The sequence below is a fragment of the Oncorhynchus kisutch genome, linkage group LG26, assembly GCF_002021735.2.
Source record: "Oncorhynchus kisutch isolate 150728-3 linkage group LG26, Okis_V2, whole genome shotgun sequence".
Classification (NCBI taxonomy): domain Eukaryota; kingdom Metazoa; phylum Chordata; class Actinopteri; order Salmoniformes; family Salmonidae; genus Oncorhynchus; species Oncorhynchus kisutch.
This window is the reverse complement of record NC_034199.2, coordinates 18,746,500-18,966,647: the sequence shown is the minus strand read 5'-3', so window position 1 is coordinate 18,966,647 and position 220,148 is coordinate 18,746,500. Positions and strand designations below refer to the sequence as shown.

The following is a 220,148-nucleotide window of genomic DNA, read 5'->3' as shown; positions in this document are numbered from 1 at the left end:
GCCACCTGTACCGGTCCCACGCACCAGGCGTCCAAGTGCGCCTCCACAGTCCAGTACGTCCTGTGCCTGCTCCCCGCACTCGCCCTAAGGTGCGTGTCTTCAGCCCGGTACCACCAGTGCCGGCACCACGCATCAGATCTCCAGTGCGCCTCCAGAGTCCAGAGCTTCCGGCGACAGTTCCCAGTCCAGAGCTTCCTGGTGACAGTTCCCAGTACAGAGCTTCCCGGACGACAGTTCCCAGTCCCAAACTTCTGGCGACAGTTCCCAGTCCAGAGCTTCCAGCGACAGTTCCCAGTCCAGAGCTTCCGGGCGACAGTTTCCAGCCCGGGGTCTCCGGCGACGGTTCCCAGTCCTGGGCCTCCCAGTCCGGTTCTACAAAGGCGGAGGGATCAGCGTAAGGAGGGGGGGCTGCATCCAGAACCGGAGCCGCCACAGAGGATAGATGCCCACCCGGACCCTCCTGTATTGTCTAGGGTTTTTGTATGTCTAGGTATTTGTATGTCTATGGTGGCCTGATATGGTTCCCAATCAAAGGCAGCTGATTATCGTTGTCTCTGATTGGGGATCATATTTAGGTAGCTATTTCCCTTTTGTTTTGGTGGGTTCTTGTCTATGTGTAGTTGCTTGTCAGCACTCATTTGTATAGCTTTATGTGTCATTTTGTTATTTTGGTTAGTTTGTTCAGTGTTCATTCTTAATATAATAAAGATTCATACGACGAACGTGACATTCAGACATATTCACCGTTCTGATGTGTACGACACTGATGGGAAAATAACTATCTCCACTCTCAATTATGGTGGTAAGTCTGTGCGTGCCTGTTTGCCTGCATGTGTGTGTGTGTGAGCGTACCCTGCGTGTGTGTTGGTATCGAATGCTTCCCTCAGGCCACACAGCTTGGGCACAGTGATTTAAAGTGATGGGACACCGAGACTTCGGCCTTTCCTCTTCCTTCAGTTCTGCCATTGTGATTGTATCCTGGGAGAAAGCCAGTTATGAAGACTGTAAGCATCACATCATTATCCCAGATGGGTCTATGCTGTGGTGACCACTCCTCTCCTATTGTCAGCTAAGACTGTCTGTCTGGATTCCATCTGTTGCTTCTGCTGCCTGCTGTATAGAGGATGTCCACCTTTTCAACAATCGATCTCTCTCTGCATCATTCGCTTTCTCAGTGCCTTGACATGGAGATAGGCCTGGTCCTGCCCTGTCTCCTTAACACTAGTGCCACAAACTTGGGCTATGGGAGTTAGAATAGATTAGATGAGTGAGGTTGCATTGTTTTAATGCATTGTTTAGATGGGTTACAGAAGCCGAGCTCTATAACAGTGAAAGAAGGGATGCAAATGTGAGTCCCGAGAACTGAGACTAGAGATAAGCCCCTTTAGCCGATGCTTACCTGGGAGAAAGAGGGAGAGATAGAGATTGAGACAAAGAGAGGCAGAAAGAGACAACTATACATGTTGAATCAGCACCATTCGCCGACACCCAGCAGATGATCGCGAACACACCACAGCCACCCACTGTTTTTAACCGTTCGTCGGCGTCTCATGTTTTTGCATTTTTACATCCGTGACCAGAGTCTGTGACATGAAGGGCGTCTTGGTTTACATCTAAACGTAGCAGCCCATTGGCCTGCCGCCACAGAAAGAGAAGCTGTCCTCTGCACATGTGTTTTTATCTCTGTATTTACCGTCTCAGCTCCGAGCCCCACTCCTCCTCCGAGCCCCACTCCAGCTCCGAGCCCCACTCCAGCTCCGAGCCCCACTACAGCTCCGAGCCCCACTCCAGCTCCGAGCCCCACTACAGCTCCGAGCCCCACTCCAGCTCCGAGCCCCACTCCAGCTCCGAGCCCCACTCCAGCTCCGAGCCCCACTACAGCTCCGAGCCCCACTCCAGCTCCGAGCCCCACTCCAGCTCCCAGCCCCACTCCAGCTCCGAGCCCCACTCCAGCTCCGAGCCCCACTCCAGCTCCGAGCCCCACTCCAGCTCCGAGCCCCACTCCAGCTCCGAGCCCACTCCAGCTCCGAGCCCCACTCCAGCTCCGAGCCCCACTCCTCCTCCGAGCCCCACTCCTCCTCCGAGCCCCACTCCTCCTCCGAGCCCCACTCCAGCTCCGAGCCCCACTCCAGCTCCGAGCCCCACTACAGCTCCGAGCCCCACTCCAGCTCCGAGCCCCACTCCAGCTCCGAGCCCCACTCCAGCTCCGAGCCCCACTCCTCCTCCGAGCCCCACTCCTCCTCCGAGCCCCACTCCAGCTCCGAGCCCCACTCCAGCTCCGAGCCCCACTACAGCTCCGAGCCCCACTCCAGCTCCGAGCCCCACTCCAGCTCCGAGCCCCACTCCAGCTCCGAGCCCCACTACAGCTCCGAGCCCCACTCCAGCTCCGAGCCCCACTACAGCTCCGAGCCCCACTCCAGCTCCGAGCCCCACTCCAGCTCCGAGCCCCACTCCAGCTCCGAGCCCCACTCCAGCTCCGAGCCCCACTCCACCTCCGAGCCCACTCCAGCTCCGAGCCCCACTCCAGCTCCGAGCCCCACTCCAACTCCGAGCCCCACTCCAGCTCCGAGCCCCACTCCAGCTCCGAGCCCCACTCCAGCTCCGAGCCCCACTCCAGCTCCGAGCCCCACTCCAGCTCCGAGCCCCACTCCAGCTCCGAGCCCCACTCCACCTCCGAGCCCACTCCAGCTCCGAGCCCCACTCCACTTACGGCAGAACAAGACAGCCTCTTTCATTTCTGGTAAAGAAACGAGCCTACAACTCACACAATGACAAGGGTGTGGGTGAGAGAGAGTGTGAGAGATTGAGAGAAAGAGAGAGAACGAGCGAGAAAAAGAAGGCAAGAGAGATGTGGAAAAACAAGTCAAAGCAAACTGTTCCCCACATTAAAACCCCCAACAGAATGGGAAATATGTAGCCCAGTAATTGAGTTAATAGCGTTGGTGAGTGTAAAATTGCTGTGTAATCTCTTCAAGGGCAGATAAATGTGTGTGTAATCTCTTCAAGGGCAGATAAATGTGTGTGTAATCTCTTCAAGGGCAGATAAATGTGTGTGTAATGCGAATGAGATGTGAAACATTTTGCTAGACTAATTCAGCTAACAGCTTTTGTTCACTACCCAGCTAGCGATGAGGAATCGGCCCTCTTCTGGGGGGCCGGAACTGATTGGATCGTCCCGGAATCAGGTGTCGGACTCAGCCCGGAATCAAATTGAATGACTGCCAGAATCGGCCCAACTACATCAGGCTGTTTCCGTCTACCGGAATTCAGCCGACTTTGCAGGGATCTTACCAGAAACCCCCCAGAAGCGGCCCGATGCAAATGTTTATAAACGCCCACAAAATTACCCGATTTAGTCATTTTAAATACTACTATTATACATTGTATACATACAAATTATACCCATTCACAAAAAAACAATTGTGTCGGAGGAAACACCATACACCTGGTGAACGTGAACATGCTTTAAAGTGAATTCTGTTTGCGAGTTTGACATTTCCTGTCAATTTAAGAGCATATTTTAGGTTACTAATTACATTTCTCAAAGCACAGGGCACTAAATGTGCTAATTCAATAAACATTTGAAGAGGTTATTTTTAACTAGAGATTTTTGTGGGACATACAGCTACTTGGTCAGACAGAACGAATCAGCGTTAATTCTGAGGTTCTAACAGATGTCAAGATAAAAAGGACAACAGCCTGGTCCCTTCTCTCCAATCCTTTCAACTCCATGCACCATCCCTTTCTCTCCCATCTTCTCGATCCTCTCACTAATTGGATCTATTTACCCTTTCCTCTTCTGTCTATCCATCTTCCCCAACAACCATCCCCCTGGCTAGGTTAGGGAGGTGGGTCTCCCTCCCTCCCCCACATCTTTCCCCCCATCCCTGTGACATCAAGATCAAGAGGTGTGTTGGCCGTTGTTTACTTTGGCATCAAGCCCCTTTCATTTAGTCCTGGTTCAGGCGGGACTGGAGTCGCTGTAACTCCTGGACCCTAGAAGCAAGGAAGGTCTCAGTTTAGTGCACACACACACACACACACACACACACACACACACACACACACACACACACACACACACACACACACACACACAGACTTGCGCAGCTAACCTTGTGGGAACATACAATTCAGTCCCATTCAAATTTTCCATAACCCCTAACCTTAAACTGTACCCTTACCCTAACCTTAAGCCTAACTCTAACCCAAAAACCTAACCTTATCCTAACCCTAAAACTAACCCTAGCTCCTGACCCTAATACTAATTCTAACCTTAACCCTAAACCCCCTAGAAATAGCATTTGACCTTGTGGGGACTAACAAAATGTCCCCAGAAGTATAGTTAAACACGTCCAAGCATGCACGCACACACACACACACACACACACACACACACACACACACACACACACACACACACACACACACACACACACACACACACACACACACACACACACACACACACACACACACACACACACACACACAGTGTCTTGCTTTGGCATGGCTGGCCCTGCTGTCTGCTGGTGTGTCTCTAATGTCTCTAAAGCTGTTAATTCACTGTAATCACTACAAGATTAGGGGGGGGGGGGGGGGGGGTTGTGACTGACTGATGAAGCTGGCAGATAGAACCAGCATGCAACCCTTGCCAATCCTATCCACACTCTCCCCCATAACCCCTAACCCTTCACTCACCCTTCTACCAATCACACCCCTGCCCCCCTGTCCCACTCGTCCATTTTGCTCACATTCATATCCCTTATGGCTCACAGACGAGCCCGACCCTGATAATTGCTACCTGTCAATAGCAATAACCAGAGCCAAAGATAGGCAGAGTTTGGCCATATGGAGCCGATATTTTTGAATTGTGATGGCCACGATGTTGGCATCAGGGAAGTAGTGGAAGAGAAATACTCCATGCAACAATGTGTCTTGCAGCATCATGTAATGACTACTAATACTGAGCCAAAACACAAGGTTATGGAACTCCATTCCACTCTGTTCTCCCTCCATTTAATGTCCCAATGCCAAAACTTGTCTGTTCAAGTTTGGAGAATGGGCACTAGTTCACCCCCCTCCGAACCCACTGAGCACCCCAAGGAGCCTCTTTCATCTCTTTCATCCTGACAGAGTTGCAGTGCGGGTGTAAATGACCGTGTCTAATTGCTGCTCAAACACAGTCAGTGAAAACAGGCCAAGTGGTGTCTCTCTTTCAGACAAAGGAGGGAGAGTTTAGGGTCCTTTGTCGCTGATGTGTGTGTGTGTTTGTGTTTTTCAAGAAGCTGTAGTTTCCTGCGTGACCACGTCCATAAAACCAGATTTATGGTTGTTCAGTGAAGTGATTTCGCAAACAAAAATGAATACAGGGAGGGAGAGAGGAGACATGGGTGTGTGATCCTGCTGTGATTAAAACATATAACGACAAGAGTTCTGTGTGCGTGTGTTGGGCACGAAGAAAATATGATTTGAAGCATCTCCTTGCCCCTGGATCATATTAAGTAATTAAGTAAAAAATACTTTAAAGTACTAGGTAAGTCGTTTTTTGGGGTATCTGTACTTTACTTTACCATTTCTAAATGTGAAAACTTTTACTTTTACTTCACTATATTCCTAAAGAAAATTATGTACTTTTTACTCCATACATTTTCCTTGACACCCAACAGTACTCATTACATTTTGAATGCTTAGCAGGACAGGAAAAGGATCCAATTCACGCACTTATCAAGATAACACATGGTCATCCCTACTGCCTCTGATCTGGCAGTCTCACTAAACACAAATGCATTCTTTATAAATTATGTCTGAGTGTTGGAGTGTACCCCTGGCTGTCCATACATTTTAAAAACAAGAAAATGGTGCCATCTGCTTTGCTTAATATAAGGAATTTGAAATTATTTATACGTTTACTTTTGATACTTAAGTATATTTTAGATTACATATACTTTTGATACTTAAGTATATTTTAGATTACATATACTTTTGATACTTAAGTATATTTTAGATTACATATACTTTTGATACTTAAGTATATTTTAGATTACATATACTTTTGATACTTAAAGTATTTGGTTCTAAATGTACTTTAGACTTTTACTCATGTAGTATTTTACTGGGTGACTTTCACTTTTACTTTCTATTAAGGTATCTAAACTTTTACTCAAGTATGACAATTGAGTACTTTTCCCACCACTGTCATTAGGGCATGTAGCGGAAAACTTTATAAAGAGCTTTGCAACAGAGACAATAATTCAAAGTCTCTTATTGGACAAGCCTAGGTAGTCCCTCACTGTTTCAGTCTGTTGTCTTGCATTTGGTGCCTAATGAACACTCTACTATCCCCCTTTTACTATGTTTTGTTTGCACTTTATCAAGTATGCTCAATCTAATGTGCACGTTAAACATTATTACCCTCTTATTTTGTTGATGTGTTTTCCTCCTGGTGTAAAATGCAATTCAAATAAAACTTGATAGATTGTCCTCTCCTCCTCCGTGATATGAACACACAGAGAAGAAAGAAAAGAAAAGGCCTGTCACTGTCAGAAACATCATCCTTCCTCCCCCTTCCTCTGTGGACCCAAACAAGTCTCTGCAGGTTCCAGGACCATGTTGGATCCTCAGCTTTTGTCATGGAAAGCAAATGATCCTATAGAGTTGATGTTAGAGATCTATAGCTCACCTGAACACAACACAATACTGAAAGCTGCATCGGGAGAGCCCTCAGAATAGACAGATTAAGAAGATCTATCAATCTGTATTACAGGTCTAAAAGAACTAAGGCCACTGACAGTGTCGTGTGTTAGAAGAATGCAGTTTGCTCTTATTTTCTCACAATACATAGATCTTCTAAAAGAAGCTAAAGGTCAAAATTGGTCTAAAAACTTAAAGTAAAAGCTGCTCTCGCCATATTTTGAAATATAAGTGCAGATCCTAATTTCAGTCGAAAATCTGGACTACAGCAACCACAGCAGAGGTAGAAGCATGGTGGTGTTTTGATCTCCATTTGTCATACCCACTGTTCACATTCCTCCAAACACTGCCTCCCAGAGAAACACCACAGGACTGGAAAATGCGGAGTGTGTATTTGTGTGCTAGAGGGTGTGCTTGTCATGAACTTTCACACACATGTGACCAGGAAGTGCACTTGAGGCTTAGTGAGCTGAACTGAACCTGTTTTGGAAAAACAAGGGAAGATGTTTGTCCTTTCCTCCTTCCTTCATTCCCTGGAAATGGTTATATGGCTATAATCAGATCTATAGAAGCCACGTGGCTTCCTATCCTCTAATCACAACTGATAATATTATTTAACTGGCTATGACTTTACTTTAGCTAATTTAAGTGCTAATGCCCGCTAAGCCGGTGTTTGGAGGATATATTGGCACGGGTGATGTTAGGCCCTAGATGAAGTTATGGGCCGGCAAACCGTGCCAATATGTCCTTCAAACACCATAGTCATAGTCAGCATAGCTAATAGAACTAACAAGTTAGTAAACCCGCTACAATTATGCAGTAATATATTTTTCTCAAATATATGTGTGCCACAATTATTGGCACCCCTTCATTCAATACTTTGTGCAACTTCCCTTTGCCAAGATAGCAGTCTTCTCCTATAGTAGGTAATGAGGTTGGAGAACACATGGCAAGGGATCTGAGACCATTCTTCCATAGATAATCTCGCCAGATCCTTCAGATTCTGAGGTCCACGCTTGTGCACTCTCCTCTTCAGCTAGATAGATGTTGGTATGTTATAGTGGGTGAAATATGTTGCTGTCTACTGTCTAACAATGTTCAACCATTTGAGAAGCTGCACACACACCTGGGGGAGACAAAGAATTACAGACAGACAGGGAAGCATGCAGACAGACAGACCGACAGAGGAGCATGTTTGCGTGGCTTTCTGGCTGAACAGGACTGAGTAGTCCTGTGTTATCACATCAGAGAAATGAACAGTGATTTCTATTAGACAGCACAGTCAGCACTATCCTTGATTGAACAACTGGAATACAGCTGGCTGTCCTGGAGCTCAAGGCTGGCTGTGAGCGAGGGAGGGTGGGAGGGAGGTTTGGTCAGGCCAGCTGGACATGGGGGTGTGAGAGAGAAAGAGAGGGAGGAAAGAAATTGTGAGGAAGGGGAGAAAGGAGGAGGGGAAAACAGAACGGAAGAACCTGCTAAACAGATGGGTGTCTTTAACTCTGTACAGCAGGGATGTCCAATTGTCGGTCGAAAGCAGCCCGCAGCCCCCCTTTTATAGGCCCGCGGATCAATTTGAAAAAACTCAGTTGAGTTCTCAACCTACTGTTACCAGTCAGAATAGTAGAATACACAAGGTGCAAGTTGGTTGCGCATCAGCAGTATTTATCTTGTTATGTCAGTCACTGACATTTTTGTTGTTGATTGGTAATAGGCCAGCTATCTAAACTTGCAGTAATCATGGTCAAATTACCGCTCGGGGGGCCCTGTTGTTTTGTTGGGAAAATGCTGTTAAACACTCATCTGTTTAGCAGGTTATTCCGTTCTGTTTTCCCCTCCTCCTTTCTCCCCTTCCTCACAATTGTAAGAGGTGAGTAACTGGCTGCAGGGAAGTCTGGTGCAGGAGAGCAGAACTGGGTAATACCCGAAGCAGTTTAATGAGGCAAAACCAACGGTACCCAGAACAACAAAATATGGGTTGAAATAACCTGTCGCAAACCAGTCTGGGGTGCATATACACTTTACAACAAACAATTCCACACATAGACATGGGGGGAACAGAGGGTTATATACACATCAAGTAATGAGGGAATGTAAACCAGGTGTGTGGGAAAACAAGACAAAACAAATGGAAAATGAAAGGTGGATTGGAGATAGCTAGAAGACCAGTGACTTCGACCGCCGAACGCCGCCCGAACAAGGATAGGAACCACCTTCGGCGGAAGTTGTGACAGCGAAACGAGTTCTGGGCCATCTCTGCCCAGGGCATGAACGCCACCCACTCCCCAGGCCGGTCCTGGCAATAAGACCGCAGAAACCTAAGCACATCCTGGTTAACTCTCTCCACCTGCCCGTTACTCTCGGGGTGAAAACACAAGGTAAGGCTGATCAAGACCCCCAGACATTCCATGAACGCCCTCCAGACCCTCGAAGTGAACTGGAGACCCCGAGCAGGAGGAAACATAAACCCGCACGTCCTTAGCCAATATGGGCCACCAGTACTTCCCACTCAGAAAACGCACCGTCCGACAGATGCTTGGATGACCAGAGGAGGGTGACGTGTGGGCCCAATAGATCAGCCGGTCACGGACAGCAAACGGAACGTACAGATGCCCAGTGGGACACTGGAGGGGAGCGGGCTCTGCGCGTAACGCCTGCTCAATGTCCGCGTCCAGCTCCCACACTACCGGCGCCACCAGGCAGGAGGCAGGGAGTATGGGGGTGGGATCCATGGGCCGCTCCTCTGTGTCATACAGCCGGGACAGTGCGTCTGCCTTCACATTCTGGGAACCTGGTCTGTAAGAAAGGGTGAAAACAAAACAGGTGAAAAACATGGCCCACCTTGCCTGGCGAGGGTTCAGTCTCCTCGCTGCTCGAATGTACTCCAGATTGTGGTGGTCAGTCCAGATGAGAAAAGGGTGTTTAGCCCCCTCCAGCCAATGTCTCCACACCATCAAAGCCTTGATGACAGCCAACCCGGTCCCTCACGCCATAGTTTCGCTCCGCCGGGCTGAGCTTCCTTGAGAAGAAGGCACAGGGTCGGAGCTTCGGTGGCGTACCCAAACGCTGAAAGAGCACGATCCCAGCCTCGGACGCGTCCACCTCCACTGTGAACTCCAAAGAGGGATCCGGATGGGCCAGCATGGGAGCCGAGGTAAACAGAGCCCTCAGGTGACCAAAAGCCCTGTCCGCTTCAGCCGACCACTGCAAACATACCGGGCCCCCCTGCAGGCCAATTCCCGACGGACCTCCTTGCGCAAACTGCAGCAGTAGTGGTCGATCAGAGCCCTGTCGTTCCATCCCTCGCCGGCGGCCAGGTATCCGAAAGTCCATTGCGTACTCCTGGGCGCTCCTTGTCCCCTGCCTCAGATGGAAGAGACATTCACCCGCCACTCTACCCTCGGGCGGGTGGTCGAAGACCGCCCGGAAGCGGCGGGTGGAATCCTTGAAATGGTCCAGAGCCGCAACTCCTTCTCTCCACACGCCGTTGGCCCACTCCAGGGCTTTTCCCGAGAGGCACGAGACGAGGGCGGACACCCTCTCACGGCCCGAAGGAGCCGGGTGGATGGTTGTCAGGTATAGATCCAGCTGCAACAGGAAACCCTGGCAGCGTGCAGCCGTCCCATCGTACTCCCGGGGAAGAGCGAGACGAATCCCACTGGGACCGGGTGCAGGGGGGGGGGGCGAGTATTGGAGGCCCCGGTTGTGCTGGTGGAGGAACTCCCTGTCTCTCCCAGCGATCCATGGTTTGGACGACGCGGTCCATGGCGGCGCAGAGATGGTGGAGCATCGCCATATGCTCCCGGATGTGCTCCTCGACCCCTATACCAGGGGCACCTGCTCCTGCTGACTCCATATTCGGGTGAGGAATTCTGTAAGAGGTCAATATAACTGTTTATTAGTAACTATTTACTATTGAGTCAGTCCTGGCTCAATCATTAATGTCTTCATCAAAATGACAGATTACCTCATCTGCTCGTCGTCCCCTTATGCCATAGTTTGTAGAAGTTGTAACAAGTTCTCCAGCATAGCAAATTCTCACTGATACCCTAGTTTATAGAAAGACCGCTATACAAGCATGCTGAGAAATAACAATGTTATGGTGTTGTCTAGGATTATTATCGTCACATTTCAGAGAGATCTGTTGTGAAAACCTGTTGCAAAACTAATATTGGATTTTTTTCTCTCAATGTGATGACTTGGTCTCTACCTGTTACAAAAACAGCACCCTTAGTGATGACAGATTAATCTATGCGAGCATGCAGAGATGTCAAGCTATGTTGATGTTGTCAAGGACAAAGTATTATCAACACATAGTAACACTGTTTGTTCTGATGTTTAAAATAACAGTTGTCATATTGTCAGGGACTTCTCTATTGTCGAACCATTACATCATCTGCCACTTTAAGATTGTCACTTTGCGCTATTACGAAACTGACAACTGAGAGCTATAGGTCCACAGAGATATAAGGTTGTTTTGATGTTGTCAAGGACAACGATCCTATCTAATCCACACAGTGGAGGAACCCCAGAAACACGGGGGCAAACCACATCCTCTGGTTGATGCAATCGACAGTACGACAACAGGAACAATAAGCTACACTTCTACCGGCACTTCACTTATACAGTTGGCTTAATTCTTATACTAAAGTTCAGCGTACGATAAGTCAATACACACCGATAAGGTTGAGTAAATCACACATACTGTAAGGATGTTTCATTTATAAACCTGCAGTCTGGCACACAGAGACACACAAGCATCCACCCTTAAATGATGCCCTTCCCAACAATGCAGAGAGAAACATTTGAAAATAATAGAAACATAATAACACAAGGATTAATACACAATGAGTAACAATTTGCTATTTACATGGGGTTGCAGCACTGAGTTGATGTGAAGGGGTACCAGGTAAGTGAGGTAGATATGTACATATAGGTAGGGGTTAAGTGATCAGGCAACAGGAAAGATAATAAGCAGTAGCAGCAGCATATGTGATGAGTCAAAAGAGTTAGTGCAAAAGAGTGTCAATGCAGACAGTCCGGGTGCTATTTGGTTTATCAGTCTCAGAGCTTAGGGGTAGAAGCTGTTCAGGGAGCTGTTGGTTCCAGACTTGGTCCATCGGTACTGCTTGCAGTGCAGTAACAGAGGACAACAGTCTATGACTTGGGTGCCTGGAGTCTTTGACAATTTTTAGGGCCTTCCTGTGACAGCGCCTGGTACAGAGGTCCGGGATGTCAGGGAGCTCGACCCAAGTGATGTACTAGGCCGTACACACTACCCTCTGCAGCGCCTTGCAGTTGCCATACCAAGCGGTGATGCAGCCAGTCAAGATGCTCTCAATGGTGCAGCTGTAGAATTTTTTGAGTATCTGAGGGCCCATGCCAAATATTTTCAGACTCCTGAGGGGGAAGAGGCGTTGTTGTGTTATCTTCACGACTGTGTAGGTGTATGTGGGCCATGTTAATTCCTTAGTGATGTGGACACCACTACAGCCCTGTTGATGTGGATGGGGGTATGCTAGGCCCTCCATTCCCTGTAGTCCACAATCAGCTCCTTTGTCTTGCTGACATTGAGGGAGAGAGGCACCACACTGCCAGGTCACTGACCTTCTCCCTATAGGCTGTCTCATCGTCGTCGATGATCAGTCCTACCACCATTGGGTCATCAGCAAACTTAATTATGGTGTTTGAGTCATTGTAGCCACGCAGTCACCACCTGGGGGTGGCCCGTCAGGAAGTCCAGGATCCAGTTGCAGAGGGAGGTGTTCAGTCCCAGGGTCCTGAGCTTAGTGATGAGCTTGGAGGGCCCTATGGTGTTTAATGCTGAGCTGTAGTCACTGAACAGCATTCTCACATTTGTGTTCCTTTGTCAAGGTGGGAGAGGGCAGTGTGGAGTGCAATAGAGATTACGTAATCTGTGGATCTGTTGGGGCGGTATGCAGTTTTAAAATTTGTATTTAATTTATATTTAAAATTTTACTCCCCAATTTCGTGGTATCCAATTGTTAGTAATTACTATTTTGTCTCATCACTACAACTCCCGTACGGGCTCGGGAGAGACGAAGGTCGAAAGTCATGCGTCCTCCGAAACACAACCCAACCAAGCCGCACTGCTTCTTAACACAGCGCGCCTCCAACCAGGAAGCCAGCCGCACCAAAGTGTCGGAGGAAACACTGTGCACCTGGCTACCTTGGTTAGCGTGCACTGCGCCCGGCCCGCCACAGGAGTCACAGGTGCGCGTTGAGACAAGGATATCCCTACCGGCCAAACCCTCCCTAACCCCAACTACACTATGCCAATTGTGAGTGGCCCCACGGACCTCCCGGTCGCGGCCGGCTGCGACAGAGCCTGGGCGCGAACCCAGTCTCTGGTGGCACAGCTAGCGCTGCGATGCAGTGCCCTAGACCACTGCGCCACCCGGGAGGCCCTTTGGGCGGTATGCAAATTTGAGTGGGTCCAAGGGGTCTGGGATGATGGTGTTGATGTGAGTCATGCCAGCCTTTCAAAGCATTTCATGGCTACAGATGTGAGTGCTATGTGGAGATAGTCATTTAGACAGGTTACCTTGGCGTTCTCGGGCACAGGGACTGTGGTGGCCTGCTTGAAATGTGTTGGTATTACAGACTGGGTCAGTGAGAGTTTGAAAATGTCAGTGAAGACACTTGCCAGCTGGTCAGCACATGCACTGAGTGCACGTCCTGGCTATCCATCGGGCCCCACGGCCTTGTGAATTTGAACCTGTTTATAGGTCTTACTCACATCATCTATGGAGCGCGAGATCACACAGTCGTCCGGAACAACTAGGTCTATAATCAATAGCCTAACAGTTAATATGCATTGCTTTATAAATCATCCATATATACTGTATCTACAGAATCAAGACAGATCCTTCTTCTGTTGCCTGTTTGTTTGTTTAATAATACTGGTTCCGTGAGCACCAAGTCTCATGCACCCGCAAAATGTTGGATAAAGCAATTCCACAAATTTGTCTGTTTTAATCTTTGCTATGCTGTAACAATGGCTTTACAATTGTTTCTTGTTAAAACAGCCTCTCTGGTACGACTTATAATTTACTGAGTGTTGTTTACACTGTTCCAAATGGGTAGCAAAAGGATATTGCAATTAACAGCACTTGTTTGCCATAATATGCATGTAGCTCTCACTCCCATAAACGTATTTTTATTGATCTCTTTCTTATTGTTATTATTATTATTATTCATATCACCATTATAATGTCATTATCAAATCAAATTGTATTGGTCACATACACATATTCAAAATGTGTTATTGCGGGTGTAGCGAAATGCCTGTGTTCCTAGCCCCAACAGTGCAGCAGTGTCAAACAATTCACAACAATACACACAGATCTAAAACTAAAAGAATGGAATTGAGGAATATATAAATATTAGGACGAGCAATGTCGCATTGACTAAAATACAGTAGAATACAGTATACAGTGCATTTGGAAAGTATTCAGAACCCTTGAATTGTTCCACATTTTGCTTTGTTCCAGCCTTGTTCTAAAGTGGATTAAATCATTTTAACCCCTCGTCAGTCTACACACAATACCTCATAACGACAAAGCAAAAATACGTTTCAGAAATGTTTGCTAATTTATAAAAAATGTAACATAAGATTTACATAAGTCAATCCTAGCGTCGTCCGGGTTTGGCCGGGGTTGGCCATCATTGTAAATAAGACTTTCTTCTTAACTGACTTGACTAGTTCAATAAAAGTTCAATATAATATAAATACAAATAAATTAAGTCTTCAAACCCTTTACTCAGTACTTTGTTGAAGCACCTTTGGCAGGAATTACAGCCTCAAGTCTTCTTGGGTAGGACGCTACAAGCTTGGCACACCTGTATTTGGGGAGTTTCTTCCATTCTTCTCTGCAGATCCTCTCAAGCTCTGTCAGGTTGGATGGGGAACTTTGCTGCACAGCTATTTTCCGGTCTCTCCAGAGATGTTCAATCGGGTTCAAGTCTGGGCTCTGGCTGTGCCACTCAAGGACATTTAGAGACTTGTCCACGAAGCCAATCTTGCATTGTCTTGGCTGTGTGCTTAGGGTCGTTGTCCTGTTTGAAGGTGAACCGTCGCCCCAGTCTGAGCGCTCTTGAGCAGGTTTTCATCAAGGGTCTCTCTGTACGTTGCTCCGTTCATCTTTCCCTCGATCCTGACTAGTCTCCCAGTCCCTGCCACTGAAAAACATCCCCACAGCATGATGCTGCCACCACCATGCTTCACCGTAGGGATGGTGCCAGGTTTCCTCCAGACGTGATGCTTGGCATTCAGGCCAAAGAGTTCAATCTTGCTTTCATCAGACCAGAGAATATTTTTTCTCATACTCTGAGAGTCCTTTAGTGTCTTTCGGCAAACTCCAAGCGGGCTGTCATGTGCCTTTTACTGAGGAGTGGCTTACGTCTGGCCACACTACCATAAAGGCCTGATTGGTGGAGTGCTGCAGAGATGGTTGTCCTTCTGGAAGGTTCCCCCATCTCCACAGAGGAACTCTGGAGCTTTGTCAGAATGACCATCAGGTTCTTGGTCACCTCCTTGACCAAGGCGCTTCTCCCCCCGATTGGATCAGTTTGGCTGGGCGGCCAGCTCTAGGAAGAGTCTTGGTGGTTCCAAACTTATTCCATTTAAGAATGATGGAGGTCACTGTGTTCTTGGGGACCTTCAATGCTGCAGAAATGTTTTGGTACCCTTCCCCAGATCTGTGGCTCGGACAATTCCTTCGACCCCATGGCTTGGTTTTTGCTCTGACATATACAATCAACTGTGGGACCTTATATAGACAGTTGATTGCTTTCAAAATCATGTCCAATCAATTAATTTATCACAGGTGGACTCCAATCAAGTTGTAGAAACATCTCAAGGATGATCAATGGAAGCAGGATGCACATAAGCTCAATTTTGAGTCTCATAGCAAAAGGTCTGAATACTTATGTAAATAAGCTATTTCTATTTTTATGTGTTATACATTTGCTCAAATTTATAAAAACCTGTTTTCGCTTTGTATCGTGTGTAGATTGATGAGGGGAAAAAATTATTGAATCCATTTCAGAACAAGGCTGTAACGTAACAAAATGTAGAAAAGGGGAAGGGGTCTGAATAATTGTACTGTACATATGAAAATGAGTAAAGCAGTATGAAAACATGATTAAAGTGACTAGTGTTTCATTATTAAAGTGACCAGTGATTCCATGTCTATGTACATAGGGCAGGAGCCTCTAAGGTGCAGGGTTGAGTAACCGGGTGGTCTCCGGCTAGTGATTGCTATTTAACAGTCTGATGGCCTTGAGATAGAAGCTGTTTTTCAGTCTCTTGGTCCCAGCTTTGAGGGACCTGTTCTGACCTCACCTTCTGGATGATAGCGGGGTAAAATTTCTTCAGCCTCCTGAGGTTGAGGAGGTGCTTCTGAGCCTTCTTCACCACACTGTCTGTGTGGGTGGCCCATTTCAGATTGTCAGTGATGTGTACGCCAAGGAACTTGAAGCTTTTCACCTTCTCTACTGCGGTCCCATCGATGTGGATAGGGGGGTGCTCCCTCTGCTGTCTCCTGAAGTCCACGATCAGCTCCTTTGAGGGAGAGGTTATTTTCCTGGCACCACTCCGCCAGGTTCCTCAACTCCTCCTTGTAAGTTGTCTCATTATTGTTGCTAATCAGGCCTACTACTATTGTGTCGTCTGCAAACTTGATGATTGAGTTGGAGGCGTGCATGGCCACGCAGTCATTGGTAAACAGGGAGTACAGGAGGGGGTTGAGCACGCACCCTTGTGGGGCACCTGTGTTGAGGATCAACATAGTGGAGTTCTTGCTTCCTACCATCACCACCTGGGGGCGGCCCGTCAGGAAGTCCAGGACCTAGTTGCACAGGGCGGGGTTCAGACCCAGGGCACCAAGCTTAATGATAAGCTTGAAGGGTACTATGGTGTTGAAGGCTGAGCTATAGTCAATGAACCCCAGTCTTACATAGATATTCCTCTTATCCAGATGGGATAGGGCAGTGTGCAGTGCAATGGTGATTGCAACGTCTGTGGATCTATTGGGGCGGTATGCAAATTGAAGTGGGTCTAGGATGTCAGGTAAGGCGGAGGTGACATGATCCTTAACTAGCCTCTCAAAGCACTTCATGATGTCAGAAATTAGTGCCATGGGGCTCTTGTCATTTAGTTCAGTTACATTCGCTTTCTTGGGTACAGGAATAATGGTGGACATCTTGAAGCAAGTGGGGACAGCAGACTGGGATAGGGAGAGATTGAATATGTACGTAAACACTCCAGCCAGCTGGTCTGCACATGCTCTGAGGATGGGGCTAGGGATGCTGTCTGGGCCGGCAGCCTTGTGAGGCTTACTCACGTCGGCCATGGAGAACGTGAGCCCACAGTCCTTGGGAACGGGCCGTGTTGGTGGCACTGCGTTATCCTCAAAGCAGACGAAGAATGTGTTTAGCTTGTCCGGGAGCAAGATGTCTGTGTCCGCGACATGGCTGGTTTTCCTTTTGTAATCTGTGATTTCCCGTAGACTCTGCCACATACGCCTCATGTCTGAGCCGTTGAATTGTGACTCCACGTTGTCTCTGTACTGATGTTTTGCCTGTTTGATTGCCTTGAATAACTACACTGTTTGTTCCGGGTCTACCATATTCCCAGTCAGTAATAAGCATCATCAACAGGGGGAACATATTGGGTGTACGCGGATAAGCTGTAGAAAGAATATATGCATTCATAAGACTTGCCCATAAAAAATACAATGTTCATAAGAAGTTCACAATGGGAACAACATTCCCAATATACACTTCCTGACGAACTCAATCACTGTGTCCGTGTATACGTCAATGTTATTCTCAGAGGATACCAAGAAAATATCCCAGTCCATGTGATCAAAACAATCTTGAAGCATGGATTCCGATTGGTTAGACTAGCGTTGAATTGACCTTAGCACAGATACTTCCTGTTGAGTTTCTGCCTATAGGAAGGGAGGGGCAGAATGGAGTCGTGATCTGATTTGCCGAATGGAGGGCTGGGGAGGGCCTTGTAGCCATCCCGGAAGGGGGAGTAACAATGGTTGAGAGTTTTACAGGCAATGTGTTAATAGAACTTCGGTAGCGTTTTCCTAAAATGTACTTTGTTAAAATCCCCAGTTACAATAAATGCGGCTCAGGATATGTGGTTTCAAGAGGGCCATTGTTATATTGGCTTGAGGGGGAATATACACGGCTGTGACTATAACCGAAGAGAATTATCTTGGGATGCAATATGGTCGGCATTTGATTGTGAGGTACTCTAGGTCGAGTTCCTGTACGTTATAACAATCACACCATGAGTAGTTAATCATGAAACATACACCACCGCCTTTCTTCTTCCCGGAGAGATATTTATTCCTGTCTGTGCGATGAACTGTGAACCCAACCTTGCTTTATGGACCGGGACAGTATATCCGGAGAGAGCCCTGTTTCCATGAAACCTAGTATGTTACAGTCCCTGATGTCTCTCTGGAAGGAGATCTTCACCCTGAGCTCGTCTACTTTATTGTCCAGGTACTGAAGATTAGCGAGGAATATACTCGGAAGCGGTGGATGGTGTGCACGCCCCCTGAGTCGGACTAGAAGTCCACTCAAAATACTTGCGTCTTGGAGCAGCCTCTGGGATAAGTTCAATTGCCTTGGGGGGGTACGAACAAAGGATCCAATTCAGGAAAATCGTAATGCTGGTGAACACTGGTGAGTTACCGCCGCTCTGATATCCAAACATTCTTATCATTAGTAGGCTTCGTATAGTAATAACCTTGTATAACCACCATAAAGCTGTTGGAAATATAATCATATTTTAATTTAACAGCACCTGTTTGGCACACATAATACTCACGCAATTTGAGACAGTTTGCTACAGCACACAGCAAATTTGCAGGTGTTAAAATCTCAGTGTTGAGGAAAAAGTGTTGTGAGTGTTATATCTGAGTTTTGTTTTTAGTGGGGTTGAAAGTGAAATCTGCAGTAAATAAATTAAGTGTTATTTGAATCACAGTGCAATCACCACTGCATGGTGTTGTTGTTACTCGACCGTGTTGAGCTAATTTCCATTAACTCTCTCAGAGTAAATAAGGCATTGGAGGGACCTCATTATCATATTACCCAGCATGCTTTGTTGCAGGTTGCGTATTAGTATAGCTTGTTTTAGTATCTGTTTCTGCTTGCACCTTGATTAATTGATCTTATGATACACAAAGATAAATAACATACATTTTTCTAAAGTAATTAAATCTGTAAGTGGTTGGACTTATTTCACCAGTTATTGACATGGTTGTTCCAGTTTAGATGGTTTAAGTAGCCTCATTTATCAATCTTCCCTTCCTTGTCAGTCATTCTAACTGCAGTTGCTGGTGACTAAAAGTTCCAATTGTTAGCTATCCTAACTCCGGCTGGATTCCAATTGGAATTATATAACACTTTGCAAGCCAGAATAATGTGACTTGCTGATGTGGCAATGTGAGTTTCAGACCACTGTGTTAGGTTAAAAGTAGGCGGTCAAAGTATGATATTGTCCCCAAAAAAGTTATGTATTGTCATAAATAATGACATTTGTATGATAAAATATTAACTTAGGTACTTGGTGAAGGCAACAGGACTGACAACCATTGAATATAGAAACCTTCTCATATTTAGTTGCTGAGTGAGAGACTTATCTATTCAAGCAAGAGAAACTATTTTTCCATGTGATGAGTAGGTCTCTACATGTTACAAAAACAGCACGCTTAGTGATGACAGATTAATCTATGCGAGCATGCAGAGATGTCAAGCTATGTTGATGTTGTCAAGGACAATATATTATCAACACATAGTAACACTGTTTGTTAAAATAACAGTTGTCATATTGTCAGGAACTTCTCTATATTACCATCTGCAACTTTAAGATTGTCACTTTGGGTTATTACGAAACTGACATATATATATATATGACAACTGGACAGTTTTGCACAGAGATATAAGGTTGTTTTGATGTTGTCAGGGACAACGGCCCTATTTAATTCACACGGTGGAGGAACCCCAGAAACAGAGGGGCAAACCACATCCTCTTGATGATGTAATCGACAGTACGGCAACAGGAACAGTAAGCTACACTTCTACAGGCACTTCAAAGGTCAAATAGGGGGTGCTGATATGTGTCCTGTTTCACTGCATGTACAAGTGGGTAACCTGCACGAGTGTGAGGTGTGAAATGGAAATGTGTTTCTTGCATATCTAAACTCCCTGAGAGAGTGGGGTCACAGCCAGGGATTTATCCCGTTTGAGTCGCTCTTATACTAAAGTTGAGCTTACGATAAGTCAATACACACCGATAAGGTTGGGTAAATCACACATACTGTAAGGATGTTTCATTTATAAAGCATCAGTATGGCACACAGAGACCCCACCCCACACACACAATGCTACAGGATCAAACTCTGTGTGTGTGTACGCCTTCTGCACTCCTCACTAAAGGTTTGTATGTTCCAGGTCTGCTAACCAACAAGGTTACTGAGTAGCCACAGCAGGTCAAACAATGACTTTTCAATAGGGTGATATATACTGTATGTTAATCACGTTGCTGAGCCTATAACTGCATGGTGGACTCAGGTCCTGTTGAGAGGGAAGGAAGTTTAAACTATTCAAAACATCATTCCTTATTGGGAGGAAGGACTGCTTATTATAGAGCTACATCATCAGTAGGCTACATGGTTGTTAGGGTAAAGATTTGAGTAGAGTATAGACAAAGATATTTATAACTACCCGAAGATAGTCCATCTGTGTCTTTTTCAACGGGAGATAATGAAGCATAGTGGGCAGAACAAGCAAGGAAGTGGGCAGAGCCAAGAACGAGCTAGCAAGATCCTGTTGCCGCGCTCTAGTGAATGCCTTCGCTGTGATGTGCGTGTGCAATAACTCAATTTGCCCTTGCACTCCTTGTAAACAATGCAAGTTTTAGAAACCTTGGCAAAGGGTCACGTCTACAAAACTTTGTGCACTATGTTTGGAACAGATTCTAGTTTAGGGAACAGAAAGCTGTATTGAGATCGGGCTTTTCTTTGATGAGAAAAGCAGCAGAATGTCGGCCCAGTTCCAACACGCTCCATCTTCTCCCACTGCCGGCTGCTGGGCTTCCTCTCATTACCATATTTGGTGGGGAGTGGAAATTCCAACCAGATTCAGATTCATACATCCAAGTGTAACATCTGGCTCCCTGTTATATCGGTGGTATAGGGTTATATCATCAGTAGGCTACATGCTTGGTAAGTTAGGGGATCTGAGGGATGTGCTGAAACCTGATCTGATAATCTGCTTACTAAGGCGGTCAGTCTGTCAGCAGTCTGTCAGTAATAGTCTGTCTGTCTTTAGGCCAGTCTGTCTTTAGGCCAGTCTGTCTGTCAACAGTGTGGTTCATTAGATTCTCCTCAGACTGCACTGTAAGGTCTCTGTCTCTCTCTGTCAGTCTGTGTGTGTGACTTCACAGTGAGGTGAAGATCTCAAAGAGAGCCTGTCAGAGGCAGGTGTCAGGTGGGTTGTGTGTCATACCTGGCTTGGTGTGTGTGTGTAAGTGTGTGTGCATTCTCACAATTAAGTATACTGTACATCTCAATGAGTCTTTCAGACATCAAGCCACCTACATGTGAGATCATCAGCCAGTGCCAGGTGTCAGCAGGCTGTGTGTGTATAGCCCCCCCTTCCATCATCAGTCTGCATGGTGGGGTCCCAGCAGCAAACACCTGTGGTGATTAGTGAGGGCTGCTATAGCAGAGCTGTCATTACTGCCTAATGAAGCAGCCATAAAACACTGGGGCTGCTGCCTCCTGTCTACACAGCCTGTGCGTGTGTGTGTGTGTGCAATGATCAGTAATAAAGTTGCCCCGTCTCTTGTCTGTGTTCACAACTGCAGGGAAAGCCTTTATGGGTCTCTGCGTGTGTGTGTTGTGTGTGTGTATCTGCATTAGAAGTGTTTTTACAAAGGTTTTCCCAGAATCCCGTGCCTGCACCTCTGTGCCCTGGCATGTGTTATTGTTTGACATCATCACTTCCTCTCCATTACGAGCTTCCTGTTCCCCTGGTTTACACATTTTCTGGGGGTGTTTAACTTTGATTTAACTAGGCAAGTCAGTTAAGAACACATTCTTATTTACAATGACGGCCTACCCCGGCCAAAACCGGACGCTTGGCCACCCTATGGGACCCCCATAGGGGCGGCAGGGTGGCCTAGTGGTTAGAGCGTTGGACTAGTAACCGGAAGGTTGCAAGTTCGAATCCCCGAGCTGACAAGATACAAATATGTCGTTCTGCCCCTGAACAAGGCAGTTAACCCACTGTTCCTAGGCCGTCATTGAAAATAAGAATTTGTTCTTAACTGACTTGCCTAGTTAAATAATGTGATACAGCCTGGATTCGAACCAGGAACTGTAGTGACGCCTCTTGCACTGAGACACGGTGCCTTGGACTGCTGCGCCACTAGGGAGCCTCATTACCATCAGGAAATATGTGAGACATTTTTCCACTATGGCGGACAAACAATTAACTGTCAATCTAGCTCTCCTATTCTATGGTAACTAGTGATCAATCAATTAACCCCCGACCAATCAATCCTGATTCCTGTTCAATGGCACTGCACGTTCACAGCAGTGTATAGTCCATAGAAGACAGGTCACATTGTGTGTGTGTGTGTTCCGGGACTGTACTCATTAATGTCATTTGAGCCCTGGAGCATAGAAAGCTCACAACAACAAGAGGTCAGACTATGTAACTAACCAACTGCTCCAGTTCTAGAACAGATTCAGGTCAAATAGTCACACTATCGAAGAGCAACTCCACTACAACCTACGAGTGTTAAGGGATCCTAGTTGTTCTGTCATTGGAACTGGCTGTATTCCAGTGTGATCACTGTTGTGTCTATGGCTCTGAGAGTCTGAATAGAAAATGACATAGTGTATCTCTATGGACTAAATGACCCTCAGACACGGAGCCCTGTGACGTGTGTTCTGGGGAAGCCCAGAACCTAAACAGTTGTCTGAATGGCATCTCATACACAAACAAACACAGCTATCAGCGATCGACTCACAGAACATCCCACACGTCTAGACGACTTCTCTCTCCATTACTGTCTGGGAGAGGGGTAAAAACAGCAGGCCCAGGGGAATTATTATCGTAGCGTGTGTGTGTCCTAGTCAATTTGTCATTGTTCCAACAGCGAGGGTGATAAACAGTGGACCAATCAAACAGCTTGTAGAGGAAGCAGACAGGACCATGTCATTACAAACAACACACTCCAGGGAGATTACTCCCCTATGAATAGAAGTTCACCCTAACCACTGATTCAGGGTCAGGTTTATGTTGACCCCCTTAATGGTTAGTTATGATTGGGGGGTAGGGTGATCTGATCCTAGATCGGTTGTCTCCATCTTACTTCCAGAAGCATAGTGGGATGGGGTAAGCCTTGGCCTGAGGCGGGGGAAGCTGGGTTACCCTAAGGGGAGACAAGGGTTTTCTTGTACAAGGCTAACAAGGATTGTAACAGTGCTTGGAAAAAGTGACCAGAAAATAAAATACAAAAAAGATCCAAACAGCTGGCACGCACACACACACGCACGCACGCACGCACACACACACACACACACACACACACACACACACACACACACACACACACACACACACACACACACACACACACACACACACACACACACACACACACACACACACACACACACACACACACACACACACACACACACACACACACTCTGTCGTGGAGGCATTCCAGGAACTCCCTCAGATTCTCAGAACAGGGCTAATGGTCTTCGCTAGCACAATTGGGTTCAACCATGACACATTACCCACCAAAGCCAAAAACAAACACAGGACATGACTGATAATTTATGAGTTTATTCCAACTTTGTACATATTTACACCATTTTATTCCATTATAATCAATGACAAACAAATCCACAAACAGCATGAAACAGATGGATCAAACACAGCAGCGATGTCAGGAATTACTAGAATCATAACGGAAGAGATCTGATATACAGAAGTGTTTAGACAGGCCACAGTTCAATCACGCCACTTCAGGTAGGTCTGTAGTCAATCTAGTCAGACACGTCCAACACACAGATAGCAGAACACACCCACCAACAACCAACCCTACGAGAGAGAGAGCAACAGAGTCAGAGTGGAAACAGGGCACTATATTCCTCCATCACGCCAGGGAAAGAGAAAGAGGTCAAGCTACTGAGTGAAGAGATAAGGAGTTTGCACGTGTGCACTGTGCTACCCAACACTGGCGAAGCAAGCTTCGGAGAAATGACAGATGATACCTCTCTCTTTCTCAGTAGTTGTTTTCCCCCTTCCCTCCCTCCCCTCTATAGAATCTCTCTGTATCCTCCAAGAGCTTCTATTAATCACACACTTTCCCCAGCAACACACATCACTGTGTGTGTGTGTGTGTGCCAGTGTTTGTGTGGGTCCTGTAATGAATGCTCAGATTCCTGGGGGGGCTGAGAAGAGCAGTGAGCGTCACAAGGTCTGGTGGTCAGGAAGGGAATGAGCAGTGCTTGTTGATCTAGATAGAGCACGGGACACCCCCCCCCCCACACACACACACACACACACACACACACACACACACAGAGATGAAGGTGTTGCTCAACATTTAACTGAGCGTGTGCAGTCAGACGGGAAATTCCCCCCCTCACAGTCCCGGCATTCCACAGGAGCCAAGTTAGTACTGGACACCCCGTGTGTGTCTCTGTGTGTGTGTCAGGTCAAAGGGCACAAGACAAAGGATGTCCAAAAACAAAGATGCTTTCTCAAGTTCACTTCCGACCGACATTGGACAAACACAACCTTGTGTGTGTTTGTGTGTACCAGGGCACCAGCATCTGCCCAACACACCCTAAAACAACATCCTGGTCCTCACTGTCTTGACCTTAGTCTAGGGGCCTAAGAAATGTTAATAAGCAGCAATGTTAATAAGCAGCAATGTCACTTCAATGTAAAGTTATAACGCAGGGTTATGAGCTGTGGCAAAACACAACTCAACATTCATATATTTACATTTGAGTCATTTAACAGACACTCTCATCCAGAGCAACTTACACAAGTAATTAGGGTTAAGTGCTCAAGTGCACATGGGCATATTTTTCACCTAGTCAGTTCGGGGATTCGAACCAACGACCTTTCGGTTACTGGCCCAACGTTCTTAACCGCTAGGCTACGTGCCACCCTACATATAAGACATTCATAAAATCGTACATAAAAAAACAACAACATACAAATTTATGTCAGTAGGACATTCTAACGGATAGTACTGACAGCCCATTCACTGTGTGGCCCTGTAGTCCTGAACACAGTCATCTGAAGGCCATTGTCATTATACTTCACACACTGTCCTGATAAGCCAGAAACGATGTGGTGTCACTGAGTTGGCGCTAAAGCCTGTGTGTGTATGTCTCACTCTCAGGCACTGGACAGCATGGTGGAGGTGAAGATCTGTTGCAGGATCTGAGGGATGTGCTTGGTGTCCATGGCAACGAAGGACCGCCCAGCCGGCAACGTTCTCTGGAGCCTGGAGAGAGACAGAGAGAGACAGAGAGAGACAGAGAGTGAGAGAGTGAGAGAGTGAGAGAGTGAGAGAGCGAGAGAGTGAGAGAAAGAGAGAGAGAGAGAGAGAGAGAGAGAGGAGAAAAATTACAAAAAGCCAGAGAGAGAGAGAAGAGCGAAAGAGAAAGAGAGCGATAGTGACCTTCTACTGTCAAATGTCTGAACAGAAATAGATGGCAAGATTCAACCCACAGTGTGTTCAGTAGCTGAATGTGGACACTCCATTGAGAAAGAGACCCCACTTTCCGAGGACAAATGTTCCAGATGTTCCCATGAGCCAATGAATGAACGCGAGACAATAGCTGTCATTGACAGGCAGAACTGGGAAGAGGGAGATGTGGTAGTCAAAGTCAGTAAGATACTTTCACTGACTTTACCCCTTTCTCTCTCTCTCTCTCTCTCTCTCTCTCTCTCTCTCTTTCTCTCTCTCTCTCTCTCTCTCTCTCTCTCTCTCTCTCTCTCTCTCTTCCCATAGTTAGCTGTGTCCCTAAATCCCCCCCTTCACTCTTTCTTTTCCATTTTATTCCGGTCATTGTGTCATGATGATCACTGCTTTTTAGGCCATGGCAGTGACCAGCTTAGAGACACCACAGCCACAGAAACAGGGAGGAATATACTGCCACATATAACTCTCTGTCTTCTCTCCCCCTTGCTCCCTCCCTCTCTCTAACTGGGTCCTAAGCTATAGAGAGACCACAGAGAGACTGAGACGGAGGTTAAAGCCACTCATTGACATTCTCCAGCCAGAGGCCGGGACAGAACGACAAACAATATGGCCTACACCATTCAGACTTCAAAGGACACGCGACGCCAACCATACAAGCCATAACACAGGCCAGACAACACTGGGCGTGTGTATGTGTCTGGGACAGAGAGAGAAGGATAATTAGGTTTAAGAGAGCACATCCTTCTTGGTCCTGCATTTAGAATCTCTTTAAACTGGGATTTCATTGAGAACAAACACTACAAAGGACTACTGAGCAGCAGGCAGCACACTGTATGGGTAGGATAAAGTACTGGTCAAACTATACCGTTCTCTCCTCCAGGAAGTGCTTGATGTAGGAACCTACTTACTTGAGCCACCTGTTACGATAAACAATCATCACGTCTTGACATGCACACTACCCTCCACCTCTATCTTCTCACCTGTCGGCCTGGTCGCCCAGCGAGCCGATGAAGATGGCAAAGGCGTTGACCTGGGGGTCAGAGGTCAGGGCGCGGGCAAAGCGTTCGGGCGTGATGCCGTAGCGCTCCAGGTTGGCGTCGCTCAGCACCACCACGAAGCGCTCGTCAGCATCCTCGCGTGCCAGCTCCCTGATGCCAGCCTCAGTGCTCTCCAGGGTGTAGTCTCCACTCATACAAAACTGAGAGTGGGCATGCATGTTCTGGAGGGGGCAGAGAGAGAGAGGTGAGAACACACACAGGGGAAGAGAGGACAGGAGACGAGAAGAGGGTAGGGTAGAATGGGTCAAATAGATAGAATGAGGTTGAGTGGGGTAGAGTGAGATACAGAGTAGGGTAGAGCGAGGTTGAGTGGGGTAAAGTGAGATATAGAGTAGGGTAGAGTGAGGTTGAGTGGGGTAATGTGAGATTGAGTGGGGTAGAGTAGGGTAGAGTGAGGTTGAGTAGGGTAGAGTGAGGTTGAGTGGGATAATGTGAGGTTGAGTGGGGTAGCGTGAGGTTGAGTGGGGTAGAGTGAGGTTGAGTAGGGTAGAGTGAGGTTGAGTAGGGTAGAGTGAGGTTGAGTAGGGTAGAGTGAGGTTGAGTAGGGTAGAGTGAGGTTGAGTGGGATAATGTGAGGTTGAATTGGGTAGAGTGAGGTTGAGTGGGGCAGTGTGAGGTTGAGTGGGGTAGAGTGAGGTTGAGTGGGGTAGAGTGAGGTTGAGTAGGGTAGAGTGAGGTTGAGTAGGTTAGAGTGAGGTTGAGTGGGGCAGTGTGAGGTTGAGTGGGGTAGTGTGAGGTTGAGTGGGGTAGAGTAGGGTAGAGTGAGGTTGAGTAGGGTAGAGTGAGGTTGAGTGGGATAATGTGAGGTTGAGTGGGGTAGAGTGAGGTTGAGTGGGGTAGTGTGAGGTTGAGTGGGGTAGTGTGAGGTTGAGTGGGGTAGAGTAGGGTTGAGTGGGTTAGAGTGAGGTTGAGTGGGGCAGTGTGAGGTTGAGTGGGGTAGTGTGAGGTTGAGTGGGGTAGAGTAGGGTAGAGTGAGGTTGAGTAGGGTAGAGTGAGGTTGAGTGGGATAATGTGAGGTTGATTGGGGTAGAGTGAGGTTGAGTGGGGTAGAGTGAGGTTGAGTAGGGTAGAGTGAGGTTGAGTAGGGTAGAGTGAGTTTGAGTAGGGTAGAGTGAGGTTGAGTAGGGTAGAGTGAGGTTGAGTGGGATAATGTGAGGTTGAATTGGGTAGAGTGAGGTTGAGTGGGGCAGTGTGAGGTTGAGTGGGGTAGAGTGAGATATAGAGTGGGGTAGAGTGAGGTTGAGTGGGTTAGAGTGAGGTTGAGTGGGGCAGTGTGAGGTTGAGTGGGGTAGAGTGAGATATAGAGTAGGGTTGAGTGGGGCAGTGTGAGGTTGAGTGGGGTAGTGTGAGGTTGAGTGGGGTAGTGTGAGGTTGAATTGGGTAGAGTGAGGTTGAGTGGGGTAGAGTGAGGTTGAGTGGGGCAGTGTGAGGTTGAGTAGGGTAGAGGGAGGTTGAGTGGGGTAGAGTGAGGTTGAGTAAGGTAGAGAGTTTGAGTAGGGTAGAGTGGGGTTGAGTGGGGTAGTGTGAGGTTGAGTAGGGTAGAGTGAGGTTGAGTAGGGTAGAGTGAGGTTGAGTAGGGTAGAGTGAGGTTGAGTGGGGTAATGTGAGGTTGAGTGGGGTAGAGTGAGGTTGAGTAGGGTAGAGTGAGGTTGAGTAGGGTAGAGTGAGGTTGAGTAGGGTAGAGTGAGGTTGAGTGGGGTAGTGTGAGTTTGAGTGAAGTAGTGTGAGGTTGAGTGAAGTTTAGTGGGGTAGTGTAAGACAGAGTAGGGTAGTGTGGGGTAGAGTGAGCTTGGGTAGTGTGAGGTTGAGTGGGGTAGTGTGAGGTTGAGTAGGGTAGTGTGAGGCTGAGTGGGGTAGTGCGGTGTAGAGTGGGGTAGTGTGAGGTAGAGTGAGGTTGAGTGTGATAGTGTGAGGTTGATTGGGGTAGAGGCAGAATGAGGTAGAGCCAGTGGGGTTGAGGAGGGTAATGTGAGGTTGAGTGAAGTGAGGTTGGGTCCATACCTTGAGGACCTTCAGTCTCTGTTTGTTGTTCTTGGGAACCTTGTCTGTTCTGACCAGCTCTATGTCATAACCATCACCAGAATGACCCACAATGTCATACTGGAGAAAAGAGAGAAAGGGGGAGGAAAACGGAAGAGAGGAGGTCATCATCACTCAAGCTGAGGTAAAATAACTTACGACTTATAATTAGCAAGTTCTACAGCTGCACCATTGATAGCATTTGACAGCATACCAAGCGGGGCTGCATACCCACTTGGTATGGCAACTGGTTGGCATCTGACCGCAAGGCTCTGCAGAGGGTAGTGCGTACAGCACCATCCAGGACCTCTATACCAGGCGGTGTCAGAGTAGGGCCCTAAAAATGGTCAAAGACTCCAGCCACCCAAGTCAAAGACTGTTGTCTCTGCTACCGCACAGCGGACCAAAAGGCTCCTGAACAGCTTCTATCCCCAAGCCATAACACTGCTGAACAGTTAATCAAATGGCCACCCTGACTATTTGCATTGACCCTCTTTTTTTTGTTGCACGGACTCTCTTGCACCAGCTCAATGGACACTCTCTGGACTCTACCAACACACTCACACATACTACACTGACACTCTCTGGACTCTACCAACACACTCACACATACTACACTGACACTCCAACACACTCACACATACTACACTGACACTGACACTCCAACACACTCACACATACTACACTGACACTCCAACACACTCACACATACTACACTGACACTCCAACACACTCACACATACTACACTGACACTGACACTCCAACACACTCACACATACTACACTGACACTCCAACACACTGACACTCCAACACACTCACACATACTACACTGACACTCCAACACACACACACATACTACACTGACACTCCAACACACTCACACATACTACACTGACACTCCAACACACTCACACATACTACACTGACACTCCAACACACTCACACATACTACACCGACACTCCAACACACTCACACATACTACACTGACACTCCAACACACTCACACATACTACACTGACACTCCAACACACTCACACATACTACACTGACACTCCAACACACACACACATACTACACTGACACTCCAACACACTCACACATACTACACTGACACTCCAACACACTCACACATACTACACTGACACTCCAACACACTCACACATACTACACTGACACTGACACTCCAACACACTCACACATACTACACTGACACTCCAACACACTCACACATACTACACTGACACTCCAACACACTCACACATACTACACTGACACTCCAACACACACACACACATACTACACTGACACTCCAACACACTCACACATACTACACTGACACTCCAACACACACACACATACTACACTGACACTCCAACACACTCACACATACTACACTGACACTCCAACACACTCACACATACTACACTGACACTCCAACACACTCACACATACTACACCGACACTCCAACACACTCACACATACTACACTGACACTCCAACACACTCACACATACTACACTGACACTCCAACACACTCACACATACTACACTGACACTCCAACACACACACACATACTACACTGACACTCCAACACACTCACACATACTACACTGACACTCCAACACACTCACACATACTACACTGACACTCCAACACACTCACACATACTACACTGACACTGACACTCCAACACACTCACACATACTACACTGACACTCCAACACACTCACACATACTACACTGACACTCCAACACACTCACACATACTACACTGACACTCCAACACACACACACACATACTACACTGACACTCCAACACACTCACACATACTACACTGACACTCCAACACACACACACATACTACACTGACACTCCAACACACACACACATACTACACTGACACTCCAACACACTCACACATACTACACTGACACTGACACTCCAACACACTCACACATACTACACTGACACTCCAACACACTCACATACTACACTGACACTCCAACACACACACACATACTACACTGACACTCCAACACACACACACACATACTACACTGACACTCCAACACACTCACACATACTACACTGACACTCCAACACACTCACACATACTACACTGACACTCCAACACACACACACACACACACACATACTACACTGACACTCCAACACACTCACACATACTACACTGACACTGACACTCCAACACACTCACACATACTACACTGACACTCCAACACACACACACACACATACTACACTGACACTGACACTCCAACACACTCACACATACTACACTGACACTCCAACACACTCACACATACTACACTGACACTCCAACACACTCACACACACACACACACACACACACACACACACACACACACACACACACACACACACACACACACACACACACACACACACACACACACGCATATTGACGCCACACACACACTCCTTCACACGCTGCTGGTACTCTGTTCATTTTCTATCATGATTGCTTAGTCACTTTACCCCTACCTACATGTACCTATTACCTCAATTATGTCAATTACTACCTTGTACCCCTTCACATTGACTTGGTTCTGGTACTCCCCGCACCTCTCTGATTCAGAGGGGTTGGGTTAAATGCGGAAGACACATTTCAGTTGAATACATTCAGTTGGACAACTGACAACTTTCCTTGTATAATAGTCTCGTTATTGTTATTTTTTGCGTGTTACTGTTACATTCTTTGCTAATTTTTCTCACTTTTTAACTCATGTTGAGAAAGGACTCGTAAGACAAGCATTACCCCTGCTGTTATGTTGGTCCACTGCTATAGCTGTGGATGGCCCTGATGAGCCAGTGATGTTAGGGCTCATTATGAAGGGTCAAGGGTATCCTGTCTCTGCCAGAGCCCAGTATGTCCGCCTGGTCACAGACTTGTGCCATCAATACTCTTTTATAAACTAGTTGTCACATAACCCAGGGTCAGATAAAGTGTCCTACAGTGGAACTCCCCATATCTAGTGTCACATGGCATCACTCCTGATAAGGGCACGTACGGCTGCAGACTGAGGTACAGTGGCTTGTGAAAGTATTCACCCCCTTGTCATTTGTCCTATGTTGCCTTACAACCTGGAATTAAAATAGATTTATGGGAGGTTTGTATCATTTGATTTACACAACATGCTTTGAAGATGCAAAATATTTTTTTATTGTGAAACAAACAAGAAAACTGAAAACTTGAGAGTGCAAAACTATTCAACCCCCCAAAGAGGTGCCGCAGCACCACCCCCAAAGAGGTGCCGCAGCACCACCCCCAAAGAGGTGCCGCAGCACCACCCCCAAAGAGGTGCCCCAGCACCACCCCCAAAGAGGTGCCCCAGCACCACCCCCAAAGAGGTGCCGCAGCACCACTGATGAATGTAAATACATTTGTCAAAGTTACAGAATTACTGCTGCCTGTTCAGAAAGAAATGAAACAATTCAGAATAGCCTACTACACTATGAGTAGACTTGTAATTTAGCCACAGAGGAAGGATTAAATAGCTTCTTTCAAAAAGCATTCTTGTGTGGGGCCAAATAAGAAGACATATCCTACAGTCCAGAACGAGAGGCAAATCTGTCAGTGAACAGCATGAAGACAAAACAGGCCAAGTACAATTGTGGGAAAACACCGGTTGGAAAGCAAATGGCTCCAGCTGAAAATGAAATACTCTAATCTGTCGTTGCTGTAGGCAACCAAAATATTTGATCAACTTCTAAATAGGCCTATTGAGCGAACATTGTTTTACAAAAGTAAAACAAGAGCGAGATGTAGGCTTTTGGCACGAGCACATCGGCCATCGCCGGAGAGTGAGCTGAGCATCATTTCCTCCTCATATTGTACAATATAATATGTGTGTCTCCACATACCTAGGCCTAGGGTAGTGATGGGTTCAAGACAAGGTCTTTTTATTGATTGATTTTTGATTGATTGTTTGTCAGTGTCAAAGTAGTCTGTCATTTTGATATTTGTCTGGTATTAATGTAAAATGACGTGGGATTGGATGAAATGCCTTTATCAAAGGCCACATTTTTCCCAGACCCTAGGCTACTAAAAATCAGCTGACAACCTACCCTCTTTTCCCCATGTCAATCGTGTCTTTAGGAGGCACTGTAACTAGCTTGCTTCACATTTGTGATGAGTGTGTTGTTGCAGAAATAAATAGGCCTATGGTCAAAAATGGTACAATTTTCTCTACAGAGGCAGTCAAGTGGGTGCCCTTCTGAGCACCTGCCCCCTGAAAGGTCTGTGCATGGCCCTGTGTGTGTATGTGTGTGTTTATGTATGTATGCATGCATGCATGCATGTATGTATGTATGTATGTATGTATGTATGTGTGTGTGTTTGTGTATGTATGTATGTATGTGTGTGTATGTGTGTGTGTGTGTGTGTGTGTGTGTGTGTGTGTGTGTGTGTGTGTGTGTGTGTATGTATGTATGTATGTATGTATGTATGTATGTGTGTGTGTATGTATGTATGTATGTATGTATGTGTGTTGACTAAACATGGCATTAGCTTCTTCTAAACATGACCTTATGATGCTCTGGAATACAACACTGAAGTCATCGAGTGTCCTCTCTTTTAGAACTTGCATACAGGCTGGCGTGTGTGTGTGTTAGTATGTGTGTGCGTGTGTCTGTGTACGCGCGTCCGCACGTCTTATCCTAGATGTGTATGAGCAGGTGGCACCTGTCAGAGTGTAGAGCACAGGTGTGTGTGTGTTTTCAGATGCAGGCGGGTTACGCACGTGTGTGTAACACTGATATGTGAGCAGCAGGTCAGGTGGTGTAGAGGAGAACGCTGTGGGGCCACATACGTCTGACACAGACACTATCGCTCCCTCCCTCTCTCTACCCATTTCACTCCCCCTTTCCCTCTCTCCTCTCCTCTATTTGACCATCTCTCCCTCCCTCCCCTGTGAAAGGTGACTATACTTCACTGATATTGTAGTCTGGACAAACCAACACATATCCTGTCTGTCAATGTGTCATCAAAATAGCCACTCGAAGATGTTATCAAAGCTGATCCTAGTTTTGTACCGACGGGCAACTACTGCATGTGTGTGTGTGTGTGTGTGTGTGTGTATCTCACCTTGATCTTCTGTTCGTAGCTCTCCAGGGCTTCCATCACCATACACACAGCTTCCATGGATCTCTCCAGCCTGCCATCCACCCCGTTGAAACGGTACATGCTCCCTGACACGTCAGCTAACACACGCAGACGCTTTGGCTTCTGCTGCGGGCTGCCCAGCTATCCACACACACACACACACACACACACACACACACACACACACACACACACACACACACACACACACACACACACACACACACACACACACACAGACGAACACACAAAACAGAACAGAGGGTTAAACAGATATTATAAACTGGGTGGTTCGAGCCCTGAACGCTGATTGGCCAAAAGCCGTGGTATATCAAAACGTATACCACGGTTATGACAAAATATTTATTTTTATTGCTCTAATTACGTTGGTAACCAGTTTATAATTAAGCAATAAGGCACCTCGGGGGTTTGTGGTATATGGCCAATATACCACGGCTAAGCGCTGTATCCAGGCACTCTGTGTTGCGTCGTGCTTAAGAACTACCCTTAGCCGTGGTATATTGGCCATATACCATAAACCCCCAGGGTGCCTTATTGCTTATTTATACACACACTTCCCTATAGGATGGAATATTACAGGGGAATTGCTACTGTATAGAACTGGAACAGAATAATATTATAAACAAAAAACTATTTGTTTTAAGTTAGAATCCCTACTACAATAACTATCTGTTTTAAGTTAGAATCCCTACTACAATAACTATCTGTTTTAAGTTAGAATCCCTACTACAATAACTATCTGTTTTAAGTTAGAATCCCTACTACAATAACTATCTGTTTTAAGTTAGAATCCCTACTACAATATTCTGGAAAACAACTTTTCACAGAGACAAGCTGAAGCACATGATCTTAATCATTCTTCTTAACATCAGCAAATAAACGCGAGGGGAAACTCATTCATTCAGAAAACTGGTCATCACTTTAAGTGGACATCCATGGAAAATGGCATTGCTCAATTACATTACCTAGAAATAACTGATTTAATAGTGGGAGAAACATTTTCTTTTGTTTCTCTTTCATATCTCTTAAGTGGGTGTTCGTTATGAAACCATAGACGGCTGTCCTCTCTAGACCGACCAAAAATATTCAACACTTGGAGCTAAATGAGATTAAAACATGTGCATTTTGTTTCGTGAGTATGTGTTTGTTTGGGTGCACGTGCGTATGGGTGGGATGTCTTAGCGTGGGAACATTGTGTGTGTGGTTAATGGCTAGTTGTGTGCGAGAATGTGTGTGATCGAGACCATAGATTTGCAATTATAATAATCACACACACCACAGGAGTCCAACTACGCCCACCCACGCACGCACACACACACACACACACCTCTGGATCCAGCTCTCCTCTGCGTTTGTAGATAGCCTTCTCTCCCGTCAGTCCATCTATGATCTTAGCATCATCCAGCTCTCCCAGTGACTGATTCTTCAACCACTGACGCTCTTTCCCTTTGGCCTGGGGACACAGAAAGAGGAACACTGTCAACATATCACCCACTAATCAACTCTGATAGGGATAGACTAATTCCCAAACAATCGGAACAATCTAGGGGCCAGTATCCTGAACTCAAATTAAGCCTACTCTTGAAAAGCATGGAGGATCTATGAACTTGTTTTTAGTCCAGGAAGAGGCTTAGTCTGGGTTTGGGAAACTGAACCTCAGTGATCAGAAGGCTCATGGTGTTTCATCACTACTGTTTAGGAGATTACTTAAAAACCTCCAATATTTTTGTGGAACCACAAATGCAAATATTTCTCTGTGCATTTGACAGCGCAAACAAAGAAAGATTGATTAAGTATGATAGTCAGAAAAAGGTGATATTGAATACGGGTAGATAGCTTCCTAAACGGTCCATGACATGTAACAGCAGGACGGGTCACTGTTCACAAACGTGCTGTAGATTCTACACAGACCTGACAAGCTCAAGCAGACACAGTAGAGGATGTTATCAGCTAATGCTACCACACACACACACACACAGAGAGAGAGAGAGCGATAAGAGACATTATAAGATATCACATAATGCACACTATGTAGCCTATGCACACCCCAAGCCCTCAACATCCTAGTCCAGCCCAGCCCAGTTCCACCTGGCGTGGAGTGCACTATATATACTTGCGAGGACTTTTTGGCGACCAACAACTCAAAATCAGATTTTCCCTAACCTTAACCCTAATTCTAACCCAAACCCCTAAAATAGCCTTTTTACAAGTGCGGACTGGAAAAATGTCCTCACTCTTTTTGTTGCTTTACTATTCTTGTGAGGACTTTTGGTACTCACAAGTATAGTAAAACATTTACACACACACACACACACACACACACACACACACACACACACACACACACACACACACACACACACACACACACACACACACACACACACACACACACACACACACACACACACACACACACACACACACAACCCTGGAGCATCATAGAGCTTGGCCTCATACTCTGTAATCATTGTCAAGTACCAACAAAAAAATCCCACTCTTCTCACACCCATACACACAAACACAATTACACACGTACAGCTACTCACCTCTCCCAGGAAAAGATAAAAAGACAGAATCACATTCCTGAGATTTGGCCACACCCCTTGTCCAGGGGCCCTCAGCTGGACAACCAATCAGAGTGCTCGTTAGGGCCAGTGCCCACTCCTTCCTATTATTTTCACACATACAGTATGGGGTGACAGTCTGATTCTCTACCTATTTCCCACCCAAGGTGCGCACAGTTTGCACTAGTTCTAACCCACTGAGGACTGGTATTACCAACATGAGAACAGTATTCTGGGACATATCGTGTGTGTTGTTACCTGTAAGCTGTCCAGAATGATGCGCAGGGACTGGACCTGTCTTCTGACGTTTCCAGAGAAACGCTCGTATGTCGATGCATCATATTCACTCATGTCTATCTCCTTCAGCCTGGGGAAAGAAGAGAGGGAGCGAGGCGGAGGTAGAAACAGTGAACCACTGTTGCCATTATTCTAAAAAGAAAAATACAACCGAGATCAGAGCCAATGTGTACAACATTCATCCTAAATTAAAGGTAATGGGTGTTGACAAGCATGTTAGAGTGTGTGAGAAGTGTATAAGGGATGTTTCCATGAGCTCAGCACACCTGAGGAGCAGAGGAGAAGGGCCAGTCCTGTTTAATAAGGTCCTGTTTAATAAGGGCCAGTTCTGTTTAATAAGGTCCTGTTTAATAAGGGCCAGTCCTGTTTAATAAGGTCCTGTTTAATAAGGGCCAGTCCTGTTTAATAAGGTCCAGTTTAATAAGGACCAGTCCTGTTTAATAAGGTCCAGTTTAATAAGGTACAGTCCTGTTTAATAAGGGCCAGTCCTGTTTAATAAGGGCCAGTCCTGTTTAATAAGGTCCTGTTTAATAAGGGCCAGTCCTGTTTAATAAGGGCCAGTCCTGTTTAATAAGGGCCAGTCCTGTTTAATAAGGGCCAGTGCGAGGCTTGTGTGTGTGTGTGTGTGTGTGTGTGTGTGTGTGTGTGTGTGTGTGTGTGTGTGTGTGTGTGTGTGTGTGTGTGTGTGTGTGTGTGTGTGTGTGAGCAGGTGGGCTGACTGATGCCTGACTGGAGTGCTGCCAGCCCCTGATCCTCACACACGCTAGCAATCCACGCAAGCATACACACACACACCTGTGTAGCCCAGGGCAGGTGTGTTGTACCCTCCAGGTAAGGGTAGCATATCAAAATATCTGTATTAATCCCAGTGACTGGCAGAGTTAATCCTTTTCCACCATAGAGCGCGCATGCAGCATGCACACACACACACGTCTAATCCGGGTAAATAGGGGAAGGCAGATATGAGACCAGCTAACTCCCTGAACGCCTGCTGGGGTATTGTCTATGAGGTGTTTGAAGTCTTAACTGAGAACCAGAGCGTGACAAGATGGTATGTGTGTGTGTGTGTGTGGTGTGTGTGTTTTCAGAAGGTGGTATTGCGGCTGTGTGTGTATCAGCCGTGCGATCAGCCTGACTCTGTCCTGTCACGTATCAGTTTCAAACTCACTGCTAACCCACGGGTCAAATCCCAATCACTGGTAACTACGTAGTATAGCGGGTACAGAGAGGCCCAGCCTGCTTGCTGGGACAGATGTGCACATTCAGCTACAATCTGCCCTCACTGCTAGCCTAACATTCAGCTTCAATCTGACCTCACTGCTAGCCTAAAATTCAGCTTCAATCTGCCCTCACTGCTAGCCTAACATTCAGCTTCAATCTGCCCTCACTGCTAGCATAACTTTCAGCTTCAATCTGCCCTCATTGCTAGCCTAACATTCAGCTACAATCTGCCCTAACTGCTAGCATAACATTAAGCTTCAATCTGCCCTCACTGCTAGCCTAACATTCAGCTACAATCTGCCCTCACCGCTAGCCTAACATTCAGCTACAATCTGCCCTCACCGCTAGCCTAACATTCAGCTACAATCTGCTCTCCCTGCTAGCCTAGCATTAAATAAGAATTTAGCTTTTTAATGACCAAATCTTTATTTTTGATGTAAATGGCATGTTATAGAAGGGTCCAGAAACTTTTGTGATTTCACTTGTGTTTGAGAAACTTACCTCAACCAGCAATTCACTTTCTTATCCTTGTTATGTAGTATGGGGGCTCATGTAGTATATCCTTGTTATGTAGTATGGGGGCTCATGTAGTATATCCTTGTTATGTAGTATGGGGGCTCATGTAGTATATCCTTGTTATGTAGTATGGGGGCTCATGTAGTATATCCTTGTTATGTAGTATGGGGGCTCATGTAGTATATCCTTGTTATGTAGTATGGGGGCTCATGTAGTATATTCTTGTTATGTAGTATGCGTAGTTTACGTCATTTTAAAAAACGGAAACACTCTCAGTACAGTGAATCAGGTCTATAGATGTACACATGAAACTGTGTCCTTTAGAACTTTATCAGTAACGCTATACTCCATTTTGTTACGACACAAGCAATACCGCTCCGTCCATTCTAGCAGCAGGCTACATGGAGAATGGAACAGTTAGATAGGGTAAACAGCTCGAGTCGCACAAAATGGAATGTTGCGGATAAAGTTTGGAATGACCACATCGTGTACAACATCTAAAGACCTGTATCACTATACTGAGAGTATTTCCGTTTCTAAATGACATATTTGGGTGTTTTTGGAGCCTTTGTTCATGTTTTTTCAGATCCCCGTACTGCACACTGAGGATGAGGAAGTGAATCGCTGGTTAGGGTAAGTTTCACAAAAACAATTGAAGTTGCTAAAAAAAAAGTGTCTGGACTCTTCTATAACATTCCATTTACATTAAAAATAGAGATTTAGTTGTAAAAATAGCTAACTTCTTCTTTAAGCTTCACTCTGCCCTCACTGCTAGCTAAGCATTCAGCTTCAATCTGCCCTCACTGCAGCCTAGCATTCAATCTTCCTAGATGTCATCTTTATATTCAAGTATGGCAAAATGGCGACGGAAGAGATGGTCGCCTCTCTTCGAGTCCTTAGGAAACTATGCAGTATTTCATTTTTTTATGTATTATTTCTTTATTTCTTATTGTTACCCCTGGAAATCTTAAGTCTTATTACATACAGCCGAGAAGAACTATTGGATATAAGAGTGACTTCAACTTACCAACAGTACGACCAGGAATATGACTTCCCCGGAGCGGATCCTTTGTTTGGACTACCACCCAGGACAACGGATCTAATCCCAGAAGCCGACCCAAAACAACGGCGCCGCAGAAGGAGCGGCCTCCTAGTCAGACTCCCGAGTATACTACTAGTCAATGTCTCTTGACAACAATGTAGACTAAATCCGAGAAAGAGTTACCTTCCAGAGAGACATCAGAGATTGTAACATTCTCTGTTTCACAGAAACATGGCTCTCTTGGGATATGTTGTCGGAATTGGTTCAGCCACTGGGCTTCTCCATGCATCGCGCAGACAGAGATAAACACCTCTCTGGGAAGAGGAAGGATGGGGGTGTATGCTTCATGATTAACGACTCATGGTGTAATCATAACAACATACAGGAACTCAAGTCCTTCTGCTCACCCGACCTAGAATTCCTTACAATCAAATGCCGGCCATATTACCTCCCAAGAGAGGCCTCAAGGAACTTCACTGGACTCTATGTAAACTGGAAAACATATATCCTGAGGATGCATTTATTGTAGCTGGGGATTTTAACAAAGCAAATTTTAGAACAAGGCTACCTAAATTCTATCAGCATATTGACTGCAGTACTCGCGGGAGTAAAAGATTTGATCACTGCTACTCTAACTTCCGCAATGCCTACAAAGCCATCTCCTGACCTCACTTTGGCAATTTCGACCACAACGCCATCTTGTTCCTACCGTCTTATATGCAGAAACTCAAACAGGAGGTTTTCAGTGACTAGAACCATTCAACGCTGGTCTGACCAATCAGAATTCACGCTTCAAGATTGTTTTGATCACACGGACTGGGATATGTTCCGGTCAGCCTCAGAGAACAACATCGATCTATACGCACACTATGAGGAAGTGCATAGGAGATGTTGTACCCACTGTGACTATTAAAACCTACCCTAACCAAAAACCGTGGATGGATGGCGGCATTCACTCAAAACTGAAAGCACGAACCACCACATTTAACCATTTAAAGAGGTCTGGAAATATGGCTGAATATAAACAGTGTAGTTATTCCCTCCACAAGGCAATCAAACATTCTAAATTGTTGGTACAGGGACAAAGTGGAGTATCAATTCAAAGGCTCAGACACAAAATATATGTGGCAGAGTCTACAGTTAATCACGGACTAGAAAAACAAAACCTTCCACTTCTCGGACACCGACGTCACTCTTCCAGACAACCTAAACACCTTCTTGCCTGCTTTGAGGATAATACAGTGCCACCGTCGCGGCCCGCTAACAAGTACTGTGCCCCCCGACCCGCAAATAAGGACAGCACATTTTCAACACCATAGAACCCTCCAAGCTCATCATCAAGCTGGAGGCCCTGGGTCTCAACCCCGCCCTGTACTTTCTCCTGGACTTTCTGACGGGCCGCCCCCAGGTGGTGAAGGTAGGAAACAACATCTCCACTTCGCTGACCCTCAACACTGGGGCCCCACAAGGGTGCGTGCTCAGCCCCCTCCTGTGCTCCCTGTTCACCAACAACTGCTCCCTGTTCACCAACAACTGCACACCTCCAACTCAATATTCAAGTTTGCAGACGACACAACAGTAGTGGGCTTGATTACCAACAACAACGAGACAGCCTACAGTGAGGAGGTGAGGGCACTCAGAGTGTGGTGTCAGGAAAACAACCTCTCACTCAATGTCAACAAAACAAAGGAGATGATCGTGGACAGCAGGAAACAGCAGGAAACAGCAGAGGGAGCACCCCCCTATCCACATCGAATGGACAGCAGTGGAGAAGGTGGAAAGTTTTCAGTTCCTCGGCGTACACATCACAGACAAACTGAAATGGTCCACCCACATAGACAGTGTGGTGAAGAAGGCGCAACAGCACCTCTTTAACCTCAGGGTGATGAAGAAATGTGACTTGTCACCCAAAACCCTGACAAACTTTTACAGATGCACAATCGAGAGCATCCTGTATCACCGCCTGGTACGGCAACTGACCCGCCCTCAACCGCAAGGTTGACTCTCCAGAGGGTGGTGCGGTTTGCAATAACACATCACAGTGGCAAACTACCTGCCCTCCATGACACCTACAGCACCCGATGTCACAGGAAGGCCAACAAGATCATCAAGGACAACAACCACCTGAGCCACTGCCTGTTCACACTGCTACCATCCAGAAGGCGAGGTCAGTACAGGTGCATCAACGCTGGGACCGAGAGACTGAAAAACAGCTTCTATCTCAAGGCCATCAGACTGCTAAACAGCAATCACTAACTCAGAGAGGCTGCTGCCTACATGGAGACCCAATCACTGGCCACTCTAAATAATGGATCACTAGTTACTCTAAATAATGCCACTTTAATAATGTTGACATATCTTATATTACTCATATCATATATATATACTGTATTTTATAACATCTACTGCACCTTGCCTATGCCGCTCGGGCCATCGCTCATCTATATATTTATATGTACATATTCTCATTCACCCCTTTAGATTTGTGTGTATTAGGTAGTTGTTGGGGAATTGTAAGATTACTTGTTAGATATTAACTCCACTGTCAGAACTAGAAGCACAAGCATTTCGCTACACTCGCATTAACATCTGCTAACCATGTGTATGTGACCAATACAATTTGATTTGGATGTAAACTGTTGCTATTTCCATGCAGGATTTGGTTCGTTTTTATTTAAGGTACACACTCAATATTGCACAACAGTCCCATACTCTCACACGGCACATAGCATTATGCAGTCCAGTAGTGATATGGTTCCCGCTACACATTCCTGTGTGACTCTCCAGCAGCCACGGTTACTTCCTCCAGAACGTTCCACAGACCAGAGAGAGAGAACAGCTAGCCCCAGCTATGGCCAAAAAGGGGGGTGAAAAAAACGGAATACTGGACAGAATACTGAATCCTTTTTCAGGACAACAACAAGAACCCAGGGTGTGGCTCACTTAGGTTGCAAAGCTACTGGTAAAAGTTGACCAAAGCTACCGGTAAAAGTTGACCAAAGTTACCGGAATCATCAGTAATTTGGATTATTAACCGGTAATCAATGGCAATTGATAATGGATAATTGGGTAATTTATATAGTATATATCTTTTATATCTGTGTCCATATTTTCCATGAGTTTCTAGTCGACAGACCATATAATGGTTTAAGAGGAATGAACCTAATTAATGAAAAAAGCTTTGAATCAACAATGGCATTATTTTCTTATTTGATTTATTTGATTATTTTCAACTCTTCCAACGATCGTCTTTTTTCACAACTGCCACCAGTTTGTCACCAAAACATTTCAACCAAAGACATATTGACATAATAAAATAAATCAAATGTAATTAAAACAAAAGGATATTTCATACTGAAACCCTCATTAAAACACCAATGATATTCACTAAGTTGACGGTTTATATTGAGGATAATGTATGACAGCTTTGTCATTCTATAATATATTTTTTATCATCATTTATTCAATATATGATGATAAGGCCACACAGAGGGCCATAGATAATTAAAGACAAATTACTCAAAACGGACACTAGACGTCCTCTGATAAAATGACATATATTCCTTGAACGTTACCAACATTCTGGTAGTTTATTGCTAAACTTAGAACGTTTCTAGTAATATACCCTCTCTTTGCAACCCTAGGCTCACTACACCAACACAACACACTCTCCCCACAGCACCGTTGTTCACAATGACAACACATCTATCAGTAGGGTGTGTGTGTGTGCTTGTGCATACTGTATTTCTGTAGCCTGCATGTGCATTCACATGAGTTTCAGGTATTACAATGTCATTTTAAGGTCTAAAAGAAAAGGATCTGACTGATGCACAACCTTAAAGTCAACACAGGACTGAGTGTTTACACCTACATAGACAGCTAAGACAACTCAATGAGATCAACTTCTGCAAAGGGGAAAAGGGGGTCTGCGTGAGTGTGTGTGGGGTCTGTGTGCTTGTTTGGGTGTGTGTAGGTAAGAGAGAGACACACGCCCGCACACACACACACACACGCTCGGCACACGCGCACAGCCACACACACAGAGAAGAATTGACAACAGCGTCTCTACCTACTAAGGCGGCTGAAGAAATTGGGCATTGCACTCTGGTCCTCTCCAAATACTACTATTACACTATCAAGACCGTCCTGACTGGTTGCATCTCGGCCTGGTTCGGATATTGGTCCGTCCATGACAGCAAGGCCCTCCAGCGGGTGGTGAAGATGGCCCAGTCCATCACTGGGGCCGTGTTCCCACCCATCCAAGACATCTACTCAAAACGGTACACAGCATCAAGGACCCCACACACCCCAGCTGCTCACTCCCTCACCATCGGACAGACAGGAGCTGTTCACTCCCTCACCATCGGACAGACACGAGCTGTTCACTCCCTCACCATCGGACAGACAGGAGCTTTAACTTCCTGACTGGTCTTGAGATGTTGCTTCAATATATCCACATAACTTTCCTGCCTCATGATGCCATCTATTTTGTTAGGTGCTGTTGTTCCAGGATTTTCCTGCAGAAAAGCAGCCCCACAACATGATGCTGCCACCCCCGTGCTTCACGGTTGGGATGGTGTTCTTCAGCTTGCAAGCCTCCCCCTTTTTCTTCCAAACATAAAGATGGTCATTATGGCCAAACAGTTCTATTTTTGTTTCATAAGACCAGAGGACATTTCTCAAAAAGTACAATCTTTGTCCCCATGTGCAGTTGCAAACCGTAGTCTGGCTTTTTTATGGCGGTTTTGGAGCAGTGGCTTCTTCCTTGCTGAGTGGCCTTTCACGTTATGTCGATATAGGACTCATTTTACTGTGGATATAGATACTTTTGTACCTGTTTCCTCCAGCATCTTCACAAGGTCCTTTGCTGTTCCGCGATTGATTTAAACTTTTCACAAACAAAGTATGTTCATCTCTAGGAGACAGAACGCATCTCCTCCCTGAGCGGTATGACGGCTGCGTGGTCCCATGGTGTTTATACTTGCGTACTATTGTTTGTACAGATGAACGTGGTACCTACAGGCATTTGGAAATTGCTCCCAAGGATGAACCAGACTTGTGGAGGTCTACACATTTTTTTTCTGAGGTCTGAGGTCTGATTTCTTTTGATTTTCCCATGATGTCAAGCAAAGAAGCACTCAGTTTGAAGGTAGGCCTTGAAATACATCCACAGGTACACCTCCAATTGACTCAAATGATGTCAATTAGCCTATCAGATGCTTCTAAAGCCATGACATCATTTTCAGGAATTTTCCACGCTGTTTAAAAGACACAGTCAATTTAGTGTATTTAAACTTCTGACCCACTGGAATTGTGATACAGTGAAATAATCTGTCTGCAAACAATTGTTGGAAAAATGACTTGTGTCATGCACAAAGTAGATGTCCTTCCCGACTTGCTAAAACTATAGTTTGTTAACAAGAAATTTGTGGAGTGGTTGAAAAACTAGTTAATGACTCCAACCTAAGTGTATGTCAAGAGAGAGGAGGACACGGGAAGAGAGAGAGAAGAACACGGGAAGAGAGAGAGAAGGACACGGGAAGAGAGAGAGAAGGACACGGGAAGAGAGAGAGAAGGACACGGGAAGAGAGAGAGAAGAACACGGGAAGAGAGAGAGAAGGACACGGGAAGAAGAGAGAAGGACACGGGAAGAGAGAGAGAAGGACACGGGAAGAGAGAGAGAAGGACACGGGAAGAGAGAGAGAAGGACACGGGAAGAGAGAGAGAAGGACACGGGAAGAGAGAGAGAAGGACACGGGAAGAGAGAGAGAAGGACACGGGAAGAGAGAGAGAAGGACACGGGAAGAGAGAGAGGACGACACGGGAAGAGAGAGAGAAGGACACGGGAAGAGAGAGAGAAGGACACGGGAAGAGAGAGAGAAGGACACGGGAAGAGAGAGAGAAGGACACGGGAAGAGAGAGAGAAGGAAACGGGAAGAGAGAGAGAAGGACACGGGAAGAGAGAGAGAGAGCAGGCGAGTGTAAAAGCAGCCAGTGTTAGAGCAGGGGCACCCAAAAAAGAGATGAGAAAAAGGGGGGAAAAAGCAGAGAAAGTAGAGAGGGATAGAACACAGGGAGCCTTCATTGCTGTTGAAAGTTGTGTCCTCTCAACCCCATATCCTGAACGAACACACACACACAGAGACCCTTTTCCAGGAGGATCAATCGCAGCATTCATCCTGGCCCCAGCTCCATTCCATCCTAGCCCAGGTTAGAGCCACATACCAGGGATAGCTGTTCAGGAGGAGCCCCTCTGGGTGTCCAAACATAAAGCCCTAATGGAGCAATCCTTTATACTGGGCCTATCAATTACACACACTGTGCATCACAGAGGCACAAGGCAAAGGTTTACCGACACCCACCAACGCGGGCGCACACACACACCTGGCTTTGAAGGCCTTCTCTCCCATCTCTCTGGCTGCTTTGCGGACATCCTCAGGGATAGCATCAATCTCAGCCTTGGACAACTGGTGCACCTTGTGACCCGCATCTAAACGGTAGGGTCCCCCTTTGCCACCTAGGCCAGCTGTGTCTCTGCCCCCTACAGGACAAACAGAAGTGTTACACATCACAGACGCACGGAAACACACACATTTCATTGCCTGTTATTACTATCATCTGACCCAAAGTGTCGACCCACCTGTACCCCCGGCCCACTGATTGCCCCCAACATGGGGGGCATTTTTGGGGTCTACCTTGCCGTGTTTGGGGGCCGTCACATCCAGACCACTGTCCCTCTGAACGGTAATCTGAGCGAGAGAGAGAGAGAGACAGAGACAGAGAGGGAGAGAGACAGACAGGGAGAGAGAGAGAGAGAGAGACAGAGGGAGAGAGAGAGAGAGAGAGAGAGAGAGAGAGAGAGGGAGAGAGAGAGAGGGAGAGAGACAGACAGGGAGCGAGAGAGAGAGAGAGACAGAGGGAGAGAGAGAGAGAGAGAGAGAGAGAGAGACAGAGGGAGAGAGAGAGAGAGAGAGAGAGAGACAGAGGGAGAGAGAGTGAGAGAGAGAGAGACAGAGAGAGAGAGAGAGAGACAGAGAGGGAGAGAGACAGACAGGGAGAGAGAGAGAGAGAGACAGAGAGACACAGAAGGAGAGAGACAGAGAGACACAGAAGGAGAGAGACAGAGAGAGAGAGAGAAAAGAAGAAAGGAGATGTCAGTTTGGATTTCAGTTAATTAGTAGTCATTTATTGTTTCTCCAAATGATCTGAGAGACAGAGAGAGAAAGAGAGACAGGGAGAGAGAAAGAGAGACAGAGAGGGAGAGAGGGAGAGAGACAGACAGGGAGAGAGAGAGATAGAGAGAGAGAGACAGAGAAAGAGAGACACAGAGGGAGAGACAGAGAGGGGGTATTGAAGAGAAGGAGCGAGAACGAGAGAGAGACAGAGAGAGAGACAAAGAGAGAGGGTATTGAAGATAAGGAGCAAGAATGAGAGAGAGACAGAGAGAGAGACAGAGAGAGAGACAGAGAGAGAGAGAGACAGAGAGGGGGTATTGAAGAGAAGCAGCGAGAACGAGAGAGACAGAGAGGGGGTATTGAAGAGAAGGAGCGAGAATGAGAGAGAGACAGGGAGGGGTTATTGAAGAGAAGGAGCGAGAACGAGAGAGAGACAGAGAGGGGGTATTGAAGAGAAGGAGCGAGAACGAGAGAGAGACAGAGAGGGGGTATTGAAGAGAAGGAGCGAGAACGAGAGAGAGACAGAGAGGGGGTATTGAAGAGAAGGAGCGAGAACGAGAGAGAGACAGAGAGGGGGTATTGAAGAGAAGGAGCGAGAATGAGAGAGGGGAAGAGTACTCTTATGGCCGGTGAAAAAAAATAAAAAATAACGATCCCTAACCCTCTTCAGCTGTATACGTTTTCCACCAGAAGTCTATCAGTATGCAGTACACAGCAACACACAGCTCCGCATCTCAGAGTACTCTCTTTCATTCAGCTAGATATGAAGAGAATGTGCAATTTATCTCTCTTCTCTTTCACTGAAGACAGGATGGACAGATCAGGCTCTGTATCCATCCAGCGGAGAGAGGGGGAGGAGGAGGAGAGAGGTCAGGGCCCCTAGCATTTCAGTTCCCGCTCAGTGACACTCTCTCAGCCAAGATCCCACACACACACACACACACACACTTGTGCACTGCTCAAATACTCTCTCTTATTCACACTCTCCTCTCTGTCAAGATCACAGTCTTGGAAGCCAGGCACCATGACACTGACACTCACATGTTCTCATATAATCTGACACAAAGTTTTCCTTGAATAAGTGAACATTTGACTGTTACTCCCCTTTGTGTGTGTGTGATGTGTTTTGATGTTGTTCCAGTGTTTTTTTGCTGTATCATGGAGTGAGCCGTTGAATGTCTTTATTCAGCCTAATCTGAGAGGAACATCCCCCTGGCCGGACCCCACCTTCTTTCCACTGACCAACCCCCACCTTCTCAACTGTGCCTATGGCATCAAGTGCACGACCCTGTCAGTCTGTGTACAAGGAGTCTGAAGGTCTACCTCCGGTTGGTGGAGCACGGCGCTTGCAACGCCAGGATAGTGGGTTCGATTCCCGGGACCACCGTACGTAAAATGTGTGCAGGCACGACGGTACGTCACTTTGGATGAAATTGCATATCTTATGACATGAAATATCTAGCTACATGGAGTCTGCTGTGCGGTCGAGGCTCTACAACGTGACACACTTTGTAGCAGAGCCCTGTGGGCTGAGCCCTTGGTGCAGTCTATCAGCTGATCTCTATATATACACAGAGGTCAGGCAGATTATACAGCTAAGCCTGATATTTTTATTTTATTTCACCAGGTAGGCTAGTTGAGAACAGGTTCTCATTTACAACTGCGACCTGGCCAAGATAAAGCAAAGCAGTGTGACACAAACAACCCAGAGTTACACATGGAATAAACAAGTGTACAGTCAACAACACAACAGAAAAGAAAGTCTATATAGAGTGTGTGCAAATGGCGTGAGGAGGTAAGGCAATAAATAGGCTGGAGTAGTGAAGTAATTACAATTTGGCAGATTAACACTGGAGTGATAGATGTGCATATGATGATGTGTAAGTAGAGATACGGGTGTGCAAAAGAGCAGAAAAGTTCATAAAAACAATATGGGGATGAGTTAGGTAGATTGGGTGGGCTATTTACAGATGGGCTATGTACAGCTGCAGCAATCGGTTAGCTGCTCTGACAGCTGATGTTTAAAGTTAGTGAGGGAAATATAAGTCTTCAGCTTCAGCGATTTTTGCAATTCATTCCAGTCAATGGCAGCAGAGAACTGGAAGAGGGAGCGAGACAAAGAGGGGGAATGACTCATTACTTATTTTATCAGAGAGAGATAAGGCCATATGTCTGCTGTTTTATACAGGAGTGTGTGTGTATACAAGTGCAGGAGAGAGAGAGAGAGAGAGTGTGTGTGTGTGTGTGTGTGTGTGTGTGTGTGTGTGTTTCATACACGTGTCATAGCCCAGTACTGAGGTAAAAGGTCACCTCTCCTGTTACACACGTGTGTGTGCGCACTCACATGGTTGTAGCAGACCTGCATACCTGCTCCCATACATGGAGATGGACGCATTCTGTGTGCCACCCCCACATGTGCACACAAACACACGTGTACACACACACACACACACACACACACACACACACACTTCATATTCATCATGTGGCTCTTTGTCCTTCACCCAGTTTGTGTCATCAGGTCCCCAGTTTCTTTGGCAAGGTACATTTATCACAAAGTGCTTTCTAGCAATCTGACCCCAAACCCATAAAAAGCTAGAGGTGTGAAAGTAAAACCTTCAGAGGAAACCTTCAGAGGAACTAGACCAGAGGAAACCTTCAAAAGAACTAGACTTCAGAGGAAACCTTCATAGGAAACATTCAGAGGAACTAGACTTCAGAGGAACTAGACTTCAGAGGAACTAGACCTCAGAGGAACTAGACTTCAGAGGAACTAGACTTCAGAGGAACTAGACTTCAGAGGAAACCTTCAGAGGAAACCTTCAGAGGAAACCTTCAGAGGAACTAGACTTCAGATGAACTAGACTTCAGAGGAACTAGACTTCAGAGGAAAGCAGAGGAACTAGACTTCAGAGGAACTAGACTTCAGAGGAAACCTTCAGAGGAACTAGACTTCAGAGGAACTAGACTTCAGAGGAAACCTTCAGAGGAACTAGACCTCAGAGGAAACCTTCAGAGGAACTAGACTTCAGAGGAAACCTTCAGAGGAACTAGACTTCAGAGGAAACCTTCAGAGGAACTAGACTTCAGAGGAACTAGACTTCAGAGGAAACCTTCAGAGGAACTAGACTTCAGAGGAAACCAGAGGAACTAGACTTCAGAGGAAACCTTCAGAGGAACTAGACTTCAGAGGAAACCTTCAGAGAAACTAGACTTCAGAGGAAACCTTCAGAGGAACTAGACTTCAGAGGAACTAGACTTCAGAGGAAACCTTCAGAGGAACTAGACTTCAGAGGAAACCAGAGGAACTAGACTTCAGAGGAAACCTTCAGAGGAACTAGACTTCAGAGGAAACCTTCAGAGAAACTAGACTTCAGAGGAACTAGACTTCAGCGGAAACCTTCAGAGGAACTAGACTTCAGAGGAAACCTTCAGAGGAACTAGACTTCAGAGGAACTAGACTTCAGAGGAACTAGACTTCAGAGGAAACCTTCAGAGGAACTAGACTTCAGAGGAAACCTTCAGAGGAAACCTTCAGAGGAAACCTTCAGAGGAAACCTTCAGAGAAACTAGACTTCAGAGGAAACCTTCAGAGGAAACCTTCAGAGGAACTAGACTTCAGAGGAAACCTTCAGAGGAAACCTTCAGAGGAACTAGACTTCAGAGGAAACCTTCAGAGGAACTAGAAACCCATAGAACACCCATAGAAATAGAATGATCTAGAATTATAAATTAGAAGCATTTCTATGGCGACACCATCCAGGTGGAAATGGAGTCTGGGAGTGATCATTGCCTGTAAGAGGTGAAAGGTGGCGAACACGTGTCTCCATTTTGATGCATCAGCACCTGTAAAGGGAGACTGACTGGGACTCCATTCTGGCTCATGAGTGTCAGTAAAAATGTGTCCGAGCATGACTCATGTTGAGTCACCAGTGTCAGTAAACAAGTGACACGCGTGATTTATAGAAGCCATACAGTAAATCACTAGCACCCGTATAAGGGCGACTGATGGTGCATGCATCTCCATCTTGGGTTGTGTGTGCCTGTAGAGGCTGACACGTGTCTCCATTCCTGCTCCCCATTGCTGCGAGTAAGGGGTGAATCAGTGGGATACTGGGCCGCAGCTGCAGTGTGTGTGTGGTCACTTCCCCTCACTCCAACTGCTCACATTACCCGCTGGCCAAGCGAAAGAGAGAGAGCCCAAGACAGCCTCACAGGTGTTACCGGCCCAAAAGACTAGAAGATCTGGACCTGTACCAAACCTACACTATCGCATTCCTACAAGCTAAGAAACATTTAACAAATACCCTGCCAGGTATGGTGTGTTTGGCTAACAGATTAGAAAAAGGTTCATAAGCAACAACAAACAAACTTTTAACCCTTCTGTTTACTCCTATAGAGAGACTACTGGGTAAAACCATTTTGTTCTGCATTGAAATGACTGGGATCGCTGAGGGATGGTCGAATTCCATTCGTCGCCAGTATCCAGTCAACATCCCTGGCATGGGGGAATTCCTTGTTAAGGATGGGTGTTGAGAGTCTCTCTCTACAATTAATAGGCTCGCAACTTTCTGCCCACAGATGGTTTATGGGGCATGAGGTGTGTGTGTGTGTGTGTGACTGGCTTGGCCAAGCAGAACTGTAGCGAGAACATAAGATCAGTACAGATATCATTGTCCGGTATAGTGTTGATGTACGTAAGTGTATGTGTGTGTGTTGATGGGTGATTTCAGTAATGGTGTAATGAAGAAATGTCTCCACTGCGGCGTGGTTGGACATGGGCAGCAGACGCTTCAGAGAACACATACACACAATAGGGCCATTATGAGGTCATAGTGAGCTGTCATTTATAGATCAGGCAAAGAGGTCAATGGAACTCGACCAAAACAATGGAAATGCCATGGAAACGCGTGGGGGAAAGATGCCCAATCTCCTCAGTGCCCCCTAGGAAAATGTTCCCAAATTTTGGCTATTGTTTATTTTACATTTTACGCTTGGATAAAATAGTTTTTAAAATAGTTTTTATCCAGAGCGACTTACAGTAGCAATTAGGGTTAAGTGCCTTGCTCAAGGGCACCTCGGCAGATTGCTTATTGGTATATTTCATACTATGTTGAGGTAAAAATCTGAGTATAACGCTTGTATGGATTTCAACCCCAACACATGTTCATTCATGTCATCACCAATCAACTGCATTACAGTTAAAAACAACTTTGACTAGCACCACCGATTTCTATATGCTAGCTATGCTACCAGTTTATACAAACGGGAGTTAGCATTTAACAGACTACTTTTAAACCTGAAAAGGGGCCATTTCTAAACGCCGTGCAGTGAAAACAGCCAAATATACCCAGACACGCCAAAAAACACAGACTCAGACGCAGGTTCAACAAACATTAATGACATCATACTAGCTCAAACCTACATGCTCCCACAGTATCCATACCCATCTCGTTTGTTCTCGTAATAAAAAGTATCTCATTGTTCATCCTTTGGATATTTCTAGGGCTTGAAATACCTTATGCCCCACGTTCTGTGTTCCATTGACCTCTTTACCGCATCTATCTCTCCTCCATCAATGAAAAACAGCAGTGCTCTACCCTAATTAAACACTGTTTATCAGTGTGTGTGTGTGTGTGTGTGTGTGTGTGTGTGTGTGTCTGTGTGTGTGTGTGTGTCTGTGTGCGCATGTATCTGTCTCTTGGGCGCCTATACATCAAAGCTGTGGAATATCAGCCTTTGTCCTCATAGCAACTAGCAGCCACTGACGTGGCGGCCATCCATTGACAACTGTAGTCAATTCATAGAATCTCTTATACAGTATTATCGGTGTCTGATCATGTTACTTCACTTCCTTTCCCCTTTTAGTTAGCCTTGTTCAAACGGCCGTTTGAACCTGAGCTGGTAGCTATAGAGTTCCACAGCTTTGTGGTCATTGGACAGATATTGTCATTGTGACCGGAGAGGGTTAGAGGTCAGATTTGTCGCTCTAATCCAGGACGTCCTGATCCTGGTCTGTAGAGACACAGGGCTCACATTCACTCCACACTCACTCTCTGTGTGTGTGTGTGTGTGTGTGTGTGTGTGTGTGTGTGTGTGTGTGTGTGTGTGTGTGTGTGTGTGTGTGTGTTTCGGCCAGAAACATTTGATAGTGTGTGTGAATGTGTGTGTAGCCATGTTATAGAGAGATGTGTTTGAGGAAGCACAGGGGAAGAAAGTGTTCATGTGTGTAGACAGATAAAATACCTCTCAGCCATGTTACAGATGTTACAGAGAAACAGCCATGTTACAGAGAAACAGCCATGTTACAGAGAAACAGCCATGTTACAGAGAAACAGCCATGTTACAGAGAAACAGCCATGTTACAGAGAAACAGCCATGTTACAGATGTTACAGAGAAACAGCCATGTTACAGAGAAACAGCCATGTTACAGAGAAACAGCCATGTTACAGAGAAACAGCCATGTTACAGAGAAACAGCCATGTTACAGATGTTACAGAGAAACAGCCATGTTACAGATGTTACAGAGAAACAGCCATGTTACAGAGAAACAGCCATGTTACAGAGAAACAGCCATGTTATAGAGAGATGTGTTTGAGGAAGCACAGGGGAAGAAAGTGTTCATGTGTGTAGACAGATAAAATACCTCTCAGCCATGTTACAGATGTTACAGAGAAACCGCCATGTTACAGAGAAACAGCCATGTTACAGAGAAACAGCCATGTTACAGATGTTACAGAGAAACAGCCATGTTACAGATGTTACAGAGAAACAGCCATGTTACAGATGTTACAGAGAAACAGCCATGTTACAGATGTTACAGAGAAACAGCCATGTTACAGAGAAACAGCCATGTTACAGAGAAACAGCCATGTTACAGAGAAACAGCCATGTTACAGATGTTACAGAGAAACAGCCATGTTACAGAGAAACAGCCATGTTACAGAGAAACAGCCATGTTACAGAGAAACAGCCATGTTACAGATGTTACAGAGAAACAGCCATGTTACAGATGTTACAGAGAAACAGCCATGTTACAGAGAAACAGCCATGTTACAGATGTTACAGAGAAACAGCCATGTTACAGAGAAACAGCCATGTTACAGAGAAACAGCCATGTTACAGAGAAACAGCCATGTTACAGATGTTACAGAGAAACAGCCATGTTACAGAGAAACAGCCATGTTACAGAGAAACAGCCATGTTACAGAGAAACAGCCATGTTACAGAGAAACAGCCATGTTACAGAGAAACAGCCATGTTACAGATGTTACAGAGAAACAGCCATGTTACAGAGAAACAGCCATGTTACAGAGAAACAGCCATGTTACAGATAAACAGCCATGTTACAGAGAAACAGCCATGTTACAGAGAAACAGCCATGTTACAGAGAAACAGCCATGTTACAGATGTTACAGAGAAACAGCCATGTTACAGAGAAACAGCCATGTTACAGAGAAACAGCCATGTTACAGATGTTACAGCCATGTTACAGATGTTACAGCCATGTTACAGATGTTACAGCCATGTTACAGAGAAACAGCCATGTTACAGATGTTACAGAGAAACAGCCATGTTACAGAGAAACAGCCATGTTACAGATGTTACAGAGAAACAGCCATGTTACAGAGAAACAGCCATGTTACAGAGAAACAGCCATGTTACAGAGAAACAGCCATGTTACAGAGAAACAGCCATGTTACAGAGAAACAGCCATGTTACAGATAAACAGCCATGTTACAGATAAACAGCCATGTTACAGATGTTACAGAGAAACAGCCATGTTACAGATAAACAGCCATGTTACAGAGAAACAGCCATGTTACAGATAAACAGCCATGTTACAGATAAACAGCCATGTTACTGATGTTACAGAGAAACAGCCATGTTACAGATGTTACAGAGAAACAGCCATGTTACAGAGAAACAGCCATGTTACAGAGAAACAGCCATGTTACAGAGAAACAGCCATGTTACAGAGAAACAGCCATGTTACAGAGAAACAGCCATGTTACAGATGTTACAGAGAAACAGCCATGTTACAGAGAAACAGCCATGTATGAGGAGGCCTGCTGTTTGCAGACGGCATAGTGAGCCTCAAGTATAGTGAGGCTGCATGTGTGTGTGCAATTTCAGAAGGCTTAGTGAGTCAGTGTGTGTAGGTATGTGTGTGAGGGTTTTCAGGGGGCTTATTGGTAGTGTGAGTGTGATTGTGTGTGTGAAGGTAAGCTTACAGTGTTTGCAGAGAGAGAGAGAGAGCATAGGAAGAGAGTGTGTTTGAAGGGCCATGTTGCGTGTGCTCAAGGTGACCATCAAAGAACACCCATAGATGGAGGAATCGAGCCTGAGAGAGGGGCTCTCACTTGTGCTTGTGTCTCTGTGTGTGTGTGTGTACCTGTGACCTGAGAGAAACTCTATCTATTTCGATTGCATTAGCAAACATAAGTCTGGACTAGTGCTCTTCATTCCCGGTCATTAATTCATCAGGTGTTCGATTGTGCATTCACTCTAGCCTTCAAGACCATATGATGAGGTTTCCACTTTTGGTACGATCCAATTGTACAAAAAGTATTTGACTTGTCTTTGACTCAAGTCTATGACATAACCATGTCATACACACTGCACAGTACTTGAAACTGTGTCCCTGACAATACTAACCACCCAAGCCAGGTCAACTCCATTACATCACACAATGACCCCTAGCTAGGGTCAACTACATCACACAATGATCCCTAGCTAGGGTCAACTACATCACACAATGACCCCTAGCTAGGGTCAACTCCATCACATCACACAATGACCCCTAGCTAGGGTCAACTCCATTACATCACACAATGACCCCTAGCTAGGGTCAACTCCAATACATCACACAATGACCCCTAGCTAGGGTCAACTCCAATACATCACACAATGACCCCTAGCTAGGGTCAACTACATCACACAATGACCCCTAGCTGGGGTCAACTCCATTACATCACACAATGACCCCTAGCTAGGGTCAACTCCATCACATCACACAATGACCCCTAGCTAGGGTCAACTCCAATACATCACACAATGACCCCTAGCTAGGGTCAACTCCAATACATCACATAATGACCCCTAGCTAGGGTCAACTCCATTACATCACACAATGACCCCTAGCTAGGGTCAACTCCATCACATCACACAATGACCCCTAGCTAGGGTCAACTCCATCACATCCCACAATGACCCCTAGCTAGGGTCAACTCCAATACATCACACAATGACCCCTAGCTAGGGTCAACTCCATCACATCACACAATGACCCCTAGCTAGGGTCAACTCCATCACATCACACAATGATCCCTAGCTAGGGTCAACTACATCACACAATGACCCCTAGCTGGGGTCAACTCCATTACGTCACACAATGACCCCTAGCTAGGGTCAACTCCATCACATCACACAATGACCCCTAGCTAGGGTCAACTCCATCACATCACACAATGACCCCTAGCTAGAATCAACTCCATTACATCCCACAATGACCCCTAGCTAGGGTCAACCCCATTACATCAGTGCTACAATTATACTTAACATACTTCACATTATACCCATTAACAAAGAAAGACCAGTGATGACCTGTCTCTCATTCACAAAGACTACAACTGGAGGAATGTGAGAGAGAAAGTAGACATTTTCCTCAGGGCTCTCTAACTAGTGTTCCACACAGCGTTGCAGACTCCAGGACTGTTTGTGGTTCAGCAACACAATTAAGAACACCTGCTCTTTCCATGATATAGACTGACAAGGTGAATCCAGGTGAAAGCTATGATCCCTTATTGATGTCACTTGTTAAATCCACTTCAATCAATGTAGATGAAGGGGAGGAGACAGGTTAAAGAAGGATGTTTAAGCCTTGAGACATGGATTGTGTACGTGTGCCATTCAGATGGTGAATGGGAAAGACGAAAGATTGAAGTGGGTAGTAGGTATCAGGCACACCGTGTCAAGAACTGCAACGCTGCTGGGTTTTTCACACTCAACAATTTCAAGAATGGACCACCACCCAAAGGACATCCAGCCAACTTGACACAACTGTGGGAAGCATTGGAGTCAACATGGGCCCGATGAATTGAGGCTGTACACTCAGTGTATAAGGTGAATATTTGTGACACAACATTGCCTCATGATGGTGACAATAGGGACTACAGGATGTAGTTTTCAGAACTTTGAAGGACACAGGTACAGGCTACTACTGCACATTTAACAGGATCTGTACAATCTTAAAGTCAACTCTAGTCATTATATTTCTATATATCTACAAATTCAGAACATTTAACCTCACTAAACCATTCCCGGTCCTACCTGTATGGGCCTGCCGTCCTCTGAGCCAATCATGGTCCTCCATTCCAGCAGGGAGCGCTGCAGGTTCTCCAATCCAGTCTCCCAGAGCCGCACATACCCGCCCATATCCACCGTGACCACACCCCCCGAACCCAGACCGGCCAATAGCACGTCAGAGTCGGACACCTTCGAAATCCACGATGTGTAAGGAGAGACACTAAGAGACCTGTCAATCAGATGAAACAATCAATTAGAGAGAGGGTGCGAGACAACGAACCAATCCAATGAGTGTTCTAGTAAACCAATCAGAGGATGGAGTTTTCAGACACAGTATTCTTTAATATTTCAACTACTCCCAATCCCAAATCCACTCTAGCCCCTAGACACTTGTGTAGATCAGAAGGGATTGGATAGGTATACTCTGTGAAAGTGACGGCCACTTCCTCTTTACTTCCTTATGTTTCCCATATACAGCACTGTTTTGAACTGGCTTCACAATTATATAATTAAATTCATTAAATTACTTACGCGGTCATTGAAGATATATACAATTATTTTAGTTTTTGAAGTTTTTAGTATTTTTTTTCACTTGAAGAACATTGCGCTCATTTTTTTTAAATACAAAAGTTTAAAAACAACAAGGCTGAGGGGCAGTCACTTCCTGGTTACTTAGCAACACACATAGCTCAACCTCTGACAGAGTAAGTGGAACTCTCACCATATTGCTTATACTTATCCAATCCTTTCAGATCCACATACAGTACCTTTGGAAAGCATTCAGATCCCTAGACTTTTTCCACATTTTGCTACATTACAACCCTATTCTAAAATGGATTAAATAATCACAAATCTTCAGCAATCTACACACAATATCCCATAATGACAAAGCAAAAACAGGTTATGAGAAATCTTTGCAAATGTATAAAAAATATATATATATTATTATTTACACAAGTATTCAGACCCTTTGCTATGAGACTCGAAATTGAGCTCAGGTGCATCCTGTTTCAATTGATCACCCTTGAGATATTTCTACAACTTGATTGGAGTCCACCTGAAGCAAATTAAATTTATTCGATATGATTTAGAAAAGCACAAACCTGTCTATATAAGGGCCCACAGTTGACAGTGCATGTCAGAGCAAAAACCAAGCCATGAGGTCGAAGGAATTGTCCGTAGAGCTCCGAGACAAGATTGTGTCGAGGCTCAGATCTGGGGAAGGGTACCATAACATTTCTGCAGCACTGAACGTCCCCAAGAACAGAGTGGATTCCATAATTCTTAAATGAAAGAAGTTTGGAACCACTAAGACTCTTCCTAGAGCTGGGCACCCGGCCAAACTGAGCAATCGGGGGAGAAGGGCCTTGGTCAGGGAGGTGCCCAAGAACCCGATGGTCACTCTGACAGAGCTCTAGAGTTCCTAGTTGAAAACGGTAGAACCTTCCAGAAGGACAACCATTTCTGCAGCACTCCACCAATCAGGCCTTTATGGTAGACTGGCCAGACGGAAGCCACTCCTCAGTAAATGGCACATGACAGCCCGCTTGGAGTTTGCCAAAAGGCACTTAAAGACTCTCAGACCATGAGAAACAAGATTCTCTGGTCTGATGAAACCAAGATTCAACTCTTTGACCTGAATACAAAGTGTCACGTCTGGAGGAAACCTGGCACCATCCCTAAGGTGAAGCATGGTGGTGGCAGTATCATGCTGTGGGGATGTTTTTCAGAGGCAGGAACTGGGAGACTAATCAGAATTGAGGCAAAGATGAACAGAGCAAAGTACAGAGATATACTTGATGAAAACCTGCTCCAGAGCGCTCAGTCTGGACAACAGGACAACGATCCTAAGCACACAGCCAAGACAATGCAGGTGTGGCTTCAGGACAAGTCTCTGAATGTCCTTGAGTGGCCCAGCCAGAGCCCGGACTTGAACCCAATCGAACATCTCCGGTGAGACCTGAAAATAGCTGTGCAGCAAAGCTCCCCATCCAACCTGAAAGAGCTTGAGAGGATCTGCAGAGAAGAATGGAAGAAACTCCCCAAATACAGGTGTGCCAAGCTTGTAGCGTCATACCCAAGAAGACTTGAGGCTGTAATTCCTGCCAAAGGTGCTTCAACAAAGTACTGAGTGAAGGGTCTGAATACTTATATAAATGTGATAAAAAAAAATAAAAAAATGCTAAACATTTTTGCAAACACACTTTGTCATTATGGGGCATTGCGTGTAGATTTAATTCATTTTAGAATAAAGCTGTAACCTAACAAAATGTGGAAAAAGTCAAGGGGTCTGAATACTTTTCAAAGGCACTGTACGTGTATAGGAAGGTAGAGGCTATGTGTGGGTGGATTTGGGTTAGTGTGCTATCAGAGTCCAGATATACCTTGGGACAGGAATATACTTCAGCTTCTTAGAGTTCAGGTCAGTCACCTCCAGGTAGGCAGCGGTCATCGGGGGTGTGACGTCTGTGTGACACACACGTACAAACACCCACACACAAACAAACAAATTATTGAGTATCCCAGGTTAAGGGTATGAATCAGACTCGGTTGTCTCTACACCAAAGGCAGCTATGCCATTGTACAGTGAGGCTCTGACCTGGGGGGAAGATATCTTTCAGGGGCACCTGTCCAGGTGGTAGGGCCCGGACCACCTGATTGGCCGACAGCAGACTGACACAGTTGGTCCGTTTGGCCACGCTGGACTTCAGCCCGCCCCGGGAGAACATTTGGCCTCCTGAGTCCCCGCCCCTCATCTCTGATAGGTCCACGTCCCTCTTAAAGCTGTACACCTCATTAGGAGACTACAGTGCAGGGAGAGAGAAACAACAAAGCGATTCTAACTTCACACCTCTAATCAAAAGTCATGACATCTTTTATTAAAAGGAATTACAGTTGAAGTCGGAAGTTTACATAGACCTTAGCCAAATACATTTAAACTCAGTTTTTCACAATTCCTTTTATTTAATCCCCATAAAAATGTCCTATCTTAGGTCAGTTAGGATCACCACTTTATTTTAAGAATGTGAAATGTCAGAATAATAGTAGAGAGAATGATTTATTTCGGGTTTTATTTCTTTCATCACATTCCCAGTGGGTCAGAAGTTTACATACACTCAATTAGTATTTGGTAGCATTGCCTTTAAATTGTTTAACTTGGGTCAAATGTTTTGGGTAGCCTTCCACAAGCTTCCCACAATAAGTTGGGTGAATTTTGGTCCATTCCTTCTGACAGAGCTGGTGTAACTGAGTCAGGTTTGTAGGCCTACTTGCTCGCACACACTTTTTCAGTTGTGCCCACAAATTTTCTATGGGATTGAGGTCAGGGCTTTGTGATGGCCACTACAATACCTTGACTTTGTTGTCCTTAAGCCATTTTGCCACAACTTTGGAAGTATGCTTGGGGTCGTTGTCCATTTAGAAGACCTATTTGCAACCAAGCTTTAACTTCCTGACTGATGTCTTGAGATGTTGCTTCAATATATCCACATAATTTCTTTCCTCGTGATGCCATCTATTTTGTGAAGTGCACCAGTCCCTCCGGCAGCAAAGCACCCCCACAACATGATGCTGCCACCCCCGTGCTTCACGGTTGGGATGGTGTACTTTGGTTTGCAAGCCTCCCCCTTTTTCCTCCAAACATAACGATGGTCATTATGGCCAAACAGTTCTATTTTTGTTTCATCAGACTAGAGGACATTTCTCCAAAAAATACGATCTTTGTCCCCATGTGCAGTTGCAAACCGTAGTCTTGCTTTTTTATGGCGGTTTTGGAGCAGTGGCTTCTTCCTTGCTGAGCGGCCTTTCAGGTTATGTCGATATAGGACTCATTTTGCTGTGGATATAGATACTTTTGTACCTCTCTAACCAAAAGTCAAGATATTTCTCATCAAAAAGTCTTGGTAGCTATAATAAAAACGAATTGATCATTATACGCTGGTCTCTCACCATGAGGTCAGGGAAGCCCACTATGATGCGTGCGTAGGAGGAGGTGTCAGAGAGGAGTCGGTTGGGAGAGACTATCTTCTGACCCAGGGCTGCACTCAGGTTCTCATTAGGCAGCTGGTCACTACCCACTGTCTGGGGTACACACATCTCATCTGAGAGACAGAGGGGGGAGAGAGAGGGAGGAAGAAAGAGAGGGGGACAGACAGAGAGAGGGAGAGGGGAGAAAGAGGGGGCAGGGGGGAGAAAGAGAGAGGAAATGAGGGAAGCAGAGAGAGAGGAGAGGAGGGAGAGAGGTAGGGAGAAGGAGGGAGACAGAGATATAGATTTATATGGGCAGGTGGGGGTAGATGGGGAAAGAAAGGGAGAGGTAAGAGCGAGGGAGAGAGATGGGGAGGAGAAAGAAGGTTGAGGACGGGTATGGACTTAGTGTCAGGGACATTAAATGACTCATGTCCTCACCTTATATGTTGAGTGTTCTGTTGTGTTACCTGAGCTGGCTCCATGGCCGGTGCTGACGCCGTCCTCACTGACGCTGTGTAGCTGACACACCCCAGAGTCTTCTGCTCCCATATGCATTGGTTTGGTCAGCAGGAACTTCCTGTAAACAAAAATACCCCCCGGATCCCACCCCCTCAATGAATGAGGATAGAAGAAGAGCAGAGGAGAAGAGAAGAAATGAGAAGAGAAAAGAAAAGATGAAAAGAGGAAAGAAGAGAGGTGAATGAGGGAGCAAAGCAGAGTAAAGGAGAGGAGCAGAGTAAAGGAGAGGAGCAGAGTATAGGAGAGGAGCAGAGTAAAGGAGAGGAGCAGAGTAAAGGAGGGGAGCAGAGTAAAGGAGAGGAGCAGAGTAAAGGAGAGGAGCAGAGTAAAGGAGAGGAGCAGAGTAAAGGAGAGGAGCAGAGTAAAGGAGGGGAGCAGAGTAAAGGAGATGAGCAGAGCAGAGTAAATGAGGGGAGCAGAGCAGAGTAAAGGAGAGGAGCAGAGTAAAAGAGATGAGCAGAGCAGTGTAAAGGAGGGGAGCAGAGCAGAGTAAAGGAGAGGAGCAGAGTAAAGGAGAGGAGCAGAGCAGTGTAAAGGAGAGGAGCAGAGTAAAGGAGAGAAGCAGAGTAAAGGAGAGGAGCAGAGCAGTGTAAAGGAGGGGAGCAGAGCAGAGTAAAGGAGAGGAGCAGAGTAAAGGAGAGGAGCAGAGTAAAGGAGATGAGCAGAGCAGTGTAAAGGAGGGGAGCAGAGCAGAGTAAATGAGGGGAGCAGAGCAGAGTAAAGGAGAGGAGCAGAGTAAAGAGATGAGCAGAGCAGTGTAAAGGAGGGGAGCAGAACAGAGTAAATGAGGGGAGCAGAGCAGAGTAAAGGAGAGGAGCAGAGTAAAAGAGGGGTGCAGAGCAGAGTAAAGGAGAGGAGCAGAGTAAAGGAGGGGAGCAGAGCAGAGTAAAGGAGGGGAGCAGAGTAAAGGAGGGGAGCAGAGTAAAGGAGAGGAGCAGAGTAAAGGAGAGGAGCAGAGTAAAGGAGAGGAGCAGAGTAAAGGAGAGAAGCAGAGTAAAGGAGATGAGCAGAGCAGTGTAAAGGAGGGGAGCAGAGCAGAGTAAAGGAGAGGAGCAGAGTAAAGGAGAGGAGCAGAGTAAAGGAGAGGAGCAGAGTAAAGGAGATGAGCAGAGCAGTGTAAAGGAGGGGAGCAGAGCAGAGTAAATGAAGGGAGCAGAGCAGAGTAAAGGAGAGGAGCAGAGTAAAAGAGGGGTGCAGAGCAGAGTAAAGGAGAGGAGCAGAGTAAAGGAGGGGAGCAGAGCAGAGTAAAGGAGGGGAGCAGAGCAGAGTAAAGGAGAGGAGCAGAGCAGAGTAAAGGAGAGGAGCAGAGTAAGGGAGAGGAGCAGAGCAGTGTAAAGGAGGGGAGCAGAGCAGAGTAAAGGAGGGGAGCAGAGCAGAGTAAAGGAGAGGAGCAGAGTAAGGGAGAGGAGCAGAGCAGTGTAAAGGAGGGGAGCAGAGTAAAGGAGGGGAGCAGTGCAGAGTAAAGGAGAGGAGCAGAGCAGAGCAGAGTAAAGGAGAGGAGCAGAGTAAAGGAGAGGAGCAGAGTAAAGGAGGGGAGCAGAGTAAAGGAGAGGAGCAGAGTAAAGGAGAGGAGCAGAGTAAAGGAGGGGAGCAGAGTAAAGGAGAGGAGCAGAGTAAAGGAGAGGAGCAGAGTAAAGGAGGGGAGGGGAGCAGAGTAAAGGAGAGGAGCAGAGTAAAGGAGAGGAGCAGAGTAAAGGAGAGGAGCAGAGTAAAGAAGGGGAGCAGAGTAAAGAAGGGGAGCAGAGTAAAGGAGAGGAGCAGAGTAAAGGAGGGGAGCAGAGTAAAGGAGGGGAGGGGAGCAGAGTAAAGGAGAGGAGCAGAGTAAAGGAGAGGAGCAGAGTAAAGGAGAGGAGCAGAGTAAAGGAGAGGAGCAGAGTAAAGGAGAGAAGCAGAGTAAAGGAGATGAGCAGAGCAGTGTAAAGGAGGGGAGCAGAGCAGAGTAAAGGAGAGGAGCAGAGTAAAGGAGAGGAGCAGAGTAAAGGAGAGGAGCAGAGCAGTGTAAAGGAGGGGAGCAGAGCAGAGTAAAGGAGAGGAGCAGAGTAAAGGAGAGGAGCAGAGTAAAGGAGATGAGCAGAGCAGTGTAAAGGAGGGGAGCAGAGCAGAGTAAATGAGGGGAGCAGAGCAGAGTAAAGGAGAGGAGCAGAGTAAAAGAGGGGTGCAGAGCAGAGTAAAGGAGCAGAGCAGAGTAAAGGAGGGGAGCAGAGCAGAGTAAAGGAGAGGAGCAGAGTAAGGGAGAGGAGCAGAGCAGTGTAAAGGAGGGGAGCAGAGCAGAGTAAAGGAGAGGAGCAGAGTAAGGGAGAGGAGCAGAGCAGTGTAAAAGGAGGGGAGCAGAGCAGAGTAAAGGAGGGGAGCAGTGCAGAGTAAAGGAGAGGAGCAGAGCAGAGTAAAGGAGAGGAGCAGAGTAAAGGAGGGGAGCAGAGTAAAGGAGAGGAGCAGAGTAAAGGAGGGGAGCAGAGTAAAGGAGGGGAGGGGAGCAGAGTAAAGGAGAGGAGCAGAGTAAAGGAGAGGAGCAGAGTAAAGGAGAGGAGCAGAGTAAAGAAGGGGAGCAGAGTAAAGGAGAGGAGCAGAGTAAAGGAGGGGAGCAGAGTAAAGGAGGGGAGGGGAGCAGAGTAAAGGAGAGGAGCAGAGTAAAGGAGAGGAGCAGAGTAAAGGAGAGGAGCAGAGTAAAGGAGAGGAGCAGAGTAAAGGAGAGGAGCAGAGTAAAGAAGGGGAGCAGAGTAAAGGAGAGGAGAGGCGAGTAGAGGATTAATTACTTGTTGGTGTTGCTCTCCACCAGTAGCCAGCGATCCTCTGCCACCAGAAATACCTTGCTGAGGTTGATGGGGAGGGAGATGGTGTGAACCCGGCCCTCCAGCACATCCAGCACATCCAACTGGTTACTACAGCAACACAGGAGGGACACACTTCACTTTACAGTTTCCAAAAAGCAAAGGGGAAGGAGGTAGAGTAGCAATGAGCTGAGCTTACCCGCCCTCCTTGTAGAACAGGAGCCAGTTCTTGTAGGCAAACTCCCGGCACATCTTATGACCTCCCTAATAAAGAACATTCTGGATTACGTAGTGTACAGTACACAGGTGACAACCTGTTTTGGTGTCTCGAGTCATTGTTCTGTTAAAGAGATATTCACAAAAAAAACGTCTACGCATGTATGACATACTGTATCCTGTGTATGTGGCATATTATGTCTGACTTTGAATTTGTTGTACAAGTGGTAGAAAGGTGGTAGAAAGGAAGTGGTCAGATTGCCGAATGGAGTTTCAGTGGGTATGAGACCTGTGCCTCCTTGCTGCTGCTCCACCATTTGGAAGCTATAGGGGCGGGCTGTTCTGGCTCCTGTGACAGAATGAGTCTCCTCACCGCTCCTGTTAATACGTCTAGATGTAATACTGTGTTACTCTGTGAGAGAGAGAGAGAGAGAGAGAGAACTTGGTTAGAAAGAGCAGTTGCGGGAGAATCAGGCCACAGTGATCTGCAGGACTAAGTTGTGTTATGCAGGTAGGCTACATCTGGAAGGACCAAGGATTTTGTCTGTTCCACATGGGGAACTGTGGCGAGCGGTCTCCTCTTGACAGACATTAAAGCACCATAGATTCATTCCTCCCTTCACACCCCAGTCACCAGGGGGCGCCACTATCCAGTGTTAATCTTCCACGACAGTGAGTGGTCACTGTGCATGCGTGTCTGCGTGCGTGTAAGTGTCTCGCTCAGCTAAGCCACGGCTTTTATTCATGACTCACACAGGCTACATTTTCAGTTAACTTCTTAAGGGGAAAGCCAAGAGGCAGGGGAATAGCAATCCCAGGACTATCCCTCCCTCCACCATACTGTAATAGCTTCCTTATGGCCTAGCTCTTTGAACTCAGAGATATATATATATATATATATATACGTATAGAAACCAACTGTCACTCTTTGAGTGTTGGTGCTGGAGTGTGTGTGTGTGTGTGTGTATGTGCGCACGTGTGTGTGTTCTGGCTAGCTGACCGTGTTCCATTAAAAACATTTCTTTCTCGTTTTATTTTTTTTTCTCCCCTGAGAGAGCCATGACCTCTGCATAACCTCCGTTATGATATCTGGAGTTCCATTTGTTTGGACAGGAGAAATGACATACTATCACTCACTCACTTTCTCTCTCTCTTTCTGTTTTCCTGTCCTCCACCCAAAACAAAGGCTATTTCTTCCCCCCTAATACGGCAAAGCTGTATAATCGTTTGGGTCATGAAAGAGGGCACGGCGTGTGCCTACGTATCCGTTTTCAGCCATCTCTCAGAGTCTGGAGCTATAGGAGGTCTCCCCTACCTGTTCCTCATGTAGCACCACCTGTCCCTCCAGTGGGCTGCCCAGGGCAGCGACAGTCACAAAGGGCTGCCAGACTCCACTGATGGTCCTGGGGAAGACATCATACAGCTCCATACACTGGACTGTGTCCCCGCTCTCCTTCATGGCAAACAGGCACACCGGGTTACACGTAGCCATGTAGATCGCATCTGAAACAGGAAGTTAGTGTGCTAGTGTGTGGAGGAGGTGGGGGCTGTTGTGTACTCTTGTTCTCTCGTTGCGTGCAGACACACTGGGTTACATGTAGCCACACAGTTTGCGATGTGTGTGTGTGTGTGTGTGTGTGTGAGGTGTGTTTAAATGCAAGCGTGTGGCGTGTGTATGGATCTCCTACCGTTGTTGGTGGTGATGTCACAGATGATGTTGACCTCGCTCATAGGGATCTGCCAGGTAGCTTTCTCTTCGGTGAAGCTCAGAGCTCTGGACTCCTGCCTCTCACAGGGATAGCCCTGCACACGTAGAAACACTGGCCCCTACAAACACAGTGCACAAAGTCAAGGACACAAATTGAAACCTCGTCTAGAAACCTCTAGCCCCTATGCACTTCATAAACTGTGTGTGTGTTAGTACCTTTAAAATGTGTGTGTGTGTGTTAGTATCTTTAAAATGTGTGTGTGTGTGTTAGTACCTTTAAAATGTGTGTGTGTGTTAGTACCTTTAAAATGTGTGTGTGTGTTAGTATCTTTAAAATGTGTGTGTGTGTTAGTACCTTTAAAATGTGTGTGTGTGTTAGTACCTTTAAAATGTGTGTGTGTGTTAGTACCTTTAAAATGTCTGTGTGTGTTAGTATCTTTAAAATGTGTTTGTGTGTGTGTGTGTGTTAGTACCTTTAAAATGTGTGTGTGTGTTAGTACCTTTAAAATGTGTGTGTGTGTTAGTACCTTTAAAATGTCTGTGTGTGTTAGTATCTTTAAAATGTGTGTGTGTGTGTTAGTACCTTTAAAATGTGTGTGTGTGTTAGTACCTTTAAAATGTCTGTGTGTGTTAGTATCTTTAAAATGTGTGTGTGTGTGTTAGTACCTTTAAAATGTGTGTGTGTGTTAGTACCTTTAAAATGTGTGTGTGTGTTAGTACCTTTAAAATGTCTGTGTGTGTTAGTATCTTTAAAATGTGTGTGTGTGTGTGTTAGTACCTTTAAAATGTGTGTGTGTGTTAGTACCTTTAAAATGTGTGTGTGTGTTAGTACCTTTAAAATGTGTGTGTGTGTTAGTACCTTTAAAATGTGTGTGTGTGTGTGTTAGTATCTTTAAAATGTGTGTGTGTGTTAGTACCTTTAAAATGTGTGTGTGTGTGTGTTAATATCTTTAAAATGTGTGTGTGTGTGTTAGTACCTTTATATCGATAGGGTGCGTCTCTGTAGGGCAGAGCAGTTTGCGCCGGGCGTTCCCCTCCTGGTTGGTGGTCCAGTAGCCAGACATCCTGACCTCTGGGAGGGGAAGCCTAGGAGGGAGGGGGAAGAGGTCACAGGTCATTACCATGACAACCACACACAGCACTATCAGAAAGGTGTGAAGGACTCTCAATGAAGGACTCTCATCTCAATGAAGCCCTATTCCCTAAAGTACAAATAAGGCTCTAGGACTGACTAAAACTAAGTGCACTACATGTATACAGGGTAAGTGTAGTATCGTATGGGATTAAATTGACCCCTTTTTCTCCCCAAGTTCATGGTTTCCAATTGGTAGTTAGAGTCTTGTCTCATTGCTGCAACTCCCGTACGGACTTGGGAGAGGCGAAGGTCGAGAGCCGTGCGTCCTCCGAAACACAACCCAACCAGCCGCACTGCTTCTTGACACAATCCCCACTTAACCCGGAAGCCATCCGCACCAACGTGTCAGAGGAAACACCGTACACCTGGCGACCGTGTCAGCGTGCACTGTGCCCGGCCCGCCACAGCAGTCACTAGTGCGAGATGGGACAAGGACATCCCTGCCGGCCAAACTATCCCCTAACCCAGACGACACTGGGCCAATTGTGCGCCGCCCCATGGGTCTCCCAGTCGCTGCCGGCTGCGACAGAGCCCAAACCCAGAATCTCTAGCGGCACAGCTAGTACTGCGATGCATTGCCTTAGACCACTGCGCCAATCGTGAGGACATATCGTATGGGATTTGAGTAAAAAGATACGGGGGTGCATCTCAGTCAAACGTTCATCGTCTTCTCTCCCTCATCTGCACTAATCTGAAAATACAGACTAGGGGATATCAATAAGTTGTGCGTTTTGTGTGGTCTGTGAATAAATAGCATTTTGTGTGGTCTGTGTATAAAGACTGTGTCTGATGTGTCTGTCCAGATCTTCTATGGAAACCCACACTTTCCCATGACTCACTGCTGGGTTTAGGCCACGGCGTAATAGGACGCAAGTGGGATGTAAGATACACAATATACCAAACCACCAGGAACTGTCCAACTCTATAGAAATCACCCTAAAAATAGAAATTCTGAAGGCATTATACAACGTGTCTAGTAACCGCTTGTCCCAATTTGGACTGCTCGAGTTCACAGAGTAGAGATATTTACTTGATACAACTGGGCAAAAAGGATTGTGGAAGGTTATTCCGTGTATTGGCTAAATCCCATTTTAGATTGCGACCAAAGCATTTCTATTTAATAAATATGGGGAATTGAATACGACAATGCGGTACACACCAGGGTTGGGCTCAATAACATTTTGGAATTGACTCCCACTCAACTTATTAATATAAATTGGAATTGAATTAGCCCCACCCCACAGGATGCAGCATTTGAATGATAGGAAGTAGAATTGAATTAGCCCCACCCCACAGGATGCAGCATTTGAATGATAGGAAGTAGAATTGAATTAGCCCCACCCCACAGGATGCAGCATTTGAATGATAGGAAGTAGAATTGAATTAGCCCCACCCCACAGGATGCAGCATTTGAATGATAGGAAGTAGAATTGAATTAGCCCCACCCCACAGGATGCAGCATTTGAATGATAGGAAGTAGAATTGAATTAGCCCCACCCCACAGGATGCAGCATTTGAATGATAGGAAGTAGAATTGAATTAGCCCCACCCCACAGGATGCAGCATTTGAATGATAGGAAGTAGAATTGAATTAGCCCCACCCCACAGGATGCAGCATTTGAATGATAGGAAGTAGAATTGAATTAGCCCCACCCCACAGGATGCAGCATTTGAATGATAGGAAGTAGAATTGAATTAGCCCCACCCCACAGGATGCAGCATTTGAATGATAGGAAGTAGAATTGAATTAGCCCCACCCCACAGGATGCAGCATTTGAATGATAGGAAGTAGAATTGAATTAGCCCCACCCCACAGGATGCAGCATTTGAATGATAGGAAGTAGAATTGAATTAGCCCCACCCCACAGGATGCAGCATTTGAATGATAGGAAGTAGAATTGAATTAGCCCCACCCCACAGGATGCAGCATTTGAATGATAGGAAGTAGAATTGAATTAGCCCCACCCCACAGGATGCAGCATTTGAATGATAGGAAGTAGAATTGAATTCAGTGCAATTCAAAGAAATTTCACTCAGTCATAGAACATTGAATCGGACAGGTCACTTCCAGATACCAAAGAATACATCACTTTTCTCTGGGAACAATGTTAATTCACTCTTTGAAACTTGGTGCTTAGAATGGGAGAGGCGCCTATTATACTTCCACCAACCATTTCATTTGTTTGGCTTCTTTTTGAAGAACTCAGGGTCAACTTGAGTGTTAAACTAATGCATTCTGGAAAGTGTATGAATGAATGAAATATAATAACTTTGAATATTTGCAAACAGGTTTTGTTTCCCTAGATCATTCATTTTAGGAGTTTGTCCTGAAAATCAATTGTTTCAACAATATTTTAAATGCATGTCTATAACAACATGTTTGATGTTTTACAATATGTATATTTGTATAGACTACAACTAAAATAGAACGAGGCACTTGAATTTCATTTAATTTCACCAACTTCAATGATATTTCATTTAATTCGAATTGCAATTCTATATACTGTTGTTTACTTCAATTAAATGTCAATTACAATTCAATAATTGAATATGAATTTAGATGCATTCTCAATTCAATTCTGAATTGAATCCAACCCTGGTACACATGCCTGTTTGGTGTTACGTTGCCATGCCTGGAATCAGGTTGCCGTACAGTACCAGTAGACAGCCTTAGTAATAGCACATCTAACCTAGTCTATTAAACACAATCATATCATACCAATCTAGACTCATAAAGACTCGTCATGGAAGGAAAATACTTGTTTCTTCCCTGTTTGGCCCTCAAGATTGTTCTACTTGAGGATTATAAAAGACAACTTCACAAAAACAGGGTTTATAATGAAAAACAGGAGGCAGAAGAAACAAATATTTTCCTTTATTCAAATCTATACATTCATGATGAGATGGAATATAATCTTAAATGAATCCTTACCTGCCTTTCTAATGAAACGAGGAAATACTTCACTTAATCGGAATAGAGGAGTATTGAGATGGTAAAACATCATACATTCAAACCTAAAACATTTGAATATATAAAAAAGGCTAAGCAACACACACACACAACTGTACAACCGTGTAGGTAGATGCATAACAGTACATACATACTGTATAACTAAGCATCAACGGTGGCCAGTAGTGAGTGGTTATGCTTGCGAGGCACAGTAGACAGTTACTAATCTACGATAGCAGACTCGTGTGTAGGGAAAAGTAAAGGAACTATCCATGCTATCCTCATTCCTGGGGGAGGTACACTGTCAGTACATGGTCATGTCTGACATGTACTGTTTAATCTTATTAAACAGCTAACAGCAAGTGGCTTGTCCAATTAGTGTCTTTTTAGTGGCCTGTTGAACAAGCCTCACCGTAGCCCCTCTCTAGCAAGGCACACTGATTGTGTCACAGTCAGAGTTATTTGACCACGACTCGACGCCCATCTCATGTGACCGTACACACTTCTTTCTGTCCTCTCTCCCTCTTTCTATGTATCTGTTCTGGGCTCAGGGTGCCAGTGTATGCTAGAGGCCAGGGTGTGTGTGTGTGTGTGTTGGTGATTCTCCCGTGGTCACGGTGGTCTTACTCCTTGGCCAGGTGGACGCTGCTGGGCTTGGCTCCGATGGGAATGCCGTGCTTGTGCAGCGCTTCGATCAGTACCTCCCGCGTGTCCTTGTTGTACGAGTCAAAGTCAAAGACGTTCCGAACCACGTTGGCCAAACCCTCATCTGGGAATCTCTGTATGGTGAGTGACAGGGGGGAGAGAAAGAAGGGGGAGCGCAATGGAGAGAGAACGAGAGTAAACACCCAGCAGTAGTGTAAGTGTAACCAGCAGGGTCAGTGTGAGGACAATACACAGCTCATCCCTCTCTTCCTACCTCCCTACTTTCCCGGCTAACTATCCCTACACTAACTTCACTCTCTGTGTTGCCATGGGGATGTGCTCCTCTCTGCCCCGATGATTAATGATACGAGAGGTAAAAATAGAAGCATGTCATATGCAGCAGCCGTCTGGATGAGGGAGATGGTTAGTCAATGTAAACATACTGTGATGTACCAAAAGAGTCTCTCTGAGTGTTCTACTCCCCCCCCCACCACTCCACGCACCAGAACACTGGACAAGCTTGGCCTATACGGTGAGTTCTGAAAGTATTCAGACCCCTTCACCTTTTCCACATTTTGTTACCTTACAGCCATACTCTAAAATGGATTACATTTTTTAAAATTGTCCTCAACAACCTATACACGATACCCCATAATGACAAAGCGAAAACAGATTTTTTTAAATTGTTGCAAACGTATTAAGAATAAAAAACCAGAAATACCTTATTTACTTAAGTATTCAGACTCTTTACTATGAGACTTGAAATTGAGCTCAGGTGCATCCTGTTTCCATTGATCATCCTTGAGATGTTTCTACAACTTGATTGGAGTCCACCTGTGGCAAAATCAATTGATTGGACATGATTTGGAAAGGCACGCATCTGTCTATATAAGATCCCACAGTTGACAGTAAATGTCAGAGCAAAAACCAAGCCATGAGGTGGAAGGAATTGTCCGTAGAGCTCCGAGACAGGATTGTGTTGAGGCACAGATCTGGGGAAGGGTACCAAAACATTTCTGTATTATTGAAGGTCAAAGAACACAGAGGCCTCCATCATTATCATATGGAAACAGTTTGGAACCACCAAGACTCTATGAAGAGCTGGGAGAAGGGCCTTAGGAGGTGTTTGCCAAAAGGCACCTAAAGGAAACTCAGACCATGAGAAACAAGATTCTCTGGTCTGATTAAACCTAGATTAAACTCTTCGGCCTGAATGCCAAGCGTCACGTCTGGAGGAAACCTGTAACAATCCCTACGGTGAAGCATGGTGGTTTTGTTTTTCAGTGGTGATGTTTTTCAGTGGCAGGGACTGGTAGACTAGTCAGGATCGAGGCAAAGATGAACGGAGCAAAGCACAGAGAGACCCTTGATGAAAACCTGATCCAGAGAGCTCAGGTCTTCAGACTGGGTCGAAGGTTCACCCTCTAACAGGACAACGACCCTAAGCACACAGCCAAGAGAACGCAGGAGTGGCTTCGGGACAAGTCTCTGAATGTCCTTGAGTGGCCCAGCCAGAGCCCGGACTTGAACCAGATTGAACATCTCTGGAAAGACCTGAAAATATCTGTGCAGCAACGCTCCCCATCCAACCTGACAGAGCTTGAGAGGATCTGCAGAGAACAATGGGAGAAACTCCCCAAATACAGGTGTGCCAAGCTTGTAGCGTCATACCCAATGGTGCTTCAACAAAGTACTGAGTAAAGGGTCTGATTACTTATGTAAATTAGATATTTCAGTAAAAAAAAAAAAAGGGGTATTGTGTGTAGAAAGAGAAATGTTCTTTGTTAATCAATTTTAGAATAAGGCTGTAATGTGACAAAATGTGGAAAAAGTCAAGGGGTCTGAATACTTTCTGTATACAGTATATGTCTCTTTAGGATACGCATGTTTCTCTCCAGGCTGAGGTCATGGAAGTGGGAGTTATCTGGCGGGAGGTAACATGGTCACTCAGACACAAGGACACCCTTAGGACATTCCCCCATGAATTAACATTATTAACTCTTCATAAAAGAACCCTGACCCAGGGCCTCCCTGGGTCAGCTGCCGCGACCGGGAGGTCCGTGGGGGGAACGCACAATTGGCCCAGCGTCGTCCGGGTTAGGGAGGGCTTGGCCGGTAGGGATATCCTTGACTCATCGCGAACCAGCGACCCCTGCGGCGGGCCGGGCGCAGGGCGCTCTAACCAAGGTTGCCAGGTGCACTGTGTTTCCTCCGACACATTGGTGCGGCTGGCTTCCGGGTTGGATGCGCGCTGTGTTAAGAAGCAGTGCGGCTTGGTTGGGTTGTGTATCGGAGGACGCATGACTTTCAACCTTCGTCTCTCCCGAGCCCGTACAGGAGGTGTAGCGATGAGACAAGATAGTAGCTACTACAACAATTGGATACCACGAAATTGGGGAGAAAAAGGGGTAAAATGTTTTTAAACATTTTAAAACTCTGACCCACTAAAGCATCAAACCACTGTTCTGGCACGAGTATATGTGTTTTTTGTGTGTGTGTGTAGCACACCTGCAGATGTTTGACTATATTGACCACCTCCCTGGTGGAGTAGGGGTAGGTGATGGTGCCTTGGTCTGCCATGGCACGTAGCTCTCCGAAGGCTGCCACCAGCTTGTGCAGGGTGGCATCCGGAACCGCTGGCCCGTACTGCTTCAGCATGGCAAACTCCGCCTGCGGCTTGGGGTTGTCCACCGCGTGGCAGCTGAAGATGTCACCTGTAATATGGTTATGTCAACATGTGTCAACTTGCCGTATAAGTGACGTTACCGTGACATAGCTGATGAGAACATCAATTTGGTGTTTGTTTTGACCAGGCATATCGTAAACGCTTATGTGCTACTTATGAACGTGGTATGTATGGCTTATGAGTGTGTTTTCAAGTCCTTATGTAGAGACCGTTCGACTAAAGTGTTGCCGCTCTTTAAGGGATACTTCGGGATGTTGGCAATGAGGCCGTTAATCTACTCCCCCAGAGTCACATGAACTCGTGGATACCATGTTTATGTCTCTGCGAGCAGTTTGAAGGAAGTTGTTAACTCGCGCTAGCACAATGACTAGCATGCTAGTAGATAGAGATTTCCAGCCGTTGCACTAACGATAGTTAGCATTGGCTCAGGAAACTACCGCTAAATTCAATCATACTGGACACAGAGACATACAAATGCTATCCACTATGGCTTATGAAGTCCTTATGTAGGTACCCTTCAAGTAAAGTGTTACTGTAAAAGCTGAGTCTTACCCAGTGAGCCAAAGAAGTCGTTTCCCAAGAAGGGGAAGCCAGGTCTGTTAGCCAGGACCAGCATCCTGAAGTCTGGGTGCATGGCTATGGTGTTAGGTCTCCTCTCTGCTTCTAATGGGTCTAATGAGGACACAACACACTGTAAGTACAAAACACACATGCACAGACTCACACGAGCACACTCCCTTCAGCCAAAACAAAGAGTGGTTTAGGCAGGTGACAAAGAAGTGTCCCAGGTACTCTTTAGAGACAGGGGGGATAATTGAAAGGATAAATAGAAGATAGAATGACAACAAAGATAAACAGATCTATGATATACAATCCAGGGCCATCCAAGCCACTCACAGGGGTTAGCATAAAAGCCTTTATGGACAGGTACCAGTAGACTTCAAGTCGTAGGCTGTTTACGCTTGGCTTTACTTTCCACTTCTAACTAAACGTACCTAATAGACTGTCACTATGCTGAATAGTCTAGCGTCACAGAGGAATGTAAACAATACTGTGTGTGTGTGTGTCTGGCAGTCCATGCGAGTGTGTACCAGAGACGATCCTGCGTCCGTCTGCGAGGATCATCTCTCCACTCTCCACCAGGGTCTTCAGTATACAGGTGACGTTAGTGGGAGCTTTGTCTGCCTCGTCTATCACTAGGATGTGGCCCATCTTCACAGCTTTCACCTACACAGGCACACGCACACACAGTGTGTAAATACCATAATTCAGTGTTAAAGGGAGTAGGAGAGACATGGAGAGAGAGAGAGAGAGAGAGTACGAGAGTGGGATGGAGAGCAAAACTTAACAAAACCCAGAAACACAAGATTGAAATGAACAAGTGATCTAGCCCCAAGAGTAAAATGTTCACAGCTGGAGGTGAAAAACTAGAACGCATACATCGACTATTAGCAGAGTGAGGCCAAAGGTCAGAGAAAGACGGGAATGCTACCAAACATTGGGGGGGGAAAAGATATTCAGCTGAATACTTAACCCGTGTAAAAGACCCCAAACAAATACAAACCTGAACCAAATACAGAAGTAGTGATCATAGACCCGGCAACTGACAGGACACCATCAAAAAAACATGGTTGAACAGAGAGGACAGGCTACGTCACCACTGTGGGCCAAGAGAGATCGAAATTGAAGAACACTTTCTAATCACCTGCCCCAAATATATATTAATTAAGGAGTCCTTCTTTCCCAAATTCAAAATGTCTACATTCACAGAACAATCAAACAAAAATGAACTGTGTATACTTTCAGGGGAAAGGTCTGATGTTATAGAGTTGGCAGCACAGTATGTCACAGCTTGACACAAGCTAAAGGAGGAAACATTAAATGTATTATTTTCTCCATGTATTATAACTAATAGACAATATAAGTACCACCTTAAAAAAATATATATATAAAAAAAAATGGAAAAAAAGAGTTAAATTAGATTCTGACCGTTGAACATTATAACATTTCTGTGTTGGATATTTATTTGTGATATGAAAATAGAGCTCCTTGGCCACACACACTAGTGGTGGGTTTGGAGACCAAAAACAGAAGCACATGCAGAAAAGTAACTCATATTTACAGTAAAATATGGTGGTGCATCTTTGATGTTACTGGGCTATTTTCCTTCCACTGGTCCTGTGGTCCTTGTCAAGGTCAACGGCATCGTGAACTTCACCAAGTACCAGAACATTTTAGCCAAAAAACGCTTGGCCGCAAGTGGATCTTCCAGCAAGACAATAACCACAAGCACATATCAAAATCCATTAAGAAAATGGTTAGATGACCACAAAATCTCAATTTTGCAATGGCCAGCTGAGTCTCCGGACTTGAACCCCGTTGAAAACCTGTGGTTTGAATTGAAGACAGCAGTCCATAACCGCAGACAAATGATATCAAGGATCTGGAAGGATTCTGTTTGGAGGTACAGTCTGAGATCCCTCCCAACCTGTTCTCCAATCTCATAAAACATTTTAGAAATAAGCTCAGTGTCATTATTCTCACAAGGGTAGGGTGCTGGAGTACTGAAAACAGGCTAAATAGTTTTTATTTTACTGGAATTATTACTTTTAAAACTATTTCTCTGACAAATTGCATTAGTATAAAAGAGTACTGAATGTATAATATAATACACTGAGTGTACTGAATGTATAATACACTGCTCAAAAAAATTAAGGGAACACTAAAATAACACATCCTAGATCTGAATGAATGAAATATTCTTATTAAATACCTTTTTCTTTACATAGTTGAATGTGCTGACAACAAAATCACAAAAATGATCAAAGGAAATCAAATTTATCAACCCATGGAGGTCTGGATTTGGAGTCACACTCAAAATTAAAGTGGAAAACCACACTACAGGCTGATCCAACTTTGATGTAATGTCCTTAAAACAAGTCAAAATGAGGCTCAGTAGAGTGTGTGGCCTCCACGTGCCTGTATGATCTCCCTACAATGCCTGGGCATGCTCCTGATGAGGTGGCGGATGGTCTCCTGAGGGATCTCCTCCCAGACCTGGACTAAAGCATCCGCCAACTCCTGGACAGTCTGTGGTGGATGGAGCGAGACATGATGTCCCAGATGTGCTCAATTGGATTCAGGTCTGGGGAACGGGCGGGCCAGTCCATAGCATCAATGCCTTCCTCTTGCAGGAACTGCTGACACACTCCAGCCACATGAGGTCTAGCATTGTCTTGCATTAGGAGGAACCCAGGACCAACCGCACCAGCATATGGTCTCACAAGGGGTCTGAGGATCTCATCTCGGTACCTAATGGCAGCCAGGCTAACTCTGGCGAGCACATGGAGGGCTGTGCGGCCCCCAAAGAAATGCCACCCCACACCATGACTGACCCACCGCCAAACCGGTCATGCTGGAGGATGTTGCAGGCAGCAGAACGTTCTCCACGGCGTCTTCAGACTGTCACATGTGCTCAGTGTGAACCTGATTTCATCTGTGAAGAGCACAGGGCGCCAGTGGCAAATTTGCCAATCTTGGTGTTCTCTGGCAAATGCCAAACGTCCTGCACGGTGTTGGGCTGTAAGCACAACCCCCACCTGTGGACGTCGGGCCCTCATACCACCCTCATGGAGTCTGTTTCTGACCATTTGAGCAGACACATGCACATTTGTGGCCTGCTGGAGGTCATTTTGCAGGGCTCTGGCAGTGCTCCTCCTGCACCTCCTTGCACAAATGCGGAGGTAGCGGTCCTGCTGCTGGGTTGCTGCCCTCCTACGGCCTCCTCCACGTCTCCTGATGTACTGGCCTATCTCCTAGTAGCGCCTCCATGCTCTGGACACTACGCTGACAGACACGGGTTGTAGACTCCGTCTCATGCTACCACTAGAGTGAAAGCACCGCCAGCATTCAAAAGTGACCAAAACATCAGCCAGGAAGCATAGGAACTGAGAAGTGGTCTGTTGTTATCACCTGCAGAACCACTCCTTTATTGGGGGTGTCTTGCTAATTGCCTATAATTTCCACCTGTTGTCTATTCCATTTGCACAACAGCATGTGAAATTTATTGTCAATCAGTGTTGCTTCCTAAGTGGACAGTTTGATTTCACAGAAGTGTGATTGACTTGGAGTTACATTATGTTGTTTAAGTGTTCCCTTTATTTTTTTGAGCAGTGTATAATACACTGAGTGTACTGAATGTATAATATAATACACTGAGTGTACTGAATGTATAATATAATACACTGAGTGTACTGAACGTATAATATAATACACTGAGTGTACTGAATGTATAATATAATACACTGAGTGTACTGAATGTATAATATAATACACTGAGTGTACTGAATGTATAATATAATACACTGAGTGTACTGAACGTATAATATAATACACGGAGTGTACTGAATGTATAATATAATACACAGAGTGTACTGAATGTATAATATAATACACAGAGTGTACAAAACAACAAGAACAGCTTCCTAATAGAGTTGCACTACCCCCATTTGCCCTGAGAAGAGCCTTAAATTCGTCGGGACATGGACTCCGGCCCATGTTGACTCCAATGCTTTCCACAGTTGTGTGAAGCATTGGCTCGATGTCCTTTGGGTGGTGGACTGCTGGGTTTTTCACTGTTGAGCGTGAAAAACCCAGCAGCATTGCAGTTCTTGACACAAACCTTTGCACCTGGCACCTACAACCATACCCCATTCAAAGGCACTTCAATTATTTTGTCTTTCCCATTCACCCTCTGAATCGCACACATACACAATCCATGTCTCAATTGTCTTCGAGGCTTAAAAATCCTTCTTCAACCCGTCTCCTCCCCTTCATCTACACTGACTGAAGTGGATTTAACAAGTGACATCAATAAGAGATGATAGCTTTCACCTGGATTCACCTGGTCAGTCTGTCATGAGGAAACAGCAGGTGTTCCTAATGTTTTGTATACTCAGTGTATATACATTAGTATTATAGCTACTATTCTTATTGTTGTCACGGTTGTTTTTGTATCACTTCGCTTTGGCAACATTGACCTGGGCATTTATGCAAGTAAAGCTGAGAGAGAGAAGTCATACTGACCAGCGGTGAGTCCTCGTAGATGATAATTCCATCTCTAACAGAAGGCTGTAGGGTCAGGGTCTGAACTGTAGTGTCCCTGGAAAGGGGAGAGGACGGAAGGCTGGGTCACACACTTTACAGTCAATAACACATGTAGAAGAGATGAAACGGTTCTACCCATCCAGGCCAGTTTCCATTTAAGATCAAAAACACATGAGTCTGTCAATGTGTGACCTGTACAGCATGCCCCGGTTTCTCTGTTTGATGGACAGGCTGCTTCTCAATCATCTTTTTGAGACGCCGCTCAGTGGACGTACCCGCACGCACATGCGTGCGCAAACATACACACATGCCAACACCCACACACTCATCTCAGTACACTTCATGACAGGCTGCCTCCCCAAAGCCATGATTTTGGTCTAAAATTAGCTAGTGCTAACCAGGCCACCCACACACAGCTATAGTAGCTAACTAGGTCACATCTACATGCAGCCCTGTCCCCGTCTGCTTCTGTCTTTCGGACGACTTTCACCAGACAACCTCTACTTTCTCTCAGTAATTACAGAGGCACTCCACGAGAGGAGGAATCTGACACGAAAACTAAACATACACGTAAACGGCAGTCCCCCCCCACCTCACTCATTTAAGACAGAAGGGTAAAACCTTGCCTACAGTCAAGTTGCTCTGCAAAGCACAGGAGTGAGAGCTGAGGAGATCACAAAGGAAAGCCATCAACTGAACTCCTGTCTCTCCCCTGGAAACTGAAGTCGAGCGTGATGGTTGCATCTCGTCTCTAGACTCGGCTTTTGTGTGATTTGCTGCTGTCCAGTCAAGCAGAATGATTACTAGGGGACCACTGACCTTATTGTCTATCTGTCTGACTGTCCCAGTGCTATATAATAGACTGATCCGTTGACTGTCACACCTATGGATGTTTTCACATGATGAGCATAGTGAGACCGGTCTCCTGTCTCTTTGTAACTGAGAGAGCAGTGCGTGTGTGTGTGTGTGTGTGTGTATATATATATATATATATTCCTTGACACGTGCATGTGTCCCTGTCTATATCACTGCCAGGTAAACTACAATCCTATTCAGAGCCTCTGTTGAAACAGCCTTTCTACAAGTGTGTCTCTATTAACAACCATGTTGTAGGTGGTCTAACACTGAAGCTGCCGCGACCTGATTTTCAGAAACTTTGAAAAATGCAGGTTTCTTCATGTTATCACGCCGTGTGGGACTAAATGCTCTCGCTTTCAATACATAACGGTGACTGTGTTATCCAAGGATCATTCTGTTGTCGAAGACTCTACTTGTGATGACCGTGTTTTGTGGATGTTTTTAATCTGCCTCGCTGCACTTATTGTCATTCCGATTGGATACAAGTGCTTGCTTACCCCGTCAGGGCAACCTTGTTTGATATAGTTTTTCCATGCTGAACCACCTGAAGGCTAGACTGAAGGCCAACTTACATCAATAACTAATATCAATGTGTGTGTGGCCTGAAATCAGGCCAGTCGCAACCAATGTTCTGTTTCTATCAAGGTGACGTGGCGGGCTAATTATAGAAGCCCCCCCGGAGAAGTACTTCTGCACACTGGAGATGTGAATGCTCATCCCCAAACTCTTTTTACATGTCTATTGTCAAAAAGGATAAAGCTACGAACAGGTACAACTTCATCGGTAAGAGCAACAATATGGAAGAAAGTGGTAACGTATTCTACAAGAAGCAATCACTCCCTAAAAAAGCAACCTTATGAAGCAATCTTTCATATGATAAAGGGAAGATATACAAAACCTTGCAGAGAGCATATCCAGCTTCCAATCTCAAAAAAATATATATAAATATTTGAACCCAAAACTTGAAAAGAACTGATGTTGGCCCAAGATGGAGGGAGAGCATAACTAATGAAATGACAGGTAACGACAAATGTACACTTGATCCAGTGTAAACAGTGCATTCGGAAAGTATTCAGACCCCTTGACTTTTTCCACGTTACAGACTTATTCTAAAATGGATTCAATAGTTTTCCCCCCTCAATCTACACACAATACCCCATAATGACGAATTAAAAACAGGTTTTTCAATTTTTTTGCAAATGTATTAAAAATAAAAAACTGAAATATCACATTTCCATAAGTATTCAGACCCTTTACTCAGTACTTTGTTGAAGCCACTTTGGCAGTGGTTACAGCCTCAAGTCTTCTTGGGTATGACGCTACAAAGTTGGCACACCTGTATTTGGGGGGATTCTCCCATTCTTCTCTGCAGATCCTCTCAAGCTCTGTCAGGTTGGATATGGAGCATCGCTGCACAGCCATTTTTCAGGTCTTTCCAGAGATGTTCAATCGGGTTCAAGTCCGGGCTCTGGCTGGACCACTCAAGGACATTCAGAGACTTGTCCAGAAGTCACTCCTGCGTTGTCTTGGCTGTATGCTTAGGGTCGTTGTACTGTTGGAAGGTGAACCTCCAGTCTGAGGTTCTGAGCGCTCTGGAGCAGGTTTTCTTCAAGGATCTCTCTGTACTTTTGGCCATTCATCTTTGCCTCGATCCTGACTAGTCTCCCAGTCCCTGCCACTGAAAAACATCCCCACAGCATGATGCTTCCACCACCATGCTTCACCGTAGGGATGGTGCCAAGTTTCCTCCAGACGTGACGCTTGACATTTAGGCCAAAGAATTCAATCTTGGTTTCATCAGACCAGAGAATCTTGTTTCTCATGGTCGGAGGTGCCCTTTGGCAAACTCCAAGCCACACTACCATAAAGGCCTGATTGGTGGAGTGCTGCAGAGATGGTTGTCCTTCTGGAAGGTTCTCCCATCTCTACAGTGGAACTCAATGCTGCAGAAATATGTTGGTGCCCTTCCCCAGATCTGTGCCTTGACACAATCCTGTCTCGGAGCTCTACTGACAATTCCTTTGACCTCATGGCTTGGTTTTTGCTCTGACAGGCGTGTGTCAACTGCGGGAGGTTGTAACGTAACAAAATGTGGTAAGTGAAGGGGTCTGAATACTTTCCAAATGCACTGTAATAAGTTATGGGCAAAGCTCGACAGTTGGCAGTCAGAAGTATTACAATGTAAACGTTTAATCTGTCTGTCTGCATTTCAAGACATGGCATATGGGGGGGGGGGGGGGGGGTGGGTGTAGGGAGATACCCAATGGGGTGGACGAGGCTACTCTCATCTTGAAAAAACATATACTAAAAACCTGAATATCAAACAATCCGCCATCGTTAACAAAATGGAAAAATCTAATGATTGTGGCAAGAAAGAATGTCTGCACTAGGGACTAGGGACTAGGGACGTGAGCATGTAAGTCTGGGCAGACGAGATGTAGTCTTTGTTTGTATGGATCTGTAAGCTGTGGTTCATATGTATATGTTTGTATCTGTAGTGAAAATAAAATATAATATCTAACAGATCTATTGTACTCCCCTTGGCCTGAACACTGCTGTCCTGATTTCTCCGGGACCAAAATAGTCTGTAACACCCTCAGATAGAAGCAGAGCCAAGGGAGAGCAGCGACAGAGAGTGCTACCCACACTCTGCTTTTCACAGATACCCTTTTCTCGGGTTGTTAAAAAGAAAGAAATGACTTGTTGGTCACATGTACAAGACAAGTCGTATTTAGCTGTGGAAAACACTCCCACTATTTAAGATGGGAATCTTATTTGCCTGGTTGTTATAATAGAAATGTTAGGTGATTCAAATGCCCTCAATTTGACATAACACGACCACATATGTGTCAGCTAAAACTCCACGACGGTCCATTAGAAAAGGGATGCAGTTTACAGATGGCAAGAATATATCAACACTTGAAAACAATCCTGGAGAGTGGGATAGGGTCGTCTTACCCCCCCCCCCCCCCCTCCCGCCCCCGCCAAACACACGCAGGTACACACACTCTGACCTTTAACCTCTCACCTGTGAAGCTGCAGATATTCCCTGGGCCTGTTGAGAAGATGGAGGAACCTGTCCACAATCTTATTCTTTCCCACTCCCTGTGAGTACGCACACAAATATTGTATTCAACATACAGTATAATACTAACGCAAATAAAGTCAACACATTTTTCATGTATAGAGAAATAATGTACGTTTCATCTCAATACAGGGCTCAGTTCATCATTCTCAATACAGGGCTCAGTTCATCATTCTCAATACAGGGCTCAGTTCATCATTCTCAATACAGGGCTCAGTTCATCATTCTCAATACAGGGCTCAGTTCATCATTCTCAATACAGGGCTCAGTTCATCATTCTCAATACAGGGCTCAGTTCATCATTCTCAATACAGGGCTCAGTTCATTTCTCTTCACACACTTCCAAGGGAACTCATCTCAAGAGGACTATTTCACATCCAGTTATTGTTAAAGAACATCCCTGTCACAACTCCTAACCATCAGTCTTGCAGTTGACTCCAACATGTCTAAAATATCTGTTGAGGCCCAGAGCGTGTGCTGTGTGTCTGTGAGACGGCTCTATTCCCAAAGCTCGCCCACTCCCTCCCTCCCCGAACACCCTAGGGCCCTTCAGAGGGCACAGGATGTCCACTACGGAGGGAGTGTGGGCGGCGGATGGATTGTCCACGCTGACAGAGCTGAAGGGTGGAGGATGGGTGGCCCACGGGGACAGACAGAGACTGGGTCATAAAGTCTCTGTGATCACCCACAGCTGTCGACTGTGACATACTTCACAGTGACCTGTGATCAAAACAGTTTCAGAGTAGGAATGTTGATTTAAGATCAGTTTTTCCTATCAGATCATAATGAATGAGATTACCCGGACAGGGCGGACCTTTCAAATACAGGCCCAGCACTGTATTAAAATCTCTCTATATGCAACTCTATGCAGTTCTCTTCACGACTGTCAATGGACCTAACTGAGTTTGGCTATGGCTATCGATTAGTTTTAATTGATTGCTCAATGAAGTGGTTCCCTAATGATGGGTCAGGAGCCAACCGCTCTCTTTGGATTGCAGCCAAAGCCATTTTTAAATGGCCATTTCAATCATGCAAAAGCTGTGATTGGTCTTTGGCCCTGTAACTCACCTGATTTCCTACCAATAGGAGGTGCTCTCCCAGCAGGAAGTCTTTCAGCATGTCCTCCATCACCATCATATGCTGTAGAGGGAGCGAGAAACAGTAAGTTTATAATTGTTACATGTGTTTAGTAGTTTGATTGACAGTTCAAGACACTATGTAGTAGGGGTGAGGTGTCCTCCAATGAACTGGCCTCATTTAAAACACTGCTTTCCCTCTACTCCTCTCTTCCTTTCTACTCTCAAAAGCAGGTTCTTCAGAAGTGGGGCAGGCAGGAACATCCTCTCTCACCCTCTTCTCTCTATCCCTCTATCTTTCTCGAGAGTGAGAGAGAACGAACAAAGAGTTAGAGAGGAGAGAGAGAGAGGGAGAGTGAGAGAGAACCGACAAAGAGCTAGAGAGGAGAGAGGGAGAGAGACAGAGAGAACCGAAAAGGGCTAGAGAGGAGAGAGAGAGAGAGGGAGAGAGAACCGATAAAGAGCTTGAGAGGAGAGAGAGAGAGGGAGAGGGAGAGGGAGAGAGAACCGACAAAGAGCTAGAGAGGAGAGAGAGAGAGGGAGAGGGAGAGAGAACCGACAAAGAGCTAGAGAGGAGAGAGAGAGGGAGAGTGAGAGAGGGAGAGTGAGAGAGAACCGACAAAGAGCTAGAGAGGAGAGAGAGAGGGAGAGTGAGAGAGGGAGAGTGAGAGAGAACCGACAAAGAGCTAGAGAGGAGAGAGAGAGGGGGAGAGTGAGAGAGAACTGACAAAGAGCTAGAGGAGAGAGAGAGGGAGAGTGAGAGAACCGACAAAGAGCTAGAGAGGATAGAGAGAGAGAGAGCCGAGAATGAGAGAGAACCAACAAAGAGCTAGAGAGGAGAGAGAGAGAAAGGGAGAGTGAGAGAGAGGGAGGCGTGAGAGGAGGGATGAAAGACAGATATAGAACAAGAGAGAGATGCGACAGAGAGCTAGAGAGGAGAGAGAGAGGGAGACGTGAGAGGGATGAAAGACAGATATAGAGCAAGAGCATGAGAGAGAGGCAACAGAGAGCTAGAGAGGAGAGAGAGAGGGAGAGTGAGAGAGAACCGACAAAGAGCTAGAGAGGAGAGAGAGAGAGTGAGAGAGAACCGACAAAGAGCTAGAAAGAGAGAGGGAGAGTGAGAGAGAACCGACAAAGAGCTAGAGAGGAGAGAGAGAGGGAGAGAGAACCGACAAAGAGCTAGAAAGAGAGAGGGAGAGTGAGAGAGAACCGACAAAGAGCTAGAGGAGAGAGGGAGAGAGAACCGACAAAGAGCTAGAGAGAGAGAGAGAGAGAGAGAGGGAGAGAGAACCGACAAAGAGCTAGAAAGAGAGAGAGAGAGAGGGAGAGTGAGAGAGAGAGAGGGAGAGAGAGTGAGAACCGACAAAGAGCTAGAAAGAGAGAGGGAGAGTGAGTGAGAACCGACAAAGAGCTAGAGAGGAGAGAGAGAGGGAGAGAGAACCGACAAAGAGCTAGAGAGGAGAGAGGGAGAGTGAGAGAGAACCGACAAAGAGCTAGAGAGGAGAGAGAGAGAGGGAGAGAGAACCGACAAAGAGCTAGAAAGAGAGAGGGAGAGTGAGTGAGAACCGACAAAGAGCTAGAAAGAGAGAGGGAGAGTGAGTGAGTGAGAACCGACAAAGAGCTAGAAAGAGAGAGGGAGAGTGAGTGAGAACCGACAAAGAGCTAGAAAGAGAGAGGGAGAGTGAGTGAGAACCGACAAAGAGCTAGAGGAGAGAGGGAGAGTGAGGGAGAGTGAGAGAGAGAGAGAGAGAGCGGGAGAGAGAACCGACAAAGAGCTAGAGAGAGAGAGAGGGAGAGAGAGAGAACCGACAAAGAGCTAGAGAGGATTGAGAGAGAGGGAGTGAGAGAGAACCAACAAAGAGCTAGAGAGGAGTGAGAGAGAGAGAGGGGAGAGAGAACCGACAAAGAGCTAGAGAGGATTGAGAGAGAGGGAGTGAGAGAGAACCAACAAAGAGCTAGAGAGGAGTGAGAGAGAGAGAGGGGAGAGAGAACCGACAAAGAGCTAGAGAGGATTGAGAGAGAGGGCGTGAGAGAGAACCAACAAAGAGCTAGAGAGGAGTGAGAGAGAGAGAGGGGAGAGAGAACCAACAAAGAGCTAGAGAGAGAGAGAGAGAGAGAGAGAGGGGAGAGAGAAAAGTGTGGGGGAGCATGAAAAAAAGATAGACGGGAACGAGAGAGCGATGGATAAATCTGGGGCAGTCCCACTCAGTATTCTAGAGAGGACTCAGAACCCCTCAGTCCAGGGGTTGATACAACTACAATCAGTGTTTGTGTGTGTGTGTGTGTGTGTAGGCCATTACTTGTGCGTTGTCGTAGAAGAGCACGTCAGGCACCTTCATCTTCTCCCCAGCATTATAGACAGGAGCTGACACACTGCCTATGGTCAACACACCATCCTTTACAGTGCCTGGATGGAGAGAGGGGGGAGGGGTGAAATAGATTATACATGTTTGTGCGTGGTGTGTGTGTGTGTGTGTGTGTGTGTGTGTGTGTGTGTGTGTCTTACAGCTGTGGTCGTGTGCCTCAGCATCAGGCTGTGTGTCCTGTATAGAGCAGCTAGCCAGGCCCTTCTGTAGAGAGGAACGAGCCAGGCTGGGTAGAAACCTAATCAAACATAAAGCATATTATTGCATATTATAACAAGGTTACTAAATCACACAATTGAATCCCAAGCAACGTACAGTTTAAAGGAATAGTTCCATCAACATTTGTCTAACAAATCAGTTTGTGTGTGTGTATGTGCGTGTGCTTCTGTGTACCTGGACAGACAGGCTTTGTTGACAGCGTGAGCGATGCTCTCCTCTGGATACTGAGAGAGACGACGACAGATCCTCAACAGCTGTCTGGTGGACAGGGACGAAGCTAGAGACTGGGCCTGGACACAGAGCAGACGGTTTAGTACACATACTCAGTAGCACGGACACACACACACACGCACGCACGCACGCACACACACACACACACTTACAGTAGGGTCGTTGGTCTGTCGGAGGTTGTGTGTGAGGTGGAGGAGCTGCTCCACTGCTTCCTTCGGAACGTTGGGAGTCTGGAGAGACAGAGAGAGACAGAGAATGAATGGAGGATGATATGAAGGAAACAGATGACTGAATCAACGTGTGTGTGTGTGTGTGTGGGCTTCTCACCAAGCCCTGTATGAGGCTGGTCTCCTGTGCCCGTGCCAGAGGCTGGATGTTGTGGAACATGAACATGGTGAGTAGTTCAGGACCCAACCACTGCTGACCACTGCTGCCCACCACAGGGGGCTCTGCCAGGGCCAACACACGAAACGAAGGGTGGACGGGGAAGATGGACCTGGAAACACACACACATTTTAGAGCTTGTAGAGTCTTTACCGATTGTGAATCACGACATATACATGTTTTGTTGTCCAGAAAGACTTGTTTACAGTACAAGGGGTTTTCCTTAGTCAAGGTATGTAGTCAGTAAAAACCTCAGGTCATATAGTACTGTGGTAATAGTACTGTGGTAATGGTACTGTAGTTATAGTACTGTAGTAATGGTACTGTAGTTATAGTACTGTGGTAATAGTACTGTAGTTATAGTACTGTAGTTATAGTACTGTAGTTATAGTACTGTAGTTATAGTACTGTAGTTATAGTACTGTAGTTATAGTACTGTGGTAATAGTACTGTAGTTATAGTACTGTGGTAATAGTACTGTGGTAATAGTACTGTAGTTATAGTACTGCAGTTATAGTACTGTAGTTATAGTACTGTGGTTATAGTACTGTGGTAATAGTACTGTAGTAATAGTACTGTAGTAATGGTACTGTAGTAATGGTACTGTAGTTATAGTACTGTAGTTATAGTACTGTGGTAATAGTACTGTAGTTATAGTACTGTAGTAATAGTACTGTAGTAATAGTACTGTGGTAATAGTACTGTAGTTATAGTACTGTAGTTATAGTACTGTGGTTATAGTACTGTGGTAATGGTACTGTAGTTATAGTACTGTAGTTATAGTACTGTAGTTATAGTACTGTGGTAATAGTACTGTAGTAATAGTACTGTAGTTATAGTACTGTGGTAATAGTACTGTAGTTATAGTACTGTGGTAATAGTACTGTAGTAATAGTACTGTAGTAATAGTACTGTAGTTATAGTACTGTGGTAATAGTACTGTGGTAATAGTACTGTGGTAATAGTACTGTAGTTATAGTACTGTGGTAATAGTACTGTAGTTATAGTACTGTAGTAATAGTACTGTAGTTATAGTACTGTGGTAATAGTACTGTGGTAATAGTACTGTAGTTATAGTACTGTGGTAATAGTACTGTAGTTATAGTACTGTAGTAATAGTACTGTAGTTATAGTACTGTGGTAATAGTACTGTGGTAATAGTACTGTGGTAATAGTACTGTAGTTATAGTACTGTAGTTATAGTACTGTGGTAATAGTACTGTGGTAATAGTACTGTAGTTATAGTACTGTGGTTATAGTACTGTGGTTATAGTACTGTGTTAATAGTATTGTAGTAATAGTACTGTAGTTATAGTCCTGTAGTTATAGTCCTGTAGTTATAGTCCTGTAGTTATAGTCCTGTAGTTATAGTACTGTAGTTATAGTACTGTAGTTATAGTACTGTAGTAATAGTACTGTAGTTATAGTACTGTAGTTATAGTACTGTGGTAATAGCACTGTAGTAATAAAACTGTAGTTACAGTACTGTAGTTCTAGTACTGTAGTAATAGTATTTGTATAGTAATAGTGACTGACTGTAATAATGGTAACTCTACAGTTACAGTATGTGTAATAACACGATAGTGGCCCTGGCCCGTAGTCCTGGGTGGAATCACATCAAGAGTGTGAGCCGCGGGAAACTCAGGATACATACACACACACAGCCGCAAAAACAAAGGGGAAGTGATTTAATTTCAGCCCAGACGCTCTACCACAAACATCCTTCCTGCCAGCCTAGGTGGAGCTCAAACACACACACACACACACACACACACACACACACACACACACACACACACACACACACACACACACACACACACACACACACACACACACACACACACACACACACACACACACACACATTTTGTTCACCCAAATACCAAACTAAACAACCCTGAATCCCGACCGATGGACTACATTTCTATCTGGAGAAGAAATCATTTAAAGGGAACATGTACAGAGAAATTGTAGCCATTCTATCACATAGTTCTGATGGTTAAATGTTGTCTGTTGGATGATGTCAAATCTGACATTAGTGATTAGGAAGAGAAGGTGGAAACAATACAGAGTTAAATGAGAGGGTGAAAGGCAGATAAACAGAAAGAGTTGTCCTGCCAACAGTCAGTAGACAAACACTGTCAAAAATATCCTCCTCTCTCTCCACCACATTCCTCTATCCTCGTTCTATTCCTCAATATCTCTCCCCCGCTCTCTCTCTCCCTTCCCCTCTCTCTCCACCACATTCCTCTATCCTCGCTCTATTCCTCAATATCTCTCCCCCGCTCTCTCTCTCCCTTCCCCTCTCTCTCCACCACATTCCTCTATCCTCGTTCTATTCCTCAATATCTCTCCCCCGCTCTCTCTCTTCCTTCCCCTCTCCCTTTACCACATTCCTCTATCCTCGTTCTATTCCTTTCTCTCTCCCCCGCTCTCTCTTCCTTCCCCTCTCTCTTTACCACATTCCTCTATCCTCGTTCTATTCCTCTTTCTCTCTCTCCCCCTTCCCCTCTCTTTACCACATTCCTCTATCCTCGTTCTATTCCTCTTTCTCTCTCTCCCCCTTCCCCTCTCTTTACCACATTCCTCTATCCTCGTTCGATTCCTCAATATCTCTCCCCCGCTCTCTCTCCCTTCCCCTCTCTCTTTACCACATTCCTCTATCCTCGTTCTATTCCTCTTCATCTCTCCCCCACTCTCATTCTCTCTCTTCATCCCTCCCCCTTCTCTCTCCTACTAATTTCCTGTTATGGTGGTGGAGATGAAAGCAGTCATTGTCAGGGTTTTCACTTCTGACGCAGATATTTAAATACTACACTGCACAGGAGGTTGGTGGGACCTTAATTGGGGAGGATGGGCTCGTGGTAATGGCTGGAGCGGAACTAGAGGAATGGTTTCCATGTGTTTGATGCCATTCCATTCGTTCAAGTCATTATTATGAGCCGTCCTCCCCTCAACAGCCTCCACTGCTACACTGTCTACTGACTGACCTGCCTCTGGCTGCAAGGTCACGTCCTGAGGTGTGAGTCAGTGGTGTGTGTGTGTGTGTGTGTGTGTGTGTGTGTGTGTGTGTGTGTGTGTGTGTGTGTGTGTGTGTGTGTGTCAAACTGTAACTCATAGCTCATGTCCCTAGACCCCTCAAACACAACTCTGGACCTAAAAGCCAGTTCCACCGCATTTTTTTAATTGTGCTACTCTAATCGGGGACTGATTTACACCTGGAATACCAGGTGTGTGCAATTAATGACCAGGTAGAACAGAAAACCAGCAGACTCCGAACCTCGTAGGTTACACAGCCCATAACTTCACTGTTCTGTCTGACACCTGAAAGTCTGTGTGTGGGGTATGACACCTGAGAGGAGGTATTATTGAATGACTAACCACAGGAAGGATGAGTCATTGGAAAATAAAATACAAAAATTGCACACACAGACACACACACAGTGATATCTAAATGGATGGCAAGCTAATTAACATGATAGGGTGTTGTATCCCTTCATCACACACATACAGCCCTTGGTTCACCCCAGACCTGACTGCCCTCGACCAGCACAAAAACATCCTGTGGCGGACTGCAATAGCATCGAATAGTCCCCGTGATATGCAACTGTTCAGGGAAGTCCGGAACCAATACACGCAGTCAGTCAGGAAAGCTAAGGCCAGCTTCTTCAGGCAGAAGTTTGCATCCTGTAGCTCCAACTCCAAAAAGTTCTGGGACACTGTGAAGTCCATGGAGAACAAGAGCACCTCCTCCCAGCTGCCCACTGCACTGAGGCTAGGTAACACGGTCACCACTGATAAATCCATGATTATCGAAAACTTCAATAAGCATTTCTCAACGGCTGGCCATGCCTTCCGCCTGGCTACTTCAACCTCGGCCAACAGCTCCGCCCCCCCCGCAGCTCCTCGCCCAAGCCTCTCCAGGTTCTCCTTTACCCAAATCCAGATAGCAGATGTTCTGAAAGAGCTGCAAAACTTGGACCCGTACAAATCAGCTGGGCTTGACAATCTGGACCCTCTATTTCTGAAACTATCTGCCACCATTGTCGCAACCCCTATTACCAGCCTGTTCAACCTCTCTTTCATCTCGTCTGAGATCCCCAAGGATTGGAAAGCTGCCGCAGTCATCCCCCTCTTCAAAGGGGGAGACACCCTGGACCCAAACTGTTACAGACCTATATCCATCCTGCCCTGCCTATCTAAGGTCTTCGAAAGCCAAGTCAACAAACAGGTCACTGACCATCTCGAATCCCACCGTACCTTCTCCGCTGTGCAATCTGGTTTCCGAGCCGGTCATGGGTGCACCTCAGCCACACTCAAGGTACTAAACGACATCATAACCGCCATCGATAAAAGACAGTACTGTGCAGCCGTCTTCATCGACCTCGCCAAGGCTTTCGACTCTGTCAATCACCATATTCTTATCGGCAGACTCAGTAGCCTCGGTTTTTCGGATGACTGCCTTGCCTGGTTCACCAATTACTTTGCAGACAGAGTTCAGTGTGTCAAATCGGAGGGCATGCTGTCCGGTCCTCTGGCAGTCTCTATGGGGGTGCCACAGGGTTCAATTCTCGGGCCGACTCTTTTCTCTGTGTATATCAATGATGTTGCTCTTGCTGCGGGCGATTCCCTGATCCACCTCTACGCAGACGACACCATTCTATATACTTTCGGCCCGTCTTTGGACACTGTGCTATCTAACCTCCAAACAAGCTTCAATGCCATACAACACTCCTTCCGTGGCCTCCAACTGCTCTTAAACGCTAGTAAAACCAAATGCATGCTTTTCAACCGGTCGCTGCCTGCACCTGCATGCCCGACTAGCATCACCACCCTGGATGGTTCCGACCTAGAATATGTGGACGTCTATAAGTACCTAGGTGTCTGGCTAGACTGCAAACTCTCCTTCCAGACTCATATCAAACATCTCCAATCGAAAATCAAATCAAGAGTCGGCTTTCTATTCCGCAACAAAGCCTCCTTCACTCAAGCCGCCAAGCTTACCCTAGTAAAACTGACTATCCTACCGATCCTCGACTTCGGCGATGTCATCTACAAAATGGCTTCCAACACTCTACTCAGCAAACTGGATGCAGTCTATCACAGTGCCATCCGTTTTGTCACTAAAGCACCTTATACTACCCACCACTGCGACTTGTATGCTCTAGTCGGCTGGCCCTCGCTACATATTCGTCGCCAGACCCACTGGCTCCAGGTCATCTACAAGTCTATGCTAGGTAAAGCTCCGCCTTATCTCAGCTCACTGGTCACGATGGCAACACCCATCCGTAGCACGCGCTCCAGCAGGTGTATCTCACTGATCATCCCTAAAGCCAACACCTCATTTGGCCGCCTTTCGTTCCAGTACTCTGCTGCCTGTGACTGGAACGAATTGCAAAAATCGCTGAAGTTGGAGACTTTCATCTCCCTCACCAACTTCAAACATCAGCTATCTGAGCAGCTAACCGATCGCTGCAGCTGTACATAGTCTATTGGTAAATAGCCCACCCTTTTCACCTACCTCATCCCCGTACTGTTTTTATTTATTTACTTTTCTGCTCTTCTGCACACCAATATCTCTACCTGTACATGACCATCTGATCTTTTATCACTCCAGTGTTAATCTGCAAAATTGTAATTATTTGCCTACCTCCTCATGCCTTTTGCACACATTGTATATAGACCCCCCCTTTGTTTTCTACTGTGTTATTGACTTGTTAATTGTTTACTCCATGTGTAACTCTTTGTTGTATGCTCACACTGCTATGCTTTATCTTGGCCAGGTCGCAGTTGCAAATGAGAACTTGTTCTCAACTAGCCTACCTGGTTAAATAAAGGTGAAATAAAAAAAATTTAAAAAAATCACAACACATCACAAGCAGAACTGCCATCTCCATAGGCAACCTGGTCTCAGAGCATTTCATATAATTCTGTACGTAAATTCATGACACATGTTATGCGTCGTATGATGTGTAGTAATTTGTGGATGTCCAACATCCATTTCGTATAATATGTTACAAATTGCAATTCGTACAATTACAGTCCGTTCAGAAAGTATTCATACCCCTTGACTTATTCCACATTTTGTTGTGTTACAGCCTGAATTCAAAATTGATTAAATATATGTTTTTTTCTCACCCATCTTCACACCAAACTCCATAATGACAAAGTGGAAACATGTTTTTAGACATTTTTGCAATTTATTTAAAATGAAATACAGTAATATCTCATTTACATAAGTATTCACACCTGAGTCATAACATGTTAGAATCTCCTTTGGCAGCAATTACAGCTGTGAGTGTTGCTTTTGCCCTAAACCTAATGCATAAAGTTAATTTCTTTGCCAATTTGTTTGTTCAGTTTTACTTACTTTACTTTGCCTTACTGCAAACAGGATGCATGTTTTGGATTATTTTTTATTCTGTACAGGCTTCCTTCTTTTCACTCTGCAATTTAGGTTAGTATTGTGGAGTAACTACAATGTTGTTGATCCATCCTCAGCCATTAAACTCTTAACTGTTTTAAAGTCAGCATTGGCTTCATTGTGAAATTCCTGAGCGGTTTCCTTCCTCTCCGGAAACTTAGTTAGGAAGGACGTCAGTATCTTTTTAGTGACGGTGTATTGATACACCATCCAAAGTGTAATTAATAACGTAACCATGTTTAAAGGGATATTCAATGTCTGCTTTTTAATTTTTTACCCACCTACCTCTCTTTGCGAGGCATTGGAAAACCTCTCTAGTCTTTGTGGTTGAATCTGTATTTGAAATTCACTACTCGACTGAGGAAATTTACAGATAATTGTATGTGTGTGGTACTGACATGAGGTAGCCAATAAAAAAATAATGTTACACACTATTATTGCACACAGAGTGAGTCTATGCAACTTATTTTTTTATTTGATTTAACTAGGCAAGTCAGTTATGAACAAATTCTTATTTACAATGACGGCCTAGGAAGAGTGGGTTAACTGCCCTGTTCAGGGGCAGAACGACAGATTTTTACCTTGTCAGCTCAGGGACCAACCTTCGGCCCAACGCTCTAACCACTAGGCTACCTGCCGCCCCAGGCGGACTTGTCAAGAAATGTTTTACTCTTGAACTTATTTAGGCTTGACATAACATAGGAGTTGAATACTTATTGTTTCAAGACATTTCAGATTTTCATCAATTTGTAAAGATAATATAATTTGTAAACATAATTCCACTTTGACATTATGGGGGATTGTGAAAGGTCAGAGACACATCTCAATTTGATCCATTTTAAATTCAGGCTGTAACACAAGAACATTTGGAAAACATCAAGGGGTATGAATACGTTCTGAAGGCACTATACATGAACAATTTCAAAAAACGTACAATATGTTACATATTTGCAAATGTATGATATGTTACAAATTCCAATTTATTGCGGCTAATGTTGGATAGGTGGCTAAAACTAATGTTAGCATGGCTAGGGGTTAGGGTTCAAAGTTAGGTTAAGTTCTGGATTAGGGGCAGGTTAGGGTGAGCTATCAGTAAGTACACTGAACAAAAATATAAATGCAACATGCAACAATTTCAATGCCTTTACTGAGTTACAGTTCATATAAGGAAATCAGTCAATTTAAATGAATGAATGAGGCTCTAATCTATGGATAAGAACACAGATATGAATATATTGGTGACCGATACCTTAAAAAAGAAATTGGGCATAGATAAGAAAACAAGTCAGTATCTGGGGTGACCACCATTTGCCTCATGCAGCACGACACATCTAATTTGCATAGAGTTGATCAGGCTGTTGATTGTGGCCCGTGGAATGTTGTCCCACACCTCTTTAATGGCTGTGCAAAGTTGCTGGATATTGTTGGAAATCATCGATCCAGTGCATCCCAAACTTGCTCAATGGGTGACATGTCTGGTAAGTATGAAGGCCATGGAAGAACTGGGACGTTTTCAGCTTCCAGGAATTGTGCACAGATCCTTGTGACATGGGGCAGTGCATTACCATGCTGAAACATGAGGTGATGGCGGCGGATGAATGGCATGACAATGGGCCTCAGGATCTCGTCACGGTATCTCTGTGCATTCAAATTGTCATCGATAAAATGCAATTGTGTTGGTTGTCCGTAGCTTATGCCTGCCCATACCATAACACCACCACATCCAAGGAGCACTCTGTTCACAACATTGACATCAGCAAACCGCTCGCCCACACGACGCCATACACGCTGTCTGCTATCTGCCCAGTACAGCTGAAACCGCGATTCATCTGTGAAGAGCACACTTCTCCAGCTTGCCAGTGGCCATCGAAGGTGAGCAGTTGCCAACTGAAGTCGGTTATGACACCAAAATGCAGTCAGGTCAACACCCTGGTGAGGACGATGAGCCCGCAGATGAGCATCCCTGAAACAGTTTCTGACAATTTGTGCAGAAATTATTTGGTTGTGCAAACCCACATTTTCATCAGCTGTCCATTTGGCTGGTCTCAGACAATCCTGCAGGTGAAGAAGCCAGATGTGGAGATCCTGGTCTGGCGTGGTTACACGTGGACTGCGGTGGCATTTTATTGTACCCAGCACAAGGTGCACCTGTGTAATGATCACGCTGTTTAATCAGCATCTTGAAATGTCACACTTGAAATGCTTACTAACAGGGATGTAAACAAGTTTGTGTCCACAATTTTTGAGAAATAAGCTTTTTGTGGGTATGGAACATTTCTGGGATCTTTTGTTTCAGCTCATGAAACATGGAACCAACACTTTACATGTTGCATTTACATTTTTGTTCAGTGTAGTTGAAAAGTTGCTAATTAGCTCAAATGCAAAAGTTTTCCGGAATGAGATTTGAAAACGCAACCATTGGGTTAACCTTAATGAAAGGAAACTGGTGTCCTGGATTTACTTTCACTATGTTACATCTAGACTATGAGACCAGGCTGCCACAAGGAGCTCGAAAGAGAAACGCTAGTTATTATTTGATTGATTTATTTCACCAGGTTAGACTCATTACAAATATATTTTGCAAGAGACCTGGACAAAATAGTAGCACACAAAATGATGCCACAGGCTGGCAAAACAGGAAGTTGCATAGCTGGAGATAATGGGTGAACAGGTTGCTCCCCAGGGCAACACTGGTGTGACACTTTGGCACCAGCTCTAGCTAACATACATGCCTCGGAATATGTGTTCCTACATGCGTGTATGTGTGTGTACCTTTCCCGTAGCTGTTCGTCTGTAAGCTGTAGCTCCTCCTTGAGTGCCTGGTATCTGTCCCACCTCAGCAGTCTGGACCCATCATACAGAGACAGCTCTCTGTCATGGAGTAACCTAAATTACAGTAGAGATAGTATTAGTAGGTGATTGATCTAGGACCAGTCACAGTGACCAGTAACCTAAATTACAGTAGAGATAGTATTAGTAGGTGATTGATACAGGACCAGTCACAGTGGCCAGTAACACATTGGACAAACTAGATATAGTATTAATGGTTGACTGATCTAGGACCAGTCACAGTGACCAGTAACCTGTAATACAGTAGACATAGTATTAGTGCATGGGTATTCAACCGGGGACATGCAGACCCCCAGAAAATAAACATTATATTTAAAACAATTAGTGCATTTTGCCCCCCCAACGTTTTTATGAATATCGTTAGCAACAACACACCCACAGTAGAAAAGAAAAGAGGAGAATATCTTTATAATGATGTCAACTTTATTTCTCAAATATTGAGTCATTTACACTCCCTGGAGTATCTGACATAGGCTTTGAAACAGCACCTGCTGCTGGTAAGATTCCTTGACTTGGACATTCATTTGGTCACACTTTATTTGGAAAGTCCATCTGTAAACTATAAACAAACTATCTGTTGATAAGCAACTGTCCACCTGTTGATAAGCAACTGCTTGCTAAGGTTACGGTTCGCATAAGGATTAGGGTTAAGGTTAGAGTTAGGGCTAGAGTTATGGTTAAGGTTAGGGCTAGGATAAGGGTTAAGGTTAGAGTTAGAGTTAGAGTTAGGGCTAGGGTAAAGGTTAGGGCTATGATAAGGGTTAAGGTTAGGGCTAGGGTAAAGGTTAGGGCTATGATAAGGGTTAAGGTTAGAGTTAGGGCTAGGGTAAAGGCGTCCGGTTTGCTTTTAGCAGAACTCAGCTAGGCGTAGGCATTAACACAAAAACACTTCCTCAAAATAGTCAGAATCAATCTAAGATAAATGAAGACATCTGTCATTCATTTAGAAATTTTTGCAGAGGTCTTAGTCGTGCAATTTTACATCTAACTAAGATGTTTGGTGCAGTATTTCCCAAGTGAAAAAATGTAATAATCCCTACAAATCACCAACGAAGGGGCCAAAAAAAAGTGTGTGCTGGAAGAGCCGGAGAAAAAAACTCTGGGTTAGGATAAAGGTTAAGGTTGGGGTCAGGATAAAGGTTAAGGTTGGGGTTAGGATAAAGGCTAAGGTTGGGGTTAGGATAAAGGTTGGGGTTAGGATAAAGGTGGAGGTTAGGATAAAGGTTGGGGTTAGGATAAAGGTTAAGGTGGAGGTTAGGATAAAGGTTGAGGTTAGGATAAAGGTTAAGGTTGAGGTTAGGATAAAGGTTAAGGTTGAGGTTGGGATAAAGGTTGAGGTTAGGATAAAGGTTGGGGTTAGGATAAAGGTTGGGGTTAGGATAAAGGTTAAGGTTGGGGTTAGGATAAAGGTTAAGGTTAGGATAAAGGTTGGGGTTAGGATAAAGGTTAAGGTTGAGGTTAGGATAAAGGTTGGGGTTAGGATAAAGGTTAAGGTTGGGGTTAGGATAAAGGTTGGGGTTAGGATAAAGGTTAAGGTTGAGGTTAGGATAAAGGTTGGGGTTAGGATAAAGGTTAGGGGTTAGGATAAAGGTTAAGGTTGAGGTTGAGGTTAGGATAAAGGCTACGGTTGGGCTAGGGCCAGGATTAGTAGATAGTTGAAATGTAACTGAACGTCTGCAGTCCATCTGTAGATTCTCTATCTAAATAACAGCTTTCACCTGGATTCACCTGGTCAGTCTATGTTAAGAAAAGGGGAGGCAGGTAGCCTAGTGGTTAGAGCGTTGGGCCAGTAACCGAATCTCCGAGCTGACAATGTAAAAATCTGTTGAACTGCCCTTGAACAAGGCGGTTAAACCCACTGCTCCCCAGTAGGCCTTCATTGTAAATAAGAATGTATTCTTAACAGACTTGCCTAGTTAAATAAAAGGTTAAATAAATACATTTTTAAAAAGAGCAGGTGTCCTTAATGTGTAAACTCAGTGTATATAAAACATAGGTAAATCATGTTTTTGACTGCACTGGGCCCTTTAACCGTGCTAAAACAGCTGCTCTTAGCTAATATGTGTTTGGAGCAGGGTTTCCATTAGCCGGTAATAGCCAGCTTTTGGCCGCAATTTTTGTTGTGGTTGAAAAGTGGATAAATCAAAATTGAGCTGGCCAATTGTCCGGGGAGAAGTAAAATCCCATGGCAAAATAATGCTTTTTAGCCTATTCATTGATGGAAATACCAGTCGATGTAAATACATTTGACTTGTCTTGCTTATCGGTCTAATTTGCAGTTATTCTAACTTCAAAGTGCGCATCAGAATTCGGTACACCGTTGCGATCCCTTGCATGTTCTGCAAATATGAACTACCATAATCTGAATGTGGTTTCTGTCATTCTGAGCACCGTGGGTGGACGACCCAATCAGGTTACGCACCCAATGCATGTGGTTCCGATACATTTCTCAAGTGTACAGTAAATTAAAATGCTGCCGGTCAAATGTTCAGAGCCACAAGTTCCTAATGGAAACCCTGGATTGGCGTTACCTTTCTAGCTAATAGGGTATGTTGAGTTTACACTTGCTTTTCCAATTATAATGTGGGTAGGTCAAAATAATGAAAAACTATCCACCAAATCTATTCATTTTAAAATGTTGATTACTTCTCCTTGCCGTTATCATTCACCTGATGAAAAAAACGTTTTTCTTAACATATGATGGGGGTCTCTGGTTCGCCGGTTTGCCTGTGAGGGGGTCCCTAGACAAGAAAAGGTTGAAGACCTCTTTATTAGCGGATGACTGATCTAGGACCAGTCACAGTGGCCATTAAGCTGTAATACAGTAGACATGTTATTAGTAGATGATTTGCTATATGTGAGTGTACACGTGTTCCTGTCTGTATGTGTGTGTGTGCCTGCAACTGCGCGTAAGTGACTATGTACCTGGAGAGTACAGACAGGGTTCCCAGGTTAACTCGGTGTATGCCGTCCAGCAGCAGTAGCTTGCCCTCCTGGGCAGCAGTGACCAGGGGAGAGGGTCTCCACGCTGTGTCTCCATTAGCTAACGTGTAGCGCTGCTGTAACAGGTCCCTTGCTGTCATGTCCTATAAGCAGGTGACAAAGAGAGAGAGAGATGAGGTGTTGTAATCATTGCCACTGTCTCACAAACACACAGATCCTGACAACCTATGAGCCACATATTGTTTGTAACACACACACACACACACAATCTCTCTCTCTAAGAAAACATTTTCTTTCACACACACGGCACACAGCACACAGTGAGTTATGTGAGGAACGTGCTCTTGTGAAATACAGTACATTAACCCCTGGGACAGAGCCATGAGTGACCCATTACCGTGTGTCTGCTATGGAAGGGACAACTGCATGTGTGTGTGTAGTCTGAGAAAGACAGCCTTCTCTCTCTCAGTCAGTTATCAAGTCCATCAACGTGGAATAAAGCATGACAATCATTCATTCAATCAAAACACCATTATCGAACTGTTGAACATAATGTTTCCAGTTGTCTTTTGCCAAGAGGTAGATGTGGCATTTCAGTGATGCAGCTCTGGACAACTGAACCTCAGCCAAGGGGTTGTTTTCTCCAACACACACACACACACACCAAATGAAGTACTGTATTCCTACCTGATAGAGCATTACAGGCTCCATGCTGTAACCCAGCATCTCAGCAAACTCTTTGGCAACCACTGACTTGCCACAACCCTGAAAACATACAAGACGCGGTCATAATGTTGTCCAAGTAGCAAAAGCAAACCAACACACATTAAACGTAACTAAGCATCTTAGACAGAGGTTAGCATGCGTGTGTCAAATAAAACAATCTAATCCAATTATATTTGTCACGTAAAAAATAACAAGTCATAGAAGAGGTATAGTATGTAATAGCCTGATGTGGACACAATAGGATATACAGTATAGATAATGAATGTACTATGCAAGAATGACTATTTACAAATATAAATTAGGTAGTGTCTTGGTCAAGCAGGTGAATGAACAGTATATAGCAGCAGTGTGTGTGTGTACCTTAGCCCCTATAAGGCACATGTCTTTGACTAGGTGTGACTGCACCATCTCAGCCAGGAGCTGGGCGTGGCTCGGGGTGCTGATGAATGCGGGGTTACTGTTGGGGGGGCGGGGTGCCTTGGTGCCTGCTGGGACCTGTAATCAGAGAGTATTACAGCTAATATTCTTGTTGATGTCGATGTTTCCTTCGCTTCGCACTGACCTTGTTATTCATGCCATTAAAGCATACTGAATTTCAGAGATACCGATATATATACACTGCTCCAAAAAATAAGGATACACTTAAACAACACAATGTAACTTCAAGTCAATCACACTTCTGTCAAATCAAACTGTCCACTTAGGAAGCAACACTGATTGACAATAAATTTCACATGCTGTTTGATTTCCATTGATCATTTTTGTGTGATTTTGTTGTCAGCACATTCAACTATGTACATACATACATACATACATACAAACGGAAAGTATTCAAACACCTTGATTTTTCCCACATTTTGTTACACCTTATTCTAAAATGGATGAATTTGTTTTTTCCACTCAATAGGACAGAATGCACTGTATATATAGAGAGAAAGAGAAAAATAAAGAGAAAACGAGAGAGATGAATCCAGTAATGCTAAAGAAAACAGAGAGTTCATATTAACTAGAAAAACAACCAGATATCACCATTTTGTTACACATCAACACACACCAACTTTAATCCATATTACGTACTTCCCTTTCTCTCATAATCCGGCAGATATGGGGCCTCACAGAAGATCAAACACACACACTTCCAGGGTGCCACATGAGAGTTCAAACACAAACACTTCCAGGGTCCCACATGAGAGTTCAAACACACAACAAAAAAGAGCTTTCAAAGAACTGCAGATAACGCCACCATTCTCACTGACCAGGCGACTTGGAACTGAGGACCAAAGCCATATACCGTCTAGTAGATGGCTGTGGACCCGAACATCTCTTTCAACTCTGGTATGTCATTCCTCCAAACCCCACACAGCCCCAGTAGTCAGCCTTCTCTACAGAATGGTTCACAATCACAAAGGGGTTGTGTTACCTGGAAGGTGATGTCCTTGTCTGTGATGCGGACTGTGACGTCAGCCTGGGCTCCCGGCTGGCCGGGCTGCTCTGTGTTCGCTGGCGCCACCTTCAGGACAGCACTGGAAGCCGGCTGCTGACACGCGTCCAGCATCTCAAACCTCTGGAGAGAGACGACAACAGTCAGCTGTGTGTGTGTGTGTGTGTGTGTGTGTGTGTGTGTGTGTGTGTGTGTGTGTGTGTAACTGTGCATGCGTGTTCTTACACTAAGAACCCCCTCCACGGCGGTGCAGCCCTCCTTCCCCAACATGGCTTGGTAGGGGTAGAGCCTCTGCACTAGCTGCTGGGACGACAGCATGGGAAAATGCTCCTGGAAGCACACAGGAACAGGGAAAGGGTTGGTTGGTTGAAACTGAATATACAGTACCAGTCAAAAGTTTGGACACACCTACTCATTCAAGGGTTGTTCTTTATTTTGACTATTTTCTACATTGTAGAATAATAGTGAAGACATCAAAACTATGAAATAACACATATGGAATCAAGTGTTAAACAAATCAAAATATATGTTATATTTGGGGCCTCCCAGGTGGCGCAGTGGTCTAAGGCACTGCATTGGGTTTCGAGCCCAGGCTCGCAGCCGGCCGCGACAGGGAGGCCCATGGGGCGGCACACAATTGGCCCAACGTCATCCGGGTTAGGCCGGCAGGGATATCCTTGTCTCATCGCGCACTAGTGACTCCTGCGGCGGGCTGGGCGCAGTGCACGCTGACCAGGTTGCTAGCTGTACGGTGTTTCCTCCGACACATTGGTGCGACTGGCTTCCGGGTTGGATGTACGTTGTGTCAAGAAGCAGTCCGTACGAGTCCGTACGGGAGTTGCAGCGATGAGACAAGACAGTAGACACTACCAATTGGATACCACGAAATTGGGGAGAAAAAGGGGTAAAATAATAAAATAAATTTAAAAAATAAATAAATATGTTATATTTGAGATTCTTCAAAGTAGCCACCCTTTGCATTGATGACAGCGTTGCGCATTCTCTCAACTAGCTCAATGAGGTAGTCACCTCAAATGCATTTCAATTAGCAGGTGTGTCTTGTTAAAAGTTCATTTGTGGAATTTTTTTCCTTCTTAATGCGTTTGAGCCAATCAATTGTGTTGTGACAAAGTAGGGGTGTTATACAGAAGATAGCCCTATTTAAAAGACCAAGTCCATATTATGGAAAGAACTTTGAAAGTTTCTGCAAGTGCAGTCGCAAAAACCATCAAGAGCAATGATGAAACTGGCTCTCATGAGGTCCGCCACAGGAAAGGAAGACCCAGTTACCTCTGCTGCAGAGGATAAGTTCATAAGTGTTAACTGAAACTCAAATTGCAGCCCAAATAAAATGCTTCATAGTTAAAGTAAGACACATCTCAACATCCATTATTCAGAGGAGACTGTGTGAATCAGGCCTTCATGGTTCGAATTGCTGCAAAGAAACCACTACTAAAGGACGTGCTGCATCAGATGACCTGGCCTCCACAATCACCCGACCTCAAACCATTCGAGATGGTTTGGATGAGTTGGACCGCAGAGTGAAGGAAAAGCAGCCAACAAGTGCTCAGCATATGGTGAAGCTGGTTGAGAGAATGCCAATAGCATGCAAAGCTATCATCAAGGCTAAGGGTGGCTACTAAAATATATTCGTTTAACACTTTTTTGGTTACTACATGATTCCATATGTGTTATTTCATTGTTTTGATGTCTTCAGTATTATGTAGAAAATAGTAAAAAATAAAGAAAAATCCTTGAATGAATGTCCAAACTTTTGACTGGTATTGTAAATTGCCTAAATAATTGATTGATAAGTTGGTTGACTTATTGTCTAATTGATTGATTGTTTGGTGGGTGAATTGACTCTTAATAATGTAGAGGAGTAGACTCATACCAAGGATATCTGTCAAGCAGCTCTATGTCCTCAATCCCTTGTCCCTCACCTCTACATCCATTTCCCTCCAGACGTTTCTCAAAACTACTGGAAGAGCAGGAGGCAGGTTGTCCCCAGAGAAGTCAGGCAGACCAAGGCTAGCCCTATACCCTCACTCCTCTCCTCCCCCTCCTTCATGCTTCGCTCATCCCTCTATCGGTCTTACCAGTACTGTGAGAGCAGGAAGCAGGTTGTCCCCAGAGAAGTCAGGCAGACCAAGGCTAGCCCTATACCCTCACTCCTCTCCTCCCCCTCCTTCATGCTTCGCTCATCCCTCCCTCCATCGGTCTTACCAGTACTGTGAGAGCAGGAGGCAGGTTGTCCACAGGGAAATCAGGCAGACCCAGGTTGGATGACTCCTGGGAACAGAGAGTGGTGGCAAACGACAGCAGCTGCGACACCCTGAGATACAAAGAGACAACACAGCACACGTATTAGGCTATTACTAAATTATAACTCTGTTCAAAGTTGTACAGCATTAGTGTGTGTGTCTTTACCTCTCGGCAGGCACGTTTGGTCCAACAACGTACAAGATTTCCAACTGATCCTGAGAGAGAAGAAATAGGAAGTAATCAGACACGACACTGGTGCTTCAAAGTGTTTCTCCTTCTTACCCACATCTGTAATTAATATAGCCCGTAGGATAGGCTAGTTGATCTGGGATCATTGCTCTAACCTTGAAGGGTAGGTAGTAGATGTCTCTGGCTTGGAAGCGGGATCGGAGGGGCGGGTCCAAAGGGTTGCCTTTGTACCGGGGGACAGGAAGTCCCAGAGCGATGACCCGGAAGTCCTCGCTCACACGCACAATCTGCCACGCATCCAGCTCCTCTTTGGTGTGCTCCTGCAGGGGACAGGGTTAAATCAACTGCCCTTGTACGCTGGGGCAGCACACGTTGCTCAATACGCCCACACACAGCTGACACACACACACACAGGTCTCACCGTCAGTAGTTTGTCGTAGCGCTGGTAGGACATGAGGAAGCGTCCGTCCTCCAGCTGCATCTCTCGGTTCTCCAGCAGGTTGTTCAGAACCGGGAGAACGTTCCTCTCCGCTTTCTCCAGCCCCTCTAGAACCAGGATCCTGCCCTCTGTCGCCGCCCGCACCGCACACTGCAATACAACTTTAGTTATACAATACACATAAACTAGACACTGTAAAACGACGCAAATTACATGTGATGAACTGATAGGTTTTATTGGTTGATCGATTGACTGCTTTGTTGATGAGTTGATTGACACACATCAGGCTAACAGGACTATTCCCTGAATCCCTGTGTATCTGCAAGCACTACTACCTCTGCTTGTCCTTCCCAACCCATGTTCCAATATCGACATTACTACGTAAAAATGTACCCTTATCTTTATAGTCAAACTGCTCCGCTTCATTGAACAACACAGACCTACCATAATGCTTTCCTAAGAATGTCCTTCTGGGTCAAAACAGTCTGGCTATTTTAACACAGGCTATATTCTACCCTAACCAGACGTGTGATAGGTCTATTGTGTTAAGAAGATAAAACTGTGCGAGTGTGTGTGTGTGTGTGTGTGTCCGTGTGTATGTGTGTAGGCAAATCAAACAGCTCTGACGTCAAAGGCAAGAAACTTTAGCCATCTGGGCCGACCACAGAGCGATGTTGCCATATAATTAGGTTTACATGAAAATACACGGCCCGGGTCTCTGGGAAGAGCAACCATAAAAACTATAGCTGGAACCAGATGACTATATATAAACCATTGGTCCATTTTCAGCCCAGAGGACACTGTAATCAGATAATTGGTAGAAATGTGGAGTGACGCAGGATGGCGAGAGGACGCAAAACCATAAGCAGGCCTTGTGTGTGTGTTGTGTGTGTGTGTTGTGCTGGGTTTAGGTTGGATACAGAAGAGGACGACATGGTTGGAAGAGAAAGAAAAACATCCCTCAAAATACTTTCTCTGGCTTTTTATAATAAGAACCCCACAGAGCAATGGGACTGTTGCCTTGCGTTGGACATGGCCTGGAAGCTGGAGAAAAGACGCAAGAGAACTGGCTAGCTAGTAGCTGGAGTTGACTTGATAGCTACAGGTAACTGCCCAAATAAAGGAAACTCCGTAATAAAATGTCTTAACAGGGTGTTGGGCCACCTTGAGCCAGAACAGCTTCAACGTACCTGGACATAAATTCTACTAGTGTCTGGAACTCTATTGGAGGGTTGCGACACCATTCTTCCACAAGAAATTCCATCATTTGGTGTTTTGTTGATGGTGGTGGAAAACACTGTCTCAGGCACCACTCCAGAATCTCCCATAAGTGTTTAATTGGTTTGAGATCTGGTGACTGAGACAGCCATGGCATATGGTTTACTTCATTTTCATGCTCATCAAAACATTCAGTAACCACTTATACCTTGTGGATGGGGACATTTTCATCCTATGTGAGTATAGCCATGGTAGACAAAATAATGGCTTGCCCAGCATTTTTATACATGACCCTAAGCATGATGGGATGTTAAATGCTTAATTAACTCAGGAACCACACCTGTGTGGAAGAACCTGCTTTCAATACACTTTGTATCCCTCATTTACTAAGTGTTTCCAATATTTTGGTGGTTACCTGTAGATCTGGGGGTTAGGCTATGTCACAGGAAGCAGGAACAAAAAGTTCCTTGATACTTAGAGAAAGTCTTACTTGAAACTGAAATGGTACGGTAGCACTCAATATTCTCAATAACCCATAAATCGACTCCAGCCACTCCGTTCCTGTTGTCATGCCATAGAATAAGCTAAAGCACAAGGCTAGGGCATTCATTGGTCCAACTAGGTCATTATTGAAGGTGAGATTCCAATCACTGTAATGACGTCTATTTGCAGATTGACTAGCCTCCTGGGTTGGAGGATGTTTAATATAATTAGAGTTGGACCTGATTGTTTTTTTTTTTTTATCAAAAAGGGACTTAGGTGGTTGGCATGGAGGGGGCGAGGTATGTGGCGTAGCTGAATTTTAGAGAATATGTGAGCGGCCCCCATCTAGATGGTGTAGAGAAATGTTTGCAATTTTAAGCCAATTTCCTGCAATTCCACATTTCCAAAAATGTCCCAATTTCAATTACGATCTTGTCTCATCGCTGCAATTCCCCAACGGGCTCGGTAGAGGTGAAAGTGGAGTCACGCGTCCTGCGAAACATGACCCGCCTAACCACGCTCCTTAACACCCGCCAGCCGCACCAATGTGTCAGAGGAAACACCGTTCAACTGGATACCGTGAACAGCCTGCAGGCACCCGGCCCTCCGCAAGAACTTGCTAGGACGTGATGAGCCAAGTAAAGCCCCCCCCCCCCCCCCGGCCAAAGCCTCCCCTAACCCGAACGTCGCTGGGCCATTTGTGCACCGTCCAATGGGACACCCGTCAACGGCTGGTTGTGGCACAGCCCGTGAATGAACCCGGGGCTGTAGTAACGCCTTAGACCGCTGCGCCACTCGGGAGGGCCTCTTCCACACATTTCTCCATGAGATTTTTTTGCAGTTTTAAAACAAATTTCCTGCGATTCGACATATTCTGCCATGGAGCTAAGATAAAATATTGCCGTTTTAAAGCTATTATCCTGCAATACGCATTTTGTCATGACTAATGCTGTGTTATTTTGCTCAAACATAATAAAATCCATACTGCTAAATTCATTGTTATTGGAATTTTCAATTCTCCTTGACTGTCTAGCTTTAATTTTGGTGATTGTTAGTTCTCAAAGATTATATTATAAAAAATAAATATATATTAGTCCATTATCTTTTCTACATACTTTATATCTTAAAGCATTTTTATGCCGGAAATATATATTTTTAAATAACACTAAGAAAACACCAATAAAATGCTTAGGTGGCCCAATAAAATGCTTAGGTGGCCCAATAAAATGCTTAGGTGGCCCAATAAAATGCTTAGGTGGCCCAATAAAATGCTTAGGTGGCCCAATAAAATGCTTAGGTGGCCCAATAAAATGCTTAGGTGGCCCAATAAAATGCTTAGGTGGCCCAATAAAATGCTTAGGTGGCCCAATAAAATGCTTAGGTGGCCCAATAAAATGCTTAGGTGGCCCAATAAAATGCTTAGGTGGCCCAATAAAATGCTTAGGTGGCCCAATAAAATGCTTAGGTGGCCCAATAAAATGCTTAGGTGGCCCAATAAAATGCTTAGGTGGCCCAATAAAATGCTTAGGTGGCCCAATAAAATGCTTAGGTGGCCCAATAAAATGCTTAGGTGGCCCAATAAAATGCTTAGGTGGCCCAATAAAATGCTTAGGTGGCCCAATAAAATGCTTAGGTGGCCCAATAAAATGCTTAGGTGGCCCAATAAAATGCTTAGGTGGCCCAATAAAATGCTTAGGTGGCCCAATAAAATGCTTAGGTGGCCCAATAAAATGCTTAGGTCGCCCAATAAAATGCTTAGGTGGCCCAATAAAATGCTTAGGTCGCCCAATAAAATGCTTAGGTGGCCCAATAAAATGCTTAGGTGGCCCAATAAAATGCTTAGGTGGCCCAATAAAATGCTTAGGTGGCCCAATAAAATGCTTAGGTGGCCCAATAAAATGCTTAGGCGGCCCGCCCAAGGATTTCAATGGCAGAAGAATCTCTGAGGACAGTGATTATTTCCAGCCCTGGATCTATATTAGATGCTGACTACAAGGATGTTGAATTGGAGGAGTCTATTAGTGAGAGAAGAGAGGGAAGAGGAGAGGGGAGAGCAGATGGGTTGACACACAAAGCCTGAATATAGGTCTCCAAATGAGCGCAAGGCCCACAGGAATACACTGATGCTCTTATCAACACACCCTTCTGCTAGTACCCAATCCTGACAGAAAACCAGTTTTATGCATCCCGATCCACACACACACGAACAAATCTAGCCAAAACAGCCATTGCTGAAGTAAATGACAAATTTGTGAATAATGTTGACACCAATTAGCTCAATCCATAATGGTGCAGCTATTCAGCACCTGTTGCCATGGGAACAATGGAAACCTGTTTTGTCTTTGATGGGATGGATGGTGGCCAGCGGGGAAGCGGGGGAGGAGAGGAGGTGAAAACACTAATCCTGGTTGCTTTGTTTTCATTGGAAGAAGAAGAGGAGGAGGAGGAGGAGAAGAGGAGTAGGCCACAAAAGCAACATTGCTCTGCCTCTTCCTGCAGCAAATTATACATTTTACATAGTCTAGTTGAATAAAGTAGGCCGCAAAAATGAATTATTGCAGGATGGGTGATGTTTTCCCTGATTGAATGGCCCTCGGATCAATCATCGAGGGTCTATCATCTGAACCCCAGGGAGAGGATGATCCGAGGGCTTCCCCCTGGGGGAATCACTGCAGTTTATTAACACCCTGTCTCCATGGTGACCCAGCTGACTGTTTCTAGGCAGAGTAGAGACCAGTGGATGAGTGTCTACAGGGCTTGACATTAACATTTTGATTGTCACTTGTCCCCCCCAAAAGAAGGTCTGTAACACAAATGGGCCAAAAAGATAACTGAAAATGGTTTTGTATGATGCAAGGAACCACTGTACAAAATAAAATGTATTATTATCATTCAAATGTAGGTGACCCTCTTTCTATTGGCATTTTTGCATATTCAAGCCAGTCTCAAAATACAACACTGCCCCTTTAATTCTCTCCTGGAGGCTGGTTGGCCACCCATCATATCCTACAAAACATCACAATTACAAACATATACTTTTGATTTCTTTATAAAATAATTCCTCATTCAATAAATCAGGGATCAAATGGCTAAAGTAGGCTACTTCAAAGCAAGATAACTAACTAAGATATGAATCCCAGCTCTCCAAAGGTCAGATTGATTTCTCAGCTCCCAATATTAAGCGCTGGAGAGATGGTAGGCCTATGTAGCATTGGTTTAATAAGGCACCTGTTCATCAACTGCGCCTCGGCAGGGGCAATTGTCTGGGGCCAAGTTAACCTTCCCTTTCATGTAAGAAAGAAATGACCATCATGCTTTTAGTGAAAGAGGATAATTTTGTACATGTTTATTTTTTATTTGACCTTTATTTAACCAAGCAAGTCAGTTAAGAACAAATTCTTATTTTCAATGACGGCCCAGGAACAGTGGGTTAACTACCCTGTTCAGGGGCAGAACAACAGATTTGTACCTTGTCAGCTCGGGGATTTGAACTTGCAACCTTCCGGTTACTAGTCCAACGCTCTAACTAGGCTACCCTGCCGTGAGTCACCTTGCTTAGGGCGTCCTTCCCGTGAGAATTTTTATGTAGAAGGACAGAAGCTCAATTCTGGTGACTTTTTAAAAGGACATTCTACTCCAAAATTCATGAAAATAAAATTATGCTCACACCATTATGCTGACACCATTATGCTGACACCATTATGCTGACACCATTATGCTGACACTAAAATATAATTTCCACATCCAGAAATGGGTCAAATAACAGCATGGTGTTCATCCATCTGCATTTACCCCATTGGACACAACATCCTGATTATTTCTATTATAAATTATTATTTTATTATAAATATGAATATATTCATTATTATTATTCCCTAGAATTTTTGCACAGATATTTTTTACATTTACTAAAAACTCAAAAGGTTTTTTACTTGTCCCGGACAAGTGTTAATGTCGAGCCCTGAAGTCTATATGCATCCTCTTATCCATCTCATTGAATCATCATCTTATTTGGGTCAGGTTGAGAGATACAATTCCATCCATATTTTTTAAATAATAAGGGACATGCATTGGTTTAGCCTAAAAATATATCATTTGAACTGGGCAAATTTCAGGTCTGCTGAGCGCAAACATGAACGTTGCGCGTTTACTGTGAACATTGAGGCTGTACCCGCTTTAAGTTACAGTAGCCTACTTGATCATAATGTAGGCCTACTAGAGTGGCCTACCATCAAAAACAATGGAGAAAATGCAATCCATAACATTTTAGGACCGCTCGTGTAAACACAGTGCAGTTTTAAGTGAATGGCACAGATCCATATATGGCAATAGTCTATTTGCAAATAGGCCCACTGCAGCTCTGATTGGTTATGCCGTGCGGGTCTGTGTAGAGTATGGGCTGAGTCGAGCCTATCATTGCAATAGAATCCTACTCTGGTGCGTTCTGCCTACAACAAAAACTCTTGCATAGCTAGTTTTGCATACCAAGTGTTGCATAGTTTGTTCTGTTTCAGTATGTTGCATTGAAAGTGGCTAATACTGCGTTGATTCAATCACAGTTCCCACAGTGAAGGGAAACATTGATAGTGTTAACTAAGGGGAAAAACTCTAGAAAGTTGAAGTTCAATCTCTGAGCGGGCTGATATTTCTTCAGCGTGGCAGTCCTGGGGAGCTACGCGCCTGCGCACAGCTTAGCGGGAACATTGGTGACAAGTCAGTAATAACATGTCCGCATAAATTCTATCCAATCTTTATGAAATCATTGATACTGCTTTCAGATCGCAGATGTATGAGCTAGCTAAATCAAATCAAATTGTATTTGTCACATACACATGGTTAGCAGATGTTAATGCAAGTGTAGCGAAATGCTTGTGCTTCTAGGTCCGACAATGCAGTAATAACCAACAAGTAATCTAGCTAACAATTCAAAAACTACTACCTTATAGACACAAGTGTAAGGGGATAAAGAATATGTACATAAAGATATATAGCTAGCTCACCAGCTCACAGAATGAACTGTGTCCTAGTGGATCTCACTGATCATTAGATGGTTAGTGTAGAATAGGGATGGAGGGAAAATCGAGACAGTAGAGTATCGCAATATTATATTGATTCTATGACTACAAGTATCGATTCTCTAAAAAGGCAGTTATTAAGGTTGGCTAGCGCTAGTCGGCTGTACCTGCACCAAAACGTTGGTATTTCTCCTCCTATAGTTTGGCCTCAAACTTCCTTTTAAAATGGCGAGCGAACATATTTTCAGCACTTTTATTTCAATGACTGATCAAAACATTTTTATTTTGGCTCTCTTTCGACCCTCTGCAGCAGACATAGTGAGCAATATGTTTGGAACATCGAATCGCTATAAAATAGAAGTATCGAATCGCAATACATATACAATTGTGATAAATCGTGAAACATATAGAATTGCAATAAATATCGTATAGGCACCTAAGCATCATGATATACTATTGTGTGGTCCCTGGCAATTCCCAGCCCAAGTGTAGAACCAAGCCACAAATAAAACAACCAGGAAAGGGGTCTTTATATTGACAGCAGCTTATCTAACCAGTGCTGCTGGAGAGTGGAGCTTTGATCATTGAGGTGCTCTCATCGGAAACCAACAAATGAGTGCTGTTTTTAACAAGAAAGCGTATAACCATCAGCATGTAGCTGCAATGACAAAAGACTAAATGTCTTAATGTTCACACCACTGACATATCTGACCAATGTTTTAAAACACCTTTGCAGAACTTCACATTGATAGCTATATAGTGCATACAGATAGATTGACGGACGGATGGGCTGACGGACATATGAACGGTACTCACCTGGTCTATGTAAAAGGCTGTTCCAGATCGTATCTCTCTTCTTTGTTTGAGATCTGTCTCTGTAGTGTCTCTGGACAGAGCTACATACTCCACCTCCCTCTTAGTCAGCTCCTAACCAATCAGGGAAGTCAACACAACACTTTAGAACACTTCCTAATACTAGAGTACTCCAAAACACTTTAAAAACACTCAATAATGCTGTACAGTGTATACTTGTACTAATAGTAATTAGTTATCACATAGCTTTTGATAGTTTATTGCATGGTAATAGTAACTTATATTACTAGTAATAGTAACTATAGCGCTATGCTACTGTTGAACAGGTTTTGGAAATTCACTAATTTTTGGCAATACAGCACCACTCCCTAGATAGGCTTCAGCATGGATAAAGAGCGGCACGTCCACACTCATCACGCTGCTGCTACTGTCTATTATCTATCCTGTTGCCTAGTCACTTTACCCCTACCTACAGTTGAAGTCAGAAGTTGACATACACCTTAGCCAAATACATTTAAACTCAGTTTTTCACAATTCCTGACATTTAATCCAAGTAAAAATGTCCTGTCTTAGGTCAGTTAGGATCACCACTTTATTTTAAGAATGTGAAATGTCAGAATAATAGTAGAGAGAATTATTTATTTCAGCTTTTATTTCTTTCATCATATTCCCAGTGGGTCAGAAGTTTACATTAACTCAATTAGTATTTGGTAGCATTGCCTTTAAATTGTTTAACTTGGGTCAAACATTTTGGGTAGCCTTCCACAAGCTTCCCACAATAAGTTGGGTGAATTTTGGCCCATTCCTCCTGCCAGAGCTGGTGTAACTGAGTCAGGTTTGTAGGCCTCCTTGCACGCACACGCTTTTTCAGTTCTGCCCACACATTTTCTATGGGATTGAGGTCAGGGCTTTGTGATGGCCACTCCAATACCTTGACTTTGTTGTCCTTAAGCCATTTTGCCACAACTTTGGAAGTATGCTTGGGGTCATTGTCTATTTGGAAGACCCATTTGCGACCAAGCTTTAACTTCCTGACTGATGTCTTTGAGATGTTGCTTCAATATATCCACCTAATTTTCCTCCCTCATGACGCCATCTATTTTATAAAGTGAACCAATCACTCCTGCAGCAAAGCACCCCCACAACATGATGTTGCCACCCCAGTGCTTCACGGTTGGGATGGTGTTCTTCGGCTTGCAAGCCTCCCCCTTTACCATATTCTTCTTCATTCCTTTACACTTGTGTGTATAAGGTACTTGTTGTGAAATTGTTAGATTACTTGTTAGATATTACTGCATCGTCGGAACTAGAAGCACAAGCATTTCGCTACACTCGCATTAACATCTGCTAACCATGTGTATGTGACCAATAAATATGAGGTCCTATGCTGTTGTTCTGGGATGATTTGATTATTTGCACTTTTTGCACCAAAGTACGTTCATCTCTAGGAGACAGAATGCATCTCCTTCCTGAGCGGTATGATGGCTGCGTGGTCCCATGGTGTTTATACTTGCATACTATTGTCTGTACAGATGAACGTGGTACCTTCAGGCGTTTTGGAAATTGCTCCCAAGGATGAACCAGACTTGTGGAGGTCTCAAAAAAAATTCTGAGGTCTTGGCTGATTTCTTTAGATTTTCCCATGATGTCAAGCAAAGGGGCACTGAGTTTGGCCTTGAAATACATCCACAGGTACACTTCCAATTGACTCAAATTATGTCAATTAGCCAATCAGAAGCTTCTAAAGCCATGACATCATTTTCTGGAATTTTCCAAGCTGTTTAAAGGCACAGTCAACTTAGTGTATGTAAACTTCTGACACACTGGAATTATGATACAGTGAATTATAAGTGAAATAATCTGACTGTAAACAATTGTTGTAAAAATTACTTGTATCATGCACAGAGTACATGTCCTAACCGACTTGCCAAAACTATAGTTTGTTAACAAGACATTTGTGGATTGGTTGAAAAACTAGTTTTAATGACTCCAACCTAAGTGTATGTAAATTTCCAACTTCAACTGTATATGTACATATCTAACTCAATGTCCTCGTAACCCTGCACATCGACTCGCTATCATTGCTCATTGTGTAATAAGTGTTACAATTCATTTTTCTATTATTATATTTCTTATTGTATTCTGCATTGTTGGGAAGGCACCGTAAGCACTGTTATTCTACACCTGTTGCTTATGAAGCATGTGACAATTCAAATTTGATTTGATTGCTCAGTGGACTAGTAGAGTGAGTGTGTGTGTTTGTTTTCACCAGGTACTTCATGGCGATGGATCGTCGTAGGGGTCCAGGGGGTCCGATGAGGAACACATCCTGACCCAACAGATCCTTCTGCATGATCCAACGCAGGTGCTGGACCACAGTCTGGGGCAGGGTCTCTGACACTAAAAACACAAGGAAGGACATGCAAACACAAACTCACTGTCTCATTCATTCTCTCGCTCTTTCTCTCTCACATACACAACACACAGACAGAAATATATTGCATTGAAGGTAGAGCATATCACTGGTGCTACATACTGTGATTGATGGGCACTAGCTCTGGGTTCCTGGGTGTTTTGAGCTGGTAGGAGATCTCCCCTATCTTCACTGTGTCACCTGACACACAGAAGAACAAAGATTGTGTACAATACAGTGATTGATGCCACACACAAAACTAATACAACGTTTGCAGGAACAAATGCCACATAAGTAAAAACCAAAAGGAGTAGGCCTAACGTTAACTAGGGATGATTTACCATGTTATGTGAATGTGACAGTGTAATCTGATAGCTTGGATTACAGTAGTTGTAAAACACTTAGCTAGCTAACTACCAGCAACATACGAAATGTAGGTGAGAGGTGACAGCTAGCTAACAATCTAGTTACTTCCATGGTGTGGCTAGCTAGCTAACTTGCTAACCTGTTACATCAGCCCACTTTAAATATAAAGACGACAAAAGTGGGGTTTTAGGCTCAAAAACAATATTTGAACACTATGATAATAGCCTGTAGTGTTACTAATAACGTTAGCTAGGGTCAGTCACCTGCCGATGTGTTGAGGAGTTTGACCTCATGAGTATTCCACGTCCAGCCGCCTTTGCCCAGGACAGGACCTAAAATATTCCGCATTCTCCTCGCAGCCACAGCCGCAGCCGTGCCTTTGCACAGGATCTGCGAATACATGGTGAATTACAGAAGTTATCGAAGTCAGAATCCAAAAAATACAAGACCGTTTTGACTGTTATTTAGCAGTTAGCTACGTTCCCTCATGCTGGTTTCATAATGTAGCTACGCCGACAACCTTTCAATTGGCGGAAGATAATAAATGAAGAACAAAATGCGTCCGTGAGAAATGTCTTCCGTAGTGGAATCACATCTACCACTTCAACTACCTAGTTCCTAATTCCACAGTAAACGAGTATCTACGCCTATTAGCAAGTATTAGCATGTAATTAACGTGGACTGTAAGTAAAAGCACAGATAGGGAAACAATTTTAATAGTGTAAGAAATTGCGTAAAAAAGAAAGAGACCTAGGGCCTAAGCTGAAGGAAAGAGTTGTGCCACCAGGAATTATAGTGCGTATGGCCCAATACATCACTGGGGCCAAGCTTCCTGACATTCAGGACATATATACTAGGCGGTGTCAGAGGAAGGCCTAAAAAAATGGTCACCCAAGTCATAGATTGTTCTCTCTGCTACTGAACGGCAAGAGGTACCGGAGCGCCAAGTCTAGGTCCAAAAGGCTCCTTAACAGCTTCTACCCACAAGCTATGAGGCTGCTGAACAACTAAACAAATCAAATGGCCACCCGGACTATTTACAAATGCCCCCCCCCCCCCCCTTGTTTTTGCAATGCTGTTACTCACTGTTTATTATCTATGCATAGTCACTTTACCCCTATGTACAAATTACCTCAAGTAACCTGTACCCCCTGTTTATAGCCTCGTTATTGTCATGTAATTTTATTGTGTTACTTTTATTTTGTTTTTTACTTTAGTTTATTTAGTAAATATTTTCTTAAATCTATTTCTTGAACTGCATTGTTGGTGAAGGGCTTGTAAGTAAGCATTTCACAGTAAGGTCTACACCTGTTGTATTCGGCGCATGTGACAAGTACAATTTGATTTGATTTGATACAAGTTTGGGTTGCTTTTATTTTCTCTTCGAGCTCCAGTGAGAAACAGGGCGAAAAGGTTTGCAGGAACATTGTACAATAAATATGAATCGTAAAATAAGTTGAAACATAAAATAAAGATGACTTCAAATAACTGCAGAACTTTAGGGCCTATGCCCAGATAGGCAAACGTACTACAAGTTGAACTCAACAAAACAAGTGATCTGTAGCTTGCCTTGGCCTTGGGCACACTTCTCTAGCACTACATCACACACAAAAATCTTATGCATGGTAGAGGACAGAGAGGTGATTAGCTTCACCTTAGCTTCACCTTGAACCTGGAAGATTGCAAGAGATGGTGAGTCTGGAAATTGATAGACATTTTCAACATGAATATTACTGTAGTATAATGCATTATAAAAAAAATCTGTAAACCATAATTAAATTTCAAATAGGCTGAGCGTTAAATTTAATCTAAACTGAAAATATACATTGAACCTGCACCCAGTTCTTGGACATCCTGCTATTTGACACTCGCAACTCCTGCCATGGAGACAACATGATGCAAGTTTAAGAAAACAAACATACAAGTACAGGTATATCATGTGGCAGGGCTTGCAAACTATTACAGACAGTGCTTTGAAAGGTTGGTAATGGCTCACATCAACACCATTATCCCAGAAACCCTAGACCCACTCCAATTTGCATACCGCCCAAAAAGATCCACAGATGATGCAAACTCTATTGCACTCCACACTGCCCTTTCCCACCTGGACAAAAGGAACACTTATGTGAGAATGCTATTCATTGACTACAGCTCAACATTCAACACCATAGGGCCCTCAACGCTCATTACTAAGCTAAGGATCCTGGGACTAAACACCTCCCTCTGCAACTGGATCCTGGACTTCCTGACGGGCCACCCCCAGGTGGTGAGGGTAGGTAGCAACACATCCGCCACGCGGATCCTCATCACTGGAGCTCCCCAGGGGTGCGTGCTCTGTCCCCATCTGTACTCCCTGTTCACCCACGACTGCATGGCCAGGCACGACTCCAACACCATCACTAAGTTTGCAGACGACACAACGGTGGTAGGCCCGATCACCGACAACAACGAGACAGCCTATAGGGAGGAGGTCAATGACCTGGCTAGGTTGTGCCAGAATAACAACCTATCCCTCAACCTAACCAAGATTAAGGAGATGATCGTGGACTGTTGTAGACTGTTCTCTCTACTACCACATGGCAAGCCATACCGGAGTGCCAAGTTTAGGACAAAAAGGCTTCTCAACAGTTTTTATCCCCATGCCATAAAACTTCTGAACAGGTAATTGAATGTTTACATGGACTATTTGCATTGTGTGCACCCCCCCCCCCAACCTGCTGCTACTCTATATTTATCATATATGCATAGTCACTTTAACTATACATTCATGTACATACTACCTCAATTGGACCGACCAACCAGTGCTCCCGCACATTGGCTAACAGGGCTATCTGCATTGTGTCCCACCACCCGTCACCCGCCAACCCCTCTTTTTACACTACTGCTACTCTCTGTTCATCATATATGCATAGTCACTTTAACCATATCTACATGTACATACTACCTCAATCAGCCTGACTAACCAGTGTCTGTAAGTAGCCTCGCTACTTTTATAGCCTCACTACTGTATATAGCCTGTCTTTTAACTGTTGTTTTATTTCTTTACTTACCTATTGTTCACCTAATACCTATTTTGCACTATTGTTTAGAGCCTGTAAGTAAGCATTTCACTGTAAGGTCTACACCTGTTGTATTCGGCGCACATGACAAATAAACTTTGATTTGATTTGATATCAGACATGTCTTTCTGTACTCAAATATCCAGTATTAGCATGTTTGAACTTCTCCTATAAAAATGGTAGACGCTCAGGTACTCAGCAAGATGGTCTGATTTCACGACTACTGAAACAGGACCCGTGTGGTAAATATAAAGTTAATTTAAAAAACTGGAGGCCTCTTACATTGCAATGTTGTGAAGCACAAATCCTGGCAAAATGCATAGTGCATAGAATTAAAAGGTTTTACCAGATATTCTTCTTTCTGATCAGACATATAATATATGACAATTACTTAAAACACTATGAAACATCAAAGAAACCAGGCCAGGTCTTCATAGCAGATTTTTAAAAGTATTTTGATAAAGTATGACTAGAATGTATATATACATGTATACATATACAGTGCCTTCGGAAAGTATTAAGACCCCTTGATTTTACCACATTTTGTTACATTACAGCCTTATTCTAAAAATGATAAAAAAATTTAAAATGCTTTGCAATCTCCACACAATACCCCATAATGACAATGTGAAAACAGTTTTTTTGAATTTTTTGAAAATGTATAAAAAACCTAAACAGAAATACCTTATTTACATAAGTATTCAGACCCATTGCTATGAGACTAGAAATTGAGCTCAGGTGCATCCTGTATCCATTGATCATCCTTGAGATGTTTCTACAACTAGATTGGAGTCCACCTGTGGAAAATTCAATTGATTGGACATGATTTGGAAAGGCACACACTTGATTCATGGCAATAAATGTCAACCTACATCTTGATATGGGGTGGGAGAAAAAAATGACATTTTAATGATAATTTCCAGGAATTCTACACCTTTTGCTAAATCAAACCACATTTTATTTGCATATGCGCTGCATACAACAGGTGTAGACTTCACTTTGAAATGCTTTTCCAACAATGCAGAGTTAAAAAGCAAAAACAATTAGCTAAATAAAAAAAGGAAATAGTAACAATAAAAATAAAATAACGAGGATATATACAAGGAGTACCGGTACCGAGTCAATGTGAGGGATACAAGATAGTTGAGGTAATTGAGGTAATATGTACAAGTAGGTAGGTGTAAAAGTGACTGGGCAATCATGATAGATAAAAAAATGGAGTAGTAGCAGCATATGTGAAGAGTATGAAAGTGTGTGTGTGTTTTATGTGTGAGCGTATGTAGTGTGTGTGTGTATGTGTTTGTTGGAGTGTCAGTGTAGTATATGTGAGTGTGTGAGTAGAGTCCAATGAGTGTGCATAGAGCCAGTGCAAGAAAGTCTGTGCTAAAAAAAGTGGTCAATGCAAATAGTCCAGAAAGCCATTTGATTAACTGTTCAGCAGTCTTCTGTTCAGGAGCCTTTTGGTCCCAGACTTGGCGCTCCGGTATCGCTTGCTGTGCGGTATCAGAGAGATCCGTTTGACTTTTGCTGGAGTCTTTGACCATTTTTAGGGCCTTCCTCTGACACCGCCTGGTATAGAGGTCCTGGATGGCAGGGAGCTCGGCCCCATCGATGTACTGGGCCGTACGCATTACCCTCTGCAGCGCCTTATGATTGGATGCCAGTCAGTTGCCATACCAACCAGTGATACAGCCAGTCAAGATGATCTCAATGGTGCAGCTGTAGACGTTTCTGAGGATCTGAGGACCCATGCCAAGGAGTGGAGAGAAAATGTTGCAGTTTTAAAGCAAATTTCCTGCAATTCTACACATTTTGCCTTGATCTATTCCATGTTCATAAGATATCTGGGTGACAAAGAAAATCAGTGGAGGCCCTCTGGAGGTCAGGGGCCTGGGCACGTGCCCTTAGCGCCTGGTCAGTAGCCCTAATTCAGCCATGATTACTACAAGGTTTGGATAGCTGGCTAGACTAATTTACCAAGACATTTATAAATGTTAGCTGACATGGGTAATTGAATGTCAGGGATGTACATAATGAGGAAAACTGCTGATTCAGTACCAAATGTTTTAAATTGCAATCTTTGTGTTCTACTATTCTAACTCCCAAAAGTAAATTGAGACCCCCTAAACTCAGTTCGAGGCCCCCTAGCGGCTGCGGGCCTTATACGCAGTGTGTAGTCAATCTGCTTATAGGCAGAGGAGGCACTGTGTTAAAGCAATCTTTGCTTCTGAATTCGTATAGGCTGAGGGAAGATGGTCCACTTATTCATCAAGACATTTCTGTTTTGTAATTAATTGTTAGTCTATAATTTTTTTTTATGAATTAAATATCTAGACCTAGGCCTAAACATACCTTCAAATGAAATATTGTTATTTTGTCTTGTTTGTGACTATTGTGTACAAGTAAATATTGTCTGAATACATAAATTAATCCTGCTATGCTTCACACTAATTTCGTCTGTAGGCTATTACAAAATATAGAAAGAGTCAACATTCTTCTACCCTCTGTGAAAAATGCTTATATTAAACTACTGTGTGTATCCATAATCATTATATTCTTAATGGGCGAGAGTGAAATTAACTCTGTCAAAATTGTTTAAGGCAGTGTCTTCGTTTTTATGGCGTCACCCTCCTCCCATTGAACCAGTGGCGATGGAAAAGGCAAGGAGGATTGGGGAGGAGGTGCCCCGTTCTCCCTCGGTGCTCCTCCGTGCCATATAAGGGTTTGACTTTATCACGTGGTTGACGAGGCTCAGCCCTTGAACCAGCGGCGAGGGAAGCGGCAGAGAAGATTTTAGAGGAGGTGGTAGAGTGGAGTAATAGGCAACACGGAATTATAGCCTAGGAGGCCTACCTGGTTCAGAACCTCAAACCATATATAGACGGTTTTACGCTAACCAGACAGCTGTATCCATTAATCTGCATATACTATTTCTAGACTGGTTTCCCGGAGCGGACTGAGTGGGACTATGGAAGATGTATACCATTATACTCGTAGCCCTGCATGGGAAGAACTGGTCAGTAGCTTTTGCCAAATTATTTCTAGTGAAATAAGATAGTGTGGTCTTCTTAGTCTTGCCTTTTGTCTACGAGACTAAATACTGAAAGGGAAAAGACAGACGTTTTTCTCCCGTTTTAGAATAATTTCTAAGTAATTTCTTGTCACCATCCAGATCAGTCATTGTTTTTGGAGAACCGAATGCCTTTGCTTTTCTGAGAACTCAACCCCTATTGTCTTTTGCTGTGAAAACAATAGAACAGTCAGATTGATGTTTAACAAAGTTGGTCTTTAGACAAACTAAAAATGTATATGATTATAGTCTCGTTGTCTTTTTCTGAAGTTGCTATTCAAGTGGTTAATGTTATTTTCAAACCTAATCCATGTAGCTACATTATAGACGACTGTTAAATCGGACACTTTTGATGTCAATAGCCTATTCTATTTATTTGATGGTGTTTTTAGATCACATATTTTGTAAGACTGCGGTTTCTCCTGTGACATTATCGCAAAGTGGGCTATCAAGTGGCATTTAGCCTGAGCAATGGAATGGTTTCTCTACAATACAATATATCAATATATCATATATCAGCACAAGAATGTAACCCTTTACCCATAGGCTACATTTTCCGATTCCAAAGTAGGAATAGGCTACCCCCCAGTGCTAATTTGTATCAGTTTTGTTTCATGAGTCGAAAGTGTTCTGACAATCTGTAGACCTATTATAACCGCGCAATATCAAATTGTTTATTATTATCCTATGCCTTTTTTGAATTAATAACATATCATTAGTCAAAATTTGGAAAATAGGCTATTGCTATATCATTATATTTCCTGCCTATGGCTATAGCCCAAAAGACATAGGCCTACAGTTAACATTGCCCATATAGTTTGCATGTTCAATTTGCTCATATTTTTTTGTGGGATTTTGAAATCCGTTACAGTTACAGTATGAGTTGGACTGCTTCTGTTGCGGCCGCTAGGGTATTCCATGGCGATGTCCACCGGTTATTCCATGTCCACCGGTTGTTGGTTGCTGGTGCGTCTGTGTGTGAGGGAGGCAGCCTAGGCGGTCTCTAGCCTCAGTCTGGTCTGAGCATGTAAGATGGAACCATAAACACATCCTGAACTAGGCTTTACCCCAGTAAACCCCACCGCACCGAGACATGCTACGTCCCCATGAGCACAGCTGCGCACGTATGTTCTTGGATATATAGATATCGGTTCTTACAGCGCTAATTAGGGTTGAGAAGAGGGACGAGATGACGGCGAGGAAAGACGCTTTCCAGCCACTGTCCAGCTCTCGCATCCCGGAGAGGAAGGGAGCGGCTGACCGGGGGAAGACTAACCCGGACTGGTCTTATCCTTTTCCGCAACAGGAGCCGGAGAAAGGCCCTTCGACAACGGGGATCCATGCCCATGTGGTGGGGGCTGTCGGGGGCTCCGGGGCCGTGGACGAGTCTTCAGACAGCGAGGGAGAACAAGAAGGCCCGCAGAAACTCATCCGGAAAGTGTCGACCTCCGGACAGCTCAGAAGCAAGGTAAGAAAATAGACTTATCTGTCTTTATTTTTGGTCGCTGTCTCGACTTGATTCTTGTTTTGGAAAAATAAGCTACACGATTTTGTATTGTGCGTCTTTTTCTAGTATTGTATCGGTAGCCCAGTCCATGTTGTTTTTATGGGAGCAAATAAAAGGTAATGACACCCACCTTGACAACCAGCACATGATTCTGACTGTCATACCTTGTAATTTTATGCAACATTTGACCATAGAATAAAATAGATTCGCATAAAATAAATATTGAAAAAAAATCTGTGGAAAGCATTGTGAGCTGTGGAAAGCCAGTGTTCTTTGCTCTACAGGCAGTCTACTTGTTTTGAGATATCAGGAACTCTGCTATTGTAGCCTACCCCCATTCTGTACATGTGTTAAAATAGATTTGAATAGCTTATAACCATTTTCTTTCACATTGTAGAGATGCAAATTATTTATTGGAACTTTTTTGGAACTTTTTTCATGAAACAACTCAAACTGACACTACATGATAACCTACAAATAAGCTAAGACAGAAAAGAGCCACTCAGTTATTGACAGGTCTACTCCACCCCGCCTTCATTATTAAAGTAGGTGTTTATATTTAAACGATAAGGACCTATTGGGCTGGGGAACAGGGCTTTGTTATGGTTATTTACCTACCTGACAATAGAACAAACACTTGAAGTAGGCCAACGTCTTGTCGTAGGTGCGTAGGAGTCTCAAGTAGATTCGTTGAAGAAACTCCTGCACGCTGGGCCTTATTTACCAAAAGATTGTAGGAAAGAGAGTGACATTGTTTGTTTGATAGATGAGGGCCACTGTATGTACAGTAACGAAACGTCTTGCTTCAAGGAATGTTTATATGCATTTAGGTTACACACAGTGTGCAGGGTTCCCTTCACTATAATGGCCGGAGAATAACTCTGGCGTAGTGTCTTTACATACAGTAGAGTAAACAAATGTAGCCTAATGTTTACAAACATTAGGCTACAAAAGGGACAGTATAATAGCACTAGGTAAAGAATTAAGACAAATAGACAAGAGAGATGAAAGATAGATGAAAGGGAAATCGTATGATCAAATATGAGCAATGGAACCAGGGAGGAAAAAGATATCAAAAAAGGAACAGCACACCATCTTGCAGCTAGAGTTTAAAATATATTGTGTTATAGAGATTGATGTCTGTCTATATTGTGTTCTGTAAACATTAGGCCAGTGATCTGTCTTATAACTCTCATAGGATAGCTAAAAAAAATAAGTTGGGCTACAATATGCTGTCCTAACATTCTAAAATGTTACCAAGATGACTGTCCACTGAACCCCCTTTCAACCTCAAAAGAGTCCGAGTTAATCTTACCAAAAATGATAAACCTGTAGCTAATATAGGCTTTTTTGTCATGAACAAGTCTTCACTACCTAATTGTAGATATAGCTACGGTGTTTTGTGGTGGTTGAACCAGTGGCGGTTGGTGCCGTTTAAGATGAGGGAATATTTTTGTTTTGTTTTTATGAGCATGGCCTTATTTCTATTACAGCATATTGGATGACTGTCATTCATATCCATTAACCCAGCTCAATGTAACATCAATAGATTTAGGCTACTACATGATACACACATTTTTCCCTATTCCCATCATGAGGTTGCTACTACCTAGTCAATGAATGAAAGTTTATGAGGTAGGTGCACAAGTTGAGAAAAATGTAAGTAAACAAGGTAACAGACATTGACACGTTCAATACCGCCTTGCACAATATTGCTTGCATCTAGCTGATCTAGGATGTAATCATTCGAGTTTCTATTGGACAAATTCAGGTATGTTTATCCCCGTTTCGTTACGTTTACTTCCATTTAAGAACGTTTTCAACAGAATCGTTGGAATGAATACACCCCTGATCACACGCTAACACAGTTAACTTTCATAACAGTCACATACAAACAGCATGGTCCCTTTGATCGTTGGATAATTCCTTCTCACATCTACGTGCTCTCCTCTTCACCCTTTCCCTTCGCTTGTTGACTTCAGTGCACAACACATCAGCTGTCTGTGACCAGGAAAAAATCATCTTTCCTTCAGATCACATTCGCGATCCGCTACACACAGCCTACATCGTCGTCACCATATTAGCTAACGTCAAGTCAACATAGTTACTAGAACTAGCGCGTTAGTAAACCTGCTACAATCATGCAGTACAGTGTACAGTTAGCGAGCAGTTTAGCAGTTACACCGGCAGGCCCGTTGGCAATAAATGAATAAAACCAAAAGCTTATCTTGACTTGGAAGAGTTCCAGTGTTGGATAGGTAACATAGCATCACTCTCTGTTTAAGCTGAGTGTTTGAGTAGGCTAAATTAGCTAGCTGCATTCACTAGCTAAGTGAAAGTTACAAAAATTACAACTAAATAACTCTCTCACTCTCTCTCTCTCTTGCATCGACTTAATAATGGAAGAAATGTATTTGTTCAAAACGGTTCAATTATTGTCTTTCTCTCTCTTTGAGTAACTACTCACTGCAGTGCTAGCTAGCTGTAGCTTAATGCTTTAAGTACTAGATTCATTCTTGATTGGGTGGGCAAAATGTCAGTTAATGCTGCAAGAGAACTGATAGGTTGGAGGACGTCCTCTTGAAAGAGTCATCATTACTGTGTAAGTCTATAAAAAGGGGTGAGAACCATGAGCCTCCTAGGTTTTGTATTGAAGTCAATGTTCCCAGAGGAGAACAGAAGCTAGCTGTCTATAGATACAAAACAAAAATGTGAAGAACATAAATCAATCAATTCTAATTAGCACACGTATGCAGCACATAGTATTTGTTTTACAGTCCTTCTTTGGGGGGCAGAATTGGCATCTCCTCTTTTTACCTGCCCAAGCTGCAGCCTCAAGTGGATCAGGACAAGATTCAGCCCCCTGAACTGCTTTCACAAGTGCTGCAGAGGCTGCTGTGCAGGGGAGGCGCTCCCTTCTTTGAATGTGTGGGGTTACAAGTGCCTTTCCCAGCTGCTCCAGGAACACCCTCCTTTTGTTCCGCTTATCAGGCATCCAGGTAGGGTTGATCTCGTTCTATATCACAAAGGCATTGTATGAGGACACATCAATGATGTTATGGAAGATGACCAGGGGCCAGCGGACAGTCATCCTCCTGCAGCTGGAAGTTCAAATCACCTTGTCTAGGTTGTCCACACTTCCTTTGTTGTGGTTGTTGTCCAGGATGATGGCTGGCTTCCTGTCCTCACAATCACTGATCTCAGCCGTTTGTGCAGTGTGCTCAGGAGGACCACATTCTTGTTCCTTTTTGTGAGGTTAGAAACTAGAGTGGTGGTGGCGGTGAAGGCAAAGTTTGATGAGAAGGTCTCTCTCCCCCTTGTTGTTAGGAGTGCAGGGGGAGCTCAGGCTTGTTCTTTCTAACTGCGCCAACCATGGTGATCTTCCTCTTCAGGAGCTGCTGGCTGGGTTCATAAGAGGTGAAGAAATTGTCAGACATGACATTATGCCCCCTCAGTCATCTGTCACATCAAGCACAACCCACATCCCCTGGTAGACTTGCATCTTCCAAGCTTAGCTGGATTGTGCTTCACAGGCCACCCATATCTTGATGCCATACTTTGCTGGCTTCCTGGGCATATACTGCCGGAAAAAACAGTGACCTTTTGACAATAGAGATTACTATCAGTAATTAGTATCTGTGTCACAGAAACCATTCACATAAATTAATGATATTACAGCGATACATAATAAGATTAACAGTGAAAATCACTTCCATTACAGATATGAAAATAAAAATGGACCTCTGAATGGTACCAGTTGCTCATCCACTGTTAATTCAGGCCCAGGGTTGTAGAGGCAGACGCTCCACCCACTTCTCCCAGACCTCTCTTAGAGAGTTTGTCTCTCACACGATCTTGACTCACAGTTATCAAATCGTAGCCTCCTTATGACATTTTGTGCCGCCTTCCTGCCCTGGTTGTCATATGGTGACGAGGACCATATTATTTTGCTGTTCTTTAACAAAAATGTCTCTCTTTCAGCTTGGGGGATTTCTTCTTCATCTGAAGATGATGCGTCGTGCTCTGGGTTGTATTCTTCCCCATCATCTTCTTCAGATACCTCCTCCTCTTCTAAATCATTGTTCTCTTGTTCCTCCTGGACATCTGAAAAATCTGATCTCCGACCTGTTGGGCACTGAAACATGCACTCATGGCTTCAGAAAAGAGAGAACTGACTGCAGTCTCTGACTGCATGCCCCATCAGTAAACAATGCTTTCAAGACATTTTTATTTTGTCTGAAATGTTGTTCATTTTGTCTGAAATTGTTTTCATTTTGTCTGTGAACCTGAGTCATGTTTTTCTAATGTTGTGGTCACTCTAGGAAAAGTAATCAAATTTCAAGTTGAAAAAATATAATTTGGGGGTTTTTGTTTTAAGGTGTTTGTGTGTGAGTAATGTATACATGGTGTGTGGAATGTAGTTTGAATGTTTACAATAGCTAGAGAAATGGTCAGAGATGGTCAGATGAGAGCGAGAGAGACAGACTGAATGAGTGACCTGTATATATGTCTGTCTACCTGCGTGTGTCCCACTCCCAGGGCAGTAGATGGTTTATGTGTGTGTGTGTGTGTGCACAGAAGGGAATTAATGGAGCAGCACGCTGGCTCTGATTGTTGTTCCGAATATGGTTGTTTGCTCAACCCATGGATGCAGTGTGTGTGTGTGTCTGTGTGTGTGTGGTGTGTGTGTTTGCTCACTGCCTGCATCTCTGTCTGAGGAGATTCTGCCCCTCTCCTCCCACCATCTCTCTGGTTGCCCAGGACTACTACCACATCCCTGTCCCCTGATTGGCTGGCGCCATGGCAACGCTGCCTGAGGAAGACCTCGGTAGGCCAAGAGACATTGTATCATGGGTGTTCTGTTCTGCCGTGTGTTATAGACAGTAATTACCAGGTTTCACCCAGCTAATGATAATATGGTCATTTAGCTTTAGCATATGCTATTATTCAAATCACCATACTATAAGTAGCCTATAGTAAGTACTGTACATAGTAGGTACTATACAGTTAGTAAGTTAAGTTAGTAAGACCATGGTTCCTCAGTATATGACCCACGTCTCTGGTGTTGCAAAGACTACGTACATCTAACCAACTTGGACTTACTGTCTAGGGTTTTTGCTTCTAACTGAAACGGAGTTGTACTTATAGCTAGTGATCTGTGAAAGTGCCCATTTGTGCTTAGTTTATTCAAGTTTTTTTGTTGCCAACTGTAGGTCGGATTCTGGATTGGTGTCATGACAACAAGATATCTAACAGCCACAGGGAAAGAAGCCCAGAACACAGGCGAACACACGCACCTACAGACACACACACACACACGAAAACTGGATAGCACATCACCTGGGGCTGAGTCTGTTGGTTAGTTGGTTAGTTGCGTATTTATATACTAGATTCTTAACAGCGCTCACTGTAATAGATCTACTGCTGTACATATCATTCTTAGTATATCTGTTTGGTTTATGTAAGCATAAATTGAATTTGGATTACTGATACAGTGTTATTTGGGTTGTTAATTGGATATCATTCTGACATTCTTGATTTCTTGTTTCTAGTTTTTGATGATTAATTATTTGTGTACTTGTTTGACATTTTCCTCTACTGTTAGGAGCCAGTAACACAAGCATTTCACTGCACCCCGCTATACAAACTGCTAAACTGTGTACGCGACCAACACACTTTGATTTGGTTTGAGTCCACCACTGACATAGAGAAAGAGAGAGAGGGACAGAGGGAGAGAAGTAACAGCTCGTTCTTCATCCACCAGATCCACCTTACTCGTTGTAGAATTGGGCTGAACACTACCATTGACTCTGGATGTGAGCATCTGATTCTCGTTATGAGCTGTCGGTTATTATTCAATTGGATATCTAAACAATAGTATATCACTTTTTGAGAGTTTGTTATGTCTGGAATAGTAAAATATCAACATGAGTAAATAACACTGATTGGTATTTAGCTCTACCTACATGTACATATTACCTCGACTAACCTAACTGCCCCTGCACATTGACTCTGTACTGGTACCCTGTGTAAAATAGCCTCGCTACTGTTATTTTACTGCTGCTCTTTAATGATTCGTTCTTTTTCTATTTATTTATTTTGACTTACTTCTTTTTTCACTTAACACTTATTTTTCTTAAAACTGCATTGTTGATTAACCGCCTGTCAGTAAGCATTTCGCTGTAAGGTCTACACCTGTTGTACTCTGTGCATGTCACAAATAACATTTGATTTCATTTATATAATTATAGTGAGATGAACTTGATGATTATATTATAATGAGAAGTATACTGTAGTCTTTCTTATCCTGACAGTCTGAGAGTGGATGGGAAAGGAAAGAGAAAGGGGGATACCTAGTCATTTGTACAACTGAATGCATTCAACTGAAAGGTGTCTTCCGCATTTAACCCAACCCCTCTGAATCAGAGAGGTGCGGGGGGCTGCCTTATTGTCCCTGTTCTGTAAGCACTAATGGGCCATGCATGGAGGGAACCTGATACTGCCATTGGAAAACTAAGTGTCTGTCACTCAGATGTCCATGACTGTGTGTGTGTGTTTATGTGTGTGTGTCCAATCCAAAAATCCCTGCACTTAGCAGACAAACCTAGACACAACTGTCACAAAACACAAAATTCCTGGCAGTTTGTGATGGGTGAACTGAGCTCAGTGAGCTGAATCTTTACAATGTGTGTGTGTGTGTGTGTGTGTGTGTGTGAGTCGTAATACATGCAGACCGTTGGTAATTGAAAGCACAGAGAGAGAGAGGGAGTGTCTGGGCCTCGGTGACACTGTCTTTATTCACATCTATTTCCTAGTCATCCTGTGTGTGCGTGCTGGTGCTAAGAGAGGTCTGTATTGTAGAGACAAAACCGTCTTTTAGAGATAGTAACAACCTAAACACATTAGGTTGTTAGTGCGTCTCTCCTCCCCTTCGCCGCCCCTTCTCTCTCCTTCCTTCTCCTCTTGCGAGCCTTCCTCTGTGCAGTCACTTGCTGTTTTTTTTGTTTTTTTCCTCCCGCCCTTCTCCAGCATCCTCTGCTGGAGGGAGGTAATTCTAAGCCTGTGTTCTGTTCTGCCTCCCCCTCACACACAACGATACAGTGTCGTTAGAGACAGGAAAATTAGCCAGCAACCGCTGACGAGGTGTAATCCCCACCGCCCTCCAAAGCCTCAGTTTAAGGTTTCACTGATAGGTCTATTTATTTTATCTAGAGCAGTGGCGTGTCCAGGGGGTGGCACAGGGTGGCCCTAGTGGAGGCTGCTGAGGGGAGGACGGCTCATAATAATGTCTGGAACAGAGCGAATGGAATGGCATCAAACACACAGAAACCATGTGTTTGATTTATTTGATACCATTCCACTTATTCCGCCCTAGCCATTTCCACGAGCCAGTCCTCCCCAATCAAGGTGCCCCCCCCCCCCTCCTGGAAACCCCAGTGGCCCACCCATAAATCCAGAATATATTGATGATTTTGACTCATCAATCTCACTGGAGAAAGCATCCGAGAGAGCGAAACAGCGACCCTCTGTCATAGTATGTGTAGCCCATGTATCTGATGCTGTCTTGCCAAAAATAATATTACATGTCATGTGAATTTTACCATGAGAAATGTTCCAAAAACACATTTTCAAATCGTGTAATTCTCCACAATGTGAAATCATGTGGTTCAACATGTAATAACATGAAACTACACTGTTAGCAATTGCTGTTAATTTTGCGTAATATTTTACGATACATTGCTACAGTAATAGGATACTATATTAGTGTTTTGCTATATATTTACTGTCAATTGCAATACACTTGGGTAGGTTACTTTTTTGGCCCGTCCTGCAAATGAACTTGGCATGCCTTACTTGTAATTGCATTTAATTTAAGTATAGTTTAGATGGACTTATTATTTTATAGTAAGTTAACAGCTACTAATTTGCAGTGAAAATATTGGAATAGCTTTTAATGTATTTCTACAGTTGAACTGTATTTTGAAAGTAAATATACAACAACAAACTGTATTCAGGAAATAGACAGGAAATCCAATTCTACATACAATTATTTTCAATGCTGAAAAATTTGATCTACGTTCTGAATTGATTGGACTTTAACTCAACATTAGTTAGCACACTTGAGATACAACCACACCTGAGATTTGAACTCACAACCTCTTGGATGTCAGCAACCTGAATATCCTGCTTTGCCACTAGGTCTGTCACCATGACAGAGACCGACCACGGATTTATTGGGAAGAATACATTTCTGCACTTTCCCTGAATCAAGTCAATAATTGTGCGATTATCACCAACGAAAAAGTAGCAGTGCTCAGGGACACATGAAGGCCTAGATTCAATCAGAGCAAGTGTAAACACGCGATAGCTGGTGTTTTGGCAGTGTCGGAAGTGTAACTGCATTACGGTACAGTGTTGTTCTCTGGTGTATAGAAAGGTCAAAGGGACACAAGGTACCTTCATACACATATGTGACCAACCGCCTTGATTCGGTATTATGTAGCAAATTAAAATTATAATTATTTTTTTACATTGGATAAAAGTAGAGACAAAATGGTATATCATACACTGCATTTGAGGAACAATGGGAAAGTAATTCTGCTATGAAAGTTGTAACCCCACTTTTTCAGAAAAATGGCCCTTGAATGTTTTGGTACACCTACTGAAGAGCTCTTTTGTCTACACCCATTCAGCATTGTTCACACCCTCTTAAGCCTTAGCCCCACCCATCTCTTTAAGGAGTCACATGTCAAATCAAATCCAATTTTATTGGTCACATACACATGGTTAGCAGATGTTGTTGTGAGTGTTGTGAAATGCTTATGCTTCTACATCTGAGAGTGCAGCAGTATCTAACAGGTCATATCTAACAATTCCACAACAAAACCTAATACACACAATCTAGTAAAGGAATGAGATAAGAATATATAATTATAAAATATATGGTTGAGCAATGACAGAGCGGCTAAGATGCAAAAGATAGTGTAGTATACAGTATATATATATATATATATATATATATATATATATATATATATATATATATATGAGATAAGTAATGCAAGATATGTAAACATTATTAAAGTGGCATTATTAAAGTGACATTATTAAGGTGACTAGTGTTCCATTTATTAAAGTGGCCAATGATATCAAGTCTGTAGGTAGGCAGCTGCCTCTCTGTGTTAGTGATGGCTGTTTAACAATCTGGTGGCCTTGAGATAGAAGCTGTTTTTCAATCTCTCTGTCCCAGCTTTGATGCACCTGTACTGACCTCGCCTTCTGCATGGAAGTGGGGTAAACAGGCAGTGGCTCGGGTGGTTATTGTCCTTGATGATCTTTTTTTGCCTTCCTGTGACATTGGATGTTGTAGGTGTCCTGGAGGGCAGGTAGTTTGCCCCCTGTGATGCGTTATGCAGATCGTACCACCCTCTGAAGAGACCTGCGGTTGTGGGTTTTTGGTGACAAGACACATTTTTTCAGCCTCCTGAGGTTGTGTGTGTGAGGTCATGTGCTGAAGGTCATGTAGTGCGGTAGGTAAAGATTAAGACTAAAAGTAGTAGCCTACAATAAGTAAACATTTCAGGTAAGCAGAAAGTGTCCAGATAAATATATTTTTCCATGGCTTAAACCAACTAATCTTGTAATTGAACAATTGTATTTGTATTTACACGTTTGTTATTAAGGCACATCAAATTTAAAAGGCATTTCTGCCCAAAAAAAGCATTTTGATAAAAAATTGAAATAAACGTTTGTCAGATGTTGTCACATTAACTTCACATTAAATCACGTGATAACATGAGAAATTCATGTGTTTTTTCCCCTAATGGGTGTGTGTTATTGTAAAAGAGTATAAAGCCAAGTTCAGATACAAGAGACGAGACTCACAATGGTCTTAAGGACTTTTAGAACAAAGTTGGCTTGATCTGAACAGTCCTGGAGTTTCCAAAATTCAACGTTTCAAATCTTAGCTGAAGACTTGCGATGAGACAGGTTCCTTTATGTAACGTAGGCGCAGGGAGTCAGGAAACAAGTTCAGTTATTGAGTTTAATAATAATTAACATGGAACTATAAACAATAATACCTGAAGACTACTAACAGAAGAGTACTATATAAAGCAGGCCTGGGCAATTCCAGTCCTCAGGGGCCTGATTGGTGTCACACTTTCCCCCCCATCCTTAGCAAACACACCTGATTTAAACTAATAGAATTTTTAACTGAAGATCAATACTAGTTGATTATTGGAGTCAGGTGTGTTCGCTGGGTCTGGGGCAAAAGTGTGACACCAATCAGGCCCCCAGGACTGATATAAAGGGTGTGTAATCAAGGGAGTAATTAAGAACATTGTTCCAGACCTCTTCTGCGCGCCTGAACCACTCACCGCAGGAGCTTCGGTCTGGCTCGGGGTCCTCGGAGCCAGGGCTGGCTGATAACCCAGAACACACTGGAAGGGAGTCAGCCCGGTAGAGGAGTGACGCAATGAATTCTGAGTGTATTCCGCCCAGGGAAGGAATCGGGCCCACTCCCCCTGCTGGTCCTGGCGGTGTCTTCTCAGGATCCTCCGTTGAGCACCGGAGAGGGGAGTGGGAGTAAACGCAACCCTTTAGCCAATCAGAGAACAGTTCTCTGACGTTCTGTGTTCAGACAAAGCAGCCAGCTAACTAGCCAAGCAGACAGCTAGATAGCTGTTTTTCAGCAATAATACTGTAGCTAGCCTAGCTTGCTGATATTTCTCTGACAAGTCAGAAAGTGTATAGTGTTTCTGGTTTATTCACGAAACTCGTTTGCTACAATACCTTACAACAAGGGACAACTTTGTTTCAAAGTTTCATCACGTCATTGAAAGAAGCACCATTACCGTGGAAACGGTCGCAACTGTGCATCTCGTCTTATTGATCTGAGCGCCCTCCAGTCAGCTGTTCTACAACACACAATTATAAAACGTTCTAGTTTTGTCTTGTCTCGTCTTCTGTTGTAGGGTTGAACCAGGGTTTACAGAATTGAACGTGAAGATATGCCGAATCAGCTATCTTGTGTGAATTTGTTACATTATTCTTAGAGGAGGCTACTATAATTGGCAGGTAGCCTAGCGGTTAAGGGTATTGGGCCAGTAACTGAAAGGTTGCTGGTTTGAATCCCTAAGCCGACAAAAGTGGGAAAATCTGCTGTTCTCCCCTTGAGCAAGGCAGTTAACCCCCAACAACAACTGGGTGCTGTTGATGTCGTTTAAGGCAGCCCCCTCCTCTGATCTGGAGGGGATGGGTTAAATGTGGAAGACACATTTTGATTGAATGCATTCAGTTGTGCAACTTACCAGGTATCCCCTTTCCCTACATCTGGTTTGACAGGCCTAAAGCAGAAACATGTGTCCCCATGAAGACATAGCTCAGGCCTTCAGTAAAACTGTCTCGTTATACAGACTCCGGTCAGCTCAAAAACAACCTCTTGGCTCTTTATGAATGGAGGAATTGAAGTGTAGCCTACTGTGTATTTGGATTAGAGGTCGACCGATTATGATTACGCCGATACCGATTATTGGAGAACAAAAAAAGCCGATACCGATTAATCGTCCGACTTAATTTTTTATTTATTTATTTTATTTATATATATATACACACACACACACACACACACACACACACACACACACACACACACACACACACACACACACACACACACACACACACACACACACACACACACACACACACACACACACACACGTTTTTGTAATAATGACAATTACAACAATACTGAATGAACAATGAACATTTTAATTTTAACTTAATATAATACATATTATGGGCTTTTGGATGGGTGTTCTTAAGGTGATTCCACAGGTTGGTGGTATTTTTTGATTTAGCCGTTGCTGACCCCATGCTTACCTCTTTATCACAAATAAGACACCTTGCTTTCCCTGGTGCCAATTCCATGTAATAGTCCCACACTGGTGCTCTGCTTTTCTCTGCCATCTGTAAAACACACACACAGCTCTGAAGTGACAATGATACTGAAGAGTCTGCTTAGGAGACAAATACTCTCAACTGTTTGAATAAAAAGAGAGTTTAAGTTAACTGGGATGAATGTTGAAAACAAAAACTGTAATTTCTATATGCAGGAAAATCTTTTTTAATAATGGGCATGGTAAGAATTGACTACCAAAGTGCGAGTCATAATTCCCATGACACCTTCTAGCAAAATCTGAAAAGCGGTTCCTTCATTCATTTATTCCATAGGATATTTTTAGATTCACTTAAAATAAGGTCTGTGTTTCGTGTAGGCTTACACCACCTTGCCAATTTTATAACTGTGTAGATATCCATAGGACAAGGTAACTCTGATCAATATTGGCTAAATATAAGCGAAGATCATTTTTTTTGTAGAGTGGATTTATGAAAATATGTTGACAAACGTTACCTTATCCTAGTGAGATTTACACGGGTACCAAAACGCTGAGGTGGTTTAAGCACGAAACACAGACCTTATTTGAAGTAGATCAAGACATCCTCTATGGAAGACATGAACGGTAAAATAACAAAGGAACCCCTTTGAAGTTCAGCCGCAAGTTATTACAGGAATTATAACGCGTCGACTATTTCTCTCTAAACCATATACCTTTGACTATTACGAGCCTGCTGCTGCCTACCACCCCTCAGTCAGACTGCTCTATCAAATATCAAATCATAGACTTAACTCTAATAAACACACAGAAATACGAGCCTTAGGTCAAATCTGGAAACTATCACCTCGAAAACAAAACGTTTATTCCGTTCTGTATTTTATCTAATGGGTGGCATCCATGAGTCTAAATATTCCTGTTACATTGCACAACCTTCAATGTTATGTCATAATTACGTAAAATTCTGGTATATTAGTTCGCACAGAGCCAGGCGGCCCAAACTGTTGCATATACCCTGATTCTGCGTGCAATGAACGCAAGAGGTGACACAATTTCACCTGGTTAATATTGCCTGCTTTCTTTTAGCTAAATATGCAGGTTTAAAAATATATACTTGGGTATTGATTTTAAGAAAGGCATTGATGTTTATGGTTAAGGACACATTGGAGCAACGACAGTCGTTGATTGATTGTTTTTTATAAGATAAGTTTAATGCTAGCTAGCAACTTACCTTGGCTTACTGCATTCGCGTAACAGGCAGGCTCCTCGTGGAGTGCAATGTAATCAGGTGGTTAGAGCGTTGGACTAGTTGACTGTAAGGTTGCAAGATTGAATACCCCGAGCTGACAAGGTAAAAATCTGTCGTTCTGCCCCTGAACGAGGCAGTTAACCCACCGTTCTTAGGCCGTCATTGAAAATAAGAATGTGTTCTTAACTGACTTGCCTAGTAAAATAAAGGTGTAAAAAAAGAATTGGCGCCCAAAAATACCGATTTCCGATTGTTATGAAAACTTGAAATCGTCCCTAATTAATCGGCCATTCCGATTAATCGGTCGACCTCTAATTTGGATCCGAGCTACAATGCTCAGTGACTGATTTTCTGAACCTGAAAAAATCATTCATCATTCTATGCCACTTCCTGTCCATTGAACTGGACTATTGTACTAGAATCTCAAACATCTCCCTTCTTAGACCGCGCGCGCACTACCATATGGAACTGTCCTTTTTAGCATGGCCAGCATGACGTTAGGAGCTATAGGAGCTGATTTGTGTCACTGTAGCAGGCTTGTGGCTAGGGGCATATGGCTGGTGTTAGGAGCTGGTTTATGTCCTAACTGTAGCAGGCAGACTAGAGGCTGGATATGATATCCTCAGGGACAGGATGCAGGCCTGTTCTTTTCATTTACCCTTTCAGGGAACTCCTGCCTGCTCCGCTCTTATCCCCCAGCACAGCTGCTGGACTCATTGGAGCTCAGCCTTTGTCCATTGTGTGTGTGTGTGTTTCAATATTCAGGCCAGGGAGAGGTGTGTGTGCGTGTACATTACTTGGTGGTAAGGTTAGTTCAATTCTGTCTGGCAGCCCTGCCCTCCCCAGTAACAGGGGAATGTGTGTGTGTGTGTGTGTGTGTGTGTGTGCGTGTGTAGCAGAGGAATAGGCTAATAATAGATTGCTTCTGGCCCAGTTGGCCACAGGAAGGAGATGGAGACAAGGAGAGGAACTATGGGGGCCAAAGAGGAACAAACTAGAAAATAGAACTGCAAACTGGAGCAAAGCTACTTTTTCTCTCGCCTGGCATAAAAGTTATACTTCTGACTTTGTTATGAGGGACTTTTGCAGCCGTCTTGCTCTCCATCCCCATCTCCACTCTGGCCTCTTTTCCTAGTAGAAGAATACGTACAAGCTGGTTTGCAAAGCTTGTTTCAGCCTTGTCCAATATTTCAAGTAAAGTATGTATAGGATGTTACACAAAGTATAATATGTAAACAGTGGTGTTTATAACTTTGCACTCTAAACGTGTAGTCATCGTACTGTGGTTCTGGTAGTTTTACCCTCTTGCTCCTATCCTCTTTCTCAGTCATGGGGCTCTCATGATGTCTCTCGGTCTCTGATTGGATTAGCCATGCAGCCTGCTGATTGGACAGTGAGCTCATCTGTGTAGACCTGCTCTGACCTTTAGATGAGTGATTTGAACGCATTATGAGAGGAGAAACACTCCTTCATGTAGTGTCAGGACCATTGTCTATGTGTGTGTAGCACATTTACCAGAAGTGACAAGACCCCTTTTTCGGTTACCTACCCACCCACCCACCTACCTACCTACCTACCTACCTACCTACCTACCTACCTACCTACCTACCTACCCACCCACCCACCCACCTACCTACCTACCTACCTACCTACCTACCTACCTACCTACCCACCCCAGTCCCATTGTAAAGGAAGTTTCTAGTGCAGACCTTACTTGCCCACCTACCTACCTCCCCTAGTGGTTCTATAACAAGGCTATGACTTCATACGCCATGCCTGTCCCTTGGTATTTCAATCCTTACGTGCTGGTTCTTTGATAGTCGTCACAGGCGAGCAACGGTTGCCTTATAAGGTAGTCCGTAATGTGGTATTTCACCTTAATCCAGTTGAGGTATTTAGGCTTTAAACTCTGCTACATAAAGGGAGGGAATTAATATTTGAAGCATGTAAACATGTTCGGCTTGGGGCCTCTCTGCATGGGCTAGAAGTAGAAGCTGCCCTTAACCACAGATCTAGGGTCAGAACCTTGCTCAACTCTGGTCACATTGCCAATGTTCGCAGAGGTTCTTTATGTTTTCCCCTTTACTGGAAATCAGTCATTTTTAAGTAATTTGCTCAAAATACTGTCCTTTACAAAACGTGCAGTTAGTGATAGCGAGGGTATGTGTTGTTAGCCGTTGTCTGTGTTAGTTAGCGAGACAGTGAGTTAGCTACAGCCAGGCTTGTGTTAGTTAGCGAGACAGTGAGTTAGCTACAGCCAGGCTTGTGTTAGTTAGCGAGACCCAGGCTTGTGTTAGTTAGCGAGACAGTGAGTTAGCTACAGCCAGACTTGTGTTAGTTAGCGAGACAGTGAGTTAGCTACAGCCAGGCTTGTGTTAGTTAGCGAGACAGTGAGTTAGCTACAGCCAGGCTTGTGTTAGTTAGTGAGCCATTGAGTTAGCTACAGCCAGGCTGTGTTAGTTAGTGAGCCATTGAGTTAGCCGTAGCCAAGGCTGTATGTCCTTAGCGAAACAGTGTGGCGGATGGAGTGCTGTGTTTAGGTTGACACAGCTGGTGGACAGGCAGGATGTCAGCTCCAAACCTCCATCTCTGTTTGTAATTCTCCCTTCAGAGAGAACATTTCCTCTGCTAAAAATAGGCCTCCCTGTGTGTGTGCCCCCTCCCCTGTGTGCCCCCAGAGTGCTGTTCTTCACCCAGCGTTTCCATGTGTGTTGTGTGTGTGTGTGTGTGTGTGTGTGTGTGTGTGTGTGTGTGTGTGTGTGTGTGTGTGTGTGTGTGTGTGTGTGTGTGTGTGTGTTTATAGAGCCCGTTTAGTTTTTCCCCAATTCCGTCTTCTCTTGTTTTTCCAGGTTTCAGTTTTTTTCCAGGTTTTTCAGGTTTTCACTTTCAATATCACACTTTTTTAAATGTACTACTAAGTTCAATACGCTTTTTAAACATTGTTGAATGCCGTTTTAATGTCTGGATTCCGTGATTCTGTCCGTGTTTCCCGCAACTCTGATTTTATAGGGCCCTATGTTTACTGTCGGAAGTACAAATCTGATCTACGGTGTCACAGAGACAGGACAACCTGCAGGCGTACACAGTACATACACCTCTCTCTCTCTGTGTCTTGTTTGCCTGTAAAAGTCCCATGAAAAGCTTTCAATGGCGAAACATGCTCAAACACTCTTCTTTTCCACGTTATGACAGTCTCTTAAAAGAAATGTCACCTTTCAGAGTAGAAGACAGGTGCTTATTTAGTTAAATTGGTTAAAACATGTTCAGACCACTGAGTTCAACAGAGGGTTAGAACTAGTGAATGAAATGCTCCCCTCCCTCTCTCTTTCTCTCCTCCCTCCCTCCCTCCACCTCTCTCTCCCCTCCCTCCCCCTTTCTGTCTGTCAGGCCTGAGTGTGAGCAATGTGTGTTTATAGTGGGTCAGAGAAGCAAGGCATCTTTAATGGCCTTCTCCTTTCTTTGCTGTTATTTAGCCTGTCCTTCCTCTCCCATGCATGAAATTGACACACACTCACTTTTATCTCAGCAGAGTTTCCTGTAGATAAACACAGAGGTGTGGTCAGTGCGCAGTGAGCCTTGGGCATTGTGTGTGTGTGTGTGTGTGTGTGTGTGTGTGTGTGTGTGTGTGCGCGCGCGTGCGTGTGCGCGTGCACGTGTGTGTGCGTGTGTGCGTGTGTGCGTGTGTGTGTGTGTGAGCATGCTCCATGAGGGAGGAGGATTAACTCTGCCAGTCACTGGGATTAACACAGAGCTCATACATACTATACCCTTACCTGGAGGGTACAACACACGTGCTGGGCCTCAGTGTTTTCGGTTATGTGATATTAATGTATTGAAACAGGGTTTGGGGTTAGTTTAGTTCACTGTTCAGACAATTCATGGTGAATTGAAGATACATTTAACCATGTCCCCCCCCCCCCCCCCTCTCTCTCTCTCTGTTCTCCCCCCTCTCTCTCTCTGTTCTTCTCCCCCCTCTCTCTGTTCTTCTCCCCCCTCTCTCTGTCTCTCTCCCCCTCTCTCTCTCTCAATTCAATTCAATTCAATTCAAGGGCTTTATTGGCATGGGAAACATGTGTTAACATTGCCAAAGCAAGTGAGGTAGACAACATACAAAGTGAATATATAAAGTGAAAAACAACAAAAATTAACAGTAAACATTACATATACAGAAGTTTCAAAACAGTAAAGACATTACAAATGTCATATTATATATATATATATACAGTGTTCTAACAATGTACTCTCTCTCTCTGTCTCTCTCCCTCTCTCTCCCTCTCTCCCTCTCTCTCTCTCTGTCTCTCTCCCTCTCTCTGTCTCTCTCTGTCTTTCTCGCTCTCTCTCGCTCTCTCTCTCTCTGTCTCTCTGTCTCTCCAGACCAGTGTGAAAGAGGGACTGTTGCTGAAACAGACAAGCTCATTCCAGAGGTGGAAAAAACGCTATTTCAAACTGAGAGGACGCACACTTTACTACGCCAAAGATGCCAAGGTAGGACACACACACACACGCACACAGACACAAGCACACAGACACGCACACAGACAAACACAGAGTCAGAAAAACTATTTAACTGTCTCTCACTGACTACCATAGCAGCCTATTTTAGAGGCCCAGCAAAAGCACATGACATTTAGCCACCCTATATAGAGAGCAATAGTAATGGCATCTTTTTGTAAGCACTAATTCTGCCATGGTTCGTTGAACAAAGACTATGGGAAAGTTAATGGAATTTTTGCACGGTTTTTGGATAAACACCGAAAATAAGTTCTGTGGTAAACACAGGTTTAGGAGATCTTATAAAAATGTCTGTGTGATAATCTTCGTCAGCTAATGTCAGTTTTTGTGAATTTTCAAGCATTTATTTAATAAAAAAAAGCACATGAAGGCTTCATAATTCATAAAGGTCATGTTAAATTACTGATATCATCGAATAGAACAAAACGTATTAGATCTCCTAAGCCTGTGTTAACCGCAGACCTGATTTTCAGCATTTATCCCAAAACTTTCCACAATCATTTTCCCCATAGGGATGGCTGAACAAACCAGAGGTAACTCATTTCCACAGCCTTTCGTAGTTGAACCAGGTGTGTTAATGCAGGGTTGGAACTATAGACAGCAACAAACCCTCTAGGTCTCCAGGACCAGGGTTGAAGACTGCCCCTACCCGTAACTATATACTCAGAACCCCTGTCCCCAAAACGTCTTACCCCTCTACCCTTTGACCTTTAATCTGACTTCCCTCTCCTGCTTCTGGCAGCCTGCCAACCCGTTACCCCTAACCAACATAACCTCTAACACCCCAGAACTAACCCTCATAACTGTTTTACCCTACCTCTCTAACCCTGAACCCCATAACCCCAGACCCAAACCCTCTCCCTTGGCTCGTTGGCAGGAGTCCTGCAATGTAACCCCTTACCTCTAGTCCTAGTCTTTCTAGGCACCCTCTCCTGCACCTCCCTATTCTGTGGCAGTCTGGCATTCCATTTAACACCTAACCTCTAACCCCAACCCCTGACCTCTTAGACTGGCAGTGCCCTGGCCCGGTGGCAGGAGCGGGCACTGCGCGGCGTTTCCAGGAGTCGTGTATGTTGGAGGGTTCTGTCCGTGTGCTGGGCAGGGCCTCGCCGCACACCACCGCCTAGCGGATCCGACGAAGGTCTGATGTCGATACGGGTCAGCTGCAGCGTCACGACCGGGCCACCTTAGTACCATCCCATCTTCCCTCAGCCCACCCATAGACTCTGATTTAAGGCTTTAGACTCTTCTGTTAGCCTCTAGACGTTAAGGCTGTAACGTCAGTCCTCGAGGGCTACAGTCCTGCTGGTCTTGACATTTCTTCCTATCTCTTCTTTTGGGTCAATGAATATGTCTTAGCTAAAGAGTCAACATAACATTTTTGGACAGGTGTACCTCAGGTAAACCAGCAAGACACAGTGGACCAGAGTTTGACCTACTGCTCCAGAACTACAGGCTACCCCCCCCTCTACATTCGCTATCTTGCCACATTCACTCCAGCATCGCCTAGAAAGCCTGTTTGCTCTGGCATTGCTTAGGAGCCTGTTCATGCTTAGAATGTTCCATCATGGATGTGTATCAATGGTCCAAAGTGGCCTCCTCTCCTCTGCTATCTCCTCTCCTCTGCTATCTCCTCTCATCTCTTCTCTCTCCTCTAGTTTCTTCCTAAGGACTGCTCTTTCTCAATGGGACAGTAGATGAGTATTGGTCAGGACCCTGGTCCTGGGGAGCTGCAGTCAGGTTTTTTTTCAAGCGCAGCACTAAAATCTGATTCCCATTCCAGGACCAGGACTGTTGTAGATCAGGGTGGTAATTATTAGGGGCACGCAACATGACAAATGTGCGTTTCTTACTGGACAAGTCCAGGTAGCCGTTCCCTGGTTCTGTTCGTTTTCTTCTGTTTGGTGCCCAACGATCATGACCCAGGAGATTAGAGCAGGAGAGGAAGCCATCTGAGGTCATTGAGATGCAAGTTAGGAGTTTTGCTCCTGTCTTGTGGGAGAAACACACCTCACTTCCGCTGTCCAGACCACCTCCACTCTGCCCTGTCCGTCCTCTACATGTCTGGCCCTCTGTCTGCCGGCCTGCTAGAGGGCACTGTGCAGCCAGGTGCTTTGTTTCATCATCACAATGCAACCACAGAAACTACCTTGACAAGCATCTCTTTCTATATGCCTAGAACTTTCTATATGGAACAACTAGCTTGCTAGCTAATGGACAGTGTTTTGGCCTGAGTTGACTCTCGACTCTACCCTCTTCTCTCTGTCTTGGGAATTCAGTCCTAAAGTTTAGGGATTAAATTGGGACTAGGAGTCAGAATGTGTTAATGTCACGCCATTGCTACACACAGCTTTCACGAGAAGGCAAGAGAGCGAGAGAAACATTCAACATCCATACTCACCTTTACCTAGACCCTGTTCCAATACGTCCGAAATTCAACCTTCCTTCCTTCTTTTTCTTGAAGCAATTGGATTGGTTGAAAGGGTTTAGCTTATCCAATCACATACAGACTCATGACTAGATTAAAGGGGGAGGAAAGAAGGGTTTCTAAGAATTTGAACAGGGCCTTAGTCCACACCGTCTCTGAGTAATGTATGTCCACTGACAGTTGTCACATGGCTCGATAGTGAATGATCCTGCTGTGTGTTAGTTCATAAGGATGGTGTGTGTGTGTGTGCTTGAGTGTGCATGCATGTGTGTGTGTTTGTCATTGCTGAGACAGACTCACACACATACACGTGATACCAGCCATGTCATGACAGCCAAGAGTGCTTGAAGAGGGGGAAATGTTTATGTTGGCATGCCACACACAAGCTCTCAGACCCCCACCGCCCACACACACACATACTCTGGCTAGTGTCCCCATCCTGCTCTTAAACCATCCCTGGAGAGTGTCATAAACAGGGCATTTCTCTGACAGCTGCAGCCTTTAAGGACGAACACACACACACACACACACACACACACACACACACACACACACACACACACACACACACACACACACACACACACACACACACACACACACACACACACACACACACACACACACACTAGGGGCATTCCTCTACTATAACAGCGGCAGCTGCACTGTAGTTGGCCTCCAGCCCTTTAAGAGCTCAGCGGCAGGGCAGGCAGTAGTGATGTCATCATCCGGCAGGTTGTGTGTTTGGATATCATGTTCCTATTAGCAGGTCCTGGCTCGTCTGCTCTCTGCTGACTGACTGAATGGGGCTGTTCCAACATTGACTTGGGATAATCTGCTCTCATTCATCGTGTGTGTGTGTGTGTCTCACTCAGTAGTAGCCGTGTGTTTGAGTCTGTGCCAGAGGTGGGATAAACAACCGCTATTCTTCGATCTACGCCATCAGGTCTATAGTTAGTTGGCCTACGCTGAATTAATCAAGGTCATCATTAGCATGTCGCTTTGGCCTGCTTCTTATTACTATTACAATAGACATAAGGCTCATTATAGCTCCTCATATAGAATAATGCATAATGCTTATAGCAGTTCATATAACACAGGAGTGGCCTTCCTCCTGGACTGCTGTACTGGGTGTGCAAGCTTTCGATCAGGCCCTGGGCCACACCCCAGATAAAACTTATCAAGTTCCTGATGAGCAGCTGATTAGCTGAACCAGAGGTGTTAATGCAGGGCTTGTGCAAAAACCCTGCACACCTAGTAGGAAGGTCACCTAGCCCTGATAGAACATATGATCATGTATAATGCTTATAGCTCTTCATACAGAGTAAGTGTATGATACTGCATGATGTCCTCCCAGTTCTGATCTGTTGCCCAATTATCGCCAAAATATTAGAATTGGGCTGCCTGTGTAAACACAGCCTAAGATTCAGGGTTGTGGTCAGTTGAATATCTATTCATTAGGGATTGAATCTAAACATTGGATGTTTAAGTGCTTTTCATTTGAACTCAGATTTATGTCAATCATGCGTTATGATCTATAGGTAAATATTGAAGTTGTGTGCACAGCTCTCAGGTCTGTTTTTGTCCCATTGTGATTTCAAAATGGCTTTTCTTTTTTGGTCTAGGTCAGATAAGATTGACCCCAGCCCTGAAGTCAATATTTAAGATAAGGCTCCCATAGATCTGCCTTCATAGTAGTGAAGGGTTCAAATAAGAGATGTTTTGTGTATTAGTATTTTGTGTGTTTTATCATACTCAGAGTACTCAATCTGTTGATCTGTTTGGTCTTCCTCCTCTGTTCTCTATACCTTTCCTCTCTCGTCTCTTCTTCCACCTATCCTCTCTTCTCCTCTCTCTTCTGCCTCCTCTCCTTTCTCATTTCCTCTCCTCTTCTTCCTCTCCTCTCTTCTCCTCTCACCTCTTCCTCATCTTCCTCCTCTCTCCTCTCCTCTTCTTCCTCTTCTTCCACTCCTCTTTCTCCTCTCCTACAGTCTCTGATATTTGACGAGGTGGACCTATCAGATGCCAGTGTGGCTGAGTCCAGCACTAAGAATGTTAACAACAGCTTCACGGTGAGATTCTACATGAATGTACGCATGCACGCGCACACACACACACACACACAAAATCAAATCAAACCTTTTTTATTTGTCGCATGTACAGGATAAAACAGGTGTAAAAAAACATGAGAATGTTCGCTACATTCAAAGTCACTGCCAATATCATATCAATGTGCAGTGATGCGGTGGTAGTAGGTAGGTACATGTAGGCAGGGGGAAAAGTGACTAGGCAGCAGGATAAATATTATAATAATAGTAGCAGCAGTGTCTAAACTGTGTGTATGTGTGTGTGTGTGTGTGTGTGTGTGTGTGTGTGCGTGCGTGCGTGCGCGTGTGCCGACATTAGGTTGCACTGCAGATCAATGTGCTATGCTAAGGCCACCAAAGTCTTATGTTGATGATGATTGCTTCAATGTGGTGTGTGTGTGTGTGTGTGTGTGTGAGAGAGAAATGTAAGCAAACATCTTGTCAACTGGGATGCAAACTGACAGGGAACAGTGAGTGTGTTCTTGTTTTTCTATTAACGTTCTTTCACACACACACACACACACACACACACACACACACACACACACACACACACACACACACACACACACACACACACACACACACACACACACACACACACACACACACACACGTGCACAAGCTCAAAGGAGTGAGTGAGGGCATGTCTTTCTATAAATGTCCGCCCTCTCCCCTGGCGTTGCTATAAAAAGAAAGGAGAAGGAAGAGAGAGTCAGGAGAGGAGTAAGAGAGAGAGTTCAGAGGAGAACACAGGGCTATTTTTAGCATCGCCTTTAGCGCTCCGCTGAGCATGTTTGGGATGACTTGACTGCCTGCATATTGGTTTGTGTGTGTGTTTGCGTGTCTGATCGCTTGCTAGCCGAGCTTACTTGACCCCATGACGAAATACATTTTTGAAGATCTTCCCCAAGTGGTCAAGCAGTGACGAGCTCCGACTACATCGATTCGCCCAGGGTTGATACTTCTAAAAATGTCAATTGTTCAACACTTACCGTGTACCTATGTTTGTCCTCTGTAGTTGCGTGCCTTTCTTTGTTTGCTGAAATCCATACTTTTTAATAATGCGTTTGCCAAATACAATCGCGACTGTTTCCTAGTTTCTGTTGCTATAAAATGGTAACTGTGTCAATTGAATCTCCGATTACTTAGGGTAATGTACATTTTAGAGCCATCTTAGAGCAACAAAGGACAAGGAAACGGTCGGTAGTTGTTTTTGACAAAAGTTTTGTTAAGTATGGATTTCAGCAAACAAAGAAGATAAGCGTTTCATAATAGCATTTTTTTTAAGTATTGACCTTGGGATAATCATTGTAGTTGGCGCTGAATTTCACAAAGCCTGGTTTCTGCTCCACTTCGTTGGTGGAGCTCATCAGAAACTTCCTTCGCCATGGAATTGAGTTTAGTTAGCTACCCGCTTGCAAGCTTGTATATTTGTGTGTATGTGTGTGAGTTTGCGTGTCCGCCTGCATGAACACTTGTGTGTGTGTGTGTGTGTGTGTGTTGGGCACGTGCAGTGCAGGGGAATGCACATGCTATCTAATGTTTGCTATGAGTCACTGGAGTGGGGTGCAGCTTATAGAGAGATCAGCACAACCCTCAGAATGACTGTAGAGACAAACCACATCAGAGAGAGGGATTGGGAGGGGAGAAAGGGATGGAAAGAGAGGGGGTTGAGAGAGTGAAAGAAAGCTGCAAAGGACAGGGGGATGGATGGAGAGATAAAGTAAGCGGGAGGGAAGGAAGGAAGGAAGGAAGGAAGGAAGGAAGGAAGGAAGGAAGGAAGGAAGGAAGGAAGGAAGGAAGGAAGGAAGGAAGGAGAGATGGGGACAGTAGAGAGAGGAAAAACAAGGGACAGAGAGAAAGAGCAAAATGAAAAGGGAGGGAAAGAGAGTGAGAAAGGAAGAGAGATTTAATAGCACAGAAGTTTTTGTTCTGGAACTCAACACATTCCACTATCTCCAGTACATTTACATGTGCAGACCTTTAAACACCAAGGACAGGGATGTGTTTTGATCACTCTTCAGGGATGTGTTTTGAGTTAGGTTATTCAGGGGTGCGTTTTGGGTCAGGTTATTTAGGGATGTGTTTTGAGTTAGGTTATTCAGGGGTGCGTTTTGGGTCAGGTTATTTAGGGATGTGTTTTGCGACAGGGTATTCTGTGCTCTCTTCCCCTTTGGGGAATGTGCAATGCTGAACCTCTGGGGTGCATTTATTATAGAAGGGCTCTTCACCTCTGTTGTTGGTGTGTGTGGTTGTGTGTGTGGGTGCGAGAGAGTGAGAGAGAGTGCTGCTCCATGTGACAGTGTGCGTGTGTAGTGCTCTGTTTGTTCCTCAAGCGGCTGAGGATCTGCTGCAGTGAGGGAGACACACACACGCACACACACATACACACACACACACACACCGAGAGGGGGAGACCAGGCTTCACCATTCAGCATGACCCGCACACACTCTCCTTCAGAGAGAGAGAGAAAGAGAGAGAGTGAGAGTGGGGGTAAGTGCATTGCAGGATGGCTTTCAGACACAGTTAGTGTTAATGAATACTGCAGTTCATCTGTCTGTCTGTCTCTATGTCTCTGTCTGTCTCTCTGTCTGTGTGTCTGTGAGTTGAAAGATGCTGTTGTGGTCTGTGCAGGTTGGTTTGTGCTGGGGATGGGACAGCATGATATAGGGGATGGGACAGCGTGAAATAGGGGATGGGACAGCGTGATATAGGGGATGGGACAGCGTGATATAGGGGATGGGACAGCGTGATATAGGGGATGGGACAGCATGATATAGGGGATGGGACAGCGTGATATAGGGGATGGGACAGTGTGATATAGGGAGTGGGACAGCGTGATAGAGGGAGTGGGACAGCGTGATAGAGGGAGTGGGACAGCGTGATAGAGGTAGTAGGATAGTGTGATGTAGGGAGTGGGACAGAGTGATATAGGGAGTGGGACAGCGTGATAGAGGGAGTGGGACAGCGTGATATAGGGAGTGGGACAGTGTGATATAGGGAGTGGGACAGCGTGATAGAGGGAGTGGGACAGCGTGATAGAGGGATTGGGACAGCGTGATAGAGGGAGTGGGACAGCGTGATAGAGGGAGTGGGACAGCGTGATAAAGGGAGTGGGACAGCGTGATAAAGGGAGTGGGACAGCGTGATAGAGGGAGTGGGACAGCGTGATAGAGGGAGTGGGACAGCGTGATAGAGGGAGTGGGACAGCGTGATAGAGGGAGTGGGACAGCGTGATAGAGGGAGTGGGACAGCGTCATAGAGGGAGTGGGACAGCGTGATAGAGGGAGTGGGACAGCGTGATAGAGGGAGTGGGACAGCGTGATAGAGGGAGTGGGACAGCATGATAGAGGGAGTGGGACAGCATGATAGAGGGAGTGGGACAGCATGATAGAGGGAGTGGGACAGCGTGATAGAGGGAGTGGGACAGATACTGTTCAGTGCGTGGCGTGATAGAACACTAAAAGATTGTATGTTAGCCTTTGTATTATTGATGTCCTTCGTCTCTGTGTCCTTCTCTCTTTCTGTGTGTGTGTGTGTGTGTGTGGTGGGGGCAGCATGGTCTTCTGAATTTAAGATGTGTTGAAACGATTTGGTTACTGAGGTGTGTGTGTGTGTGTGCACGCGGTGCTTGCGTGCACTTGTGTGTATGTGTGTGTATGCGGGTAGTGTGTATGTATGTAGTGTGTGTGTGCGGGTAGTGTGTGTGTATGTAGTGTGTGTATGCGGGTAGCGTGTGTGTATGTGTGTGTATGCGGGTAGTGTGTGTGTATGTGTGTGTATGCGGGTAGTGTGTGTGTATGTGTGTGTATGCGGGTAGTGTGTGTGTATGTGTGTGTATGCGGGTAGTGTGTGTGTATGTAGTGTGTGTGTGTGTGTATGCGGGTAGTGTGTGTATGTGTGTGTATGCGGGTAGTGTGTATGTATGTAGTGTGTGTATGCGGGTAGTGTGTGTTTGTGTGTATGTGTGTGTATGCGGGTAGTGTGTATGTATGTAGTGTGTGTGTGTGTGTATGCGGGTAGTGTGTGTATGTGTGTGTATGTGTTTGTGTATGCGGGTAGTGTTTGTGTATGTAGTTTGTGTATGCGGGTAGTGTGTGTTTGTGTGTATGTGTGTGTATGCGGGTAGTGTGTATGTATGTAGTGTGTGTGTGTGTGTGTATGCGGGTAGTGTGTGTATGTGTGTGTATGCGGGTAGTGTGTATGTATGTAGTGTGTATGCGGGTAGTGTATGTGTGTATTTGTTTGTGTATGCGGGTAGTGTGTGTGTATGTAGTGTGTATGCGGGTAGTGTATGTGTGTATTTTTTTGTGTATGCGGGTAGTGTGTGTGTATGTAGTGTGGGGGGCTGCTGTGAATATGAGATGTATCTGGGGGAAGCACCTTGCGGTACATATGAGGGTGCTTGCTACAGATTCTGCAAGGATACTAGGCTCAGATAAAGGATTATTGTTTCGTCGAGGCTTTAATGTCCTCGATTTGAACCCTGTATGTGGCGTGGAAATAGACACTGTGTGTATTGTGTATTTTCTGATTGGGTTTGCTGCTGATGTACATTGTTGATTATATGTAGTAATAAGTTTCTATTCATAAAAAAATATATATTAGTCATGAATCAATACACGTCTGCACATGCACAGTAAGTCTGTGTGAGTCTGCATGTGTGTGAGTCTCTGTGTGTGTGTGAGTCTGCGTGTGTGTGAGTCTGCATGTGTGTGAGTCTCTGTGTGTGTGTGAGTCTGCGTGTGTGTGAGTCTGCATGTGTGTGTGAGTCTGCGTGTGTGTGAGTCTGCGTGTGTGTGAGTCTGCATGTGTGTGAGTCTGCATGTGTGTGTGAGTCTCTGCGTGTGTGTGAGTCTGCATGTGTGTGTGAGTCTGCATGTGTGTGAGTCTGCATGTGTGTGAGTCTGCTCGTGTGTGAGTCTGCATGTGTGTGTGAGTCTCTGCGTGTGTGTGAGTCTGCTCGTGTGTGTGAGTCTGCTCGTGTGTGTGAGTCTGCGTGTGTGTGAGTCTGCGTGTGTGTGAGTCTGCGTGTGTGTGAGTCTGCGTGTGTGTGAGTCTGCATGTGTGTGAGTCTGCATGTGTGTGTGAGTCTGCTCGTGTGTGTGAGTCTGCGTGTGTGTGAGTCTGCGTGTGTGTGAGTCTGCATGTGTGTGAGTCTGCATGTGTGTGTGAGTCTGCATGTGTGTGAGTCTGCATGTGTGTGAGTCTGCGCATGTGTGTGTGAGACTGCTCGTGTGTGTGTGTGAGTGTGCGTGTGTGTGTGTGAGTCTGCGCACACGCGCGTGTGTGTGTGTGTGTGTGAGTCTGCGTGTGTGTGTGTGTCTGAGTCTGATCCTGTCATGTACCTTTCTGCAAGTGGTAATTTTTCTCTGCATGTTAGTGAATAGAACATTGTAATGCCTTGCTATTCAATTTAGATGATCAAATCTTGATGGCTCTAATGCTGTGATCTCAACTCCAGGCAATTGAACCCTCATTTAGATAGATGATACCCTTGTATTCCAGCCCATTATAGAAGCTGAATGTTAGGTTAGCTACTGTATGACTCTTGTTAATGTGTTCAAGCAATGAGAACCCAATCTTGATGTGATTTTCTCGATAACGGGTAGCTGTAGACTCATAGTGGGATCCTCGTGATTCGAGATGACTGTGGGGTTATGAAGAGTCTGCTCTAGAAGGTGAACAATGATTGATTATGGAAATGATTACCAATCAAACATGGAGAATTAATTGATATGATTATAAAACACACACACACACACACACACACACACACACACACACACACACACACACACACACACACACACACACACACACACACACACACACACACACACACACACACACACACACACACACAGACACACACCTCAACACTCCTCATCTGCCCTTTGACCTAAGTCTGAGGTGGCTCATCAGGGAACTTCTCTCCCTCAAGAGTTTCCAGTGCTATTTATAGAAACACACTCCAGTTTCCCTAGGCAACCATCCTTCATCCCCTACAAGCACACACACGCGCGCACACACATACACACACTCTCTCTCTATGTAACCCTGCAGCATCAGGTCACTCTAATCCTAGAGAAAGAAGGGGTCGATTGCAGCGAACAGGCAGAACGCAGTGCTACACGTTAAAGTGCAACTAACGGGAGATAACATGCACCCGCGTGTTAAAGCAAACTTGCAACGAAAAACCCACCAGAAAAAATCTGCAGATCAGTTCACCTCTAGTTGTTACCAGAGATACCGTATATAATGACGAGATGGTCTTGTCTCCGCTCTAACAATGGGAGGCGTTGTCCCAAAGGCGGGAAGGCTTGCCACTTGTTCTGCTTGGTCTAATTAGCCAGCTATATCTAACAAGACACACACGCAAACAAACACACACCCACACACACACCGCAACGAACACAGAGGGGTCAGTGAGGTGAGTGTGTGACGTGCACAGGTGTTTCTTTTATCCGTCAGACAGACAGAGGGCCGCCGTGTGGAGCTGTTTGTCTGTCTGTGGACACAGCCATTCTTTTATCCCGACATGATTTATTCATCCACAACAACACCATTACAACGCACAACGGCAACAGTCACATCGCAGGGGAAAAGAGGTTGGATCTGCACGGAACCCGTGAAGCTGTAACTGTCCATGTCTCCTAAGGGAGAAGACAATATGGCTGACAAACGGTATCAGTCTTATTCTTTTGCATGTCATCATGCATTATAGTTACTGTAGCACATGAATGTGTTACTGTAGATTTCTACTAGTACAATTGTGTGTGTGTGTGTGTGTGGGAGGGGGGGGGGGTGTCTTTGTTCAAACGTTTTAAGTATATCTGCCTCATACACACAAGAGGTGATATGTGTGTTGTGTGTTGTATGCCACACGGACACATGCGCGCACACACACACACACACAAACACTGATGGGTGGCTGCTGTGTGTGAGCTAACGGCTATGTTTCCACTCCTGGTAATGGGCTCAGAGCCTCAGATGCTGCTGGTCCACAGGGCAGACAGACCTGGACACAGCTGCTGAGATGCAGGGAGGGAGGGATGGATAGCACAGGGAGGGAGGGATGAGTGTGGGTGGGCACTGTGACAGAGACTGGGTAATTATCAGGTGAAAATATACAAATAGATCTAAATTGGTGTATGCGTGCATTTGTGGGTGTATGCTTTGTTAGAAGGCGTTTCAGTGTGTTGTGTGGCACTTTTTTTGTGTTGAAGGTTTTTGGTTGCAGTGTTTGTGTGTGCGTGTGTGTCATGGTCGTCTTTATTAGAAGGTGTTTGTGTGTGTTGCTGCGTGTTGCTGTGTGAACCCCCTGCCTCGAGTCTCCCAGCACTGAATCCTTGTCAGCCGTGTTAACACCCCCTCTATCGCTACCTAAAAGGACAACAGCGAGAGGAAGAGGGGGATAGAGAGAGGAGAGAAAATGGTTAGGGATAAAAGAGAGGAAACAGAGAAGACCGAGAGAGTAGAGAAAGAAATAAGGCAGAAGGAGAAAAGAAGAGAGGAGGGAGAGATGGAGAAGCGATAGAAGATAAGACCGAGTGATGAATAAGTGATGAATGTTGAAAGGGTTGTGTCTGTAATGTCTGTCTGTCTGTCTACTGGGAGCCTCTCCCTCCCTCCCTCAGCCTGGAGAGAGAGGGAAAGAGAGGAGGAGGAGGGGGGCTATCGGCTCTCGGCCTTTACCAAGGCACTCCGCCTGTCACCTCACCTCAGACTCAAAACATGAGGGAGTGTGAGCGGGCAGACAGAGAGAGAGAGAGAGAGAGGGGAGGGGGGATAAGTGATAAGGGAAAGAGTGAGGACATGTTTGAGGGGGCTGAGAAAGAGAGAGAGACAGGGCAAGCTAGCGCAAGGAAATGTTGCGGGGAAAAAGAACGAGAGCGAGGCAGATCGTGAGCGCCTAAGAGAAAAAAGGGAGAGAAAGCGAGGGAGGGGGCTTGTCCTCACTCCCCTCTTAAAGACGGAGAGCGGATCTCCCGCCGGCTCAGAGGCTAGGCAGAGGACTCTCTCTCTGTGTGTACACTCATCATCCTTGTCTCTCCATCTCTCTATCCACCCATCCATCTATCCATCCAGGTGATCACTCCATTCCGCAGGCTCATCCTCTGCGCGGAGAACAGGAAAGAGATGGAGGACTGGATCAGCTCGCTGAAGTCCGTCCAGTCCAGAGAGCATTACGAGGTAAGACCCGATCCATTCTCTATAGCAACAGATCCACTGCCTGTCTGGGAGCGAGAGAGAAAGAGGGAGAGAATAAGAGGGGAGGCATGGAGAGAGGGGGAAGGAGAGAATTGGGAAAAGGAGAGGAGATGGAATGGAGAGTGTTGCAGAAAACAATAGATCTTTGATCTGAGCATTGGTTAACTGTGGAGGCTTATGATGATGTCCGTTTCTGCTGTTTAGATGGCAGTTATTTAGCCGTTATATATTGCTGTAATATTGCTATGTTTCTAATGTTTATTTTGGAGATGTGTGTGAGCGGCAGGGTAGTGTAGCGCAGGATAGTGCAGGAAAGTGTAGGGTAGTGCAGGGTAGCGCAGGGTAGTGTACTCAGTGGGTCCCGTGCTCTGTAGCGTGCTGTGGACTGGAACATCTATTTCACCCACTAAGGGTGGTCGCGGCTGCCCAGCTCACAGGAGGCATACACACATGTGTATGCACACGCACGTACACGCACACAAACAGTGTTGTATATACAGACAGTCTTAACAGGTTTTTACCAGCTAGTGTCTGTCTCCTCTCTCCTTACTCTCTGTGTGTCTTCCCTTACAGAAAAAACCACATGATTTCACATGTTAAATTTCGACATGTTTTGCAATCATTTGAAATCATGTGAAACCATGTGGTTTTTAGAACACTTCTCGCGTGATGATATTTCACATGAGATTTCACAGGTGATGCCCTGCAAACAAAAATGTGTCATTTGGATGTCCCCTGACACCTCCCACAATTATAGGGTTTACAATTTACATATTTGACACACTTTGACATACACTAAATGACCAAAACTTTGTGGACACCTGCTCGATCAAACATCTCATTCCAAAATCGTGGGCATTAATATGGAGTTGGTCCACCCTTTGCTGCTATAACAGCCTCCACTCTTCTGGGAAGGCTTTCCACTAGATGTTTGAACATTTCTGCGGGGACTTGCTTCCATTTAGCCACAAGACCATTAGTGAGGTTGGGCACTGATAATGGGCAATTAGATCTGGTCGGCACTCCAATTCATGTCAAAGTTGTTCGATGGGGTTGAGGTCAGGGCACTGTGCAGGCCAGTCAAGTTCTTCCACACCGATCTCAACAAACCATGAAATTGGAATGGTGACTCTGTGCACGGGGGCCTTGTCATGCTGAAACAGGAAAGGGCCTTCCCCAAACTGTTGCCACAAAGTTGGAAGCACAGAATCGTCTAGAATGTCATTGTATGCTGTAGCGGTAAGATTTCCCTTCACTGTAACTAAGGGACCTGGCCCGAACCATGAAAAACAGCCCCAGAGCATTAGTCCTCCTTCACCAAACTTTACAGTTGGAACTATGCATTGGGGCAGGTAGCATTCTCCTCACATCTGCCAAACCCAGATTCGTCCGTCGGACTGCCAGATAGTGAAGCGTGATTCATCACTGCAGAGTACACGTTTCCACTGCTGCAGAGTCCAATGGCGGAGAGCTTTACACCACTCCAGCCAATGCCTGACATTGCGCATGGTCATCTTAGGCTTGTGTGCGGCTCCTCGGCCATGGAAACTCATATCATGAAGCACCCGACGAACAGTTATTGTGCTGATGTTGCTTCACTCGGGAATGAGTGTTGCAAACAAGGACATATGATTTTTACACACTACGTGCCTTCAGCACTCAACAATCCCATTCTGTGAGCTTATGTAGCTTACCACTTCGTGGCTGAGTCGTTGTTGCTCCTAAACATTTTCACTTCACAATAACATGCCTTACAGTTGACCGAGGCAGCTCTATCAGGGCAGGCATTTGACGAACTGACTTGTTGAAAAGGTGGCATCCTATGACGGTGCCACGTTTAAAGTCACTCTTCAGTAAGGCCATTCTACTGCTAATGTTTGTCTATGGAGATTGCATGGCGGTGTGCTTGATTTTATACACCTGTCAGCAACAGTTGTACCTGCGATATGAAGTAATAACCTCTTGGTTCACGGCATTCCAATATTCCTGCTACGCCACCGTGTCAAAGATTGATTTCCCCATATTCCTACACTTTAAACTTCAAAGTAAATCTCAGCTTTGTTAAAAATACACTCAAGAAAAGCTATTATATTAATCACAGTGATTCAGGAGTAACATTAAAACAGAATAACACAGTGCATTTGGAAAGTATTCAGACCCCTGGACTTTTCCCACATTTTGATAGGTTACAGCCTTATTCTAAAATTGTTTTAAATACATTTTTCCTCTCATCAATCTACACAAAATACACCACAATGACAAATGATACCATTTTTGCAAATAAAAAAAAGAATACCTTATTTATATAAGTATTCAGACCCTTTGCAATGAGACTCGAAATTGAGCTAAGGTACATCCTGTTTCCATTGATCATCCTTGAGATGTTTCTACAACTTGATTTAGATTAAATTGATTGGACATGATTTGGAGAGGCACACACCTGTCTATATAAGGTCCCACAGTTGACAGTTCAAAGCAAAAACCAAGTTATGAGGTTGAAGGAATTGTCCGTAGAACTCCGAGACAGGATTGTGTCGAGGCACAGATCTGGGGCAGTGTACGAAAACAGTTCTGTAGCATTGAGGGTCCCCAAGAACACAGTGGCCTCCATCATTTTTAAATGGAAAAAGTTTGGCACTACCAAGATTCTTCCTAGAGCTGGCTGCCCGGCCAAACCGAGCAATCGGAGGAGAAGGGCCTTGGTCAGGGAGGTGACTAAGAACCCGATGGTCACTCTGACAGAGCTCCAGAGTTCCTCTGTGGAGATGGAAGAACCTTCCAGAAGGACAGCCGTCTCTGCAGCACTCCACCAATCAGGCCTTTATGGTAGAGTGGCCAGACGGAAGCCACTCCTCACTAAAAGGCACATGACAGCCCTCTTGGAGTTTGCCTAAAGGCACCTAAAGGACTCAGACAATAAGAAACACAATTCTCTGGTCTTATGAAGCAAAGATTGAACTCTTTGGCCTGAATGCCAAGCGTCACATCTGGAGGAAACCTGGCACCATCCCTACGGTGAAGCATGGTGGTGGCAGCATCATGCTGTGGGGATGTTTTTCAACGGCAGGGACTGGGAGACTAGTCAGGATCAAGGGAAAGATGAATGGAGCAAAGTACAGAGAGATCCTTGAAGAAAACCTGCTCCAGAGCATTCTGGACCTCAGACTGGGGCAAAGGTTCACCTTCCAACAGGACAACGACCCTAAGCACACAGCCAAGACAATGCAGGAGTGGCTTCGGGACAGGTCTCTGAATGTCCTTGAGTGGCCCAGCCAGAACTCTCCCCATCCAACCTTGAGAAGATCTTGAGAGGATCATACGGATCATACCCAAGAAAATTCTATGCTGTAATTGCTGCCAAAGGTGCTTCACCAAAGTACTGTAAAGGGTCTGAATACTTATGTAAATGTGTGTTTTTTTTGTTAAAACATTTTTTTTTAAAGAATTTTGCTAAAATATCGGAAAACCTGTTTTTGCTTTGTCATTATGGGGTATTGTGTTCAGATTGATAAGGAAAGAAAACTATTTAATCCATTTCAGAATAAGGCAAAATGTGGAAAACGTCAAGGGGTCTGAATACTTTCCGAATGCACTGTATACCCCACAAACATTAGACAACTATACAGGAAACACTCAAATTGATGAAATAAGTAATCAATGATGAGAGAATAGTCAGATTAACCTAAGAGCAAATATGTATAGGTAATATAGGTAATGAATAGGTAATGGTAATGAATGCTAATGTATAGGTAATGAATCTGTAGGGCACTTTGTGGCGCAGCAGAAAGATCAGCATACCCCAAATCCAGAGGTTGAGAGCTCAAATCCCAGGTGGGGTCATATTGAAAATTCACCACTAAGTGACCATGTCAAATATAAATGTTAGAGATGTTTACACTATTTTATCTGAACAGTGTACCACTTACCTTAAACCTCCATACCATTTCATTACTTTCCTGACAAATAAACACTTGTGAAATAGCTGTTTTCACATGTGGAGCTGAAATATCCACTTGTGGAAACAAGAGACGTGAGGTCAGTTAGTTGTTCACGTGAAACCACATGTTCACCTGTATTCAAATGTGCAGTTTCACATGTGAAAATCAAATTTGCGGTTTTACATGTGAAATCTTTTCAAATGTCACCTGTAGTTTCATGGTTCCAACATGTTGACATTTTTCATCTCCATCTCGTCACATTTGTTTCACTAGATTATGTTTTCTCATATGTAGTTTCATATTATCACACGTTGCTTTGACTTGTTGACGCATGTTATCACATGAACTTCACATAAAATCACGTGAGACTACATGAAACGGGATCACATGTCAAATTCACACGTTTTTTCCCCCGTGAAAAACACACAACACCAGTATCCTCTCTAACGAACCATTTAATGTTATTACAACAGAGAAATAAGAGTGGATCTTTGATATTCACGCTTAAAAACAATCATTGTAAAATCTCAACTTAACAAACATCAAGATGATTATAAAAGCATCTAGAAATGATCCTTTTGAAATGTTCTGCCGTGACAAGAAACATATTACTGTTGATAGCGGTTGACTGCTACGCTTGTCTCCGGGGAAGATAAAGAATATACGGTAGAGTGCCAGCACTGCATATTAAAGCCTTTGATTTGGGAATGAAAGATGACATAAGATTGTTTCCATCTCTGCCCCCTCTCCTCTCCTCTCCACTGCAATGCAGTAGCACCCCAGAGCAATAGAGTAGAGCTACAGGTCCAGGAAACTATACTCCCATGTTGGAACCACAGGTTACAATTCTAATAGGGCGGAAAGGATAGATGGTATGTTTGTCTGTATGAATCCAAAAGCTTATGTTAAATGGATAATGGGACATTTTGGTAATGAAGTGCTTTTTTCTAGTCACCCAGAGTCAGATAATATCTCTGTGTGCAGTTTAGAATGTAGTTTCTGTGCCATTGCTAAATGATTGTCTCCAGGAACAACTAGCTAGCCCCTCTCAAAAGCAGGGAAAAAAACCTTCTAACTACTCTAAAGATTGGTCAGTTCTAGTCTTACAAAGCTGCTATCAAGTAGTTGCAAAAATGTTGCACTATCCCTTTAGGTAAATACTTTGTTTATTGAAGTATGGTTAAAGCCTTCTTCTAATCTACATTGTAAAAATATCAAACTATTGCATAAAGTATAGTAAAAGAATGTCAAATTAAGTCAATGTTTGCAAATGCTTGTGTAAAATGCTTGTGTAAAATGCTTGTGTAAAATGCTTGTGTATAATGCTTGTGTATAGGCTCTGTTTTGCTCACCCCAAAGAGAACTGTGCTGTGTAAAAACATTGTACAGTGTACACTGCAGTGCAATTCGTGGAAAGCAATTTGTAACTTTTCCTTAACTATGTCTTTGAGAAATATTTGTTTCAGTAAATGGTGTGAAAATGCATTGCACGAAATTCAAAATGCAAATCAAATGTTATTTATTACATGCGCCGAATACAGCAGGTTTAGACCTTAAGCCCATAACCAACAATGCAGTTTTAAGAAAAATAAGAGTTAAGAAAAAGATTTACTAAATAAACTAAAGTAAAAAACAAAAGATTAACAATAAAATAACAATAACGAGGCTATATACAGGGGGTACCTGTACCGAGTCAATGTGTGGGGGTACAGGTTAGTCCAGGTTATTGAGGTAATATGTCAGTACCAGTCAAAAGTTTGGATACACCTACTCATTCCAGGGTTTTTCTTTTTTTAAATTTTTTTAAAACTATTTTCTACACAAGACATCAAAGCTCTGAAATAACACATGGAATCATGTAGTAATCAAAAAAGTTGTTAAATAAATCAAAATATATTTTAGATTTGAGGTTCTTCAAAGTAGCCACCCTTTGCCTTGATGACAGCTTTGCACACTCTTAGTATTCTCTCAACCAGCTTCATGAGGAATACGTTTGATGCAGCACTCCATCTGATGCAGCACTCCATCACTCTCCTTGGTCAAATAGCCCTAACATAGCCTGGAGCTGTGTTTTGGGTCATTGTCATGACTACCACAGCATTCTTCAGTGATATGCCATCCCACCTGGTATGCGCTTAGTGGGACTATCATTTGTTTATCAACAGGACAATGACCCAAAAGACACCTCCAGGGTGTGTAAGGGCTATTTGACCAAGAAGGAGAGTGATGGAGTGTTGCATCAGAGGACCAGACCTCCACAATCACCCGACCCTAACTGAGATGGTTTGAGATTAGTTGGACCGCAGAGTGAAGGAAAAGCAACCAACAAGTGCTCAGCGTATGTGGGAACTCCTTCAAGGCTGTTGGAAAAGCATTCCCCATGAAGCTGGTTGAGAGAATGCCAAGAGTGTGCAAAGCTGTCATCAAGGCAAAGGGTGGCTACTTTGAAGAATCTCAAATATGAAATATATTTTTTATTTCATAACACTTCTTTGGTTACTTTGTGATTCCATATGTGTTATTTCATAGTTTTGATGTCTTCACTATTAATAGTAAAAATAAAGAAAAACCCTTGAATGATTAGATGTGTACCGCTTGCCGTGTGGTAGCAGAGAGAACAGTCTACAATTAGGGTGGCTGGAGTCTTTGAACATTTTTGTGGATCTGAGGACCCATGACACATCTGTTTCAGTCTCCTGAGTGGAGGGTACAAAACATGCACCCCTGAGGGGCCCCCGTGTTGAGGAGCAACATGGCAGATGTGTTCTTGTCTGCCCTTACCACCTGGGGGCGGCCCATCAGGAAGTCCAGGATCCAGTTGCAGAGGGAGGTGTTTAGTCCCAGGGTCCTTAGCTTAGTGATGAGCTTTGAGGGAACTATGGTGTTGAACGCTGAGCTGTAGTCAATGAATAGCATTCTCACGTAGGTGTTCCTTTTGTCCAGGTGGGAAAGGGCAGTGTTGAGTGCAATATAGATTGCGTCATCTGTGGATCTGTTGAGGCGGTATGCAAATTGGAGTGGGTCTACGGTTTCTAGGATGATGGTGTTGATGTGAGCCATGACCAGCCTTTAAAAGCACTTCGTGGCTACAGATGTGAGTGCTACGGGTCGGTAGTCATTTAGGCACAGGGACTATGAAGGTCTGCTTGAAACATGTAGGTATTACAGACTTGGCCAGGGACAGGTTGAAAATGTCAGTGAAGACACTTGCCAGTTGGTCAGCGCATGCTCGGAGTACACGTCCTGGTAATCCGTCTGGCCCTGCGGCCTTGTGAATGTTGACCTGTTTAAAGGTCTTGCTCACATCGGCTACGGCGAACGCGATGACACAGTCGTCCGGAAAAATTGGTACTCTCATGCATGCTTCAGTGTTGCTTGCCTCGAAGCAAGTAATTTTAGCAATTACATTTACTTTTGATACTTAAGTATATTTAGAACCAAATACTTTTTGACTTTTACTCAAGTAGTATTTTACTGGGTGACTTTAGTTTTTACTTGAGTAACTTTCTACTAATGTATCTATACTTTTACTCAGTTATCACATTTGGGTACTTTTCCCCCACCACTGTTAACTAATTTACCGCATGTTGATGTCACCATGGAAGGCCAAAACTCTATCCTAAAACAGGCTGAAATTTCAGGCGGTCTTTTCAAACTGCTCTTACACTAAAAGGGCATTATCATCATTTCCACAATTTCCCAGTATTATTCCAACCTCATAGTGTAAAAATATCTACAAAACACAGGAAATCACGTTTTTGACTGCACTATGCCTTTAAGGTAATTTGTTATCCAAATGTTATGGTTATTTCTCTGTCTGTGTTTTTTAACATGAGCAAAATGGAGCCTAATGTGTAAAGTATAGTGCCTGACTGTATATCCTGGTGTTGCCAACCTGATTTAACCTTTCGTTTGCCAGACAGCACAGTTTAATGTGGAACATTTCTCAGGGATGCACAACTGGTATGCCTGCTCCCACGCACGCCCCACCTTCTGTAACGTCTGTAGAGACAGCCTCTCTGGCGTCACTTCCCACGGCCTGTCCTGCGAAGGTAAGAGTCTCACGCACACACACACACACACACACACACACACACACACATCTCTGTTTTATCTCTCCTATCACCTCTCCTCCTCAACTCTCTGTCCATCCCTCCTCCCACGTCTCTCCATCTACTCATTAATGGACCAGCGAGAAGCATGCTACTGCTCTGTGTGTCCCTCTTGGGCTGTGGTAGTTTCAATCAGTCCTGGGCAGGTGGAGGGGAGTGGAGATATAGGACTGGGGCTGTACAATGGGGAATAGGACATACTTACTTATTCCTCTTCGCTCCCTGTGGAGTATAAATTCGCAACAAGCCCACACCATCCAGAGAATAGGTCTATAAGCTCATAGAAGGGCAGGGCTGGGGGCAGTTCAATTTAAGTATCCATTCAATACTACTTTATGCTTTGTTTCCCTCCGGATCGATTAAGTATAGTATAGTAGGGCAGAGCTGTGCAGGAGCTGAATGATAGGGGATTGGTGTATTCGCTGGAGAAATAAGTTGTGGGTTGAGAAGAGCGTACAATTTGTCCTAGACGTTGTAGTGTCTTCTTTGCTGGCTAGCCTACTGTGAGAGGCTAATGATAACCCATTAATTGCTCTGAAATGAAGGGCTTCCTCCTTGAAGCCTCCTCAAAGGCTATTATGGATGTGTGTGTGTGGCGTGTGTGTGGGGTGTGTGGTGTGTGGCTCATAGACTGCTCCATACATGTAACCCTAGTATAATGTCTGTCTCTCCCATCTGCAGTCTTCTACATTATACATGTTTTATGGTTTGAGATGATGTGGAAGGTCAGACCAATCACACACGAACACACACACAGACACACCACACACGCACTTGCAGATGATGTGAACGCTATAGGCTAATTAGCATTAGATTCATATTCATATGGTGTTCATTATGGTTGTCTGACTCACAGGCTCCTTATATGAAACCAGGAAGTGGTGTATAAATAGTACTGGTATAAAAATGGTTGGTTATACTGTTCCTTTGCAGCTTAGGTGTGGATAGATGGAGCAGTCTAAAACAGAGCCCAATGAAACAGTGACAGTTGCGTCATTCCCACTCTTTTCTATTAATTCAGTTGTGCTGATTAAACTTGTTAGGTGTGAATCATATACAGTACCAGTCAAAAGTTTGGACACACCTACTTATTCAAGGATTTTTCTTTATTTGTACTATTTTCTAGATTGTAGAATGATAGTGAAAACATCAAAACTATGAAATAACACATATGGAATCACAAAGTAACCAAAAAAGTGTTAAATAAATCAAAACATGTTTTAGATTTTAGATTCTTCAAAGTAACCACCTTTTGCCTTAATGACAGCTTTGCACACTCTTGGCATTCTCTCAACCAGCTTCATGGGGAATGCTTTTCCAACAGTTTTGAAGGAGTTCCCACATATGCTGAGCACTTCTTGGCTGCTTTTCCTTCACTCTGCGGTCCAACTCATCCCAAACCATCTTAATTGGGTTGAGGTCAGGTGATTGTGGAGGCCAGGTCATCTGATGCAGCAATCCATCACTCTCTTTGGTCAAATAGCCCTTACACAACCTGGAGGGGTGTTTTGGATCATTGTCCTGTTGAAAGCAAATAATAGTCTCTAAGCGCAAACCAGATGGGATGGCGTATTGCTGCAGAATGCTGTAGTAGCTATGCTGGTTAAGTGTGCCTTGAATTCTAAATAAATCAGTGACAGTGTCACCAGCAAAGCACCCCACACCATCACACCTCCTCCTCCATGCTTCACGGTGGGAACCATCTACTCTGCTTCGCATAAAGACACAGATGTTGGAACCAAAAATCTCAAATTTGGACTCATCAGACAGATTTCCACCGGTCTAATGTCCATTGCTCGTGTTTCTTGGCCCAAGCAAGTCTCTTTTTCTTATTGGTGTCCTTTAGTAGTGGTTTCTTTGTAGCAATTCAACCATGAAGGCCTGAATCACACAGTCTCCTCTGAATAATGGATGTTGAGATGTATCTTACTTTAACTATGAAGCATTTATTTGGACTGCAATTTGAGGTTTAGTTGACTCTAATGAACTTATCCTCTGCAGCAGAGGTAACTCTGGGTCTTCCTTTCCTGTGGCGGACCTCATGAGAGCCAGTTTCATCATTGCGCTTGATGGTTTTTGCGACTGCACTTGCAGAAACTTTCAAAGTTCTTTCCATAATATGGACTTGGTCTTTTACCGAATAGGGCTATCTTCTGTAATACCACCCCTACCTTGTCACAACACAACTGATTGGCTCAAAAGAAGGAAAGAAATTCTACAAATTAACTTTTAACAAGGCACACCTGTTAATTAAAATGCATTCGAGGTGACTACCTCATGGAGCTGGTTGAGAGAATGCCAAGAGTGTGCAAAGCTGACATCAAGGCAAAGGGTGGCTACTTTGAAGAATCTCAACTATAAAATATATTTTGATTTGTTTAACACTTTTTTGGTTACTCCATGATTCCATATGTGTAATTTCATAGTTTTGATGGCTTCACTATTATTCTACAATGTGGAAAATGAAGAAAAACCCTTGAATGAGTAGGTGTGTCCAAACCTTTGACTGGTACTGTATATATAACCTTTATTTTACCATTAAGGTAAATTCAAAACAAATTCTTATTTACAATGACAGCCTGGCAAAAGACAAAAGGCCTCCTGTGGGGCAGGGATTAAAACGGAGAGACAAGACAGACAACATAGACAGAACACACTTGGCAACAGCACAGATACATCATTTTATGTTGACATTTCAGTCATTTAGCAGACGCTCTCATCCAGAGCAACTTACAGGAGCAATGTCACCATGATACACGAAGAGAGACCTATGGCAATAGCACAACATTGCACACGCATTAACAAGTGCAGACAACAGCACAAGGGATACTTCATCTGTTAGGGAGAAGAACATATTGAGTCCTAATATTCAAGAGGCTGTGTGTGTGTGTGTGTGTGTGGCCGTCAGACAGTCTAATAAAGGGTGTCTCTCTCTCTCTCCCTCTCCGCCTCAGTCCTTGATTAGAGGGTTAAGATAAAAATCAGAAATGGAACTGGCTTCCAGGTTCAGATTTGAATTTGCCTTGTCTAGGGTATCGGATCATTAGCTTCTTCTGATTCATTCCGATTGCAATGTTGTGGCTTCATGGAAGAACGCTTTTGTAAAGAACATTGCTTTCACTATTTTTGTCTCCTTTTTGGGACATTGGACCATGTGCTGATCTCTATATTTCAACTGATAAAGCAACACCTACTGTACAGACACAGCTTGATGTGTGTGTGTTTGTGTGTGTGTGTGTGTGAGTGTGTGAGAGAGAGATTCTTAAGTGGTGAGAACAGCTAGACAGACGGTTTCACAGCAATCAGAGCTGCTTATGGTTTACTTCGATTTCCTGCACAGGACGATCGATAGGAATTGATGTATGTGTCACACACACGCCTCCCCAACCATCCCCTGGCTACAAACAGTCTGAAACCAGGAAGACGATCTCTCTCAAAACAAACATCTCGTATCCGTCTGCAATCAATGTTTCTCTAATCTAACTCTAAATGCATTTAGTAGAACATTTCACGACTTGAAGAGAAACACAATGTTTATCACAGTCTGCCAATGACAAGCGGTGACACTGGCCAATTAGTCTCGTGTGTGTGTTTGTGTGTCCGCACGTGCCTGCATGGGTGCATGTGTTTGAATCTGCGTGTTGTTTCTGTAGTGGAACTTTCCAAGTCCAGTCATTTTATGGTTGGCTGATAAGTGCCTCCTCATCCATAATGAATATACATACACTGAACAAGAATATAAATGCAACATGCAACATATTCAAAGATTTTTACTGAGTTACAGTTCATATGAGGAAATCAGTCATTTGAAATACATATATTCGGTCCCTAATCTATGGATTTCACATGACTGGGAATACAGATGTGCATCTGTTGGTCACAGATGTTGGTTTTTTAAAAGGTAGGGCCGTGGACCAGAAAACCAGTCAGTATCATTTGCCACACCTGTCAGGTGGATGGATTATCTTAACAAATTTGTGCAAAACATTTGAGAGAAATACGCTTTTTTTTGCCACATGGAGCATTTCTCTGATCTTTTATTTCAGCTCATGAAACATGGGACCAACACTTTACATGTCGTGTTTATATATCTTTTCAGGATACATTATGGGCTTCCTCCACTCACTGTGGTGGCGAGATATAAAGTATTCAGTGTCCATTTAGCAGACCGCTCTTATACAAAGCCACGCACAGTAAGTGCCTTACAGGCTGGCCCTCATTTACAGACTGTATGCATAGATGTACAGTATTGTGGTGGCAGAATGTGTTTTCCACAACAGTATGTTCCATAGTCCCGCTCTTACTCAGGTTCCTCTCATGCATACAGAATTGGGTTTTACAGTTCACATTGTTTTGAGCAGCCGGTAGGCTCGTGACAGGGATACAGACAGTATATTCTGGGCCTCTGACACTTGCCGTCCCGGTGATGTGAGTGGTGATGTATTTTGATGCAGTGGATCCTAGTATTTTGGTGCGCGGTAGCAATAGGTACTCCCTGGTACCTAATTCAACACAATTGTACCAAATTATGCCTATGCTTGTCAAACCCCTAAATAAATAGCTTCATAGGCTATTACTGTATAATTACCATTTTACCTCATAAAAATCGGGCAATTTCAGTAGGGTACAATTAAGTGCTACCATGATACTGTACGGCAGGGCGGCAGGTAGCCTGGCGGTTGGTCCAGTAAACGAAAGGTTGTCGGTTTGAATACCCGAGCAGACGAGGTGAAACATCTGTCGATGTGCCCTTGAGCAAAGCACCTAACCCCAGCTTGATCCAGGGGCATCTTCCTACCATGGCTGACCCTGATTCCACTGTACTTATCTGGTGTATTTGACATGTAAGGGCTCACACGCAAGCACACAGGTACAAAGGGCTGGGGATAGAATTAATATTGGCTCTGGTCCTCTTTCTGTTAAACACACCGGCAGACATGGCAAAATGACCAAATGACAGAGAGAGAGAGCACGCTTAGGATGGGGCTCAGTCACGGGAGAGTCCCTGCTCTCGTTTTGAGACACACTCGCCAGGCAGGGTTAGCACTGGGGACTGAAGCACATTTTCACCAAACACCTCTCCTCTGTCTGTTTATACACCATGCTGGCAAACCCATTCTCATCAACCTCTCTCGCTGTGGTGTTGAACGTGATGCTCTGTGTTGTTGCTATTGTTGACCTGACTAACGGGGTGTGTTTGTCGTTTGCGTTTGTTTTCCAGTGTGTAAATTCAAAGCTCACAAGCGGTGTGCCGTCAGGGCCACCAACAACTGCAAATGGACCACACTGGCCTCCATAGGGAAAGACATCATCGAAGACGAGGATGGGGTGAGTGTGTGGGTGTGTATTCATGTACAGTTCCTTCGGAAAGTATTCAGACCCCTTGTCTTTTTCCACATTTTGTTACATCCTTATTCTAAAACTGAAATATACATTTACGTAAGTATTCAGACCCTTTACTTAGGACTTTGTTGAAGCACCTTTGGTAGCAATTACATTATTGAGTCTTCTTGGGTATGATGCTACAAGTTTGGCACACCTGTATTTAGGGAGTTTCTCCCATTCTTCTCTGCAGATCCTCTCAAGGTCTGTCAGGTTGGATGGGAAGCTTTGCTGCACAGCTATTTTCAGGTCTCTCCAGAGATTTCCGATCGGGTTGAAGTCCGGGCTCTGGCTGGGCCACTCAAGGACATTCAGAGACTTGTCCCGAAGCCACTCCTGCGTTGTCTGGGCTGTGTGCTTAGGGTCGTTGTACTGTTGGAAGGTGAACCTTTGCCCCAGTCTGAAGACCTGATTGCTCTGGAGTAGGTTTTTATCAAGGATCTCTCTGTACTTTTCTTTGTTCATCTTTCCCTTAATCCTGACTAGTCTCCCAGTCCCTGCCTCTGAAAAACATCCCCACAGCATGATGCTGCCACCACCATGCTTCAACGTAGGGATGTTGCCAGGCTTCCTCCAGACGTGACGCTTGGCATTCAGGCCAAAGAGTTCAATATTGGTTTCATCAGACCAGAGAATCTTGTTTCGAATCTTGTTTAGGTGTCTTTTGGCAAACACCAAGCGGGCTGTAATGTACCTTTTACTGAGGAGTGGCTTCCGCCTGGTCACTCTACTGTAAAGGGCTGATTGGTGCAGTGTTGCAGAGCTGGTTGTCCTTCTGGAAGGTTCTCCCATCTGCACAGAGGAACTCTAGAGCTCTGTCAGAGTGACCATCGGGTTCTTGGTCACCTCCCTGACTAAGGCCCTTCTCCCCAGATTGCTCAATTTGGCCGGGCAGCCATGGTGGTTCCAAACTTCTTCCATGCCTTTCCAAACGTATTTCTGTTTTTTAGTTGTAAGAAATTTGCAAACATTTCTAAAAACCTGTTTTCGCTTTGTCATTATGGGGTATTTTGTATAGATTGCTGAGGATTTAACAAAATGTGGAAAAAGTCAAGGGGTCTGAATACTTTCCGAAGGCACTGTATATCTGTGTGTGTGTGTGTGTGTGTCCTTGTGTACATACTTGTGTGTGTGTGTGTGTGTCAGCAACTGATGGCACGAGAAGGTAGAAAATTGAATAATATATTTCTATATTTCCTGATAAACACTGACTCACTCCTCCTGTCCTGTAGATTGCCATGCCCCACCAGTGGCTGGAGGGGAACCTGCCTGTTAGTGCCAAGTGTGCTGTGTGTGACAAGACGTGTGGCAGCGTGCTCCGACTGCAGGACTGGCGCTGCCTCTGGTGCAAGGCCATGGTGAGTGTGTGCGTGTGGAGTGTGTGTCTGTGTGTATGGTGTGTGTGTGTGTGTGTTCTAACACAAACTCTGTGTTTTTCCAGGTACACACAGCTTGTATGGACTTGTACCCCAGGAAATGTCCCCTGGGCCAGTGTAAAGTCTCCATCATCCCTCCTACTGCTCTCAACAGCATCGACTCGGATGGTACACACACATAAACATACACACACACACACACACTTCATTACAATGGGCCATATTGCATATCTGTAAGCCTTTCCAGGAAAGGCTTACAGAATATCAAATCAAATCAAATGTATTTATATAGCCCTTCGTACATCAGCTGATATCTCAAAGTGCTGTACAGAAACCCAGCCTAAAACCCCAAACAGCAAGCAATGCAGGTGTTGAAGCACGTTGGCTAGGAAAAACTCCCTAGAAAGGCCAAAACCTAGGAAGAAACCTAGAGAGGAACCAGGCTATGAGGGGTGGCCAGTCCTCTTCTGGCTGTGCCGGGTGGAGATTATAACAGAACATGGCCAAGATGTTCAAATGTTCATAAATGACCAGCATGGTCAAATAATAGGTCTGGGACAGGTAGCATGTCCGGTGAACAGGTCAGAATTCCATAGCCGCAGGCAGAACAGTTGAAACTAGAGTAGCATCACGGCCAGGTGGACTGGGGACAGCAAGGAGTCATCATGCCAGCTAGTCCCGAGGCATGGTCCTAGGGCTCAGGTCCTCCGAGAGAGAGAAAGAAAGAGAGAATTAGAGAGAGCATACTTAAATTCACACAGGACACCGGATAAGACAGGAGAAGTACTCCAGATATAACAAACTGACCCGAGCCCCCCGACACATAAACTACTGCAGCATAAATACTGGAGGCTGAGACAGGAGGGGTCAGGAGACACTGTGGCCCCATCCGATGATACCCCCTGACAGGGCCAAACAGGAAGGATATAACCCCACCCACTTTGCCAAAGCACAGCCCCCAAACCACTAGAGGGATATCTTCAACCACCAACTTACCATCCTGAGACAAGGAATAGTGTAGTCACATAGGATGTCTCTACACCCAAATGGAGAATGAGATTTCTCAATGACATTATTCTTTCTTCAATAAAACATGTATTACTGACCGGTGGAAAGTGGAGTGAATTGCAGTGCAGATGAATGTTATAAAGGAGTCACCTCATTGGCTTTGCTAATTTCCTCTCAGAATGACCTGGGGATGATTAAAACAGAGAGAAATGAATCATTCTCCAGACACACACACACACACGCACACACACATACACATCCCAGCGTTGTATTCATTAGGGAGCATAATGGAAATAATTGTTAAAAGTTGTGCTTTTTAAGTCCAGGTAGTCCGTTCCTGTTTCAGTCCCCTTTCTTCCCTTTGGTTCCCAATGGACACGACCCAGATTATGGTGCTGTATAAAGCTCCTATAGCTCCCTCTCTCTGTTCCCGCTCCTATAGCTCCCTCTCTCTGTTCCCGCTCCTATAGCTCACTCTCTCTGTTCCCGCTCCTATAGCTCCCTCTCTGTTCCCGCTCCTATAGCTCCCTCTCTCTGTTCCCGCTCCTATAGCTCACTCTCTCTGTTCCCTCTTCTATAGCTCCCTCTCTCTGTTCCCGCTCCTATAGCTCCCTCTCTCTGTTCCCGCTCCTATAGCTCCCTCTCTCTGTTCCTGCTCCTATAGCTCCCTCTCTCTGTTCCCGCTCCTATATCTCCCTCTCTCTCTGTTCCCGCCCCTCTCTCTCCCTCTATCTCTGCCCCTCCCCCTCTGTCTCCCCATATATCCCCATGTCTCCCTCCCTTCTCTCACCATGTCTTCCCCTCTCCCTCTTTTCCTCTCCTTCTCGTTCTTCCAAATATCTTCCTCTCCCTCTTCAATGTATTTAACCCCTCCCCCCTCCACATGCCAGGATTTGCCCTCGTCCCAGTGCAGGCTTGAGAGGGCTCTAATCTAATTGGCTGCTAGCTGACTGTGGCACGTGCTGAAACGTTGTGACTTTCCTCCCCCTCTCCTCTCCCATCTCTGCTCCACCGCTGCCAAGATTAGAGAGAGAGAGAGAGAGAGAGAGAGAGAGAGAGAGAGAGAGAAGGTGGCAAAGAGAGAGAGAGGGATAGAACGATGGAATGAGAAGAGAGGCAAAATGAGAAGGGTAAAATAATGATAGAGAGAGAAGAGAAGCAAAGAGATGTGGAGGATGGAGAGCAAAGGACAAAGAGAGGGGGAGGATGGAGAGAACAAAGGACAAAGAGAGGGGGATAGAGAGAGGGAGAAAGGAATGACAGAAAGAGAGTGAAGGAAGAGAGAATGAGAGTGTGGATGGCAGCACCCCTGGGGACTGTCACCATCCGCCCCCGCGCAAGCACACACACACACACACACACACACACACACACACATACATACACTCAAACTTAAAGCCTTTTCACACAGAGTAATGTTGACACACAGGCGGCGTATCAATCTGCCATATGATAAATCCTATAAACGCACAGGCTCGTTGTCCACAGTGTGTCTCCTGCTTAGAATGTGGGCTAAAACCGCACGTGCCACACACAACTGCACAGCCTGACTCAGTACTGTGATACACACACACACTTTGATGCCTCAATGATGTTGCAGCGTGTGGGTGTTATGATACAGTAGTTAATGGGTGATCCAGCACAGTAGAATCTCTCTTTTCTTTTCATCTCTTCGTCTTCTCACATCCCTTCTATTAGTCACTGTGACACGGCTCAGAGTCTGGATATTGTTAATACACTTTGGATTAACCAGTGGATTTGACAGTGATAAACAACGTGATAAATGTGGTAGAGATGAACAAGTATACATGTAATTGCTCCTGATGTCCTATCTACAGTGTATCACCATCTACAATAGTTCCGTACCGTTTATCAGATCACGTCTGCATTTTTATTTACTACTAGAATTGGCTAGTACTCTTAATATTTGAGCACATATTCATTAATCTATCTATTCATCAATCCATTCAGTCATTCAAACATTCATTCATGGGGCGGCAGATAGCCTAGTGGTTAGAGTGTTGGACTCGTATCCGGAAGGTTGCAAGATCAAATCCCCGAGCTGACAAGGTTGAAATTTGTCGTTCTGCCCCTGAACAAGGCAGTTAACCCAAAATTCCTAGGCTGTCATTGAAAATAAGAATTTGTTCATAACTGACTTGCTTAGTTAAATATAAATCACTTTTTCATTCAATGTAATAACAGTTTTTTTTGTGTATTTGTGTTCAGGCTTCTGGAAGGCCACCTGTCCTCCGTCCTGCGCCAGTCCTCTGCTGGTCTTCGTCAACTCCAAGAGTGGAGACAACCAAGGGGTTAAATTCCTCCGACGTTTCAAGCAGCTCCTTAACCCTGCTCAGGTGTTTGACCTGGTCAATGGCGGACCACATCTAGGGTGAGTCGGCTTGGCTAGTGGAAACCGCTCGGCATAATAGAGCGGCAACTCTGATGGTTTACAAATGAAAGCAAGTTTTTAAATGATGATGTTTTAGTCAAATATTATATCAGTTTGGGTTCTTCTTCTTGCGGTCAATTTGCAGTCGATAAATGATTTGTAATTTTGTTCCGGCCTGATTCACTGACTGAACGTCTTGTCAAAGAAATCACATTTATTTTGGGAGATCGTCAGAAAGAACTTCTAAATTCAAGGCAGGAGATACAAAATGATTCAGAAGAGAATAGAACACATTACTTTTTGTTACTTTTTTCTCAACTTGTTTCTATTACTTTTTAGTACGTCAAGCAAACTTACAGAGAAGGTAGCTAGCTAGCCAGCTAGCTTTGTAGCCATGGATTGTGCTCCTTACATTGTTTAGTACCAGCAAAACACCAACATCCTGGAGTCGCCTCTTCACTGTTGACGTTGAGACTGGTGTTTTGCTGGTACTATTTATTGAAGCTGCCAGTTGAGGTCTTGTGAGGCATCTGTTTCTCAAACTAGACACTCTAATGTACTTGTCCTCTTGCTCAGTTGTGCACCAGGGCCTCCCACACCTCTTTCTATCCTGGTTAGGGCCATTTTGCGCTGTTCTGTGAAGGGAGTAGTACACAGCGTCGTACGAGATCTTCAGTTTCTTGGCAATTTCTCGCATGGAATAGCCTTCATTTCTCAGAACAAGCATAGACTGATGAGTTTCTGGCAATTTTGAGCCTGTAATCGAACCCACAAATGTTGATGCTCCAGATACTCAACTCCCAGATCCCAGAACAACAGCAAAGGATCTTGTGAAGATGCTGGAGGAAACAGGTACAAAAGTACCTATATCCACAGTAAAATGAGTCCTATATAACGAGTCCTATATTGACATAACCTGAAGCCACTGCTCCAAAACCGCCATAAATAAGCCAGACTATGGTTGGCATCTGCACTAGGAGACAAAGATCGTACTTTTTGGAGAAATGTAATCTGGTCTGATGAAACAAAAATAGAACTCTTTGGCCATAATGACCATCGTTATGTTTGGAGGAAAAAGGGGGAGGCTTGCAAGTCGAAGAACACCCTCCCAACCGTGAACCACGGGGGTGGCAGCATCATGTTTTTGGGGTGCTTTGCTGCAGGAGTGACTGGTGCACTTCACAAAATAGATGGGATCATGAAGGAGGAAAATTAGGTGGATATATTGAAGCAACATCTCAAGACATCAGTCAGGAAGTTAAAGCTTGGTCGCAAATTAGTCTTCCAAATGGACAATGACCCCAAGCATACTTCCAAAGTTGTGGCAAAATGGCTTAAGGACAACAAAGTCAAGGTATTGGAGTGGCTATCACAAAGCCCTAACCTCAATCCTGTAGAACATTTGTGGGCAGAACTGAAAAAGCGTGTGCGAGCAAGGAGGCCTACAAACCTGACTCAGTTACTCCTGCTCTGTCAGGAGGAATGGGCCAAAATTCACCCAACTTATTGTGGGAAGCTTGTGGAAGGCTACCCAAAACGTTTGACCCAAGTTAAACAATTTAAAGGCAATGCTATCATGTACTAATTGAGTGTATGTGAACTTCTGACCCACTGGGAACGTGAAGAAATAAATAAAAGCTGAAATAAATAATTCTCTCTACTATTATCCTGACATTTCACATTCTTAAAATAAAGTGGAGATCCTAACTGACCTAAGACTGGGAATTTTTACCAGGATTCAATGTCAGGAATTGTGAAAAACGGAGTTTAAATGTATTTGGCTAAGGTGTATGTAAACTTCCGACTTCAATTGTATATACGGGGAGGATACAACCTTCACAGCTCTGCAGATTTTGCGTTGAGTTATTAGATCATTTATTTTGGTACTGTCCATATGTAGCTTGTTTTTAGTCACACGTCCAGGAATGGCTGAAGAATTGCAACACTTACCTGGAGCTAAGTCTGCAGATAGCAAATACTGGGTGTTTTGAAATGTCATAGTCAATGGATCAAAAATATAATAATTATTTTAGCAAAACTATTTGTCTTAAATTTACAATCTGTAGAAACATTTGTGAAACATCGCAGCACAGGTGAAAAAAAATAGGGATGGTGAAAAAACAATAGGGATGGTGTTAAGAGAGATGGAACGAGTTGAATGGTGCTGAAAGGTGGGACTAATAACAACAAGATACTAATGTAAAATATACTGTGTCCGTAAAATGTATATAGTATGTATAAGCTGGAAGTAGAAGCCTACGGGTTGTTGTTCATGTGTTTACTCTAATTAGGGGAGGGGTGGTAGGGTTATTGTAACATAATAAAGGAACACATACTTTTAGAAAGATATGTATACAGCACCAGTCAACTTTTGGACACACCTACTCATTCAAGGGTTTTTCTTTATTTTGACTATTTTCCACATTGTAGAATAATGGTGAAGACATCAACACTATGAAATAACACATATGGAATCATGTAGTAACCAAAAAAATGTTAAACAAATCAAAATATATTTTATATTTGAGATTCTTTAAAGTAGACACCCTTTGCCTTGATGATAGCTTTGCACACGCTTATGTATGTATGCGTATGTGTATATGTATGTATATTTATTTATTTCTATGTATGTATGTATGTATGTATGTATGTATGTATGTATGTATGTATGTATGTATGTATGTATGTATGTATGTATGTATGTATGTACAGTACCAGTCAAAACATAAATCATTTTAAGGGAAAAGAAAAGAGGGAAGTTACCAATAAGATGTTTTATGGAACCTGGCCAAGGTCCTTCTGGAGACAGAGAGAGAGAGAGGGGAATTAGAGGGAGCCTAAGATCACACAGTACACCAGATAAGACAGTACCCCGGCACATGCAACATAGATACTGGGGACAGAGACAGGGTGGCTGGTGCCCTGATTAGGGAAGAACAGGGACAGAAGCTACACTGTTCAATGACTCTGACACTAGTACCATTCCTCTGTGTGCTCTCCAGGCTGCGTCTCTTTCAGAAGTTTGATAACTTCCGGATCCTGGTGTGTGGAGGGGATGGGAGTGTCGGCTGGGTCCTCTCTGAGATAGACAAACTCAACCTCCACAAACAGGTAAGAACCCCCACCCCCCCCCACCCCCCTGTCTCCCCCACACACACTTCCTCTCTCACTCTCCCCCCCCCTCTCTTTCTGTCTCCAGTGCCAGCTGGGAGTGCTGCCCTTGGGCACGGGAAACGACCTGGCGCGGGTGCTGGGCTGGGGCCCATCGTGTGACGATGACACGCAGCTTCCCCAGATTCTGGAGAAACTGGAGCGGGCCAGCACCAAGATGTTGGACCGCTGGAGCATCATGACCTACGAGATAAAGCTCCCCTCCAAACACAGCGGGCCCGTCACGCCAGACGACACTGACGACGGCCAGGTACACAACATCTGACACATTAAGATTTGGAGGTGTTTTATAATCTAACGGTATCCCCCTGGCCTTGCTGAGTTTTTTGCTAATTCTGCCTTTCTCCTCTCTCTGTGTCCCCAGTTCCAGATCTCAGCATATGAAGACTCGGTAACTGCCCATCTCACCAAGATCCTCAACTCTGACCAACACTCTGTGGTCATCTCCTCCGCTAAGTGAGTGTCTCATCTCAACACTGCTTACTGCTAAATGGCTGCTGACAATTTCATTTAATGTGAACTCACGCTCTCCTTTCACCCCCTGCTTCTCTCTCTCTGTCTCGCTCTCTCGCTCTACTCTCTCTGTCTCTCTCTCTACTCTCTCTTTCTCTACTCTCTCTCTACTCTCTTTCTTTCGTCTCTTTCGACTCTCTCTACTCTCTCTCTACTCTCTACTCTCTCTACTCTCTCTCTCTACTCTCTCTCTACTCTCTCTACTCTCTATACACTCTCTCTCCTCTCTCTCCTCTCTCTCGCTACACTATCTCTCTTTCTCTACTCCCTCTACTCTCTTTCTACTCTCTCTCTACACTCTCTATCTCTACACACTCTCTCCCTACTCTCTCTACTATCTCTCTACTCTCTCTCTACTCTCTCAATACTCTCTCTTTACTCTCGCTCTACTCTGTCTACTCTCTCACTGTCCTTCCAGGATCCTGTGTGAGACAGTAAAGGACTTTGTTGCCAAAGTGGGGAAATCTTACGAGAAAAGTATTGAGAATACAGAGGAGTGTGACACTATGTCTCTCAAAGTAAGTACCCCCCCCTCACACACACACACACACACACACACACACACACACACACACACACACACACACACACACACACACACACACACACACACACACACACACACACACACACACACACACACACACACACACACACTAACCTAACTCTCCTTTTCCCAACAGTGTGCCATCCTGAATGAAAAGCTAGATTCACTCCTCCAGACCCTCAACACAGAAGCCCAGTCACTCCCACCACCTCTTCCCCTTTCCACGCCACCAATCGTTGAAGAGGAGGAAGAGGAGGAAGACGAGGAGGAGGAGGTGAGCGAGGAGTCGTTGACCGAGCTGAAGGAGAAACTGGAAGCGGAGGAGAGTGAAAAGGGAGGAGAGAAAGGAAGAGGTTCGCCACACAAGCTGTTCAGAGCTAAAGAACAGCTGATGTTACGAGCCAACAGCCTGAAGAAGGCTGTACGACAGATCATTGAACAGGCCGAGAGAGGTACGTAGATATAGAACATAACAGATCATTGAACAGGCCCAGAGAGGTACGTAGATATAGAACATAACAGATCATTGAACAGGCCGAGAGAGGTACGTAGATATAGAACATAACAGATCATTGAACAGGCCCAGAGAGGTACGTAGATATAGAACATAACAGATCATTGAACAGGCCGAGAGAGGTACGTAGATATAGAACATAACAGATCATTGAACAGGCCGAGAGAGGTACGTAGATATAGAACATAACAGATCATTGAACAGGCCGAGAGAGGTACGTAGGTATAGAGTATGACAGAACGGATCAGACATACAATATAATAGAGCCTAGTCTTTCATGCATGTTTCAAGTATTTCATGCATGTTTCAGAGAGAATACAATGGAATCCAGATTGTAAACCCATAAAAAGTATCGGCAATCACTGTGTCGCGCAATACAAAGTTGTAGTGTCCAATTCCCTCCCTGTCACTCCCTCTCTCATCGTCCTCTCCCCCTCCTCTCTTACCCTCTGGCACTGCCCCCTCTCCCTCTAGTGGTGGATGAGCAGAATGCCCACACAGAGGAGCTGGAGCTGCCGTCCCCGTTGGAGTTTAGGAAGGAAGGAGAGGAGGACAACAGGGACAGTGAGAAGGACGAGGACACCAAGGAACTGGAAGCCGTGCCATGTGAGTCTCTCTCTCTCTCTCCCCCATCCACCCAGTCCTCTTTAGATCTAGAGGACTGGATAGGGAGTAGAGGCAAGGGTCCATTTGAATACAGATAGAGTAAGTTGTATCATACAAGAAATCACGCAGGATCTAAACACCAGCAGCTTAGTGGCCACAGAGAACACAGACTCTGTCTGACAAGCCCACACACATGATGTTTCCTGCTCTAAATATAGGATGTTGTTTTTGTAATAAGCATAGATGGGAAACCATTCTCTGTATTCCTCACTATTGGATAATAAGTGTGTGTCCTTTAGTGTGTGTGTCCTGTAGGATGTGTCATTGTCTGTGGGACAGAGGCACTTCCTTTTTATTTTGTATATTTTTTACAAGTAATCTGCTTATTGCTTCAGATCAATGGGGATGTCACTATATTCTCCTGCGTCATCCCTTTGTTCTATCTACTCTCTCTAGATCTTTAGTACATACAGTAGTAGCAGACAGTGAATGTCTCAGTACTCACATTTCTGGTATGTCTCGGTCTTTCTCCCTGGTCTCTTTCTCCTTCCGTCTCTCTCTGGTCTCTTTCTGGTGTATCTCTCTCTCTCTTTCTAGTGGCTAAGAGTCCATGTTCTCCTCCTGAGAGGCATGTAAGTCGCAGCAGCCAATCCTGTGGCTCGTTCTCCATCACGCCCTTCACCACCAGCAAGGAGAACCTGCCTGTACTCAACACACGCATCATCTGCCCTGGTACATCTTACGGTATATGCACTCATGTGCGCCGTGCACATACATGCACGTACACACTTCCCATTAGAGGTCTTCACGGGTCCACCCAAACACAACACGGGTCCAGATTCTAACAGAATTCTAAATTCTCACGTGTCCTGGTCGGATCTGATATGATCGTCACGGGTCTTGGGTATGCGTAATTATAACTGATTTGCCCGTAAGGACCTGCAGAGACCCGAATGGGACTGCTGCAGTATGAAGAGAGAACAAATTGTAGGCTATCATTTATGCTTCTGCTCTTGAGGGGCTTGTAACTTGTTGTTGTCGGCCAATCACAAGTCATTGTCAAAGTAGCTCCACAGTCAAAAAGACTCAGTGTGTGGGAAGCAATGTAGGAGATATCTAATCGATTTAAAAGTTCAATTAGAAGGATGGACTAAAACGGCAAGAGCCAACAGCTACTTAGTTTGAAGAGAGTTATCAACTTATTTGTAATTGTAGAACGGCAAGGATTTGACCATCAGACCAGAGAATCTTGTTTCTCATGGTCTGAGAGTCATTTAGGTGTCTTTTGGCAAACTCCCAGCTGGCTGTCATGTGCATTTTACTGAGGAGTGGCTTCTGTCTGGCCACTCTACCATAAAGGCCTGATTGGTGGAGTGCTGCAGAGATGGTTGTCCTTCTGGAAGATTCTCCCATCTCCACAGAGGAACTCCGGAGCTCTGTCAGAGTAAACATTGGGTTCTTGCTCACCTCCCTGACCTCCCTTCTCCCCCGATTACTCAGTTTGGCCGGGTGCCATACTCTAGGAAGAATCTTGGTGGTTCCAAACTTCTTCCATTTAAGAATGATGGAGGCCACTGTTCTTGGGGACCTTCACTGCTGCAGAAATGTTTTGGTACCCTTCCCCAGATCTGTGTCTCGACACAAGCCTGTCTCGGAGCTCTACGGATAATTCCATGGCTTGGTCTTTGCTCTGACATGCACTGTCAACTGTTTAAGCTTATATAGACAGGTGTGTGCCTTTCCAAATCATGTCCAATCAAGTGAATTTACCACAGATGGACTCCAATCAAGTTGTCGAAAGAGCTCATGGATGATAAATGGAAACAGGATGAACCTGAGCTCAATTTCGAGTGTCATAGCAAACGGTCTGAATACTTACGTAAATAAGGTATTTCTGTTTTTAATATATTTGAAAACATTTCTAAAAATCAGTTTTTGCTTTTTCATTATGGCGTATTGTGTGTAGATTGATGGGGGGGGGGAAACATTTCATCCATTTTAGAATAAGGCTGTAAAGTTCGGGCCGGGTCTGGTTCTCCTTGGGTCTGTTCGAAACGGGTCTCTATATTTAAAACATTTATTTATTTGGGTACACTCTAAGAAAGAAAGGTGCTATCTAGAACCTTAAAGGGTTCTTTCAAATCAAATCAAATGTATTTATATAGCCCTTCGTACATCCGCTGATATCTCAAAGTGCTGTACAGAAACCCAGCCTAAAACCCCAAACAGCAAGCAATGCAGGTGTAGAAGCACGGTGGCTAGGAAAAACTCCCTAGAAAGGCCAAAACCTAGGAAGGAACCTAGAGAGGAACCAGGCTATGTGGGGTGGCCAGTCCTCTTCTGGCTGTGCCGGTGGAGATTATAACAGAACATGGCCAAGATGTTCAAATGTTCATAAATGACCAGCATGGTCAAATAATAATAAGGCAGAACAGTTGAAACTGGAGCAGCAGCACGGCCAGGTGGACTGGGGACAGCAAGGAGTCATCAAGTCAGGTAGTCTCAGGTCCTCCGAGACAGAGAAAGAAAGAGAGAATAGAGAAAGCACACTTACATTCACACAGGACACCGAATAGGAGAAGTACTCCAGATATAACAAACTGACCCTAGCCCCCCGACACATAAACTACTGCAGCATAAATACTGGAGGCTGAGACAGGAGGGGTCTGGAGACACTGTGACCCCATCCGAGGACACCCCTGGACAGGGCCAAACAGGAAGGATATAACCCCACCCACTTTGCCAAAGCACAGCCCCCACACCACTAGAGGGATATCTTCAACCACCAACATACCATCCTGAGACAAGGCCGAGTATAGCCCACAAAGATCTCCGCCACGGCACAACCCAAGGGGGAGGGGGCGCCAACCCAGACAGGTTCTCTTTGGGAGAACCCTTTGAAGAAACCTTTTTGGGTTCTGTGTGAAACTCAACTTTTTGGACCTGTGAAGACCTCTACTTCACATACACACTTCATCTGCCATGGTTTGCGCTCATGCGTATACACACATATCTATTGTCTGAAATGATACACACACATCTGCCTTGGTACAAGTGCACATCCCACACACACACACAGCACTGTTTAAGAACAGCCCTGTTTCTCTGTACAGGTTTGCGTGCTGGTCTGGCAGCTTCTATAGCCGGTAGCTCCATCATCAGTAAGATGCTGCTGGCCAACATCGACCCATTTGGTGCTACGCCCTTCCTGGACTCTGACCTGGACTCACTGTAAGATCCTCTGACCTCTACCCTTTAACCCTTCATAAACCCTGACCTCCTGGACTCTGACCTGGACTCAATGTAAGATCCTCTGACCTCTACCCTTTAACCCTTCATAAACCCTGACCTCCTGGACTCACTGTAAGACCCTCAGACCTCTGACGTCTAACCTTTAGGCCACCATATTCAGAATGTTCCTGACTTGACCTTTTTGGCGACCAGATCAAAACATTAATGTTTTCAGTTTTCAGTTGAATTGTAGTTTTCTGAACTGCCCTGTATCTATATCTCCCACACAGAGAGGGCTTTAGTGAGAAGTGTGTCATGAACAATTACTTTGGCGTTGGGCTGGATGCTAAGATCACCTTGGAGTTCAACAACAAGAGGGAGGAACACCCAGAGAAGTGCCGGTGAGCTCTAGGTTTATTTCTCCTCTCTCATCCCTCTCTACTGTCCTCTCATCCATCTCTCTCCTCTATTCTCTCCCCCTTTTCCCACATTTTGTGTACACTCCTTTCTCTTCCTCACTCTGACTATCCTCCCGCCGTCTCTCTCTCTCTCTCTCTCTCTCTCTCTCTCTCTCTCTCTCTCTCTCGATCTTTCTCTCTCTCTAGGAGTCGTACTAAGAACAGGGTGTGGTATGGTGTTCTGGGCACCAAGGAGCTCCTCCAGAGAACCTACAAGAACCTAGAACAGAAGGTTCAACTGGAGGTGAGAGAATTAGAATTACCATAGAATTAGAATTACTAGAAAGGTCTTTCCCATTCAAATCAATGTTTAGTGGTCGATAGAATGGCGGCCACATAGGGTGTACCACAGGGAATGATAACCAGTCCATTGCTTTTGGAAAATATTCACACCCCTTCACTTGTTCTACGTTTTGTTACGGTACTGCCTTATTCTAAAATGGATACAAAATCATAAATCTGCACACAATACCCCATGAGAAAGCAGGTTTTTCAAATTTTGAGCAAATGTATTAAAAATAAAATACAGAAATATCTTATTTACACAAGTATTCAGACCCTTTGCTATGAGACTAGAAATTGAGCTCGGGAGCATCCTGTTTCCATTGATCATCCTTGAGATGTTTCTACAACTTGATTAGAGTCGACCTGTGGTATATTAAATTGATTGGACAGGATTTGGAAAGGCCCACACCTGTCTATATAAGGTCCCACAGTTGACAGTGGATGTAAGAGCAAAAACCAAGTTATGAGGTCGAAGGAATTGGGGCAGTTTACCAAAAAATGTCTGCAGCAGTGAAGGTCCCCAAGAACACAGTGGAATCCATCATTCTTAAATGGAAGAAGTTTGGAACCACCAAGACTCTCCCTAGAGCTGGCCGCCAGGCCAAACTGAGCAATCGAGGCAGAAGGGCCTTGGTCAGGGAGGTGCACAAGAACCCAATGGTCATGCTGACAGTTCTCCTGAGTTCCTCTGTGGAGATGGGAGAACCTTCTAGAAGTAGAACATTCTCTACAGCACTCTACCAATCAGGCCTTTATGGTAGAGTGGCCAGATGGAAGCCACTCTACAGTAAAAGGCACATGACAGCCCTCTTGGTGTTTGCCAAAAGACACCTAAAGGACTCAGACCATGAGAAAAGATGGTCTGATGAAACCAAAATTAAACTCTTTGGCCTGAATGCCAAGCGTCACGTCTGAAGGAAACCTGACACCATCCCTACGGTGAAGCATGGTGGTGGCAGCATCATGCTGTGGGGATGTTTTTCAGCGGCAGGGACTGGGAGACCAGTCAGTCATTGAGTGAAAGATGAACAGAGAAAAGTACAGCGATGCTTGATAAAGACCTGCTCCAGAACGCTCAGGACCTCAGACTGGGGCGAAGGTTCACCTTCCAACAGGACAATGACCCTAAGCACATAGCCATGATAATGCAGGAGTGGCTGCGGGACAAGTCTCTGAATGTCCTTTAGTGACCCAGCCAGAGCCCGGACTTGAACCTGGAGAGGTCTCTGGAGAGACCTGAAAATAGCTGTGCAGCGACACTCCCCATCCAACCTGACAGAGCTTGAGAGGATCCGCATAGAAGAATGTGAGAAACTCCCCAAATACTGGTGTGCCAAGCTTGTAGCGTCATACCCAAGACTCAAGCCTGTAATCTCTGCCATAGGTGTTTCAACAAAGTACTGAGTAAATGGTCTGAATACTTATGGAAATGTGATATTTCTGTTTTTTTATTTGTATGAATTAGCACAAAAAAACGTTATTTTTTGTTGCTTCGTCATTATGGGGTATTGTGTGTAGATTGATGAGGAAAAAAAACGTTTAAATCAATTTTAGAATAAGGCTTTAGCTTAACAAAATGTGGAAAACGTCAAAGGGTCTGAATAGTTTCTGAATGCACTGTACATACCCCTGGCCAGTCTGCAGCTTCTCCGTGTTGAAATAGAACCTAACTAACTCTTGTGTGTTCCAGTGTGACGGTCAGTACATTCCCCTGCCCAGCCTTCAGGGCATCGCCGTGCTGAACATCCCCAGCTACGCTGGAGGAACCAACTTCTGGGGAGGCACCAAGGAGGATGACGTGAGTACTGTTCTCTCTCTCTCTGTGTGTGTGTGTGTGTGTGTGTGTGTACTACTCGGCTTGTATCGTCTTGTACTACTCGGCTTCCTGAGGATGATGTACAGGAGGCTAAATGAGAATCAGGCTTCTGGTATTTGCACGGGATGACCTGTTTACGCCACTAAGTGGCACCTCAATTCTTACGACCATACTTATAATACTGCCTTTGTCACTCTATGTGTACAACACCTTTCCAGATCCCAAGGACTCTTGTTGTCTTGGTTGTCACTTAGTGGCTGCTGACTCAGTCTTGTTGGAGAAGAGAATGATAACACGGTTCTTGTTGTTCAGTAAACGTGTGTTTTATTACTGGAGCTGTGACGTTTGTAGATGTGTTTAAACCCTCTCCTCTCGCTCCCAGTGTCGGGGCCTGAGTATGACCCCTGGTGAGAGAGTTGGTCGCCTATCGACTTGTTTGTTTAAGACTCAGATAGTACAAGGGCTGCTGATGGATTGGAGTGTCGGTTTGCTACACACGCGCAGACGCACACACACACACACACGCACACCTCCCTGGTGTGGCCCCTAGTCCAGTGAGGTTACCTCTGTCTGTGACGTGGTGTTGTTATGTAATGGCTGTGCTGGGGCAGAGGAAGCAGCTGGGAGAGAACATTCAGTGGAACTGATCCAACACACACGTCATCCTGAAAGTTTACTCTTTTGTCTGTAAACACACACATACACACTTACAGTAAATTCACACGCACACACATACTTATTTCTTAGCCTGTGTTCAAACTATAAACCATCTACAGACCTGACTGTTTTGGCCACAATGAAAACATACCAATGTGTTATTGTGAGTAGGGCTCCACCTAGTGGAATTAGTCTGAACTACAATACAATAGCTCACAACTCTCTCTCTCTCTCTCTCTCTCTCTTTGAGCCTTTGACGTGCAGCCGGCTGAATAGTACAGATCTGCATTAAAGTGGCATTTCCGAGTGTATCGGAGCAGAGAAATTGTGCAGCAGAATGATGTCTAATTCATCACTACCTTGACCTTATCATGGACAATGTGGACAGAGAAATCAATATCAAGTCAGAAAGACCTTTAACTCCAGAGTCTTTCAATCTAAATTCTAACCCCTCGTTTTCACTAGATGATTTGGAGGTGAAGGAATTGTCAGGAAAAAATTTTTTTTTTCAATGGAGGGTGATGGTGATGATGACGATGGTGGTGATTGTGATAAGGATGATGAGGCTGATGTACCACAAGAAAAATCCCCCCCCCCACACAGTGAGCATCATCAAAATGCTTTAAAGCAATGTACTGTAAATGTGTTCGTTGTGTTTTAACCCCTGCCTCTATTATTGTGTGTGTGTGTTGTGTGTGTGTTGTGTGTGTGTTTAGATCTTCTGTGCCCCGTCGTTCGATGATAAAATCCTGGAGGTGGTAGCAGTGTTCGGCAGTATGCAGATGGCTGTGTCCAGAGTCATCAAACTACAACACCACCGCATAGCACAGGTAACACACCCGTGCGAACGCGCACACACTACTTGTATCATACTGTGGTTTTTCGCCATTATGACTCTTTCCTCCCCCGTCAGTGTCGCTCAGTGAAGATCACGATCCTGGGAGATGAGGGTGTTCCTATCCAAGTGGACGGAGAGGCCTGGGTACAACCTCCTGGTGTCATCAAGATCCAACACAAGAACCGAGCCCAGATGTTGACCAGAGACAGGGTGAGCGAAGTAGGGATGGAGTCCCAGAGTGTGAGAACAAGAGGACATGCAGTCAATGGGCGATAATATAGAGAGGGAGGGAGAGAGAGAAAGAGATGCTAAGAGGAAGAAAGAGAAGGGTATGCCCAAGAGGCTCTGTCTGTGGATGTGAACTCCTGTTCTCCCTGTGTGCCCCCTTCCTGTCCGTGTGCAGGCGTTTGAGAACACTCTGAAGTCGTGGGAGGACAAGCTGAAGTATGACAAACTGCCCCTGCGGCCTCACCTCTACTCCCAGCAGTCTGTGGACCTGGCCACTGAGGAGGAGGTAGCCCTCGTACAGCTGGTTGCCCGTGCTGCGGACGAGCTCATCACCAGGTACACACACACGCGCGACCACCTCATTTCGCTCCATTCTACACTGTTATCTGTCCTTTATATTGAATACTGTACCTGTAAAGACCCTCTGTCAATCAGCAGTCAGAACTCTGCCCTCTGACTCCCCTCTCCAATCACAGGATCTGTGAGGCAGCTAAGACCAATGGGCTTCTAGAGCAGGAACTTGCTCACGCCGTCAACGCCTCGTCACATGCCATCAACAAGACGCACCCCAAGTTCCCAGAGGTTAGGGACGTCATCAACAGGTTGTCTGTGTGATGGGAGGAGTGTGTGTGTGGGATTTTAGTTGTCTAATATCAGGCTTGTTTGTATTGCCTCTTCGCTAGAGTATGGCCAGGAACACAGCTATAGAAGTAGCCAGCAATGTGAAGGCTTTACACAACGAGACTGAATCCCTTCTGGTGGGACGGGTATCACTGGTGAGTTACAATCTAAGAAGATGTGCAGGGTCTAGGATCAGTTTAGCCTTCCTAAATCCTAACCTGAGTGTGTGTGTGTGTGTCCATCCACAGCAACTGGAACCATCAGATGAAGAGTCTTTATCCAGTGCTCTGCAGAGTGTGGAGATGGAGCTAGGCAAACTCGTGGATATCCCCTGGTTATACCATATACTGCAGCCCAATGAAGATGAGGTGAGAACACACACACACACCACACACACACACACACACACACATACACATACACACACATACACATACACACACACACACATACACACACACACACACACACACACACACACACACACACACACACACACACACACACACACACACACACACACACATACACACACACACACACACACACTTCTAATCCTACACCTGTGTCCCTCTCAGGACCCCTCATTAGAGTATGGCAAGAGGAACAGTCGTAGCAGCATGTTTAGAATTGTGCCAAAGTTCAAGAAAGAGAAAGCTACCAAGAAGACCAGCCCTCAGTCAGGTACGTGTTGTTCTTCTGCGTCTCTCTCCACAGGCTTTGTACACGCACACACACACAAACACACACACAACAAGAGTGTGTATATAATGTGTAAATATCACAGTACGTAAGTAACTATATAGGTTTAGAACTATGGTCTTTACCGTCTCTATGGCCTACATATAGTGGTTGAAATGCATTATCATCACCCAGTGTGGTGTCAGGGATTGTCTCTGTGATCTCTGTCTCCCCGGCTCCTCAGTCTGACCCAGCCATCCAAGAGCACCCCTCTTTTCTCTGTTCATGGTCTCATCCACCTGTCTACGCATGTACAGCAGGCACAAACCAAGGCCAACGACAGGGTGAGGGTGGTGGACGCAGGGCCAAAAACCCTGGGGTTGCCCAGAGAAAGACATTTTCTGTATTAGAACACCTTTTTGCCTTCATGACGACTGATACAACTGAACATTGACTGCATTTGTTTATGAATATTACTGGCAATTGAACATGAAAACAAGCCATTTCAACTGTAGGGTTTCTCGTCTCATAAACTCTCGTCTCATTGTTTTGGGGTGAAATGAGATATGATGCCAGACAGACAGTAGAATGGATACAAATAGAATGCCAGGGGATGGCTGGTCCTCTGCTTTAGGACCATGTCTGATATGTTGGGAGTGTGTTAGTCCTGCCTACAGTGAGGCAGGGCAAGGTGTTGATTGGGTGGGGCATTCCTGTAGGTTGCACAGGCTTCCACCTCCCTCTCCCTCCTACTTCCTGTATGTCTGTGTTCTGATTGGTGGATAACCTGCATGCCCTCAGCCTCTCTGGAAGGCCATTGGCCACAGCCCTGTTTTTCCGACCAACCAACCTCTGACATCTCTGTTAACCCCTCCTCTTTCCCGCCATCCGCTGCCGCATTTCCTCTCCCTCCCTTCCTTTCCTTCTCTACCTCTCCTCCTCTCCCTGTTTTCCTATCCCTCTATTGGGATTTTATTTCTCTGAGTGTGTGTATGTCTGTGTATACAAGCGTGTGTGTGGATGTGGGTGTGCTTCCCAATTTATGTGTGTGTGTGCACGCGAGCGAGGGTCTCACACTGAGCGAGCCCCTTCTTGCTCTACATGTGTGTGTAGTGGAGAGATGGGGCACAGAGGAAGTGGGCGTCTGGCTGGAGCAACTCAGTCTGGGAGAGTACAGAGACACCTTCACACGCCACGACATCCGAGGCTCGGAACTGCTGCACCTGGAGAGGAGGGACCTGAAGGTACACACACACACACACACACTCAAACATAACACACACCGAGACACACACACACACACACACACACACACACACACACACACACACACACACACACACACACACACACACACACAAACACACACACTCAAACATAATGCACACACAAATGCTAATACATACACACACGCTAATGCATACACACACGCTAATGCATACACACACACACACACACACCCGTTACCTCATCTATCCCCAGATCAACTCTCTTTCTCTCTTCCTCTCCGTTTCTCTCCATCTCTTTCTCTCTGATTCTGTTGGCCGTTAGTTGTATCCCTGTTTGCTACTCTGTGCTGCACTGCTCTGCTTGGCTTCCTCTGTGTGTGAGAGTGTTGCTTACCTACCGCCGGAGACTGGCTGCAACTCACTAACCCCCCAGTCTCCAATGGTACTGTGTGCGAATTGGGAATGGGACAGGGCTGGGGGAATGGGTGAGGGGAGGGGAGGGAGGGCTGGGGGGTGTGGGAGGGGTTAGGAAGGGTAAAGGAGGGTTGGGGTGCCACCATAGACGAGACTAAAAGCTGTTTTAAATATGAGCGACATAGTATTCACGGACAGAGGCACAACGACTCCCAGGGTTGTGTGAGTGAACATGCTTTTTTTGGCGTGATGCTTAACATGGGTGACAGATACTTGGAGTTATAGGAGAAAGATGTCCAATGTTGACTCCACTCTGAGAAAATACCTCAGCGAGAACAATTTAGACACCTTGTTTATGACCAGAACATCCAATGGGGATGATGGAGTGTCATTTAAACAATGTTTTTTTGAATAGACTAAAAAGTCTATCAGAATTTCATGTACCAGTGACCCTATGGAATATACAGGGGGGGGGGGGGGGGGGGATTGAATGAGGGCAAAGCGAGTAGGATGACTTTCTGACATTAGTAATAGACACACACATGCACACATCCATATGAGCAACAGGCCTACCATACCTTGGACTGTGCCAGTGTTTCTTTCTCTCTGTGTATGTGTGTGTGTGTGTGTGTGTCCCCATTCCAAATCTGTCCCATCCATGTTGCTATGGAAATACCATCATTACCCAATGAAAAAAAACAGAATTTGATTTTTTTTTCTCCTAAACACTATTACATAATTATAATTGATCATATTTAGAAACATGGTAACATTTTACTTAAAGGTCCCATGCAGCTGTTTTTATATCAACGTGAAATCATTTCTGGGTAACAATTAAGTACCTTACTGTAATTGTTTTTAATAAAACAAAATAGCTTCTTAGTAATGGGACATTTCTTAAAACAAGAATTTTGCTAGGACTGTCTGGGAGTGGTGAGGGGATAACTGAAAACTAGCTGTTATTGGCAGAGAGGTTTGGAACTATTTTTGTATTGGTCTATAAACTCATTTAACGTATGGTGATGTCACCATGGAAGGCCAAAACTCCCTCCCACCAAAACAGGCGGAAATTTCAGGCGGCCTTTTCAAACAGCTCTTACACTAAAAGGGCATTATCATCATTGTCACAATTTCATAGTAATATTCCAACCTCTTAGTGTGGGAATATATATAAAACACAGTTAAATCACATTTTTGACTGCACTGAGCCTTTAACACTTACAGGTAAAATGCATTATGATGCAGTTATAATGCATTGTAAGACTTGTCATACGCATGTAAAAGGCTCTTCCCACTGGGCAAAAACTGGTTGAATCAACGTTGTTTCCACGTCATCTCAACAAACCCCAAAATATGTGATGACGTTGAATCAATGTGGAAAACTGATTGGATTTACGAAAAGTCATCAACATACTGGAATTTCGTTGTTTTTTTTCTCCAATTTATTACGAAAATGTTACTTAAAATGTACTTAAACATGACGTCTTTTTTTCCACCTTGTTTGACTACCCAACCAATTGTAAACCAAAACTAGACGTTGAAACGACGTCTGTGCCCAGTGGGTTATAATGCTTTGCAGCATGTAAGTATGAAACATATTATAATTAAGCAATACAGCCTGAAGGGGTGTGATGTATATGGCCAATATACCACGGCTAAGGCCTGTTCTTAAGCACGACGCAACGCGGAGTGCCTGGACACAGCCCTTAGCCCTGGTATATTGTCCATATACCACAAACCCCCGAGGTGTCTTGTTGCTATTATAAACTGGTTACTAATGTAATTAGAACAGTAAAAAATGTATGTTTTGTCATACCCGTGTTATTCAGCCAATCAGCATTCAGGGCTCGAACCACCCAGTTTATAATCCCTATTATAAGACATTTTGAGTGCCGAAAGCATGACATTTGGCTTTAATTGGTATTATCAAACTATCACACAGAAAATGGCCAAAGGATCATAAATACAAACAGTGGCAGCTACATGCTGTTCAGTAGCGTGCTCCACGTTTGAATATATTTGCAATGGTTATTGAAAGGTAGGTACAGCACAACACATCTGTTCACACTGTCTGTTTTGTCATTGACCAGAAGATCTCATTTTTTTACAGTACATGACCTGTTGCTTTGTAACATCTGGCACTATAAGACATATTCAGCACACATAAAGTGAAATGCGTATTACTGGCTGCCTTTAAAGCTAGATTCCTTAGTTGCTAAATCCATTTTTTTGGACTTATATATTAATCATATATACTTGTTGATTCCTGAAGTATATAACTCATAAATCCATTGTGGACTTAATTTAACTGTCATACCCCATCAGAACCCAACATATAAGATTGTTTTTACTCCAATGTTTGTAAACAACTAAATATAAACAAACATTGTATAGCCTCAAAACATGGTTAAAACTATCATTTTTATATAATGGATGGTCAGTCTATGCATCCATAGCCCTGTCTATGAATTTGAGAGTGGTTACATTTCTCCAGACCCATCCCGTAGCTTTTTACCAACTGCCTTGTTTTTGTTTGAACTCTGGATTCTAGCTTTAAGAGGTCCTATATAGTGACATACACTGAGTTCTATAAATATTTAGTTTTTAAATAGTAGAATCAATGTTCTTAAGATGTCATCGTCTCTCCACAGGATCTGGGGATATCGAAAGTGGGTCATATGAAGAGAATTCTTCAGGGAACTAAGGATCTGGCTAAGACCGCCATGATTGACCTCTAACCCAGAAGTAGTTGGAGAGGAAGTGCCCCTCCACCACAGAGGAAGAATTTTGGAGCTCCGCAGGAAGAGCTGAATGCCTGGTATCTTGGGATGAATGGATGGATTTGATCCTTTGGATGCATTTGGGAAGGCTGTTTCAGAGAAGCTTTAGAACAGAAATGTTTTAGTGAGGCTGTGATTGGTGCCAAAATGGAAGATGGAACTTGAAAGCTGTTGACAGTGCAAAGAAGGAAGTCATAGATCTTCACAAAAAGCCATTTTTCTAAAATCATATTACCATTCATGGCACAATCAGGTATGCAACTTATCATCATTAGAAAAGTTTGATTGGTCGCCTGGCATCGTAGAGAAGGCCCAATCCAAGTAGCAACAAGGTGACTTCCATGAGTTTGTCCTACCAGCGGGGTGGGAGTGTGTCCAGTTCAATACAGTACCGTATGGCTTTGTGATTGGCTTACTGGCCCTTTGCTTAACAGTAGATGGCTACAGATGCAACACGACAGTCACAATATCCTGCTTTCACTGTTTACACCAGAGGAGATGGCCTACGTCCCAAATGGCACCCTATTCCCTATGTGGAGCTCTACTTTTGAGTGGTGCACTATGGTAGGGAATAGGGTGTGATTACAGATGTGCCCTGGGAGAAGGAGAGATGCAACATCACAACCTAAAGAGAGTGAAGCGAGGTCTCTGAAAACAGTGAGACATATGTTGCATGCTATGCTAGCTTGACTTTGGATATCTATTTGGAATTGCATGAATAGTGTTTAGATTTTTTTGGTGTAAAAAGAAAACACTTGAACAAGTTTTTTGTTTGTTTTATATGACTTTAGTATTATCATGCCATTTGTTACTACTGAAAGCATCATTTTGGTTTGAATAGAAAAAAGTGTGATGACTTCTATTTATTTGTTTTTGCATGATGATTCTGTGTCAAAGACCCATGTCGTGTGCCATATTTGAGTCATTTTATTGTAAATGTGCTTTATTGTTAAGAAACCATCCGAATTTAAGACAAGTTATCAGATTACATATTAGGAGTTATGTTTTGTCATTTGACACGTTTTCTGTTGATGTGAAAATCAGTACCAAAGTGAATGTCCAAGACACTTCCGAGCTTAAATGTTAACTTTGAAAGTAGTGAAAATATTGTTATAATGTGTTTGAGATAAATATCAGTTACGTATAGAGGGAGTGAATTTGCTGGTTGTAAGCCAACAATTTCATATTTTTATGGAATACTTAATAGGCACTTTTCCATTTTGGGTGTTTGCAAAGATACATCATCATATCAGTAGATACATTTCACTTCAATCTTTAGCATTTAAACATTACACAGAGTAACACTATGGTAGTGGGGATAGGAGTTATACATTGATTTAAGTAGAGCAGCTGAGGAGCAAAGGAGTCTTGCAAATTTGCAGCCTTTCTAAATTGCTCAGTGTGATATGTAATGTTAATAGGACACTTATTTTGTTAAATTGGTTGCATTACAGGGTATATTTGTATGTGATGCTAAGTATGCATTGTATATATGCAATCTAAACCAGTGTATGCATACACTGTTAGTAGCTATTCTAGTCCAATGCCTTTTATAGATTGCTGACATGACATGAAGTGGCAACAGCTAATGCGTTTTGATGACATTGTTTATTCATTTGCGCCATAAACACCAATTGTAGATGATTGTTTTTGTTAAGTAGACTAATCTCTCCTGTATGTGTTTTAATGCTATTGTATTTGAATGGAGGTGCAATACTGTGGTGGTTTTCATACAGTTTCTCTGACGAGTTGTTTCGCTGTGGGGAAAACCGAAAGGGTTTTGTATACACGGACGGGCTTTTAAATGAAAGAGCGTTTTTTTAACTAGTTCATTTCAATTCAAAAATTCTTCCAACATCTCACTGGTTTTTAGTCTCGTTCCTCTGTGCTTCCAGGATGATTCTCAAAGCAGGGAATCATAGACTGTTGAACGGGCAGACCTGACTGTTGTTCTATGTGTTTCTACACCATCCCTTGTATGTTCATTTACATCAGCTAAATACTTAGCAACAACTGTATGTTTATCATTGATCGGCCAACTTGTAATATCAATTGGTCCAATGATTTATTATTATGATCATTTTTTACCTGGAACAAAACTGTTCATGTCAGGATCTTGGCTCGCTTTATTGTACAGTCCTCCTGTACCCCAATATCTACTATCAAATGGAAATAGGAAATGATCATTTCAGGATCACATGGTAATTACATTTAGGCTTCTTTGGGATTCATTGAGAAAGAAATGAATCTTTTTGGTACCAGTTGGTTACCAATTGTGTTAATTTATTTGAAGTTGGTGCCAGAAAGTAGCTTGTATCTAATACTCCATAATTGTGCAGTGTAAATGTAGGACTGTAAAATAAAGCATTCCCTACAATATTCTTAGAGGGTGCCACATATCACAACTTGAAATTCCTAGTTTCCCACCAACCTCTCTTTCGGTGACTCCTTAAGAGAATTGACATTATCAAGAAGCATATAGACAATCCTCACAGTCAAGTATTTTTTTAATAACATGAAACCCAAATCATGAGGCCTTTAAATGTCCTGAAACGCAAACTTTTTTTTCTAGTCCTACCTTAGTAAAAAATAGTCTAGACAAAATAAATGTGCTTTATTGCAAGTATGATTGTTGTAAAAAATAATAATAATAATAATTCAAGTTCATAGCCCCAAGCTAGCTAGGTTCTTAACCAAAGATATGAATTAAACATATTCTGAACTTTTAATCTTTTATGAAATCCTAAGTACCCAACCCACAATTCTTGATCATTAACTGTATGTCAGTCATTGTGTGACAGTCAGATGACGATCAGTTCTTTGTTTGTGCCACAGTCATGTCTTGTTGTCTTTAAGTGGATTTGTTATGGGCTGGTATCACAGACATATTGAATATGGATTCATTTTAAGTAGGCCTAGCTCTTGTTCTCAGAGTGGTTTAACATTCCAATACATAGTTCTGTATTCATATTAAAACCACATTTTCAGTAGTCTGAATTCAAGTGCAATCTAGGTAGTTTATGTCTGTGTTTTCAGCTCAAATGTGTGTTTTCTCACTGCAGGTCAAACTCAAAGCTTTAGTTCACAGGCTATGTGTGTCTGTCTGAAGGGTCTCCACTCCAGGCTTAGAGACAGAGAGCGCTTGAGTTCTCCAACCTGGGGAGAGGTTTCCAGTACGCACAGATCTAAGATCAGCTTACCTCCCCCAATCCTTACCATAACCATTAGAAGGGGAAAACGCAAAACTGACCTTAGATCAGCATCCAAGGGCAACTTCAACCTACTCCATGTTTTCCAGTGTTGTGTATATATAATGCTGCAAACTGCCTGGTTTTCATAAACCAACCAAACCCTATGTGAGGATATTTTAGGATGATGGTCTATAACATGGTGGAAGAGAAGTGAGTTTCATTTGTTTACATTATGTTTACAATGGCACAGTTTTAAGAATACATATACATAGATATACAATATTTGCATATTTATTGCCTAAGGTTAAACAATATGATGATGTGTAACTGTGGTTTCATCTTTGGAATATAATGTTACAGTTGTGACCCGTGTTACTATCTGGATGATTTTGGTAAAAGTAGTTGGTCATTTTTATGACTAATAAGTGACTGTTTGCTGTGCCTTTTTATGGTTAGAATGCATGGTTAACTATTTATTACAATATGGAAGTCACTGAGATGTGTATTTTTGTATTCTGATTAAATAAATGGTTCAACTTTGTTGTACATTTTCCTTAGGCGCCTTAAAAACAAGGCTACCGGTTCATATCTTCCTTCTTCAATAAAAGTGAAAGCGTACACAATGTGTTTCCTGCCATAGACTGTTACCATCATTACCATCATTACATATGGTGTTTGTTTATATTGTTTGTTGTTGTTTCATCACATTTTTACAAAACCAATGTAGAGAGGACCACTCATATTGGCAGTTAATGTACTTGTTTACTAATTAACTGGTACTGGGCTATTTATGATCTGTTCCTGTAAAGTAGGCCTAACATACAATTGTGTATATATTTAGGCCTATACACATATGTTCAAAAAACAGACATTCAAAAAACGAAAAGCATTAGGCGACATTTATTAGGACAAAAGGGGTGGAGTTTGTCAAAGACTACAGACCTGTCTTGCATGCTGGTACTGGTAGTGACAGTAGATTCTGAACGAGGATGTTCATGTTGAACTAATTGTATCGCTTAGAGAACTACAATGGCCTACTATGCGGAGGATAATGTGGGACTCAATGCCTAATGTTTACCGTTATGTCTCGCTTTGTAACTGCAAGTAGTCATGTCAGTATTAGGAGTTTACCTGTTGTTATTCGCGCTATTCTACAGGGACGGGATGAGATTGACCGCAAGCAGTTTGTCTGCCGCGGGCCAGATGGCACAGCGCGATGACCGCGATATTGTAGACTTTATTGTTAAGGGCGCAGCAGACCATCAAGTGGTTCAACAAATTCAGCATCAGGACCAGACAGCATCAGTCTACTCGTCAGGTATGTGTTCGCCAATCAGTTAATAGATGGAATGTGGCTCCTGGTTATGAATAAAGATCTTCAAAGTGTGTGGTGTTAAAATAATATTGTGTAAAGTGCATAGATAGCCAACGAACATTTTAATCTCGTAAATTTCATGGTCATTTTTTTTACATCTTTAGATATATTAAATGTGAATAGTATGCCATACTTGCATGGTAGGCCTACAGGTGAGGCAGCACAGGTTGGTTATATTTTTCATTTTCCCTCCAGAGAACCTTTGAATGAGAGAGTCAGTTTAAATTGCGGTAGAATCCCCATTAGGAGTGCTGTAAGCCAAATATACCACAATGTAAGACATGCTGTGCAATGCATGTCTATCCATCTGCTGTTTGTTAGTCAGCAAGGAGAGTGAATAATATTTAGCAGATCATGTCATTCAGAGTGTGAATGAACTAGAACGTACAGCTCATTTCCAAAGCCAAACGTGTTCATTTTCATTTTGCTCGTCATGATATTGGTTTGGAGTCTGGACCACCATTACAGCATGATCCAAGGTCCTCATAGCATCTAAACAGCAGGCTGCCTACTTGTTTACAATGCCGAATGAATGACAGGCTTGCATTCATATTTCTGTTCAGAGTCTTTATGATTTATTCATTGTGTAGGAGTTAATTAGCATAATGCTTATTCACGTGCACTTCTCGCTCATTGCGTCCAATGAGGAACATTTATTCACAACAAAAGAACAAAAGGTACCTTTTATCATGTACCAGATGTTCAGTAGCCTTGTCCCATATCTCTTTGTGCTGTCTTACAGCACAAAGAGGTTTAGGACCAGACTAATGGGATCAGGAATTTGATATTTTGTCCCACATTGAAGAGGCTAAGACAAGGACTTGGATCATTTGAATGATTTGTTGAATTCCTCCTGGTGTGTCTCCTAACAGGGTCGCACTGTTTTATTGTCCTCTCTGCTGGACAACATGACACACCCTACAAGGTCTTACCATAAACTAGCCTGGTCCCAGATCTGTTTGCTGTTGCCTTGCCAATGACCATAGGGGCTGGTAAAATGGCACAAACGGATCTGGGACAAGGCTAACTGTAAGCACCGAAATGACCTAAATCTCAGCACCATTTCACTTTCCTATACATTTCAGTATGGTGTCTATTGGACAGCAATTTGACTTGGATTGTCCCGGTGATGTTGTGCAATTGTAGAGGGAATGGCTTAATCCCAACACAGCAGTGTCTGAACCAGAGCCATAGAGGATCAGTCTCCACAGGCCCATCTGCTCCTCCTTTTGGTGTACACACACACACACACAAACAAACACACACACTTTCCTGCATGATGTAGCCTAATTCCCACTGAAACCATTTGATGTTCTGTTTCCAAGTCTCAAAATATATTCTACATATCATGTCATATGATTGGCGTTACCAACTATAGCTGGCTTCTCAATCTCCATCTAATTTGAGTTAATAGCAGGTGGAATCACATATCTAGCCATCTCTATTGGAATTATGACCTCATAGCCCGTAAACCCCCATTCTGTCCAAACCGTAAATCTCTCAGAAGTGGGCCCCAATTCTCCAAACAAGTAGATTATAGTAATCTGGTATTATTCACCTCCACTGCAGATTAAACAGGCCCTTCTGTCCTGTTGGTCCACTAAGACTGCTTGGTTGAACATGAGTGTGAAGTGGCTGTAAGGGCAGGCTTCATCCCCTACACATCTCTCCTTCATCTCTACCGATCTGAAAACTGCAGGACTGTTGAAAGGGATGTAATATAAGCCTACCCAGAGATGAATTGTCACCTGTCCACCTCTATAGAATCAGCCCAAAGAAAGGATTTGATATCAATATCTTTATTAGCCTGTTTGCTGATGTAGCACAATGTTATCTTTCAAACGTCTTTATATATTCTCAATAATCGGCCAAATTGAGTTTCTGCGTCACATAGGTCCCGTGGGACAATTGAATAGAAATCCACAGGGAAATCCTCAAATGTTTTTGTTTATAGTGTTCTTATTAAGGCCTATTTTGCTTTAATCAGGACTATATCATTGATTAAAAAATATTGCCAATCAGTGTTGTCTACATTACAGTATCGAATTGTAACAAGGAAAAACATTTAATCATTGAACTGAATTTATCCTTTGCTTTCTAAAGGCTCTGAATTCCCTCTGAAGGTCCAGGTCAATGACATGTCAACCCGCCACGTCCTGAGCCTAGCCACAGTGGAGGTGTATGTGAACTACACCAGGACCAACTCTGCTCTCACCACTGAGGATGGTAGAGTTGTTCTTTATGTGCCCTACCAACTGGGGTTACCCCTCACCATCGTGGCTAGCATGGATAGTTACCTGCTCACCCTGCTGCCCTGGAAAACCACCAGGATGCCAAGTAAGTGTGTGTGGTGTATGTGTGTACTCGTCGTGGCGGCTTGTCATTGCAGTAGCTGTTGAATTCTAATGTGAGATCGCCATCTAGTTTCTCAATGTAACAACTACGTAGTGACGTTGTGGGGATCAAATCAAGCAAGTGCCTCTGGAAAGTTTCACCGTGCATTTTCCCATCTGGTTTATTGCAGTATTTTCAGCTGTGACCATGTCCCTGTTGTCCATAAACCAAGGCAACATCTGGTGGTTTGACGATTCAGTTCTGATAACTGGCAAAACATCTGGTATGTATGTTGCGTCTTTATTGTCTGATTTACTTTCCTGTTATTATCCATTCTATGATGCTTTATTTACACTCCTAGAAAAAAAAGGTGCTATCTAGAACCTAAAAGGGTTCTTCGTCTGTCCACATAGGAGAACCCTTTCAAGAACCCTTTTGGTTCCATGTAGAATCCTTTTGAGTTCCATGTAGAACCCTTTTCAGTTCCATTCCTTTTACAGAGGGTTCTACATGGAACCCAATAGAGCTCTACCTGGAACCAAAAAGGGTTCTCCTATGGGGATAGTCGAAAAACCCTTTTGTAAGCCTTTTTTTCTACGAGTGTACGGGGAACTACTCTTATTCATAGGTCCTAGTTCTTGAACATAAGCTAAACATGGCCTTGTTTTTGTCATTTATCTTCTTAATTACCATATGTCTTTTCATCTGTAGATGCCTTGTCTCAGCCCAGGGTCCAGTTCCCTAAGAGTCTCCTGAACCTGACAGACAGAAGAAGCCTCTCCTCTTTCAGAGCTTACCTAACAACGCCTCAGCCTCCCGTTGGGAAAGACTGCTACGCCTACACCGCTGGTCTTCTCATCAACCAGTCAGGTTTGTGTGTTTGTGTGTTTGTGCAGCTTTTCCAAACCACATTCGGAGGGAGGTACAGAGCAAGAGACAACGGCCTACAAATGAGCAACACTGTAATGATAAGACCTTTTTCGTCGATCTTTTGTATTTCAAAGGTCTTAAAGTAATAAGTGTTTTCTGTTTCAGGATACAGCAGCATTGAGTTGAGCCCCATAGCAGCTGTCAGTGCTCAACTCTTGTCCAATGGCAGAGAGATCCAGGTGACCGGGCCAGTACAGATCACTCTACCCCTGGGGGACAACTCTGGACTGCAGGCCTCTCATGCTGTGCCAGCCTGGTCCTTTGACCATACTACTGGTGAGTGTAGAGGTAGTTAGGGGAAGTTCCCCTAGACAATGATCTATGGTCAGTTTTACATGTTACCCTCTAATGGTTAAGGTTAGGATTTGGGGAAGGAAGGCTGACCCTAGATCAGTAGTTCATTCATGTCTTCAACACTTCAACATTCATGTCATCAATATTATTCAGGTGCCTGGATGAACAGAGGACTGGGAATTATGAAGATGGAGGAGGGGAAGTTGTTTTGGACCTTCATGGCCCCTCATCTAGGCTACTGGATAGCAGCACCCATGCCTTCGATCAAGGGTATGTACTGTATGATAGGAGGCAGTTTCCCAAATCAACAAAATATTTGTGACCCTTCAGAACTCCTTAAAACTTCAAACCTTAAAACGCACCTCTGTTTATTGTATTACTTCATAATTGTATTAATTTTAGGCCCAGAATGCAATTCAACCAGTGCTAGATATATTGAACTATACATTATTTATAGCTGGTGGTCATTTCCAGTAAGCAGATTGTCTATTGTTCTACAGTATATGAGTTATTTTTTGTGCTCTCATAACGCTCTCCAAACTTTTAACCAGACTCTTATGTGCTAATGTTAATATAGGTTACATGGGACATGCCACCCCTATGGACTTCATCTCCTACCATAGCTCCTTGATCGTGGCTGTGCTAGGAGGAACTCTTGTCCTCCTTGTTGGAGTTTTAGCAGTGATGCTCTGTTGTCGTAGGTAAGAGATGGATTCATTTTGTTGTTACCTCACTAATCTGTTATTGTTTAGACGTTAATGGGCCAGATTAACCAAGTGAATTGACAAATCTCCAGTGTCATCAAACTGTTAATTGATATTTTGTTTCACATTTGAACTTTTGTCAATATAGTATAGTATAGTCATCTTTTAACGATGTCAACTAATGTTATGATCTGATATCAACTGATTGTATATACCACACCTTTCAATGGTGGTCTGATTAGAAACATGTTGCATTTCCTAAGAGAGGTTTCTGTTTCGATCCACAAATGTTCTTCTAGGGAACCTAAGACAAAGAGGATCCCCGCCACCAAAATGGCGTCGTTGGAGATGGACCAAACCACCACGACACATGACAACCAACTCTGCGAAGTGTCCTCTCAAGACTCCACCCACTCTGAAGACGTATCCCACCAATTATTAACGAGGAGGGGCGATGGCAAATTGGACGATTCAGCCACTTCCAAGTACAATGACGACTTCAACATTTACATTGAGGGTACAGATCTTATTGGTCCAGAGTCCTCCAGGCCTTTGCAGCAGGCCCTTCTTGTCAACAGCAGTGACATTCTGTGGACACGGGGCATTTCTGAGGGGATAAATCTACCTCTCTCTCTCAATGAGAGCTTGTTCCTCCAGGACAGACTGCTCCACTTCCACAACCAACCTGTGGCTATCCGCCATGCTCCGGGGCTTTTGAGCTCACCAGAGCAGCCCTCTCCGGGATGCAGGTCTGCCACCCTGCCCCGAACAGGTGGGATGTACGACCTTGGGCAAGGACAAACTGTGGGCATGGACAACCTCACACAGACTTTACCCAAGGCCCCTCTGGCCACTCTGGAGCGCTCCCAGGGGCACGGCAGGGAGGGGACTTCACAGGGACAGGGAGGGCTTCACGGGGACACCTCCACCTTCAAGCCAGAGTCCTGGAGCCGATACTACAGCAGCCTCCCAGAGTCCGTCTCAGTCCCCAGCACGCTGAACGAGGCCAGAGGAAGAGGAGGCCACCGCCCTGGGGGTGGGCGTCCCTTTTCCAGTGAGCTCCAGGAAGCAGACCAGAATTCAGAGCAGACGCCCTCAGAGCTCACCAGGGCCAGGCCCTCTCCCCTCGCCCCACGGGCATGGTTTGTATCCCTGGAGGGCAAACCGGCCGCAGAGATCTGCCGCAACTCTTCCTCCGTCACGGACTCCAAGAGAAAACGCAGGGCGGCAGGGGACAGCCGTGACACCAGTCTTGACTCTGGAGTGGATATGAGCGAGCCCAACAACCAGCCAACTGTTGGGAATAGGCAGACGATGCTGGATCGTAGTGGCACCTTTGTCAAGAGAGCCACGCTCCATATTAAGCCCCCCCTTCTCGTCTCCGGTGAGGAATTGAACAAGGAGTGCAGCGGGAAAGGCGCCTTGGGGGGCCAGACCCCAAATGATGACGCCCCCCAGGGGACCAACCATGGTGCTAGCGGAACTAGTACCAACGTCTCACAGGAGAGAGGGGAGGGGCCGAGTGCTTGCCCAGAGAGACACTGAGTTCAGGGCTATATTCAGTTGTGGAATGTTCAGATATAAATTTACAACGTAGAATAAACATGTCCCTCTGACATGAACAATAAATATTCATGTCAGTTCAATTCATGACATTTTTATCTGCAGCGCTCCACAACGTTTGCCTACTGAGTGTGACCTTGGGCCACCTCACCCCCAGGAAACCATGATAAGGACAATGACAATAACCTGGCATCACATGGAGGAAAAGCCACTCACAAAGCTGAACTAGGAGCATGAGCTGAAGTTGTGTACGGGAATAGTCATAGACATCAAATTGCACTGACTGTGTCAATACATGTTATGACAATGCCTAAAGGTGGTGTTGTACAATCTCTTATATTCATCTGTCGAATGCAAACCTAAAGGAATCTTAGTTTCACTTCACCTCTGCCATTTCTTACTCATAACATAGAATGCATTTGTGTAGGCTGCACCTTTACAAGCCTGCCATGCATGTCTTCACTTAAGTTTCATTGTGAATCTGCCTGTCTGTGATTGACTATACTCACATGAAGAAAGTCTGTTACATTCCTGGAAGTAAGCACACATTTGCCTCAGCAACATTTGAACTTGCCAGTACGGAAAGTTGTAAGGTCTCCAGATTTACGTTCACTGCCAGATTCTGCTCTGTTAGACATCCTGTCCTGTGGTAAATTATATCTTCCTGTCCTGTAGCCTTTGAACTGTATGTTGGGTGAGATGGCTGCTCCCGCTCTGTTGAAAACCAGCTGTTGTTCATCTAGTTCACGGGACTCTAGACTCTCATTCCACCTCTGCCACTTAAATGTACCTGCTTGTACTTGCTGGTACTTCACCACAGTCATGGTTTTATCAACTAAAGTCTATTATTCTTGTCGTCCCTAGATTTTGTACAATTTATAATGGCATGAGTTGTTGTTTAAGTCAAGAGAATATTGAAAGAGTAATTACATTTTCAAATACGCTTGTGCGAGCCTGTTATGATGCATATGAGTTTGCTTGCAAATGACTCATCACTGGTTGGCACAGAGGCTTGTCACGACTTCTACCGAAGTCGATGCCTCTCCTTGTTCGGGCGGTGCTCGGCGGTCTTCTAGCCATCGTCGATCCAGTTGTCTTGTCTTCCCACACACCCTGTTCTCATTTCCCCTCATGCGTTGTGAATTTAACCCTGTGTTTCCCCTCAGGTCTTTGTGTGGTATTGTTTATTCTGTTTCATGTCATCCACACGTTAGTCTGTTGCGCTGGGTTAACCCATGTTGTTATTTTGTGTTCACTTTGCCATGTGCTTTTGGTTCGCCTAAATAAAAAGGCTCCGTTGGCTACCCAATATCTGCTCTCCTGCACCTAACTCCCTTACAGCTATTTACACATACCCGACACTTATAAAAATGTGTATGATATTTCAGTTCAACAAAGCACAAACATAACTGGCAATATATTATCCACTATTGTGATACAGACACTATAGAAGTCAAACATACTATATGTCTTCAGAAGGGCAGACTACATAACAAAATGCCAATGACCAAAAACACAACCCGTTCAATGTTGATAGTTTTTAATTGAGGTAATAGACAGTATTAAGGGCACTTCTATGGAAACTTTGATCGCTTTCTCATTTTTACTCATCTTTGATTGCTTTTTAAAATAAAATAAAAGTATACATCAACATTTGTAGTGATAAAAAACATTTAGAAATAGTTCAAATGGTTAAGATGAGAAAACATACAACTCTTACAGTAAAGCTTTTAAATAGGTGTTACTATACAGTACATAAGTACATAGACATAAGGCACCAATTTAATGGTCGGGTTTGCTGGTACAATGTTTTCATTACATGCTGTAAGGTCATTAGCTAACATGGCAATAACGGATGTGTTTTGAAGCGTCAATCAGCCCAACAGTGTATGCAGATTGCAACAGCACTGTTGATACCAGGAAACTGTGTTCCCATCATGTGTTTTCATGTTAGTGACATTGGTGCACATTTCTCAATGTATCACCTTTTCTCTTTTAGGACCATCACGGCCCAAGAACATGACATATTCTCCATCGATCTCTTCAATTTCAGGTAGACAAAAATATTGTGAAAGGGCTTTAACACTGAAAATGCTATCGATACATGTATCTTACCTTAAGAATGTAATTTGATTTATCCTAAATATATTTATTTTTCCTCCTTGTGAAAGACAAACGTGAGTTTTTGAAAAGAAACCGCACAGCTCTGGTTAGCCATGTGAAAAACGTGAAGGCCATTGTCGATGATCTGCAGAGTGGAGATTGTCATGATGAAATGGCTGCCATCATGAATGCCCAGTTGACACCACAAGAAATGATGAGGAAACTCCTGGATAGCGCGACCAGCACCGGGGCTGCTAACGCCATGATTCAAGCCCTTTTAACTCAGAAGGATGTCATGGATGACCTGATTGCTGAAAATGCTTGAAGAGGTCAATTGGTTCTTCATTATAATGTATCTATTTTTGACCTTTTTCTATCACTTTCTTATTCATCTTAGCCACCAGCCTGGTCTCATAGACTAGTAAACTTACATCTGGGACACTCAGAATAGTATAATATGCTACAGTACATTTGGTACTGTATGTTTACATTAAATGAATGTAGAGTGGTTGGTTAGGGTGGATGAGTATGATGCAACCTGTCAACTACTTACTACTTTGAACCTAATTAGCATGTTAGCTAACCCTTCCCCTAACTCTTAACCCCAATCTTAACTCCTAACACTAACCCCAGGCCTAGCTAACATTAGCCACAACAAATTGGAATTCATAACATATCATACGTTCTGCAAATTGGTAACATTACATATTGAAATTCATCACATATCATACAAATTGTCATTTGTAACATATCATAGGAAATGGATGATGGACATACACAAATTAATACATACCATACGAAAAGTAACATATCATACGAATTGGCTGTCCCAGATATATATTTACTCTGTTACGTCTACCCCTGAGTCCAGGCTGTTGCCACGTGAAATTATTGGTGGTGGTGCTATTTTTTTATTGACAAAATCGGGACAAGATCATCTTTTAAGGGAAACATTTCTATAAAAAAAATGCAAGACAATATATTTTGATTATGTTGACTATGGTTCTTTACATTCCAAATATAAAATGTAACGGTGCAGTTTGAAGATTTACCGCCACATTACCTTTAAATGAAATGTTGTTGAACTACTTACGTTGTCAACCTCCAAGAAGGAGAGGTCCAATAAATTAGACTGAAATAAACATCTGTAGGCCTATAGTAACGGAATTCTTCGTCCTCCGCTGGCGAGTATGAAATGTGCATTGGTATGTGTTCATGATGATTTATTTTACTGAAGACTGAAAATAAACGAAAAACGAAACAGTCCTGGAAGGTGCGTAAAACAGAAAATAATCACCCACAAAACACAAGTGGAAAAGGCTACCTAAGTATGATTCTCAATCAGAGACAACGAACGTGTCGACACCTGCCTCTGATTGAGAACCATACCAGGCCAAACACATAAACACAACATAGAAAAAAGAACATAGACTACCCACCCAACTCACGCCCTGACCATACTAAAACAAAGACATAACAAAGGAACTAAGGTCAGAACGTGACACCCATAAACATCTATCGGCCTCTACAGGCCAAGAGTTGGACTTGCAATGACAGTCTGTGTTTGACTTTGTCATACTGACACACCCCATCATAATAGACAATACATTTGCAGGTAGTTATCTAAACATTGACCGTTGATGTTTAAGCCATATTTGTATACACTGTAATGCAACAACTAGAAATGGACAATCACCTCTATAACCCTGATGAAATGTGAACACAAAACATCAGAAAACACTAGTAACTTAGCACATTATTCTGAGCACGTTACTGAGGGTACGAGGTTCCACAGACACAGACACAAACACCCAACGTCCAATCTTGCTTCAATATTAAATCAAGTAAAGATACAATAATCCTAATAAAACTGGGTCAAATGACTTCCTGAATGTTTCTAGATATTGCACAGGAAAAGGTAAGGTCAGTGTTCCATTTCTCAGCCAACCTGTTTATATTTGATTTCATCTTGTCCCACTCTTACAAGTGTCCTGTGTATTTTTGCCTGCATATCACTGCCCGCTCAACCCACATCTTAGAACCAGCAAATGTTTTGCCTGCCCAGTGAGACAGGGACTTCACTTTCAGCCCTACCCTGGGATGTCAAGGAAAGGTAAAGTACAAGAGCACCTGGCATAGCATACTACTAATTTTACATTTAAGTCATTTATCAGACACTCTTATCCAGAGCGATTTACAGTAGTGAGTGCATACATTTAAAGGAAATAAAATGTCCAATCGGTACCTGTGGAAATCGAAACCACAACCCTAGCGTTGCAAGCCGCATGCTCTATAAACTGAGCTACACATTACTCCTCAAAGTGAATCTTACGGCGCAATCTGTACTTTCGCTTTCGCTTTATGTGTTCACCAGTTGTGTAAACGTGGTTATATAACGCAGAAAGTTTGCCTCAGACACATCTGAGCTTTTCGGGACTTTTTCAAGTTTAGTCTTTTCAGTCTTCAGATTTACATTTACTACCAGAACCTGTACCGTTAGACCTTTATCATTTGGTAAGTTATCTTCCTGTTCTTCCGTTTATTCTTAGAAGTACTGAAGCTGCTTTACTTGAGCTTTGTGTGAAAACCAGCCGTTGTTTGTCAAGTTTACGTTACGTCCACCAATACAATTAACTGCTGATGTTTTGTAGGCCTGCGGCCACACAGTTATGGCTTCTTGCCTGAAGACGTTTTTAAGTATTCAGTATCATGTTCAGTATTTTATTAACTTAGAAGGTACTTACTTTATCATAGAGTGACATTGTAAGGGTTAACAGGATACCAGAAAGGGCGACATGGTATTTTACTTTGCTACAAGATCATACTATACGTATTATTGTTTGTTCTACTTAATAACATAAAATCATGATGCACTCAAAACCTGCGGTTGTTTAATATTCCATAACCACCTTGGGTAAACCATAATCATGCCTTAATAAACATTATATTGGTCCAGTTAAACATAGATTGCTACCAACCTATACAAATATTAAGCTGAGATGTGTTTATTATTTCCAAATAGGCCATGGAATTTCTGAAGTCATACAAGGAGGACCTGTGCAAGTGGTTATCGACGATGGATGCTGAGTTTATCATTGACAAGTGTGACAATCTCCTAACAGCTAAACAGGATAAGGCTATTCGCAATCAAAAAACGGATCCAGGGAAGATCAGTCTTCTTTTGGAGACATTCATTGAAATGGAAGAAAGTACATGTCAGAACTTCCTTAAGCTTCTGAAGAAAGAGCAGACACATTATCCAGGCCTTCAACAACATTTCAGCAAGAGCACACAAGGTAAGTAGTATACATCAACATTTATAGTGATGAAAAAAAACATTTAGAAATACTTCATATGGTAATGATAAGAATACATACAACTCTTACAGTAAAGCTTTTAAATAGGTGTTACTATACAGTACATAAGTACATAGACATAAGGCACCAATTTAATGGTCGGGTTTGCTGGTACAATGTTTTCATTACATGCTATAAGGTCCTTATCTAACATGGCAATAACGGATGTGTTTTGAAGCTTCATCCAGCCCAAAGGTGTATGCGGATTGCAACAGCACTGTTGATACCAGGAAAGTCACCAATGTCCGCGGTATTAAAGACTTAGACATGCATGTAACCGTTCAAGCAGGATCGGGGAATCGATCTGGTGAGTGCAACTGTGAATAAGTCAACATGGTCATACTGAGAAAGTTGTATTGCTTACTAACAGCTAGCACCATAAGAAGAACATAACACAATTGTATATTTACTTGGACACAAAATGTCTCTTTCAGGAATGAACGTCAGCCAACCACCCCCACATGCAGAAGTGGTTGCAACAAAACACAGCCATATATTTGCATCAGAGATATCGAACTGTACAATCGATGGCAACCTCAATATGTCTGTGATGCAGGCCCCAGCCCCCCAGGCCCCACAGTGTCCAGGTGAACTACTGCATTTAGGCAGGTTTTTATCTTCACAGGTCTCAGTGGTAGCTGTGTTAAAGAACAGGATCATCTTGACAAATAACCTTGACAAATGAGCTCAGTCCACATATATTTTAATTACATTTATTTTCAATCATGCATTTGATATTTGAAATCAAATAATGGCAACTTAATATATTTCAGTGCCACCAAAGCAAACAGAAGATGTGTCCTCTTCTCAGGTAGTCAATCCCAATTTTGCATGAGATGAAATTTTTTTACTATTAAACGTAATTATTGTTTTCTTTGAGAAACAAACAACATGTCAGTAAAAATTGCTTCTCTAGGGCCCTGCCATGAAAATGATCATTGAGAATAAGGTGAAACTCATCGACTGGCTCCGAGCAGATTCTGGCTTCATTCTTCAACATGTGCACTCCAAACGTGTTGTTACCGATAGAGAGTATCAAGAGCTGAAGAGCCTCTCAGTACCAGAGGCTGCTGTGACTGACCTGATTGACAAGATGATTCTCAAAAAGGAAGAGACATGCTCTCAGTTTCTTGATACTCTCAAAGAAAGTGAGGTGAATGACACCTATCCCGAACTTAAGAAGTGGATTACCACCATATTCTGACTAGGTAATCTGGAATGTTAACTGACTAAGTAACATACTAACAGAATTGAATATTTTATCAATAACTTGTATTTTGAAGAATACGACTAGACTTAGGAATACCATACAGTGCCTTGCGAAAGTATTCGGCCCCCTTGAACTTTGCGACCTTTTGCCACATTTCAGGCTTCAAACATAAAGATATAAAACTGTATTTTTTTGTGAAGAATCAACATCAAGTGGGACACAATCATGAAGTGGAACGACATTTATTGGACTTTTTTAACAAATCAATAACTGAAAAATTGGGCGTGCAAAATTATTCAGCCCCTTTACTTTCAGTGCAGCAAACTCTCTCCAGAAGTTCAGTGAGGATCTCTGAATGATCCAATGTTGACCTAAATGACTAATGATGATAAATACAATCCATCTGTGTGTAATCAAGTCTCCGTATAAATGCACCTGCACTGTGATAGTCTCAGAGGTCCGTTAAAAGCGCAGAGAGCATCATGAAGAACAAGGAACACACCAGGCAGGTCCGAGATACTGTTGTGAAGAAGTTTAAAGCCGGATTTGGATACAAAAAGATTTCCCAAGCTTTAAACATCCCAAGGAGCACTGTGCAGACCACTGCAAATCTACCAAGACCTGGCCGTCCCTCTAAACTTTCAGCTCATACAAGGAGAAGACTGATCAGAGATGCAGCCAAGAGGCCCATGATCGCTCTGGATGAACTGCAGAGATCTGCAGCTGAGGTGGGAGACTCTGTCCATAGGACAACAATCAGTCGTATATTGCACAAATCTGGCCTTTATGGAAGAGTGGCAAGAAGAAAGCCATTTCTTAAAGATATCCATAAAAAGTGTTGCTTAAAATTTGCCACAAGCCACCTGGGAGACACACCAAACATGTGGAAGAAGGTGCTCTGGTCAGATGAAACCAAAATTGAACTTTTTGGCAACAATGCAAAATGTTATGTTTGGTGTAAAAGCAACACAGCTCATCACCCTGAACATACCATCCCCACTGTCAAACATGGTGGTGGCAGCATCATGGTTTGGGCCTGCTTTTCTTCAGCAGGGACAGGGAAGATGGTTAAAATTGATGGGAAGATGGATGGAGCCAAATACAGGACCATTCTGGAAGAAAACCTGATGGAGTCTGCAAAAGACCTGAGACTGGGACGGAGATTTGTCTTCCAACAAGACAATGATCCAAAACATAAAGCAAAATCTACAATGGAATGGTTCAAAAATAAACATATCCAGGTGTTAGAATGGCCAAGTCAAAGTCCAGACCTGAATCCAATCGAGAATCTGTGGAAAGAACTGAAAACTGCTGTTCACAAATGCTCTCCATCCAACCTCACTGAGCTCGAGCTGTTTTGCAAGGAGGAATGTGAAAAAATTTCAGTCTCTCAATGTGCAAAACTGATAGAGACATACCCCAAGCGACATACAGCTGTAATCGCAGCAAAAGGTGGCGCTACAAAGTATTAACTTAAGGGGGCTGAATAATTCTGCACGCCCAATTTTTCAGTTTTTGATTTGTTAAAAAAGTTTGAAATATCCAATAAATGTCGTTCCACTTCATGATTGTGTCCCACTTGTTGTTGATTCTTCACAAAAAAATACAGTTTTATATCTTTATGTTTGAAGCCTGAAATGTGGCAAAAGGTCGCAAAGTTCAAGGGGGCCGAATACTTTCGCAAGGCACTGTAAATAGCTTAATACTATGTCTTTACCTGATCATAACCTCAAAATATAATTTTCAGGGACGTGAAATATTGTTATGTTGTTAACTTTTGGATTTCTGAGTACCAATAGTGATCCAGGAAGAGACTGCTGTTTGTATACACTGAAAGAGGACAGTCAGGCTAGATAATAATATGTTGGTTTTCTCCTGATTCAGACTTACTACCTTAGTCTTCTTTGTTCCTATGGGGAACATAAGGCTAAGCCTGGTTTAGAGGTCCTATTAAAATGGCAATCCCTGTAGCATGAGGCAGGGGTGACTACATTTTTTGCACTGCGGACCTGAGTAGACATTTCTAACACGTGGGCCTTCGTTCAAAAGTGTTTGAATTTTTAAAAAGCTGACCAATTTAGCTGTGTTAGACTCTTTGCTAGTGTGTTCCCATAGCGTGTTTTCATGTTAGTGACATTGGTGCACTATTTCTCAAAGTATCACCTTTTCTCTTTTAGGACCATCACAGCCCAAGAACATGACATATTCTCCATCGATCTCTTCAATTTCAGGTAGACAAAAATATTGTGAAAGGGCTGTAACACTGAAAATGCTATCGATACATGTATCTTAAGATTAAGAAGAATGTAATTCGATTTATCCTAAATATATTTATTTATCTTCCATGTGAAAGACAAACGTGGGTTTTTGAAAAGAAACCGCACAGCTCTGGTTAGCCAGGTGAAAAACGTGAAGGCCATTGTCGATGATCTGCAGAGTGGAGGTTGTCATGATGAAATGGCTGCCATCGTGAATGCCCAGTTGACACCACAAGAAATGATGAGGAAGCTCCTGGATAGCGCGACCAGCACCGGGGCTGCTAACGCCCTGATTCAAGCCCTTTTAACTCATCAGAAGGATGTCATGGATGACCTGATTGCTGAAAATGCTTGAAGAGGTCAATTGGTTCTTCATTATAATTGATCTATTTTTTACCTTTTTTATATCACTTTCTTATTCATCTTAGCCACCAGCCTGGTCTCATAGTCAACTTACATCTGGGACACTCAGACTAGTATAATATGCTACAGTACATTTGATTGTCATGATATGTTACAAATTGTCATTTGTAACATATCATAGGAAATGGATGATGGACATCCACAAATTAATACATTCCATACGAAAGGTAACATAGCATACTAATTGGCTGTCCTAGATATATATATACTCTGTCTACCCCTGAGTCCAGGCTGTTGCCACGTGTAATTATTGGTGGTGGTGCTATTTTTTATTGACAAAACCGGGACAATATAATCTTTTAAGGGAAACATTTCTATAAAAAATGCAAGACAATATATTTTGATTATGTTTACTATGGTTCTTTACATTCCAAATATAAAATGTAACAGTGCAGTTTGAAGATTTACCGCCACATTACCTTTAAATGAAAACATCAGAAAACACTGGTAACTTAGCACATTATTCAAATCAAATCAAATGCAATTTTATTTGTCACATACGCTACCGTTCAAAAGTTTGGGGTCACTTAGAAATGTCCTTTTAAAAAAAAAGAAAAGCACATTTGCAAAATTATTTTCCAATGATCAATTAGCCTTTAAAAATGATAATTTTGGATTAGCTAACACAACGTGCCATTGAAACACAGGAGAGATGGTTGCTGAAAATGGGCCTCTGTACTCCTATGTAGATATTCCATAAAAAATCTGCTGTTTCCAGCTAGTCATTTCCAACATTAATAATGTCTACAGTTTATGTCTGATCAATTTGATGTTATTTTAATGGACAAAAAAATGCTTTTCTTTCAAAAACAAGGACATTTCTATGTGACCCCAAACTTTTGAACAGTAGTGCACACATGGTTAGCAGATAATAATATGAGTGTAGCGAAATGCTTATGCTTCTAGTTCCGACAGTGCAGTAATATCTAACAATAATATCTAACAAGTAGTCTAACAATTTCCCAACACCTACCTAATACACACAAATCTGAAGGGGTGAATGAGAATATGTACATGTAAATATATGGATGAGCGATGGCGAAGGTGCAATAGATGGAATAAAATACAGTATATACATGTGATATGAGTAATGTAAGATATGTAAACATCATTCAAGTGGCATTATTTTACAGTGTATTGTATAAAGTGACTAGTGCTCCATTTATTGAAATGGCCAGTGATTGGGTCTCAATGTAGGCAGCAGTCTCTCTGAGTTAGTGATTGCTGTTCAGCTGTCTGATGGCCTTGAGATAGAAGCTATTTTTCAGTCTCTCGGTCCCAGCTTTGATGCACCTGTACTGACCTCGCCTTCTGGATGGTAGCGGTGTGAACAGGCAGTGGCTCAGGTGGTTGATGTCCTTGATGATCTTTTTGGCCTTCCTGTGGCATCGAGTGCTGTAGGTGTCATGGAAGGCAGGTAGTTTGCCCCCGATGATGCGTTGTGCAGACCGCACCAACCTCTAGAGAGTCTTGCAGTTGAGGGCGGGTCAGTTGCCGTACCAGGCTGTGATATAGCCCGACAGGATGCTCTCGATTGTGCGTCTGTAAAAGTTTGTCAGGGTTTTGGGTGACAAGCCAAATTTCTTCAGCCTCCTGAGATTGAAGAGGCGCTGCTGCACCTTCTTCACAACGCTGTCTGTGTGAGTGGACCATTTCAGTTCGTCTGTGATGTGTATGCCGAGGAACTTAAAACTTTCCAACTTCTCCACCGCTGTCCCTTCGATGTGGATAGGGGGTTGCTCCCTCTGCTGTTTCCTGAAGTCCACGATCATCTCCTTTGTTTTGTTGACGTTGAGTGAGAGGTTGTTGGTAATCATGCCCACTGCTGTAGTGTTGTCTGAAAACTTGATGATTGAGCTGGAGGCGTGCTTGGCCACGCAGTCGTGGGTGAACAAGGAGTACAGGAGGGGGCTGAGTGTTGAGGGTCAGTGAAGTGGAGATGTTGTTTCCTACCTTCACCACATGGGGGCGGCCCGTCTATAAGTCCAGGACCCAATTGCACAGGGCGTGGTTGAGACGCAGGGCCTCCAGCTTGATGATGAGTTTGGAGGGTACTATGGTGTTGAATGCTGAGCTGTAGTCAACGAACAGTATTCTTACATAGGTATTCCTTTTGTCCAGATGGGATAGGGCAGTGTTCAGTGTGATGGCTATTGCGTCATCTGTGGACCTTTTGGTGCAGTATGCAAACTGAAGTGGGTCTAGGGTAGCCGGTAAGGTGAAATAATCCTTGACTAGTCTCTCAAAGCACTTCATGATGACAGAAGTGAGTGCTACGGGGCGGTAGTCATTTAGTTCAGTTATCTTTGCCTTCTTGGGTACAGGAACAATGATAGCCATCTTGAAGCATGTGGGGACAAAAGACTGGGATAGGGAGCGATTGAATATGTCCGTAAACACACTAGCCAGCTGGTCTGCGCATGCTTTGAAGACGCGGCTAGGGATGCCGTCTGGGCCAGCAGCCCTGCGAGGGTTAACACGTTTAAATTCAGAGCACGTTAGTGAGGGTATGAGGTTCCGCAGACACAAACACCCAATGTCCAATCTTGCTTCAATATTAAATCAAGTAAAGATTCCATAATCCTAATATACCTGGGTAAAATTACTTCCTGAATGTGTCTAGATATTGCACAGAAAAACTTAAGCTCAGTGTTCCATTTCTCAGCCAACCTATTTCCATTTTATTTAAACACAACATGTTATCACAATGCCTACAGGTGTTGCAGTACATGTAATTGTAACAGTGTAAATAAGTTGTTAAATTCCTGCATAAAATGGGTGTTATGCCGTCTCCTGGTTGATTAGTGTGTTTACATTGTCAAACACATTTAGTGATAAAGGTATGGGATTCTCGGTAATCCACAGCAGATTTATGGAGAATTTATGTGGGTGAGTTGAAAATGTAATGTATAAAGTTGACATTACATCATAAAATCCACCTTTTACATCGTAAATGGAAGTTGGTAGCTAACTCGAAAATGGATCTTCCTTAGGAATGCTATTTGTTTGTATTTGTCACATCACATTCACCTTACAGTGAAATGCTTGCTTACAAGCCCTTGACACTTGTTTTCTTAAAACTAAATTTTTGGTTAAGAAAGTATTTACTTAAATGAACTGAAGTAAAAAAGAAAAGATAAATAAATAAATAAAAAATGTAATAATTGTAGTAAGACTATATACAGGGGTTACCGGTACAGAGTCAATGTGCAGGGGCACAGGTTAGTCAAGATAATTGAGGTTATATGTACATGTACTGTAGGTAGAGGTAAAGTGACTATGCATAGGGGAGGGAGGGGACAATGTAAATAGTCTGGATATTTGATTAGCTGTTCAGGAGTCTTATGACTTGGGGGTAAGAGTTGTTAAGAAGTCTTTTGGACCTAGACTTGCCGCTCCGGTACCACTTGCCGTGCGGTAGCAGAGAGAACAGTCTATGACTAGGGTGGCTGGAGTCTTTGGCAATTTTTTGGGGTCTTTTACACCGCCTGGTATAGAGGTCCTGGATGGCAGGGAGGTTTGCCCCAGTGAATTACTGGGCCGTACGCAATACCCTCTGTAGTGTCTTGTGGTTGGAGGCCGAGACACTGTATTTCTGATCAATGTGATGTTATTTTAATGTACAAAATATGAGCTTTTCTTTCAAAAACAAGGACATGTCTAAGTGACGGTAGTGTACATAAATATATACAGTGGGGAGAACAAGTATTTGATACACTGCCGATTTTGCAGGTTTTCCTACTTACAAAGCATGTAGAGGTCTGTAATTTTTATCATAGATACACTTCAACTGTGAGAGACAGAATCCAGAAAATCACATTGTATGATTTTTAAGTAATTAATTTGCATTTGTAAGTAGGAAAACCTGCAAAATCGTCAGTGTATCAAATACTTGTTCTCCCCACTGTACATACATAATAAATACAGAAAAAAAGAAACAGAAGTCACTTGAATCCAGTCTGGCACAAAGAGAGGACCTATACACAATCTATATACACACATGCCATTTACCACATAGAAGCTAAATAGTTTTACAATTTAATTATAGGTATTCCAGTCTTTATCTAAATATTCCGCAAACGGAAATACACAATGGACAAAAACAACATTTCAATTTCTCCTCATCACATATAATGCCAAGGTATATCTGGTGTGCTTTCTGGAATAATAGCAAGCATATAACGTGGTAGAAAGGGCAATAGAGGATAAAATTAGTTTCATTCTCTATTTCTTCAAGGTCACAATAGTGGAATAGTCTTTCCTCTTCCATTTCACCACAAATTCAACCTGTTTCAATACGCAGAGGCAATATCCCTGATCTGACCTGTTTCACTACGCAGAGGCAATATCCCTGATCTGACCTGTTTCAATACGCAGAGGCAATATCCCTGATCTGACCTGTTTCAATACGCAGAGGCAATATCCCTGATCTGACCTGTTTCACTACGCAGAGGCAATATCCCTGATCTGACCTGTTTCAATACGCAGAGGCAATATCCCTGATCTGACCTGTTTCAATACGCAGAGGCAATATCCCTGATCTGACCTGTTTCAATACGCAGAGGCAATATCCCTGATCTGACCTGTTTCAATATGCAGAGGCAATATCCCTGATCTTACCTGTTTCAATACGCAGAGGCATGTCCCTGATCTTACCTGTTTCAATACGCAGAGGCAATATCCCTGATCTGACCTGTTTCAATACGCAGAGGCAATGTCCCTGATCTTACCTGTGCACACAGCGATCTCTTGCTTTTAGGTAGGTTATATATAATATATTTCTAACACACAAATCCACCCTTATTCAAACAAAATATTCTTATGTTCTTATTGCATCAACAGTTGTTTTTTAATCATATCCATGTCTCCCTTAATTTGGTTTTTGTACAGATGTTCACAGTCAGACTGTTGAAAAATGTCAGACATTTCAGTTACCAGGCTCCCCCTATGGATAGATCCATTTGACAAACTTTACTAGCTATTCTGGCAGTTGGCATATCCAGCAGTCTATTCCAAAGTCTCACCATACAGGCCTTCCATCTCACCTCACAGGGTTCCCAGCCCATGTCCCCAGTTATTGCAAGTATAGGCGCAAACTTGTGTGTATGGTTTTTACCACTAGAGGTCCTTAGAGTCCAACTTTGTTTTGCATTTCATAAGAAATACAAAAAAAGTTCATAAATGGTTGTTGTGAAAAGCGTATTTAATTGTGATCAAATCATTTATAGTGTGGACATATATTCAGTGACCGATGATGGCTCTTAAATAATGACCCCATATTTAGAAAATGTATTGTAAGAAAAAACATGATATTGCACTTGATATCCATTGCCAACACTATACATAGTCATTATTATTTCAAAGTCATTTCAAGAGCATAATACAGGTTGTTTACCACTTACCTCAATTTTGAAATGTATAGAAATGGACACAGAGGACCAAAGTACTGTACAGTAGGTACTACATTGCAGTGGCAGGAGGACAATTATTTTTTTTCATGAGCATGGCCTTATTTCTATTACAGCATGTTGGATGGCTGTCATTCAGATTTCATTCACTCAGTTCAATGTAACACCATAAGTTTAACATACTACATGATACTCTAATTTTCCCTATACCCATCATGAGGTTGCTACAACCTAGCCTAGGAATGAAAGTTTACAATGTAGATGCACACAGAGAATTTTGAGTTGACAGACCTTGACACATGAAATACCGCCTTGCACACTCTTGCCTGCATATAGCTGATCTAGCATGTAATCATTAGTCCAACAAATTCAGGTATGTTTATCCCCATTTCGTTCTGTTAGCTTCCGTTTCAGAAACGTTTTTCAACAGAATCGGCAAAATGAATATACCCCATATCACGCATAAACAAAGTTCACTTTAATAGCAGCCACGTTGTATTCGTTCTCGGATCTATGCGCATTGATGCACTCTCCCCCTCGTTGGTGGACTTTAATGCACAACAGAAACCTTTCTAAGCCATAACCATATCATAACCGCTACACACAGTCTACATCGGTGTCACCATATTATCTGATAGTCAACATAGCTAATATAACTAATGCATTAGTAAACCCACTACAATCATGCAGTAACGTTACAGTGTATAGTCAGTAAGCAGTTTAGCAGTTACACCGGCAGGCCCCGGTGGTAATAAATGAGTAAAACCAAAAGTGTTTACCTTGACTTGGAAGAGTTCCAGTGTTGTGTTGGATAGTCATATCCAGCTAGCTAACATAGCATCCCTCTGTTTGAGCAGAGTGTTTGAGTAGGCTAAACTAGCTACCTGCAGCTGCTAGGTATGTAAGTAAAACTGAAATGTTAAAAACATCTCTTTCTCTTGCTTCTTCATTTGAGGAAGAAATTAATTTGTTCAAGACTGTTCAACTATTGTCTTTTTCTCTCATTGAGACAACTACTCACCACAGTTTATGCTAGTTCTAGCTAGCTGTAGCTTATGCTTTCAGTATTAGATTCACTCTCTGATCATTTGATTGGGTGGACCAGATGTCAGTTCATGCTGCAAGAGCTCTGACAGGTTGGAGGATGTCTTCCGGAAGTTGTCATAATTACTGTGTAAGTCTATGGAAGAGGGTGAGAACCATGAGCCTCCTAGGTTTTGTTTTGAAGTCATGTACCCAAAGGAGGACGGAAGCTAGCTGTTCTCTGGCTACACCATGGTGTTACCCTATAGAGTGCTGTTGAGGCTACAAAATGTTGTGTTTTAATAAATTATTTGTTGACGTGAATATATTTAGTAGTTTTATCTAAAAAGGATAACTTTTTAAATGTCAAAAAATATTTTTTTTTAATGAAATTCACTGGGGAGGATGGTCCTCCCCTTCCTCCTCTGAGGAGCCTCCACTGCTACCTTTTCACTGTAATTTACATAGTTATTCTCTAGTATAAAGCCTATGTGATATGTGTAAGGGATAAACACAGATGCTCTCTACATTACCTTGAAATAATGGATGACGTGGTAGGGACGTGATATATTGTGTGACTCAGCCTCTATCAAACATCACCACCACTGATATGAAAGGAGTCAGCTCTTATGACCAAATACAGTTTCATCTTTCAGCTCCAAGTCCCCCTGCGAGTTATTTTGAATTCAAGAGGGAATTCAACTCTATTATGTCAGTATTGAATGTCAAGAGGCTGCAGTGTAATACAGTTGATTAGATCAAGTTAACAGTGATTTAACAGGTGAATGCATTTACCAGGGTTTTACCTGCTATGTGGTCTTTTACTCTTTTCTCATCCCTGGCTGAGAAGGAAAGAGAGAGACAAGTCCAGGATGGGGTGATTGAGATTGCGTGTGAGGGCACAGTCAGGACAGTACATTGACTGCCATTAGTGGTTGGGAGGCCATAAACATGCAGGGTTGGAAGTGTTCACAAAGACTGGACAGTGTCACTTGCCTGGGCAAAGGGAATGAGACCAGGGAGGTTGGAAAGGGTAGCTCGGTGGCATATTTACAGCATGAAGGTGAAGTCTAACTTATTTTTACCTCTGGGATCCATTGTCAAAATCTATGCTGAAATGAAACCACACATTCATGCAGACGTCACACAAATCAAATCAAATTGTATTGGTCACATACACATGGTTAGCAGATGTTAATGCTAGTGTAGCGAAATGCTTGTGCTACTAGTTCCGACCACGATGTTTCCTGAAGTCCACGATCATCTCCTTTGTTTTGTTGACGTTGAGTGAGAGGTTGTTTTCCTGACACCACACTCCGAGGGTCCTCACCTCCTCCCAGTAGGCGTCTCGTCGTTGTTGGTAATCAAGCCTACCACTGTAGTGTCATCTGTAAACTTGATGATTGAGTTGGAGGTGTGCATGGCCACGCAGTCATGGGTGAACAGTGAGTACAGGAAAGGGCTGAGAACGCACCCTTGTGGGGCCCCAGTGTTAAGGATCAGCGGGGTGGAGATTTGAAATTCACTGGGGAGGGCACAGTGGTTTCCTACCCTCACCACCTGGGGGCAGCCCATCAGAACGTCCAGGACTCAGATGCACAGGGCGGGGTCGAGACACAGGGTCGAGAGCTTAATGACGAGTTTGGAGGGTACTATGGTGTTAAATGCTGAGCTGTATTCTGAGCTGTCCGTAAACACACCAACCAGCTGGTCTGCGCATGCTCTGAGGACGTGGCTAGGGATGCCATCTGGGCCGGCAGTCTTGCAAGGGTTAGCACGTTTAAATGTTTTACTCACGTTGCCTGAGGTGAAGGAGAGCCCGCCGGTATTGGTAGCGGGCCGTGTCGTTGGCAATGTATTGTCCTCAAAGCGAGTGAAGAAGTTGTTTAGTGGGTCTGGGAGCAAGGCATCGGGGTCCGCGATGGGCTGGTTTTCTTTTTGTAGTCCGTGATTGACTGTAGACCCTGCCACATTCCTCTCGTGTCTGAGCCATTGAATTGTGACTCTACTTTGTCTCTATACTGATGCTTAGTTTGTTTGATTGCCTTGCGGAGGGAATAGCTACACTGTTTGTATTCAGTCCTGTTTCCGGTCACCTTGCCCTGATTAAAAGCAGTGGTTCGCGCTTTCAATTTTGCGCGGATGCTGCCATCAATCCACGGTTTCTGTCCCTGTGGGTACAACATCACCGATGCACTTGCTAATAAACTCGCTCATTGAATCAGCGTATACATCAATGTTGTTGTTCGACGCTATCCGGATCATATCCCAGTCCACGTGATCGAAGCAATCTTGAAGCATGGAATCAGATTGGTCGGACCAGCGTTTGAACAGACCGGAGCACGGGCGCTTCCCGTTTTAGTTTCCGTCTGTAGGCTGGGAGCAACAAAATGGAGTCGTGGTCAGATTTGCCGAAAGGAGGGCGAGTGTAACGATTTTCTGTTTTGTGTATTCACCGTACAGGACTGTTTCGTTTAGTTCATTCTCGTTATTTTGTTTTGTGTTCATGATAATAAATTATCAATATGGACACTTACCACGCTGCGCATTGGTCCTCCTTTTCTTCCATCACAGACAAGGAGCGAGGGAGGGCTTTGTATGCGTCGCAGAAGTTAGAGTAACAATGATCCAGAATTTAGGGAGTATTGTTTTCAGATTAGCCTTGTTTAAATCCCCAGCTACAATAAATTCAGCCTCAGGATATTGTAACGCTCGTCGGAAGAAGTGGACCAAGGGGCAGCGTGGTATGTGTTCTTTATTTAATCCGAACACCAAACAAAAGAACAACTAACATCACGTTCTGAAGAGCTAACAAAAAACAACATCCCACAACCTAAGGTGGCAAAACATGCTGCCAGAGACGACGATAGACAGCTGTCCCTGATTGAGAACCATACCCGGCCAAAACATAGAAACACAAAACAAACATAGAAATAAAGAACATAGAATGCCCACCCAAATCACACCCTGGCCAAACCAAATAGAGACATAAAAAGGCTCTCTAAGGTCAGAGCGTGACAGATATGTGGTTTCCAGTTTACATAGAGTTCAATGAAGTTCTTTCAGGCCGTCGAAGTGTCTGCTTGGGGGGGGGGGGGGGGGGTAGATAATGCGGTCGGCATTTGATTGTAAGGAATTCTAGGTCAGGTGAACAAAAGGACTTGAGTTCCTGTATGTTGGTATGATCACACCACGACTCGTTAATCATAAGGCATACACCCCCGCCCTTCTTCTTACCAGAGAGATGTTTGTTTCTGTGGGCGCGATGCATGAAGAAACCAGATGGCTGCACCGACCCTGATAACGTATCCCAAGTGAGCCACGTTTCCGTGAAACAGAGAATGTTACAATCTCTGATGTCTCTCTGGAAGACAACCCTGTCCCGGATTTTGTCTAACTTGTTGTCAAGAGACTAGACGTTGGCGAGTAGTGTACGCGAGAGCAGTGGGCGACGTGCCTGTCTACAGAGCCTGACCAGAAGACCGCTCCGTCTGCCCCTTCTGTGGCTCCTTTGTTTTGGGTCGCCTGCTGGGATCCGATCCATTGTCCTGGGTGGTGGACCAAACAGAGGATCCACTTTGGGAAAGTCGTATTCCTGGTCGCAATGTTGGTAAATTGACGTTGCTCTTATATCCAATAGTTCCTCCCGGCTGTATGTAATGAGACATTTCCTGGGGTAACAGTGTAAGAAATAATACATAAAAAAAACGAAATACTGCATAGCTTCCTAAGAACACGAAGCAAAGTGTGCACCCACACACATTCCAGTGCTTAAGTCTATGATGTAACATAACACAACTATATGCAAAAAAGCCTACTTAATAAAAGTTCCCCAAAAGTGAAACTCTTTTCCCTTGTTGCCCGTCTTATTGTGGAAGCCACGAAGGGTTATTATACGACCTCAGAGAATCCCCCCCTTTTGCAACCGTTCTGTAAGATCCCACCCATCTTAGCAATCATCTTAACTTATCCTGTTGCCTTCCTGTCCACCGCTGTTCTGTTGCTCACCAAGGGAAGCTCACAAAGGCACCCATTAGTCTTGCTTGATTGGTATGTCTGGAATGTTCTGCACTGTGGTCTGATGGAACTAAAAAAGTAAGAGCCCATAGCAACAGAATCTAACTACATGTATTGTATGCAAGGGAGCAATCAGGGGGAACGGTTGATTTCAAGTTGGTTGATGAGAGAGATATTGTAGCAAACGGCAGGGCAGCGAACCCAGGTCACTGGTGTGAAATAGAAACACCCTACACATAATGCAAATATGGTAATCCACATGGTGTGAGGATTGCTACACTATTATTGAACAGATTAATCATAAACGTATTATTGAGAGCTTAAGTAAAAGTCTCCCTTTCGATTTGGATGGGATGGATTGTAATCATAGGGCTCTACAAATCATACATTTCACTTAAGCTAACGTAAACCCTCAGGTATAGTGAAGAATTCTTTTAAGTTTGCCTTGGAAAAAATGATTTTCCGAATGCTGGTCTCCAGACTGCTAAACCCTAACCCTTGTGTCTTCTTGAATATTTGAACATCTCAATCCGTAACGGGAGCAGCATGGGGTAACATTAGACCTTCCACTCACTCCCGGACACATTTTGTGGAATACTCTGGCCTGGTTCCAGATCTGGTTGTGCAACATACTATGGTCATTGTCATGCCAATGAGTTGACAAGAAAGCAGAAACATGGGAACAGGCTAGAAATTCTCCCATCAGATTCTTTGACAGAATACTGAGCCATTCAGGGATGACTTAGTTGGATGCA

The 220,148-nt window shown here is 44.1% G+C and overlaps 4 protein-coding genes across 18 annotated transcripts; 3 read left to right on the top strand and 1 right to left on the bottom strand.

Moving 5' to 3' along the window:
- Positions 1 to 23,590: 23,590 nt before the first annotated feature.
- Positions 23,591 to 114,925, bottom strand: vwa8 (von Willebrand factor A domain containing 8). Of its 3 annotated transcripts, XM_031805606.1 has the most exons (46): positions 114,641 to 114,779; positions 114,135 to 114,212; positions 113,868 to 113,998; positions 111,602 to 111,712; positions 104,052 to 104,219; positions 103,786 to 103,950; positions 103,607 to 103,656; positions 103,403 to 103,511; positions 101,402 to 101,506; positions 101,156 to 101,299; positions 100,096 to 100,230; positions 99,697 to 99,774; positions 98,992 to 99,152; positions 95,989 to 96,102; positions 86,733 to 86,901; positions 86,558 to 86,635; positions 86,349 to 86,464; positions 86,096 to 86,193; positions 85,890 to 85,996; positions 83,582 to 83,653; positions 82,457 to 82,533; positions 78,550 to 78,625; positions 74,556 to 74,691; positions 74,017 to 74,136; positions 73,287 to 73,492; positions 70,761 to 70,912; positions 67,026 to 67,134; positions 66,029 to 66,167; positions 65,656 to 65,843; positions 64,630 to 64,752; positions 64,324 to 64,388; positions 64,110 to 64,235; positions 61,305 to 61,414; positions 60,817 to 60,968; positions 59,468 to 59,672; positions 59,253 to 59,334; positions 56,893 to 57,097; positions 46,025 to 46,133; positions 45,769 to 45,925; positions 36,567 to 36,675; positions 35,069 to 35,194; positions 33,703 to 33,861; positions 28,552 to 28,650; positions 26,473 to 26,711; positions 25,181 to 25,291; positions 23,591 to 23,868 (listed from the first exon to the last, which is right to left on the bottom strand). In XM_031805606.1, the coding sequence occupies exons 1-45, from the start codon at positions 114,777 to 114,779 to the stop codon at positions 25,183 to 25,185; spliced, it is 5,706 nt and encodes a 1,901-aa protein (XP_031661466.1). In that variant the 3' UTR covers positions 23,591 to 23,868; positions 25,181 to 25,182. The 3 variants fall into 3 exon arrangements, with proteins under 3 accessions (XP_031661466.1, XP_031661465.1, XP_020317221.2); XM_031805605.1 differs by having other exon boundaries at positions 23,591 to 25,291; XM_020461632.2 differs by lacking the exons at positions 23,591 to 23,868; positions 25,181 to 25,291; positions 26,473 to 26,711; ... (4 more) ...; positions 45,769 to 45,925; positions 46,025 to 46,133 and adding an exon at positions 46,448 to 46,589 and having other exon boundaries at positions 114,641 to 114,925.
- A 5,294-nt stretch (positions 114,926 to 120,219) lies between these two features.
- LOC109870925 (diacylglycerol kinase eta) lies at positions 120,220 to 193,013 on the top strand. 8 transcript variants are annotated; one of them, XM_031805866.1, is made up of 31 exons: positions 120,220 to 120,452; positions 121,813 to 121,974; positions 139,537 to 139,647; positions 140,683 to 140,832; positions 144,094 to 144,174; positions 152,285 to 152,389; positions 160,265 to 160,397; positions 165,679 to 165,785; positions 167,072 to 167,197; positions 167,281 to 167,383; positions 170,453 to 170,615; positions 173,618 to 173,726; positions 173,815 to 174,036; positions 174,151 to 174,242; positions 174,718 to 174,817; positions 174,983 to 175,298; positions 175,835 to 175,966; positions 176,564 to 176,710; positions 179,080 to 179,197; positions 179,488 to 179,598; positions 179,803 to 179,899; positions 181,631 to 181,738; positions 183,130 to 183,243; positions 183,327 to 183,461; positions 183,655 to 183,815; positions 183,956 to 184,061; positions 184,163 to 184,255; positions 184,349 to 184,468; positions 184,679 to 184,784; positions 185,895 to 186,025; positions 189,076 to 193,013. In XM_031805866.1, exons 1-31 carry the CDS (start codon positions 120,405 to 120,407, stop codon positions 189,160 to 189,162), a joined length of 3,894 nt encoding a protein of 1,297 aa, XP_031661726.1. In that variant the 5' UTR covers positions 120,220 to 120,404; the 3' UTR covers positions 189,163 to 193,013. The 8 variants fall into 8 exon arrangements, with proteins under 8 accessions (XP_031661726.1, XP_031661724.1, XP_031661728.1 ...); XM_031805864.1 differs by lacking the exon at positions 120,220 to 120,452 and having other exon boundaries at positions 121,494 to 121,974; XM_031805865.1 differs by lacking the exon at positions 120,220 to 120,452 and having other exon boundaries at positions 121,495 to 121,974; positions 176,564 to 176,698.
- Positions 193,014 to 193,326: 313 nt separating this feature from the next.
- LOC109871356 (protein FAM171B) lies at positions 193,327 to 200,906 on the top strand. 2 transcript variants are annotated; one of them, XM_020462204.2, is made up of 8 exons: positions 193,327 to 193,713; positions 195,874 to 196,107; positions 196,295 to 196,387; positions 196,816 to 196,974; positions 197,140 to 197,310; positions 197,482 to 197,598; positions 197,906 to 198,029; positions 198,332 to 200,906. In XM_020462204.2, the coding sequence occupies exons 1-8, from the start codon at positions 193,506 to 193,508 to the stop codon at positions 199,575 to 199,577; spliced, it is 2,352 nt and encodes a 783-aa protein (XP_020317793.1). In that variant the 5' UTR covers positions 193,327 to 193,505; the 3' UTR covers positions 199,578 to 200,906. The 2 variants fall into 2 exon arrangements, with proteins under 2 accessions (XP_020317793.1, XP_031661765.1); XM_031805905.1 differs by having other exon boundaries at positions 193,328 to 193,713; positions 195,894 to 196,107.
- A 2,787-nt stretch (positions 200,907 to 203,693) lies between these two features.
- LOC109871088 (uncharacterized) lies at positions 203,694 to 211,736 on the top strand. Of its 5 annotated transcripts, XM_031805904.1 has the most exons (9): positions 204,044 to 204,212; positions 204,721 to 204,994; positions 205,233 to 205,361; positions 205,489 to 205,641; positions 205,828 to 205,865; positions 205,971 to 206,070; positions 206,185 to 206,262; positions 208,442 to 208,495; positions 208,618 to 210,110. In XM_031805904.1, exons 2-7 carry the CDS (start codon positions 204,724 to 204,726, stop codon positions 206,256 to 206,258), a joined length of 765 nt encoding a protein of 254 aa, XP_031661764.1. In that variant the 5' UTR covers positions 204,044 to 204,212; positions 204,721 to 204,723; the 3' UTR covers positions 206,259 to 206,262; positions 208,442 to 208,495; positions 208,618 to 210,110. The 5 variants fall into 5 exon arrangements, with proteins under 5 accessions (XP_031661763.1, XP_020317505.1, XP_020317504.1 ...); XM_031805903.1 differs by lacking the exon at positions 204,044 to 204,212 and adding an exon at positions 203,694 to 203,811 and having other exon boundaries at positions 205,971 to 206,262; XM_020461915.2 differs by having other exon boundaries at positions 204,043 to 204,212; positions 205,971 to 206,262; positions 208,618 to 211,736.
- The last annotated feature ends 8,412 nt before the right edge of the window (positions 211,737 to 220,148 follow it).

Coding starts and splice junctions, on each gene's coding strand:
- vwa8 (XM_031805605.1), bottom strand. CDS start 114,779: ATGTATTCGCAGATCCTGTGCAAAGGCACGGCTGCGGCTGTGGCTGCG. Junction 85,997..86,095: donor TGAGGCACACGACCACAGCT/GTAAGACACACA, acceptor CTCTCCATCCAG/GCACTGTAAAGGATGGTGTG. Junction 46,134..56,892: donor AGGACGGCAGGCCCATACAG/GTAGGACCGGGA, acceptor TCTCTCGCTCAG/ATTACCGTTCAGAGGGACAG.
- LOC109871356 (XM_020462204.2), top strand. CDS start 193,506: ATGTCAGTATTAGGAGTTTACCTGTTGTTATTCGCGCTATTCTACAGG. Junction 196,108..196,294: donor GAAAACCACCAGGATGCCAA/GTAAGTGTGTGT, acceptor GGTTTATTGCAG/TATTTTCAGCTGTGACCATG. Junction 198,030..198,331: donor GTGATGCTCTGTTGTCGTAG/GTAAGAGATGGA, acceptor ATGTTCTTCTAG/GGAACCTAAGACAAAGAGGA.
- LOC109870925 (XM_031805864.1), top strand. CDS start 121,696: ATGACGGCGAGGAAAGACGCTTTCCAGCCACTGTCCAGCTCTCGCATC. Junction 139,648..140,682: donor ACTACGCCAAAGATGCCAAG/GTAGGACACACA, acceptor CTGACCTCTTAG/ACTGGCAGTGCCCTGGCCCG. Junction 184,062..184,162: donor CGCACCCCAAGTTCCCAGAG/GTTAGGGACGTC, acceptor CCTCTTCGCTAG/AGTATGGCCAGGAACACAGC.
- LOC109871088 (XM_020461915.2), top strand. CDS start 204,724: ATGGAATTTCTGAAGTCATACAAGGAGGACCTGTGCAAGTGGTTATCG. Junction 204,995..205,232: donor TTTCAGCAAGAGCACACAAG/GTAAGTAGTATA, acceptor TGTGTTTTGAAG/CTTCATCCAGCCCAAAGGTG. Junction 205,866..205,970: donor AAGATGTGTCCTCTTCTCAG/GTAGTCAATCCC, acceptor TTGCTTCTCTAG/GGCCCTGCCATGAAAATGAT.